The 258802-nt window shown below is 40.3% G+C and overlaps 1 protein-coding gene across 3 annotated transcripts; it reads right to left on the bottom strand.

The window, feature by feature from the left end:
- Nucleotides 1-15508: 15508 nt before the first annotated feature.
- Nucleotides 15509-138774, bottom strand: HDAC9 (histone deacetylase 9). Of its 3 annotated transcripts, XM_063123640.1 has the most exons (13): nt 138586-138774; nt 138203-138265; nt 80862-81103; nt 79368-79515; nt 76522-76648; nt 75157-75278; nt 62903-63034; nt 59032-59144; nt 42922-43044; nt 39780-39990; nt 38878-39095; nt 18739-19005; nt 15509-18629 (listed from the first exon to the last, which is right to left on the bottom strand). In XM_063123640.1, exons 2-13 carry the CDS (start codon nt 138222-138224, stop codon nt 18588-18590), a joined length of 1767 nt encoding a protein of 588 aa, XP_062979710.1. In that variant the 5' UTR covers nt 138225-138265; nt 138586-138774; the 3' UTR covers nt 15509-18587. The 3 variants fall into 3 exon arrangements, with proteins under 3 accessions (XP_062979710.1, XP_062979708.1, XP_062979709.1); XM_063123638.1 differs by having other exon boundaries at nt 15509-19005; XM_063123639.1 differs by having other exon boundaries at nt 15509-19005; nt 76528-76648.
- Nucleotides 138775-258802: the final 120028 nt, after the last annotated feature.

Here is a 258802-nt window from a genome sequence, read left to right as displayed (position 1 = left end):
TTTTGGTTATTATCTGTTTTCTCACTCATGGCAATTTTTCTAGATGGACATGATTGGCTATCTTTTACAGATTCACAAATTTCCTGACTATTGAGTATGTTTTAAGTATGACTGCTTTCTTGATGATGGTGTGGATGTATTTTGGTATGTCGTTTCTGAAGGTTTTCTGTATAGTTTTTTGATGTGATGCCAGTGACTGATGAGACTAATGGAATAATTGTGACCTTTTCCTGTTGCCATAGTTCTTTAATTTTATTATTATTATTATTATTATTATTATTATTATTGATTATGGAACCTAAAGGAACAGAACTCTTTAAATCCAGAAAGGTGACTAGACCTCAGTCTCCTCTTTCTTTCATATCGGGCAATACAAGAGATCGATTTTGCCTAAACATCTCGCCAACGGCCTCAGATACTTTGCGATCATTCAAACTCCGTAGAAGTTGCTAAGATATTTGCCGGTTCTGCAGACATGTTCCAAAGAGCTCAAGAGAATGTCAAGTGAGAGAGAAGGAATACAGACATTATCACTAAAGAGTAGCACTAGCTATAAAGAAAAGTCCAAAAAGGGGAACCCATTAAGTCAATGATTTACTAGGATAAGATGTTAAATGCATAACTTTGTTCTCTTGGGCAAACCGAGAGTCCCAGTCAAAGTTCAAAGATACAGTTCTGGGTCAGAGCAAGCACATCTTTTCTTTCTAAGAATTACAAGCTTTGCAGTTCAAGGTAGTCTCGCAGCTGTATTAAGCTGAATCGCAGCCGTAGCCTGTGATCTTATGAAAACTTTTTTTTCTTTTGCTTTTGCTTCTGTTTATACTTCTGATGCTAAAAATCAAATCCAAACCAGATAGGACACTTGGGAAAATACTGCGTGAATTTCCTCCGCAGTGATTCATGCTGGTCCTCCAAATGGAGGGAAGTCTTGTTGAAAGGACTAAAAAGTAGGCTAACGATCTCGAATGCCAAGCCAGTAGTAAAAGTCCCTTTTTGTTATAAGAGCTCAAGAAACATGTTCCAAAATCACTGTCTCCTCTCTTTTAGGCAGCCTTCCCTCAAAAGAAAAGAACCACCGCTTACGACTCAAGTTGCCATCAATTGGACTCACAGGATCCTTTCTAAAGGTGACAAACCACATAAGTGCTCTTTGAAGAGCCACCTCACACCACCATGGAATCTGGCTTCGCCCACGCCCACTTCTCCACATCCAAGTATTTCATTCTGTCTGCTCACCAAAGCTTGGAGGATTTGGATTTCTCCATTCTCCCAGACAGTTATCATTGGCCAGAGCATCAAAAGCCCTTTCTTGAACGAATTCTAGCCACAGAACAAATACACCACCTATCAAACCAAAGGCGCCCTTCTTTAAATCACTGTGCCATTTGGCAGCCAAAGGCTCTCATACTGTTATGCTTAGTATATAAGCCATCAATCTCTCATCCTGGACACTGCTTGCCACCTCCAGTGCATAAAACCCAAATATTACAACGATTTCAGCAAAGTGGCCGGTCGCTAGAAGAACGTGCTGTAGGTGTAGCTCCTAAGTTCATTTCCTTCCAAACGTCTCGGATTGTATTTCATAAAACCGTCCCACCCGCCATTCCCGTTTCATGACCAGAACTATGGAAACATACTGCTTTGCTTGCAGGAGATGGAGTCCTGCTCCCTGTTAGGCACGCTGAAGTCCCATGGAAATGGGCAGGACAGAAGTACATTAACTAACTGTAGATCAGCCTGCTGGGTAAATCTCGCCCAACTGTGGTTCTAATCCTGCCCTCCTTTGGCACTGGCCCATTTTGCCTTCAGCCCCGCTCACCACTGGAATTTGGCTCCTAAGAGCTTTCCCCAAACTGAATTTGAAAGAGGCTCAACGCCCCTGCTGTAGATGAACCTTGCTTCTCTCACCTCTCCTGTTCTCAACTGTTTTTTGTTTGTTTACTATGTGGATGTGACACCAAAACAGTCTTTTGTGCCTTGTGTGAACAGTCACATCTTATTCCCACAGTCAAGTGCCTTAGGCCAAACCAGAGCCAGCAATGCACGAAGGATTTGTCACTTGCATCTCTTAGGCCGTTTCATCCCAGGATCATTCCTGTGCATGCCAATGACACACAGGGGGTCCCGGGAGCAGGCCGGGATGATCCCTCCATTTTCCTGGGATAATCCTTAGGTGTAGAAAGGGCCTTAGTCACAGTTGCTGCCCGTTAGTTTTTCAAAGGTGCTCAGTGTGCCTGGGATTCATTTTCTCCCCACAAAAGCAATGGAAAATAGGTTAGACTCAAAGCTTCTCTAAAGAAGCAATTTATTGCATGCTCATGATTGACCACTAATGGATGTTTGTGGATACATTACACATTTTCATCAATGTCCAGGATTTCTCCCATGCTATCCTCCTATAATCTTGCTTTAAAAAAGATCGGAGGTAATGTGATATTTAATTTACCATTGGGATGTCGCAGGATCTCCTCAGTGTGTAAAGTTCAACCACTAGATGGCGAAGTCTCATTAAACACAACAGAGACTTTCCGAGAAGGGAAGTTTTCAACTCAAAATCACGTGGTCGTGTGTAAAGGTGTGAGTCATGAAGGTGAAAAGACTGCAGAGGGCGAAAGCCCTGGTAAGGCTGCAGGATTTTTCCTATGTGTAGAGGAGTTCCCTGAGATCATGACTTGCATAAGGCCGCTCAAGGACCTGCCTTCCTTAGGGTGGAACTAGAAATTCTGCTTGACCCAGGCCTGTAGCTACACAATGGCCACCTCATACTGCCTTCTTCCCCTTTGGCCATAAGATGTTGTCATGTCATCACATTATATGATGTAGATATTGGACAGAGGAAGCTGCCTTATACTAGGGCAGACCAGTAGTCCACCTAGACCAATATTTTCTACTCTGACTGGCAGTAGCTCTCCAGGGTCTCAGACCAACATCATTCCAATCACTTGCTACCTGATCCTCTTAATTGGAGATCCGTGATTGAACTGGGGCCTCTGTGTGTTCACATATTCTACTACTGAACTATATTATCTGCCCCACTCCAAAACACTGATTGACATTCACAGGGATGGAGAAACACATGGAAGAAACATGGGTACCAAAACTCTTGGGGAAAGAACTCAACTTTGTGCTGCCATTTTTGGCAGCAATCCAAGGTGAAAAATCATACTGGGTTCCAACCTGACAAAGGATCTGAACGTGGATTTTCATTCCAGCATCCAAACCCAATATTCTGAGCATTACAGTGGCTCCCTAAAAATGCCATACTTGCATCCTCCTAAAAGCAGATATTTTGATTGATCAACATGTATCCCGTGCATGGTTAGCCAGAAAATGGCCATGGCCAGGGCATGCAGGGAGTTGTAGGACTTGTTTCCTGGCTAAACATACATAGGACTGGACCCTAACTAAATATATAACATGCTTTTCCCAACAAACAAAAGCCCAGATATTTTTGCTGAGAAGCCACATCTCTCTCCCCAAGCTCTAACCTTTTCAGAAAACTATACGCTTAGAGTGAGGAGTCTGCAGCCGTCCAGTTGCTGGACTACAACTCCCATAATCTCTGGCCCATGTTGGCTGGGCAGATGTAAATTGGAATCCAACAGGTTCCCCACCTGTGCTCTGACCCCAAAGGAAAGGAGACAAAACCTTCCCACAATTTATCAGTGCATGGCTCATTTTTCCGACAGGGATCCGTTAAGTGCTGCCTTGGCAGCAAGAGCACAAGCAAGTCCCAATCATTGCAATGGGGTCTGCGTAAGAGTTGTTCCTGGAAGTCAGTGGCCAGCAATTTGGTTCTGTTGCCCATGGAATTCAAGATGGCCTTTGGCCTTTCAGTGACAAATGAGTATTCTGCCCAGAAATTTGGTTTGATGAAAAAGCCATTTGCCATTTCCAAAATATTTTGACAGCATTGCCGCTGAACTCTAACAGTGATCTTAGGTGGCACCTAACATAACAGCCGTACCTTCCTGCTTACATTCCACAGGGTTGTGGGGAGGGGGGGGGCGTCTAAAGCTGTTGGATATCCAACTGTCAATTTCACTCTGCCTCGCGCTAGGTTGCCTTTCCAAGGTGAAACGCAGAACCGTGGCCTCCCCCCCACATTTCCCCTGCCATCCCTGAGCTAAATGTGCTTGCATTTTGTACCTATTATACAGACCCACCACACAATGTCTACGCCAGCTGATCCAACGCTTGTCCCCATGAATCCAGTAAACCTTTCTAGAAGCTGCGGTGAGCCACAAAAAAAAAGGCCAGAGATCTGTACCTGCCATAAATTATCTTCAAAGGAAAGTTCAGTCGCAGATCATTTTAAAAATGAACGAACTGCAGGCGAGCATCATGCATCGGTTGTCTGTACTAGCAGCCAAAGAAACGAGAAATGAGTTCTAGAAGCAGCTCATCGCAGAATAACCAGTGTGTGAGGTTTGCAGGGTTCGGCTCTGGTTCAGCACCCTAGAAACCCATGAATCTGCCATAGCGGAACCACAGGATTTATTTATGTATTTGTTGTTACATTAAATGTCCTGCCTTTTCCCCCCTCTTGCAGGGAACCCCAGGTGGCTTACATGGTCCACCTCCTCTCCATTTTACCCTCATATCACATTGCACATGGAATTTATCATGGCCTTTGACCTTTCAGTGACAATTGAGTATTTTGCCAAGACATTCGGTTGGATGAAAAAAGCCATTCCCATTCCCCAAATACTTTGACAGCATTGCCACTAATTCTCAGCCTGTTGGAGCTGGGAGTCAGTATCTGGTCTCCTAAGTCACCCAACGAGCTTCATGGCTGATTGAGGACCAGTCCCCGGTTCTCCTGAGTCCCAGTCCAACACTATACCACATTGGCTCTCTATTGATGGGAAAAGACAAGGCTTCCATCTGCAATGGGTTCCTTCCACACAGGCCTTCTTGCCTGTGCTGTACAATCAGTTGTACCCCCTTTCCCTCTGTCCTTAACTGGGAATCAGTGCTGTGGCAGGGAGGATGGAGCAGGGTGGTGGGGTGAACAACATCTTTGTGAAGTTTCTCGAGACCTACGCAGATATACGTTTTCCATATACTTTTCTCGATGGCTGCCACCATTGGTGGACACCACCAGGTAGGCTTATTCATTTCTAATTGACTTCTTGTATTTCTATACCACCTTTCTGAAGGCAACCAAGGTGGGCTGCGAAAAGGCATGAGGACTTAAAGAAATGGTTTTGGGGGGCATTCTGCCAAGAGACACATTCCCTCAGGGGCCAAGTGGTGAGGGCTGACTGCTGGTGGTGGACAGAGCCAGAGCCCAAAATGGGCAGGATCACCCCTTCTCTCTCTCTCTCTCTCTCTCTCTCTCTCTCTCTCTCTCTCACACACACACACACACACACACTCCTGGTTTCTGAAGGCCCTTAAGCCAGATGCCCGCCCACAATTTCTGAGGGCCCTTGGGCAAAACACCCACAATGGGCCCTTCCCTCAGTGAGTCTGCCTTCTCACCACCATTGTCACCAGCTGCTGTTGCTCCTCACCCTCTCCCTCACCATTGCTACCATGTGCTTGCTTGACAGGCATTGCTCAGCATGGGTACCACTTGCCCAAACATGCTACCTTTGATGCTGGCTCTGGCTCTCTCTTTCTGCCACCCCTTTTTCTCCCTCCCTCTTTCTTCCCACCCAGGGGGCTGCCAGAGGAGGAACAGATTGCCCTTGCATTTGCCCGAGGCCTTTGGAAATTAGGCCAATGGCCACATGAAGCTCTGGGGCCAAAGGTTGTCCACCACTATCTTAAAACAATGTTCACAGAGTTTAAACCAGTGCCCTCAGAAGTTATTCTATGGCCCTTTCTACACCTAAGGATTATTCCAGGAAAATGGAGGGATCGTCCCTGCCTGCTTCTGGGATCCCCTGTGTGTCATTTGCATGCACAGGGATGATCCCAGGACGATCCCTGGAAAAAAACGCAAGTGTAGAAATGGCCTATGTCTTCCACTATTTCTAATAGTCTTTGTTTGGCAGCTACTCCATGACCGAGGAAATGATCCAGGTTGTGAGCTTGCATCACATATACCTGTCCTCCCTCTTCCCACCTACTGATGATCCCGGCTGTGGCTGATAACATCTAAGCCAAGCGATGGGCTCAGTTGGTTCTGCAGCAAGATCAGAGACTTCTGCTGAGTTCACCAAATCAATGCAGGGTATTGGTTTGTTGTTTCTCCACCATTCACATCTAATTGAGCCAATGAGACTAAATGGACCTGTGATCCAAAGAAAGTAAAACACACGTTGAAATCAATGGGAGTTAAACATGTGTTTATTATCCATTGGGTTCGATTCATCCTTAATTATGCTTAGAGTACACCCACTGAAATCAATGGGATTTAAGTTAGGCATGACTACATCTGGGTTCAGCCTATTGATTTTGGCATAAGCCAATTTTGCTTATATGCTTCTAGCTCACACCTTTACTTCTCTGGCACATTCGCACTGAAGTCAACTGCTCAAAAATACCAAAAACATTTGATGAAGTCTTATTGAAAACAATGGGGCTTAGGTTAGCTACCGCTGACTTTCTCTGTTGTTTTCAATGGGACTGAGTCACAAGTAACTTTGACTGGATCTGGGCCAATGAGTTCACTTCAGAATGAAGTATTAATTTTGGAAGTTTTACTCCAGCCTTGCAAATGGGAATCCCCCTGGGATTTGACATGGGATAGATTACTGGAGTAATTGGTTTATAGTGCGTTCCTGTTTCTGCTCAGCTACTTCTTACTGATGGTAGATGTTATTTGCTCACATACATAAACATATAGAGCGCCTTTAATAAATTGGGGCTGAATGCTTTCTATAATTCCCCCCCCTTTTTTTTTTTGGTTTTGGCTCAATTCTCTGTACACAGACGTTTGTTCGCAAACTATGTTTAAATCATTACTGGCCTCACTACTGTATGTATTGAGATAAATGCTGTTTCCCTCTTCTGAGTGGTAGCAGTTATCTGTGGTATTACAAGCTGCCTTGCCAACGGAAGAGAAATCCGTGGTCAATTTGTCTTTCAGGCACTTCAGCAACCAGCTGGGTAAATATTAAGATGGAGATCCCACAGAAAACCAGGCCTTTGTTTACACTGGAGTTTCGTAAGTACAGCCAAGTTCCACCTGGATTTGTAGAGCTGCTCTGCTTATGGGGCCGAAGCACTGCAGTGGAACGTGTGCAGCTTCCTATGGATCTCACCATGGCCCTGGCCCACCATGCATGAGGATCAAGGACCTGAAGACCAGCTTGTAAATGGCTACATGCCTAGTCGCCATTGGTGATACACAGTCCTCTCCAGACAACCAGGTGGAGCTTGATAAAGCAGAGGAGGGTTGGTTCTTCTTCATGTTCATTCTGGCTTCTCATGAGTGGCCCAGATCTGCTCAAGAAGGTCAGGGGACTCTCCAGAGCCGATTTGTGATGGCCAGCAGGAGAGTGCCGGGATGGGGAGAGAAAAAGAAGAAATCCCACCGCGTGAGGAGACATCCCAGCAGAGGCCCTCTGGACTTGCCCCTCCTCTTCACCATTGAAACCTGCTTGCTCACCTGCCTCCCACCCTGGCTCAGACAATGGTGGTGGTGGTGGTGGTAAGGAGGAGCAGTGGATGCCACTGCCCACTTTCCACTGTCAGGCATGCCTGTCAAGCAAGCAAGTGGTAGCAATGATAGTGATAGGAGTTGATGACACTGGCAGGGGAAAGGTAGACATGCTGGGAGAGGGGCCCTTTTTGTGGGGGCTCTTGCCCAAGGTCCCTCAAAAACGGGGAGCCAGGACTTGCATGATGTTGGTTACAGCTGAAAGAAAGGCTCTGTGTGGTTTTTTGCTGCAGAACAATTGCTCACACTCTTCTGCTCATTTAATCAATCAGCCAATCAATCGACTAAAACTCATATGGTAAATTGACTAAGATATCGTTAACTGCGTGACAGCCCTACTGACAAGCAAACATGCCTTTCCCACTTGACCCCCTGAACTCTTATATCATCTTTCCCCAATGTTTTTGATTCCAACTGGGGATGGTGGGAGTTGGAGTCCAACACATCAGGCTGGGGGTAATGGGAGTTGGAGTCCAACACATCTGGACAGTGCCGAGTTGGGGGAGGCTGTCTTACATTGTTGAAATAGGCTCCTTTGTTATCAACCTCGGGTGCATGTCTGCTGTTTTAAAAGCTCAGAAACAGACAGAAGGTAGCCATGCTCCATCAGTGACAAGGGTCGCAAAAGGACCAGAGAAGAGGGAAGCGTAAGAGTTGTATCCTGCCTCACTGCTTTGGAGCTTTTAAGGTTACATCTAGGCATGAGCTCTGCATTGACAGTAACCTGTTTTCAAAGCAGCTGGGAGACTCCTGCACACAAACAGGTACAATGCCCATCTTTCTGGGCGTTATCTCACTGTGTCATTCCATTAGCGCCAATGGCATTGTGCAAGTGGAAACTAGGATCCCAACTACGTGCAAAGAGGAGAATCCAACTCAAGCTACGTTTGCACAAGTGAGGTTCTGCAACCAGTTGTGCATACCCTTGTGCAACCAGTTGTGCAAGCATTACGTGCAACCGCTTGTGCAAACACAAGATTCGGTGGAGCTCTGCTAGCACTATTTGAGTTTGTGGAATGACACCATTGGATACTGCTCTCTGAATTATAAAGTTGCATTTTTTAAAAAAGACTTGGTTTGCACAGTTCTAGGGAAGAGCGATAGCTCTGTGGTAGAGCATATGCTTTCCATGGCAAAGGATCAGATGGGCCTGGGAAAGACCCCTGTCAGAAGCCCTAGAGAGCCACTGGCAGTCAATACTGGAGCAACAGCCCCATTTGGTATAAGGCAGCTTCCTACATTCTTAGATATCGGTCCAAGAGGAAGCAGTTTAAAACATAGTTCTGTGTTACCCATAACCATAACATGTGTCCCACACACACACACCGCATATTGTTTTGCCCATTAAAAAGGAAGGCAAAAACAAAATGTCCTTGCCAGGCCACTGAAAGCTCATTCAAAGCTAAGTTCATCCTAATGAAATAATTATAACACCCCCCTTTTTAAAAAAGTTGTGCCACGTTAGCAGTGAAGGCTAAAATAACCCGTGATTCATGCCTTTAATTTCTGCTAACAACGCTCATTTCGAACCCAAAAAACATTTCATATAGGAAACCTCAAGCTTGTGACAGTACATCTTCCTATCCCTAATGTTTCCCTTTCAGCTCCACGAGGCCAAAATGTCAGCCTTCTTTTTCTTTTTCTTTTTTCTTTGCAAAACAAAAAGGAATCAAAGCCAAATGGTAAAAAATGCAAAGTTTGGTTAAATAAACAGTCGGCATTTCAGCGTTTTTTATCTGCAGCCTGCAGAGCAACTAAACAAAGCCAAGATATTGTCCATCTCTTTGACAGACAAAGAGCCTCACAGGTCCAGAATGACATGCCCGGGGCTGGCACGTGATTGGAGTAATTAAATTAAATAGCAGGAAACATGTTTTCCATATGCCATTCCCTGGCCACACACAAACTGTAACAGTAAATCTTTTATACTTGATTGGTGCTGGGGAAAAAGTATAATCGTTCGAGAAAGGTTAAGATGCTCACAAAAATAAAAGTTAATGTAAGAATAATAAGATTCCTTCTTTAAACTCCCTGCCATTGTGCCCAAATGACAGGCATGGATTTCTTCTTTTTAAGCCTGCAAGGTTAGATTAGCAATAGCGAGTGGTTTGAGAAAGCAGAGGTGCTTATGAAGGCTAGAGCTTCATGTGTTCAGGTATCCTCTCGGCTGAATCAAAGTGCTCCCACTTGCCTGAGGAAAGTTGACATGTCCGGGAGAAATCTTGACTACTTCCTAACTTGCTAGTTCTCTACATGCAGGTGATTTTGATTTTTTTTTTTTTAACCTAAGGGGTCATTGCGATGAGCCAGTTGCCTTGTTAAGCAGTAGAGTCTCAAGAGGGCTGCACCACATGCTTTCTTCTTGATGTCTACATTGGCTCTTCGTCATACAGTACATTTATCAGGACTTTCTGATATTTCCAGGGCAATTACATGCCGGTGGCAGGCTGAAATCATTTGTCACACTGTTGGCTTTCATTGGCAGTGGATGATAAAATCCAGCCCCAAATGTGCACTGCTAAATAACATAGCTGAGCTCCTCAGTACATGAGGATGCCAGATTAGATCACCGGTAAAGTTTTGTGGACCAAGATTACTAACCTATTTGGAAGGAGCATCTCATCAATGATTGTCACTGTGGTAGAGCAGAGCAATGCTTTAAAGAGATGTCTAGTGGCGAGAAAATTTCCTGTATATGAAAAACCTCAACCATCATTTATAAAATGCATTTAACAAAGAGAGAGAGAGAGAGATTTTGGAAAGAAAAGCCTGCTTGGCTCACTAAAACATTTGTTTGCCCAATAACCCCTTGGCAAAGTGCTTACTAAGAACTTTCTCATCCTTTTGTGACAACTTGCACACACGTACACAAACATGCCAGCTATACTTTTGTAAAAACAAAGAGCTACGTGTTCTCATGCCAAAAATACATGAAACCTGTACTGAACACCCTGAAGAGCAGTCATAGCATTCAACCGAAGGACTGAAATCCAGTGATGCAGCCCTGTGTGGTAAGCAGGACTCTCCCGCTGCGAAACTAGAGTAGGAGAAAACCAATTAGACATTGTCTACCCAACAAGTAAGGCCGTACTCAATTTCGTCACTTCAGGTGTACACCAAAAACAACAACAAATAAACATCTCACAAAACCTAATTATAATCTCTAAAAGCCTAGGCAGCTTTATTCATTAGCGGAATGTATTATGCTTGCTGCCACATCTGTGGTTGGTTCTAGTGTGGGCTCTCCCACACTAGAGGCCTTCAAGAGGCAGCTGGACAACCATCTGTCAGGGATGCTTTACAGTGGATTCCTGCATTGAGCAGGGGGTTGGACTTGATGTCCTTTTAGGCCCCTTCCAACTCTACTATCCTATGATTCTACCCTACTGTTGGGAATATATAAAGCTTGCACCCATGCAGTTTGGTTGTACTTGCACGTTTTTATGGACGCAATTGTTTGATAAGAAGGGAGGGATGGCAGTAAAATTACCCACCCACCCCGGCCTCTCCCTGTATTGTTTGGTTTGGCACTATCATGATTGTCTCTTGGGATGGGTGTATGCCATGTATATCTTGGCTGCAAGATTGTGCTGCACCTTTTTTGCTTTTACAATTCTCCTTCCACTTAGGATCTATGAACTGATGCTTCTTCTTCTATGACTAAAAGGGCCCTAACTGGATTGGAGCTATGTGCATTTGCTAGTTACATTGTTGGCATATGCAATTTGATCAGTATTATTGGCATTGGTCTCCCAGGACTGTGTATGGTTCATCCAATGTAGTGATTCACTTTTATTCAATCATCTTGTGAGTTTGATCTATAAATACCATTTCTATAAACACCTAGTATAACCGGCTAGGATATTTATTTATTTTTACAGAAAAATAGAATTAAAACAATCCAGTTAGTCTTCCCACCTAATATATTGTTACTACAAACAGATATACTTCCTGATAGTTTTTAGGTATAAGATCTACCATGAAGGGCCTGAAGATTAAAATGACTGATGAACAGAAGAAGAGTGTGAAAGCTATTCTGAATCTCAGAGCTTCCATATGATTGCCTTCTCAGGCAAATTCAAATCCAAACAATAGAATTATGGGTAAGATCTATTCCATTAAAATCAATGGAGTTTCTACCCCGCCCCCAATGTGTTTGATATCTTTGTTAACATATGGTACTGTAAAAATTAAAAGTACTGCCTTCAACATGCAGGCTGGGATCTGAAGAACTGATATGTAGCCATGATGGAGAAGCACATGCACTCCAGAATTTTCATTTCTTGCTTTCAGTGCAGCAGTTCTCACAGCTGAATGAACAAGCCACACCTTCATTTAAAGACAGGCCTCTCTTCAGCAGTGACAATTGCTGCATAAAAGCAATGTATGATGCTCTAGCTACTCATGTGGTTCTACCCCACCCCATCACTGTAGGCACATCACTGGCCATAGTGTTCAACTCTTTTATCCAAGTGACTGGAACTCTGAAAAGAAACTAAATGAACAAGTCAGGAATATACTGTTCAGCAGAAAGCACTCCAGAGCAATTAGTTTGGGTGACTCAAGGAGCGTCACAGACTTTTATTAGGGAAATAAAAGATTTAATTCATCCTGGACTACTTTAATGCACTGTGTGTGGGGTTGCCCTTAAAGACAGTTCAGAAACTTCAGTTGCTGCAGAATGTGGCTGCCCAAGTGTTGATGGGGGAAAGGCGATTTGTTTATACAATGTCTATGCAGTGCCAGCTGCACTGGTTACTGGTGTGTTTCTGAGCCCAGTTTAAAGTGCTGGTTTTGACTGTTAAAGTCTTAAACCGTTTTGGACCAAATTACTTGGAACAATTGCCTTCATCTACTATATATCAGCCTGTCCACACTTTAAAATTAGCCAGAAAGGCCCTTCGCATTTGCCCGTCTGTGAGAGCAATTGAGTGACCACACTTGAGTGGGCCTTCCCTTCAGTGGTCCTGCATGTCTGGAATAAGTTGTTGTCAGGGGATCGCCATGCTCCATCATTGCAGCCTTTTTAAGAAGGCCCTGAAAGCATATTATTTTACTCTGGCCTCTTGATATGATTGCTGGTTTTGTTACTGCTTTTGTTTGCTTTTATTGCTTTTTTATTGTGTTGTGTTTTTATCATTCTTATATTGTATTAATTTTATGTGGTTTTATTGTTGCAAGCCATCTTGGGTGGACTTCTGCCCTGAAAGGTGACCAGGAAATATTTTAAATAAAATAAACAAAATATATAGGACCTTGGATGCTGTGTTAGTCTTTAAGGTGCCACAAGTCTCATTTTCTTTCTATATTAGGTTGTGGAAGAAACAAGGGTTTATGTTTTAAAGTACCTCAGAATGCCAGTGAAGATAAAACAAGGAAAATGGTACACAATATTATGCCATGAATTTTGAAATCTAAGTTACAGAGGAATCAGTCAACAGACCTTTGACACTTCATTCAATGCAGCTAGGATTTCAGACAATGATGGAAATGAAGATGTTGAGTGAAATTTAGTTACATAGAACTCATTAGAGACTTTGTCATTTAATTCAATGCAACTAGGATTTCAGCCAATGATGGAAATGAAGATGTAAGAACAATTTTGTTGCATTGAAAACTGATACCTTCAATTTAACTTAATGCAACAAACATCTTGGTGGGAATGACTGAAGTTCATGACTGTATTACCAATTAATAACATGCATTTCTCTGGCTATAATGTTGATCAGCGGTGCACAATTTTTGAAGGTCCAAGAATCATGGCAGTAATTATTGTGGCATCTAGAACTTAGGCCAGATCTACACCTTGTGTCAAATCATTACGAATGTGTGTGTGTGTGTGTGCGGGAAATCAGGATATAACACTATAAACACGGTATATGGAATATGGATTGTGCCTCAACAGTTACCAGTGCACTTCAATACCGCTATAAAGCAGTAGTGTAGCTCTAGCCTTAGTTGCCTTCTTGCAAAGATGAGTATCCTCCTTTATAAACAGCTGAAGTCCATAGAATATGGATTGGAAATCCAGATGTAGATCCCAGTCTACCAGTTGTACATGCTTAGCTTATTTTTAAATCTGTCAGTCTTAAAGCCACAACAATGCATTTCCACAATATACAGTCCTGAACAATGTCATGAAACATTCTAGTTGCATGAAACACCTTTTAAGCCCATATGGTTCTAAATGCATCATCTCACTCAGGAGGCATGGGGTGGTTGCCAGAGGCAGTACAACCTCTTCCCTGAAGGCTCCCAGCCTGAAATTTTACATGGGTGTGAAGTGCTCCTTGGTTCCGTCCTAGTCAGTCCACCACCAGGGATTGCGTCCCACTGCACTCATGCAAAGGTATCTGTGAAGGCAGCTCTTTTGTCCACAGGTAATAAAACCCAGCACCTTCAAAGCCAGTCTTGAAATGAAGATTTTACAGTGATTCTGAATGATGCTCAGGTACAGGGCTCTTCAGTGTGTGTATATGCCATTAATTTCTGAACGTAAACTGTAAATACTATTGATCAGCATGTGATCAGGCATAGAAATAAAAGGTAGTATTTTGTGCCTAAACTGTTCATAATGATTGTTTCACTGCAATTTTTTGTTTTGAAATTTGTTTTGGACTAAATGATATATGAAGTATTATCTTTTGGCTTGGTCCCAAAACCTGCTATTTTTGTAAATAAAGCATGTAATGATGGACAGACAGTATCAACAGTTAAACGGCACTTTACAAAACATGACGTAATGCTGGGCCTGGAAATAAATATGCTATGGTGTTGGTGCTAGGGTCTCAGTTTCTAAATGTTAACAAAGATGGAGACAGACAATAGGGGTTCCCCCCCCCCCAGCGTTGAAGGTGGAATGCTAGAGCCACTGTTATCTGTGTTGTGCACGCTCATATCTATACAGAGTTGTTCACAGGGTTTTGTGTTGTTGTTTTGGTAGTGTCTCCTCCAGAACCTCTTTGACCAGAGATGACATTGGGATAAAAGGACTGACTTTGCAGAGCATGGGCAACTATGGTTCTATCACATCACCTTCATCTATATTGTCCTGCCTAAGCTGGTGTTTGAATGCTTTATTTGAAGAAGGACAGCTGTACTGTATATAAGTAAAAAGGACAGTCCCCAATCCAGAGAAACCAAGGCTGCAATTTTATACACACAGTCCTGGGAGTAAGCCCCACTGAACACAGTTGGACTTACAAGCAAACATGTACAGGGTTGTGCTATCAAAGTGTTTTAGTTCTATTGAAATAAATGGGATATGTCAGTCCTATTGATTTCAATCTAATGTAAACATGACCAACTTTCTCTGGATTGTGGCCATTCACTTTTAAAACACAATCTTGACAGGAAAAGCTGCTTATGATTACCTGTGATATTTTAGTGCTGATATTTCTGATTTATAAGTATCCCAGGTCTATATTGCCACCTAAAACTTCTATAATGTTTCATTTGCAAACAAATCACTTCCATTTTTAGAAATAATTTTTAAAAAAAACCTTTGGAGTCAAGTGATCTTTAGCTATCCAAATTCTGGATAACCAGAATTCTGAAAACATGTGTTTATTTGTATTACAGTTTTCAAGATGATGCAATGGTTGATCCACATGTTCAAGACAAATGTGATGAGGAGAAAATGAACATGCACAGGTAATACTTTCAATTTTGTACGATGTGTAATGATTGAAGTGGGATCATGTAACAGACCAAAAACAGACTTTGAGTAATTTAAAATGGGGCAAAAAAACATGATCCTAAAACTGTTGCTTCAACAATAATAAGCAAACATAGTTGCCTATATGAAAGAAAAAGCAGTGACTTAGAATTATCGACTTTGCACAAAGCCAAGTATGTGAAAGGGAATCTTTTGAGAAAAAAAACTTTATTTGAGAAAGGAATATATAGACTTGTATCAGAAGGCAAAATAGGGAACATACAAACAGAATATATTTACAACACAAAACAAGAGATCACCAAAGGTGTAAATTATAATAAATACAGAAGATTTAAAATGTGACAATTAGCAATTAGAAATATGGTTGCTTAAACCCAGTTTCCTTTTTCACTGGTTCCAGGTAACATCTCTCTTAAAAATCTGAGTGGCATGAAAGTCCAGTGGCTATACTGGGGTAACTCTCTTCAACTGCATTATAAAAATATCTTTATAGTTACACATGTTTTTGAAACATTAATGTACAAAAGTTTGCTTGTATTCAGATTCCTGCCCAAATAAAACGAATTTTAAAAAGATGCACTATCCCTTTTTGAGTGTGCTAAAATCAGAATGTAGTGCAGGAGGGGGGGATGACAAGATCTGAACATACTTCCTGGATAGATCTGTTTTATGATTCTAAAGGTAAATTTCTCTACTTTTCTTCAAGAAAGAGTAACCTCTGCAGTGGTATTAAAGCTCTAAAACATCACAGTCAACATTAATGCATCTTCTAATAAAGCTGATGGATATATTTTAAGTGGCCTCTGTTGAAAACAGCATTCTGTTCCTAAACATCAGCATCGGCATGGTTACTTCTATGCCAGCAAAGAAGAAGTACTGCATGTATTTAAGAGTTTGTCTGAATGGTGGCTCTCTGCCCCTGGTTCAGCAAATGAGCATGAAACTGGGACCATGAAAAGTGAGCTCTGCTACTTGGTCTAACATCACAGGAATTGTGGAAAGCCACCTGTGCAGACTATTAAAAACTAGTGGGGAGTGATACCAGCTGAGGGAAAATGCTGAAAAAGTATCCCCAATTCCCCAAATGCAACCTGTCTGGACAGATCAACAGTGTTGCGCTTTACAATATCCTAAATACTTGGACTGCTTCACATATTATGCATGTTCTTACCCTGCACAGGGGGGAAACAACCACCGCCATGTACATCCCATGTGAATAGCCCCATGCCTATCTTTTGTATACATGATGCGTCTATCAGTGCATATACATCAGGAGTGGGGTACTTGTAGTTTTGGACTACAACTTCCATCAGCCCTCACCTATGGTTATACTGATGGGAACTATAAGCTGAAACGTTTGGAAGGTCAGAAGTTGCCCACCCTGCTGTACATGATGGGAAAGTGCAACAAGCTGCAGTTTTTCTCATATGTGTACAGATGGAGCAGATGTATACATCAGGTGTACATGAGTCTTTCTACAGTGAAGGGGCATATGGTCAAGTATGGAGCAAACTTTATTTGCTGGTGCAGCATGTCTGGGGATCAATGATATTTTTAATAGTTTTCAGTGGGAAAGGATAATGTATCTTCAGAACCATCAACATTTTATAAGGGATTCTAGAAAATAAGATAAAAATGTAAACACGACATGCTTATATTAGAACGTTTCCATTTGGCAAGACAGCTCTCTCTTTTGAAAAGGATACTGCACCTTAAAATATCTTAGAAATATAAATATTGTAATAGAAAAAGAAACTGACAAGAATTTCAGGTCAGTTTTGGATTATCCATATTAAAAGGGTCTTAATACAATGACTCTGTAGCTTAACAAAAGTAAACCTCTACAACAAAGTAAACATATCAAAAGGGAATATAAAGGAAATGTTTCACTGGAAAGCTTCCTTAACAATTTCCCTACTTCCTTTGTTATTTTCTCTGACAATAAATCAATTCATAGAGTGCCCTTTAGAAAACAGAGAATAAAATACTATCCCCTGCTTCCCTTTGCCGCCTCTTACATTCCAAGTGCATGAATCACTTGGACTTCCTGTTTCCATAAGGCATTTCCTGTCCACCTTCACACAATTACTTTTCTGCAGGAAAACAGCAGGGCCCTGACACAGCAATGACTTAAATAAACAACAGCTTCTACTGCATACCGAGTTGCTCTGATTTTATAGCATTTGAAAGGAGTATGATCCTTCTGGAGGCACAACTACATACAACTTCATGCATGTCTTAGTAAATGTTTAAATACTACTGAAAACTATTTGCCAACCTGGCCTCCGTTTTTATATATCGTTGGACCAATGAATTTCCCAAGAGAAATCAGGCCTAGGCATTCCCCTGTACTTGGCACACAGAGTAGTTGAGGTGGTCATGTGATCCACATGACTCTGGATCAGCCAAGTATGCCACGGCTACAGTTATTCTAAAATAATCTCAGCGTTTTTGATGGGGGTACTCTGGAATGAATGGTTTGTTGCCTTTTTAACTAGGAGAGGAGCGTACTGGGAAATTTTGGCCCCATGGTAGATGCTAGAAACATTCACAAATATGTCTCCCTGCCACTGTTATTAGCATAAGCGTGTAAACCTGTATACTAGATTATGTGCTTTTGTGTCATTTAGTTTCTATTGAACCAATAAACTGATGAGAAAAGACGAAACTATGTTAATAATTTGCTTCCTTGCCACCACCATCCCAATACAAAAATAGCTCTATCATGCATGTGGCTGGTGTGCAATGTTGCACATGACAAATATCTTCACATGAAATAAATGAAGATAGTGATAAAAGAAGATGGGGCAAAAAATTAAAGAATGCAGAAAGGGGGGAAATCAACATAATTTTTTAAAAGTGCATTCCATGTCTGTCTTAACCTGCCCTCCATCTTGTTTCCTTCAGGTTATATTCTATATACAAAGTTCAGACCACTGATATTTGGGGCAGTACCTGTCTAACAAGGGAGGGGGTGCATCCCCTTCTTTTTAACAGTGTTTAGGACTATAGTATGGTACATTATATACAAATCGATGAAAGCATACATAGAGTGATATCAAAGAAGTTTAGAAATGGAGAGTGAGAGCAGTTCTTAGGTCTGATCAGCAATAGTTGATCTCCACAATAAGTTGATACAACAATGAGTTCCATTTCACTAGAACTAATGTGGCAGAATCCATTAGAGCTAATACAAATTCTATTAAAAACCCAAAGGCTTACGCAGCAGTAAGTGTCCCTTGATTTAACAAGGACGTTTTCACTATGCTTAAGGTGTGAACACATCTGCTGTTGTTAGATTCGCTGAACGCTAAAAAGATGCAATTCAATTGAACTCTGCGGATGGAAAGAAAAAATGTTCATCAAGGATTCAAAATGCTTATTATAATAGTACTCAGATAATCACTTTAATTACAAAGCCTGGAGCTAAATCTTTGCCTATTACCTGTTGCATAAAAGCAGCTTTCTCCCCAGATTCCATTTGCTGAGTTTGAATATCATCATCACTGTCCTGTGGTTCCTCTTTCACCTTCACAGCCCCCAGTGGCTGTCCCAGTCTGTCGTCCAGAGAAATACTACTGCTGTCATCCCTAATGCTGCTACCAACCGAGGGGGCTCTTTCTTCCTGCATAGAATGTTCTCCATGAAGATCTTCTTCAGCTTCTTCCAGGCTTCCAGGTTGCTTTAACTGTTCAATAGATTTAGAAAGCATCTGAAACACAGAAGGGGGATGGGTGGAGGGAGTAGAAATAGAAATAAAAAAAATGAAATATCTACTTGGCACAATTCTTTACAGAGGCCACGAAATGTAGATATTACAGAACTTCCAATACTAGTGGAGTCACGGAGGACTGTATGATTATTACAAAAAAATACTAATGGGAGTTATGCACACATTCAGCAAACTGTGTACATCAGACGTGAGGCTTCAAGATCACATCCTAAAGTTGCCACAATGTACTTGCTGGGTCCTATACATGCACCCCAGTTAGGGAATGACCACCCCTTGGAGACATGACTGATGCTGACATGGGGCACACTTTGGTGCCATGAACTGGCTATGTTTCCAAGCTTTTGTGTCTTACTGATGGAAACCCAGTTCTTGTTTGTTTGCTTAGGTTATTACTGCTCATTCTATACTATTGATGAGTATAATAGGGTTGTGATTTTATGCTGAATTGTTTTATTATTTATGTATTTATTATATTTATTATTATTGTGATCTATTGATATAGAAATATAGGACATGTTAGAAATGCATAAATAAATAAATAAATAAATAAATAAATAAATAAATAAATAGGATGCATACATGTATATCCAATGACACAGTCTTTATGCCTCAAAACTGGACTGTTTATACATTACAACAAAACATGTGAAGGTGAGGTGAGGCTTGGGGTAAGGATCAAGGGGTTGGCATGGGTAAATGATCCTGCTATCTCAGCATGCTTTGAGGGTACAGATTTGCAGAGCGTGCATTTGGGAATAATGTACAAAAGAAAACCAGGCTCATTTTTTAAATATATTTTATTTGTTGCAGCTTCTAATTTCTAAATGTTAATTGCATTTTATATCTGCTAGTTTTATGATAAATTAACAGAAAGTTGCAATGCAATTTTAAAAATTGGACCAAAGGTGCTTGCAAATGACGATCCTTGACTTTGCTCATTTAACATGAAGTCCTGTCCCTATACTGTTGTCCCTCTACTATTATGAGTACATTTTCCTTTTATTTGTAAAGAAATGTAAATAGTCTGTGGACTAATTTTAAATAATCTGTTTTATAAGTCCCCTGAAGGCACACTAGCTGTATATTCTTTTCTTTCTACAGTCAAGTGTGCCACTGTGTGGAATAATGTGAAATTATTAAACAAAGTGTGTGATAACATAATGCAAGAAGCTTATATACAACTACATTTGTAGCCATGGTTAGAGAAAATGATTATTATTTACATGATCCTGTTAACTAATTTAATTTTCTTATTCTATTTGTTTAATTGTGTCTCAATCAGTAACATGCCTGCAATTGTATCCACTGTTCTAAACATGACAGGGACACCCCTATATTTTTCTGTTTACTTCACTCTAGTTTCTACCACAGAAGCAAAGTGGTTCTCACTTTTCCTTATTCTATTGCTCTGTGTTTACCTGAACTTAAAAGATGAATGATGCAAAAGTGAACATCGTGGCTGCCACGACACAGGCTCTGAACAACAGGCCTGGCCGCAGACATTCCCTGCTCAAGCTAAACCCCACCACTTGAGGAGCCTGAGGCGAGGGACAAATACCACCTTTCTCCAAACTATGTGGAGAAAGGGGTTAAATTGGAAGGATTTCAGTAATAAATCAAAGCGCTATGAATTAAATGTGCTGATGGTGATTTATTGTCAGAGTGGGTATTAAATGTATATAACTACAGATGATAAATGCTAAAGAAACACGTGGGATTTTTGTGGTAGTTAAAACAAACTGAATAAAAAATTATTATAAGGTTGACAAACTTTGTTTCAAAATAAAACCTTTCAAAACTGTTTTTAAACCTCTCATCCAATCCTTTCTCTCTTCACATACATGCTTTCCTTTCTCTCACACAATCGCTCTTGAGCTTTCTTTAGTATCAGTATTGTTTAATATACATCAACTGACTATGTGCACACCACACTCAAAAGACACCCCTATACACTGATCCTCAAACTCTCCAGAACAATAGTACTCTACATGCAGAGAGCTAAAGCACTAAAGTCTAAAGACTCAAAAAGTACCTAAAAGCCCCTCTCAATCCCCTCAGTCATTCCCTTATATATCACTCCTCCCCCTCCTAAGGCATTCTAACTCCACCCACTCAGGTCAACATTCTAAGCACCACAGACTTACCAATTCCAGACATACATTAGGGAACTGACTTGTGGAGTGTAACACCACAGTGGCTGTTTGTTGTGTCTGGCTTGGCATACAGTTTCTGAGTAGATGTACATACCGCTGGAAAAATGAAGCATAAAGCACAAAACTGCTGTCTTAAAAAGTTTGATGATAATTTTGTCTAGGACTCAAGATTTTTAAACTTTCTGTGAACAGTGTCATGTCTGGCTAAGAGTATAGACTATCAGCCTCCTTGAGCAACGATTCTTCATAAAACTGTAAAGAGAGAACCCAGGATAGAATCACCCATTCTAGTGGGAGGTAAGTCTTAGATGTTATATACAATGTGTGAAACTTTACCATGACAACAGCCTATTTGAAACAGGAAAGCCACTTCCAGAGTAGCAATCACAATCTATGGAACCAAGGGATTGGAGGTGGGCAGCTGGCATCACCAACAGAACACCACAAGGTCTCCTAAGGACTACTGGGATGTTACTGCCTCTCACATTCTAGCAAAAAGATGTACCTATAATTTATATTACCATATTTCTTCGGTTGTAAGACCCCATCGATTGTAAGATGCACACTAATTTCAGTACCACCAACAGAAAGAAAAACCCCTAAGACACACCCGCGATTCTAAGATGCACCCTGTTTTTAGAGATGTTTATATGGGGGGAAGTGTCTTAGAATTGAAGAAATACAGTAATAAGTGGATGGGGTTGGAGAAAGGTGGGGAAAGCCATCATGGTTTGGAAGGCCATCATGTTTGTACAAGGGCCTAGTTTTGTTATTATATTAAGTGATATAAGAGTATAATAAATAAATACATACATACATACTAATGCAACTCTCAATGAGGCCCTGACCTGTAAGCAGTTCTACTATGCATGTTTCCAGCATAATCAAATGTTTCTAATCAAAACATATGGGAGTCTGCTATTATTAAAATGCTTTTTTTCTCATTCAGATGTTATTATATGGACCTGTTTCTTCTTACCATTGCCCTGGCTTTTCTCTGATAACCAAAATCGGTCATCCATTTGTCATCTCTTGTTGATGCTACAGGAAGTAATCAGCTGCCAGCAACAGAGGGAGGATCTAAAACCAGATTTCCATTTTCCTATTAGATTATTATAGTTTCTAATCATATGATTCTTCTGTTTGTTATACTATTATTATGTTGCCTGGGATCCCCCTTTTGAGGATGAGGCCAGGCTTCCCGAAGGATTACATTTTGATGGCTATGCATTCCCACTACACTCTACCTGGGCTGCCCTGTGTATCTTTACATCAAAACTGTGGGCTCTGATCTTCTTTATTGCTTTATACCAATGCACCATGCCGGGAACAAACTGCCACTGGTTGATCAATTTATCTATAGTAGTATGTAAGATTATCACTTGTGGATTCATGTTGATTACTATGTCCAAACTATTTTTACCCAATACCATTTAGGTTTGGAGTGGAAATTAAAATGAATCTGTACCAGATAAAATTAGATGTGAATGAAAATGGTCTTGGTACACTGAACAAAGTTACTGCACTTATGAAACAACAGCAACAGCAGGAGGTATCAAATGTAATGTTGAAATGTGTTCTGAGTTCTGCAACAAGTTATTTTTTAAGAGTTGGCAATAGAAGCAAATTCATCGACATGTCGCAGGCAAAAATGACAACAGAGTTTATATTCACTCCATGTAGACTTAAGAATTTACGAGTAGAGTGCTGGAACCCATTAAAATCATTTTTGTTTCTTCTCCATGAGAAGATTTTTCACTGAAGTTTTACCAGATTTGTCTGATTATTTTCTCCTAAACCTGGAACAATTGCAGAGCAGACTTCATTGTAACAAATTCCTTATCACAATGACCCTGTTCAGATGACACACTAAGCCACGGCGGTTAAACATTTTGAGCTAAACATTATGGCATAGCTTGTCGTGTGAACCATTCCTAACCATGGTGGCTATATAACCACGGTTTAAACATGCTCACTAACCATTTGAAGCAATATATTAGCCAGGGTAGAAATCAATGGTATGAAGCATTGGTTTACTCTTGTTGGGTTGTGTCCATGAAGTACCAAGGTGGTTAGTTATTTTCCTAGGTACAGATATCACTCAAAATACATTATCTTAATTTGGGAAGGGATTATTGATAGAGATGACCCTTCTGGTACACCTCATGATGAAGCTATTCAATACACAACAAGGGTCTAGACAACCCCCCTCTGTCTATACACACAAAGTTGCTTCCAAACCTGATGAAGATGACCAAATATGCAAAGAAACTATCTACTTATCTTCATAATCGACAAGATATTCTGACATTTCAAACATCTGTTGCTGAGCCACCAGGAATGGCTGTCTGCTGACTGGCTAGCTGAAAAATACAAGCTTAAACATCTGGCTGACAGATAATCATCTACAGCTACATGAGTCACTGACGTTGGGCCATCTGTAAAGCATTCCATGTGCCAGTTGCTCGGCATCAGGTGGGTTACCCTTAAAGAGAATCCAAGAGAGAATGAGATCCAGACTATAGCCCAGCTAGGAAACATATTTATTTCCTCACTGTACTCCTTATGCATGCTTTCAAGTTCAAAGTGGGGATCTCATTCACTTTTGTGATGCATTATAGCACTATACTTGCAGACCTGATAAGGCAGATGTTGCAACCCTCGTGTGACATCTGGGGTACTTCACATAAAGAGTAACACCGATAGCAACTTTAGCATGAAGTTACTAAATGAATTCCAATGCTTTTTGTAAACCTATATAAAAGTAAATGTATTCAGGCAGGTGCATTTATTTGAAAAACAAACAAAAAAACAGACCAGGTTTAACGTTCCCGTTTCACAAATGCAACATGATTTCCCCAAGATCATGTTATTACGCAGCAGTGGTGAAATCCTAATGACAGTCCAGTTAAAGTATCTTAAGCTGAATTTTAAAAACAACATTTGAGCTTAACCAACTGAGTATTTCCTTCCCATGCAGATGCCACAGGATGCTTCCAGCTCCAGATCAGAACTTCAGGGGGAGGAACACATATGGCTGTGGTGGAAAAAATGACTGGAGAGCAATCCTGTTTGTGCGGGTGGGGGAGGAATTAGGGGTGCATTTATTTGTCTCTGAGCAGCTGTAAAGATCTGTGAAACTGGCAGTCTTTGTGGAATTAAAGCAAGCACAAGAGAAAACACTGGAAAGACTTATCTGAATTAGGGCTACCTTTTACCAAAGCGCCAAATGGAGCCACCGGGGTGAAATGGCATGGAGTGGCTTGTGTCTTGGCAAGTAGAAAGTCAAATTCCTATGGAGAAGATAAATTGGGCTTGGAGGAATTGGGGTAGAACAAGACTGTGGTGATGCAGTGGAAGGGTTGGTGACTTGGTAGAGAGCTTTAAAAGAGCAAAAAAGGCTGATTTCTCTGCTTGGTAGAGTAATCTTAATGGTGAAGTAGATAGAAAGATGAATAGAAACTCACAACACCAATGAAGCAGCAACAACTTTTGGTAGCTTTTTACACAATGGCTGCAATATCAAAATAAGCTGGTGGGAGTGGGAGTAGAACAGCCTTGGGCAGATGGTGACCATGTGGTTGGGTGGTTGGGTAGGTGGAGGAGATGCCAGCAGCTCTTCCAACCTGCCACTCTGGCTGTACAACTCCCAAATGGCCATACCCACATTCCAACATGGTCAGCCCTTTCAAAGGGGTGCAGCAGTGCCAAACACGTGTAAGTTGACCATATTGAAAGGAGGACAGGGTTCCTGTATCGAAAAGGGAATTTCAGTAGGTGTCATTTGTATGCATGCAGCACCTGATGAAATTCCTTCTTTATCACAACAGTTAAAGCTACAGGAGCCCTGCCCTCTTTTGTATCTGGCCACTCTAGCTATACAACTGGTAAAGATACAGTAGCTCTGTCCTCCTTTTCATATGGTCACCCTATATACATGTGCTACAGCTACAAAAAGAAAGAACAAGGCAAATGCAACAGCTGTGACTGAAATGGTACCCTTTGAAACTGAGCAACATTTATTATTGGACCAACACTGCTTTATTCTTTGCTGCTTATACCTTTAAGATACACATAGGGGGACATGAAATGTCACATGCAAACTGTACATACGTGGTTAGGGATGTGCCCTTAGAGGGCAATTCTGTACATGTCTACTGATAAGTACGTCTCATTGAATTAAGTGAGATTTACTCCCAGGTAAATGAGTACTGAATCACAGCCTTAGGGAAATTATTTCATGCTCCTCCCACATGTATTTTAAATTATTTGAAGTTCTTCCTTTGTATTTTTTAAAGGTACAAGCAGCAAAATTTCAAGAACATACATGTATGAACTTCATGTATGATATGCAACATGTCTATTTAACACCCTGCTATTGTACATATTGTAAAATCTTGCATGATATAGGCCTTAGATACATGGCCAGAGAAAAGGGGCTTGTCAGCCCTTTCCCCTATGGTTATGTCATGTTCTACTGCGTGTGGAAAAGAAGCAGGATTGATTCGGCCAATGCGTGGGAGGGATTATACTGACTCACACACTCCCCACCTCTGCACATAAGTCCACTACTTGTGTACAACTTGTGTACAACTGAGCGCATGTACGGCCTGTACACATGATTGGGAAGTCTGGTCAGTTTCCCAAAGTGTGGGCAGGTCAAACATGGGTACACTTCCACATGTGAGGGATGTTTGAGGAATCTCTTCAGCCTGTATTTCAAAGCGAATCAAGCTGACCTACACTTCCTGGACTAATGTGGTAATTGGAACACAGTTATCCTCTGGATTTTGCGCTTCTCTAAATGCTGCAATGGACTTCGTATCATGAAAATATATATTTCATGACTAAATACATTCAGCAATGTATAAATATATTTATAAATGAGCGGGAAGAAGTTAAAATATATGTATTTAAATACAAATCTTTACATAGTTGGGTTTTTTTTTAAAAAAAATTGCAAATTAATGTGGAAATGGCACAGAACAGACTTATGAATGAACACATGCTCAACTGACATGTATCAAAACTAAATTGATCTTTCAATCTAGTTCATACTTCACCTTTGTCCTAATACTTGGAGGTCAGGTTCAAGTCCAGTATGGAGGTTTGGTGTAGGGACCAGCTGCCATCTTTTTGTTTCTTCTCCACTCACTGACAACTTTTTTTTTTTAATGAAGTAGGGTTTATTTATTTATTTATTTATTTATTACATTTTTATACCGCCCAATAGCCGAAGCTCTCTGGGCGGTTCACAAAAATTAAAACCACAGTAAAACACCCAACAGTTTAAAACACAATTACGAAATACAGTATAAAAAGCGCAACCAGGATAAAACCACACAGCAAAGTTGATATAGGATTAAAATACAGAGTTAAAACAGTAAAATTTAAATTTAAGTTAAAATTAAGTGTTAAAATACTGAGTGAATAAAAAGGTCTTCAGCTGGCGACGAAAGCAGTACAGTGTAGGCGCCAAGCGGACCTCTCTGGGGAGCTCGTTCCACAACCGGGGTGCCACAGCGGAGAAAGCCCTCCTCCTAATAGCCACCTGCCTCACTTCCTTTGGCAGGGGCTCACGGAGAAGGCCCCCTGTAGATGACCTTAAGGTCCGGGTAGGTACATATGGGAAGAGGCGTTCCTTCAGATAACCTGGCCCCAAACCGTTTAGGGCTTTAAATGTTAATACCAGCACTTTGAATTGGGCCCGGACCTGGACTGGCAGCCAATGAAGTTGTAAAAGGACTGGCTTAATGTGATCTCGCCGGCCAGTCCCTGTTAATAACCTTGCTGCCCTGTTTTGCACCAGTTGAAGTTTCCGGACCGTTTTCAAAGGCAGCCCCACGTATAACGCATTGCAGTAATCCAAACGACAGGTTATCAGAGCATGGATAACTGTAGCTAAGCTATCTCTGTCCAGATAAGGGCGCAGCTGGTATATCAGCCTGAGCTGATAAAAGGTGCTCTTTGCCACTGAGTTCACCTGTGCCTCAAGTGACAGTTCTGGATCGAAGAGCACCCCCAAACTACGGACCCGATCCTTTAGGGGGAGTGCAACCCCGTCCAGGACAGGGCAAACATCACCTCGCCGGACAGAAGAACCACCCGCTAACAGTACCTCCGTCTTGTCTGGATTGAGTTTCAGTTTATTAGCCCTCATCCAATCCATTACCGTGCCCAGGCACTGGTTCAGAACAGCCACTGCCTCACCTGGGTTTGATGAAAAGGAAAGGTAGAGCTGGGTATCATCCGCATATTGATGACACCTCAGTCCACATCTCCGGATAACCTCCCCCAGCGGCTTCATGTATATGTTAAACAGCATAGGGGATAAGATAGAGCCCTGTGGAACCCCATGGCTTAGGTGCCACGGCACAGAGCAATAATCCCCCAGCACCACCTTCTGGAATCGGCCATCCAAGTAGGAGCGGAACCACTGCAACGCAGTACCTCCAACTCCCAGCTCAGACAACCTATCCAGAAGGATACCATGGTCGATGGTATCGAAGGCTGCTGAGAGGTCCAGGAGAACCAACAGGGTCGCACTCCCCCTGTCTCTCTCCTGACAGAGGTCATCCCACAGGGCGACCAAGGCAGTTTCCGTTCCAAAACCAGGCCTAAAGCCCGATTGAAATGGATCTAGATAATCCATTTCATTCAAGAGTGCCTGGAGTTGTCCTGCAACCACCCGCTCAAGCACCTTGCCCAGGAAAGGGATATTAGCCACCGGCCTGTAGTTGTTAACATCTTCCGGGTCCAGATTAGGCTTCTTCAGGAGTGGTCTAATTACCGCCTCTTTTAAAGAGGCCGGCACCACTCCCTCTCTCAAGGAGGCATTTACAACCTCCTGGACCCAGCCGGTGATCCCCTCCTTATTTGATGTAATGAGCCATGAGGGGCAAGGGTCAAGCACACAGGTGGTCGAACGGACTTGGCCAAGCACCTTGTCCACATCCTCGGGCCTCACTAACTGAAACTCATCCAATAAAGCTGAACCGGACGGCGCTCTGAACACCTCTACTAGTGGAGCTGCATTAAGTGTGGTGTCCAATTCATGACGAATCTGAGCGACTTTATCTTCAAAGTGCCGTGCAAATTTGTCACAGCGTGCTACCGAGGGTTCCACCATCTCTTGCCCTGGCCCAGAGTGTAACAGGCCGCGAACCACCCGGAAAAGCTCCACCGGACGACACTGAGAAGACGCAATGCTGGTGGAAAAGAACTGCCTCTTTGCCACCCTCACCGCCACAGAGTAGGCTCGATAGTGAGCTCTAACCCGTGTTCGATCAGACCCAGCACGAGTCTTCCTCCACCTGCGTTCTAGCCGTCTCCCCTCTTGCTTCATCGCCCTCAGCTCAGGTGTATACCAAGGAGCTGACTGGGCTCTGCTCAGAGGGAGAGGACGCTTGGGCGCGATCGTGTCAACCTCCCGAGTCATCTCTGCATTCCACAGAGCGACCTGGGCTTCGACAGGAGCACCGGCCATACCAGCAGGAAAATCCCCCAGAGCCCTCTGGAATCCATCGGAGTCCATTAGCCTCCGGGGGCGGACCATTTTAATAGGCCCCCCACCCTTGCAGAGGGGAAAGGCCGCCGAGAGTCTAAACCTCAGTAGGAAGTGATCTGACCATGACAAGGGGGTAGATGTTAGTTCCCCCACTTCCAGATCACCATCCTCCTGCCCAGTCGAGAAAACCAGATCAAGCGTGTGTCCCTTTGCGTGTGTTGGGCCGATGACATGTTGAGACAGCCCCATGGTTGTCATGGCAGCCATGAAGTCCTGAGCCGCTCCAGAGACAGCAGCCTCGGCATGGAAGTTGAGATCCCCCAGAACCACCATCCTGGGGGTTCTCAACACCAGGTCCGAGACAACCTCCGTCAGCTCAGGCAGGGAGACTGTGGGGCAGCGGGGTGGACAGTACACCAGCAGAATCCCTAATCTGTCTCGAGTACCCAACACACAGTACAGACACTCAAGATCAGCACTCGACTGAACAGGAAGCCTAGAGAGGGAGATTGTATTCCTATAGACCACGGCAACCCCCCCTCCCCGGCCCTCGAGTCTGTGCTGGTGCTGCACCGAGTACCCAGGAGGGCAGAGCTGGGTGAGAGCAACCCCTCCCAGTTCCCCCACCCAGGTCTCAGTGATGCATACCAGGTCAGCCCCCTCATCCACAATCAGATCATGGATGAGAGAGATTTTGTTTTGGACTGACCTGGCATTCAGCAGCAGCACCACCAGACCCGAGAGCAAGCTGATAAGGCCGCCAGGAACCATCTGGTTGGGGGAAGGACTAGAAGAGGGGATAGCTGTAAGGAATCTGTCCCCTCTTGAATGCTGCCTCTTGAATGTTTCAATCATTTACATCAGTATATAATCAGGAGCTGGTGATCATTCCTGATTTAAAGTAAATTACTAGTGCCTCATCTACACCAACCAGGATATTGCACTATGAAAGTGGTACAAAAGCAGTATATGAAAAACAGGAGCCAGGCTACTGCTTTATAGCGGTACTGAAGTGTGCTGACAACTGTTGGGGCCCACTGACATATACCATATCCAGCTTTCATACCACTACATCCTGCTTGGTGTGGCTCCTGCCTTTTATATACAACTTTCATAGTGCAATATCCTGCTTGGTGTAGATGAGGCCTAGGTTGCAGCCTTGTGTAGGTAATGTAAGGCTAATACATAATCTGGATTAATTCAACCAGGATGATCAGGGGTCTGGAAACAAAGCCCTATGAAGAGAGACTGAAAGAACTGGGCATGTTTAGCCTGGAGAAGAGAAGATTGAGGGGAGACATGATAGCACTCTTCAAATACTTAAAAGGTTGTCACACAGAGGAGGGCCAGGATGTCTTCTAGATCATCCCACAGTGCAGGACACGGAATAACGGGCTCAAGTTACAGGAAGTCAGATTCCGGCTGGACATCAGGAAAAATTTCCTCACTGTTAGAGCAGTATGACAATGGAACCAGTTACCTAGGAAGGCTGTGGGCTCTCCCACACTGGTGGCATTCAAGAGGCAGCTGGACAACCATGTGTCAGGGATGCTTTAAGGTGGATTCCTGCATTGAGCAGGGGGTTGGACTCGATGGCCTTTTAGGACCCTTCCAACTCTACTATTCTATGATTCTATGATTCATCATATAATTAAACAGTCTCTAAAAAAATGCCAGACCATTTCCATGAGCTAAAGTCATATTGCTCAGCAGGTAACAAGATGACTGGGCTGAGTAGTACCAGTTTTAACCTAGCCAGCATTACAGAATACTTTGAAGCTCCTCTTAACGTTTGAGAAGAAATATGTTCAAATTAGAACTTGTACTTCTACCAAAAACAACAACAATATAAAACCATGATGTGGCCCTCATAATAATTTTTATTCATAAATATTAAATGAAAACTTGATGTGATAATTCATTCTACATTTCTAGCAAAACAAACAGGGTACGATCTAGCCAAACTTAAGGATTTTAAAATCCCTTTGATTTTAATGGAAGAGATTTAAATGCATGCTTAACTCTACCTTTGAAATTGATACAGCTTTAAAATGCTTAACTTTGGAAGAACTTTACTGGTCAAAATGGGGTGGAAATGGGGTCCTTGGGTATTCTACACAAGCAATCATGATAATTTATTATTTAGGCAAACACCTAAAATATATGAAGCACTGTACAAAAACAAAATGAACAGGTCTCTGCCCACAGTCTTACAATATAGAAAAATAAATACTTTAATAATGACCATGCAACTATGTTTCAACTACTGAGTAGATTAAAAGTGTACAAAAGCAGAATTTGCAAATTATTTAAACTGAGAAAGCTGTTTAGTGAACAGCTTCCAGCAAATGGAACCCTAACCATTTCATTTCTTTTGTTTGCAGGAAATTAAACCGTAAGGAATATGCATAAGCCAAAGTAAACAGTGGCAGCAGCAGAGGAAGCATTTTGAGAAATTAGTCTAACCAAGAAAGGACTTCAAAAGGCAGCGGTACCTGCTTCACTCTACATGAGAATATAGTAAGTAAACAAACTGGCCACAGAACACAAGCCATATATATAAATTATAGATTTTGCTTACAGCAAGTCTTTTCATGTATTTTCCCGAAGTGTAAGCTTTCATGAAATCCATAATTTCCTGAGACCCTTTAAATGAAATCGCCGCAGAGACATGCAAAGAACAAAGCACTCAAGAAAGAACCTCCTAACAGGAGCAGCATAAAGGGCCGCGCAGAGATGAGTTTGGCCTATATGCTGTCTGCAAACTAATCCAAAAAGCATGACATAAATTCCTAAGGGACATAATTCATACTAGTCAGTTTAGCTAAAACCAATATTATGCACAAATCTGTCCACGCATTTAACCACTTGTGGCAGTAAGCAGCTGCTTGTCTATCCAACGAAAACATATTTCCCCCTGTTCAACCTCAATAACGTTCTTTCAAAGAAATTATCTCCATTAACCAAAAATCACTAATGTTTTTCAAGATTAAGCACAGCAAAACAACTGAAGATGAAAATATTCAAGGTTACTCAGTACTGGCCTGGTCCTAAGCACTGGCAATTTAGGATCCTGTAACAACTGCAAGCTGGAGCTAATATTTATTGACAATATTTATTTATTTACAATGATTGCGGCTGTGCTGGGGCTTTCCTCACTACACTGCAAAGGTAGCTCTACATCACAGGGAAAGGGGATTGCATTCAGACGGCATCTGCCTGCCCCCTAGACCAAGTATCACTCCAAGGTCTGTTTGGCCAGCCCTACAGCTCCTGAATGTTTCCACAATCCTGACCCTGAATATAAGTTTCTTGAGGCAATTTGCCTGATGGGGCATGGGAATGTTACTTTAGCTGCTGAAGTATGAACTACTAACTGTGCTGTCATATTTTAAAGAGGATGGGTCTGTGAGTGATTTATGCCCCAATCTGGCTTTATGCTCTGCTTTAGATTGGTGGCAGGTTTCTGCTAGGAGATCTTTGTGCTGAACAGGGGAGAATGTTTGTGCACAGCAGCGGGTAGATTTTTAGATCCGATGGTTACTGATCATTATAGTCTATTTTCAGATTTGCCATTCTTGGAGCTTATTTTTATTTTATTTTCTATACCGCCTAATAGCTGAAGCTCTCTGGGCGGTTTACACGAGACAATAAAATACAGCATAATATTTAGATATCCAAATTTTAAAACAATTTATATATAGTTGCTTCTCAAATCCAGGTATTGTTGGATGTTGCTGATAATTTGGATCCATCTCAATCTGGATTCAGGCATCGTTTTGGGATGGAAAAAGCTTTAGTCACCCTAGTAGATTATTTATGCTGTGGAATGGATGGGGTGGGTGGGTGGCGGAATGAAACTCTGATGGTTCTCCTGGACCTTTCTGTCGCTTTTGATACCACTGACTGTGGCATCCATCTAGATCATTTATCTGGGATGAGCTTAGGGGCATGGTTTTATGGTGTTTCCTGCCCTTCCCGGGCTAACAGAAGAAACCACAATAGCCTGTTTGTTTCACTGGGACTTGCAATGACAATATAGTTTTGGGCCTCAACTTGAAGTACTTTACATCAGTCATGATATATTGTTCTCAAATCATATAGCCTACTTAATTGAAGCCAGTGGATGTTGTGGAATAAGTGGTTTTTAAAAAATAGTAAGACTGCAACTGTGGCGGGAACAGATGCAGTCATGATAGCTTTATTTATTCATGATAAATAAAGCTAGTCATGATAGCTTTATTTATTACCTCCAGTATCAGAGGCTTTATGCCTAATACCAGTTTCTGGGGAGCCCTAGTGGAAGGGTGCTATTGCACTGATGTCCTGTTTGTGGATCTGGTTGACCATAGTGCAAAACGAATGTTGGAATAGATAGGCCTTCTGTCTAATCCAGCAGGACTCTTCTCATGATATCAATGTTCTCAGATGAATGCCGATAACCTGGTATACACGGTGCGACTAGAACTGGCATCTTTTAAGTTATTTGCAGAGATAGTTAACAGGAGTAAAAACAAAGGGGGGGGGAAAGAAGAAGTAAGAGTTCTACTGTAGAGTCAGTCTTTTGATACCTATGACAATTAGTTTAACTGGAGTTGCCAGACATTCTATCCCTTTTATTAGGCGGAATGGAGTTCTAAAAAATGTGATCAAAGGACTCTACAAGGAAACAAGCTGTCATCTGGACAGAAGTATATTAAATCTGGCAACAGCAAAGTATCTTTAAATGGGAAGCCCAGTTCAGGTTTCCACACATTTATTTTTCAAAAGCAAGGGCAAGACTCTCCCCTGACTTCTGGATGAGATGTCAAAATTTGCATTTCAGCTAAAATGTTTTGAGAAGGTCAGTGTAGTGCATCCCATAGGTATAAACGTCAGACTCCAATGAGAAGGTATACTGTTTCCCACATCAAAAACATGGTCTCTGACAAATGACAGAAGAAACCATGGGGGATCTTCGCTTGCTACAAGGAAATAATGCAAACTTCTTAGTCCAGTTGATTGTGTCTTTCTTTTTTATAGTGGAAACAATCCTGAAAATCCTTTACCTTTGGCCTATGTTGGCTTTTGCTAGTTATCACTCCAATCACTGTGTTGGCTTATAGCTGGAATGTATTAACCTTATCAAAGAAAGAATGTGGTTGATTCTTGTAATTTTGGGATGCTGAAAACTCCAGATGTGTTCTTATAGATCTTATAATAGTGGTCTTATAGATCCAAAGGTGATCTGTAACACCCCATGTTTTTCAAAGTCTGTACATAGTTTTACTATTATATTACAGAAGTATAATTTTATATAAGTGTACCATGATTAGCAGGGGTGCAGTCAAAGACTTTCCATTCTTGTTTATGTAGTACCTTGCTTTTCAGAGCTGGCCATGGCAGGTAGTTGTTATTGTTCTCGTTATTATTCACACTTTATAGATGGGGACTGAAGTTCACAAATTTACCAGTGTTGTTGTTGTCAGCAATGAAGTAAATTATGTTGGTGCGACTCTATCCTTCATTTTTAAGTGGTTTCCCTGGCATAGTTAAATTTGATTGAACCACACAGTCACTTAATATATCAATCACTTAATTGATTGAACCACACATGGGAGATGTTCAGACTGGGAGATTTCCCAGTTTTACCATTATCTCCTCTAGGTGCCCACACCTTATGAGACATGGTGGGCAGCAAGAAGAGAGGGCCTTCTTGGCTATGACAGCCCATTTATGAAATTCTCTCCTGGAGATGTTTGCTTGGCACCAATCCTATCTCTTGGGGACCAGGCAAAGATGTTTGTGCTCCCCAGGCATTTGGATGTATTGTTATTTTTAACATATTATAATCTATTATATTTTGTATTAATTTATTTAAAAGGTTTATATACCATCCTTCAGCAATGCTTCCAGGGCAGTATATAAATCTTTTAATAAACAACTAAGAAAATAAACACCTTCTATGCACAGGGAGGAGAACAGGGACAGAAGCACCTAAGGGACAGAAGCATTGTTTGAACAGCCCCATGATTTGATAGCACTCTTTACGGGTCCTAGGAGGAGGGCAACTTAAGGAAGCCAAAAGCTTGCTGAAATGAAGAGGATTACTTCAGGGACTTCCAACAATAAACATTAACGTTTGGGTGCAAGGACTGCATAGCACTAAACTGAGAGAGAGAGGCATGGTTGGGCAAGTCACTGGCAGAGTAATTCAACTTGCATTTATGGGAGGGGGGAATCTACTTACAGAGCATTCACCAAATCCATTGTCCTACCATTCTGCTGCAGCCTGGATTAGAGGACACAGCAGTTTCCCCTTTTCCTTCCCATTGACTGCAATGAGAGAGAATTTAGTACATCAGCCCTGAAGAGTGGTAGTGGTTCCCAGGACGTATCAGGGAAACAAAGAGACTTAGAATTTGTCATTTCTGCCTTTCCTGCAGTTCGACAAGGGACATCCAGTGACGTAAGTGTGTCTCACTGGAGTACTTCCATCTCCACCAGTGGAAAAACACTTAAGCCACTTCCTGAAGCATCTCAGCTGGATTCCGGTTGATGTTAGGATTGCAGCCTAATACACAGAGAGAATGCGTTGAGAGGAGAAATATGAAGGCTTTGGATTGTTCTAAGGAAGTCTACTTTTAAGTCTACTGAATGGGGCATCACAATAGAAATGATTTGTACACTTCAGCATAATTGGCTCCTTAAATTACAATATTGCTTGGTTTGTTTGGTTTTTTTAAATCAATATTCAATACAAGTGAGAAAATTATATCATTTTCAGCCAAAATTAGTTCTTGCCTGAGCATATTTAAGTTCATGCCAAATGTAATGTTGGTATATTGTTAAAAACATGTTTGTTTTTAAAGTAATTACTTAACACTGTTGCAAATTAATTGGGACCCATCTTATTCTTTATTTATATCTCATTTTCCTGTCCAAAACAGGATTCCGAAAGTCTTTCAGATTATCCAACCGTATAACACAGCTTGCCAAATTTGTAACCAACAAGCCTAACGTAGTCCACCGGGTATGTATTGCAGTTCACCTGGGACTGAGAAAAGGCAGCTTCCTTCAAAAACTAGAAGTCTTTCCCAAACAACTACAAAAAAGAACACAAAATGACACAAAAGAAATGCAAGCAGACAATAAAAGATGGGAAAAACATTAAGACCAACAATAAAAATATATTCTTAAATACTTCAAGAAGCAGGGAAATGGCTAGGTGGTTGGACTGTTGGATGACAGTGGAGTTAAAGAAGAGTAAAGAGATTGCACAGAAGCTTAATGAATTCTTTGCAAATGTCTTCACTGTAGAAGATATAGGGCAAATACCCGTGCCTAAACTGGAAGGGAACCTGAGGAACCAAGGCAGCGACAAGAGATGAAGTTGTAGTCCTTATTGACAAACTGAAAACACATAAATGACCAGATCCAGCTGGCATCCATCCAAAAGCTCTTAAAGAATTCAAATGTGAAATTGCTGATCTTGTAACAAAAATATATGTCCCTAAGATTGCCTCTATACTGGAAAACTGGCGAGTGGCCAAGGTAACACCAATTTTTAACAAGGGATCCTGGGGTGGGGATCCAGGAAATTATAGGGTCGTTAGCTTAACAAATGTTCTGGGCAGATTGGTGCAAAGTGTTATTAATCATAAAATTATTCATATAGAAGGTCAGGTCATGCTGAAAGAATCAACATGGCTTTAGCAAAGCAGTTTAGAGTTCTTTGAAAGTGTCAATAAACATGTGGACAGGGGTGATCTGGTAAACACTGTCAAAAGCCTTTTGGAAGTCCAAATAAGCAAGGTCCCTCACCAAAGACTCCTGAGCAAACACAGCAGCCATGCAGGGCTGTATGACTTTGTTTGGGAGTATAAGCAAGAGGGTGCTGTTGCATTCATGTCCTGCTATGGGCTTCCCATGGGCTTCTAATTGGCCACAGTGCAATTAGAATGATGGGCTAGACAGGCCTTTGGTCTGACCCAGCATAGCTCTTCTTATGTTCTTATGGCATAATAAATCTGCCTGCCTGGCACTGAAAAAAAACACACCAGGGGGTGTTTCTAGCACTTGGCAGCCCATAATGCATGGCTGGGAGTCTATACTTGGCTTAGTAGGTCTAATGTAAAACAAACAATTATGTACATGAAAGCCAAAGAAAAAATACAAGATAACATGCTGGCTTATTTCTTTTGAGGAAAAACCTGGAAGGTAGCTAACCACTTTATTCTGGATACCCTTTGTGGGATGGGGAGGGAATCACAGAGATTCTGTCTTTCAATCAGTAATAAAAGTTTGCTTTTGTTCAGACAATTGCAGGAAGGTGAAATATTTTGAAAATTTGGAAACTCCTAGATGTACCTATGCCATCTTGATTAAACATATGGAACACATAGTAAATGAAAAGCCAACTGAAGTCCAAGTTGAGTAATCAAAACACCCAAGTTGAGAGGGGTTAACATGCAAGGATCAGCTCTGAACTTTGAAGTTCTCTAGTCTTCATTTTTCCTAATTAAGATGAGATTTAATAACCAAACCACTGTACAAACTATGTATTTAAACTCAAAGTTGTGTTTCTAATTTGGTTGGGAATTCTTAAGAGATTCCAATGAATCAGCATCCCATGGGGGAAGGGTTTTCTAGTGAGATGGGTTCGCCTATGAACATGCTTTTTGATTTTCATTCTTTCAGGTGATTGCTGGCCACATCTATAGCAATAAAGGGAGGAGGGGAATGCTGATAGTGTGTAGACTCTAAATAGCTTGCTTATGAGAACACTTTGTAGATGTAGAAATCACCAAGTAGTGTATACAATACACAACAGAATAGTCTGTCATTCCACGAGCAGATCATGAAATTACTCAAAACATTATGGTAGTTGATATCATAGACCAATTACACTTTGGCAGTTAAATATTTAGTCTCAGCTTGGCTCTAATGGTTATAGTCAGCTTGTATCTATTTTGCAAAAAGATGGCACCACAGTTACCAAAGTTTAGAATGGAAAATTCACAAGGCAGAAAGGTACAATTCTATGCATGTTTAAACAGAAAAAGTCTAGAAAAAGCCTTGCAGAGATTTCTTCAGTCTAAACATGCAAATATTTGCATCCTGATTTTATATTGTTAGGATAATGGATATTGAAGATTGAAAACTGCTATCTCTCTCCTATTACTGTGTACCTAAATTGTGTGTCAGGCATGATACATAACAAAGAAGTGTCATGCCCAGAGAACCTTTAGGCCACATCTGAACAATGGTAACTTCCTTTAATAAGCTTAGATATGAATTAGCCTTATGCCAATGCATCAAGCTGCTTCCCTCCTTCCTTCTTAGCATCCCAGAATGCAATGTGGAAGTCTCCAATTAACCATAGTTTCATGTTTTGTTTGAACTGGGAAACTATGGTTACCAGTTCTGGAACATAGTTTGAACTTGGTTTAAGGTTCTGGCTTATTCCAAAACTGGTAACCATAATGTTCTTGTATAGATGGGAGACTTTGGCTAAGTTGTGATATCTGCAATAATATGAATGTAGGACAGATATGCAAAAGGATTGTTTAATCTGCTTTTTTATTTAAACTACGATTATTTAAACTGCTAAGAATTAAACTCTGCTCAATCAATTTACACTGAAAGCTTTATATTGACAGACTCAAGAGACTTTTAATTATTTTATTCAGAACAGCAGAACGAAAAGTTCAATTGTAAATTAGTGATCGCTATTTAGAAATGTTTTCATAACTCTAAGAAGTCACAAAAAGCCTAATATTAACAAAGATGGCATTAAATATTATGTATTTATCGTTCATTTATAATAAACTATTGTAAATAACAATAACATTAATAATAATTATTTAATAATAATTAATACTCTATTAGTATAATAGATTATTTATTATATATTATCTTTTTATTTATAATCTATTTATACAACAGAATACTAATTTAAATGGCATAATAATGAAAAATAGTGTATGCTTTGCAGTTTGTTGCAAGATCGCTGTCAAACGTCTCTGGCAACCAATGTGGCAATCTTTCCCTTTCCTTTTTTTTTTAAATGATGTGCTTTTAATATAAGCATACTTCACTCTAAACTGAACTGACATGCTGTTATCTAGGCTTTTCTCTCTCTCTCAAACACATGCAAATTGTACACATCACCATGTCTGTTATGTATTAGGCTTTGAATTACAAACTTACTTTGTTCATGTGGATCTGTTGCTGATACTGTTTCTGCTTCTCTAGAAACTGCTGATGCTGTTGCTGAATCACCAGTTGCGCCAAGGTGCTCTGAGGCAGCGGAGCGGACTGGGTTCGATTCAGCGGTCGATGTCGAGGTAACTTATGTGCAACTCTTAAGCTGGGCGACACTCTTTCTTTCGTGGCCAGTGGTGACTGTGGATGGAGAGGCACTGCACCTGCAAGCCAGTGACATTCCACTCATCAAATAGGAAGACCAATAACATGAAGGGATCTGTTATGTTGTTCCATTTTAAAATAACAAGAACAACAATAATGGAGACACATGGGTATTGCAGGAGAAGACTATGAACTCCACTGTGGGTATGCCTGAGCTGGATACAGAATGCCCTGTCATAGTTAGGTTTATCGTGTTTCAACGCAGGCATAAGAGTAAAAACTGATGAAGTGAAAATCAGAAGTGACAGTCTTGTTTACATACTCCCCTGAATAATATTTTAAATCCTGCAGTATGTGCAAATAAGCGGGCATCCTGTAAATCATTGGGTCTGGAAATAAGAGACCCGAATGGCTCTCAATTGAAAGCAGAGCAACAGTGAGTGTGGTTTGTTTTTGTTTTTCTGAGGGGAGCTGGCAATGACAAAACGGGATGGATCACAGTTTAAGGGCAAAAGTCCCAACTTTGCACGCAGAAAGAACCAGCTTCAGTCCTTGACATCTTCAGCTAAAAGGATCAGGTAGCCAGCACTCTGCCTGAGACCATGAAAAGTTGCTGCCAGTCAAAATAGACAATTCTGGGCTAGATGGATAAGTAGTCCAACCTCATATAAGGCAGCTTCTTGTGCTTGTATGCAATTCAGGCACTGCATGAAGGATAATCCCATTAACATGTTGATAGTTACCTGTAGCCAGGAGTTTTTGCTGCCTCATTTGTTCCTTCAGTAACAAATGCTGGAGGAGAGCCTGATGGCTGCTGTTTGGCTTTCCCTCTAGGACAATAGGCTGAGGGGCTGGAGGTGACGAAATGCTTCCCCTGTACTGTCCAGGCAAGACCACTCCTTGCCTGATTGTCTGGGTCTCACACTTTTGTTTTTCTTTGAATGGTGATGACGCCTATATTAAGAAATGAAGATGACATTGTTGTGGTTTTTTAAAAATCTTTCCCCAAAAGACTGATAAACCTACATTGAATTACTTGGAACTATTTTAGTATTTCCACAACAGAAGTTAAGATTAGAATTGAGTGGAGATCCCAGTCTAGGTATTGAGAGGTTGTATCCAATGTTGTCGTTGTAAGAGCAGAAGGGAGACCTCCTCTCAATCTGCTCTAGAGGGTTGGAGAAAGCTCCACGGCAGATTTGGAGTTGCATAGGGGCTGCAATGGGGTGGAGAGGACAGAGAAGTTGTGAGAAAGGAAATCCTGATGAGTGAGTGGAAGCCCCGTAGTGTGAGTGGACTTCTGGTCATGCAAGGTTGGCTCCAGCAGACTGCTCCAGTGGTGTGCATGTGTGGTGGGATATGATTCAAAGTGGAGATATTACTTAACCTTCCTCACCACCTATCATTTCTCCTTTGTATTCTTCTTCCACAGCTACTTTTCTCCCAGGTGGGAAAACATGTCCGGAAAACATGTCTGGTGAGAAGTAAAAAGGAGAGGTGGGAAGTGGAAGAGCTAAAGTGCACTGGAGGTGGGATTGCTGGCTTGTTGCATTTTGGATGATGTCATTGGGAGTGTAACAAAACCAAAACTATAAAGTGAGCTTGGAAATGATATGACTTATTTTCAAATTGGTGGTGATGGTGGTGGATTAATTTTAGCAAAGTTCATTCTGAATTGAAAGCAGGGGTGGGTGGGTCCGTGACCATCACAATTTGCTACTCTCTGTAGCTGCTCAGAATTTTGGGGAAGTGGAAGGATGGCTATACTGTATTTAATCTTGCTGATGAAGGTTAATACAGATGGCTGCCTCCCCATGCGCCATACATTTCATAATGTAAGCTGCTGCGGGTATTCTGGCCATTTACATACACTTAAAAGTTCAGTTATAAAGGAAAGCAGAGTGACTTCTCACTCTAATGTTTTTCCGGGAAGAAAAGTCTTCTCTAGCATGAACTCCTTCAATGCGTGGAAGGGCCAGTTTTTTTGTAAGTTGAATGAAAATGTTTTATTTATTTATTTATTTATTTATTTATTACATTTCTATACCGCCCAATAGCCGAAGCTCTCTGGGCGGTTCACTACATTATTTTCACTACAATAATAAAATTCTAAAGTAGATAAGCCAAGCTGGAGTGAGAGAGTTGAAATGCAGGTGGGGTAAATCCTTCTTCTCCACATTTCCACCCCCGTATCCCAAGACTTAAAGCAGGGAAAACTCTTTTCCAGCTATTTAAAGCAGACTGTAAATTAGCAATATAGTTTACTGAAACCGTTAAGTGCTGCACTTTTTTAAATTAATTCTTTATTTCATTTTTGTGTCACCCCATAGCTGAAGCTCTCCGGGCAACATACAAAATAAAAAAACCCACAATCAAACCAACAGCATCACTTAAAAAACCAAAACACTAAAAGCAGCGTCAACAGCAACATTTTAAAAGCAGGATAGAAATATCAAGGCAGCATGGAGAAAGGCAATTTTAAATCAGCTTTAGAATATGAGGAGTAAAACAAGTAGCAAACTAAAAATGTAAACTTTTTAAAAGGCCGGAGAGAATAAAACAGACTTTGTCTGGCACTGAAAAGTGAACCAGTGATCTCTTTAGCAAGGGAATTCCACAATTTAGGGGCCATCACTGAGTAGCCACCTACTGAATTTCGTATGTGGGCACTCAGAGCAGGGCCTCAGATGATCATCTCAGGGCACGGGTAGGAACATATCGGAAGAGGCATTCATTCAGCTACACTAGCCCCAAGCCGTGAAGGGCTTTACAGGTTAAAATCAGCACTTTGAATTGAGCTTAAATTGATTAAACTGTTTAAAAGAACTGAGAAGGATATGTTCAGTCACACATATCAAAAGATGTAGTCTAATTGAATACTATTAAATTATTGCCAACCAATGAATTACACTATTATGGAGCAGAGGTTCAAAATATAATGACAGGATTTGTCACTTTAGCTGAAATATAGGCCACAGACATCAGTGAGAAGCGTTTAAAATGAGAAACAAACAAATAACACACACACACGCACACACACAAAATATCTTCAAATAACTTATAGTTATTTATTTCTCGGTTGGACTACTGCAACCTTCTTCTCACTGGCCTTCCTTCTTCTCACATCAGTCCGTTGGTTTCTGTTCACCACTCTGCTGCTAAGATCATCTTCTTGGCTCGCCGCTCTGACCATGTAACTCCACTTCTGAAATCTCTTCATTGGCTTTCAAATCACTTCAGAATCCAATATAAACTTCTCCTGTTGACCTACAAAGCTTTTCACTGTCTAGCTCCTTCCTATCTCTCCTCTCTCATCTCACACTATTGCCCCACTCGTGCTCTTCGCTCCTCTGATGCCATGTTTCTCGCCTGCCCAAGGGTCTCTACTTCCCTTGCTCGGCTTCGTCCATTTTCTTCTGCTGCCCCTTATGCCTGGAACGCTCTTCCAGAACATTTGAGAACTACAAGTTCAACTGCAGCTTTTAAAGCTCAGCTAAAAACTTTTCTTTTTCCTAAAGCTTTTAAAGCTTGATTTTGTTCTGACTTTATAGTGTTAGTTTTACCCTACCCAGTGCCTGTTTACCCTACCCTGTGCCTGTTTGCATTCTCTTCCCCTCCTTATTGTTTTATTATGATTTTATTAGAATGTAAGCCTATGCGGCAGGGTCTTGCTATTTACTGTTTTACTCTGTACAGCACCATGTACATTGATGGTGCTATATAAATAAATAATAATAATAATAGTGCAGAATTTCTTAGTGGAACCACATAGCATCATTTTAACTTTGTCTTGAAGTAATAACTGACAGAGCGTGATGGAATACAAGAGTGGATACATCTTAATAGCCAAATCCAGTGAAGATGCTCTTTAAATTGATCACTTACACTGAGCTGTGGTTGCACTGCTGGAAGTCCCAAAGTGATGTTGGGCAAAGAAGGGGATGTGTAGAGACTCAAAAGGTTCATTGATTCCTCATTGAGGAGAATGTGTTGTTGTGAAACCAAATGCTGTAGAAAATGTAAAAGAAAGAAGATCACATCCTGATTAGCCAAGGTTGTTTCCATGATTGTGCTGTGGAACTAAAAAGGAAATTATTTATCTTTTGCACTGACAACAATTCCATGTATTCCGCTAAAGCTCTAATACTTGGGGTAATGGCTTCATATCTTTTAGGACATTATTTCTCAAATATAGTTCGTCAAACTCAGGGTGTAGGGGAATTTCTGGGGGTTGGATGCTCTCCTTAAGATCTCAAAGCCTTTATTTTGCTTCTCACACTGAAATGCCCTCACTGTTAAGACTTTAAGGTACCATGAGTAGAACAGTATTGTCTCCTTCTGCGTCTCACATCTTCATGCTAGGCTTTATGGAGAGCAGGAAGCTATATTTTGTGTCCCACCAAATAAAATCAAGCACACCAGCTATGTATGGTGGCCCAACAGGCGCTCAACGAAGTTCCTGTTTATTTTCTCTGCCCAGAATTGCAAAAACTCAGGGAAGTTGTCAAGCACTCTGCAGGCAACAATGTAACTATGCTTGTCTTGGTGGGTCACAAATGGTGCAGGCCTGGCGTGACTGGGGTGTGCCAACTATACAGGCAATAGGTCCTATAAGTCTCCTATAATGGTTGTATTATTTCCTTGGCAACATGCCTTGTGAATGTGTTCCCTCAATTTGCAACTCTTCAAAGTTACCACAGGGCTCCACATGAAGTTCTTCATCATACAATAGTGATCACTATCACTAGGTAAATCGATCTCCCATTTCTCGAGTACTCTAATCATGTGAATGCTTTGGATATCTCCAAGGATGCTGAAAATGCATCATTAAAGTTTCATAGTATTTAGCTGTTTATTTGCATCATTTATAAAAAAAATGTGTGTGTGTGTGTGTGTGTGTGTGTGTGTGTGTGTATGTGTGGTGTTAGAGCATCTCTGATCTTGATCTCCGATTTACATCTGTGTAAAGATTGTTGCAGTTTTCAAATATAATGACAGGGTTAGTTTTGTCTTTTTTTTCTCTGACATTTATGTTCTTCAACATGTGGTCTACTACAGTTTCTTAAATTACCTTTCTGTTGTTGTTGTTTAACTCTTGCCTCACTCCCAGACCCTTTACACAATAAGAGCTACAAAAGGTCTTATTAGACTTCGGAACTCTGGCATGATATGGTCCTCAGGGGAACAACATCCTTGAAAAAGAATACCCTGTGTAACAGTATGACACAGTGACTGCTTTCTTCCCAAACAAAAAGCATATGGGACTCCAATAACAGACCACCTCCATGAGGGATCCCTGCACTCAGGCTTTGAGTAAAATAAATATAATAACTTGTCAAGCATGTTGTGGGGAGCTGTAGATTTTCCTCTGGACAAACCTGGGATATCAATTAACGTTGGAAAATACCTTGGGTTAATACAATGCAACCTCAGACTGTCACTAAAGAGTTGGGCAGCACAAAAACACAGGATGTTATTCCAAAACATAACCTTCCCATACAGTTTGTTTGGAGACTAAACTGATCACCGACATAATAACAGAATAGTCTATATATGTCATCCATCCCCCAACTCCAGAATGTAAAAGGGAAACACACAAAAGAAAGACTTAACATTTATGCTACAGGAATAAGTGCACTGCTTCTACATTTTACTAACGCCCAGTTAAACTAAAATTGCCTTGAAAATATCCAACAATGTTAAATACTTTAATCATGCTCTCTTGAAATAATCACAATAACAATAATAAAAAAAGAATCCTACTAGTTAAGGACATTGGGAGGGCAGCGCTACAAGACCATTTATACTAGTTTTAACGTGTTAAGAAAACTTCTGCTTGCTTGCTTAACTATCATTAAATTGTGTCATTTACACAGAGAAACAAGGATGAACTAGAATCTTTAAAAGGGGGTGATGTTTGCTTTAAAAAATAGAATATAGTTCCTATCTCTGACATTGAAAGCATACGAAGACAACTATTTAAGAATGAGCAATTGATTATTAAAGACACTTAAATCAAAGTTTCCAAGCATCCATATATTTTAATTGCACATTCCAGTCATTTACTTGTTAATATTCAATTTAAAATGACATATTTTCCAATGTCTCTGCTGTGAATTTTAATTGTTCCTACCAATAAAGCTTCATAGCATGCCATTCTGAACAATCAGTATAGATTTGTCAATGGTCTGACTCAGTATAAAGTAGCTTTCTCCGTTCCTATATGATCATGATTCCCAACAGAAATTCTCTAGCCAGTTCTGGCAAGGGATTAGTATTAATACTTTGTACGAAGTATTAATACTTTGATGGTCATCCTCCATGTAATGCTCTCCAAATTGCAGCCTATGGTTTGTAAAATAAAACACCAAAAGAAACACTTTTTGCTGTCATACACTTTCTTACTGATTTTTGAGCAGTCACCATGTAAGCAAGGGAACCTGGATGCAATTCATGTGCAACGGTTCACTAATTGTACACTAAAACCTGACGGCATTAGGCTCGTAGAGTTGTATGGGTGGAAGTGCAGCTTACCCCCCACAAGCAAAATCCCACAGATTGACTAAGGTCATCTAGGTGATGGAGAGCCAGAAGCAGAGAGCAGGTAGGTAGTTTTGCATGCCAATGTGTTGTGCAAAAACAGTACCTCCTGATGACTCAAACGAATAAACCAAGCTACTGGGATACACCTTTGATCAGGCATTGAAGGGTTGCACCTGGTGCTTGGCCAGATTGGGGATACTGCTGGTGTACTGCCCACCCTGCTGTCAGCATCCTCCCTGACTGAGCTGGCAGAGGCAGTCTCGAGTGTGGTGTTGGAGGAACCCAGGATGGTGGTTCTGGGCGACTTCAACTTCCATGCTGAGGCCGTCTCTGGACCTCCAGCTTGGGACTTCATGCCCTCCATGACAACCATAGGTCTGTCTCACTTTGTTACTGGCCCAACACATGAAACAGAGCATACCCTTGATCTGGTTTTTGCTCCAAGCTGTAAGATGGGTAGTCTGAAGATTGGGGGGGGGGGAGGGATCCAAGTAACCCTATTGTCATGGTTGGACCATTTCCTGGTGAGATTTAAACTCACAGTGTTACTCCCCTCCTGCAATGGTGGGGGACCCATTCAGATGGTCCTCCCCTGGAGACTGATGGAATCCAATGGAACTCTAAATGCTCTTGGGGATTTTCCAGTGGAGAGAGCTTGTGATCCAGCCAAGGCCCTAGCCTCATTGTGGAACAGTGACATGTGGAGGGCCATCGACTTGATTGCACCTGAGTGCCTTCTCCAGCCCTTTAGAGCCCGCTCTGCTCCTTGGTATACTAGGGAACTGCAGTCAATGAAACAGGCTGGACGTCAGCTAGAGCTCAAATGCACTTTGTTGCTTTTAAAATGTACTTTTAATGTGTTTTATTCTATTTGATTTTGTCCACAGCTCTGAAAGTCTGAATGGGGAGCGGTATATAAATATTGTAAATAAATAAGTAAATAACTCTGCACCTCACATAGGGAAACTGCCTTCTTTGCTCCCAATCTAACATAGTGCAACATCAGGTTTCTTAAAACCACTTATGGCTATTAACTAGATACTCTTATATACTCTGCCTGTAGGCAGAGCCTTGTATTTAAATAATAATAATAATAATAATAATAATAATAATAATAATAATAATAATAATAATTCACACCATTTGTAAACCAATTTTCAAGTATCATGGTTCTCAAAGTGACTCACAATAAACAGAATCAGATTTATCGGTGGACAATCTTGCCTTCATAGTGATGGATCCCATGAATTGCATCCAGGCACTGGACAAGGTATTTCTGAAGATGGTTATCCTGCTGGTCTCAGGGCATTCCTAAGGCAAGAAAGACAAGCGTCTTCCTTACTTAAGCTGTTTTTGGACTACCAGGAGCTGTGGGTGGCATCAGATAAAGCCAGGCTAATGTCCAAGTCTTATGGCTGCTGGCTCCGCTTCTCCTTGCTAGTGGCAGCAGAGGGAGAGATGGAAAGACGTTTATCTACCTCTCCTCAGTCCACCAGGTGTTCTACTGCCACTACTGCTGCTCTGGGAAGACAGTACAGTGCCTTCTTATTTAGGCACTTAATAAACAGTTAATGCTGTCCTTAGATTTAGGAAGTCTGAGTTGATTAACTGTACGAGTTTTAACCAATTAAGAGATTAAATCTGCATATGAATGAACAGATAGTCTTGGGAAAATAGCATTATTCCTTTGTTTTTAGAGGATTCCTATGTTACCATAGGTTCCATCTCAGGGCCAAACTAGACATGGCATTAATTTGCACACACAATTCACGCACACACTTTGTTTGTTGCTATGTAACTAGCAGGGGATGCCTGAGCAGCCTCTGGACTTTGAGAGGGACAGGGAAAGTTTAACGCTTTCTCTCTTCGCCATGGTCCCAACACAAATCACTTCTCCTAAGGTGCTATTTGCATTTCAAGGGACACCTCAATTTGCACTCAAAAGAGAGGTTCCATCCTGGAAGGAGAGATAGAGGAATGTCTCTTTTAAGGATGTCCTCCCCCATCAATATGTAAGGACTTACATTAAAAATAATTAATCATATAAAAAATCTGATGCCTGATTAATCTTTTCAATCAAAATAGTTTAATTAACTAACATTGCAATCCTATGCACATCCACTGTTAAGTACCATGGAGCTTACTGGGACTTAAGTGTGTAAACCCTAAATGTAAGTACCTTGTACTGTTATTTTTACTGTATTTTACTCCATGACCTCCAGATGTTGTTGGACTCTGGCTCCACTCAGCCCCAGCCAGTATGGCCAATGGTCAGAGATGATGAGAGCTGTAGCACAACAACATCTGGAAAACCACAAGTTCGCCACTCCTGATCTATGTGGGAAATAAAAGTTAATTGCTGAATCTTTCACATTTTTAAAAAACAAAACCCAACAGTACTGGGGACTACTACCACACCTCAGAATATGCTTTCTCTAGCAGTCCCTGGAAGCCCATCAGATAGAGGAAACACCATGCTCACGTTAGATAGAGGTAAACCTTCCTGTCCTCTCTTCACCATAGCTAAAAATATGATTGCAAAAAAATATCTGTAAATGTGTCCTCAGAAGACATTAAAAAAAATGGCTTCCTAGCTGTATGGCTTGGATAACAGGACACTCAAGAGCACATTGCTACATCAGTGGTTACAGAAGGATGATTTTAAATGAGACAAAGATGCTTTACAGAAGGAAACTGCTGTAGCAAAGAGTAATCATTTACATTACTGATTTATGTTTTTACTAGCAAAGGATTCTCCTGTCATAACAACCGGCGTTTTCCCCAGCATTACTTGCTGTCATGAAAACCACGGCTGCACACACCTACTCAAATGTGACAGTAGCACTCTGTACAGAATGGTACAACAGCTATTATGAAAGAACAAGAGAGTGAGTCAGGCTGGATTATTAAGGTGGGGAGGAACAATGACATGATTATTATTATTATTATTATTATTTATTTATATAGCACCATCAATGTACATGGTGCTGTACAGAGTAAAACAGTAAATAGCAAGACTCTGCCGCATAGGCTTACAATCTAATAAAATCATAGTAAAACAATAAGGAGGGGAAGAGAATGCCAACAGGTACAGGGAAGGGTAAGCAGGCACAGGGTAGGGAAAAACTAACAGTAGAAAGTAACAGTAGAAGTCTGCACAACATCAAGTTTTAAAAGCTTTAGGAAAAAGAAAAGTTTTTAGTTGAGCTTTAAAAGCTGTGGTTGAACTTGTAGTTCTCAAATGTTCTGGAAGAGCGTTCCAGGCGTAAGGGGCAGCAGACGAAAATGGACGAAGCCGAGCAAGGGAAGTAGAGGCCCTTGGGCAGGCGAGAAACATGGCATCAGAGGAGCGAAGAGCACGAGCGGGGCAATAGTGTGAGATGAGAGAGGAGAGATAGGAAGGAGCTAGACCGTGAAAAGCTTTGAAGGTTAACAGGAGAAGTTTATATTGGATTCTGAAGTGAATTGGAAGCCAATGAAGAGATTTCAGAAGCGGAGTAACATGGTCGGAGCGGCGTGCTAAGAAGATGATCTTTGCGGCAGAGTGGTGAACAGAAACCAACGGGCTGATGTGAGAAGAAGGAAGGCCAGAGAGAAGAAGGTTGCAGTAGTCCAACCGTGAAATAACCAGTGCATGAACAAGCGTCTTGGCAGAAGAGACAGACAAAAATGATCGAATCCTGGCAATATTATACAGGAAAAATCGACAAGATGATGATTTAAAACACACACACTAACTCATTATTAGAAATGTTTGTACCTTTTGTGCCTTGATTTGATAGCTAATGTGAGATCTAGCCACCAGTGTGTACAATTAAGACATTATTTACTGTTTGGTGACTCTTAAGCTATCAAAGAGCGTCTACTCAAATCAAATGTATCATCCTTGGGAAAAATGCTTTAACCTGCAGGACCACAACAGTAACAATCAGATTCTGGAACGTGTGGTCTACTCTCGCTGTCTTGACTTTCTCTCTAGTAACTCTGCTCTGGATCCCTTTCAATCTGGATTCCGTCCTTTGCATTCCACTGAAACAGCCCTTACCAAGATCACCAATGATCTTCTCACTGCCAAGTCTAAGGGCCATTATTCCGTCCTTATTCTCCTTGATCTAACTGCAGCCTTTGACACGGTTGATCACGATCTTCTCTTAGATTCCCTCCATGACCTTGGACTCTGTGGCTCTGTCTATAACTGGTTCGCCTCCTATCTAGAGGGTCGCTCTTTCAGCGTGTCGGCTAACGGCAGCTCGTCCTCCTCCTTTCTCCTTTCAGTAGGGGTTCCGCAAGGCTCGGTGCTTGGCCCGCTGCTGTTTTCTCTATACATGCTGCCCTTGGGTAAACTTATTCAATCTCATGGCCTCCAATATCACCTGTATGCCGATGACACACAACTATACCTCTCATCTCCGGAACTTTCTCCTGATGTCCACGATCGTATCTCAGCATGTCTTTCAGATATCTCAGCCTGGCTGCTTCATCGCCGTTTGAAACTCAATATGGCAAAAACTGAACTGCTTGTTTTTCCTCCTAAAGCTTCTCCTCATCTCTCATTCTCTCTTACTGTCAACGATGTCACGCTTACTCCGGTCAAGGAAACTCGTAGCCTTGGCTTTATATTTGATTCCTCGCTCTCCTTTATTCCTCATATCGAGGCAGTAGCTAAATCTTGTCGTTTCTTCCTGTATAATATTGCCAGGATTCGACCATTTTTGTCTGTCTCTTCTGCCAAGACTCTCGTTCACGCACTGGTTATCTCTCGGTTGGACTACTGCAACCTCCTCCTCTCTGGCCTCCCCTCATCTCACATCAGTCCGCTGGTCTCTGTCCACCACTCTGCTGCTAAGATCATCTTCCTGGCCCGCCGCTCTGACCATGTCACTCCGCTTCTGAAATCTCTTCATTGGCTCCCAATTCATTCCAGAATCCAATATAAACTTCTCCTGTTGACCTTCAAAGCTTTTCACGGTCTAGCTCCTGCCTATCTCTCCTCTCTCATCTCACACTATTGCCCCGCTCGTGCTCTTCGCTCCTCTGATGCCATGCTTCTTGCCTGCCCAAGGGTCTCTACTTCCCTTGCTCGGCTTCGTCCATTTTCCTCTGCTGCCCCTCATGCCTGGAATGCTCTTCCAGAACACCTGAGAACTACCAACTCAATCACAGCTTTTAAAACACAGCTAAAAACTTTTCTTTTCCCTATAGCTTTTAAACTTTGAGTTTGTTCTGACTCTATACTGTTAGCTTCACCCTTCCCGGTGCCTGTTTACACTTCCCTGTGCCTGTTTGCATTCTCCTTCCCTTCTTATTGTTTACTACAACTTTATTAGATTGTAAGCCTATGCGGCAGGGTCTTGCTATTTACTGTGTTATCTGTACAGCACCATGTACATCGATGGTGCTATATAAATAAATAATAATAATAATAATAATAACTACAGGCATAATGACGTTTCTGAGTGGAGTCATAAATGGAAACGAGCAGTTTCAGCTTCTAAGATCCCTGTCAGTGGTTCCAGCATTTTTAGGTCCAGTTTTGAAGTATCTTTTGGGGCACCTTGCAATACTCATGGCACTAAGGATAATAATACCTCTGGCTGGGATTTGCAAGAGAGAAGAGAGCTCAGAGAGCTTCAGCTATTGGGCGATATAAAAATGTAATAAATAAATAAATAAATAAATAAATAAATAAATAAATAAAGAGTAGATATGTATGTAGTGTAGTGGTTGCATGAACAGGCAGCATATGGCTTTCCCCAGGGCAAAATCCCTTGCTTTGAGTACAAATGGATGGATCAGTTGATTTCCGGTCTGTGACAGTTTTGCAGGTGTTCATTCATCAATCCATTCCATCCTATTTCTGCATTAATCTGCAATTTCTTTTTCTTAAAAAATCTGCACAAACATTCATATTTAAATACATAATTTGCATGTATTTTCTCACAAATCATGCATTTCTAAATGTATTTTCTTGCAAAGTATATGCTTCAAAACATTATATATTTAAATAAGCATTTTATACACATTTCCATACATTTTGAGCCAAGAATAGCATTAAAAATGACAAATAACTGTGTTCCATTCTGCACATTAGTCAAGTCAGTTCACTTTGAAATGCAGACCAAACAAAATCCTCAAGTGTCCTTAGCTTTGAGGAGTTTGCCATCTCCTCAAATGTCTCATCAAGAAGGACATTCAGTCACTTATCTAAAGAAATCTTAGCTGATTAATTACATGAGTTTTTGTTGATTAACTGATCCACTGAATTTGTCGCCTTTTCCCCTTATCCCTTCTCAGTCTCAGGATGGATTTCTTTTTTAAAAAATAAATAAATCTTTCATATGAATCATGAAGATGAGACATCTTAGAGTGTCCTGAACATGTTTGCAAGTTTGTTTGTTTTTAATTAAAACATAAAGTGCAGAAACGAATGACCACTGCAGGGAATTCTGCACAACACTCCCCTCCTTTGTACTGGTCTGCCATGAGATTTGCACAATTTTGCCCTCCATTCCACTGCTCTGCCACGTTTTTATATAATTTTTATGACACTACTCACTGCTCTGTAACCTACAGCTGTAAAAGAGAAGGCACTTTGTGGGGTAGATGTGTTTACTTCTGTTTAATGTGAGGCAGACTTTAAAAACAAAAGGGGTTCACTAGCATGAGGAGCACTGAAGCAGAGGACATTGACAAGAGGTGGATACTTTGCTAAATAAGGGACAGGTGATCTTGCAGACTTGCGCAAGACCAGAAGACTCCAAACAAAACAAAACAAAACAAAACAAAACAAAAGCTTGCAAATGTGTTCCAGCATTTGTAAGAGCTCAGAAAATTATTTCCATTTTGCTATCTGATGGCGGAGTTGGGGGGAATTTCGCTCAGGACAGAGATGTGCTTCCCTCCACAAATGTGTGAGTTACAAAGCAATGTACTCTCCAACTTGTTCACACCATTTCCACTTGACTGGAATTCCAGTGAGCTCCTCAATAGCAAAATATTGTTTGAAGACTGAAGCCACATTAGTTAAAATACTAAGAAGTATGCTGCTAATAGGTCTGGACCAGTTTCCAAAGTATATTTATCTCCAATACTTATCTCCAATACATTATTATTATTATTATTATTATTATTATTATTATTATTATTATTTATAATTGCAGAAAGGCACTCAATGAAATGATGGTGATGATGGTTAAATAAATTGAATGCCTTTCTAGCAATTACTCAAGGTGATCTACAGTTTTAAAACAGTCAAACCTTAAAATAGCACTTTAAAACAGTACCATGTAATACAGATCAATGGCGAAGAGAGGACTTTTTTTAAAGATCCCAACAATAACATCATTTTTAAAAGCCTGTTCTCTCTCCACCACGAAATAGATTTTAATAAGCAACCTACAAACTGGACCGTGAGATAACTTGGAGAAGGGTGTTGCTTAATTCTGGCACTATGGAGAAGCTCTATATTTATTCCATTATTTTGCCCCCAAACATGGAACATGTAGCAGAATCTCCCCTGAAGAAGTTAAGGCTCAAGAAGATTAATAAGATAATTAACATACACTGCATACTCTCTTATCTGAATTAATCTTTCTGAGCTGACCACGCTGCTGTATGGATCAGTCTCTGTTTTGAAATTCTACACAGTCTGAACTTCCTGGAACCCTATGCAGAAGATTATGAGTCAAAACCACCACATGTTAGCTATCAATGTAGCCTTTTAGGGAATGGGGGTTGTTCTGGGCCAAAGAGAAGCTACTTATCAGTGTGAAGAGGTCACAAGCCTGCCCCTTGGATCAGAGTTCACACACACAATTAATTCATTATTAGGAAAAGTCACTGTTGGAGACTGAACTGGGCCTTCCAGTCTTCAGAGGTTACTGTCCTGCCAATGACCTGAAGAAATTATCCCATTAGCCCTATATCTGACAAACTACTTTCCCTTATGTTGTTTCTTTCTTTTAATCAGAAGATTATATAGGTTGCAATGTTGCAAATGTCTAACCACATATGATTTCCACAGAAATCAATAGGATTAAAGCAGTGCAACACCACCATAAGCAATAGTAATTGCATGCTATCTTGAAAGCAGGCATTTGTGTACAGGATTAATAAAAGGACAATAATTACCTACATACTCAGCATTATTGCTTAGAAGCATTATGAAATTTTAAAAGATTGCATAGTAATATTATATTAAATCACTATGTGCACATTGATACTTGCAAGAATGTTTTTTTAATGTTAGATATAACATTAGATATAACATGTTAGATATAACATCATAAGAACAGTAGATCTGTCAAAATAATAGCCATAATATACACAATACCTGCCTTTCCTATTGGCAATAAATTAATGTGAAATAGTAGTAGGAACAGAACTAGCAGCAGCAGCAAAAACAAGCAATGGCATCAAGAAAGTATACTCTTAAGTGAAAATGTCAAGATATGCCCCTTATCAATTCTGTGATGATCAGACTATGAGAGCTAGGAATTTGCATTTTCTCATTATGAAATATTTCTCTTTCTAATAATATATTAAGGAGATATAGAGCTCTAAGAACATAAGTAGAGCCATGCTGGATCCGACCAAGGGTTCGCGTAGTCTAGCATTCGGTTCACACAGTGGCCAAGCAGCTGCCCATGGAAAACCCACAAGCAGGACATGAGTGCACAAAAAGTCTTGCCTTCAATACATCCCATCTAGTCGCCAGCACAAGACAATTTGTTGTTAATCAGTTCTGCAGACATTATGACAATCCCCTGAAGAAGGCCTTGGCTCGCCGCTCTGACCATGTTACTCCACTTCTGAAATCTCTTCACTGGCTTCCAATTCACCTCAGAATCCAATATAAACTTCTCCTGTTGACCTACAAAGCTTTTCACAGTCTAGCTCCTTCCTATCTTTCCTCTCTCATCTCACACTATTGCCCCGCTTGTGCTCTTCGCTCCTCTGATGCCATGTTTCTCGCCTGCCCAAGGGTCTCTACTTCCCTTGCTCAGCTTCGTCCATTTTCTTCCGCTGCCCCTTACGCCTGGAATGCTCTTCCAGAACATTTGAGAACTACAAGTTCAATCGCAGCTTTTAAAGCTCAGCTAAAAACTTTTCTTTTTGCTAAAGCTTTTAAAACTTGATTTTGTTCTGACTTTTATACTGTTAGTTTTACTCTACCCTGTGCCTGTTTGGTATATTCTCTTCCCCTTCTTATTGTTTTACTATGATTCTACTAGAATGTAAGCCTATGCGGCAGGGTTTTGCTATTTTATTGTTTTACTCTGTACAGCACCATGTACACTGATGGTGCTAAATAAATAAATAAATAAATATTTTTTTTAAAAAAAAAAGAGGCCAAAACACATCGGGCTTTTATACAATATTTTTTTCTGCAGCATCTTGAGACTTCTCTCCCTTTTTGGATGCTCACCCACCTTGCACCTTCGTCTCTTTCTGAGGACATGAGTGCAACAACATGCTCTCACCCATGTTCCCTAGCAACTGGTGTACATAGGCATACTATCCCTGATGCTCGAGGTAGCATATAGCCATCGAGACTAGTAGCCATTGATAGTCTTCTCCTCCAGGAATTTGTCTAACCCCTTTTTAAAGCCATCCAAATTTGTGGACATTACTATGTCTTGTGGTAGCAAATTCCATAGTTTAGCATGCACTATGTGAAGAACTCTGTCTATGTACTGAAGACGGGGAAGTGCAATCTCCAGCCTTTGGGCTGCATATAGCCCACAGAGGTTTTCCATCCAGCTCACCAGCTTCTACACATGGTCCTGGCCCTTATCCTTATTAAACCAACATCTATTAACTCCCATCCACAGTTGATCAGAGATAACAGATTTTCTAGTCCCTGTTGAAAATCTCTTACCTCCAATCTGTTGATTGGGGGGATTGATATCTCAAAGATGGCCACTAATTTGAATGGCTTTAAGAGAGGATTGGCTACATACCTGGAAGAGAAGGCTATCAATGGCTACTAGTTCTGATAGCTGTATGCTATCTCTAGTAGCAGAGACAGTAAGCCTATGTACACCAGTTGCTGGGGAACATGGGTAATATGGTGCTGTTACACTATGTCCTGCTTGTGGGTTTCTGGACAACAGCTATTTGGCCACTATATGAACAGAATGCTGGACTAGATGGACCCTTAGTCTGATCCAACATGGTTCGTCTTAAGTTCTTAGAGGAAGAGCACATCCTTTGCCTTCAAACAGTTCCAGGTTCAATTCCCAGCATATTCCAGTAGCAGTTGCTGGAACAGACCCTGCTAGTCTGAGCAGTTCTACTGGGCTGGATGGACAAATAACCTAATTTTAGATTAGGCAGCTTCCTATGATTTAAGCATTACTAGGGGTAAAGGGGTTTGGCATAGGTAGTGTTAATTCCTGTTGGTGTTTATACTGAAAAGATTGTTCTGAAAAGATTACGAACATTAAATGCTAACCGTTATAGTGTAACATAATTATTTTGTTTGTCCCTAACTATTCACTGGACATTTTCTCTGCTGACTAAATAAAGAATCCTTACATTATAAGCTCATTCTTCTCAACTTTCATGAAGTGAAAAGAATCACTGTTAATGCTAGTGATTGCACTGAAATTATGAATTATTTGGTTCAGTATATAAATTTGTCTAGCATGTAACAGTCTAACCTATTAAATTGGGATACATTAAACAGGGATTCATTTTTGTTCACAAAGCATGCGAATTCAAAGCCTTGAGGGTGAGTGTGAACATGTGTCTACCAAAATATTTGCAAATTGTCAAAACGTGTGCTCTCATTTGTCTTTCCTAATTTCCAGTTCAATTCACACAAATTTCCTAATTTGTACACATTTTCTCAGTAGACCAAATCAGATCCACTTTATCAAGGGAATTTGCACAAATTTAGAGATTTGCACAAATTTGGGTACATTTGCGCAATTCTCCCATTCGCGCAGAGTGAACTGTAATTTAGAATGAGGCTATGTTCAGAGAATCCTAGCACTTTTGAACATTGCTCATTCTCCCACCCCTACTATTATAGATCCACTGTCATTTCCTCAAGAAGTTCTCTTATGTCTCCAATTATTGACTGAAATTCTGCACATGTTCAGTGAGTGTTCAGCCATCCCGTTCCTCAAAGCCATGCCCTTTGTAAGTGGGTGCACAGAATTTTTCAAATGTTAGTCTCTGGTTCTCAACGAAACTATCATGGAGCGAATGAACTCCCTCAACAACTATGATTGCCCCCCCACCCGGCTCCAGCTTTTAAAAAGGTGTGAAGACACTATTTAAACTTATGTAACTGTTTTAATGTTTTTCTTGGTTGTGTGTTTTTTGGTTTTTTTCTGTTAAGGGTTTAAATTGTTTTACACTGCTTTGATGGCTTTTTAGCTAATAAGGTGGTATATAAATGTCAGTAATAAATCATTGTCTACAGTGATGCTATCTGTACTTTTTAATACTGGCATGTAATTTAAAAATATTGCTTTGCTACATTAATACAATGGCATGTTTGAATTGTGGTACCAAACCAAAGTACAGTTTTCGGAAGGCAATGTAATAATGACCATGCATACTGGACCAACCATCAGCACACCTGTGCCAATATTATGACCTGGGAGGGAGCTCTCAGAAAACAAACAAGCTTTTTCAGTATGCTTGTCAAGAAAGCTCATAAATACCAAACTGATTCTGAACTGAGCCGAAAGGAACCTACCCGTAACCAGTTAATCCTTCTGATAAATTTAAATATTTTCATTCGCTATACTCCATGAAAGCTGTGGAAGTCTTCTTCTCCTTTACCTCAGCTACTGACCCTTCAAGGTCACTTTTATTTTCATCAGTATGTGTTTGAACCCAAAATCTAAGCAGGCTTGTACTGACTTTGATACCATTTTTCTTAGTGTTTGGAGATTCATACTATGTATTAATTTGTAGGCTGCAAGAATATACTTGCTACAAGCAAAATGATACTGTCCTGGTGTAAAGGTATACATCTGAGCAAGCCATGTTAATTACTCCTCTAAGTAATTAACAGAACAAACTTGCCACTACTAGCTGGTAACAATTGTAACTTATTCGGGGGAGGGGGTTCCCTCACAGCTGTGCTATAATAAGATTACATAAGAGTAGTGCATTTATAATTAAAAATAAATCACTTGCTACCATAAACTACCAGAGTAACCAGCCAAATTATTTTGCTGCTTTAAAGTACACACTGCAGGATAACAAACAATACATTTAACCAGACAGGAAATTGCCAGCCTGAACCACAACTCAGTAAAGTCAAAGTACTAAGCTGGCTTAAATCCAGTTTATTTAGACTAAATGGATTGTATGCAGCTCTCGTTATATATCAGCTTTTGTATATTTTGGGGTTACATGCTACATTTCTAGGCTTTCTTTTCTTTTTTTCTGCCTACTAAAAGCTTGCATGCCCCTAAGACATCCATATTAAAGAATTCTTTATTTAGTGTTCTGTTTAATTATGATTCACATTTATATCATTTTTTTTACAGCTAGATATCATAATTTTATCTACTTGAGCATCAGTGGCCTTGTTTAAAATTGACCTACCTGTCATTGTGAAGTATGAAACATCTGCAACCTTAGATTTCAAATTTAATGTTTTGTTCTACACAACAAAATTAGGAAACTGAGAATATGACTTGAATGTAACCATCCAGTTTAACGTAATTATTTCACTTTCAACTCAACTTTCAACTCAACCCACATTTACAATAATATTGCTAATCGACCGCAATAACCCTTTACAGAAGTTAAGTAAGGACCTGGCCAGTCATCTGGCCACTTTGCTCCATCCTGAAGATTTGCTCAGTACTATTAGAAATGACCTTTAGTTCCACATTCACAGATGTATTTTGCCCTAAGTCCATGTTTTTCTATAACTATCAGGGTATGTTTACATATATTATTTTGGGGCTGTATCTGGCTTTCTTTGACCTCGCAGCTACACCTACCAACGAAAGTGTAAAGATGGTGCATGTGGCATAGGTTGACTTGCAGAAATGGACTTGTGATTTCCCCTCTAACATCCCTTGTTCACATGTTCCTCCCACCATCATACTCTTCCCCTGCCTTTAAAAAGGACCATCATTCACAAGGCGTATCTGCAAAGTTCAGATTTGCAGAGGCAAGTAGGTATGGCAAGTATGTCATTAAAAAGCTGGCGTCCCTCCAAGACCTCCTCCAAGGCATTGTGGGAAATTATAACGGCGGTTGCCAGGCATATATTGGAGGACTGCCATAGCCATTCCCCACCGCATCCACTGATAAAGCCACGCATCTTCCTCTACACTTGGTGGAAACATAGGGGATAGAAGCGGATGGGTTGCCCTATGTTGCAATGGAGGGGCATTCTGAGGGCCCTCCGAACTTGGTCCCAACCTTGTTAGTGAAATGATTTCCAGGACAATGAAATGATTCTGCTCTTACCTCAGCTTGGGAATTAGATGGCAACACTGAGGCTTCATTCTCTACATTTCCAGTAGGACCATTACTTGGTGAACTGGGACCAGATCCCGGAGAACTGCTACTGACTGATGATTCTATGGGGGAGGGGAGAATAAAAATAAGCACACACAGTAATTAGGAAATATCCGCTACAATCAACTGCATACGACAAATAACTTGCATGTACAATGTATTCGTTTATACATTTTAAGAGTTAATACCTTTCTCCTCATGATACACACAAAAGGCACATTTTATTACTTGGGCAATATTCCCCCCCCCACCTCAGAAATGACAAGTTTCTCAGTGGCAAGCAAGATATTGAAAGGGAGTTCCTAATGAGTAAAGGAAAAGGAAGTACCTTTGCCTGCATTCTCTGCTGCCTCTGTGAGAGATCAGCATGACAGAGATACTGGACTCTCAAAGGTCAAGATAACATGTCATCAATTCATGAGGCCTGCTGCCATTCCTAGGCTGTTTGGATAAACCCCTGGAGGACTCAGTTGTGAACTGGCCTTTATATGAGTAACCAATAAAAAACAATACCTCATTTGCAGTGAATCTCTGTCAGTGAACTCTGGGGGAAAGCATGAAACTTAGAAATCTTAAACATAGCATTTTAATGGTTATATATTAATGTATTGTGCTGCAGAACATTTGGCATGTTTTGTTAAGGGTAAAGGCTAGCTTTCACTGTAGTTCGCTGAAACACCACACAATTGTTGAAGGATGGATACCAGTGAAAGCTCTTGATGTAGCCAAGGAAGATACAATTGCTAAACTTAGAGTCATGTGGCCATTCAGGATGAAATATCTTACCATGGTTTTGATGCAAATCATATCACTAAAAGCAAGTCAATAGAGAACTTCATTTCCCACATATTCTTTATGCTACTGCCTATTTTCCCACCTCACCCTGCTTTTTTTTTAAAGGTATCCTGCTATATTAGTTGTAGGGATTGCTATCAAGTATTTTTAAAGAACCATTCATACCTTCAATTGCAGTACGCATGTGAATTTTACTTAGTCTATTTGCAAAACAAGCTATATTATAAAGGCATAATTGGTGGAATCTATCACAAGTGCTTCTCTAAAAAAATTCCTTGCTTCCTGAATCAGGCACAAGGTTAATATTGTTAAGATGGTGCCTTTGGTTTCAATATATCACAGGGAGGGACATACAGGAGGAAGAAATTGCCAGGTAATTTTTGAGAAATCTACATTTTAAATGGTTCTTTTATGTTCTTTTAAAGAAAAAAATACTGCCTTCTGTTTTTAAAGTTATTACTTGTGTTGAGCCCTAGGGAATGGGTGGACAGCAACTGAAATAAATAAATACTTTATATAATGCTATGGTTACATATCCCATATACATGGATGTTTATGTATACTAGTTAGCCTAATACACAGGGTGAGGGTATGGTCGCGTTTGGATAACACTTCGGTGGGAAGTCCACCCACGGACTGAGCAGTGTGGACTTGTAGAATGTCGATTTAAAGCATTGTGGTAAAAGCTGTCAGTGTGGTGGAGAAGACTATCACAGTGTAGGATAGTCTTCTCTTCCCCCCACTCTCCACACTCCCCACCGACTGGTGGCGCTGGTTCCTGCTTAGCATATCAGGGCATCACCATTCCATGGGGTGGGGAGGAGTGGAGGAGAGAGCCAAAAGACTGATGCCCCAGTAACAAGTGGCGGCACCACACTTCCCTGGAAAATGGACCCATCCCCCAAAGGAAGAAGGCGATGGCCTCGGCGGATCGATCCATTTTGCAGTGAAGAGCCAACTGCTTGTTGCTAGAATGACAGGCGCGGTGCATCTGTTGCAGACGCAGCCTTTGCGGTAGGGAGAAAGGGGGGTGCCGGGATTGCTCCTTGGAGGAAAAGTGATCCATCCGCCCTTTCCTCCTTTCAGTGTGGCTAAAGCAATCTGCAGCATGACGCACTCAGTAAGGACACCCTGCTGCAGGTTGCTGTAGCTGCGCTAAGAGGATGGCAGGATGTTTCTCCCCCCCCCACCCCCGTGCCATGATCTATTTGGAGATCGGGTCGAAGGGATGGATGCTCTCCTTCCATCCTCTTGACCTGATCACCAAATAATTCGCAGCATGGAGGTGGGGGGAGATATTTCCCACAGCTTGACGTTTATCGTCAAGACAGGAGAAACATCCTGCCTTCCTTTGTGGATCTTGGGATGCGGAAGGAGACGCCCTTCTCCCCCTGTCACATTCAGGGGGAGTACAGCATATTCATCTGCCACACCTCGAGATCCAGAAGTGGAGGAAGGCTATCTCTCGTGGTTTGACAATACATCTTGAGCCGTGGGAGACAGTCTTTGCCCCCCACCCCACCGCCCTGTGATGCATTTGAGATTGGTGCAAGGGGATGGAAGAGGCTTGGGCCCTCTCCTGAGAGCATCAAGTAAGCTCTTTCCATCCCCTTGTGCCGCTCTCCACATGGATTGTGGGGTGGGGGGACAAAGGGACGTGGAGATCCCTGGGAACATATTGGGAGCCCCTGGGAAATATCTCTGCCCCACCAAGGGACAGGATGATCGGCAGCCGCTGAAGCACTTCCCAGGAGGGGATTATTTCCCATGCTGATAGAGGCATGCTGGGCAAGAGTGCCCAGGGTTTCTACCGCTCTTGCCTGGTGACTCTGTAGACATGGGGAAAACTCCACAGAACCTAACACACAACACAACGGTTGTGCAGGAATAATAATGGAGTGTTTTCCACCAAAAACCCCTCCGCCGTTGCATGGAGTTTTCCCGCCAGACAACACATTTCTCAACGGTGATGTAAAAACTCTGCCACGGAATTCTAAAACCACCATTGAGAAACATGCTTTAGGGTGGATTCCTGCATTGAGCAGGGGGTTGGACTCGATGGCCTTGTAGGCTCCTTCCAATTCTGCTATTCTATGATTCTATCATTCTATGTTGTCTGAATTGAGCCTGTGTGTGCGTATGTGCGTATATGTACAGACACACCAATACTAGTCATACTACATCTGGATCCAAATCATGGATAAATATACTTTACTATCAAATATTAACTAGACTAAAGATTTTCATATTGTTCGACTTTTATTTTCTTCAGACTTTTCTTGTGTCTTTCCTTTTCATAAGTTATATATTTTTGCCTCCCTAAAAAAACTTAAAACGCACCAAATTATTAATAGATCCTTCTACTGAGATTGAAAAAAATATGCTTGATAATTAATCGCAAAGTAGTCAATCAATATGTTTTAATACAAAGGATATCAGCAAGAGCATCAAAAACTGATTTGAGAATATTCCAAATTATCTATAGGTTAAATACTTTCATTTAAAATCAGTCTGCTTATCAAAATAAATGTAGCCATATCTTAAAGAATGTAGTGTTAATTTTTCCAGATAGGTAAAGAACAAAGATGACCACTGTTTACTTGGTCCATCTGTCTGAAACTTAACACATTTCAGTTATCACTAGATGATGTTTTCTTTCAAAGAAATCTTTGGAAAAGGACACAGCTTAAAAAATCACACCAAACCAAAACAATTAAGCTGGTGAGAGCTACTGAAAGATCATTGGTAATTCTCCTAATCAAAAAGGTGCTTTGTGTCAATCTCTGAGTGTGCAAATATATGAATTTTCATTAATTTCAGAGGAACCGAGTAAGTAGATGGTTCTACGGCTTTAATTGCATAAATGGCCTTGGCCATGAAAAATGCAATGCAACCTTTGAGTTGGCTTCTCTAACTTATCAATATAATCTGGTTAAATTTCCATAAAATAATGGTGCTCAATAAATGTAATCAGTTATAACATTCATATTTCCACAGATTTGGACAGGGTCCAGTCCTTCATTACCTGTCACCTCAAACAGTCTTTTCTTGAATGAGCAGACGACGGTTCCATCTTTCCTTCTGAGTAAAGGACTGCTTCTTCTTTCTGTTACCTTCTGTTTTAACCTGGAGCGAACTTTCAAGTTGGGCTCTGAGGCTGGGAATGCAGACAACAAAATTTATCAGTACAAAATAGAAAACTGTAGGTAGGTGTATTAATCAATGGGAATAATGGACTATTATCATCCTCCTTAAATCGTAAACAAGTTGGCATGTCAACCACTTAGTAGGATTTCATTTTCAAATACTGCTTCTTTCTGTAGTTTTTTAATTTGCAAAACAAACAAAAACACTCAAAACAAAGTTTGCTGTATTGGTCCATGAAAGAGAGAAAAATCCAAAATCCACAGTTGAGCAATACCTTTGTTAGGACCAATCAAAATTCCAGAAAAGATGGTTTAAGTGTTTGGCTTTCCAGAATTCTTCACCAGGCTTCGTGGTACAAAAAACAGGGGATGAAGGAAGAACAAACAAGTCCAAAACTTAGGCCAGATGTCGCACTCATAAAGTCTGCAGTTTAGTTCTAGTCTCAAAACAGAAAATGCAAATTGCAATGTGGTAGGTGTTGCAGGTATCAGATAACAGCTAGCATTCTGGGACAAAGAAGCAATGGCTGAAAACATAAAGTCTGGCTGTATTTCATATCTATCCCTTGATACTTTAGTTATTTTACTATATTCACCTTCACAACATTCTGTAAGACAGATCAATGTGAAAGATTCCTCCATCCTCAGAGAGCCCACTCATCTTACAAACTGCTGAGTAGATATATAGTATTCTAAAATCCTAGCCAGCAATGTGTTGGTCATGTCTATTTGTCAGGCTCCTGGACAAATAGACATGAGCCCAAGCTGAGGGGAGACTGCTTCAGAGGAGGAGGAGTTTGATACCTCCTCATACCTCTTTCTTACAGAAACTTTGGCAACTTAAGGTACTTCGCCTGAGGTCTCCAAGAACTCCTTCAATCCTATCCTGAACTCAGCTGTGATTCCAGATGTTTCTTCCTCTGCTCATGGCTCAACAGAGTATTGGTGGTGATGGATCAGGTGAGAGACTCAGAGCTGTCACTGGTGTACCTGTGTGGCTGGCAGAAGATCCTTTCATCCAGGGTATACTCATGAAGGGTCTATTTAGGGGCAAGGATCTTCAGGAGGAAGAAGATGCAGCTATATCTGGTAAATCAGAGGACGCCACCACATATGTTCTCCAGACCTTTGTTGGGTAAACAGCTTCCACAGAGCTATTTTGCTCTAGTTATGGACTATTTTGCATGGTGCTCTTTTAGTATGATTCCTGCTTCATGTAAGGGCCAAACTACATGGGACAAAGGAAATCTGGGGTTTTTTTTCTTGACATCTTTTTATTTTGTTAAAGTGGGGATTTGGGGTTTGGATCACGATTGTGATGCTAGCTGCACCATCTCCCTAACAGCAGAGGATAAAAAAGGTAGGCACAATATGCGTACCTTTCTTGCCTCTACTATAACTCATACTAGCTTCGGTGGGGGGATTTCCATTGATGAAATAGCCGGGGCGGGGGGAGGGATACACCAGTGACATGTCCCCTCCCCAAGCCAAACCTCCCACCCACAGGTCTGCTTTTAAATAGAAGAAAATGTAATTGGGAAATCCAATCACAGATCTTACACATCAAGCTGGTCACCTTCCTTCCAAAATGATTTTAGACTTTTTAAACACTCTCCATTTCACTAGTTCATCATATTGCTCTGGTTCATCACAATTCACAATTCTGTTTTAATGTTTTCAAGAAGAATACCTGCTCTGCCCCCTTCCCATAAAGTTTTAAATTGTCCTATCAACATGCAATAAGACTACATTTTCACTGTTTTTGCTTTCAACCCCTAATCCACCTGACAATAATTACAATTGGTAGTGAAGTCATCTCTGACATTTACTCAATTTGCATTTAGGTTATGCTCTATTTATAGATCTCCATGTTCCCCAACTGTAGATTTCCATATCGATGCCTGAATAATGTGAAGTAATCCTCCAGGCCAAAAGAAAAAGCTCTTCAACATTCACTAGGGAGAAGTCCCACTTGCCTCTAAATGTGTTTTCATGCCCAGCTGCTTGATTGCCTTTCTATTTTTAACCACCTACCCATCACACTCTGCATTTCAATCAATTGCATAAACAGAGAAGAGAGCCTTTATGCGGCTGTCTGAATTTATGCTAACAGTGGAAAAGATGAACCCCTTGCATAAAAGACAAAGTGCCATTATTTAAATGAAAACTATTTTACAATAAGGGCAGAAATCAGACCTCTTGCGTATGCTGAAAGAAAGAGAATTAAAACCTTCACTGGATGCATTCCAGAAACAGTTCACCTACAATATCCCCTCGAGAAACAACAAACAAACAAAAACAAAAACCCTAGGAAAACTGGACTGGAATTCAGTACAATCATTTCCCATAAACACTAACACCTTGATATTGTGAGAAGGCCAGCTGCAACGTGGATATCATTCAGAACAAGGCTCCACAAAGATTCCTTTGGCTCACTAGCTCGCCTCTACACATCTTCAGCACTAACTCTGTTCCCTCCTCTAATACTTCTGGTATAGAAGGCTTGGGGTTGAAGCACAGATGCCTCCAATTTGTGCTGGGATATCAAGAAGCCTTTTTAAAGAGCAGGAGATAATCCTGCTGTTTCTAAACTTTTCCAAACAGCAGTGGAAGTGAGATCCCGAGGGAGAGTGTTGCCATCCTCCTTGCCAGAAGGCCAGAGGCACTCAGTCCCTGGGGAGCAAATCTGTGAAAACGTGATTTAGAAATGTAGAAAAGCAAGATTGCAACTGGAATTTTGGCATATACTGTAGCCACTTGAGACATTTTGGAAGAATGTAACACCTGGTTCACATGATTGCAGGATGCTTAATAAGCCATGGTGGCTGGTTAACTGCCCTGAGTTTGCTGGTTGTATGCTGGCTGGAATTTCATAATTATCCGGCTGGCAAAAGTTTGTTGTTGGCTCCAAAGCTGGTAAGGGTGGGTGGTAGGAGTGGTTAACAAACCACGCAGAACCCATAGCCTGTTTTAGGGTTGTTGGGTGGTTTGTTAACCACCCAACCTTGCCGGGTTCAGATGTCACAACAAGCCACACAAGTGAGAGTAATTATGTACATCTGGGCAGCAAGTGGCTGGCCCATGCAGGATAATTAACAAGCCACTGTGGCATATTAACCACCCTGCAACTGTGAAAACCAGGAAAAGTCATGCACAATAGAATGGGGAGAAACCTTGTATTCACGCTCCAGCCATGTATGAGGTTATTTGTGGGGATGCGGTTCAGAACTCAGCCTTCTCCCATACCAACTGTAGCTGTCAACTTCCTCCTACATGGCTGACGCAGACCATTCTTCCTGCTACAAGACAGAAAACTGCTAAACTGAGATCTGCCGTATAGGAATCCAACTACAGCTTAAAGAGGCATGAGTGGTGGCTGCCTTTTCACTGCATCATCATAAAACCTAACTGGTTTGGTCCCCAAATGAAAGCAGTTCTGAGGGAAAGATATAGCGCACCTTTAGTTTAGGAAGGAACTTGGAAAGAGCAGCAACTTTTAAGATCAGTTATTTGTCCCTTAAGTAAATTAAGCACCAGACAGTCCAGGCATAGCAATTGCCACCCCGCCATTGCTTTCAGTGGATGTAGGCATGCCTAACTCTCCAAAAGATCAGTCTGTTAATTGATCAAGGACGCAGCATACTACCTACAGAGAAAGGACAGGGGTCAGAGTTTTGTAGTTTAGGGAAAATATGACGAAGGGGGCATGATAGACTGAGTACAGAGAAATTGTTTTCCTTCTCCAAAAGTATTTGAAATCAGAGTGATCTAAGCAAATTGAGTGCAGTTGGATCATTGGTACAAAGTATTACTGTATTGCTGGTATAACTAGAAAGTAGCATCTTTTAGGTATCAATCACATGGATGATTCCACCCAATGAATGTTGGATGACATCATCATTCTATGTAGTTAGTACAATTTAGCCATCTGATGATGTCAATGAGGACAATTGACTCTGAGGGCAATGCAAGTGTAAGTCAAACATTGAAATTCTGAGCAGTTTCACCTAACGCTTAATATCTACCTTCTAGTATATGAGTCAAAGAAGTGTTGCCTTCAAACAAGTCTTTCTTTCCTTAAAAGTAAATGGTTTTTTTTCAAAAAGTGTCCTGTTTAAACAAATGTTTTATGAAGATGAGTTTTAGACAGATAATAGGATGCTGCTTCCCGAAGATCTCATCAACACAATAGCACTCTGAATCAATATAGCTTCTTCCAATTGCAGATCAGCTCTTTGAGAAGTTGGTCTGGAAGCAGTAGACAGTGTAGTTATCATGAGGAAATTCTTCATCTTAAGGCTATGCATATAAGATGCGTAGCCTCCAAATATAGGAAACCCAAGTTTCAGAAAGCAGCCTTTCGTCATGACTTAAGATGGAAACAAAATGAAAATATTTTGTTACATTTTGTTTCCAAATGCTATAGGCTGCATTTGGAAAAATCGCAAGAATGTAAAGACCCTTGTTAATAAATTTGATCATGGTACCTACTTCTATATGAATTTTGACATGCAGCAGTTTGTTATTGATACTATAATTTTCTGGAATATATTAAGAAAAGTGATCACTTTTCTCCTACTGCAATCTCTACTGCCAAGTACATGTACATAGAACTGATGTAGTGCTGCCTGTTGCTTTTGTTTGTTTATTTGTGACATCCAAGCTTGTTATCAGCACAATGACTTAATGAGACCTAGGTTCAAATCCTCACTCTGCCATGAAAGCCACCTGGTTGACACTGCGTGAATCACAAGATGGGGCAATACAGAAATGTAATAAATAAATGCATATTTTTTCAGCCTAACTTCACAGGATTGGTGTGAGCATAACACAGGGCCTTGCATTCCTTGGAGGAAAGGTGAGATATAAATGAAACAAAGATAATAAATATCAAGTTGCGGTGGGGAGGAAAATGCTTCCTAATTACAGCATTAGAAGATTTGCTCTCACTAAGAAATTTGATTAAAAGAAGCTTACTTTAAGGTAAGTTCTTCTATGTCGGGAGTTATTAAACTAGCACAATCTAATTAACTTCATACACAATGTAACCTTCCATCTGGTAGAGTAATTTAACAGAATTAATTGTATACCACCATAAGTCAATGAGGCACTGAGGAAAACTACTGAAATGCTATTTCCTTTCCTTTGGAAGAGAATTATGTACAATTTCGGCATGATTTGCATTGCTAACAGTGAAATCCAACTGGGAGGAATCACTCTCATTTATATTACTTTCCCATGAGAAAATCAAAAGAGAACTATAAAGCTAGTTCTGTTATTCATAAATAGCTCCAAAATACTTAATTGGCTTTAGCCAAGACATACTACTTGGCAGCAAAACCCTTTAATCACAGTTGTGGGCCTGAGCACATATTCAGTGTAAGTGTGCTTCTTCAAAAGCATTTTGTCAATAACCAACTTATTGTGTTTTAGACATCCTGACATTATGTCCACAGCCAAGAAGCGCAGGGGCTTCTTGCTCTCCTCTAAGAGATGGGAACTGTTGTTGTAGACAATGGGTCATTCCTTACAGTAACAAATTAGACTCACAGGGCTCTATAAACGATTGGGCTGCATGGTTCTCTCCTTATTCACCTATATTTGTTACTGCAGATCCGTCTTACTAGTTCATGAGACCCTCAGACAATACAGCCTCCTGTAAAGGGGGAGGAAGTTGACCATCTCACATTTGATCTAAGAAAGATGTATGATCAGACTTCTTAGCAAGTAGCATCCATACACTTACCTAAGCAACCTCATGGATACCTTAGGGCAGCCTTTCTCAACCTGGGGCGCTCCAGATGTGTTGGACTACAACTCCCAGAATGCCCCAGCCAGCTGGCTGGGGCATTCTGGGAGATGCAGTCCAACACATCTGGAGTGCCCCAGGTTGAGAAAGGCTGCCTTAGGGAAACTGGCCTCACCTTTGGGGAATCACTGCAAGTAATACAGTGAACAAGCTAATGGAGACCCTATGGCATGTGGCATATATTATTCAATTAGAACAAAGACACATTGGAGCAACGCTTCCAACTTAGCTACTGGAGTATAATTTGATTAGAAAGTACAGGAATGAAAAATGGATAGGGTTTTTAAAAATTCGGTTTTCTAAAATTGTTTGCACTTGCTCCATTTTCCAAGAATTATCTTGTACACCGCTCCAAAATTTTTCAATGGGGAGCGGTATATAAATATTCTAAATAAATAAAAAAGAAAGCATATTAATGATTACGTGCTACCTGGGAAGAAAGATTCTAAGGCAAATGTATAAATCAGATTCTCAGCTCTAGATTTCTCCAGCAAGAAATCGAAAAGTTAAGCTCAGCATTTTAAAAATGCCTTCTAATTATGACTTCCACAATTCCAGCCATCTCAAATTGCACTTTGGTTCTATATTATGTGTAGCTCTGTCTTTTTATAAAATGGGATATTGCTTGCCACAAGGAAATTTAACATTTGTTATGTAAATTATGATAAACCAATCTGTGATTTTTTTTAAGAGAGGTGTGTAGAACAGAATCCAAAGCAACATGCTCCATTCATACTGCTGAGTTTGAGGGACAGTTCTGATATAAATTTAAGTAGATTTAATCTTTGAAAGAAGAGTCAACATGAAAAATGTGACCTCATATTTCTTGGGGATTTGGATTCTGGCACTCAGTTTTGCCCATGTGATTCCTTCCCTCCCTTTCGATCTCATGTACTTGCAGCCCCAAAACAGTCTCGCCTCCCTCCCTCGACTCAAAGCTGTATTCAGATGAGCCCGAGTGTCTTCAATCAGCCTCTCTTGTATTCACAGAATCCATCCAGTCCAACCAGAAACAGTTCAACCTGTGCTATGGATGAGTTCTGAAATATTTATTTATTTATTTATATTTCAGCCTAGTCCAGCATATTACTTGCCTCCCTGACCTGGCCCCCACTCTCCTTCTCATTCAGACAGTAAAACGTCTGCTTGCAATTCTATAAAATCTTATTTAGGCTACCCTATACATGGGACTGCTTTTGAAAATGGTCTAGAAACTTCAACTGGTCCAAAATAGAGAAGCAAGATTGTTAATGGGGAGTGGCTAATTGATCATATTACACCAGTGCTTTATGTTCTGCACTGGCCCAATTCAAACTGCTGGTAATAACTTACAAAACCCTAAATGGCTTGGGGCCAGGTTCCTTGAAGGATTGTCTCCTTCCATATACCTGCCTGGTCCCCAAGGTCCCCCCAGCAAATGAGGTTCCCTCGAAACTCTATGGACAAAACAAAAATTAAGTGGCTAATAAGAAAAGGGCCTTTTCAGTAGTGGCACCCCAATTGTGGAATGCTCTCTCCCGAGAGGCTTACTGGGTACCTACATTATTATCTTTGGGGCACCAGGTAAAACCCTTTTTATTGTAGTTTCTTCAGGGTTTCTTTTAAGTGTTAGTATGCTTTTAGTTTCATTCTGTTTTAAACTTATGGCTTTTATATTATGTTTTACTATGTTACTGCATTTTATGCTTTTAAGTTTGTTGTTTTGTGAACTGCCTAGAGAGTTTTGGCTAATGGGTGGTATATAAATAAATATACTGCCCAATCAATGAAAATAACAAATCCCACCCTGCCTCTTTGGTTACAATTTGTGTTATGTATGTATGAATTCAACTGTAGACAGCAACTGGAGGGAACCCTGAACCAGACTTTTCAAATAAGTGACATTTTCAACCCAAATATACTGCTGTGAATTTTTAGCTACGTAATTTTGACAGTTGTTTGTTAATACTGAATAAATCTTAATATACAACTGAGTTTGGGCAATAGGGGTAAAGCAATTCTGTTTCCTCCAAACTCTATGGACAAAACAAAAATGAATGCCTATGAAGCAGCAGCATCAAAATTAAATTAAAATGTCATGTTGCTTGGCTGAAAATTGTAAGAGTTTTTAAAATCACAAAACCTGCTGCGAGTTAGGAACTAGTGACACTGGCCATTCATAGCCCAAGAAAAGGAAGAGGTGGGGGAAAGTCCACTCCTTGTGACAAAGGTCAAACATTTGCCAGCCAAGAACCTGTCCATACATATGAATGTTTCATGGGACAGCTTTGTCTGGAATGGTCTCAAGAGGATGTCATAGGCTCCAGAATGTCCCTTTTGCCTAAGGGATGGCCCAGTGGCCATCCCGATCAGTTTAGGGTCATTTCACTTGTGTCATTCTGGTTCCTGTTGCTTTTTTGTCTAAAACTGTTGAGCAATCATTGAAAGCTTTGTGAGTATGTTGCTGAGGGCTGAAATTAGGCACCCTCCAATTAGGAGCCCAAGGCCTGTTACATAAACAGGATATATGCAATATGTGAACGAATTCTTAGAGCTGTCATCAAAAAGAGGTGCTTTTCCTAACACGTGGCTCTCCGTATTGAGGCTCTGCCCATTCTTTTACTTTGAAAGCTTGTCACATAAACAGAAGAACAGCAGTGACCAAACTGAGATCAGTCCATTATTCATTCATATAATATGTTGTGTTTTTAAAAGCACCTCATAGTTGTGCATTCTCTCCGTAGCTGACATGTGGCGTGCCCAAATATTTGGAATAATGTATAGAAAACATCTGGCTTTAATTATATTGTAGCCCTGTTATACAGACAATGAGAATTGAATTAAGAAATATTTTGAAACCCCCACAGAGATGTAAAAGTATTAACAGCTGCACCAGAACAATACTGTTAAAATGTTTGAAAATGTTTGGCTTTACCAATCAACAATTTTACACCCCATAAATATTGATAATGCTTTTTAAAGACATTAAACAGGAAGAAGAGAACCTAGATTTCTAAATTGTAGTATAATTCAGAAAGCAAAGTATATATCGATTGTTTTAAATTTTAAATGCTTACCATATCGGGGCATGGGAAAATATAATGAAAAATAGTATGCAGGGAGCCCCTGAATATTTAAGGTTAAATCTGAAGTTGCACCAATGGAAGTCTACTGGCATGAAAAGCAGATTTTGAGGACACACAGAGCTTCAGAGGGAGAGGCAATTGCCCCCCTTCCAGAACAACAGTGTTGCATTCAACCCGGACTATCCTTTATTATATTATGCTCACTATACTTAGGTCTAGTATTAAATCACATTCTTGATGTGTCAATTGTGGCTTAGCACAGGTCTGGTTCAGATAAACCAAGCTTTCATGTGTGTCTGCCTGCTTGGGTCTTACACATTCCCAAGTGTCAGAGGAAGGAACCAGGATTTTTCTCAGTTGCAACAAACCTTTCTCTCAGTCAGTTGCTAAAGTATTGTATTGTAAAATGCCTAAAGGAATTTATTTTACGAAATTTAATAAATGCAATAAATAGTTTCAAAGGAATCTTGCAGAGTGGTGGATGGGAAGCAACACGCTCGTTCTGACTGGGGCTACATAATTACGTAATGAAGAAGCTTGTCTCTCCCCCTCCCAACCCCACTCCCCCCAGCACCCCTAACTTGTGTATATGCCTAGTTTCTGCTTCCAGCAATTAAACAGGTTCCAGGCTTGCTATTTGCTACATCACAGGCTTACCAATATACATGTCAGCCTACCTGCACTTTAAGTTCAGAAAGAGTGGCCCTGTGAGAGCAATTAGGCGGGTGTCTACATAGGAGAGGGCCTTCTCTGTAGTGGCCCCCAAACACTGGAACAAACTCCCATCGGAGGTCCCCCATGCACCATCCTTGCAGGCTTTTAAGGCGGCCTTAAAAACATTTTATTTTATTGTGGCCTTCCCATGATGAGTGCCGTTATTGCTGCTGTGGTTGTCCTTGCTGCTTTTATTGTTTTTAATTGCTATTCTATTGCGATTATGTTTTTATTGCTTTTAATATTTTAAATGTTTTTATGTATTTTATTGTTGTAAGCTGCCTTGTGAGAGCTTCTGCCCTAAAATGCAGTCAATAAATGTTTTAAATAAATAAATAATGCATATATACATACATGTTGGAGGAGTCTGAATCAAGATCCTCTCATTCATTTCTCCATTGAGCAAGGGGTCCTGGATTCATTCCCTCAGCTCCCAAGTCAGGTGATTAATGCTGGTAAGTGGTCAATGTGACTACTTGTATAGGCTTGAGTGATGTTGTGAAATTTATTTATTTATTTATTTAAGGCATATTAATATTTGAGAGCAATGTGCAGCATAAATCTGATAAATGCACATACTAAAACCGAGAATGAACCAGAAGACAAAACTTTCGAAAAGATCAAAACTTGTCCAGAGTTAAAATTGGTTAAATTGCTGGGGTAAGTAAAATGTTTTTGTCATGTGCCTATATGCAGAATGAATGAATATGCACATGCAAACCCAAGGGCTAGACCCAGGGCTGTAAATCTCATGTGTTGAGCATTAATGCAAGCTCAGATTTGAAAGAGATACTGGCCGTGATCCAAAGAACATGGCACATGCCACACATACTTCTCAAAGAACCAGTCTCCCATGTCACATAGCAAACTACGTTTGAAACTAAACGATTTTTTTAAAGCCATTTGTGATATAGTACAGGAGGGTTTGCTGTTGAATATTTTTAAACAGAAAAAAAAAGTATATTGGGTATGCCCAAACCCTTGGGCATGCCTAAAGTAGCCTTTTGAGCCTTTTCATATTCAAGAACACAAGTATATGGATGTTACTCATAAAGATGGGCAGACTCATCATAGCTTGAATTGTTCTTGGATTGTCAATTACAAACAATTTTGGAGACTGTCCCCAAAGTTTCTTCTTTTTAAGGAGGAATGGTTCATGGGTTCAAATCCGCTGGGATAATAGCTTATGCATGCATGTTTTCACACTGTCTCCTGTGAACTCCAGAACTGGGTGGAGGAAAGCAAGCATAAACCCCCTGTGTTTGTTTCTACATTTTGTTTGGAGGAGGAAAATTCTGCTACTGAATCACATAGCTAGACCAAAATACTGGATTTGCCCATTGCACAACAGCCATTTTTGCCCCATGGTTGACCAAAACATCTGTCAAACCAAGACATCCTGTTTCACCCTTGCCTCCTTCTCATATTTAAAACACAAGCATCTACTCTGAGAAATGCATACTGTGCATGGACAAGATTGAAGCACACAATAATGTTATTCTTGATTTAAATTATGAGCAGAAGAACACTTCTGGGTCAATGAAGCTTCAGGCGTTACACCTGGGCATTAAAAACAGGGTAAGTTAGTTTCCAAGCTAGTTATATTCAAACTTTGACAGCACCTCTAGTTGTTAATACACAATAGAACCTGAAAGTGACATCAAAGGAATATTATACTCACATTATAGACTGGTTTAAACACACACCAATGTAAGCCTTATGTGTGAATATATCCCAAGTCATACTGAAAATACGTCCATACTGGTTGTGTTTTGACATAATGTTAAACCATGGTTTAGCATTACAAAAATTAGCTCAGCTTCCCTCATGTCCACATGTCTCCCTTCCCCTCTCATCCTCTGGCATGGCTCCAAAGAAGAGATCAGAAGCTTCAATTTCTGTTTTGGATTATCAGCAATTTAACATGTTTTCTGATCCCTAAACTTTTATTAATCTTAACTATGGTTAGCGGTAAAAATCCAGTTTCATAAACTATGGGTTGAAGCTGACTTATTTCCACTTGTTTAAGATTAACTGCAATTTGTCAGTTCAAACAGCACAGCATGTTATGATCATCTAGAATGGAAGTGAATAATGCAAGGAGAGGCAGGGAGCATATGAGCTCAAAGGAAAGCGTAGGTTCATTCTTGTAATTATAACTCAGAAATGGGAACCTTCAGAGAGTCCAGACACCACTTTCCATTTCCCTGACACCCCCCTGGGCCACACTACTCCTGCTGACAAATCACCAAATTTGGCAGAGTGGTAAAAAAAAAAAAAAAGGAAGGTTTGCTAGCAAAATTTGGCAGCAAACCACTATGAAGGCTTAAAAAGGCCAGTCTCAATTCGGAAGCAGGGGTTGCAAAAGAGGGCAGGGGGTACATGTGGCCTGCACGTTGCCCACACTTGTTCTAAACCATGATTTAGCATTACATCTGAAGCACGCCATTATATACTAAAACCAAATTAAGGTCTAAAAATTAAGGTCTAAAAAGGAATTGAGGCAGAATTGAGTTGGAATTTAAAGTAATCTGATCACACTCACCAGTTTTGCGGAGCGGGAAATCATCCTTGGCATCTTGTGCTCCTGGTAACATGTATTTGTAGGAAGGAGACGTCCCACTAAGGGGTGGAGAACTTTGATCCAGTGAGGTATGGTGGGCAGCCCTGAAGAAGATACAGATGGTCATTTCAGTGCCAGGAACTACACACCTGTATTATACATGTTTGGTTATATTTACAGTTTCAACAGAAAACAACAACAAAAAACCCCATTTTTGTGTTATTTTTGTTTCTTGCTTCTTCCTATATTTATGACTTGACTCTTCCAAATATGCAGAAACATATGGGCAATACAGCAAGTATATTTTTACAGTAAGTTATGGAATAGTTCAGGACATCAAGAATGTCTTCTCAGGGTAAGTCATAAACAGAATACAGGATACATTCTATGAAAGTATACAACTTGGGACCAGTATACCTGACAGAGCACCTTCTCCCTTACCAACCTGCCCATCACTGAGGTCATTGGAGGGCATGCTCCTGGTGGTTCCACATGGGCCTATGGACTGTTTGGAACCTACCAGGAGAAGAACCTTTAATGTAGTGGCCTCTTTGGAACTCCCTGCCCCTGAAAGTCAGGCAGGCACCAACACTAGGCTGCTTCCAGCACCTCCTGAAAACAACTCTATTCCAGGAAGCCTTCCTCAATTGACCAGCCACTGTTTTTATTGGTCCCTTGTTTTAAATTGAACAATTTTAATTTGCTGTTGTTAATCTTCTTTCTTTTTTTACTGTTTATACCTATGTGCACCACTCCAGAATCTATTTTAGATATGGAGTGGTATATAAATATTGTAAATAAATAAATAGTACAGACAGAGTTTGCCACTGGGTTAACAATTATTTAACAGTGGAGATTCCCGTGTTCTGATCATAGATTAGAGGTGACAGTGGGGGATGCAGGGAGGTGGGCCACGAACCAGTGCAGTGGCTTCCCCAAGCCTACCCCATGTGGCTGCCTTGTGGATGCTTCACTTGCCCCATGTCCTCTTCTCAATGGGAGATGACATGGGACTGCCGAAGCCAATTCCCAGCAGATGTGCCAGGAGGAACATCCTCCCAACATGGTCATAAGTGACCTGAAGAATCACCTGCCCTGTGTCCCTTCCCCAAGGGGAGAGGGCCCGGGACAGGTGGAACAGCTTTACTGCACACAATTTTACATGGATGGGAGAAGAACCAAATGCAGCAAAGCAAGGAGGGAGCAAACAGCATGCTGGTCATTCACATAATAATTTAAATGACTTGTGAACATGGCCTAAATGTGGGAATTCAGGTTAAACTTGGCCCTGTACATACATGTAATGAAATATGATGAAGTCTTAAGAAAGCAGAAGGCTGAACATACGTGTACCAGAGCTTGGGGTGCCGGCTAACGGAATGCTTCTTCCCATTGGCTGGAGAGTCTTTTGTTGCTGATTTACTTAATAGGAACTCTTGAAGTTTCTGCTTCACCTCTGTACTGGCCACTGCTCCTTAAACAAAAGAGGATTTTTTCATGTTTCTAATCTTACAGAGTACAGTGAATTCAGTTTAAAACCAAACCAAACCAAACCGTACCCAACAGTTTTGCTAGAGAAAATGTGAAAATGAAAGTCACACTCTCCATGAAGTTCCATCTTTTGAGCTTGAACCAAAAGAATCCTCAAATCAATATGAGCTATTGCTATGACTTGAATCCACAGGACCACAAATGGAATGAAGGGGAAAGGAACGTGGTAGATAGGAAATTGTATGAAACATTGTTTTATTTCACTAGAGTCAGTCTTTCTGGTAAATCAAGATAAAGCACGTTAACATGTATTTCTGTAATGCTCTTCACCTTCCTGAGATGTTTGATGACTTACAGCACAATCTTACGCATGTTCACACTGAAGTGAGCTAGTAAGTTGGCAACTGAGTGGGAATTTCCTCCTCGTCCAAAAAGTAGTTTAAGAGGAAGAAATTTACTCAGGACCATAGTGGGAAAGAAAGGGTTACATTTCCCCCCCCCAAGTCTGCTATGATCTCCTGAATGCTCACTCTCCACCAGTGCATGCGGTTTTAAAAAAAATCTGCATGTTTAACGTAAAGAAGCATTTAAAAGGCACATCTAGTTTGACCCTTAAGAGGACTGGCGATGCTGCTGCAGGAAGAGTGCCTCGTACAACTGGACACAAGCCATTTGCTCCAGTCTGGTTTCAATTTGAGGGGCAATGAGAGAGGGCACCTGTTTGGCAGGTCGTATCCAGGTGGTGGAATGTGCTCCTGAGCAAGATTTGCCTGAACCTATTTTCTAGGTCCTAAAAAACCCTATTTTATTCTACCGGGCCTTTTCATCTATACGTAATCCTTGGAATTTTATTTGTGTTGTTGTTGTTATTGTTGTTGTTGTTGTTTATCTGCCGTTCTTTTATCTGCTTTTTAATTTGTTTAAAAAAAATGCTTCTGACGTCTTGAACTATCAAATGTATCATTTATATTCTGTAGCAAAGTGATTAACTACTGTGGTATTTTTTATTATTTTTTTATTTATCATGTTTCTATACTGCAATATCCAAAGCACTCAGGGTGGTTTATAAAATATTAAAACCTTAAAAATACAATAGAAAATGTAATACTGTATACTGTTGTTTTTATATTTTTTGATGGTTTTAAATTTTGTATACTTTTTAATGTCCACAGTTTTTTAACTTTTGTAAACTGCCCAGAGAGCTTCGGCTATGGGGCGGTATATAAATTTAATAAATAAAATAAATAAATAAAATAATATTAAAAAATACCATTTGCATACGAAACACTCAGCAATAAAAATCCCAGGATGGGTTAAAACTTTATATGCTCTGAAATGCCTGGGAGTAGAAGAAAGACGTGACCTGGTGCTGAAAGGGTGGTAATGCTGGTGCCAGGCAGACCTCAGTGGAGAGAGCATTCCCAGAAGGGCCTCTCCTCTGCTTTGAACCTCCCTTGGAGGAGGCACCTGGAGGAGGGCCTCAGATGACAATCATAGTACATGGGTAGAAAACCACAGACAGTACAATTTAGTACATGAGAAAGTTTATTATATAACTTCAGTGTGATGAAAATGGGAGGCATGGCCAATTCCAGTTCCACAAGTTCGTGGTGGACTGTGCAAAGTTAGTATAAGTTATGGCCTCATAGGCACCTTCCAACTCTACTATTCTATGATTCTATGTTTGTGTGTATTTTTTTTAAAGTAATGGCTCTGATTGTGGAACAGAGTATTAGTAAAAACAAAAACTGCCACAGGTATTTTCTCTTTCAACACTAAAAAACATAGTTCTTTATATTAATGAACAACAGGCATGCTTTAAATGTTCCCCTTTCAATTTGGAGAGGAAAAAATAGTTTCAGCCACATGTCAAATACTGAGTCTGAGCAGTAATGTTATATACTTACATAATACGTGTGCATGTGCACACACACCCCCACAGAGGATAGTTTTTGAAAGCACAGTGCAAGCTACAGGGTAATACTCTGAAACACGTGCGTCATTGCGATCAGTGAAGTAGTACAGGTCCCAGAGAACCTTGGTTTGAAACTCAAAACATGGTATTATGCTACCGCTAAATGTGTATCATTTTCCCTTATAAGCTAAAAGCATCTTTAAAAGGATGCCATAAAGTTCTCAGTTTTGCTGAACATTAACACACATTTTATTATCAATGAGAAATTTCAGGGGGATAATTAATGCATTTGATAGTTAAAATTGGTTACCTCCAGTAAATAACATTTTTGAAGCACTAAAACTATTCAGCTTTCACTCACATTCCATTTGTTTGGGGGAATTATATGTATCTGCCTCCCCCTAGTGAGTATCACATTCCAGTAATGTTCTTTTTGAATTTATTTGCCTTAAAGCCACAGTGACTGAGGACAGAGTTAGGTAAAATTAACCCACCAAGCTGCAGAGCTATGACTATGGATAGAGGGGTGTGCGTGTGTGCATTTGCATAGATGTATGTATGCATGTATGTGTACACACAAATACTTGTAATGTAATTAATAGGGAGGACTCTGAATTTTAATGGAATAGTTGCATGTATCTGAATGGAACTTCATTGCCAGGCTATGTTTTTTTATATATATAAAATTAATTATTTGAGAGAGTGTAGGCGGTGGAGGTGGTGGTTGGCAAGTCAACAGCAGTTAGATGGTCTCTTTCAACCTGGACCTTGGCGGAGCAGATCTTACTTTCTCGGCTTCTTTCTTTGCTTCTGACGGGAGGAAGCTGCTCTCTGCGATGCCTCTCCAATTCCTGTTCTTGCCTCTGCTGCTCCAGTTTCTGCTCTTTTTCAAGGAGTTCCTGTTGTTGCTTAATGGCTAAGAGTTCCTGTTGTAACTTGCAAAGAAGACAAAGTCATAAGCAAGAGTAGTTTTTGGCCTTGAAGTGGCCATGACAAGCATCCACTCCATTTGTAGTTAATGACCCTATTCCAAACTCAAGCTAGCCATGAACTAGTCCCATTGAGAGGAACAAAGTTTATGTTAGTATTTATGGCCAGATCGTATCTGTATTTCCTCAGAAGTGTCCAACTGATTTCAATGAGGTTTGTTTTCAATTAAGTGTATATAAAATGGCAACCTTAGTTGTGAGTAAATTTAGCAGAATCAGGGCCCAAAAATAAAAATATTCTTTGCTATCAGATTTCTGTTCTTCCAATCCAGTGTTCTGATCTTTCTTTAAAAATAAAGAATGTTGTTAGGTGTGATGTAGCATAATAAATATGGCTTTTCCTAATGGCTTAGTCTCCAAACAACCATATTTTGTATGAGCAGATTTTTGTGCTGTTTGGCACATTTTGTGATATTTTACTCTTCTCACACAATAGCCAAAGGACAATTTTGACACTCAACTAAGCTACTCCTGTGTAGCACTTTTGAAGGCATAGGCATAAAAGGGGAAAGTCCATTAAGAGGGGAAGTGGGGCAGGTTGGAATCATTAAGTGAAAGTCCATACTAAATTTCCATTTACATTAGGGGAGCTAGCATAAAAGAAAGTCATATTTACTGTTCCCATTTCAATGATATAGACAATCCGGAGGTAACAAGCCTTCATGAAGATACTTGCCACAGCTAATACAGGTAATAATGGAAGACATTTTGGGAGTTCAGCATAGCTGAATCACTTTGCTGACTGGACACCTATGTGAAATAATGGTGCTCAGAACTTCTGAAGATTCCACTTTTATTTCGCGAGCTAAGCCCTTTACATATCTGGCTGAAATTTTGAATACAAATGCAAAATAGAGCCACATGTGTGAAAATTGGTCTTCTGTGCATGTATATCTGATTCAGTTTGTGAGCCCAGGACAGAGTCAAGAAAACAATAACAGTTCTAAAGCATATTGATATTGCTTTAAATGTGTTCTTTAATTGGCTGGGAAGTTTACCAAACATTCTGATTCAAAATATCCTGTTTTACTGCAAAACATTTGCTCTGAGATCAGTTATTTCAGATAAATTAGTCTACTGTGTACGTTTGCAAACATTGGTTATACATGACAACGAAAGCAATATCCATACGCAAACATGACCTTTCAACACATACAGTGCTCATGTACAACAGTAATAACTCAAGCTCCATTACTCAACTGCTGTAAGGTTTCCCAAGAGTCTACCCCGTCCCCCCACTTGGTTAAGCTTATTATTATGTTCTTTTAGGGAGAGAGAAAACGTTTTGCTACCTTTATGTGCTCCTGGATTTGAGCTTGGTGCTGCCGTGTCAAGTTCTCATGCTGTTTCTGAAATTCTGCTATCAGGAGCTGTTTCTGAATTTGCTGCTGCTGCTGAATCAGGAGTAGCTCCTGCTGTAGCTGCTTTTCACGTATCATTGGATCCACCATGGGAACCATCATCCTGAGATCTGTTCGCAAGTCTAATGGTGTGATAGGTTCTAATCCCACAGGAACTTCTGACTTCACATCCACTAGTACACAAGAACAAAAACAGAAAGGGAAATCGATTGTGGATTTTTGTAAAATTAAAAATGGAGTGGGGAAAATGCAGGAGGAAGGTTTTTTCCTTCCTTTTTCCTAAATACAAGGAAAATCCAATATGGCCCTGCTCTCTCACTCATCGATAAGAGATGGCCCTGCTCTCTGGCAGGTATGAGGCCTTTTCAGTGGTGGCCCCACAACTTTGGAACTTCCTTCCTAAGTTGGCTTCCTCTCTTTGCAGGTTTTAAAGAGAAACCCGAGGACTTTTGATTCCAGTTTGCATTTTGAACTAATATGCTGTGCATGGGGAAAAGTTTCGGCTGTATGTGGTTTTGAAGTGAAGGTTTTTGATGTTGTAATTTGTTGCATTTATTGGTTTATTTTTATAATTTTTGTGTGTGTTTTAAACTTTTCTTTGTAAACACCTTGTGAAGGAAATGTAACCCACAACATATACTTATGGAATTTACTGCCACAAAATGTAGTAATGGCCAATGGCAAGGATAGGAGCTTCAGTAGCTAAATAGAATCTTCATGTTTGGTATATTCTGAATGCTAGGTGCTTTGGGAAGGGGCTGTTGCCTCCATGCCCTAGGAGTACTTGCAAATCGACATGCCTTTGTGTGCACTTGCAAAGCTACTTGAAGATTCGCAGACTGTCACAAAGAATGCTTAATAAATCCCCAATGGTTTATATATTAACATAGTTTGCTATATAACAAAGGAAGCTGCTTTACACCAAGTTACATCATTGGTGCATCTAGCTCAGTACTGTCCAACCTGACTATCAATGGCTATCAATGGCTACTAGCCCTGATGGTTGTATGCTATCTCAAGTATTTGAGGCAGTAAGCCTTTGTGCACCAGTTGCTGGGAAACATGGGTGAGAGGGTGCTGTTGCACCATGTCCTGCTCTGTTGGTCCCTGGTTGACAGCTGGTTGGCCACTGTGTGAACAGAGTGCTGGATTACATGGACCCTTGGTCTGATCGAGCATGGGACTTCATATGTTCTTTCTGTTTCTCAGGAGATGGCAGAGATTGAACATAGGATCTTCTGTATGCAAAGATGTGCTCTCCCACTAAGCTACGGGACCTCCCTGTGATGGCTGTTTTAAGGTGAACAAATGAATGTTCTCCCACTCATCGCAGTGACTCATGCATCGATGCAACAGGAAGCCTCCTCTGAGATCATTCTGCTGCATTTCTGGATGTTCTGAAAACATGATTTGCAGAGATATGGCAGAATTACCTGCCCTAGGCAGAGACTGACTGAAAGAAGGTAAGTCCAGAACAGCAAATAATATATAGATAGAGTGGACAGCCTTCTGTGTGGATAAGTCCATTGGGTTCTTGGTTGCCTTTCATTATTTCATACATGTTGGTCAGTGGTAGAATACATGCCTTGTAAACAACAGGTCCCAGGTTCAGTAACTGTCAACTCCAGGCAGGGCTGGGAAAGACACATGGGCCTCATCTACACCAAGCAGGATATTGCACTATGAAAGCAGCATATAAAAGGCAGGAGCTACACTAAGCAGGATATAGTGGTATGAAAGCGGTATATGGTATGTATCAATGGGCCCCAACAGTTGTCAGTGCACTTCAATACGTCAATAAAGCGGTAGTGTGGCTCCTGCCTTTTATATACCACTTCCATACCGCAATATCCTGCTTGGTGTAGATGAGGCCCATGGCTAAGACCCTAGAGAACTGCTACCAGTCAGTGTAGATTCTACCAGGACCAATGGCCTCACTCTATGTGAAGAGCAGCCTTTTAGGACAAATTATTTTTTGGCCTCAGAACTTGGCATGTATGTCCAGTGGCAAAGAAGGGATTTGTTGGGAGAAGAAGAATTTCAAGAGGGCTTCCATTAACAAAAGTGGGAAGAAAAGAAATATCAAATGTAAAATGTCCTCCCTCTGACATTTCTGCCAAACCAAGATGTCCGCCCTCCAGGTCTTTAAATAGGTCAGAGTCTACTGGCAAAACTTGAAAAAAGTGAAGGGTAATAGATCTAAGGCTTTTTCTTGGATTCACCTTCTGTTTTTAGACATGCAAAAATCTGTGCTTATGAAGACAAGATATTTGAGGGGGGGATGTTCCCAGAGGGGTGATTGCCAGCAGGCCCTTCGTGGAATGCCACAGCAGAGTGTGCAACCTTTCTTTTCTATTGAGGGCCGCATTCCTTCACAGGGAATCTGTCTGGGGCTGCATGCTGGCAGGGGGCGGGGCCAAGCCGGTGGCGGGCAGGACCAGAGACAAAAGTGAGTAGGCCACCCCCTCCTTTTCTCTTTCTTTTTTAATGCCACCCCCTTTTCCTCTCCTTCTTCCTTCCTGTCCAATGGGCTGCTAGGGAAGGGGCAGATTGTTCTTGTCAGAAATCTAAACTGATTGCATATAGAGTGCTTTTGAAATTTGGCCCAGGGCCGTAGGCTGCCCACCCTTGTGCTATAGGTTTGGGAGCACCGGCAGGTATTGCGGAACCAACAGGATGGCCACACACCAGTTGCTTCGAAGGAATGCTTCCCTGCTGCCGTTCATAGCAGCTCCACAGAATGACATTTAATTTAACAGCACCAATGTCACAGAAGCTCTCTAATGTCCATTATTTTACAGATTTTAGCTTCAGAATGCCCTGTAATTTCTGAAACCTTGATATGACAAATTTATAAATAGGGGCCGCTGGGAGGTGAACAGCTGGAAAATGTAATGATTCATATGATTGATCTTCCCTTAGAATTAGAGTTCTACACATCATTGGTGCTGGAAAAAAACGGATTAAAAATCAACTTGCATTTCAACCAGTAGAGGGCAGTAGCATACAAGTATACCAGACAGCTGTTTTTAAAAACAAACCTGTAGATTATTTTCCATGTCCAGACACATCCATCAGAGGTAGGAGCATCTGGACATTAGGAGAGCATCCCGGTATTGTTTTTAAGACAACACCCCACTCCCTTTCCAAGTTTTGCTCACTTTCATTCCTCCCTTGGTTCAAAACAAGAAACATGGATCACACAATGTATTTAACCATAATATTAAGTGTTCTGGGAATTCAAACAAAAATTTGCAGTATACATGCAAGGTTCTTTATATATATATATATATATATATATATATATATATATATATATATTTAAGCGTATGATCAAATCTCTTAAGAATAAAAAAAATAGCATAAGAAAAAATATGGGTGGTGGAAGATGCTGTGTCTCTTGCGTTTTTCTGCCAACAATAATTTGTTAATAATTCATATTAATAATTTGCTGTTGAAATTTTTATTAGTACTAACATCGTTATCATCAGTAGTATTATTTGTTTTATGAAACAGCTATTTTGAATCTCAAGGCCCAGTTTGTTTTCCCAGATTTCTACCCTGCCAGAATTATATTGCCCAAAACCTGGCTTTTGTTCCAAGACTAATCACAAAATTGAAGAGGGGGGAAAATTACCCTTAAGTTACAAAAACTACCCTTGATTATAAATAATTGTCCCAGACCAAGAGAAAAGCGGACAGCGAGATCCCAGTCCTTTCATCCAATTTATTCTGCAGCAACCCACATTCCATTTGTCTAGACTAAATATAGCAGCGTTTATACAAGAAATCAATAGTGCTTGGAGGGAGCAGAGCAAAGACATGAATATTTCATCAAACTCGCAGAGAAATGGCAATCAGCAAACTGACAGCTCAGTGGAGGCTGACTCCTCCGGCCCTCCCGATAAGTCTTTGTTATTTGGACGATGGCTCATCCCCTCCGAGTCACAGCCTTATCACAGGCACTGTTCTATTTTTAGCATTAATTGCATTGTAGGTGACAAAGACTTATCATGTTTAAAGTGGAGAGATGGATTTTCTTACATCCGTTGTGCCACATAATAAGCCTTGCCAGGAACAATAAAAAGTTACTAGAGCAGAGCAAAAATACTCCTACCCTAGATTGCCTACAATCTCACAGTTTGAAATGTTCCCAATACTGAAAACAGAAAAAGATATTCAAATACACACACCACCACCACCACCCCCAAAAGAGAACCAACTAGGGATATGTTTGTCTTCTGGAACCATCATTTTGTTTCCAACATCAAAAGTCCTAAACATCCAAACCTCTTGGTGATGAGTCAGTGCCCATATTTTGGGCAGTTAAGCCAGTACAAGATGGGTAAAGAAAACCTCACAAGCCAATCATAAGACAAGATTTTACGTTTAATCATAAACTATGTTTAATCACATCCTTCCCAAAAAGGGAGATATCTGTACATACCCATGCCCTGCCATTGGAATCTGGAGAGGTTCTCTTCCATCAGAGGGCTGAGAACAGGCACCCTGCTTTTACAGCCCTCTCTGGGTACATTATGGTCTGAATATTCATTTAAAAATGTGCGCCTGCACCGAGATGGTAGTGGCATTTTTTTTTAACTTCCAGCTGAAATGCAGGGAGGGAGTGGGGAGTTTGCTGGGTTTTCCTAGGTTCAGTGTCCTGGACTTTGTTTCAGATCCTGCTGCAGTGCCCTACTCAATTTTAGCAAGTTGGGGTAGTTTGTGGAATTTCTGGGAATTTTGTGCATTTTGGGGAAAACGTTTTGTAATTTTCGTAAATTTCTGAGCAATTTGTGAAAACTATGGCTGCACAAATTATGGCAGAATTTACCTGATTTGTGCAAATTTGGCTGTAATTTGCGCAAATTGCTCAGACATTTGCGCAAATTGGAAACCTTTCCTCCAAAAATGCACAAAAATGTTCCTGGAGTTCAGGCAATAGCCCACAGTTTGGCTCACAAATGCAAAGTGAGTCATACATGCCACAGGACTCTGTAGAGCCAAATAAGAACCAGATTTCCTAGTAAGGGACATCCTTAGCAAGAAAGTCTTACACTTCACAAGGTGATTTTCCAGAATGGCCCTGAACCTTGGTGGAGCAGAGGGCTTTTTTGGAGCTGTAAGGAGCTGTTTCCGGGAGGGGAAAGCTTTTTTAAAAAAGCCTCCACACATGCAGCACTTTGGATCCTGGCAACTATTATTATATACGTTCCTTAAAATGTTTGCATCCATGTCGAAAATGAGAAGCAAAATAAATGTTAACAGTGATCAGGGCTTTGATATGCAAAGTTTTTTTTGTCCCAAGAGGCTGAAAAGGAAGCACAGACAACCACATCACCAAGAGGCATTGGAATACCAGCTATTGAGTTAAAGAGTGCAAATGCCTTGAAAATGAATGGCTTTATTATATCTATTCTTCGACTTGCTATCTAGAAATATGCAAGCATAGCCATGCACATCTCCTAATTTCAAACAATCAAGGAGTTCTTTATTGTAATGTTCAACATTCGTTCACTTCATCAGCACTTAGGAAGTGAAGCTTTATTAACCTGCTGTCCTGCATTCAAATTTCAAGTCAGTGGGGGAACCTGAGGGTACGATGAAACAAATAAATTAAGTTATGACAAAACCACAAATATGTCAGTAGCAGAATACCTGAAATATATCTCAGCTTCTCGATTGTTTTCTCTATACTCCAGTAAAGCCTTTAAACCCACTCTCTGAACAACTTCCTGCCAAATAATTGAGCAAACCTCATTTTAAAAATGGTTCTGTTTCCTTACAAAGAATTTGAGCATCTTTCATACAACCAATTTCTGTTGAGGGTAAGATAAAAATAGGCCAGAGATAAATGTAGATTTAACCTTCAAATTTACTCGAGTGCTTTAAAGACTAAATTGCCATCATTGCGCCAGCTAGATGGCATTCAAAAACATGCATGCTAAGATGCCTCCTGGTGATATTCGTTGTTATACAGGCATCATAGAAGCAGCCATGTTGGTGTCATATCCTGAGTTGCTTGGTGATGCCAGTAGAACACCACATGTTATGACAACGTGTTGGCAAAGCAGTCCTTGTTCCCAAACTTACACAATTATTTCCTAGCAAAGCCATTCAGAAGATGCAATACTTAGGTCTCCCTATGGCCTGGTTAACACCCTTCCCAGGTTATCATCCTCCTTGTTGTGTGGTGGAAATGTGGCTGTGTATCCCTCCCCTCCATTATACACATAGGGCCATAGGAAGCTATATTATACTGAGTCAGACCTTTGGTCCATCTAACCCAGTCTTGTCAACAATGTCTGCCAGCAACTCTCCAGGGTTTCAGGTAGGGACCTGGAGATGACTGCGATTGAATCTGGGACCTTCTGCATGCAAAGCATATGCTCTTGTATTGAGCTATGGTCCTCCACCCACACCCCAAAATAAAGAGGCATGTGAGGAGTTAGCCCCATATGGGAGTTGCACATATGCCACGAGTACAACTGTTCTTTCTCCTGAAAGGAGTGTTGATTGTGTTAATTCAGCTTACGTCTATATGGACATTTGAAAGTTCCCCCTTCCACATTCCATTATATGTATCACGGAGAAGATGTGCACACCTCCTCCTCTATCATGCAATGAAATTTATAGTGTAATATGGTTTAATGATCTTGTGAAAGAACTATCGAAATGGTAAGATGATGAGTCACCACAGCCTACACTTAGGATTGTGCGAGTGGAAAGCACATCCACGAATGCATGAGTGAGTTACTGCTTTTCCCTTCTGACTATGTCCCCTCAATTTCTGCTCCAGCACATCCATTCACATGTATGCAATTTTAAGTCAGTGGTCATACCAGGCACATCAAAGAGGCCTAGCTTAAAAGGTTGTCTGGACCTTTGTACAACTCATACACACACAACCACTCACTAACACATTCAAATCCATCTCCAGCCCAAGAGCATTTCAGAAGCCCCCCACCCCATCACAAAATCCTTTTCCATCTCAAAGGTGATATTGTCAGGAAACTGCTTTATATGAAGTCAGAGCATTGGTCCATCTAACTCAATATTGCCTACACCAGGGGTGCACAAGCACATCCCCACCCCAGGCCTTAACTAAGCCCCTTTAATGTGTGACCTGACACCAATGCCACCAAATGTCCTCCCCCAGTGACCCTCATACAAATCATTGGATGAGGGAAAGCTCTACATCGACGGGCAGCAGTTCTCCAGGGTTTTGTACTGGACTTTTCCTGTCCTGCCTAGAGATGCCAAAAATTAAACCCGGGATCTTCAGCATGCAAAACATGTGCTCTACCACTGAGCTACATCTCTTCTTCTAATGCAGTTGTTCTAGCTTAATGTAGTCTGTTATATTTATGGCTATCTCAAGAACCACTGATGATGAAAACTTCCATGATTCAAATCAATCCTAAAGACGTTCAATAAGTGTTGATGCATGAAGCAATGCATATTAACAGTTCAAATAGTTTAAAATAGCTTTCAGGTCATTAAAACATTACAACAATCATCTGTTATAACAATCACTGCCTGCAATCCCCAGACTACTTCCTTTAGAACAGCTCAACTGACATTAATGGAAGATATTTCAGAGCGAAGGGGTTTTGAAGCAGAGCAGAGCCAAAGGTTCCCACCGCATTTTCTCAATCTATTTGCAATTTGCAAAAAACCACAGGCTTTTCTAACTACTGTTGGACAAACTCATCATGAACTGATTTTTTCCCCTTCCTCACTATGATTCCTGGAAGAGTGTCACACATTGCCACATCATTATATCCCTAACACGGCATTTCATTTTGTTTAGAGAAGTCATCACAAATACAGATATGGTGGCAGTGTTCAGACATATCTAACTTGATGCTCCTGATGAAGTGGGCAGTGTCCATGAAAGCAAAGGCCATGATACATTTGTTAGTATTTAAGATGCTACAAAATAAACAAAGTGTCCCACCACCACCACCACCATTCAGTAGCTCCCATCTTCTGCCTGGCAAGATGAGGCTTGATTGCAAAGCTTCAGGGATTCAGTGGCAGGGTAGGGAGGAGGAGGAGCGGAGCAGTTGAAAAAATCATCCCAAATGTGTTCCTCACAGAATCCCTTCCAGATTCTAAAGACTCCTACTTTGTTAATCTTACTTCACAAGGACCAGCTTTTGCAGTCCAAGTCGTTAGGAAATAATGGATTGAGGCTAGGTCAAAGTGAGCAACGTCTTCCTGATCCTCGAGTTTAAGTGGGACATGAGTGTCAATATGTACAATTGCACTACCACATCCAAGGTGCATTCATGTTATTATTTGAAAGGAAGTCCCCCAAATTAGGGCTTGCTCCCAAGTAAGAGTAGGTCACTGAGGTCACGGGAAACATGACTACAGTGACCCATGTGACTCAGTGATTTCATGTGATGGCGATCACGTGAAGCATGCTCACCATGCTTGATGAGATGTCAGTGAGTTTTGTAAAGTGCATCATTATGTGACATTATCATCTCATGATCCCTTGAATATTCTTGTTGCACCAGTACTGAGGGCATCTTGCCACTGGTATGACAAGTGAAGAGAAATGCCATCCATCCATCTATCTATCTATCTATCTATCTATCTATCTATCTATCTATCTGTTTACCTTGACACCACACCACACCTAGAATGTTCCCTTGCATGTACCAGAGATTGAGGTTAAACTTTCAGAACTATATTGCTTCCTGGCCATCATTCATTACTAGGATGTAAAGACAAATATGTGTTCTACTGGATGCAGCATGTAATTCTGCAATACAATCCAGAACACTCATCTAGTTTATAGGATGAGTTCCATTGTTGCATCCTGGGGACATGAACAGAATACTTAGAACTGCCATGCCAATCATGTATTGGTCCATCCAGTAGGAAAAGACTGATTGGCTAGATACAGGGAGCTACAAATGCCTCCTTGGAAGAGAGAGTTGGAACTTTCTTGAAGAAAGCTCCCATGGATTGCAGTAGATATTATCCGATTGCAAATATATCTTTTTTTGGTACTCAAAGTATCTTCGGATTGAAGAAATAAAATTAAACTGTAAGTGAAAGGAAAAACACAACCACACTCAATTTTGTATCAAATTATTTATAGTACTTGGGACTATCAGAGGAAACTGTTGCTGTTTGACAAGGCTAAATTTGAAAGATGTGGCTCTATTTCTCATAAACAGTCAATAAAGAAGTAAACCACATTACCTCTGGTCAACCACATTGCACCAGTCTTGGAACAACTTCACTAGCTTCTAGTTTGTTTCTAGGCACAATTCAAGGTGTTGGTTTTGACGTAAAAAAGCCTAAAATGTTTGCAACCAGATCTGAAGAACTGCCTCCTTCAATATGAACTTGTCCATAATTTACAATAGTTATTGGAGGCCCTGCTATATGTCCCACCACTTGGAGAGGCTAGGTCAGTAGATACCTGAGTCAGGGCCTTTTTGATAGCAGCACCCCAATTGTAGAACTCCTTCCCAAGAGAGGTAAACTTTTTTTTTAATTCTTTTTATTAACTTTTACAACAGTTAACAAAAATAAAGAAACATAATACATAAACATAAAATAGCATTTGTATGATATATACAAACTTAGTCTATTAAACATATTCATGCTGAACATAAAAGTGCACCCCCACCTCGGGATCTCATTCCTGTTTCCAGAAACTCATAGTTTCTTCTGTTGGTGGTTTCCCGCTTCCCTTAGAAAACACAAATACTAAGAACTTTTTCTAAATTCCCTCAAAATCGTTCTTTTTTACTATACCTCTTTTCATTTTAATATTACATGTCAATTTATCATTAATAGCAATATCCCACACTTCTTTATACCATTCTTCAATACAATAATCTCCTTGAGTCTTCCAGTTCCTAGCTACGATTAACCTTGCAGCCGTCAGCAAATTCGTTATCAGTTCCTTAGTTTCTTTAGTACATTTAAAATCTTCTTGCAGTGAGAGTAATGCAATCCTTGGTGTATCCTCTATTTTCATTCCAACAATCTGCTCAATCTCGGTGAACACCATCTTCCACAACTTTTGCACATATTTACAATCCCACCACATATGTAAATATGTTCCTTTTTCACCACAACCCCTCCAACAATCTGCTGAATGCTGATTATTAATCTTGATTAATCTAACCGGAGTTAGATACCACCTCCATAAAATTTTATAATAATTCTCCTTTATTCTTACTGACATATTTCTCAACACTCTCTGTTTCCATAGTCCTTCCCAACTCTGCTGTCCTATCTGTATCTTTAAATCTGTCTCCCAAACCAATTTTCCTACACTATCCGACACTCCTTTCTCAGTTAATATATTATATAATTGACTCATTAACCCTTTTGTCCCTATATTTTGTCCCTTATCGATTTCTTTTTTTTTCAATTAATTGCTCAAACTTCGTCATCTCTCCACACTCTCCATTTTCTCTTACCCAATTTTTAGTCCATTGTTCCAATTGCCCATAGTTTAACCACGTTAATTTTATATCTTTCAAAACCTCCTCCATCTTCTCTCTTGTAATGCAGAGAAGAAATCAAGGATTAATAAAAGTAAATGGTATTTAAGCCAAAGAAAGGGAGGACTGGGACTCCCAAACGTTAATTCTTACTATGTAGCAAATAGATTAAGACATATTGTTGAAGCAATTTTAGGTGTAGGTGATTTAGATTGGATGGAGGAAAAAAGCACAAGTAATATAGAATTAAAGTTGCATAATGTATTGGTCATGATGACCAATGTATTGGTATGATGATTTAGGTAATCAGTTTCTGAAGTTCCATTGGGAACTTTGGAACAAATATAAAAAGGAATTGCTCTCAAGTAGCTCCTTTTTAACACCGGTGATAATGTTAAAGAATTTTCCTGAAGATTTAAAGAATAGATTAAGTAAAGTTTTAATAGAGAAAAATAAAATGAAATTAAGAGAGAGGTAAACTTGCCCCCTTCCTTGTTCAGCTTTGGACAGGGAGCAAAGACTGGCTCCCTCCTTGATGGGCTTTCAGAAGCAGGCCTTTGGAGAATAATCTGGTCCTCCATCTACGTTAATGACTTATAATGTTGTCGTATATTTTAAACGTTTATGGTTTATTTATTTATTTATTTATTTTTGTACTTTTCTTTTCCTAGGTTTTACAATGTATTTTTTAAACTTTGTAAGGCCGCCTTGAGGCCCAGTATTGGGCAAAAGGCAGGCTACAAATAAATAATAATAATAATAATAATAATAATAATAATAATAATAATAAAGACCTTCCTGTTCCATCAGGCTTTTAATATTTCATGTTTTGCCACTGTTTAATTTTAATGCTGCTTACAAATTTTATTTTATGGTTTTGTTCCTAGGGTTTTATGTGAATTTTGAATGTTTTATTATGTATCACCTTGAGAACCTGCTAGGCACAATTTTGTAAATCGAATAAATAAATATGTAAATCTCTTGCTTGACGGTACCACTTCAGACTGCTGAAGTGCTCCTGCATAAAAGTCTTTTATATATTTCAGGAATTTAAACCACACCCTTCAGCAAGTTCCCATGGTGTGATAATATTCCTGCCCACAGGACACTATCATGTCAAGGAGAAGACTAGCCTAGGCCCATGGCTGGCCCAAGACATTTTTGTTGCCTGAGGCAAAGGATAAGATCAATATGTGTCTTACCTCCATTCCGTGTAGAAAAGTCAGTTACTCTGATACCTGAATCTTAGGCCTTAGCTAGACCTACAAGATCCCTCCTCTGTTTACATGTGAGGCACGACGACTTCAGGAAGAGAGGCAGCGCACCCACCATTTTTTTTATTTTTAAAGGAGAAGCAACGCACCAATACTCATGCACTTAAGGTAGATCTTTTTTAAAAAATTAACTTAATTTCCCCGCTCCCCTCACTCTACCTCCGATGAACGCTGCACCCCATGAGTGGCTCCCGGCTCCGCGCAAGTAATCGCGCGGAGCTGGGTCAAACTACAGCAACAAGCCACATGTTCCTCAGTCTCAGGCTCAGCCCGAGACCACGGAAAAAGGGGGCCAAAAGTGGAGGGCTCTTTCCTGGGGCAATGGAGGGATGATCCCTCCTTGATCCCAGGATCCCCTGTGTGTCATGTGGATGCACAGGGACGATCCCGGAGTTCGCCCCGTGATAAAGCCTGGTCTAGCTAAGGCCTTAGTTCAGCACTGGTGATGGGATAGCATCTTCTACCCCAACTGTGGGCAGAAAGCTAGCCATTGGGGACACACAACTGCCCTCCAACATCATCCTGATGCTGCTCCCCACCCACCCTAGCATCTGCTATGTCTGCCTCACTTTACGTAGTTGGGCCAGCGTTGGCTAGAATGCTTCTCAATTATATCTATTTTTCTGTTTGCTGAATTTTGGAGAAGCACTAGATCAGGTGAGTGCATTCTGAAGTGAAATTGTTGAGAACCAGGTTTAACTCCTAATCTTCTGTTTGGGAGAAGCAGTTCACAGAATGATAGAGCCATAAGGTATGCAATGGATATCTCAGTCCAGCCTGAAGATTTAAGTCAATGTTACTTTATACCTAATGTGTACACAAGAGATGGCATCCTTCCCTGCCCCCCACCTGAAAGTCTGTGAAATGAAGCTATATTTAGAGGCCAGGGTCCACAGACCTGCTTCTGTACTCCAATTGTGGTGCATGCCAATCAATGCAAGTTGCTTGAGTAAAAAACAACAACACAACCCTAATACTCTACAGCATGCAAATATGCATGCTATTCAAATATGCATGCTATACACATAATTTAGCTAGCTACACCCTGGCTAACTGTAGAAGCATAGAGTAATGATGGTTGCAATCCAATAATCACTACTGATGTCCAACCTTCACTTGTTTTATGTGATGAAAGAACATAAATCAAATGAAAGCCCTAGTAAATTAAGGCACAGGACAGCAATGGGTGGTAGACTATTTAGTAATCACTAGCATCGTCAACAGAACATTTCCCATAATTTCCTTTGGCTTGGTTTCCAGTTATTATCATTGTACTCAGTCCAACTGTTCTAGACACACATTGGCTTTTTCAGAAACTGTAAACACCAAATGCTGCTTCTTATTTATTTTTGATTAACTAATCTTGCTAACAAGCAAAATTACGATTTTTAGATGCTGATAAAAAGGGTGAAATTTCTCCAGAGTTTAACAAGCATTTATCACTGTACCTTTTAATCAACAAAGAAACTATAGTGATTTCCTACTGGGTGAAGAACTTTTGCATAGACGTAATTCTGAATATGTATCACCCTAACAAACTTCTAAAAGGTCATGTAACTGACTAAACGCATTAGTCACTGCTAATCAGAAACAACTGCTAGCTTATTATGAAGAGCAATTTTTGAACACATGATAAAAACAGAACATATGACAAAGATTAGGAACTGGTTTTAGAGGAACAGAAATTATTTTCCATAAATTGTTTTCTGCTTCACAGCAATGTGGTGTAGTGGCTAGAGTGTTGGACTGGGAGATGAGAGATCTGGGTTCTAGTCCCCACTCAGCCAGGTAAGCTCACTGGGAGACTCTCAGCCTAACCTACCTCACAGGGTTGTTGTTGTGAGGATAAAATGGAGAGGAGGATTATGTATGCTGCCTTGGGATCCGGGGGGGGGGGGGAGAGAAAGAGGATATAAATGTAATAATAAAAATAAATCCAATATTCAATTTATGTGGTTCTTTTTGTGTGTATGCTGGAAATATTTAATGTATATTTAATATTTAATTCTCTAGCTCCAATAGAGAGTTCCCTGGGACTGCAGGCTGTGGCCTTATCCATCAGCCAGAGAACCAAGAGCCACTGAGAGGTTGCACCCCACTGCCTCCAAGAATAAACATCACAGCAAGGGGGAGACCAACATAACCCCATACATCAGCCAGAGAAGGATCAGCTGCAGGGAGCTTGATTTGCCCTTCCCTGCCAGAAAGAACCTCCTTAAGAATTTAAGAATTGGTGCTTGGGTTTTGCTTTTTCCTCTCCTCCCTCCCATCCCTTTTTCTTTTTTGTTATGTCTTTTAGGCTGAAGAGTAGGATAGAATCATAGAATCATAGAATAGCAAAGTTGGAAGGGGCCTACAAGGCCATCGAGTCCAACCCCCTGCTCAATGCAGGAATCCACCTTAAAGCATCCCCAACAGATGCTTGTCCAGCTGCCTCCTGAAGGCCTCTAGTGCGGGAGAGCCCACAACCTCCCTAAGGTAACTGATTCCATTGTCGCACTGCTCTAACAGTCAGGAAGTTTTTCCTGATGTCCAGCTGGAATCTGGCTTCCTTTAACTTGAGCCCGTTATTCCGTGTCCTGCACTCTGGGAGGATCGAGAAGAGATCCTGGCCCTCCTCTGTGTGACAACCTTTTAAGTATTTAAAGAGTGCTCTCATGTCTCCCCTCAATCTTCTCTTCTCCATAGAAATGCTGCAAGTAAGTAAATAAATAAATGAGCTTGGGGATTTGAAGAAATTAACACTTTTCAGGAGCAAGCCAATTGTTTTCCTCTTATCGCTACTATAGTCTCAGCCTGCAACCCTACACTAACCTGAGAGTAAGTCCCATTGAACTCAATGGTCTTACTTCTGACTAGACATAAAGTAGATTACATTGTTAATCCAGTATAATAGTTTAATCTATTACCTTAACACACACACACACACACACACACACACCCCACAAGCTGATATACCCAGCGTTGCTCAGGCCCTCTAAGATATATGTCTGGAAGGAAATCATCTTAAAGTAGAAGGCCCGTGCTAGGCTTGTGAGTTAACTTTTAAATGAATTAAATTTGTTTCTTTTTCCCCTCTCTCTCACCCTCACAACAACCCTGCAAGGTAGGCTGCTGCTAGGCCTGCGAGGTAGCTTTAAAACGAATTCAATTCTTTTCTTTTTTCTCTCCCTCTGATGCAGGCCAGGGCTGTCTTAAAGCTGCAGCTCTCCACGGCCCGCTCAACCGTCTTCTGCTCGGGGCTCTTGGCAGGCGCCGGGGCGGCTCCCAAGGGTGGGCAGCTTGAAGGCCTGCGCCTGCCCAGCCTGTACTTCTCGCCCACCAAGTGCTCCAGCAGGAGGCTGTACTGAAGTGCCGGGGCTGGCAAGTCTGGCCGAGCTGGTCCATGTTGCACAGTGCTCTCAGTCCCTGTAGGTAGGCCATGAGGGAGCCAGCCAACTGACTGAAGGTTAGCTCAGTCATTGCTGTCAGCAACAGGGCCGGAACTGCACCCTCCTGCTCCCGATGGTGCTTAGTGACAGAGGCAGGCATCCCCAGGCACTTTCCCTTCAGGCCCAAGATGGCAAGCCACTTCCAGATGATGGCTACCAAAGCCTGGTGAATCTTCCTCCTGCCCAAGGCATGCTGGGAGTTGTAGGCGCAAGCCTACCTCCCCAAATAACATGTTGCTCTGCACTTCTCACCCACCAAGTGCTCTATCAGGAGCCTGTACTGAATGGGTTTTGCAAAAAATGATTCTGTATGCATGTGTGCATACATAACTCTATATGAGTCTGGGCTACCCCATTCACTTCAGTGTTTGGGAGTACATCATGACCCTGAATGGGCTGAATGAGGAATGCACTGAAGCTAAATCCTAACAAGATGGAGGAACTATAGGTGGTTGCTTCCAGGTCCTGAAAATAGGTAAACAACCAGTTCTGGATGAGGGAGCAGCGTTCCTGAAAGAGCAAGTGTGCAGCTTGAGGGTACTCTGGAAACCAACATAGTCACTAGAAGCCCATGTGGCCATGGTGGCTTGGAGTACCTTTTACCAGGTTCAGCAGGTTCAGCCTGGCTAAGCTTGAGATTGGATTGTTATTAAGCAGGGGTGGGGAACCTCCAGCCCACTGGCCAAAATCCAGCAGAATTTTCCAACCCAACTTGTGATGGCTTATATTGCTGATGTGTAACCTTATCTTTGTACGCTGCTCTGGAATTCACGTTTGTGGGTGAAGATGGATATTAAAATAATATATATATATAAACAAATGTGTAGTGAAACTGTAGATTATCAAGTATTTTGGACATGTATTGAATGCAATAATATTGATTTTTGTTCATCAGTCTTCATCAGTCTACAAAACTCTGGTTGAGGTTTGCCACTGTGGAATTAGGCTTGTTCATTACTTAAATCTGTCTCCCACGTCGGCTTTTACCATTTCTTTCACAATTTTGGTCAAACCATTTTTTTTATCATCATTTCTCTATAATAATGTCAGTTAAGAGCAGTTAATAACAGTAATTCATTCTGGAGAAAATGTCACTATGACCGAAGTACTTTCTTAGAGTTCATGTTGCTCAATAATTTCTTGGAGTCCTCAAAGGTAATATTCTTTATATGAAAAATAAATGATATTTCCTCTTGTTTTGAGGAGCATAACTGAAACGGAGTAGAAAGAAATGTTACCATGAATTCAATTTTTAAAATATTTAATTGTATTTTTATGATAGCTTTAGTTTCCACATAGAAAACTCACTTGCATTTTTAAAAATAGGTCATTTTTCTCCAAGTATGCTAATGGTTATAGAGTCATGTCTGCAGTTTTTATTCCTTTTAGACCAAGGTTTAAAGTCTACCTGAAAGAGCATACTTCTGATAATGAGTCTGAAAAAATTAGAAGGCTGTGTGAAGATGGACACCATAACAATATATTTCAAGGACCAGCCTCATTTTGTGTAGGTTTCTGACATTGGATAATGTTATTTAGGGCTTATCTAGAGTAGGTAGTTACTACTATGTGCATTCAGTTAATTGATGTTCCCTGGGCATACAGTTAATTGATGTTTTCTTCCTGGTTGTATCAAGCTTATTTGGGCAGATCATCCTATCTGCTAAATTTTGCCCTTTCCTGATAAAATTGTATCTTTTTTTCTTCAGAGCAGATTGAAGATCAACACTCTCCAAGCTGATGTGCTCCAAATGTGTTGGACTACAACTCCCATCACACCCAATCAGCACAGCCAATGACCCTAGATAATAGGATGATTTATTTTTGTATGACTGGGGTGGCTGCTAGGTCTATAGAAGTAGTACAACTTCCTTAACATTTCCTATAGCCATCTGTAAGTTCTCATTACTTAAATTGACAGTGCTATCAAAGAAGGCAAAATCTTCTGAATTTCCCAAGGCCCTTTATCCTGATTATAAATACTTTGGATCTAACAATTCACAGTTTGTGACAAAACACCAGGAAATATATATTTTAATGTTTTAAAAAATGTGACCTTAGAGTTTGGTGGTTTGATAAACCAAGGATTTGGGGGAGGATAATCCATGTGTATAATGATAACTTTTGTTTTAGGTTCCAGCTGAAGGGTGACACCTTTCTGCAAAGTGAAGGAAGCACTTGGTGCAAAGTATTATTTCCCTTGGCGGATCAACATAAATACATTAGCTTGACGTTTGAATGTGAATATACCTAATCATGCACTTTTGAAACAATAAGCAAATTGAAACTCAGTTGTCTTTTGAAATTTACACTTTTCCAAATTTTGCTGTGGAGTTCTTCCCCTCCCACCCACCTAAAAAACTATACAAAAATGTTTATATTAGGGGAAAGTGAAAATAATGCTCTGAAATGCACTATATGAGGAAAATTACTGATGTGTGTGAAAGGGAATTTCATTCTGTGGAATAAATCTATGCTCCAGGTAAAAGGTTAAGAACTGCCCCCACAACATTCCTGCATGGCAGATTCTATGTGCATCTTAGACAAAGGAAAAAACTTTCAACCAATCAGCGTCGAATGTAAGCTGTGACATATGAATTCTATTCACCTTACCTTTATTGGTAATGTAACCTAGTTTGATTAACAGAGCATGGGCCAGTAAGGTCCATTAGAGATAAGCAAACTGACCAATAATGTTACTTACAAAGTGATGTAATCACAGTCTATATATTCAAGAGGATCCCTTTGTTTGGGGAACTCTTAATTTGCATTTTGCGCTGGAGTTCCATGTTGCAACATTAATTCACTAATAAATTTAACTTGCATTCTCCAACCTGGTGTGTTCATTGGCAAAGTACACGCCAAAGGAGTGGACCTACTCAGCTCCCCCTCGTTCTGGGAGCTATCATTACTTACAAAAATGTATATGGATCTTCATGCAAACATTTTTTTAAAAAAATCAATGCAACATAACATTGGTAAAATTGTCACAGTTCAGTATGAAACAAACTTGGCACTGGAAAAATGAGAAATGGAGAAAAACTGAACTTGATAAATTTGTTCATTCCTACACACAACTCCCTTTCTTAAATAGCTGATATGTGTGATTGCTTTTAAAGAAGATTCCATGCAACTCTGAATTAGAGAAGTATGCACCCATAAGCATACACAGTTCATCATCTAGTTAAAGATACAAGGACAGTCGAGATAATTAGCATCTTTTAATGTTATTTTGGGTTCAACGTAAACAATATTTAAGTCCCCTGCATTCAATTATTATTAGCTTCAGTTATGCTTATGGTTGAAGAGACAGAAGAGAGTTAAACACATGCTTAGTGAATTTCCTGCTAAAATCAGGAAGACTCCTTATAAAAGTTCTTATAAAAGTTCTCATCTTTGGATTGATGGTGCCTATTGGGTTTTTTAAATATGTGTGTGTGTGTCTGTGTCTGTGCGCTCCTTGAAATGCAGTTATATAGGGAGAAACCATAAATTATGCAACTACATAAATGCGATACTACATCTACAGTATGTAGAGAAGCAAAAGAAACTAATCCTAACCCCTTGCGATTAAAAGCGGTGAACGGGGAAAAGGGATGGAAAGACTGCTGATAGTTCCACTATCAACGGTCATATACAGGTAATTGCTTAAGGTGTCTTTAATATATTATGTACCAAAGCTGTCCAGTATACTTCAAGAACATCTGAACTGTATAGTATTACATAAAACCATCAATTAAAAACAATAAACAATAAAACCAAACCACTTAGTTATGGTCTCTCTGATTTTATAAGTATAGCCATCGTATGAGAGGGGAATAACCATTCTTTCCATCTATGTATCATACATTTATGTCTTCCATACACGCCATGATGGGAAAGTTCTATAAACTTCAGAAATCAGTAAGATATCAGTAATAAAATCCACCCTAATGTTAATGAACTAGACTTGCAATCCATTTGTCCTTTTATGAGTGCAATTTGAAGCAGAAATGCAGGCAATGCATTATTTTATCTTATTGCATAGATTTTTTAAAAAACAATAAATTATTTTACATTTACATTTCTTCTGGACGACTATAGCATCTCTAGATGCCGTAATGATAAAACCAGCACTGACATTTCCCCTTGTGAGTGGCCCTGATAAGCTGGTCTGGGAATGCAGAGTTGCTTTATCCATTCCCGCTGTAGTTTAACATTCTGAATGGGCTAATGAAATATTCCAAAGGTACATTCAGTACTAGCATAAAGTAGTACACAACATAACCATTAGCATCAAAGATTCTCTGCTACAGCTTGAGTCATACAAGTGTTAACACATTACAACACCTTCTGGATAAAATGATTAATGGATCAAAATCCCTGCATTTTCTAGCACAGCATCTTCATAATGATTTTATTGGGCATTTTGGAGACTGCAGTTTCTGTTGCCATAAAAATGTACACATTGAACGTTTATTCTTGAAATATAAAATTACCTTGATTTATATTCCACAGCATCTTTCCATGACATTAAAATGCCATTATTTGTTCTTCAGAGTGACTATAATCTTCTTTTCTCTGGGGGTAGGGTAGGCATCCTAAAAGCAGGATACTTTACTCTTTTATATATTTTACAATAAAACTTGCCACAAGCAAATAAACACAGCTCTGAGTTAAAGTGACAGAAGCATTGAATTTCAGTGCTACCATAAAACAGTCAAGCTTTGGAGTAAGATGCAGAAGATGCAAGGCGGTCAGGTCAGCTAGTTTAACTAAACTTCATTTGCCCCATCCCAGTCCCTTAAACATTCAAGCAGGAATGATGAATCTGTCAATTTTGGTTTCTCTCCTTTTCTCAATTTTTCAATCTTAAATTCACGTGAATGCTCACTCATCACGTGAAAGAAATATGTACTCAATTTTGCCAAATATACACGTCTTTGCAAACATTTTTTCCAATACAATGCATTTTAACTTCGTTTTCACACATACACACACAAACACACATGTGTGTGTGTGTGTACATTTCTCTAATATATACATGTTTGTACGCATTTTTCGATTGGAAAGCTCCATTGCAAAATTCAAATATGCAAATTTTGAAGGCCTGGTGTGCACAGATCACACAGTAAATCAATTTCTGGACTGGCTACTAAAGGAACACTGAATATTTCCCATGATCAGCAATAAATTGCTGTGTGCAGAAAACTACCATGTCACAGGAAAGGTTAGATTAGAACCCTGGACATCTCACTTTCCATAAGCCGGGCATCTTTATATGGGCACATGTTCACAGCACAATCCTACACATGTCTACTCAGAAGTCCCATTCAGTGGTGCTTACGCCCAGGTTAGTGTCTAGGATTGCAGTCTTAATCACACATTTTCAACCTGCAATCTGAAACAGCACAGTCCAGGAACAGTTTAAACCATATGCTAGACATCAATTCAATGCCTCAAGTATTGCTGAAATATCTATATACCTCCCTACCTACTGTATCAGAAATGAATCAGATATTTTATTAGCAATGGCCATCTTACATTTATTTCCAAGAACCTCAATCCACCTTTTGGCACACAAAATCTCTTCTAAAAAAAGTAGTAATTGTGCCAATCAGATGTTCTAAATATATAATGAAGTATAAACACAGACACACAGCACAGCTGGGTGGGAGGAAGTGTGAATGGAAGCAACCACTCTCAAAGAACAGTTTCATTATTGCTGTTATGGTATCTATTTTCCTGTTCTTCCTTTAGAGAACTGAGAGTGATTTACATGAAGCACTCAGTGGTCTCCCATCCAGGTATGGAACAGGGCCAAAGTTCCTTTGCTTCAATCATACTACAGCATCGGGTCCCTGCTATTACACATTCAGTAATGTACACAAAAGAAATGCTGGTAGTGCCCACGGGAGGACACATTATCACAAAGTAGCCGCTGACAGTAACTCAAAGATGTATATTATGAACCAAATCAATCCACTCAGGCAATCACACTCCACGTACATAATTTGCAAAGTTTTTAATGCTTTTAATGCCAAGGACAAACTGAAAACAATGTTTCTGTTTTCCTAATGCAGATTTTTAACATGAAATCCATTCCCCCCCCTGCATTCCCCCCCCAACCCCGCCACACACACCATTCTTCGTTCTCATCAGGTTGGATAATATTTGACGCTACTTAGAAGGAAATACCATCATAGTGGAGAAACTGCTTTGCATACTGAATATATTAGATGTATGTACTCTCTCTTATTTCTTACTGCTTGCTAATCTTAAGTAACATCCATTGCAACCACATAATCTGATACAAAAAGAAAAAGACTTCTTTCCTTTTACTTACTCTTAGTCCTGGAACAGAAAAGGCAGAATGGGGGGGAAACGAACCTTCTCCTTCTCTAGTCTGGGCTCTATTGTCCCTGACACTGGGGCTCCCTTGCAAAACATACTACTTTGATCTTTTCCATTTCTACTGCCATCTGAAGAGGCATAAAAACAAGGAAGAAGCACTGTCAAAAGGCTGTGGTGCACTAGGGATACAGAAGTGAAACTGCATTTGTAGCTTACCTCCAAGAGCTAGGTAGACATGAATATAAGAGGAAGTTAGAATCTAGCTGCAAGTTAACTTCCAGCCCAAAGGAGGAAGTGATAGTTAGAAATCACCTCCCTTTATTACTTTTAAATTTTTCTTGTGATAAGTATATACCAGCATACCCATGCAAAGACATGATGCACACACTCGAACTCTGTGGCTCAAACTACATCATCGCGACCTTTGCTTTAAAATTGTTTTTTCTGACTAAGTGCTATAGAAAATTATACAAATCAAAGAATTGCACACAATTATTAGAGTTCTTCACGTGTGCTTTTGCTTTCCTGAAATATTAACCGACTAGCTAATGGACCTGGCTTTGCATGGGATGGAATTGCCTTTAGGTTGATACAGAAAAGCCTTCAAACAAAACAGCTGTCACAGTTGGACACATTGTGCCCACTCTTTCTGAATGAAGCACAACCCCTGCCATGGTCCACCCCTATAGCGCCCGGAGGAAGGTGTCTGTCTACTCCATCCCCCTTCGCTGGAGCTGCCTCACTGGGCAGGCCTATATCTCAGCCTACTAATCCTCCCTGGCTTCAGACTGGGCTTGTTGTTTTCCCTTTTTGTTTTTCATATTGTTTCATGTTTGTTTCAATATCTGGGGATTCTTTTAATATCTAAAAAACATGAAAAATATGAATGATTGATTTCTTGCTTTTTTGGTTCAAGATGGCAGTTGAATGTCCACAAGGCCTAAAACCATCCCAGATAGAGGTAGCACAAATAAGAAAAGTCTCATAACAATCAGATATATGACTTTCAAGTCCAAACAAACAAAGACTTCCTTTTATTTATATATAAGATAAGAAGGTACAAAGGAGGAGGAGGAGGAGTGTGAGCATGTGAGCTAAAGCTTACAGTATTACAGTACCAGCAAAACCTATTATCATAAATCCAAAAATCAAGAATTTGGCACAAGCCCATTTGACCCCACATTGTGTTTTGTCACATCTATGATGGTCTGCAAATGTAACTAAGGGCACAATCCTATTCCAATGTTGGCTGGGGAATGCTAAGAATTATAGAATTTTTTTCTGTCTAAACATGCATTGAACTAAACCTTAAACTACTCTTGTCATTCATGCCACTGAGTAGCACAACAGGAATTCATCATCACTTTGATGATTTCTATGACGGAAAATGCATGTTTGTGATGTGCATCTACCATCACCCAAGTCCTATGAATTCCTGCATTAGCGAATAAGTGGATAAGATCAGATGGAAGGGCCAGTGCAACATCACAATAGTATTCATGCAGTTGCGCTGGTGTTGCAAGATGACACAGAACAGGGTGCTAGTGTAAAACTGCATTATCAAGAAGCGACATTGCTAGATGTGAGACAATAGTATGAAATCTACAACTTATAAGGAGTTTATGCCTCTGTTGATACCGACTGATTAAAACTGAACAAGTTTTATTCTATCACTAGCACATAGTTCTTAGCCATTTATTTGCTCTTGCTATGGGAATTATTTCTTGGGTCCCTAATTCCCAGAAGACAGCCCCCTTCCTCCATGTCTACAGTATTTCTCAATTGCCTCTCAACCTTCCTCTTTAAATTCAGGTGTCTTATACATCTATATTTAATTCTTACTCTACATAATACACCTTTAACATACGACATAATTTGTGGAACAGATGTGGCATACACACAAACTTCCATTACAAATGGAAAATTACTTAAAACGATACATCTGCAACCTTCAAATTTTCACACAGTAGTGTGCTGCAAGAGGAGCTGATGTGGGCATTGAAATATAAGCCAACAGGTTGGATGCATCTGCCATGCAATGCCTGTCAGAGAAGAAGGCCCCATGCAGAATTGAACCCCATTGGCAATAAGGGCAGTGATATCTTACCAAGTTTTAAACTAAAGACATTCTGAGATTCTCTGATGAAACCCATGCAGCATATAAAGGTATGGAGGAATTCCCTTTATCAAGAAATCACAGATCCATCCTAGGTTATGACTGAGTGAGAAAATGAGAAAAGAGATCACTAGAAAGGTACTTTAATTGAGCCATCCCTCACAAATATAGTTTACGCTTATCTATTTTCAGAGTATAATCCAAACCAGCCTTGTGGCTGGCCTTCAGTATAAAAGACATGAACTTTTTATTGGCTAGACATAATAACTTACGTTGCAATTCCTATTACATTTGAATTAGTCTTCTTGTTTAAACATAGTGCTGAAACCATGGTTTAATTCTGCAGGAATAAGCCAAAGCAAGCCTTGGGCTCATCCACTTCCTCATCCCTTCTGGTGTGGCTGTGAAGAGTAGTTCAGGAACATTTGCTTCCATTTTAGATTAATCATGGTTTGTTCTGATGTTTGAACCCAGAGAAATTGTGGTTAATTTTAACTATGGTTTGTTGAAACTTCAAACCACATTTTATAAATCTGCTTTGTTTCAACAAACCATAGTTAACATTCACCATACTATAGGATTCGGATGGCATGCCAATATGGTTAAGCCAGTCTCCTTGTGGCCATGCTGGAAGAGGAGGGGGGGTAAAGCACATTCGCTGAGGTTGTGGCTAATTCTTGTAATCCAAATGCATCCTGATTCATTAGAGACTCTTATTCATTAGAGTCGCTGACCAACCGCGTTTTTCTCGGGATGATATATACAGCTTGTCTGTCAGCCTCCTTTCTTCTTTGTTCTATAGTTATAAACTTTGAAACCAGAAATAGAAATGAAATGTTTAATTGAAGGCTTCCCTGATGCTTAATTTAGCCAGCTCCTCTGGTAGCTTGAGTCAACAACTTTATAACAACCCAGAAGCAATGGCAACTTAAATTTGCTCCGATTCCATTAAAGGCAACAATTTTTTAGAGCATATTTTGTACAATAAAGCAGTTAAGTAATTGTGCCAATCAAGTTTCTCACAGCATGTGTTATGGCCATACTTTGGGTGTTTGCTGTGAAGAACACTAGTGTAACATTGTTCCCTCAGCATTTGTAACATGCAGCTGTGCACTTAAGGCATGCAGTGGATGCTTTGTGCACTTTTGCACATAATGGCATCAACCTGGATTGCCCCAGTACAGACTGCTAGGGCCCCATTTCATGGCAGAATAAGCAAAATGTGAGCATGCGAATGAATGAATTTCTCAGTTGTAAACACAGACACTTCTCTACCAATATAATCTTATCAGCATTCTGTTTTTTCACATGATGAAATTATCCCCAGGAACTGCTGGACTGGCTAATTTTGTTACACTTTTTTTTAAAAAAACAAAACAAAAAAAACAGAAATTACAATTAGAAAGTTATGATCAATATGATTTTTCAGACATGCAATGAATTCAGTAGTCTTCAGTAGTCACATGCAACTTGGGCCTAATCTACACCTATGTCCCTTTCGCAACAGAGGAGGGATAATTACGAGGTTACCCGCTTCTGCGATTGTCGCTCACAGGGCACACACGAGGTAAGTTTCCCACAAGTAAAGGAGAGCCGTTGCGGGAGGAGGTGAGCCCCATGACAGCGGTTCCGAATCTGTATCGGGAGAAGTGGGTGGGACTGGGCATATGGGTACAGGGCATGGGATTGTCTTTTAATACCTCCTCCAAAAAGCGCACCAGCACAGGCACACAGCAACGCAGGGGGGAATAGGTACTGTGTCAAAGATGCGCTCCTGCTCATCAAAATGTTTGTGTAAAAATAGAAAAAGAAACACTCAGCGATGAAACATGCTGATGCCCATGCACACGTCCCTCACAGAGGATTGGCTGTTTGTTGTGTCAGGAGCTCGCACCGACCAGCAACAGCTTCGCAAGGGAGGGGGGCACACCAGCCACAGACTTCGGGCTTGTAGAGAGAGACAGAGACGGAAAAGCTGCTACAAATCCAGTCAGCGATATACCTGAATAACCTGAGATCACCGTGAGAGTAGGTGAACGTCATGTGGCTCCATATTTATTTTTACAATTATATGCTTCTGCTCATGAAATTCTGCCAAACATTTTTGCTATAGACATTGTTTCAAGCCACTGAACCACAATATGGTGGTACTTTTTGTAACTTACAAGGAGAAAGGGTACATTTAAATTATTTACAGCACAATCCTATTTATTCGGAAGCAAATCCAACTATCTTCAATGAGGCTTACTCCTAAAATATGTACAGCCATAGTCTGCAATCCTATACACATATATCTCAGAATAAAGCATTCCGAGGTAGCTGGATTTACTTCTGAATAAACATGTGTAGGATTGTGCTGTAATGCTGAAATCCTATGAACACATACTTGGGAGTAAGCCCCACTGAATTCAATGGGATTTACTACTGAGTAAACATGCAAGGATTGCACTGTAAGTTCCCTTTAAAATATACATTCAGACATTCATTACTTCCCACAAATTTGCCCAAGGGTTTGTATGCATGCAATATGCAACAAGCAAATTCTGTATAATACTGAGAAGAGAAAAACTTTTTACTAAGAGAAGAACCATGACCTAAAACACTAAAGAAAAACTAAAAAAATATGGAGGTCTTTAATGAAACTGAACCTCTTGATTTCCCCCCCAAAAGAATACGTGAAAAGCCACCTCCTTATTGTAAGGCAAATGGAGAACTGCCAAAACAAGTATTTCTTCTTCATAAATATGAATAGAGAATCACTCTCTGTGAATTTTAAACCTATTCAGTGTACTGGTGCAGCACTTCAAATAATAAATCTCTAATATGACATGTGGCAGTATTAGTTAATGTAGGAAACTCAGGATTTTGGAGAAGGGCGTCAGGATAGAATGGCAAAGAGCTGGTTTAATTAAAGAGGCTGAACCCAAAACATATAATTTGCTTTAATGAGATATATAAGCATAAAATAGGAGCTATGAAAAAAGATCACAGGATTTGTAAATGCTGGAAAATGCTGAAGTATAGAACTATGGTTCTGTTGCCTCCTAATTTGATCACAGATATTATTATTATTACTACTACTATTATTATTATTAAACAAATTTGTAGTGTCCTTTGCATGAGTAAGCTTGATTGCAGATTGAATAACTCTGAGTTTTTTCTCTCTCTGAAATAAATGGTTGCTACAAAAATACTGCAAATAACTAAGACTTGTGTCTTCCTGTGTCTTTATTAGGAAGATGCTCTAAGTCCTTTACTTTCTATGTAATCAGAGCTATAATTTCTCTAGTTTATTTTAGGACCTGGCTATAGCTAAAGCAGGAAACTCCACTTTATTCTGAGCTCCAGATATGTCAATGCAGCAAAGCAGTGATCCAGTTTTATAAGCTATCTTCTTACAGAAAGTATAACACTACTATTAGACTTAGTTCCCTGTAAGATGCCCCACACTAGCTGCTATTTATTCGTAGACCACACTGAGAATCAAATGGATAATTGTTCCTGTATTACTATGAATTAATGTAATAATTATGTCACATTTATTTATGTATGTATTTATTTAAATAAACATTAGCCTATTTTATTTAAATATTTTAATGGGTAACTATAAAATCTGGGAGACCCAGCAAGTGACTCAAAAGTTATCAAATCTTACTATCTCCATGTCCAACATTCCTACCATATAGCAGGAAGATGATTTCATGACTACATGAAAGAGCAACCCTGAAAGGGCTTGATGAGTCAAACCTCTACTTTTTGGGATTAGAGAAATGATTGGGCTACACTGAAAGTAGACTTAGTGAGAACAGCCCTATTTGGGTATTCTCCTCCATGTGAGTAGCATCACGTGGAGTGTGAGAGAGAGGAACCATCCCTTCCTCCCCCACCCTGGGTCACTTCATCCCTGTAAGGCCTACCCCCTACCATCCATTCATTCCAGGAAAGAAGGTCTGAAAAGATAAATCGGCTCTATGTCCATAGGTTCCCCCATGTCCATGAGTTTGAACCCCGCAAGATCAGGATTTTAAATCACCAGGGGAGCGGGGAGTAACCATGTAGAACAAGCTCCCCTCTTCAAAACTTCTCCTGAACGCACAAATGGCAGGGGACAAGGCAGACACCAAAGTAGGGCTAGCATCTCTTTCTGATCCATGGACCAGGCAGGCTGTCTCCAGGCCAGGACATCTAGCCATCTGTCATATAGAAATAGAGATCTTTATACTTAATTTTGGGGTCATACTTAATTTTAAGAACATTCTTCTCTTTTGCCTCATTTCTTTTTTTTTAGTTCTTGATGAACTAAAAACTGATGAAATGTAACATCACATATGCTTAAGTTCGCCAATTTCCTATAAAAAAATATGTTAAGGAGGGCACTACAATCTCTCTCAAGCTAGTTTACTACATGCAAGGAGTGTATGGATTTGTGGGGCTTTTTTGGGGGGGGAACATTCACGAAACTGTAGTCTGAAATGGCACAGTCTAGAATTTTAATACCTCATTTTACATCATGTCTGCATTGGCTCAGATGTTTCTTGCAAGGGTAGCCTACACTGTGTACTTCAAATTAGCTGTTTTGTATTTTCAATGTTGTTCTTCAGCTAACCTATATGTCATAAAACTTGATTGGATTTTTGAGGTGGATTTCTTACCACCAGTTAAGCTTTCACACATTTTTATGCTGTAAATCAGAGATGAGGAACCTCTGTCCCATGGGCCTAATTGGCCCACTGAATCAGGCCACCCTCTGCATGCCCCTCCCCAAGCCCCACCCTTGGCCTGGAGGCAACCAGAGGCATGCTGATGAGGCAGGGAAGGAGTGATAGATTGGAGAAAACAAGTAGTTTCCCTCCATCATGGACCACCATGTCCCAACTAGATCAGCTGCTACCGAGTCCCTTTCCTTTGTGCACCACTTGCACCACAATTGGGAGATGAGTGGCGCACAAAGGAGGCACCCGACTAGACCAACGTTTGCAGGAGCAGACCCTGACTGATGTCATCTAGCCCACCAGCTTGGTCTGAGGGGGCAATAAGCCCCCTGGACCAATATAGGTTATCTGCCCCTGCTGTAAACAGGGCCGGTGCTACCATAGAGGCCACTCAGGCAGCCGCCTAGAGCACCAAGCTAAGAGGGGCGCTGGGTGCCACGCAGCACTCATGCGCATTGTTGGCTGTGAGCTGGCCCAGCCCAAGGATTCAGCTGGGCCTGGGCCGGCAAGATGGCACCCTGTGCCCGCCCAGCCAAAGCGAAGCCAGGGACACTGGGGTGGGGTGGGTGGCTCCACTTTTGGACTTCCGCCCGGAAGCTGCTCTCCCAGAGCCAGGAGGCCGCCGCCAGAAGAAGAAGAAAAAGCACGTGGCAAGCTCGACCCTGGCCCAAGCCAGCCTCTGCCTTACTCCCGAGGAAAGGGCACCGGGTTGTCTTGCCTCTCTCTTCAAACAGGCTGCGATGTCCAGGCAGGCGGGCAAGCGGGACTCCCTCTCCCTTCCCCCAGGAAAGCTAGGGACTTGTGGACTCCTCACAAGGCAAACTCTCCTACTTCCCGATCCTGCGTGCGTGGATCAACGGGACTTGCATCTGAGAAAGCATTGCACCGGGAGGCACCAGTGCAGCCCGATTCGCCTATGCCTCCTTACTCAGAAGCCTTATTCCCCCGAGTAAACATGCGGAGGGGATCGGGACGCTAGGCTGCATAGCGGGTTGCGTTTGCACGGAAGTAAGTCCTGGTGAATTCCAGACAGCTAGGTCCCAAATCGAAGTGAGCCAGTCCCAGCTCTCCACTCGGCGCACACATTTGGACTTCCTTACAATTTGGGGGTGGTGGTGCAAGTAGCTCACCTTGCCTAGGGCGCAAAATAGTCTGGCACCGGCCCTGGCTGTAAATGGTAATATATGTATACCAGAGATCACTTCAGAACAGGTACTATTGTCCTCAAAATATATTAAAATAAAAAAGAAGTTCAATACACTGAACTAAAGAGGGATACTGAGAACTCAAACACCATGAAAGGTAAGTATAAATTAGCCGTGACACTGCAGCTTTCAGGTCTTCTCAGGGCTGTGGAAAAAATACAATGTGGATAGAAGTCCACTACTTTTCAGCAGTTTATAGTAGACTTCGAAGCAAAACTGTCATTTCTGCTTTGTTTTCCTAAATCAATATATAATTTCGTTAACTCTTTCATTTTAGTTCTTTTGGTCCATGGTGGGTCCACTCTGTCCACTCTGACATTGTCTCTATCGGCCATTGGGTTCTAGATGTGCCTCACTGGTATGAGTGTCTCACTAGGATACAGATGGAATTGGCCCTAACTCATAGAACTGGCTGGCCTAACAAGGTTAGTAGACAGTCCCGCTCACTCTTCCACAGACACTGGCCTCAGCCCCCCATGATATCTGAATGGGCTGTTCCGACGGTAATAGAATTACTACTATCACTAATATTGCATTTTTTGGCTTTGGTTTTCGGGAACCACTGAGAGAGGTTTGGCTATTGGGTAGTACAGACATGTAATAAAATAAATAAATAAAAATACTATTACAATGATTCTAGCCACGAGCAATTTTTAAAGTTGATACAAGATCTGCACAGGCAAGAGAACATCTCTACATCTCCTACAAGAAGCCTATGTTTTTGAAAACCTTCAAATATTATAAAGTATTTGAGATGTTTAAAATACTTTAAAAAAAATGGAACAATCATTTTTGAATATTCCTTTCTACACACTGCAATTATATTCAACTTCAGCCCAATGCAGTTTTGGACAGGTGACTTTTTTTTACCACTTCCCTCAGTGGTCAAAGTTTTACACTCATTAGTTTCCCTCTGCATATTTTAATTTAATAATAATAAAAAAGTAAACATGCAGGTAATGGAATCATCCTGTGAGAACCGAATCATTTTGCAAAGTTGCCTGGTAATTCATGAAGGTAGTTCATTAACATTGGGCTTCTCAGCCTTTCTACCCCACAGGGTCATTTGAGAAGGATGAAAAATACTGAGGCCACTGAATCACAAAATAGTGGCACAAAATAGTGGAACAAGTCACCAAATGGCAGTGCAGGGGTGGAGCCAGTTACAAAACTGGGGTGCAGGGATTTATGATATCCAGGGTTTTGTGTATTTTGTAGCGCCTCCTCCCCTCCTTGGCAATAAAAATGCAACAGTAATAGATTAGATAACCAACAAATTGCTATTCTTTTATAAGATATCAGAACTCAAATTTCTTGCAAGTCCTATCAGAAGATTTGAATGAGTAAAATACCAGGGCTGCAAAAAACCACAGCCTACTGGACAGCCTACATGGTTCCTCATCTGAACCAATTCTAAGCATACACACAGGCACCTGCTTTTGGTTCTAAATCTCACATCTGTCTCATGCAATGAAATAAAGAGAAATCTGTATACATGCAAAATGTCTTTCCCAGCCATTGGATGATCAACAGAGCCAGCTTCAATAGATCTGGGATTAGGGAGAAGGTCAGAGGCTAAGACTTGCATGAAATCTGAGCTCTGATACCTATTTTTTTTAAAAAAAGAAATGTTTGTTCACCATTTGGTTTATATACAATAGAAACTATCCAGTAGTAGGTCAAGAAGAGGTTTTGCAAAATCAAGATCCAGCGAAAACACGTGGTTGGATCCAAAATCTGTCTTCTACAAAAGCAACGGACCTTCCTTGAAAAGAAAGGGTTCTGCTTTAAGATCCCTGCACCCAATTTGAGGGGATCCCCCCTCCCCTCACATCCCCCCTCACAACACAGCTCAACCTATTCAGGAAAGTCTCCTGTATTTTCAGGGAGCTGGAGGAGCTGCTGTGGGAAGGAGCGGGGAGGAGGTCCAGTTCACCATTGCAATTGATCCAGTGTAAATCTGGCTCGAAACCATGGTCTGCAAACCAAAGTGGAGAGCCAACAGGGAGAGTGTATTCCAGAAATGAACTGGAACCAATTCCAGAAGCCTTCCATTCACAGTGATTGAAATTGCTAGTGTAAATCTATCTTTTTGTGTGTGTTATTAATACATCGCATGAACCACATTTCCAGATATTTGCAGCAGTTACAAAACATAAATAATAAATACTATTTAATGTTATGAACCAGGTCTCAGAATGCTCCAGTATGGGCAATCCAGAGCAGGGTTCACAGTGTATACATAAAATATGCCACCTGAAAACACGATGATTAGTTTACAAATAGGCATTTTAGGGCTGCTGCATAGCAATGTTAATTTAAATATCTGTTTTACGATGTCCAGTCAAGCATCTCACCATCACCCCGAAAGAGAAAATGCACCACCAAAACTTTAGGGATTGTTACGGTAATTTAAACAGAAATACAATACATCTCATCAAAGAAGGGAAGATGGAAACCAGGGGACCTGTGTGCATGCTGCTCAGTCTGCTCTCCAGATGCTCACTGCTGACAGGCAACCAAACCCATTCTTCCTTCTTATGGTTCTTCATCTTTAAAATGAACTTGGACTGGACAGCCCTTGGAAACAGAGGATGTTTTCAAAAAGAGGGTCGTCCTTCATCAGCCTTTCAAATAGAGGCTTGACCTCTGTGAATATTCAAATCATACTTGGAGTTTAATTCCAATTTGGAGTTAAAACTCTTAAGGCTTTGTGCAGCAAGAGTATAACATGAGAAAGAACTGCTCTTTCTCTTCAGTATTAGGAAATACTCCGCACAAGCAATGCATGATACATTCCTTAACATAGAATGGAAGAGACCACAACTTTATCATGCTTAAAAGGCATCCATGGTACAGAGAATAAATTGAAGCATTTCTCAAATCACTTAGGGGACCACTTAAACATTGATTGGCTATCATGTGATGGTCAGATGCTTTTATGACAGATAATTACCTAAAGAAAATCAATGGATTCTGTTTTATATGCCATATCCACTGACATGAATGCATGGGCATCGAAGAGCAGGATCGCGATCACTTGTCCCAAAGCTGGTCTTGGTGTATTCTGTTGAATGTTTCAATAGAGCCTACATGCATACAAGATGTATATATGTAGAATTTCCCACCCAATCAGATACACTGCAAAAGGCAGAATCTCTGGCCATGTGTACATAGCCTACGAGTGTGCAATCCATACTCACATAGGCTTCCCCACCCCCCAGATATTTAGCAGAATGCACTGAAATAAGCAGTGGGATCAAAATAGATGACCCTACTGACTCTGTCCACATGTTTATAAAAATGTCCAACTTGAGTAAAATGTTTTCCACAAAATAAATACAAGAGAATCCAGACATTCAAAACACCACTATAATTGATTTTGAAGCTACAGAGAATGTCAGGGAGAAACATAAGAATAAGAAAAACAAGGCTACTGTCAATCACAAACATGAAATGAGTAAACAGAATGATAAAGACCCTACTGAAAGAGACAGCTGAATCTCGGTGACAAAACAATATGAAAACATTTCTGGATGGCTCATTTAAAATGTAATAAACATTAAACATTTATATGCACCATAGAATATGTCAGATAACTCGATTTTCCTGCCCAGGCCACCTTCACTCTTGTGAAATCTGTCAAAATGAATGTGTATATTCACTACTCACCCTTTAAACAAAATAGAAATATGGGAGAAAAGAAATCTAAAAATGCTAGAGAAAAATGCATCACTATGGCGTATATAGCTCTCTTTTTAAAACTTTTTTAAAATAAAACAATACCCCATAATACACAATAATATAAAGTAAACAATTTAATAAATATATATTCTAACTTAATTCCATTTAACATAATCATAATTAACAAAAGTGTGCTCCCCCCAACCACGGGATCTTATTCATATTTCCAAAATCTCATTACTTCCTCTGGAGGTGTTTTCCCTCTCCCCTTTAATAGTACAAATTCCAAGAACTGTTTCCATATTCCTTCAAAATCATTCGTTTTTATCATTCCTCTTCTAACTTTCATGTTACATGTTAATTTATCATTAATAGCAATATCCCATATTTCTTTATACCAATCTTCTATATGATAATCCCATTGAACCTTCCAGTTCCTGGATATCATTAGTCTTGCGGCTGTTAACAAGTTCGTTATCAATTCTTTTGTCTCTTGATTACAATTCAATTCTCCATAAACTGATAATAACGCTACAATAGGTGTCTCTTGAATCTCCATTCCTATAATTTCTTTTATCTCTTTAAACACCATTTTCCATATTTTTTGTACAAATTCACATTCCCACCAAATATGTAAATACGATCCTTTCCCTTGACAACCTCTCCAACATATTGCTGAATTCATCTTATTTATTTTATTTAGTTTCACAGGGGTTAGGTACCACTTCCAGACAAGCTTGTAATAATTTTCTTTTATCCTCACAGACATATTTCTCAACACTCGTTGTTTCCATATCCCTTTCCAACTCTGTTGCCCTATTTGTTCCTTCAAATCAGTTTCCCATACCATCTTGCCTACACTTTCCAACTCTCTCTTTTCCACTAATATTCTATATATTTCGCTCGTTAAACCTTTTATTGATTTGTTTTCCCTTTTCTCATTTTCTTTTTTTTAAATCAACTCCTCAAACTTCATAATTCCTCTGCACACTCCATTATCATTTAACCATTTCTTCGTCCATTTCTTCGTCTAATTGAATATAGTTTAACAACAATATATCTCTTTCTTTTAGTCTCTCCTTTATTTCTTCCCTCGTTTTCATCCTTTCTAACCAATCTTTTAACTTCATTACCTTTCCTTCTTTTAAACTTTTTCCCAACTCTTTTTTTAAGTTTTCCAGAAAGTTCCTCATCATTATCACTGGTGATATTGGGGAAATACTCGGAAGTAAGTCTTTTTTATATAATCACCATATTTCCCAGTGATTTTTTAAAAGGGGGTTCTCTATTTCTTCCCCCCATTTCTTTGCATAATCTCTAAAAAATATATTTTCTAATTTCCATTCTATATCCTCTCCCTTTCTATCCTCCAACCAACTTAAATCTCCTATTCCTATCATACTTTCTACTACATGTCTCAACCTATTAGCTACGTGATATAGCTTTAGGTTTGGGAGCCCTAGCCCTCCTTTTTTTCTGCATTACATACTATTTTTTTTTATTAAGTCTCGCCTTTCTATCTCCATTACAAAAGTTATTTACTATACTTTGCCAACTTTTTAATTCTTTTTCTGATATTCTTATTGGCATCATTCTAAATAAAAAAATTACTTTTGGTAAAATCCTCATTTTTATAAGGGCTATTCTTCCAAACCAAGAAAAATTTATCCATTTATATTTTTCTAATTTACTCATAAATATATAGCTTAATCCTTCTGAAAATTCTATAGCAAACCAATTGAGTACGTGTTCTATTGACACTTCATTGTACCAGAATATCTAAAATAAATAATCTTTCTGCTGCTGACTTCCTTATATAAGACAGCAGGAAAAACAACAATAATTGTCATGTAATTTCCATGACATTATTATTATTATTATTTATTTATTTATTTATTTATTTATTTATTTATATAGCACCATCAATGTACATGGTGCTGTACAGAGTAAAACAGTAAATAGCAAGACTCTGCTGCATAGGCTTACAATCTTTCATTCCTGTACATATCAAAACATCTTCCAAATTCTCACAAATAAATAAATGAGCCCCAATGCATGCAAAATCCCATGTGTGCAGTGGAGATTAGGGATGGGCGAGAAATTGATCCAGTTTGCATTTTAATGCAAAATTACTCAATTTGTACTTCCTGAACCTAAACACAATTGGGAATAAAATTAGATGTTGAAATCCATACTTTTTTGTGAAGCAGGTGTAAAAAGAAAAAAGAAAGGAACAGTGAAAGAAAGAAACTTGAAATAGTGCATACAAAAATATGTATATTTGCCAAAATACTTTATTCAATGGACAATTCTGCAAATATGCATTATATCCTGTCTTGTTTGCCTGTTGTGTCTAAATAAGGAAGTCCAGGTTCTGTTGTGTCTGAATGAGACAGTGAGTCGGTGTCTCTTTCTTAAGTGTGTGTGTGTGTGGGGGCTGCATTCAGATAACACGATAGTCAACGGTGGGCTAATAGTCAACCCTACGGCTGATTATTGAGGAGAGGTACTCTCCACATGGCATGATTATAATCAACTGTGGTGTGGATTAAGGCCAGAGTCAAGCTGACTACTAGTCAATGGTGTGTTTGATGGACACAGTCACCGCCCTGTCTCCCCCCTCACTCTCCTTCCGCTGGTATCTCATCAGCCATTGTGAGTTCTGCCAGCTGGACTAGAGTGGCAGCCACTGCTCTGGCTGCTCTTGCCAGGGGCTCTGTAGTTGTTGAAAATAACCAACTGTGTGCAACAAAATAATCATGACACGATAACCAACTACTGTTCAAATAATCAACTCTGCACGGCATTGGTTATAATCAACCGTGGTGTGAAAAAGTCCCAACAGTTGACACAATAACCCACCATTGACTATTTAACCCACTGTTGACTATTTAATTCACCAATGGTTATTGTGTTGTCCAAACCCAGAGAGAGAGAATTTCTATGTGTGTTCATGCTTTCTTTTTGTTTGGACTGAATGCTATAAAAGAGGAAGCTTGTGCTTGAATTTGAGCTCCCTTCCAAGGACATTTGTCATTTGCTTCCAAGAAAATATGGAAGGTAATTTCTACTAAAATATGTAGTAAAAATGTTTTTGCATTATTGTTCTAGGCAAAATAGCTTTCTTTAACTGTGTGCATACAGAAATGTTATGTGTGTGTATAGACGGATAACCCCAGGACGCTTTATAGCCTTGATGCAGCCCTGGGTACATGTAACAATATCTTGATCTTGGAAGATATACATTGTGGCAATAAATAATACAGCAAGAGGTGCTAATGTGACACAGCATAATTGTGTCAACTGGTCAAGACTTTCTGTTATTCTGTTGGCCACATTAATACCGCCATAGCAGCTCCTTTATAAAATACTGTAATGAAGGCGTTCATCAACTATAATTATGGCTCCAGAATTATATGGTGCATAGGCCAGGCTATTGTATTGAGTGCCACTTTGGTAGAAAGGCAGGGTATAAATCAAATAAAAAATAATCTACATAATCATTCTATGCCCACTGCAAACAACAATGGTGTTTTAATGTTGCTGTTTTAATAGTGTATTTAGTGTACTTAATATTTATGGTGAACCACGGAGGGATTTTATTATATTCAGCGGTATACAAATGTCACAAATTAAATTAAATAAATTAAATCAAACAGTGTGCACAATCCATTGAAAGTAACAGAGTTTAACTGTTCGTTATTCTGGGCTTGATTTGGACTATGGCCATTACATATGCGGTCTTCCACGTTTTATTAGCTGGCATACAAAAAAAAAAAAAAAAGGCTTAATAATCAGCTTTTGGCCAACCGTCAACCTCACACCATGAGGTTGACGGTTGGTCAACCTCATGGTGTGATGGTTTAGTCTGCTAGATCAGACTAAATCCATCTAGTCCAGCATTCTGTTCTAACTGTGGCCAACTAGATACCTATGGGAAGCCCACAAGCAGGACATGAAAACAATATCACCCTCCCACTCAGAGGCACACTACCTCTGGTACTAGAGGTAATACATAGCTGTAATGACTAGGACCCATTGATATCTTAACCTCCATGAATTTGTGTAATCCTGTTTTAATGCATCCACGTTGGTGGCCATCACTACATCTTTTGGTAGTAAATTCCATAGTTTAACTATACAGTGTGTGAAGAAAAAAACTTCCTTTTACTTGTCCTGAATCTCCCACCATTCTGCTTCATTGGATGACCCCAGGTTCCGATAATGTGAGAAGGAGAAAAACATCTTCCTATCCATTCTCTCCACACTGTGTATAATTTTATACACATCTATCACATTCCTACTAATTCACCTTTTTTCTAACCTAAAAAGCCCCAATCGTTGTAACCTTTTCTCATAGGAAAGTTGATCCAACTGCTTGATCATTTTGGTTGCCCTTTTCTGCATGTTGTTACCTTGAAGTTATTTATAGCATATGATTATGCTTCTCCCCCAACCACTAGCTTTTTTCATTTATAGACTATAAATAGAGATCCCTTAATCCCTATGCACATGCCTTATCCTCCAGTCTTTCTAACAGATTCTGAACTCTCTCATGTATTTTCAGTTATTTTTCTTTATCCGTATTAAGGTACCTGGACCAGAAATATAATTGTTCAGAAAGTTGTACATATAAATATGTATATTAAGTTCTAAATGAAACTATAGAACAGAACCTCCTGCCCCTATGAGTGGCTTCTATACCAATGAAGCTATTATCATAAATACTTTTTTAAAGATACTTTGTATATGAAATGGCTCGTGTTCCCTTTCAATTTAGAAATTTAAAACTGGTTCTGTAATAAGTTTTCTGGGAAAAGGGGGGTTATTACTATATTTACAGAAGAAGAAGAAGAAGAAGAAGAAGAAGAAGAAGAAGAAGAAGAAGAAGAAGAAGAAGAAGAAGAAGAAGAAGAAGAAGAAGAAGAAGAAGAAGAAGAAGAAGAAGAAGAAGATTCAGGGTGCTTTACAGTGTAAAAATAAGCAAACAAAAAGAGAGAGGTCTCTGCCCGGCGTAGCTTACAACCTAAATTTCATCATCAGAGATAAGACAGGAGGATAAGAAATGATGGATATGTGCAACTATGTTACATTTTACATGCTGGAATGTGGCAATTCTATCCTTAAAACAGTTATGGAAAACAAACCTCTATTGACATGAAAAAGGAACACTTTTCTAGGAAAATCTATGTGACCCTTTTTGCATATGTTATGAATAAAAAGAGACACATCGCCCACACATTCTTCTAGATTCTTCAGCAATAGCTGAAAAAAATCTCATTTACACTTGGTTTATTTTAATCTTATTGACATTTAAGAAATACTGAATTAAAGAATTGGCCCTGTACTTCCAAAGAAACCCATTTCAATTGTTCAATAGCAGCTCTAAAATCTGTAATTTCTCTGAACTTTTTAAAATATCCATTGCACCCCAATAGGAGGAAATTAAGGAAAGAATAGATCTAGATGTCATTTTTATACATCACCCAATGTCATAACCAACTGGAAACTTAAGACAGTTCTTGTCACTGAAAACTATAAATTAGGGCTCAACTATACCAAGCAGGATATTCCACTATGAAAGTGGTATGAAAGTGGTATATAAAAGGCAGGAGCCACACTACTACTTTATTGCAGTAAATATAAATATAAATAATACTGAAGTGCACTGACAACTGTTGGGGCCCATGACACATACCATATATCACTCTCATACCACTTGTGTCCTGCTTAGTATAGATGTGACACGGGCACCAACAGTTGTCAGCGCACTTCAGTACCACTATAAATCAGTAGTGTAGATCTTGCCTTTTATATACCACTTCCATAGTGGAATATCCTGCTTAGTGTATATCAGCTCAAGGTCTTCCTGAAATGATTACTTCAAACCTTTTAAAGATAATCCCTAGTTGCAATGTCCCTGGAGACTCGCACAGCATCCTGGCCCCTAAAGGTCACCAGGCAAGTAGTGTAGGTAGGTGCCTGGTAACACACTTGGTGACAATAGGTGGTACAGACTCACCACATACTTATCCATTCCACCACTTGCTAACTAAATATTGCACTATAACTCTCCTTAACTATGCATGACTGAGAACACAAATGCAAGAACATGGCATGAGTTATAGTACCCTGGAATCTAGCCAGCCCAGAATACATCAGCCAGCTATTGTATTTATTTAAAGAATGTAAGAACTAAGAATGTCATTTTAAAAAACACGTAACAGGAAATCATGTTTCTTCCTATTAAACTGACCCAATATATCTAACTTCCTTTCATGAGCTATTTGACCACCAGCCTTTTCACTCATCCTTTTCCTAATCAACACTCCCAAAAGTATTTCAACTGACATTTCCCACCTGTCACTCCTCACTGTAACTCAGCTCACCATTCCATTTTATTCTCCTCTTCTTCTCCTTCTCTCATTCATTGTTCTGTTACACTTAGGGAGAAAAGTAACAGCACACTCATAGACATTTACTCAGAAGTAATTTTCATTGTGTTCAATGACTCTTTGACTAGAGATGGGGAGGAAATTTATTTGGTTCACATTCACACTTCCCAAACTAATATGTGAACCGGAATGCAATTATCATTCACTTTTCACACTTTTCAGAATTTTGCAGTGCAATTCTTTGATCAAAAAAGGAATAGAAAAATGTGAGTATGAGTGGAAAGTGTGCACAAACCTTCACACAGTAGGAGAAATGTGTGCAAAAATGTCTGGATTTTTATATGCATTTCTCCTATTGTATGCATTTTTGTATGTGTTTCCTCTATTGTATGCGGACAAAAATGCATATGGATTTTCATGTAGATGCTTTTCTTAAAAGAAATGAACTGATGTGGAAATGGGAAGGAACACACTTGTGCTTCAAAAGCATGAAACTGCAGCAGACAGATTTTTACATCCCTACTTCTAGGTAAGCATGCACAGGATTGTAACTTTAGGATGTAACCTCATATACCGAGGTAACACGCAGCCAATACCCTGCATGCAGCCTCCGTGGCCACTTTTTGTGCAACCCACGGTGTTGCCTTGCTGTTGAATTTGCTGCAGCAGCTGATTTAGCAGGGAATTAAGATTAATCATAAGATGAAATAAGAAGCCTGCCAAAACTGCAATTCTTCTTGGAAACAGGTGCACACTGCCTGTGCACCTTGTTTTCCTACTAAATTTGGGGGGGGGTTGCTGCCAATGGGGCAATTTGGCTTAGAGGTAGGGTGTCCCCCCAGTAGATTCTGGGGGGGGGGGATAAGAACTTGGTCTGATCCAGTGCCATGCTGGATCAGACCAAGGGTCCATCTAACCCAGCACTCTGTTCACACAGTGGCCAACCAACCATCGGCCAGGGATGAACAAGCAGGACATGGTGCAACAGCACCCTCCCACCCGTGTTCCCCAGCAACTGGTGCACACAGGCTTATTGCCTTGAATACTGGAGACAGCACACAACCATCAGGGCTAGCAACCATTGATAGCCTATGCTTCCAGGAATTTATCCATCCCCCTTTTAAAGCCATCCAGATTGGTGGCCGTCACTACATCTTGTGGTAGTGAGTTCCATAATTTAACTCTTCACTATGTGAAGAAGTACTTCCTTTTATTTGTCCTGGATCTCCCAGCAATCAGTTTCATGGGATGATCCTGGGTTCTAGTATTTTCGGAGAGAGGGAGAATGGAAGCAGACCCCTGACTCCTACAAGTTGTCCAACCCTGCTATATACACATACTTGGGATTAAGTCCCATTCAGTTCAAAAGGGTTTACTTCTGATTAGAAATGTATGTACTTATACTGTGAACTGTGAAACAAACCGGTTTCAGTTCTCTGCTCTTGTTCCCCAGAAATAAATATATTATATTTATTATTATTGAACACTTTGATTCCTACTATCAGTACATCTCCCCTTTCATCAAAAATATTACTCTCTTTGTGCAATATGTTTTCTTATCACTCTTTGTCTTGATATAGTTGCAGACATCTCAGTGTTTAAAGCCTTATCTGAATAAGGCTTTTCCTGCAACAGTTTCCTTTGTTATTTCTGGAGGCTCTACCTTGTCTGTACTGGTATACAGATGCATCTGCATTCTGTATTGTTGCATCCATCATTGTCTCAAGACTGCCTCTCCTGTAGGCAGCTGTTTCATCAATCTGAACCAAATATGATCTTGAGGTCATATGTTGCTTAGTCACTTCTGCAGGTGTTCAAACAGTTCATTTTGGGTTTCTTGGGGTTATTTTTTATTCCTGAAAGTTTGACATCTGGCACATGACTATATCAAGCCTTAAATTTGACCACACACACCTAACCAATGCACAGATCTCAACCCTATCTTTTCCTTAGTTCAATTTCCAAGTATTTTCATGTATGCTCTTCTGTGTACCTTTCTTTACATTTTGAGGGACTACTTTCAATTTTAAAATAAATCCATTGTGCTCTTAATCCTTTTCCATAGTCTCAACAATCATAGATACCTTTATTAACTTCTTTTCAATTTGGCCATCCCTGCAATATAGTATTTCAGCATTTCAACTCTATCATTTGCAATGGCTGTTTGAAATACCTTCAGTTTTACTTCTGAGAGTGGCAAATAAGACACCATTAGGTGTACAAATTGTTCAGAGTACATTCCTTCTCCTTGTTCCATATATGCCCTGGTTAGCACATCAGCAATTACCTGGTCTATGCTTGTAGAGATATTTCTGTAGAATTAGTTGCCATCTCTGGATTCTTATGAATGTGTTACACAAAGGATTTTGAACATTGCCTCCAATTGTTCATGATCTCTTTCCACAGTCATGTTTATTCTATACATGAATTGGTGGGGTCTTGCACATCCAAATGGTATTGCCAATATTTAATAATTTCCTATTTGAACTTATTTCTGTTGGGTAGTGAGTTTTTATGCATCAGTACAGCACTTTTCCTGTAGAAGAGGCATTTACTGACTGGTCTTTTCATATTATAATGTTTCAACATTGGTGCTTTTTAGAAGGTTTTTTAATTGTGTGGACACTGTTTCAGAGTCAACTACTTATTATTTATTGCATTTCTGTAGCACGCCATAGCTGAGGCTCTCTGGGCAGCTTACGAAGATTAAAAACATTAAAATACAGTATACAAAGTTTAAAAACACACAACAATATACATGAAGACAAAATATATCTAAAAAGTAACTTTGAACAGTCAAACATAACCATAGGACAGATGCAAAACTCATCATAAACTGAGAAAAAGAGCTAGGTCTGAACCTGGCGCCAAAAATATAACAATATTGGCACCAGGTGGGTCTCATTGGATAGATCATTCCATAGATGCTGGTTACCGCTGAGAAGGTCCTTTCTGTCATTGCTGCCTTCCGATCCTCCCTAGGAGTAGGCACCCAGAGGAGAACCTTAGATGCTGAGTGGAAAGTACGAGCAGGTTCATGTTGGGAGAGGTGCTCCATTAGGTATTGTAGCCCCAATCCATGTAGGGTTTACTAGGTTAAAATCAACACCTTGAATCAAGCCCGGAAGCATATAAGCAGCCAGTGCAAGCAGCCCAGGACCAGTCTTAGATGTTTGGACATTCTGGTCCCCATAATTAATCTGGCCACCGCATTTTGGAATTCTAGCTGAGCTGTATTATCTTCAGAAATTCAGATTATGCCTGAAGTCTCCTGAGTATGTTATAATCTGGTATTTTAATGTTGATGTATTACACTTTTCAATGCTTTTAAAAGGAATTTTATTTTATTTTTATTTTAAAAGGAGTTCTATTTTTAAATGTATTAATCATTTATGAGAAGTTAAATCAATTACATCAGTAAGCTCGATCTCAGTTTGTCTGACTTTATGTCACTTTAATAAATGATTCACAGAGCCACCCAAATTCAGAAGTTTATGCTAAAAGCTTTAAATCAGTCGCATATGGGTCTATGCTTTCTCCTTCACTCTGAATTATAATGAGCAATTTGCGTCTCTCTTACGTAACATTTCTTTTGAATGCACAGAATGAATAAATTTTATTAATAAAAACTTGGGGTTTTTCTCTCTCTCTACCTTAAGTTATCATCTAACTAAAAAGTATCTGCCTTCCTTCCTTACCTGCCACAGAAGGAAACACTGCTGCATGCAGGGTCTTCTGCTCAGCTTGTAATGCAGTACAACTCAACTCCTTGTTTCTGCTTGTTTCAATAGTCTGCTACATTTTCTTCAAACACCAATTTTCCTGGAGACATTCCTGGTCTATGTTTCTTACTGCTTAGCTATTTTTCTTTCAGTTTCTTCTTATGAAACCATGTAGAATTTGCTGTTTCTACTTTTGTAAATTAGTGCCACAGGAAACTGGAGTTGGAGCAAACAAACCTCTCCTGTCATCATGCAAGTCTCACTAAAACTGTCTCAAAATGGCCCTAGGTTTCAATAATTTCCTGGTGTTCTCCAGAATTGTTTTCCCCTCATGTAACATTTTGGTTCCTAATCTCATTATACATTGACCCTGTTCAGATGCCATGCTAAGCCACAGTGGTTAAGCATTTTAAGCTAAACAATATGGCTTAATGTGTCATGTGAAGCATGACTTAGTGTGTCGTGTAACCATCCCTAACCATGGTGGCTTCATAAGCATGGTTTAAACACACTAACCAATTGCTGCAAAAGGGTTAGTAGCCTCACCATGGCTTAGCATGTTATCTGAACAGGCCCATTCTATCCATTCAATGTATGTGACATTTGCCCCCAAGGTTTATCTTGGAGATGGAATTCAACAGTTTTACCCTGCTGGAAAAATCAGCAGAAATAGGTTGTGGAGGCATGGGGGCAAGAAATAGGTCTGGAAAGGGAAAGCAAAAGAAATGATCACTTTAGGAGTTTACGGAGCTGGATCCAGGCAGATCCATGAGATAGCTTGTGAAGCTGAGCTCTAATTTGTGTGTCCTGCATAAGCATTTGTATGTCCTGCATAAGCATTTTCCACAGTCATAACATAGAATCTCCTGTATTACTAACAAGATTCACTATTTATTATTATGTATTACCATTCTTTATATCCTCCCTTTCGGGATACAAATCCTTCCATGGCTGCATACAAGTAACATTAACACTCACTAGGATCCTAAACACATTTACTAAAGAATAAGCCCCAATGAACACAGTGGCCCTTTCTACACCTAAGGGTTATCCCAGGAAAATGGAGGAATCGTCCCTGCCTGCTCCCGGGATCCCCTGTGTGGAATTTGGATGTACAGGAATGATCCCAGGATGATCCCAGGATATAGAGCTGGTGTAGACATGCCCAGTGAATAAACATGCATAGGGTTGTGCTGTTACATTTTCTTTTGATATAAAGCTATACAACACAGAATGAGTGGAAGGAGGAGGCATTCAGAAGTAGGATGATGGGATATTTATCATTTGTTTAGTATGATATGGATGGCTTATGAAAGTCTTCAGAGACGTTGGGCTCAATGTGGATGAACACATACCAGATGCAAGAAATCTAAATACAGTTATTAGATGTATTCAGAAATATTTACACACCGTTCGCAATTTTCCCCCTTGTACATTTTTGTTCTATTATCTGCAACTTTGCTGGAATCTCCTCTTATTTTTATGTCTTGTTGCCCAATTTGAGTTAGTTTTTTTTTTTTTAAGTGCAGACACAAAGGTCTGTAAATAACTCTTCTCCTGCTAACTTACTGGTAACTTCTTCTTGTATTTATTTAAATTTATTTATTTAAAATATTTATATCCTGCCCTATATCACTAAGATCTCAAAGTGGCATACAAATAAAAACATACAGTATAAAACAATAAATATACACTTCGGTTGGTGGCCCAGCTACGCCCCTATCTGGACAGGGATAACCTAGCTTCAGTTGTCCATACTCTGGTAACTTCCAAATTAGATTACTGCAATGCCCTCTACATGGGGCTGCCTTTGAAGACGGTCCGGAAGCTGCAGCTTGTGCAAAATGTGGCGGCCAGATTGATAGCTGGAACAGGGAGGTTTGAGCATGTAACACCGATTCTGGCCCGCTTGCATTGGCTGCCTATATGTTTCCGAGCCCAATTCAAGGTGCTGGTCTTAACCTATAAAGCCCTACATGGCTTGGGACCACAATACCTGATGGAACGCCTCTCCCGACATGAACCTACCCGTACACTGCGCTCAACATCTAAGGTCCTCCTCCGAGTGCCTCCTCCGAGGGAAGCTCGGAGGATGGCAACAAGGGAGAGGGCCTTCTCAGTGGTTGCCCCCCGACTGTGGAATGATCTCCCCGATGAGGCTCGCCTGGCGCCAACATTGTTATCTTTTCGGCGCCAGGTCAAGACTTTTCTCTTCTCCCAGGCATTTTTAACAGCATTTTAACAGCATTTAACAACGTTAAGTTTGTTTTTAATGGACCCCACAATTGTTGTTTTTAAATGGATACTGTTGTTTTTATACTGTTTTTTGTGTGTGTGTGTGTGTGTTTTTAAATTGTATACTTTTAATGTTTACTATTTTTAAATGTTGTAAACCGCCCAGAGAGCTTCGGCTGTGGGGCGGTATATAAATGTAATTAAATAAATAAATAAATAAATACACAGTTAAAAACAAATTAAACCATGATCCATGGTAGGCTTTTATCCATAACCCTTGGGCTCAAACACATCCTTAACTTCTTATTTCTCTGGTTGTTTCTAATCTTTCTTTCCATCTCCAAGCCTCATGATACCTATATTTGGGCTGCAATCCTATGCACACTTACCTGGGAGTAAGGTTCATTGAAAACAATGGTACTTACTTTTGAGTAGACATAAGGTTGCACTGTTAATTCATTTCCTTTTATTCTTTATAGTTTTACATTTCTAGTCTACCTGGTTTCTTGAACTTACCCATTACTTCCCTTATTTCTTTCCATCAAGAGCTGCAATTTATATCATATGAGATCATTAAATACAGAAGAAAACTTAAAGATAATCCTGAGAGCAAAACCAACCAATATGCAATTATTTTCAATAGGCTTAAAAAAGAAGCCAACACTACTTCTGTTTATCTAAAAAGGCATCAGTGAGAAAATGTCTTTGAAGAAGTGATGACAGCAAATAATGGAACCATCCCTTAAGTTAAAATATGCATTACACCTGTATCAGTAATACTTCTGTTTATTTTCACGAAGTCTCACTGTGGTAATTTCTCCCCCACCCTCAACCCCATGATACAAATGTTGTCATCACATTTTTCATCTCAGCACAAATTCTAAAGAGCTTTTATTTAGAGGAATTTTGTTTGCTACTCTTGTAATTTAAATACAATTCCATGCATGTTATACAGTTCCAAAGTAATTTCTAAGAGATTCAAACATGGATGTCAAAATAACAACATTCACCACTGTGTTTGTGACTGGATTGTTTCATGGGTTTTGTGGTGGATCACATTACTGTGCATATAATTCAAGATTTCCCCACACTAATTGGCATTTATTTTCTTTTAGTAAATTGGTGTAATATAAACAAGGGGTAGGGCAGTCGCTCACTCCCAACAGCTGAAGTGACCTGCTAAGCATCCTCTGTTGTGAAAGAAACCTATTACTTCCCCATCTCTTTTGCATATAGGTTGACAACCGAGAATCTAGGGGAACAGGCAACATGCCAGTGTGTGTGTGTATGTCTGTGTAATTTAGCTCTGGGATCCCCAAATGATGACTTACTACATAGCAGGTTGTTTAATGGAACTTACTGTCTTGTAAGTCAGAATATAATTACAGCTCTCATTTCCAATCTACACAAACTCCATCATACATGTCAACTTTCAAGAAAGCAGATTCAAATACATTGGGAGAGCATGGCATTGAGAACATTGTACTCATCCATTTCCTTTTCAAAACTCAGGGAAATTCAGTGATTAAAAATCTGCCAGTTTAAAACCAGAGTTAAGGCTGGCTCAAGCTCCAGAATGTCAGGAAAGCAGAAGCTAAAGTCCCATGTCCATTAATAATGTTTTGCAATGTCACAAATTGTCCCTGCATGCACCCACACTTTTCCATAATCTTCCAGGACCAGATCCAGATGAAGAGCTTGGGACTAGCAATGCCCTACATTGTCCTAGTCCTGTACTGCCTTATGAAGCATCTGAGCCTTACTGTATTGCTAGAGGAATCCTTCTGCAAGTTGATCTCATACATATATTGAGAGGATTTGTAAACATTTAAGATTAATCTGGAAATGGATGTAATTATGGGTTAAAACATGTGAAACAGACGAATTCACCTATTCCTTATTAAGCCATCATAGATTGTGGGTAAAGTGAGCAAACATAATAACATGTATTTAGTTTTTGCTGGGGATGAGGATGAAGAGATGAAGCCAAAGGTAAGGAAAAAGAGAATAAGCTAGAGGCACACGGGGGTGGGAAGTCAAGGTTTGGATGTTGGGGTGTGGGTGCATATTTATGTGATCTACATTAAAGAAGGAACGATAATGGAAGGGTGTTTCAAGCATCTGTATATCCAGTTATGTGCATTCTTAATGATACTGTCCCATGTGCTGTGATAAATAATTTTGCTCTATTGGGTGCTACGTTTTCTCTAGAAAGGCCAATGTTGGAGAAGCTGTGCATATGTGATGTGCTTACACGGGATACAGAAGTCGACTGAACTATCCCCTAAAAATAGATTTTGGATGTCCCTAGTCGTCATCAGCCAGGATATTGTGTTCTTTTTAACAGGGTGTTTCAATTTGGCCTTCTTCCTCTGCCTAAATGGGAGGGATCTATACCCTAGGGAATCTCATTTTAGTCCAAAGTGGTGAAGATAAAAGGGTTGTCACATCTGCAACCAACACATTTGAAACAATATCATTGCCCCCTCAACAAGCAGTTATCGTGTTGTTCTGGCAGCAGGAAGGAATTTGTGGTTTTCTTGACTGTTACTCTTCTTTATTTAAACTACTAGAAATAACTCAAAAATGACAGAATGCTCCATCTATAAATAATCATTCCGGTGTAGAGTTATATTAGGAGGTAACTCAGATGGTATGATAACGCCTAACCAACTAATCTTAGACCTGTACTGCCATAAGATATAAATAAACTAGGCTAAGAATAACTGACCCAGAGGAGTCAGCTTGTGCCATAGAAGACTGTGCTTTAGATCAGCATCCAGTATAGAATAATTTATGTCAAGTTCTTTCACCAGAAGTTTTTTTTTCCACTTTAATGAAAATAATGTAAACATGCAAAAACATGAAGAAATCCACATAGCAAAAGTAACCATTGCATATAAACAGCCATGTAAATAAGCTCTCAGGTTACTAGCCAGGAAAAAAAATACTAGCTAGTAAAACATATTTTACTGGCCAACATGTAAATGGATTGGTAGAAAAGGGACAAATTGTTCCATCTTTTCCACAGCCACCATGGATACTTTGTGGGAACTTTTTCCCTTTTCTGCCATCTTTTTTTACTAGTCTGCTTAGAGACTAGTAGCCTTATATGGCCAGTATATAAATGACTGCTACTAGTCTCTTAGCAGACCAGTAAAAAAGATGATTGAAAACGGACACAGTTCCCATTAAGTTTCCATGGTAGTCATTCCCTTCTCTACCAGACCATTCACTTGCCTGTATGTGGCTGCCAAGTGAATTGCTGAATACAAGACTACTATTATAAGGTACCTTCTGCAATGGAGTTGTGCACAACTGACAATACACTAAATACACAACTGACAATACACTAATTTTATATTACTAAAATCAGTGTGTGTACATTTAAATCTATGATATGTGTAGATAATGTACTAATATAATGTTTGACAATAGGTGAGCGATTCTCTCTCATTGCATTATTTATTTATTGCTAATGTTGTACAAAACAGAAGAAAGGGAATGTTAAATGGATTAAAGGATAAGGATTATGCTCAGCTATAATATTTCCTTATCTCATTTGTCCACAAAGCCATCCTGTGAAGTAGTTTACTATTTTACTATTTCTATTTTATTGGCAGCAAAACTACATTCCTATGCTTTGACCCTTTAATCCCATTTACACCAGTAGGCTGAAGGGTGCATATTAGGACACATCATTGCTGCCTAATATGGCTATGAGGTAATAATTTGTTTGGACAGGTTTGCACAATTGAACATCCCACCGTGACTTCAATGCCTGGCTGCAGTTTGTCGTATTGTGCAAACCCAGGGGCTGTGAGTTATGTTAGGGTTAACCAACCCTCACCTAGGCCACACCCCAGGTTGAAACAACACAACCCATGACCAAGTATTGAATATTGCATACATGATAGCCCAACATAGCCTAAATAAGCCAGCCTTTTGTGTTTATGTGCCTGAAGCAGAAGTGGAATTCAGGCTTCACACACACACACACTACTTACTATATCATGTTGTCATCAAGTAAGTTTACCCTAGACTGATATCAGTAAATATTGGGTGGAGGCAGGGTCAACCCAGCTCCTTGACATACAATTCAAAAGATGACACCCAAAACCTAGCTTATTCCTATGCAGCTGCTACATGAAAAAGTAGTTAATTCAATCAACCCTTTGCTTTAACATTCCCACCCTCTCAAAATCTGCTGTGTTATATTGAAAACCATAGACAGTTCAATCTCCCAAATTAGTGGCCTTGAGATATATATCTAGCAAGTTATAGCAGTGAACAGATTGTCATAGCCTCTTATATGAGTTTTCTAGTAGATTTATACCGTGTGTTTGCCTGTTTTGGAATATAAGCAAGTTAGATTTCTTTTTACATCAATAATGATAAAAAATGTAATCTCTATTCAGACAGTGAACAAGCCATTTTTCTCTTATTGTTGTTTTCATATCAGCAATATCATTAAATGCATGCAGATAATCATTTTACAAAATTTTCTATCTATAATATTCTGTGTGCAATTGAAAGAAGAGGTGTAAAATTATGCCCATTCCTAAATATCACATCTTAGTTTAAATGGAGATTTTTCCAATGGTGCATGTATAAAAATATCTATGATGGGATCATGGATGTGTGTGTGGGTGAGTGAGTTGGGTCCAGGATGTGCTTTCCATGAGGACACTACTCATGAAAGGTCCCTAAGCCCAAGTTTTTGGTTCCCACACACCACAAACCATGCAGCAGGGTCTCATGACTCTCTTCTGTAGTATTTTCAGGGGACTGGAGAGGCTGCTGTGGGGAAAAGGGGGCAGGGAAGTCCACTTCCGTCAGTGTAGTTGATCCAGCATAAACCTGGATTCATCCCCTATCTGTACTTGATGAAGTGACTTAATACACAGCAGTGTCATAGCAGTACAAAACAGAGTGCTGCCAATCTCCCAGTGCATTTATGTACAAATAGGGGATTGAAAATGCCCCCTCACTGTAACAGTGCAATCCTTTATGTGTCTACTCAGATGTCCTATGAAGTTCAATGGGGCTTACTCCTAGGAAAGTAGGTATTGGATTTCAGCCTAAGGTATCTCTAAGTGAGGTAAGGTTGAAGTGTTGGCAAGTTCAGGTTAATAGACTAGACTAGGCTGATGCCCATATGTGGCTGGAATTCTACAGATGTGTTTCAGCAAAAGCAGCCCTACTTTCCCTTCCCCCAACTTTACATTTAGAGAGATAAGCATGTGACATCATCACACTATGGGTTTCCTTTTCCCTTCTCCATTCCATTGGCTACTTGTAAGAACAGAGGGAGTCACTTTGGGATGATGTCATGTTACATCTGCATGCCAGTCCAGAGAGACACACTGCATGAATCCTTTGCAAAAACTGCTTCTTCCTCAACTTCTTGTTTAGTGCTAAGTGGATTGAAAGTAGATTAGGATCTTCTGGCATTTCTCTGGATGATCTGCAGTTTATCCACAAAGTTTTCTAGCTCCTAATTGTTTACCAATAGCAACAACAAAAAACACTTTTTATTTAGGCTGCTGCAATGAAAAACAAACAAACTAGGGATGAATTTTTGTGTGAAATGACAGAGAACTCAGTTCTTTTTAGTACAGAAACAAATTCATGGCTGAACATGTGCTCTGAAATGCCCTGTTCTTTAATGTTATGTGTGTGCATGCGCACACACACACTATATTTTGCACAGACACATATATGTTCTACCAAATATTAGGGGTGTGCACGGACCCCCCGCTCCGCCCCGCGGGCCGATCTGAAAATTTCAGATCGGCCCGCTCCGCGCCACTCTGCCCATACTCCGCTCCTCTTCGCCGCGGAGCTCCGGCTCCGAATCGGAGCTCTGCAGTGGAGGGGAGTGGCGCCAGGTAAGGCCGGGAGAGGAGGGCGGGAGGTTTACCGGGCCCTGCCGCCATCGCCGCCTGTGCGGCGATGGCGGCAGAGCCCGGTAAGGGACCAAGGGGGAGGGGGGCCTTACCTGCCTCCGTCCGCGGTCCATCGGCGTCTTCAATTGAGCCCGCAGTTTAACCAGGAAGTCTGGGCCGCAAGCGCAAGCGGCCCAGACTTCCTGGTTGAACCGCGGGCTCAACTGAAGACGCTGACGGACCGCGGACGGAGGCAGGTAAGGGAGATGAGGGCGGGGGGGTTACCGGGCCCTTGCGGCGACAGCGGCGGAGCCCGGTAAGGGACCAAGGGAGAGGGGGGCCTTACCTGCCTCCGTCCGCGGTCGGAGATCGGCCCGCGGGGCGGAGCGGGGGGTCCGTGCACGGACCGCGGACGGAGGCAGGTAAGGGAGAGGAGGGCGGGGGGGTTACCGGGCCCTGCTGCTGTCGCCACATGGGCGACAGCGGCAGGGCCTGGTAAACCCCACTTACCTTTCCGGCAGAGCTCCGGATCGAGGTGAAGGATCCGCCTTCACCTCGATCCTCTTCGCCACGCTCCACCGGCCCCCCAATCTTCTTTGCCTCCGCCTTAAGGGCAGGCGAAGCCCCCCGCTCCGCTTCTAATTCGCCGGTCCGATTAGAAGCGGAGCACATCCCTACCAAATATACACTTTGTGAAAAGCTGCTTTTGGCCAGTTTGCCCAAAATATGTCTATTACATCTAACAATGGCAACACATAAACATATTCACTTGTCAGACTGTATGGGGTAGACATTGTCTATGCGGAATTGATAACAATATTAAAAAATACACAAGTGTTCACACTGACGATGACCAACATATCTGGAAACCTATTTATTGCTCTTGAAAGCAATATTCTATAATAGTACACAGAGGAATCATTACTTAGGAAAAAGTTGATCTAAAATAACGATACAGCAGGTGTTCTCACAAAACTAAATCCTCACATGTTTACTTACAAAGAAAGGAGTGTTCTACTTGGTCAACTAACTGAAGACGTTTGTGGGGACAAGTAGCTTGGCACACCCACTTGAATCACCTTTTGCTATTTGCTTCATGTGAACTTTACTGCCATTCATTAGTGTCACACCATGGTTTGAAATGGATAAGCTTTTCTGGTGCAACAACTACGGATACACTGATCTCGTCCAACTCTTTTATGGCTTGTTGGGATTCGCAGAGCTTCGACCTTGTTCAACAATGCATGCTGACCTCTTCTTCCTAAAGTGTTAATAATAACCACACCCCTCTCTTTGCTAAGTTACACTATTACTTACACATGTAATATATTACCACAAAAATCTTGAACCTACTTCTCTACACTTAGGTCCTATTGATTCATGAGTGAGAGTTAGGGAAGAATTGGGTGAAGTCTTTAGAAAGAAACCTTTTAAAAAGAAAACAAAGTATCTCTTTATAATAGCTATTTGATGTTATTTTAATCATTTATTTTTTACTGGAAAACACTGCATTATATTTTTTTTTTTAAAAAAAAAGATTGTAGTGGCATACATCTTACAGACTTTTTATCAATCAGGAATACTGGTGCCTTTTTTGGTGCCAGTCTAGAATGTCCTATTCATAATCTGACTTTTGATTGGTACCTATCCAGTTGATCCCATTCATAATACGCTCTGCAGACTACGAGGCAGGCAAACAGAGGAAATGGTAATTAAGGGAATTCTAGGAGTGCTGCTTCAAATGACAACAATATTTTATGAATCTCAGAAATTCTTGTGATAGTTGTACTTTGTGAACCTGTATCAAATGCCTGCTAGATCCATTTTATTTTTTAAGTTTGAATGGTTTGAGCTGAGGAATGCTTGCACAATTTATTTAAGGTGTTGTGACTCAAACAGAACCCATTTAGTACTTGCTACATTTGTGTTGATTCCTTTCTCCTACTCCCCATGATTGATGATAGGTGGCTTATATATGCCAGCATGTATTATAATTGTTTATCTAGCACAATCAATATATATTTGCCCAGTACCAAAATGGATCATTGGTTCTTCTTATTGAGTGTCGTCTACAATGACTTGCCGCAGCTTTGCAGGATTTCAAACAGGTCCTACTTGTAGATACAAGGGATTGAATCTGGGACTTCTGCATGCAAATCACTTAACTTTCCCCTGAGCTATGGTCCCTCCCCAAATGACTGTGCACAGCACACTACAAAGTAATGTAAGCAACAAAGATTGTTTAGTGCACCAATGACCTTAGTGCACAGTCAGGACGTTGTTCATGCAAATAAGGAAACAAGCTGATTTCTCTGACCTAATCTACACCAAGCAGGATATCGCACTATGAAAGTGGTATATAAAAGGCAACGAGCCACACCAAGCAGGATATAGCACTATGAAAGCAGTATATGGTATGTGTCAATGGGCCCCAACAGTTGTCAGTGCACTTCAATACCGCTATAAAGTAGTAGTGTGGCTCCTGCCTTTTATATACCGCTTTCATAGTGCAATATCTTGCTTGGTGTAGATTAGGCCTTTGTCTTGCAGTCCTGAACACACTTTTGTGGAAGCAAGGCTCACTGATTCAACAGAATGTATTTTTGAAGGAAGTGTGGTTATGATGATAGATCAAGCAAACATGATAACTAAACCACTGCTATGATTGGATGGTTAATGAGTTCTCCATTACAGCTGCCAACTTTTTACTGTCTTGGTTCATATAGCTTAAGTTTAAAGCAGACTGGCATGCAGAAAATTATAATGTGAACAGAGATAATATGATGGAGAACACTAACATCACCTTAACGGCTGTGGGTCAAGATGCACATGATCAGGGCCTGTAAAAAGTTGTCAATCCTTATTCACTATACTTTCCAGCCCAGGCAACCAGAGTGTACAGAAAGAACATAAGGAATACATAGAACTTTTAAGTTTAAATTACATCTGAGGTCATTAAAAATGCATTAGGTGGCTCACCACTATTTTGAAATAAAATATGAGATCTAATGGCTGGCACCTGTGACCAAAAAGGCACTGGCAATATGCCAGGATCACTGGAAATCCCTTGTGACTAACACATCCCAAGATGGGATGCACGTACCGAATCCATAGACTCCATACCGAGCTGACTGGAGCCTTCAGCCCCTTGTCTGCCTGGGACTATTCCAAGACAGACAGAAAAAGCAGAAAGCATGTGGTTACCGAGAAACAGTAGGCAAGCATTTTGGAAGTTGCCAGGCAACCTCCTCCACATGATTTCTCCTGTTGCGACCTCCCCCAGCTTAAGGCTGAAGGTTCCAGCTCATTTGTGTGAGCAGAAATTATGGCAGTAGCAAAAAAAAAACCACATTCTCAAACACTATCACCTACTCTGAATTCACTCTCTTCTCTTGCCAATGGCCTCATTATTTCTACTCCTCTGTATCCCTAATGCCTACACTCTGCCATGCCTTCCAGCCAACATCTTCTCCATCACCACTTGGCTCCATGGCATCTCCTTCTCTTTCTCCTTCTATTTTGCCCCATAGCCAAAACTCTCTGGGCAGTTTACAAAGATTTCTTGATCCCTCTCACTCTTTTGACGTGTTCCCCCTTTCCTAACTTTCCTTCTCCTTCCTATGATAATGAGCCCTCTTAAAGCATATTATACAAGACTTCACAATGGGACACATTCCTAAAAATTCCTTGCAAAAGGAGCAATGGGCTGGCTATAAAGACCCAGAAATACCAGCCTGAGGCTTTAAATCAATTATCCTGTCAGGCAGTTGTTACATCTGACAATGTACATAGAACAACACTAGCCAGGCTCTCAACATTAGGGTTCATGTATCCTTAACCATTGTACAGAACAAAGAATTTCATAAGATGCCATTTCTCATGTCATGGTGCTAAATGAGTTTGAAAAGCTGCACCTGCCAAAATTCCTTCTTCTACATATCTGTTAAGCACAGGAGCTACAGTGCAAGCCTTTACATTTCCTCTCAGAAGTCCACTCAATATGACTTACTTCCAGGTAAGTCAGCATAGGACTGCAGCCCTAATGCTGAAAGGATGGCAACTTTTGAAAGGAAGGAAGGACAGATATGCATGCAGTGTACCCGCATCCTAATTGTGCATGTGCCTCTTTCATCTATACCACATTAACACACAAGAAGAATTATGGGGCCCATAGAAGCTGCGCAATGCCTTCTCCTCACCTTTCTTATGTCCACTGGTCCTGTGCCTTTAACTGAAGTATTGCAAAATCCAACAGGCGTAACTTTTTCCTAGCATAGAGATGTTATTATGGGAAAAGCTTCAACTACTGGTGTCTAGCAATTATGCATTTGTTGAATGTACAGAACTTTTATTTGTTTAAAATATGTGGGTAGCATAAATCACAGTTTAAGCCTGCATAAAACAAGAAAATAAAACTATGAGTCTTTTAAAGTTCTCAGTAGATCCTGCTTCCTACAATTCTAGTTTAAACTGCCCATTTGGAGATACATTTCTATGCCTACTTTTACCTATAAAGTAGGAAGGGTGAGAGATTATTAAGATTCATACATTTTTCACCCATGCAGAGATCAACAAGTGCTCTGGGAGCATGGATATAATAATTGTCAAACAACCTTTTCTCCCCCGAGAAGATTACAGATTCAACCATGAAGTTTGAATAAGATTATGCAACTCATCAGATATTTCAGATAAGCAAGTTAAGCAATATAAAATAAATGAAAAAGAGAACTAGAACTAAAGTATGAAATAAGTTCATACTTCATTATGACTTCAGAAGCAATACTGTACCCCTACAGAATCACACAGGACCAAACAAGTAATGTGTCTGGTACTAGGAAACACTCATGTGCTTATGAATTTATTAAATGTCTCATCAAAGCACATATACACAGCTGTAATTCTCCTAAGCCTGTATCAGCTTCTGTGATTTTCACAAACCATGCAAACACGTTATCACAGGAGCCAGGAGAGCCTTTAAAACCTGGAGGTAATTTCAACAATTCTGCAACTGCATCTTTAAAACACCTGTTCTTTAGACACTTGCAGTGAGTCATCACATCTAACTTTCACTTTAATATTCCCATTTCTGTTTCAAGTAATGGAAATGGACTACAAATCTGGTGCAAACAGACACAGTTAGAATATTTTTACAAGAAACCAATAGGGAATCAGAAATGCTAGTTTAGTATGTTAGCTAAATCTTTCATTATGTGAGATTTTCAGACATTGCATTACAGAAGATGCAAAATAACTTCTACCTTCTTATTCTACACTGCTGTCTATTGGTAAATTCCATTCCCCCCAAAAAAGAAGGAATCAAAGAGACCTACTATCCACAGGTGTTTTTTACTATAGCCAGGTACCACAACCTTAATCAGTAAGCCTCACTGATCTGGATGGTTCTCTTGGTGTGTTCAGGAGTACAGCCTATGAGATTTAGTTCCAAATAGATAAGCTTCCATGGGTGTATCATGTTTTCATTCTGTAATCATCCCCCAAACTCATCATAAACAAGAAAGGAAAATGCAAAAAGGGAAATTCAAATTACTTTTTTCTGCTCGGAAACCAGCATTCCCAGAAGGGCAAGAAAACACAAACCGCAAAATAGTACCAGAAGGATATATCAGAAGTAATACTGCTGAATAGCTTTTCACTGAACAAGAAGCTGAATGTAAAAAAAGGATGGCAGATACAGATCTCAACAACAAATTCTTAACTGTGTTGCATTTTACATATAGGCTTCATAGACAAATTATCTATCTGGTCCAAAAGCTGAGCCAGTGAAGAGTCTCTTACCTGAGCTGATCATACTGTGCATTCTTTGCTGAGCCAAAAGCTGGTCACGTCCTGAAACTCCATCTGAGGAAAAACACGATTCACTCTCGTAAATTGTCTGCAGCATATTCCAATCAGTCTGCACTTCAGCTACATGAAAGATTCATCACCAACCGTTCAGAGGCGTTGGAAAGACCCCTTCTGGACTGGCTTCCTTCTTCTTAGGAGGAGTTTTTAAAAATACTAATACTAATACTAATGACACTAATTACCAAAATGAATAAATATAAAATACTTATAGAGAGAGAGATTTCTACAGCACAGACTACAATGGCAATTCAGTTCTAATTCCACTCTGGTACAGAAAAATACAACATTACACACACACACACTTTATTATGCACCTCTGGTTGAGTTAGCTGTGTTCTGGAAGCAAAGAGCAGGTGGAGGAGATATATTTCTCTCCCTCAGGTTATTCTTGGGAGTCAAGTGAGAGAAATAAAAACACTTAAAAACAAAAACAAGCAAGCACAGTTTCTAGGGACTTGACTCCCCAGGGGCTTAAGTTTCAATTACTCCCAACCCTGGCAAGTGTTTCTGTCTCTGAGTCCTGTTCTTCCTCCTCCTCCTCCTCCTCTTTCTTTGCCTGCCTCCCTCTCGGCAAAGTTGGCTGAAGCAAGTGAGACCTCATTTGCATACAGATCAACAACATCATGGCCCACAGGCAACAGAAATAGAACAATGGCTGGCCTCAGCCAAAAATAGGTCAAGCATGGCCAGATGATTGGAGCCTGCATGAATGCATTTAAAAATACCTCAGCTAACCCAGCTGGCCAGTCTCTGTCTTTCAAAGCTGCAGGTCTCCAGTGTGATCCCTCAGAAGCGATTACCTTGTTCCAATGCCAAACCTGCATCTTTCTCTCTCCCTCTCTCTCCCCCTTCCCTTTATCTCTCTGTGTGTTTATGTATGTGATAGAGAGAGATTAGCATTTCATTTCTATTTGATGTCTTCTCTCTTTCTCTCTTTTTCGCGGACTGTGGGTTGTTTTTGACAGGAGAGCAAAAGTGAAATAGATCTATGCTGGTTCTAAAATAATACCGTGGAAGCTTCTACTCATAACGTGGCTTCTGCTTCACCCACGCACAGAAAACCTGGACGTTCTATTTTTGTTTCCTGTTTCTCTGGCTACACTGCAGATAGTTGGCTGGAGCTCTACTATCTCTCTGCCGCCGTTCAGATGCAGGATGTACAGGCAATTGGAAGGGGAGGGGGAAATCCAGCTGAAAGCCATCGCACCCCTGGGGAGGGTAAACACATCCAACAAGGAATTGCACTTCGATTTTGAAGTGGATTGTTCCCCTTAATGTCAGTTTTCTATTGCAGCACAGCGTGTTAAACGCTGCAAGCTACAAAGCCCTCCCATCTAAGACAGAAGTACTAAACAATTTATACTGCAGAGGGCTCTAAATATAAAAGGAAGTGTTGACTTAAAATAGCTGCTTCCAGACTAGCATAGCAATGTTTAAAGGTATACGCACTTGCATGCCTTGTCCTGCCAATGTTATTTTTGAGAGCTGTTCATTGTTTATGTTGTACATAAGTACACAAAAACATAGTAGTCCATCCAAGCATAAATGCAACAGTAGGTGCAAAAGGAAAGATTTATTGTCACACATATGATTCAAAGTAAAGGCAGAGAGAAAAACTTGCACAAAGCAAAATGCAGTTCATCTATTCAACGTTGTCAATTGAGCTGCCAATTAAAAGCCAAGATTTTTGCATCTGCTGGTCTTTATAGGCCTTCTACTTCCGACATGTCCACAGACGATATACCAGTTTGCTAGCCAGACTCCCTCAGGCATTTCTCCCAGCACAAGAGTCACTAAGATAAAACTCAATACTTCCTAGAGCCATTCAGCTAAGAAGCCAACCCATGAAACACAAATAAGTTCACCTTCTATGCCTTGGTACTATGACACACTGAGAGATATTGACAAGATAATAAACAGTGGAAGAAATACTGAAATATCGACCTTGAACTTAAATCTAGACACCACACAAAATGTTGCTGTAGGTTCTGTAAGAAAAATGAAATAACTCCCTCAATGGACTACCAAAGCAGTGTTAATGTGCATATGCATCTATCAGGAACAAAGAAGAGAAAGGAATCAGAGGACTGGCTGAATAAGTGAAGTTCCTTTATTTTATGATATTGCCAGTCTGCGAGTCTGATTTCAGTCTTCTTATGCCTATTGTTTTCAATCCATCATACATGCGCCACTCCACACCCAATATTACTCAATAAACATTCACTGAGCAATCAAATGTTCCCATGTCTTGAAGAACTAGGCGTTTGAGAAGAATTCCCCACCCATAAGAGAACGAAACCACGACACTTCAAACTTCCAGATATGACACACACGCTCACATGCATGCTCTCATTCATGACAGTAGTGCAAAGAAGGAAAAAACCCTACATGACATACCAGTATGAAATGACTACTAAACAACAGGCCAAAGAGACAAAACAGGGGAGCTAACAGGGATGTTTGGAGGGCCCTGAGAGAGGGGACCAAGGTATCAGAGCGGTATGACAATGGAACCAATTAACCAGGAAAGTGGTGGGCTCTCCCACACTAGAGGTATTCAAGAGGTAGCTGGACAGCCATTAGTCAGGGATGCTTTAAGGTAGATTCCTGCATTGAGCAGGGGGTTGGACTCGATGGACTTGTGGGCCCCTTCCATCTCCACTATTCTATATTCTATGATCAGAAAGAAGGGAAATAAGTATTAGAGATAATGAAAATAAGAATAAGAGTTACGGCACTAATATGTGCACAGATAGATGGACAAATCCTAGAACAATTTAAAGATTTATTTATTTATTTATTTATTTATTTATTACATTTCTATACCGCCCAATAGCCGAAGCTCTCTGGGCGGTTCATAAAAATTAAAATCATACTAAGACAATCAACAGGTTAAAAGCACAAATACACAATACAATATAAAAAGCACAACCAGAATAAAAAACACACAGCAAAATTGATATAAAATTAAAATACAGAGTTAAAACAGTAAAAATTAAATTTAAGTTAAAATTAAGTGTTAAAATACTGGGAGAATAAAAAGGTCTTCAGCTGGCGACGAAAGGAGCACAGTATAGGCGCCAGGCGGACCTCTCTGGGGAGCTCATTCCACAACCGGGGTGCCACAGCGGAGAAAGCCCCCCTCCTAGTAGCCACCTGCCTCACTTCCTTTGGCAGGGGCTAACGGAGAAGGGCCCCTGAAGATGATCTTAAGGTTCGGGCAGGTACATATGGGAGGAGGCGTTCCTTCAAATAACCTGGCCCCAAACAGTTTAGGGGTTTAAATGTCAATACCAGCACTTTGAATCAGGCCCGGACCTGGACTGGCAGCCAATGAAGTTGTAAAAAGACTGGCGTAATGTGATCTCGCCGGCCAGTCCCTGTTAGTAAACGGGCTGCCCTGTTTTGTACCAGCTGAAGCTTCCGGACCGTTTTCAAAGGCAGCCCCACGTATAACGCATTGCAGTAATCCAAACGAGAGGTTATCAGAGCATGGATAACTGTAGCTAGGCTATCTCTGTCCAGATAAGGGCGCAGTTGGTATATCAACCTAAGCTGATAAAAGGTGCTCTTTGCCACTGAGTTCACCTGTGCCTCAAGTGACAGGTCTGGATCGAAGAGCACCCCAAAACTACAGACCCGATCCTTTAGGGAGACTGCAACCCCGTCCAGGACAGGGCAAACATCACCTCGCTGGACAGATGAACCACCCGCTAACAGTACCTCCGTCTTGTCTGGATTGAGTCTCAGTTTGTTAGCCCTCATCCAGTCCATTACCGTGCCCAGGCACTGGTTCAGAACAGTCACTGCCTCACCTGGATTTGATGAAAAGGAAAGGTAAAGCTGGGTATCATCTGCATATTGATGACACCTCAGTCCACATCTCCGGATAACCTCCCCCAGCGGCTTCATGTATATGTTAAACAGCACAGGGGATAAGATAGAGCCCTGCGGAACCCCATGGCTTAGGCGCCACGGCACTGAGCAATAATCCCTGAGCACCACCTTCTGGAATTGACCATCCAAGTAGGAGCGGAACCACTGCAACACAGTACCTCCAACTCCCAGCTCAGACAACCAATCCAGAAGGATACCATGGTCGATGGTATCGAAGGCCACTGAGAGGTCCAGGAGAACCAACAGGGTCGCACTCCCTCTGTCTCTCTCCCGACAGAGGTCATCCCACAGGGCGACCAAGGCAGTTTCCGTTCCAAAACCAGGCCTGAAACCCGATTGAAATGGATCTAGATAATCCGTTTCATTCAAGAGTGCCTGGAGTTGTCCTGCAACCACCCGCTCAAGCACCTTGCCCAGGAAGGGGATATTAGCCACCGGCCTGTAATTGTTAACATCCTCCGGGTCCAGATTAGGCTTCTTCAGGAGTGGTCTAATTACCGCCTCTTTTAAAGAGGCCGGCACCACTCCCTCTCTCAAGGAGGCATTTACAACCTCCTGGACCCAGCCGGCGATCCCCTCCTTATTTGATGTAATGAGCCATGAGGGTCAAGGGTCAAGCACACAGGTGGTCGACCGGACTTGGCCAAGCACCTTGTCCACATCCTCAGGCCTCAATAACTGAAACTCATCCAATAAAGCTGAACCGGACAGCGCTCTGAACGCCTCTACTAGTGGAGCTGCATTAAGTGTGGTGTCCAATTCATGACAAATCTGAGCAACTTTATCTTCAAAGTGCCTTGCAAACTCGTCACAGCGTGCTACTGAGGGTTCAACTATCTCACACCCTGGCCCAGAGTGTAACAGGCCACGAACCACTTGGAAAAGCTCCGCCAGACGACACTGAGAAGACGCAATGCTGGTGGAAAAGAACTGTCTCTTTGCCACCCTCACCGCCACAGAGTAGGCTCAATAGTGAGCTCTAACCCATGTTCAATCAGACCCAGCATGAGTTTTCCTCCACCTGCGTTCTAGCCGTCTCCCCTCTTGCTTCATCGCCCTCAGCTCAGGTGTATACCAAGGAGCTGGCCGGGCTCTGCTCAGAGGGAGAGGACACTTGGGCACGATCGTATCAACCGCCCGAGTCATCTCTGCATTCCACAGAGCGACCTGGGCTTCAACAGGAGCACCGGCCATATCAGCAGGAAAATCCCCCAGAGCCCTCTGGAATCCATCGGAGTCCATTAGCCTCTGGGGGCGGACCATTTTAATAGGCCCCCCACCCTTGCAGAGGGGAAAGGCCGCCGAGAGTCTAAACCTCAGTAGGAAGTGATCCAACCATGACAAGGGAGTAGATGTTAGTTCCCCCACTTCCAGATCACCATCCTCCTGTCCAGTCGAGAAAACCAGATCAAGCGTGTGTCCTTTTACATGCGTTGGGCCAGTAACATGTTGAGACAGCCCCATGGTTGTCATGGCAGCCATGAAGTCCTGAGCAGCTCCGGATACAGCAGCCTCGGCATGGAAGTTGAGATCCCCCAGAACCACCATCTTGGGGGTCCTCAACACCAGGTCCGAGGCAACCTCCGTCAGCTCAGGCAGGGAGACTGTGGGGCAGCGGGAGGGACGGTACACCAGCAGAATCCCTAATCTGTCTCGAGTACCCAACACACAGTACAAACACTCAAGATTGGGAATAATAAAATAATAATAATAATAATAATAATAATAATAATAATAATAATAATAATAATAATTCTAACCCACCTTTCCATTCTGATCGAGGAGGGGACCAACAGCAAGTATAAAATACATAAAATATTAATCAAACACAGTATACATTGTTAAAACTTCCTAAAAACATACTAAAAACATACTAAAAGCATCCTAAAATTCCACTGGATAGGCCTGCCGGAAGAGATCAGTCTTTATAGCTTTCTTAAATGCTAAAAGACTGTTAAGTTGACGAATCTCCTCCAGCAGGCCATTCGTTAAGTTGACGAATCTCCTCCGAAGCAGCAGAGGAAAAGGTCCTCTGGGTAATACCTGTCAGCCTAGTTTTGGAGATTAGATAGGGCACTCATGCTCCCAATATCATGAACATACAATATGCTCGTGATATTGGGTGCATGAGTGCCCTATCTAATCTCTTAAATGAAAAGTTTTTAGATCTTAGGGTATGGTTTAATGAATAATATGGAAAGGAATAATTGAGGAGAATGCAAGAGCATGAATTCATCTTATACAAGTCTATCTGTACCTGTCTTATACAAGTCTTATACAAATTATCTGTTTTAAACCTCCCAGACAGCTGCAGCTACGGGGCGGTCTAGAGATGATGATGATATCTAAATTTTGTCTAAATAGCTCTATTATTTAACATTAATTAGTGGGGCAGACTCATTTAAAATAAAGCTCTCTTGTTTACTAGTTTTGTCGCCTGCATGGTTACTTACAAATCAATATGAAGCACAGCAAAGTAATCGAACTATATGGATCATTCTTTCTAGTGACGTCAAGACAATGTGAAATGTCACTGTGCCCTCTGACTGGAAGTGAGCAATACATAATTATTGTATTCCTGTGTAGAACAAAGGAAAATTCCAGGGTTCAATCCCCCTATAATGGACAGAACATTCCCCATTGAGAGAAATGTGAACATGGTAGTACTTTTACACTATTCTCACCCATTTAAGTGGGTTGTGCACAGGACTGCACCGTTGAGTCTGTAGGAAATGCAGAAGTATTTAGCATTTATTTAGTCCATTTATATCCTTCCCCCCAAAAACCACTCTACAATGCTAACAACAACATCCACAATAAAAGATAACTAATCGTCAAACAAGTAAGATATGGCACTATAATCCAATAAGAACAAAATGGCAGCCAGTTAAAAACATAATTGAATTTAAAATTATTTTAAATTTATTTTATTTTATTTATTTTAAATTTAAAATAATATAAATTAGGCCAGATGAGCCTGAAAACGGGACACTGGGTTCACAAGACTGCTATATTGGACCTCAACAAAAGACACAATCAGGTAACAATCAGCCCACTTAAACAAAACAGAGATAACATGGGTTGAAAGCATTCCTCCCATTACAACTATCCTATGCTACTCAGCCAGCATTTGGCTGCAAACTACCTTTAGGTGCTGTTGTCCTTTGGTAGGCAGACTTAAATTGTAATCAGGGTAACTATCATTTCTCAAGAGACAGAAAAATAGGAGGGGCTTGGCCAAATGGAGATACAAACTTTCACAAGGTGGTAGATGGTTTAAGCTAGGATGGCCACTTGTGCATTTGCAAAAAAGAATAAAATTCATCACCACTTAAGAGGACAAAAGAGGACACATGTTGTATAAAATTTGCACGTGCTTAATATATATACAGATGCAAATTTAGAAATAATTGGTATAATTTAAATAGAAATACATTTCACCATAGAGCTTTGCATATGAGGCGGTATATAAATGTAATAAATAAATTAATAAATAGTGGGAAAGACTATGATCAGGTGAGCTGTGTGCCTGCTTAGTCCAGGTATTAACTGTTGATGGGTAAGTTCAAGGTCTCTTTATCTGGATTAAACAACCGTTTGTATGCAGGATACCTTCAAATAGAGGACTGTCCCCCAACTGTTCTTTAAAGAGACAACTGTCCTCCATAAAGTGGGAGGCCACCATGACACCAGTCTTTTACCTTTTCTCTGCTCATCCTTTTCAAAGCACAGTAGTTTGCACAGGACCTGATTCAACTGAGGCATACATGCTGGCAGATGCAGGTATTGATGAAGCTCAAATTCCAGAAGATAGAATTTGGCAAATATCCTTTTGGAAAATATCATTTAAGGTAAGGAGTATATTTTTATCATATTTTTTTCAGATGTATAGCATAGGTGGATACACTAGCAATCCATTGATCTAATGTGTTTACAAGTTTTCAGTAACATTTTGTGCATGGTTATCCACAAACCTATTCCATGCAATTCTGATTGCAGCAGGGTTCTTTTTCAAGAGAGGAAGGTTTTGACTTTCAAGTACGATTCAAACCTCTGCTCATCCATGAAGCTTACTGGGTAGCTTTGAGCAATTCATCCTCTTTTAGCTTATCACATGGTCACTGTGTGGGTAAAATAGGATAAGGCTATATTGTACCTGACCAGTAGCCTTAGGATAAGGCAAATAAGAAATATAAGCAACTGAAATTACAAGACATTCAGTGATCTGGGCATCAGAGACTAGTGTAATCAAACCTGAATTAGAGGCCTGGGGGTTGGGGCAGGAGAGAAGGCAATGTTTTAAACAGTTCTGAGACCATTTGTGTCTCCTAAGGATATTTGAGCATGGGAAATTTTCTGCATTGTTTGACCTGCTAGGATAATTACTAACCTGCTCTTATCACCTCCCCCTTTCACACTGAAATAAAAAGGTATTTTTATCTTTGGGAAATTTGTGGCTAGTTTGCATGATTCATTTGCTCTGTGAAGGAAAATAACATGTTGGAAAAATAGCAGAACAGTATAAAGTTGTGAACAAAGCTACCTAGTACTTTTGTAATAGATGAAGCTCAGTAGCAATGGCAGCAAACTTGACAGCAGCTTGGGAGGTGGGTGGATAAGGTCTCAGAGAAGTTGTCCATCTCCCCACCAGAGAAGGCATCCAATTTCTCACCCACTCCCCAGGGGCAGAGTTGAGACTGCTAGACTACCTGTGGCTGGAGGATCTTGCTTTTTCTGGATTTAGTTGAGCTGGTTTTGAGGACGGCAGGACCATTTCCAGTGGTAGCTCCCCTACTGCAGAAGAGGCCCACCTGGTGCCAACATTGTCATCTTTTCAATGCCAGGTCAAGACTTGCCTCTATTCCCAGGCATTTATAGGCATATGATGGGGTTTTTATCAGCTCTTTTTGGTTATGGTCGATATGAGCATATTTTAGTTGTTTATTATGTTTTGGTATTTGTAATGGAAATTGTTTTAGCCATTTTACATTTTGTGTGTTTTAATAATTTTGTTGTAAGTCACTTGGGGATGATGATGATGATGATTACATTCATATCCCACCTTTTTTTCCTTTTACAAGGAACTCAAGATACCTTACATAGTCCCCCTCCTCTCCATTTTATCCTCATAACAATCCTATGATGTAGGTTGTGCTGAGAATCACTGATAGGCCCAAAGTCAAACAATGAGTTTCATACCTGAGTAGGGACTAGAACCTGGATCTGCTAAATATCTGTCCAACACTGTAGTCGCTTCACTATACTGGTGTAGTGGTTAGAAAAGCAACTAATTTATTATTGTTGTTGTTCTCATTGTTAGTATTAATAATAATGATAATATTGAGGGAGGAAACTGGTCCCTCTCTTCAAACTCAGCCCCACAGAACAATCTCCAGATGAAGAAGGAGAACTGGCTTTAGGAAACCGGTTCCATGGATTATCTAACACATTAAGGGGAGAGCAAAAACAGGTTGCTGCATGAGAAGGTATTTTGGCTTCTCCATCTAGGCCACAAGGATGTTTCATTTTTGGCCCAGGGAAAGCTCAGGGGAGACACATTTAACTTCTCTAAATTCTTGAGAGAAATGGATGAGATTTCCATCAGAAGTGTTTTCATCTTGTTTATTTATAATTTTGAGCTGGAACCTTCCTTGATTAAATTAACCTTCTTTATGCACCAATGGAAGTGCTTGTCACTCCCCATACAACGACAGCCATACCACATAGCAACTCTGAGCTGAATCATTTTTGACCAACTGGCAGAAATGTAACGATCTGGACACTATAACTCACCCTGCATTTATAGCAAGCTAAACTATGATAGTATGAAGTCCACAGTACTACCTGGATATGTAATGCAGTGTGCTGTGGCCACGCCAGTTTACTGCTTCTTCTTTTTAATTAAAACCCCCAATAATTGCTAGGTTTTATTAAAAGATGAGCATTGTGGTGTAAGATTATGTGCTTGATGAAGTCACACCTAGAGCATATTACTGCTTTCATTTCTAGCAGCTCCCTTGCTGAGCTCTACAGGCATGCTGCTTAAGGATGCAGAGAGGAACACCAGCTATAATAAGCATTACATCGTATCTCAGGAATCTCTCAGAATGTTTTCCTTTCTATATGTGATAAATATTACTATAATTTCCTCCTCCTCGTCATCTGATTTAAAGAAAATTCCTAAGTTGCAAGGTTATAGGAACCCCGCTGTATACTGAAACCTGATCCCTTCAGTTTCACTACCTGGGAATGGAACTTAGTCAAGGGGTCTTGCCTTTACTGATCTTACAGTACCTATCATGTTAAGAGAGAAAATTGCTTCATCTTTTTAAGCGAATAATAGAGATGATATAAGACTATGCCAGTAAGTTCTAATATTTGTACTTACAGCATTGACCCAAATCTAGATAAGGAGTTTTAACAACTCTGACAATTATCCATTGATATATGTGGTTTCCGTCTGAAACCTGCCAGCTGCATTTTGAATCAAGTTAACCTTCCAGACTGTCTTCAAGGACAGCCCCACAGAGAGCACATTGCAGCAGTCTATTCTTAGTTAAGTTAGATGACTGAGTGAGAATTTTAATCGAGGTCCTCCTACACGATGTTCAACACTCTATCAACTATATCATACCAGACCTCTGTGCTATAACCTCTGCCATTGCTTGATTTAAATGAAAGAATGCTGTTGGACTGAAAAATGAATGTCCTATGTAGCTGCACGTATACAACCCAGCAAGGCTAGATCTGCTGTACCCATGAGTCTTTTTCTTATGCCCAAAGAATCACTTTGTGTTAAACTCAGATCTGCGAATGCTGTCTTTATTTAGCTAGCTTTGCCAGAAAGCTCTCTAATGAGGTTCAGCTGGCAGTTGGGCATGTCTATTCTAGGGCCTGCATACAAGCCAGCAAGGCCAGCCCCAGCCTTCATTGAAAAACAATGTCTTTGTGTGCTTTGGGTATTCGTCCATCTTCTGTGATCCTGAACCTCTGCTTTGGAATTTATTTATTTATTACATTTTTATACCACCCAATAGCCGAAGCTCTCTGGGCGGTTCACAAAAATTAAAACCATAATAAAACAACCAACAGGTTAAAAACACAAATACAAAATACAGTATACATGGGACTTCTGTAAGAATTCGGACTGAACCTGACTGCTTCAACATTGTTGGATACTTTGCCAGCGTGATATCTAGATTGCTTGACAATGGCCTTTTGGACAGCCTGCTGTGAGTAGAAGAGGCCTTGAAGAGGCCATTTTCAGTAATTATGACTTCTGATGGCTCCCAGCCCAATTAAGTGGACTGTACTTGAACGGGAAGGCTGAGACAGGTCATTCTTACTACTTGGCAAAATGAAGAGGAGTTTGGGCTATATTTAGCTTACTCTTAAATCCTTCCATACTGTCATGGTATAAAGTACATGCACTCCCCTGAAACACCTATAGCCCTTAGGATTCTGAACTATGGAGTTGGTTATTATCCCACCTTCTCCAATTATGGAATAATCTATAAAATATACATTATAAGGTGTTTTTATTCCCCTCTAACACTGTTTTCATGCTTGGCTCCATTTAAACACCTATTTTTTACTTCAATTCAATTTTGCTACCCTCCTTCCCCCACTAATGCATGACATACTTACAGATGGTACCTGAACGTGGGAACTTTGAGCCCAGTGAAATGTGGTGGTGTGTCAATACAGGGAATTATTTGGTTTCATTATATAGTTCAATCTCTAGGTAGTACTGGACTTAGTTGCATCTGGGTGGAGTCAGGATTTTGCTGTTGCTGTTCTTGTTTAAGAAAAATAATAACGTTCTTGTCTAACTTTCTGACTGCATCCTTCGATGTGAGTATGGGATTATTAAACCAACACTGCTCCCTTCTCCCCCACAAACATTTTTATTTCTCCATTTTGCATAATTCCTTCTAGCAGGACATTATTATGAAAATGCAGCTTGCTTCTATGTAACTCAGAGGAATATATAGTTTCCAACTATAGACAAGTTCCAAAACTGCAGTAAACTCATTCCACAGGGCAAGTTAGGCTGGGTGAAAATATATTTATATGTGAGAACAGAAATAAATATTAATTCTTTTGTGAAAGGTTATAAATAAATATCCCTGAATAGTAAAGCTACAAGTTCCAAGCATTTTATGGTGCCACCTGGAGACAAGAGCTGACAAAGTAATTGTTAGTTTCCTTCTAAATCTACCACAATAAAGAGGACTATTATGCAGAGCTGGTGCACTGCCTATTGCTGCTTCAAGTGCTAATGAAGCCTCTAAAGGAAAAATTTATTGTAACAGTGTCACGGCAGGAATTCATTGCTCATGGAACTTTTTAGCAAAACCAATGAGTTTGCAATATAAAAAATAACCAATTTTAGAGCAAGAATTGTAGAAGAAAGCATTGGAGTTGAATAGCTTTTTTTATTGTTAGCCACCATCTCTCTCTCTCTCTCTCTCTCTCTCTCTGACTGGGTTCAGACAACACAATAACCAATGATGGGTTAAACAGTCAATGGTGGGTTAAATAGTCAACAGTTGGTTATTGTGTCATCTGTCGGGACTTTTTCACAGCACAGTTGGTTATTCAGCTGAAATAACTTAACGCAAATAACCAATGCTGTGCAGAATTGATTATTTGAAAAACAGTTGGTTATTGTGTCATGTTTTGGGCACTGTTGACTATTTCGTCACACACAGTTGGTTATTTTCACCCTGGCAAGACCAACCAAAGTGGCAGCTGCCGCTCTAGTCCAGCGAAAACTAGCAATGGCTGATGGGATACCAGCAGGAGGACTGGGGGGGAGAGAGGTTGGGGGATGTGTCAATCAAACACACCATTGACTAAAAGACTTGATGCTGGTCTTAATCCATACCATGATTGATTATAATCATGTTGTGTAGGGAGTACTCCCTCGAAGATCAACTGTGGAGTTGACTATTAACCCACCATTGACTATTACATTGTCCGAACACTGCCCACCCCTCTCTCAGTGGAACAGCAAATCTTATTTGTTCACAATATTTCACTGACGTAGATATAGATATTTTGTTATATCTACAATTGTAAACACTGTGATATTAAACACTGTGATATTAAACACACATCAAAACTATCCATCAAAACTGTTCCATTGTTTTCAATCTAATTTAATCATGATTAAGTTTTATTGAATCAGTCCCCTGTCCCAAATATATATAAAACTATCCTTTCAAGGGGTTTGTCACTATGATGTTCAGCAGCAAACTTAAATAACCCATACTGCAACTCTGGAGATAGATTTTTTTCCTTTTTTAATTTTTAATTTTCTATTGTGAATATCAACAAAACAGAACAGAAAATACTTCATGAAAACAGGGTTGGAGGGGAACCGTACATTATCGTCATTTTCCATCATGTGTACCATTCATTAAAAAAGGGTGGGAGGGAGAGAGTTATACAAAGCTTTCAAGGAAAGCAGACCAGATATCCATGTTTTTATCTACTTGTAAGTTGTGTTTATATAACACCCATTCAAAAGTTGATCATGTTATTAGGCCCTCGATCCATTGCATTATGGGAAGTGTGCATTTGTCCTTCCAATATGATAGTATAAGTCTTTTGGCTGTCATAAGGGCTCTGAAGATCCATCTGCACTGACCATGTGTTAACTTTCAAGAAGCCAAGAAGTAATTTAGGAGGACATGCACATTATTCCATATTATAGATTGTTTCAGAACAAAGTTCATCATTATGTTTCAGTACAAAGTTCATCCTTCCGAAAAAGGGAGGAGATATAGCATAAGGAATAATGTCATCATTTACACCAGATGCTGATGACGACGACGATGATTTCTATACCACCCCACAGCCAAAGCTCTCTGGGCTATTTACATAAGATTAAAACACTAAAAAAATACACAACATTTAAAAAATTTAAAAATAGTACAAAATATAATAATATCATAAGTTGAATCCAGTGGTTGTATGAGCAGAAAGAAGCTTCCTTTCTACCTCCCCACTGTAGTCCTTGTGTTTTCCCAAACTCCCTCAAGAAGGTCAGTGTGCTGTCCTTTGGGGGCTGCTGGGCAAGTGAGGAACCTCAAATGAGATACCTCTACCTGATTTTGGACAATTCCCCCTCTCACTGAGCAGCCTAAACTGTTCAGGAACTACGGCCAGCCTCAGTCCTCTGAAGAGGCTTTGAAGGGCACAGGGTGCTATAGGGGAAAAGTCATTTGTGGGACCTTCCTTCTCACACAACCCATCTTTGATTTCCTTCTCATTGTTGGGTCAATGAAAAACTAGCCTTCCAAAGTTACCAGGCCCAAAGGCATGGGCTCACAGTTATACCCCTGCCTACAGTGTTACAGAAAAATTCTGCATCAAAAATAATTTTCAGTCATCAATCAATCTTCAGTTTCTACTCTGGATGTGCATGTTATTGCAGCTATGTGTTTTTCAACATAAGTGGCAATGTATTATTAGCAGCCATCCAATGGCAGGAAAATGTTGGCCATCACATTATCAAATTTATATAATCAAACAAAGGGGAATGATTTTTTAATATATAGGGTTCTAAAGAATTTAAACTGAAAATTGTAATGGAGACCATATGCAACTTACTGGATACAAGTTAACATAATTAGCTTATGGAAACCTCCACGTTTAAAGACAAATTATCTCTGACAACTAAATCCTAAGGTCTCAGAAAACAGTGGATCCTGCCACTAAACATTTCTGGAGGAAACCTGGGAGACATAATTCTGTGATAGATGGACCATTGGTTTGGTAAAAAAAATGGCCATTGGTTTGGTAAAAAATAGCCACTATGTTTGTGTACTGCTCAACTCCACTATTATAACCATTTCAGTTTAAGTGGAATCACTTCCTGCTATCATAATGACTCTACTAACCTAATATTTCAGTTCTACATTTTTTTTCCTGTTTTACTCACAAGATATTAGTTGCAAGCTTTAGAGATTAGTGCCGGGTAGTTGTGACTGAAAGTATCATCCTCTTTTGTGCGACACGTAAAATAACATGCCCCTCATAAAACTGTCCCATTGAAAATATACATATCTGAATTTTGCTCCAGCTTAGCCCTTTGTTGAAGAACACCTTGTAAGGCTCTTCTAAATGACTAAACCTTAAAAGCTCTGAAGTACCATAATTCTCCAAACTGGAAGCATGTGTAGACAGTAATTCCCTGAGAGGAACAGAAATCTAAGAAGCCTGCTGCCAACGACAACAACACGGAATTCTTTGCTTTATTATGCTGTTTAGATGACAAAAGGTAGGCAAAACTGAAGTAATATGAGCTGAGATAGCTTATGAAGATACTAAAATAGGCTATATGAATGTGCATTACATGGGAAGAGGCTCTCTCATTCATAATATCTAATTTTATCCCTAGATGAGAATGCCACCTTTGACAGTGTCTAGACCTGGTAACACACACATTTTTTTTTAAAAAAAAAATCTTTTAAAAACTATCATTTTTGTGCTTAGAAAATTAATATGGCAAAAAAAAAAGTCTCCTTTCTTGGCCAGCGGTATTTCTTGCCTCCTAGTTATAGTGGTATATATTTATGGTCGCAGGAATGAGAAACATTGTTAATTTGGGGTTGATCTGCAGTGTGCCATGCTGCCTACTAATGCTCTGCTCCCTAGGAGACCTCTGCATCCTCTAAATGTGGGGTGAAGAACCAATAATGCTCACTGCTAGGAAAGTCCCTTTAGCATCTGACTTTCACAAGGAGCTAGGGGTGTGTAGTCATTTTCAAAACATTGAAAAATGAAATGAATTGCCTTAATTTGTTTTCCTATAAAACTCTATGTAGAAACAAAAACAAATGGGAAAAATGAGTGTGGATACATTCGTTCTCTAATATATACCATTTTTTATTGATTTTCAAGTAAGGACAAATACAATAAACACAGAGTAAAAGAAAACACTCAACAACAATATGAATGTTCCCACAGCACAACTGTAAAAAAGCATGGGTGTTTATATCTTCAATAAGCACTTAATAAATATCGAAATCTTAACCAAATCTATACTTTCTTATACAGAATAAGATGTAGGTTAAGTTAGAACCTCTGACCAAAAGGATTCCTGAGTCAGTGGAGGTCTAAGTTCACCAGGATTCATATTAATAAATGAGAAAAAGTCCAACCAGTTTTCCAAAAATGTGTCTGATGTTATTTCCCCTCTTGCTAACCTGAATTCGTTCTCATTCTTCACGTTCATTTTTCTCCAAACTGCCTAAGAAAATAGGGCAATGTTTTCAAATTTTATTCCACTAAAGTCACAGGCAACAGAAGACAAGATATCAATGGAGAAACAAAGGTAAAATGGAAAAAAATAAACAAAATTGCTAAAAACTAAAATGAAAACCAAACCAATAAAATTGTCCTCTCCATGAGTCAGTCACATAGTTTGCTGAGGAAAAGGACCAGCCTGCCTCGTCTCCCATAATTACAGCCCATGTAGCTTCAAGTAATTCTGACATTAGGTCGTGAGTCCGCTAGCACTGACACTGAACTTCTAAAGGGGACATTGTTCACAGCATGGCACCCTACCATGACATATGTGGTCATTTGCTATTAATGAGACAAATAATAAGATTTCCATTTAAAGAAAATTCAAAGCTAAATAAACAAGTACTAAAAAATGGAAGCATAACACCATTGAGTAGGAATAAATGTTTATGCAAATTATCTTGATCCCTGAGGAATAATATGTCTCTATTATATCGCAGTGAAAATGAGCTCAGAGGTTAATAGTCCCCATCAGGAATTATGATTCATGTATTCTTAATTCAACCAGGACCTCAGTTGCCTAGTAGCTAAAATGCTCTCACCAAATACAAGCTGGTTTTTAAAAGATCCCTGTTGATAATTTTAGTGAAATCAACCTCCTAGGCTATATTTAAAAAATAGACAAAACGTATGAGGCACGTGGAATTTTAAGTCCAAAATATCAATGAAATGTCTTCTGAATTATTCCTATAAAGAATGCAATCCATGAATGAACCATGAATAACATTTATTGCGTTAGTCAGACCATGGCAGTACAAAAACAATGCAATCTCTTTTATTAGTATTTTTCTATTATTTATGAGTGTTAGCCTTGCTTTTTATTATTTTAGGTTCTTTGACAGTATCATTTCTCCAGCACTTTCTAGTGTATACTTTACAGTCTTCTCTCATGTTTTGCTTTATTGTGTGCATGTTATTCATATAGTATATAATTTTAATACAATCTGGCTTGAGTCTGCAAAATTAATAAAATTTAAGAAAGAAAAATTTATGATTTATCATAGAAGGTAGGATATAAATTTTGATTGATTTTTTTTTTTAAAAAATAGCATACTATATCAGCAAGTGGCCCAAAGAGACTTCTTTCCTAGCTTCCAGAAAACATGCAAAATACCAGCTTCCTTATTTCCCCATGAAGAGATGTGCAAGTTTCAAATGCACACACCTAATGTAAGCCTATGAGGCAGGGTCTTGCTATTTACTGTTTTACTCTGTACAGCACCATGTACACTGATGGTGCTATATAAAATAATAATAATAATAATAATAATAATAATAATAATAATAATAATAATAATAATAATAATAGGGGCAGTGGGGGAAGAAGATATGCAAATCCTACCTTTGGACACTATGGCAGCAGTAAAGAAATCAGATGTTAGGGCTACTCATCAAGTTTCCCCTCTATACCATAACACCCTTCACCTTACACTTAACTTAAGGTACATAAAGCAAAATATTGGGTGCCTAGACAAAAGTTCTGGCAAGATGTTTAGACCTTTATTTTAAAATGTCTTAATGAAAAGGCATCATCATACTGCAACCAGGACATGCTTTGGAGAGCCAAACAATCACGTCGAAGCAGAACTGAAAGTGCTCTTCATGCCATTCCTCCCTCCCTCCCTCCTTTTGTAGACAGGGAAAGACTCGAAGTGGTATTGAACATCCTTTGCATGCACAAGGTTCTAGGTTCTGTTGCTGGCATCAAGGCTGGCAGTCCTTCGAAGCAGGGTGAAGCCCCCATCTCAGGTGATGGAGTGGAAGCAACAGCAAATTGTGTGCTCCCCATCCATTCACCCAGAGCTGGCTCTCCCATGAAGCAGGTTGAAGCTCCCGCCTCAGGATAAGAGCAGGAGGAGCATAGTCTTGCAACCTTGAGATGGCTTGTATCACAGAGACACCCCTTCTCAGAGTGCTAAGTACAGAGGAAGGGACCCTCAGAGCCAGGCATTTGGGCCCGCCCAGCTCTCTGCATAGCCATGACAGCTGATTTTTATGAGAGCAATTGCAGCAGCAATGGGAAGATATGTGGGAGACAGGAGACATGGCAGGGGGTGGGGGAGCCAGTGGGGAGGAGACGTGGCAGAGGCAGATGCTGCAGGGGGTGAGGGGAAGGTGCAGTGTGTGGTGGAGGGTAGGGGGAGATGTGATGAATGGGTGGCAAAGTGCAGCACAGGCAAACATGTGCTTTCCTGCCTCAGGTGGCAGGAAATCTTTCCCATCCCTGTCTGGTATCTCCAGACAGAAAGATCCCTTTCTGGATCCCTGGAGATCTGCTACCAGTCAATGTAGATAATTCTGAGTCAGTCGGACCAATGATCTGGCTTGCTATAAGGCAGCTTCTACTAGTAGTTCCTTGGAAAGAAACAAGACATTCTTAATGTCTACCCCCAAAAATGAAATAAAAAGCTGTAGGGTTTTGAGCTTTACTTAACAATTGCTTAGAAAGCAAACGAACATCTGTGTTTACAGGTCAAAGGATAACCTTTCATGTGTAAATACAATTGTTTACTGTTACTAAATGTAGGGACAGTTCCATTGCGTATGAAAGTATTCAAGAAAATACCCAGGAGATTTGAATGTAAATATTTACGAAGTTCATCACAGAGAAAAACATTGCTGTGTATGCCAAGGTCTGCATTTTCAAAGGATAGATTTTTTAAATATGTAGGGAGGTTTGATAATGACATGCTCAACTGCCTGTGTCAAATTACAGAGTTATTTTAATAGACTTCTTTATATGAAAAACAAATGAAAGATGAGAAGGATGAAAAATTCTTCTCTTATGTGCATTTATATTGCTAGTCAGAAAATATGTGTACTATTCAGTTCACAGTATTGCAAGAGCATCTGTATGGACATCTTTCTCCAGTTTGGTCTTTATATTGAAATGTGTGGGTCCAAATACGAAGAGGTCCTCTCCCTGACTTCCTTTACTGAACACATGGCTAGCTAGGCAGCAGAAAATAGCTGGTCATTACAGATAGCATGATCTATAACCTTATATGTCTAAATTTGCCTCTTACAAATACCTTCAATAACTACTGTTGCTATTTTATTTCTAAGAGAGGTAATGTGAGCAGGCAGGATGCAACAACAACTCAATGGTGAGGTAAAGGCATTGTGCTCATAATCAGAAATAAACTCTTCATAATTATGTCACATATTACCAGACTGACCACTGCCATCACATGCGTGTGTGTGTGTGTGTGTGTGTGTGTGTGTTTTAGTTGGAAAAATATAACAAGGTTCAAGAACCACCTCCTCCCACCTGTACCTACCCATGCACTTCACTCAATAATGGAGGCCTTACTCCATGTCTCACCAGCATTTGAGGTTTACTGGATGGGTCTGTGAGACAGGACTTCCTTGGTCACTGCGTCTCAGTTGTGGAATGTCCTCCCCAGGGAAGCTAGTCCCACACAAACCTTGCTGGTATGCCAGTGCATGATGGACATTTGGCTTTTTAGGAGGTTTGGGGGAGATTTTATGGTCTGATTGTCCAGTCAAAGGCCAGCTGAGGAGCTGTTTGATGCAGTATAACCCCCACTCCGCCAGGAGAGAGGCAACCCCACTGCCGAAATGACACTTCTGCCATGGGAGCTTCCCCCACATACAACTGCTCTGGAAAGCTCCATTGGCATTGTTGTCCTGCCAGCAGTGTTCTGCTGGCACTGGGGGCAAAAGCAGGACATCTTTGGGGTATATTATGGGCAGCTGAGGATTCACACGATCCTATGTTCTCTAGTTACCTAATATACATCCAATGGAAACTTCAACTACACTATCCTTGGACTGATGGAATTAATTGACCATAGTGGGAGGGGGAAAGAAGAATGAGAAAACATTAATAAAAAGCCGCCGCCACTACTTCTAGTGGTAGCACTTAGGAAGTGGCAGCGCCTCTACTATAGATTCTTCCCCACCCCCAATAGGATTGCTCTGTCACTTGATTAACAAAATCTCTCAAAATCTCTAGCTATATACTCACTGTAGTAAATTCCACTGAAATTAGGCTGAGGAGATGGAGAAAATGGAACAGAGAAGATTAGTCACTAGGGGACAAGTTCTCCTTCCCTTCACAGTGCCTCTCCTCCTTCTGACTTAGGGTGGACTAAGGAAGAGTAGGAGTAGAGAACCTGCTACTCCCATGTTCGTCACCTAGTGACTGTTAGAAGAAAACAAACTCCACCATTCTGTTTGTTGGTAGCCAGGACACCACAGGCTATGTTACTGCTATGTTCCTCCAAAAGTAGTTGTTTTTCTGCTGTGAGATATAACGTCTACCACTTGCTAGCACAATGTGCAGATGCTCCATATAGTATCATTGTCATATATATAGTGCAGAACAGCATTTAGTACATCCTGAAGTAATTAAGAGTAACTTGAGAAAGCATGCAACAAGTAAAAATAGGCTCCATAAAACAAAAGTAAACCCAAACTACAATATTATGGTGACATACTGGGCTGGGCCAGTTTGCATGATCACAGTGGTTTAAGCAAGTCATGGTGGCTTGTTTAAGCTCTGGTGCATGCCCATGAATTATTTGAGGGTTGTTTTCCCCTCCCAGAAACCATGCCACCTGGATTCAGATACAACAACAAGGCATGGCAGGGTGGATAATTAGGGAAATGCATCCGGCACATATTGGCATATGCCAGGGATTAAAATAAGCATATTTGTTGGCTTGTTTGTGCAAACTGGCCCATGATCGATATATACTTTACATGTTCCTTGAGCTGCTTGCCATGTTGAAGTGGTGATACAACCATTATACAATGGATCCATATATCCTCTCAATATCTTCACTGTCTTATTCACTGAAGAAATTGAAAGCATTTCCCAAAAATATTGTGTAGTAATGTTACTTTATATTACTAACTATATTATTGTAATAATTACCGTGTGTGTGTGTGTGTGTGTGTGTGTGTGTGTGTGTGTGTGTGAGAGAGAGAGAGAGAGAGAGAGAGAGAGAGAGAGAGAGAGAGAGAGAGAGAGAGAATGAACATGGTTAAGTGGATATATTTTATTTCTATTTGATAATGGATTCTTCATAATGGTATAAAACAGATATGCATATATCAAGTCACTCTTTGAGCATGTGGGGTTGCATATGAGCAGACCTCCTTGTGGAATATTCTAGAGCTTGAAGAGTAAGGTTCTACTGGCAAGGACAGGGAGCATTTGTTGACAAGTATAATATACCACAAAGTAGTATATTACACATGCAGTTTGGAGTGGTACAGTACATTGTACATCTTCAGTATTCTATCACTTCATTCTGCTGCATCTCTAGGCCCAGATGCAATGTTTGAACTTTTTAAAGGTTTCTAGACATGTAAGATCCAGGTAGCTGAACAGGAGACTCCTTGTTGTCCAGACTCCATTTTGATGGGTAAGCTTGGAGCTGTGGCACTCAGGCGGCAATTTGAATGGCATCTCAACAGTGAGGGAATCTCTGTGGCTGTCAATGTCTTCTCCCATAGGGCAAGCTTAACCCTTCACTAACTGACAGTTTGCACTTTTTTAAGGAACTACTGACAGACTACACAAGCTCAAACTCTGTGTTCCTCCACCAGGCACGGAAGTGTTGCCAGTCTGTTGGCTCAAACTTATCCCTGCATTTCTCACACCTTTTGAAAGTCCTTTTTATATCAAGAGACACACCCATCCCTCTTTGAAGGAGTGACAATATCATGAATGCAAAGAAATCCAATTCAAGAATAACATTCATGAGAATAGCATCCATTAATGTACATGAGGCAACAGGTAGCTTAAGAGGCCCAGGACAGGCCATGTGGCATCAAAGGGGAATGGCTGGGGCAGTGGACAGGAGATTGACAGGTGATTGGTGCCAAAAAAGGAAATGGTGGAAGAACGCCTCATGTTCCAAGCTCTGGAAGGTTCTGTGAGCATGTGTGAGTGTATGCAAACCCAAATGTGTGAATATGCAGAGGATACAAAGAAGATTACGTATTTGTGCAAATTTACATACAAACTGATTTTCAAGAGACAATTTGTGCCGCTCCAGAATATGTTCTGAAATATTATTTACCAGGCTACCAGGCTATTCATTTATGCAGAAACACTGACCTTTCTGTTCCTTTCAATGAAGAAACTGCCAACGCAGGAAAAAACCCTCATATCAAGTCATCTATAAATAGTCTCTAGTTCAACAAAGCCTTCTGTGAACAACAATGCAGAATTAAACCAGGTTTAGAGTAACTTACTGTAATTTGATTGGGTGTGCTACTTAAAGAAAGTTGGGTCCTGACACTGATAACTAATTTTACCTTCCGTGATTAGTGAAAGCTGATTACACTTGATTAAGCAGGTAATCTGTTGGCTGAGACATGATTGTTATCTTACGAGAAATTCACTATGGTTTTCGCTACAACTGCAATTTCTCCCTAGTAACTAATACCTTGATCAACCAACCCTGCTACTCAGCTGTCTGCATATCAAAGAAGTTGGCATTATGAAGTACTGTCTCATCAATTAAATCTTTTGTCATAATGAGAATCTATTTGCCAATTTTCAGTCAGTTTTGCTAATGTGTAAACCATTCTCCAATTTTCAAACATCACTGTCATTATTGCTTAAAGAACCTATCCTGCAAAATTACCAAAGAATCATAGAATAGTAGAGTTGGAAGAGCCTATAAGGCCATCGAGTCCAACCTCCTGCTCAATGCAAGAATCCACTACCAAGTGCAGCACATTTCAGCACATATTTCTGCGCTTCTTGGATAGAGCATATAGCCCCTTGGTAGATAGTATTCCAAATTTAAATACGCAGGGAAAGAACATGACTCTAAGCCACAAACCGGGACATTCTAACCTTCTAATTCAATATTTATAGGTTCCAAAGTATACAAAAGAGGGTGTAAAAGCGTGGAAAGAGTAAGAGTACTACATCACTGCATATACCTCTTCTTCAGGAGCTTTCAAGCACTTTCCAAACAAAGTCTCCTATCAAGTAAAGGTCATCAGTACTTTAACAATTTATTTCCCTAAGGGCATACTTGGAGGGAGTGCTTGTTCCAGCCCCATCCAACATAGGCCTATAAATGACTGTGCCACTACCAGGCATAGCTAGAATAGGAGCAAAAGGTTGGAAAGGAAGAGTGACTTATTCAAATGAACATTGTCATCACAGCTCTCCTCAAGGAAGATATATTTCAAATGTACAATTTTTATTCTCTTTGGAACTTCTTCAAATAGCAATACCCAGTTCCAAAGCATTTAAACACAGATATCCAATGTTCTTTTTTTCAAATGTATTTCTTTTAAGCATCTCAACTGGTTATAACCACTGGAGCCCTACAATATGCAGTGTACACACATGAATTCTGTTTATTCTCAATACAGATTAGGCAATTATTGTATATCTTTATTGTCACTCAGTCAAGTGCCCTGATTCAGGGATATGCAAGCATTGTGTTAAAGTTCATCAGAACTTGCCCCATTCGCAACACCAAATGTGAATGGGAGCACATTTTTCGGAGAAAGCTCACACATTGCTGAATTTGTGAACACATTTGGAAAATGTGTATTATTATTATTATTATTATTATTATTATTATTATTATTACACTTTAAAATGCACATTATTCAAATGAACATGCATTTTTATGCTTCAGTCAAGGTGGGGAAAGTTCATAGTTTTGGAAAACAAAACAAAACACAGAAGTGTGTACTTCCCCATGTGAATGAAAAGAAAAAACAGGATGCAAATAAAAACAGGAGTGTGGCAAATGAAGCTTCGAAGTGGAGTTTGGAGAATCTCAGCAAGTTCAAGCACCCCTGGTTCTCCTTTCCCTACCTGTGATACTAAACTTCTCACATAACCAATTAATACGCTTTAAGGCCAAGTTCAGCTATTGATTCTACGACATAGAGAGGAGTCCTTCTCTTACTGGAATTCTGAGGGCTTCTTTATTTCACTACAGTTCTAAACAGGCCATGGGGCAGGAGAAGTTAACTGGCTCACCTTTCTTGCCTAGCACTCCCGCCCCCGATCTCCAAGAAAACCCATTCTTAGTAGTTGGTATATTAAAAAAAAAAAAAAGCTGTAAAAGATCTATTACATCCACAGCTGCCCTGAGATCAGCTTTTGGCAGATGAAACACCAATTGGCTTCTTTACAAAGATCATAGATAGCCATCTTTGTAAAGGATGGATTGAGGAAAGACTGTTCCTTCTTCTTCCCTCAGAGAAACTAAGGGACCAAAACAGGCATTATGTCAAATCCATATCTAGTAGCTACATCTTAACAACAACAACAGCAACAACAACTCTATAGTGGGATCAATCCAGGTTGGGGCCCTAGGATTGAGTATAGGGAGCTTCTAAGATCTGGATTGGGGGCTCTCCACCGACTCTAGAGTAAAATGAAAATAAAAAAAGATGTAGCTCCTAGATTCAGATTTAAACTAATATCTGTTTTGGCCCTGAGGTGAACAATGCTAAAAATTTCTTGCCTTGCCAACTGTTTAGAATGCTGGCAGATAATGGGTGAATAACGTGAGCTTAGAAAAATGTCCTCCACTTTTACTGTCCCACTTGCAGGCATAAAAAGTTGGGGGCATTTCAGTTACATTGTGGGTGGAGTATTTTTAGAGCAGCGGTCGTGAAACACACCAGTGCTCCTCACTCCTGCCAGCCACCATAGTTAATTCCCTTTAATGCACTGAAAAGAAGCTATATCACAACACCATGTCATTTCCAGGGGCCTGCTAGGAAGGAGAGGGGGAAAGGGACAGTCCTGATTAGTTCCCTTGAGAAGCTGAAATGTGTCAGAAATTATTCCATTTATGGCAATCCTGACGGATAAGATGCACAAAATTATTTTTATCAATTTTATAAATGTGTTTCCTGCCCTAAATTTCCCAGTCTTCTGGCATAAATATGACCATTCTGTGCGATCTGCAGAATTCTAGTGAGGTTGAAAGTATGGAGGAAAGTATTGAGAATGAATGTGTGTGTGTTCTTATTTGTATATACTTCAAAAATAATCATTTTCTAGAAGAGATGTGGTACTATGCACTTCTTATCAACTAATTACTGAAGACATTTTTCTGCATGTTTATTTAAAAATAAAATAATAAATAAAATGTAACTATGACAGAAGTGTACAGCCACATGCAAGCAGACACACAAACACACATTCCCCATCAGAGAGGCAATCAGATATATACATCCTCTTTTATAGAACAGCTTACTTACCAAAAGATTATTTTAGCCAGGAATCCAAATGAAATTGGGGCTAACATCAGCTTTAATTAAAATCAGCTCAGTACACTTGATACTGGATTTCCAGAGCTAAATGGGGGTTTACAGGGCTTTAATTAGGATATAAAGTCTCTGTTCCCAGTGGAGCAGATCCTTAGTAAACCCCTCCAGTATTCCATTATCCCCAGCCCAGCTTGCGTCATTTGGTCCTTCTGACTATTTTAGCCTTATTGTGTTTAGGCACATACACTAGCGAATTAGCTCAGTCTGGTGTACAATTTCAGGACTGCAGAGTCAGTCATTCTTGTACAACAAATGTACCTCTCAAACTGACCCCCCCCACTTCCGCCATTTAAATATCAAGGACTGCCCCTTACACTTATCAGATATTGCAGTAAGTTATTCTACTGGCCCAAATGTTTCTACAATTTCCTTTTAAAAAATCATATTCCACGTACCTAAAGTCAAGATGTGCAACTTTCTAATGACCTTGACTCCATAATTTCAGATATATTCAGTGCTGCAGCTCATTATCAGGACAGATGGAATTTCTAAAAGCTCTCTGCTCTGGTATTATTTTCAGTACAACCCAAATAAGCAGGACCTACAAATAGAACAGCAGACTCTAAGGCTGTGTCTGCACTAATTGTGCAGCACAAGCCCCTATTACTGGGGATCTACACAGAACCTGTGGCGCACATAGCCATTGTGCACCTCCAAGGTAATATCCTCCTGCTCACAGGGTAGTTCAAGTGAGTGGCTGATGGGGTGAATTTGGAATTGTGGGCATTCAAAATGTGACACCAGCATTTGAAATCTGCCCAGACATCTTCAAGTTTGAAGTGAGGTTTCCCAGCCCTCCTTTGAGATTTTTCCCAAGCCCCGCTCAAACAAAAAATACAAGCTGAGAAAGGGAATAGAGTAATTACTGGTAGGGGAGAGAGGGCTTGCTAGAGGTAGGAAAGTCATCCCACCGTCAGCTGCACCCAGCATCTTCTCAAAAATTTTTGTTTCTGTTGGGAATGAGATGGGAGGAACTAACAGGAGAGAGGTGCACTTCTCTGGTTACTCAGAGTTTTCAGGGGGGGGGGGCAATGGATTTTTGAACATTCTTCCACAAAGCTGGTGGTGGTGGGGAATGGATTTCAATAAGAGGTGACAGGAGTTTGTCCATCAATAGTTCAAGCTGTTTGATTTGTTCTGCAAAGCACATAGCTGTTCATTTTTGCTTTTAAAGTGAGAGCTGATATGAAGCCTGACTTTTTGCTACCTGAGCGAAACAGGTGAATGAGTTAACTGCATATCATAGAATCATAGAATCATAGAATAGCAGAGTTGGAAGGGGCCTACAAGGCCATCGAGTCCAACCCCCTGCTCAATGCAGGAATCCACCCTAAAGCATCCCTGACAGATGGTTGTCCAGCTGCCTCTTGAATGCCTCTAGTGTGGGAGAGCCCACAACCTCCCTAGGTAACTGATTCCACCGTCGCACTGCTCTAACAGTTAGGAAGTTTTTCCTGATGTCCAGCCGGAGATCATATACTGGAGAGATATAAGACCATATACTGGAGAGAAGTGTGTTTCTCACGAAGAAAATGTGTCTACTCAGAAGTAAGTCCCACTGGGTTCAATGGGACTTACTCCAAGGTAAACTCAATATAGGACTGCAGCATTAAACTGTTTGAAAATCAATCACTAAATGAAATAAGTCAAACAGATACAATAAGACTATGGGATCAGAAATATTTATTCTTGATCAGTATTTTGTCATTACAACAGAATTAAGGTAACGAGATCTCCTCAGCAATATCATCATCTGAACATCAGTTTGAAACAAATCTGTTGATTTTAATAACTCACTCAGCTTTGTCATACTAACGGTAAAGTTTACAGTATTTGCTTTCATAAAAGCCACTTGAATATTGCTTCCGTAAGCTCTGCAACATTACACAATAACATTAAAGTTAATGTCATCCATGGGTTATAGCAATACAAATAAATACACACACACACACACACACACATGTCAATGAATGATATGTGGGTGAACAGCAAGAAAGGACAAATGGCAAATAGGAAGGCACCAATCATAGGAAAAGGAGGGGAGAAAACTTTCAGAAACGTAAGAAAAAAGTATTAAGTCTAGTGTTTTTCAAACCGAGTTCTTCCTCAGGGATATAATACAGCGATACAAAGCGCACGGAGAGACAGAACATATAATAATACGTACAACCAGACACAAACCTGTGGAGAAAATTACTGAGACATGGTTGAATAGGGAACTCAGCAACTGAAAGGGCAAAATAGGGAAAGAAAAAAAAACACAACCCTGAGGCAGGGGAAAGACCTGCTGAATGCAATATGTTTGGGAGAAAATAGCTGCATGATGTCTGACATGTGATTGAAATATTTATTTAGTTATTCCATTTATATACCACCTTTATTCAAGACAGCATACATAGGGGTCCTAGGCAGCCTCCTCAGACGTCACCAGTGTTGCTACATTATGTGCTTAAGACCATATTTTTTTAATTTTAATTAACACTTTAAGAATTGGCAGAGGGGTATAGCATATAACCTGAGATGAGTAGCTTCAATGTCCTACGGATTTGCAATACTACACTCCCACACTGACTCCCTTAAAAAGAGAAATACACAAATACCAAAAACACAAATGCAAAATACTGTGAACAGCCTTAAGATTTACATTTAGCCAGAGACCAGAGTTTACCTGAAGCATTTCACACTCACACACTTAATATTTTATGAATGCATATGAGGAACATTTGAGATGCTACATTTACAGGGAAAATAAGAAAAAAATAATCCTGTGATATAACTACAGGGAGCTTGCTACAGCACATCATATTGTTGCAAAGGTCCATCCTTGTGAACCTTCAGTTGTTACCAAAAATATAGGAAATATGGGGAAGGCTATATGGGGAATGACAATTTCGGTACCTCTCCATTTCTCATTTTTTCAGACGTAAGTTTGTTCTGGCCTACTTCTGCAAGTAATTTCACCTATGTAATGCATTTTGTATGTTATTTTTTTACTAATATACACATTTCCGTGTGCACTATTCCCTAATATACACATTTTGAAAGCATTTTTAAGATCTGCTCAGGAGAAATGAAAATACAAAAGGAGGGCTGCATTTCAGTTTGTGCATTGGTTTGGGAAGTTCAAAACACATAAGTTCGCATTAAAGTGCGAACCAATGAAAAGCCTCTCTCTCCCCCTCCAATCTCATGTTGATTTAAAGTTTTCGACTGGCTCTTGAGCCAACCTCTATTAGTATGGGGCAGTGACTATGGCAGCTGCTTGTTAGCTCTTTGGGATGGCAATAAAGCCTGGGCAACACATATAATTGTATTGCGGATCAAAGAGCTGAGCTCCTACTGAGAAGCAAGTGTATACCCTGCCAATATTTCATCACTCAGAGCCACTTTCCCCTCTTCTACCTAATATGAAAGCCATAAAAACAAAACACAAAAGCTCCCCGAAACTGTTATTGTTAAAGCCAAAAAGTAATTAGTCATTGCTTCCCAAAGTGTTATGTGAAAAGTTGCTAGAAATAATGGGTTGCATTCTCAAATTTTATAGGTTTACTGAGCCTAATGTTCTCTGGTATTTCCTGTTTCCTTTGCAAAGGAAGACCGAGTGAAGTTTACAAGTAACCTTGAATAACACAAAGCCATTTCAATAAAAGGCAATAATTTGTGGATTCATAAAGCATACATGAACAAATGTCATGGCAGTAAATAAAAGCCACAAGAAGGTTTTACACACACACACACACACACACACACACACACACACACACCATTCCACTTCACAAATACTTAAATATTTTTTTCTGCAATACATAAACTACTTATGCCAATAACGTTATCTCAATAACTTTAATAGGAATAACTTGGAAAATAATGTGCATTTAGCACTTTCATTCCAGACTTCTGCAAACCACGTTTACAAATCAACCATACATTTAGTCATGATTCCAAGCCCTCCCATCAATGCAAGACAATAAAGTCGTCGGCTGTGTAATCCATAAAGCTTTATTCGACAAATAAACATCTCTTCACACCTGAAGGGAGTATGAATGCTAGGAGCTATACTCTAAGTTCTATCTAGCTAACAAAGCTAGGCAGGACCATTTCCCGCAGTCCAACAGGCACTTTATCTTAGGGAGGGTCTTTCGGGAGAAGCTTATTACGAGTTGCTACCCTAAGTGACCACTTCCCACCTCCTGTCAACTCCGCCCACTTGACCCTGCAGTGGACTCTGTGATCTGTCAACTCTGATGTTCCCTTCCTTCTGAGTTCACAGGAGTAGACGGAGTGGTAGTGGTCTCTGAGCCGTCTGCATTCTTGCTGATAAGCTCCTGGGAAGATTCATTTCTGACTCCTGAAGAATCTTTGAGAATCTCCTCCCCCACTTCCATGTATTGGCTAGTAAATTTCTGGTCCTGCTTCTTCTGATTTTGAGTCTGACTGACCACCCACCCTGCCCCAGAAACCCCTTCCCACACACTAGGGAGAACAAGCCTAATCTTAATACATTTATATATGAGACATATAATATGAGTTTGATGTGCTTGATGTGATTTTAAACTTTATCAGTATCCTCATAGCAAGAAGAAAATATTTTGGCCTCTCCAAATATTGTTAAGCCATAATAAAACCACATCAGCTGGCAGCATATTGTTCTTGTCCTGAGTATATGGCAAACAGAGAACCTGTGTGAGGTTGGTTTAGGAAACCCCAACAAAAGATTGTCTGAGAAGTGAATCCCCATTAGCACTTACACCTCCAGTCAATCCTAGAGAAATGCTGTGAAGTTTCCAGGCACTTCATTCATGTGATGAAGGAGGCTACTGCCTAGGAAAGTCCATGATACACTCATCGAGTTATGAAAGCTCATCATATACTTTGTGTGAGGGAGAGAGTTGGTCACATGTTTGTGGAACTCGGTATGAGGGGATATTTCAGACCCCATCACTGCATTCCTTTAAACTTCCCCTAAAGTCCAATTTGTTTATTATCACCTTCTCTTAAATAAGGATTTTATCAGACTGCTGAATATATGATTTGGTTTTATCTGTAATTATTTGCTTTTATTGTTTTTACTGAGCTATATGATATCTGTTTTAGTGTTATTGCTGGCTCTTACTAGCTATTAATCTTATTAGTATTTTGTTTTATGGTTTTAGAATTTATTGTTTCTATATTACAAAATTATATATTCAAAGCTGCCTTGGGAGAATTTTACCCGAAATGGTAGCCTACAAATATTTTAATTGATTGAGCTCTATCCTGCTTTTCTATCAGTCCTCATAAAGCAGCTTAACATATGCAAAAGCAAAATACGACAAAAAATCCAAATCATTAAAATTACAATAAAACAGCACAAAACATTAAAAAGAATAGCAATAGATACATATTTGCTTAAACACACAAAATTATTCAAATACTGATCAAAATAAAAATGTCTTTAAGGAGCTCCTAAAATCAGCAACAAAGGGGACATACATATTTTCCAGGGAAGAATATTCATAACAGAAAAAGTTCTGTCCCCAGTACTCAACAATCTGAAAATTCTCATCGATAGAGAGAATTCTCATCGACTAGAGAGTTTCAGGACCTCAGTTGTTGATGTTAAAAGTCCCTTCGGTCTATTTTGAACTCGACTCCACTTTGAATACATAGTCGATTGAGATTCCTGCAATAGCTGTTTATCCTGGTGCTTTAAATTCTGTTCAGTCGGTTCAGCCTGCTCATACTTGGAAGAGTGAAGTCACCTATTGTGTGCTCAACCCTTATGCACAGCGGCTGATTAACACTGCAAGAGACCGTCTGGTACCATCTTGCTCAAAGGCGGCAGTGGCGAGCCCTTTGCTAAAACAGTCCTCTCTAGATGTCTCTATTGCATAACTAATAGCAGTTTCCAGTACTCCATTTTAGGGCAGAGCATTTGTGTGTGTGTTGGTGAAAGAAACTTATTATATAGACGTGTTTTAGTTCCCCCCCCCCCCCAATGTGGTTCGGGGAAAGAAATGGCTTTGGTTGCTCTTGTGGAAAATCTACTCCAGTAGCTACACATGGAGACTGTATCTATGTTTGTATTGCTGAGCTTCTCAGTAGCTTTCAGTATCATTGACCATGATATATCTATTTAGGATGGGGATTAGAGGCACTGTTTTATATGGCTTTGGTCCCTCCTGGAAATCAGATTGTTTTACTGTGCACTACTGGGTTCCATCTTGTTCCCCATGTTGTTTAATATCTACATGAAACTCCAAAAATTGTCCGGAGATCTGTAATTTGCTGTCATCAGTATGCTGACATCAGTTTATTGTCTCTTTTCTATCTTAAGCCGAGGAGGAAGCTGTGGAAATCCTTAAACAATGAGATAGGTGGTAACTCAATGAACATTTATTCTAGAGGAGCTGCTTGATTGGGGGGTGGGGAAAACATATCTAAAAGATCATTCTCTCTGCCACATCCCCATGGAACTTCTTAGCCATCTAGGAAGGCACCTTCAGAGATAAAATTGATGGTGATGTGTGAAAAGAAAGCCTTTTCTGTTATAGTGCCCAAATTGTGGAACTCCTTGCTCTAGGAGGTTCTTTTGGCTCTCCTCTCTTCACCAGTAGTTAAAAATATGTTTGTTTAATCAAGTAAAACAAAAGCTAAATCTAATCTAATTACGGTTTAATTTTTATTGTGTGTGTTTTTATTTTCCTGTCACTTGGTTGATTAATTTTGTCTGCATGTGGTTTCATGCTGGGTGGTTTGTGAGTGAAAATACAGACTACAAATCCTCTAATAAATAAATAGGGAATACCCTGAACATTTCCCAGTTTTCAGTGTTATGCACAACATGGTACAACCAACAATTAATACCATTGCTTACTATGTATAGCCCCTGTTTATGATACAGTGAACCATCAACACCAAAGGATTTCAGTTTGTTTGACTGCTGTGGCTCTGCTGATACACAACGAAGAAACGCATATTCTGTTGCAACAACTACCCTGTACAATCTTCAGTTCTATTGAATATGAATTAAAGCTTGTGGCAGATTAGATCTGCTTCCAGCATATTTTCTGGAAAGTTGAATGCAATTCACCTCATATATTTTTGTGGATGACTGCCATAACTGAATGGCACAGCTCTATTTATTAAACCTAATCTGTTTATTCATCCAGTGTTTTTCACTAAACTGAGATTCATGGATCTCAGGTTACATATTATTTAGCAAAAGCTCTTGTTCTGTGTCTATTGGATGCCATAACATCTCTTTAATAAGGATTTGTCTAGGTCAGTTAATTGCTGGAGGTATAATACAGCTAATACTTCGCCTAACCATACGTTTTGGCAATGCCCAACAGAAGCCTCCTCTTGGTAGGAGGTTATTTTACGGATATACTTTCTTTAGAACACTCTTTAATATTTACTGATGTACATGTCCTCTTAAATTATTTATCGTCTTCCTGGACATCTCTCTAAGTCTGAAACTAGTGAGAAAACCAGGCTTGTTGTTATTATCATTTCCAAATCTTCCCACTGGATTACTATTGCTGCAGAATTTGGAAGTGTAAATTGGTGCATTTAAGCCACTCTAATGAACTGGAACTGTTTCTTAAATAATGACACCAGTTTAGGTCCACTCAACCACAATATTTACATTATCTTGAAGCCTATGCAGATGAGCTCCACCAATGCAATCTGTTTTCAGCTCGTAGTGTTAGACCTATACATAGATGGGTTACTAATTGTTGATGGACTTACTATGACTTTGTAATATCACCTGCATTCTCTGACAACCTTTAAAATAAAAGGTTTGATTGATTTTTCTCACAAATTAAAAAATAGAAAGAAATGGAATAAAAATGCAAAATATTCCGTTCTTTCTTTCATATTTTAAAGTGCAATCCCAACACATACATTCCCCAATATTGCTCATTTTTGGACAGTTTGGATCTGGAGGAGGTTCCACTCTGCTTGTTTCCACCTACAAAGAGGAGTTTCATTGGTGGAAGGCAAGTGAAAAGCCACAAAATGGGGCATTCAGTGGGCATGAAAGGATGTCATGGACCCAAACCTCAATACTCATCCTCAGAGGATCCTGAGTTAACTGCTCAGGGAGCGGACTCAGTTAGAGAAAGATGTAATGAGGCTTCCACCTCCTCAGGACCCAGTTCTCAAAGAAGACCCTAGGGACCTTCCCACCTGCATCCAGAGGTGGTCACATTATCAATCTCAGCTTCTGAAGTGTCCAGCCATGAAGACACTAGCATGTCACACCCATCCCCACAGTGTTGCAGCTTGAGGCTTCTAAACAGACCAGACCCAATTATGAGAAAAGGCCTTAGACAGGGCTAACCAGTGTAAAGGAAACCAAGGCCCTACATAAAGCTTAGTCACAATCTGCTGCTTATTGGAACAACATACAAAACAAGCTTGTCTGGCTTACAATGCCAGCACAATTTGGAGCTCTCCATAATGACATTCTCTTCCTGTTGCTGCCTTCCTGGGAAATCTGACTTACCTCAAACCATGTAAAGATCTGACCCATAGTGAAGACCTGTAATCTAGCCCCCACAAATGCCAAACAATGCTCAAACCTTCCCACAACAGAGGCAAAATGGAACACAGGGATGGGTCAAAGCCATTTCCCTGAGATGGGGGCCCTCATCAGCCTGGACCTGGGAAATTCCATAAAAAGTCTTACTGACCAGATCTCATAGAACTGAGTAGACCTGTCCATACAACACCATGAGTCACCAGGGCAGACCAAAATCTGTCACCTTCATGATCAATAAAGTTAATGAATGGTGACCATGTACATTCAAATGCATTGATATCTGATTGGTCTCTTAAATGCCTAACTTGCTGAGTCAGTTCCTCCAATACTGCCAAGTTCCACACTCTCCCATGCCAATCACTCAAATCAAGGAGATGTCACACTTCCAGTTTTTGGCAAAAACTAATCTAGAAGCCAGCAGAAAGAATTCTATACTGTTGTAACCAATGGGAGGGGGGAAATTAAAGGACACTGGTTTGGTGTAAAAGGAGGGGGGAACACTGTGCACCTACTTTTCAACCTGGGCAGAGCACACCAGCAGGACAGTGGATGAAATGGTGAGTCAGAATTATTACTCTCCCCAACACCACTTAGGTTTCCTCTGCCATCTTTTCCTCTGTCATCTTTTCTTCAGTGGAAGACATATTCTTACCTGTCACAGTAAAAGCAGGGTACTAACAGACATGTTTTCCATATATGCAAGTTTGAGAAGCTATACCTGGTGGGCCGAGTGTATTCTCTACCAATATGGATAGACATTTAATTCTTATGATCCTTACCAGAGTCACTTTCATTTTTGTGTCTGGCACAGCAACTTCACTCTTAATGTAGAACAAAAAGTCAGAAGGTAATAAAAATTTCTAAGTTCTGTTTTTAACACACACAGCTTTGGAGGTTTAAAAGTCCATAAAATGTATTGAAATATTTTTAGAAATGAAATTCAAGATACCTGTTTTGAATAAACTGCTGTGTTGGGAGGTAATTAGATTGTAAAAACAAATATGAGTATTAATAAAAATGTTCCACAATGTTAAACGTGCTGTAATTTAGAAACATACAATTCCCACCAACTGGTCATGTTCTGTTGTAAACTTACATTTGACATAAAAATAATGAATTTGGGGCTTCTAACTGTACCGTACATCATTTATTTAGTCTGTTCTATAATATGAGGTGCACTGTACACACTAAACAAAATAAAGTTATAAAGTATTAGAAATTAAGGACAAGTAAATTAAATTAAATACATCATCTCAAATAGATGTCAACCCCATTCTCTCAGAATTCATAGAATCATAGAATCATAGAATAGCAGAGTTGGAAGGGGCCTACAAGGCCATCGAGTCCAACCCCCTGCTCAATTATATTAGTACACACATTTTTGGTGTACATTATTGCTGTTATCCAGAAAATGGTAGTTTTATTTTAATAGAAATGAAACATAATTGAGTTAATTTTCCTGAACAGAGCCCTATGACAGTCACCATGTCAGAGGATGTTAACATGGGTATGGTCCTCTCCTATCTGAAGCTTCTGCTGAGTACAGGCCTTTGCAGTTACAATAGTTTGCCTACTGGAAGCTGACTTGATCTGGTACCCCAGCTACTGAGACTAGCCCTCTCAAGGTTCTCTTGCTCCAGCCTTGCTCTGTCTGTATGTGGATGTACATTTCTGGCACACTGAAACCTCTCTGCAACCTCAATTAACCCTCTGCGATGTTCCTGAACTCTCTCTTTGGCTTGTAACTGACTCCTGCCACCTGCTGCCCTGTAGCTTCACATACTTGGCTTCCAGGACAGAATGCAATCTGTATTTACTAATAATAGGGTTATAAAGTTCTGAGGGATAGAGGATGATTCTACCCTTTAGCACAGGGCTCTCCAACTTTTCTGGAACCTTGAGCACATTTTGGAATTTGAGATACTGTTGTGGGCACCACCACAAAATGCCTAATTAGTGGATCTCCACTTTGGCATCTACCGTTTGTGTATATGGATCTTAGGCTGCATCTTACTCAGCAAAACCTTCCATTTTGTGTTTATTGGATAATACAACATCTCTTTAATACATGATTGTCTAATTCAACTAATTTATGGCAGTGCAATACAACTAATACCTCTTTTAAACATATGTTTTGGCAATGTCCAGTAGTTGCTCTTTTTCTGGGAAGGTTATTACACAGGAAAAAATTGCATTGGAACAGCCTTTAAAATTCACTGATGTACAAACTTTTAAAAAATTATTTACCTGCTTCATGGAAATTAATAAATGGTCAGAATAAATGGATTCTCTGTACCTTTTTGATGGCTAAAAGACGGATACTGGAAGGATAAACAGTCACCTCCTATAGTGCAATGGATTGAGGACATTACACTTTCAATATTTGAAAAGTTGGCACATAGACATCACCTTCAAATGGATACTTGTTTGGATATTTGGTCTACTTTTCTTGAAGCCCATGTATAATTGCTAGGTTGTACTCATTTCATACAAATCCATGTAAATACAGATATACAGTGCCCACAGCCACCCATTTGCAGGTGTCCCCATTTGCAGGTGTCACTGGAGGTGCCCGTGGGCACCATGGCAATTCTTAGGTGCTGCAACAGGGACCCCTGCTTTAGCAATTTACTTTCACTTCTGAACATGGAACTCTCCCCAAAGGACTCGTGATCATACTTCTTTGTCTGTATTATACCAATCATACCCTGATGATCACCAAACAGATGAACAAAAATGTGGCACCAGTAAGATTAGGTTGCTTTCATCTTGCTTATTTTTATCACTTTAAATGTGAACGGAATATGAATTAAGAGAGAAACAGTCTGACTAATTGCTTTAAAAACACTTAAGCACAACTAAATCAACGTTTGGGATTTATTTGAGGGGATACTTTTAATTTAACCTTTGAATTAAATGTGAATTAAAAGAGTCTTGTTTCTGATGGAACTGAATCTGGCAGATGGTCCTAGTGCCAGGCATTGCCATTGTCAGACTTCTGCCAAGGTCCATGTCCCAGTAGAGGGCCCCCTAGCAAACTGTGGACCAAGTTGGCCCTGCTCCTCTTCCTCGCTGCTGCTGCCGCCTAGGTACCTGCCCTCTCTGAGTGAGAGAGCAAGGAGAGGAGCAAGGAGAAGGTGAAGTAACCTCCACACACTTTGTTGCCTCTTTCTGGGAGTTGGTATGTAATGAGGCCCAGAAAGAGAGATAAGTGAATGGGCACTGGCAACAGTAGTGGTGGTGGGGGAGCACACAGAGATCTGGGCCTACTGAGCATTCTCACCCATGCCTCTGCCGTACCCAAAACCTGGAACCGGCATTGCCAGTGGGAGTAAGGAACGATATTGACAAAAGCCATTTCTCTGGCCTGGTAGCCACAGATCAGGTTTCAAGAATTCTGTGATGGCACAAATAGAGCACGTCTGTGGCTATAAGAAAGAGAAATCTATTTCTCAGCTCCCAACCATATATTCTGCTTGGCACTTTAAAAGCCTGGAGGGTGCAGAGGATTATGCAACACATTTCATTCGGCTACTCCTAAACTGAATACCGCCACCAGACAGGGCAGGGGGCAGCTGTCCTATTTCACAGTCCTCTATTTGTAGAACTGTCCACTCCAAATCCAGCTTCAAGATAAAGAACTGCAAGAATGAAGAGCAAGGGGCAACAGTGAACACCTAGACAACAGATTGATTGAGGATGCACAGAGGTCCCAATGTCACAGTTTTCACCACTATAGCAAAATGTATTGCATTGCTATTTAAATTATAGCAATTATTTCAAAATGTGTGTCTATGCACATAAATTAGCATGTGCACACTTTATGTAAAATCTATGCCCTTCTTTGTTATCTTTTTTTGGGGTGATGCATTTACTGATTTTTGGTACTGCTTACGTGGCCACCCAACCACCTGGATATGGTTGAGGGATGGGCAGTTGGCACTTTATTATTGCGTCAGTTGCACAGGTTGCCACTCTGTTTCCATGGGCTCATCTACACCAAGCAAGATATTCCACTATGAAAGCGGTATGAAAGCGGCATGCAGGAGAAGTGTGCTACTTCTTTATAGTGGTATTAAAGTGCACTGACAACTGTTGGGGCCCATTATACATACCACATACTGTTTTCATACCACTTTCATAGTGTTATATCCTGCTTGGTGTAGATGTGTCATGGGCCCCAACAGTTGTCAGTGCACTTCAGTACCGCTATAAAGCAGAAGCGTGGCTCCTGCCTTTTATAAAGCGCTTTCATAGTGGAATATTCTGTTTGGTGTAGATGAGCCCCATGTCTAATTTAAAGTTCACAATCCTATGCGTCTTTAGACAGAAAAAGTCCTACAACTCCAAGCATTCCACAGCCAGCCAGGCACATTTAATTGCATATTTAAAGCCTTAAATCCTTTGGGACCAAGTTATTTGAACGACTGCCTTCAACTGTACCAGCTTGCACAGTTCTCACTTGTCCGCCACCAAGGGCAGTTAAGTTGATGAGTACAAGGGCTTTTTTAGTAATGGCCCCACACTTCTGAAACACACTTCCATCAGGGGGTTGCCCCTTTCTTTACAGGCCTCCAGGAAAGCGCTGAAGATCTACTTGTTTTTACTGACTTTTCTTGCTTTCCCCCGATTGTATTTTTAGGCTGATAGCTTTAGTTGTAATTTTTTTATTTTTGTCTGAATGTTGGTTATTTTATTTCAAGCATTTATTGTTGTTGTTTATTGCTGTGTTGTTTCTTTTATTGTGAGTGCCACTATGAGTAGGTCTCAACTTTAAAGGCAGCCTAAAATTAATTTTAAATTCAAACTATAAGCATGACTCTAGTTGAGCTCTGCAGAACGCAGGAGGCAGTGGTGTGTACATTATCACCACCACCAAGCTTTTAATGTGACAGAAAGGCTCTCCTGACTTGGGGTTGGAAACACTGAATGCAAACAAAAACCTCAGCAAAGACATAAGGCCCAGGTCAGGGATGATGCTAAGTCCAAATCCAAATCCCATGAATAATATCCACACTTTTAACATACAACAATACATTTTTGTTTGTTTTTAAAAAGCCAAAAGAAAAACTTAAATATTTAGATAAGGTTCACATTTCTTGTAGGATTTGAATTTAAATGGCATAGCAGTTGTGTGACTCCTTCTCCTAAGGGAAAAGTAGAAACTCTAATTTTTCAAAGATATATATACATATATATATGCTGCAGAATTTGCAATACGATCCCACAAGTCTACAAAAGGAAACCTAATAGAGTATCTTAGGCTGCACACCCATAAATTCAGAACCGGCCCGCTCACAGAACACAGCTTCCCACAACTTGTAAATCCTGAAGCACGGGAAGTACTTATAGAGAGGCTTCCTTGTGTGAGAGGGCAGATGCAGCAGCCTGGCTTGATCTGCTAGAAGAAAAATCAAAAGGGATCTTTCAAACCACAGGGAGAATTTTTTGCATAACAAACATTTGTGCTCACGATTGAATGGTGCATTTAAACGTCCTGCTGTGTTTCTTAATTCAAAGGAAAGACAACTGTGGCTAATTATTTTTTTCCTTGTTTTTGTCCATAAGTAAGGCACTTCCAGAATTTCCAGAGGCAGAAAATACTCTAATGAGATCAATAAAGATTCCTTAATTGACTTACATTGTATGAGAGTATTAACGTTTCCACTTTCACAACAGGCACATGAAATATACAGTTTTATGATATATTACTAGCACAGGAACTTGCTTCTCCTCCCCCATGAACCACCTGCAATTTTTAATAGTCATGTATCACCAGGGTACCAGAAACCCATAAAAGTTTAACCTGCCAATTAACAAGTAGGTAAAGTTCCAGAGCGTACAATATTTAGATGGCTCGCAAGAATTATCCACAAACTGTAGGAAATATTTCATTCAAGCTATCCACCATAGTTGTGACCTGGAAAGGCAAGGAGGGAGGGGAAGAGAGAATATGAAAACAAAAGAACACTCTCAATGTAATAATGGAAAAGTATGACAAAAATTAATGTCTATTAGAATTATTTTTGGTTGCAGCTAACAGCAGCATTTTAGACCCATCTTTCTAAGCAACTTATCCCAAAGATTCTACACACACACACACACACCCCAAAATGGATAAAGTTCTATGATCTCTGTATTCTCTATAAAGGGACAAACACTTGTGGGATTTAAAAAAATAAATTTGAAGACAGAAGGCTCAAGTTAGCTAGCATTTAAGTCATTAAAAGCACTTATATTCTTCTATTGATTACATGATTTCATGTGATCTGATTGGCTCTCAGCCTTGTCTTCTGACAGGCTTGGCCCCCAATATAAACTTTTCCATGTCTATCCTGGCCATTCTGTCAAAACTGAGAAACAAAAAGCTGTACCAAGGAAAGCTTCCATTCAACATATCAATAAAATTTGACAAACTCTAGAAAAAGAGACTTAGGCCCTTTCTACTCCTAAGGATTATCCCAGGAGAATGGAGGGATCATCCCTGTCTGCTCCCGGGATCCCCTGTGTGTCATTGCATGCACAGAGATGATCCTGGCATGATCCCTTAAAAAAAGGCAGGTGTAGAAACGGCCCTCATACAAACAGGGAATATTCCTCCCAGTTAAAAGCCCAAGATCTGCCAGGGAGAAAATGTTGCTGGTCAGTTTCTAATTAACATCAAAGAAAGGCACAGCAGCAGCAGCAGTAGCACACTGAGCAACATACATTGGTGTGAACACAGCTGGCCAGGCCAATGGGCCATGATCCACCCCTGACAAAATGCTGTGTGTTAGTAATCATTTTATTCTTAACAGTTTATTATGGTTGTGTAAGTTTGTAACCGTGTAAATAACCCATGGAGCTAGAATGTCTTTAGCATGGGAATGAATTCTTCCCATATGTCATGCCTGCATATTCCACCCTCTCTCTTTTCTGTGCCAGGTAAACAGGTTTGCAAACAGTGTAATAATATAGGGTGACCATAGGAAAAGGAGGACAGGGCTCCTGTATCTTTAACAGTTGTAGAGAAAAAGGAATTTCAGCAGGTATCATTTATATGCATACAGCATCTGGTGAAATTCCCTCTTCATCGCAATAGTTAAAGCTGCAGGAGCCCTCCTCTCTTTTGTATCTGGTCAAGAGGGCAGGACTCCTGCAGCTTTAACTGTTATGATGAAGGCAAAATTTCTCCAGGTGCTACAAGCATTCAAATGACACTTGCAGAAATTCCCTTTTCTATACAACTTTAAAGATACAGGAGCCCTGTCCTCCTTTTCATATGGTCACCCTAAATAAGACATCTACCAATGTGCTGGTTTCAGCCTAGCTAGTGGCACCAAGTGTATATTACAAGGCAATATCAGTGAGGGGAACTGCAAGTGTGTTGTTGTTGTTGTTGTATTTAATATATTCCCTAGCCACCTTTTGAGAGTACAGTCTTCTCAAGACACATAATTCATCATCCAGATGTGAAAAAGCCATTCTCACATGTGTAATGCCTCAAGCCAAATCAGGGTGAAGACCTTTTGAATTCCTTCATTGATTTGAGGTGTTCTTCTGTTAGGTCTGGACAAAGTTCTGGAGTCATCATTCAGTACTTCTACCTAATTGAATTGCATTGTTTATCTTAAAATTTCACCTTGTTATTTATATTACAGGTTGATTTACTGTTGTACTTTTCAGAAACCAGAACCTAATATATCTGTTCTATTCCATCTTGTCTAGGCTAGTAAACATTGAAACCAGCAGCATGACAGCCATAACAGCAATCAATCAAGCCTACCAGATTTGTCTGAGAAATAATAGAGAATCTGGAATTTGTTTTAGAAAGACATGAACACTTTATGTTACATTTCTTGGGAAGGGGCAGACATTTTACCATATATTTTTACTCAATGCCACCTAGCGAATTTGCCACACAATAAGGAGCTTCATGAGCAAGTCCAAAGGAGAGGAAATACATGTTTTATTAACCAGCATCGTTACACTAAGACCACTGGCAGGAGGGGGTGGGGGGGAGAGCCAAGTGCAATAGGTTTACTAGTAGGCTGCTTTATTAAAAGCTGTATGGTGAATTTTTCAGCATGCTCAAATCATTATGAAATATATTATGTATTTACTGTAAATTAAACTATATTATACAACTTTCTCACTATGACAGCACTCTTGAGACCAAGGAATTGTGTGGTGTGGTGTTTTTTAAGTGTTATTGTAAGGTGCTGCTCCGGTTAAGCTTAAGTTGCAGTTTCCCTCATAAAGCCCCATTTCCAGAGGTTCATTATTCAGCCATAAAAACTAGGCCAGTCTCAAATGTTGGATGTGAATCCCAGCTCAGCAGTGCTCTGGGTATGCCGAATTAAAATAAAAAGTACAAAGGATTCCATTAAAAACATCACTGGAGTGGAATCACACAGCTATAAGGATCTCTGCAAGTAACCTCAGTGTTACAATTTCCAGTTTAAAATTATTATTATTATTATTATTATTATTATTATTATTATTATTATTATCGATACAATATCAACAGAATTGTTCTAAGAACAGTATTCTGCTAGTTAGAGTAAGGTTCATTGGGCTTCAAGTTCACCTCTATATTTCCACCAACCTATTTTTATTTCTGACCCTGAATGACTAGTTTTTGTGTATAACCCTGTGTGATGTTGCTCTCTGTGGCATGCCTGGGGTGCAGTCCTCTTTGGCTCTTAGGAACCACTGTAGGGGCCTGAGGAGGCTGGGAGAGAGATGGAGGAGACTAGAGCGAGTCAGGGGAGAATACAGAGAAGGAGGGCATGAGAAGGAACCATCCAGAGAAGACCGTGGAGGGGAGAATACGCCTCTCACAGCAGCACTTATTGAACCGCAGCTCCAGTGCTGTGGTGTGTGACAGAATCGAAGGCAGCCGACATCTGCATCCAGACTTTGAACACCCACCTATGTCTAACTCAGTTATCAGACTCCATCCCCCTCCTCTTGTGTCACTTAGAGACTGACTTTAAAATTGTATACCTACTGGAGTTGTTTCTTTACAACCTCCCCTCTTTCCCCCTCAATGTTAAATGAATCCTGGTACGTGTTTGTTGGTTCGTCTGTTTGCTTTTTCTATTCTATGAAGTTGCCATCTGTTTCCCTACCTCTTTTCAGGAAATATTGGGGCAGGAGGCTGTCCTCCATTAACCCATCCATCTACACTATTTGAAACATGTCTCATAGTTCCCTTCACAAGTGTGTGGGGTGGGTGGGTGGTACATGTGTATAGTATTAGTCATTATATTCTGTTTTAACCTTCAGTTTTATCTTTGGTCTGATTCAAATAAATTTTATTAATAGAATATCAGTCTTGCTCCTGATTTCAGCCAGACTAAACATGTGTCACCTGACCCTAGGCTCAAGTCCATTATGTACATAATTAGAAAATATCTGAAGTCAACCAGGATGTATTACAGGGGTAGGCAAGCTGGTGCCTTCCAGATGTTTTGGACTACAAGCCTCATGAGTCTCAGCCAGCATGGCCAGAGGTCAAGAATTATGGGAGTTGTAGTTCAAAACATATAGAAGGCACCAGGATTTCTATCGCTGCTGAACTGGGAGGGAGAAATTCCAGTTCATGAGGGGATATAACCTGCAACTTTGGGGCCATGCAAACCATTCTAACCCCTTACCCCATGGTACTCACAAAGCACATAATCAGCTCCCCATTTGCTAAGCCATGCACACAGGCTTATCTTTGCTTTCTACTTGCATGGTAGGTACCACCCTATGAATCAGTCATTGGAGAATCAGGACCATTCAGTATTAATTTACAACTGCAAAACAGAAGTACATTTGCTTTAACCAGATGCTTCCCGGTCCCTCATGACAAGAAGACTCAGGCAGATCCTTCATTTGTAGGCAAAATGTGTGTTTCAGGGTTCTTTCTAATATTTCAAGGCCCCTTGTGAAAAGCTAAATGGGGATTTACTCAAGGACTTAAATACACAGAAACCTGACACACTCATTTTTTAATAGGCAGGCAGACTGCTGTTTATTTAGTTTTTGAGAACTAGTCTAAATTAGGACTTCAGAAAGGGAGGAAAGAAGTCTAGGTTTCAATTAACAGATTGTCTCCCACTGTCTATGGGGTAATTTGGGTTTGAGTGAAACATGCTATAAGAAGTAAAAATTATTGGCACTACTTTAACATGCACACTGCTTTAAATCAGTTATCTGAGCTTTTATTTTCTGAAAAAGGACAGACATTCCTATTGCTTTTTTAAAAAAAATGTGAATAAAATTAATTAATTAATTAATCTAAACTCACATTTAAAAGAGTCACCATGTCATTCTAGTTTACTAACATTCCACTAAAGAAATTAGAGCTATAGGATGAGACTGATACAAAGTGGAAGAATTTCCATAAGGAACTTGTCCGTGGAAAGTGGCAAACGGAAATATTATTTTAAGTGAAAGTGATATTACTCTATAATGTTAGTGCCAGATTTGTATAAGCTCACATTTCCTTTCTACAAATTACTGGCCTTGGTCTGCCTAACTAAAACTGAAAAAATATTCTAAAAACAGGCATACGTAATCCCAAGTGCTTAATTGTCACATTGCAGATATATATTTTCAACACATTTTGTTTGTTTTGCTATACATTAGTATTGATAATTCCTTAGATCAAATTTTACTTCCCTCATTCATGTTTATTGTACCTTGCACTCTGAGTGCAATCTGCCAAGAACTCTTTGGTGCAAGCCACATGGGCATTGATAAAATTATGCAGCACCAAGCTTCTGTGAATCTCTACAAGCAGCTCTATTACATAAGAATGTGAACAGTGTGGATAATATGGGCAAACGTACAGAATTTTATTTCTCTGAACCTTTGGAACAGGAAAGGTATAACATCAACATGAAAAGTGGCCAGATCCAGTAAAGGTTTCTACACATAGATTGTTGCTGGATAGGATTCCCCACGTGGTTCCCCTAACAGTTGGTCAATGTAGTCAAATAGCATAGCGCCAATCATCTGTGGGGAAATCTGAATTCATATCCTACCCCCATCTCCTCTCTCAAACAGATGATCATAACTGTCAAAACAGACTACATCAGGAGCCTTCCTATATCGTCCCACTAGTTAAGTGAAGAAAACAAATTATATTAATTCGTCACAAGTATATGACATCTATTCAAGTTCCCCAGTGTCCCCTGGAGGACTCTACTGCCGCTGCCTTTGAGGCTACTTACTTCACACTTCCAACATCAACCACAGCTATTTGTTATGGTTAATAGAGGAAACATGTAAGTCTGAACTGAAAACTAAGCACATCTTTTAAGAATATCTTAAATATCAGTGTCCAATTCCTGAACAAATAAAATGAATTGTCATATTCTCATATTAGAGAGTTGGGAAACACATAATATATTATGGGAAGCAAAGATAATAAGAGATATAGCACATCTAAACCACTTTGTTGGAAAGATTCCTGCCCAAAATTTATTTTGAGATTCTTTTTTTTAAAAGGTAACTTTATATGTTCCCACAATTTAACACTGAGAAATGCTTAACATTAGTCCTTGTGTAGTATGATGCCTATAACATCCAAAACAGAGGGCTCCAGGATGTCTGCCATAAGAAAATATAGCCATTTCCTTTATTTTTAAACGCAAATGCAATTGGCAACTATAAGGACATGGCTGACATGATTTACAAGTTTGTAGGCCAGTCAAAGAAAGATCAAAAGACTATCTGCAAGAAACAGTAACAGAAAAGGCTTTAGATGTACTCAGACCTTTTCACCAGTTGAAGGAACTAAAATAGTATTTTACCATAGCTCCCTCTATGGGAACGAGAGTGGAAGTACCAAAAGGAAAATCACCAGTTTACAAACTTGTACATTTTATTTATTTGTTCTGATGATTTATTTGTTTATTAATTGATACTATTTTGACAATATTTTTAGGCCTGCATTGTATTCAGGGCTCTATCTTGACCACATGGTAGGTCTACACCTGTCTATTCTACCAACAAAGGTGGGAACAGTGTACTGTACTGTCCTATTAATCCCATACCTGAAATTTGTCAAGGTATACCAAGTATATTCTGAATAGACTATCAAATTTCTCACAGCTGGGAGAAAATGATTTCCTGTCATGACAGAAGTTGTTCTGAGCTGTGAGGAACTTCAAATCCAGGAAAGAAGCATTCCCAAATAACCACACTAAAGTGTCTCGCTATTTACTAGACTCTTATTTTCTGCCTATTTAGAACCATTTCTCTTGATATACATTTCCTCCATGATAGCAGAGTGAACATGATTGTCTTCTGGCAAAAAGAGACATGTTCCTCCCACCACTTTCTGGCAACAATCTACAACGGTTTTTCAAATTGAATTGAAAAATGAATTTGTCAACTGCACACATACATACACACACACACACACACACACACACACACACACACACAGGGTGAGCAAACTGGGGATGATACTGAGTCCATTTGTGAATACAGACTGTAAGATGCCAAAAGACATAGGCCTCAGCTAGACCTATGGGTCTAGCGTGACGGAGGGGTGAGGATCTCTCAATATTGTTATCGCGATATCTCCCCCCGTTTACACATGGCATGCAATGACCTCGGAGAAACAGGACTTCCCGCCCACCATTTTGTTTTTTGTTTTCTTATAGAAGAAGAGCGCACGAGTGCTCGTGCGTAAAATGTTGGGGTTTTTTTATTTAAAACAATTTTTCCCACTACCCCACCACACCCCCGTGCACAGTTCCCGGTTCCTCGCGAGTAACCGCGAGGAGCCAGGAAAAACTGTGACGCCTGCCCACACGTTCCGTGGTCTCGGGATCAGCCCGAAACCATGGAAAAAGCAGGCTAAAACTGTAGGGCCGTATCCCGGGGAAAGTGAGGGATCATCCCTCCCTGCTCCCAGGATCCCCTGTGCATCATGCGTATGGACAGAGACGATCCTGGGGCGATCCCCGGGAAATCACCCCATTTAGCTATGGCCATAGAGGCAGACAAACAAGGCAGGCACACCAGCAATCCACTATATGGCCTAATCTACACCAAGCAGGATATTACATTATGAAAGCAGTATATAAAAGGCAGGAGCCACACTATTGATTTATAGCATTATGGAAGTGCACTGTTGGGGCCCATTGACACATAACATATACTGCTTTCATACCGCTATATCCTGCTTGGTGTGTCTCCTGTCTTTTGTATACTGCTTTCGTACCACTTTCATAATGAAATATTCTGCTTGATGTACATTTGGCCTATATTGGGACTGGTAGTCTAGCAGCTAAGCCTCTACCTGACTGACAAATGGGCAAACTAAGGAGTCAGAGCAATCAACAGCTTTATAGCATCAAGTAGAGCCCTGTTGTTCCATTGGGCCACTTGATCCTTGCTGAATGGTAACCCTTGGGCTATCTGCTGCTGCAGAACAGCAGAGAGCATCCCAGCAGCTTCTTCGTTTTACATGCTTCTATGGTAGCAAAGAGACTAAGGAAACTGGACCCTGCTGCTAACATCCACAGTTCCAAGACTTTTGGCACTTTATGCTGTAAAAGCCACATTTAAAAGGTGTGCGAGAACCTGCAAATGAATTGTAGATATGATAACATAGCTTAGTGTTCTTCTTATTTAATTTTTCCATATCCTGTACCCAAGTGTCTATTTTTCGAAAGACCAATTAGGTAAAGCTGGTCTTCTTCATTGGGATCCACAACCATTTATACAGTCAACCTCATCCAACTATATAGTGAAAGGTTTGTATAAATTGTTTCTCCAGATGGACACAATTCCAGTCTAAACCTGCCCTAGTCAATTCAGAAGAAGGTCAGAAGGCAGGCACAGATGTTTTTTTCTACAGTAAAATAACTTAGAATAAGAATGTGTGTGTTTTTCTTCCAGCAATGGCAATGTCTCTAAAAACATGCATAACTCTATACTTTGAAACCTTAAAAGTGATAAAATGTAGTAACAGAGCCCTTTGCAATATATTGTTTCAGTAGGAAATAAAGAGCTGTTACCAAGCCAACAATAAAAAAGAAGTACCATTTAAAAACCCACTTCCCAAGTTGATTATCCAATATTATATGAAAATGAAGGACAAAACCTGCCCTTGCTTTAGTATGTAAGGTTGACATTAACTTCAGTAGGATTTAAGTGCACAGAACTGAGAATAGAATTTGGCCTAAAGGTTTGTTGCTGCGCTATTATTAGGATTGTAAAGAGCTATCAAAATGCCAAACTTCAAGGCCAAAGTGTGTGTGTGTAAAATTTGCACGTGTGTGTAAAATTTGTGTATGAACTGAATACATGTGTTTTGATCTGAGGCTAGGAATTAAAGGTTGTACAACTAGGCATAGGTTTGATTAATATTCATTAGTTAGTAAATTGAAGCTGCAATCTTATACCCAACCCAAGAGTAAGTCCCATTGAACTCTATAGGGCTTACTTCTGAATAGACATGTACAAGATGACGTTGTTAGCTGTGAAATTGCTTTTTACATGGAACTGTCATAATCTCTAAAATAGTGGCCATACCGGTCACAAAACACTCATTTCCCAGAAAGCAAACCAGTGAGACTAAAAGAAAAGTAACTTGCTGAAGAACTTAAGTACGAGACAGAGGTGGGCCCACTCTTTTGAACCCAAATAAATTGGCACTGGGAGACAACTTTTTGCAATGCAGGACACCAGCCTCCTGGTTAAAATGCTAATATAGTAGTAGTAGTAGTAGTAGTAATGTTAGTATTAGTATGATGATAAACTTAAGAAAGGAAATAAAAATAAGGAGAGGCAAGGCGCTCGGTGGTTGCCAAGAGAAGTGTCTACAAGCCCAGCTGCCCATGGGCACCATGTAGGAGACCCCAGCTGCAGAACAATTTTTAAAGCCATCTCCAAGAGACACTGTAGCAGTAAGTGAAGTTTTCAGTGTGGAGGTATCTGTAGGTTTAGGGTTGTTTATTTGGCGGCTCGTTCTTACATGTAGTTGCAGGAAGTAGGGGAATTTATAAATGAAACTGTATATTCAGAGACAGTTTATTTTTGATATGGCTAATATATTAAAGTATCTAGCAGGTGACTTGGAAGATGGAATGTCCCTGAAGCTGATTGATGTATTATTATGAAAGCAAACATTACTTCCTCCTTACTAGTAGACTGCTGCTCCAAGGATAGTATACGGCATTCCTCAGATGATTAAATAAGTATGTAGCCTCACTTGTCTGTTAACATGGGGTAAAATCCATCAAGCACTGCTGTTGTACAGCTTCCATTCCTTTCAATGGGGCTTGCCCATACTTAGTGAATTGTGTACTCATATGGCTGGTTTTAAAAATTCATATCCTGGAAGCCATTTCAATTCCAATATTAAAAAACAGGAGAGAATTGAAATCTCCAAAGCGTTAAATTTCATAGAGGCCAATGAAAGTAGCAATGAAAGCAGAAAACAACAGGTCTGCTCAGAGAGCAAGAGGGAGTAAATCTGTTGGCAATCCTTTAAGCTCCTTAGAAGAACTGTCATGATCCTAAAAGCAGAAAACACATATATATCATCATAACTTTATCCGTAGAAAACTGGAATTTCAAGGAACAGCTGAGGAATGTTAATGATCAGTAAAGCGAGTTTGCCTCTTGGGTTCAAAGCAAAAGAGCATCTCTTTTGCAGAGCAGATTTTGTTTCACTTACTTACATTTCGATCCCAGTAAGTTCGATATGGTGAAAATGGTCTTGCTACAGCGGGACAAGGAAATTATTTGCTACACAGTGTCAAAAGCTGCCCCCAGAGGAAGAGAAGGAAGACCTGAATTTCCAGCAAGATGGCCAAGCTGTGGTATCTGGCTGACAGGCAATGCAGAATCACAATTCGGAGAGATGATGGCTTTAGTTCCAGGTAGGTAAGGCAGGCATGGAGAGAAGGATCAGGTAGCAGGAACAAGAAAGTGCTTGCAATAAAGCAAGATACAGGCAAATACAAAAAAGGGACTGGAGACTGTGGGTAGTATACAATGTTTGTCCTACATAGAGTAGTTCCAGTAAAATTAATGAGACTTAAGTTAGTTGTGACTAATGTAAGTCTTATTCATTTCAATGGATCTACCCTAACTAGGAATAAGAACATAAGAACATAAGAAGAGCCCTGCTGGATCAGACCAAGGGTCCATCTGGTCCAGCACTCTGTTCACACAGTGGCCAACCAGCCATCGGCCAGGGATGAACAAGGAGGACATGGTGCAACAGCACCCTCCCACCCATGTTCCCCAGCAACTGGTGCACATAGTCTTACTGCCTCAAATACTGGAGATAACACACAACCATCAGGGCTAGTAGCCGTTGAAAGCCTTTGCCTCCAGGAATTTATCCAACCCCCTTTTGAAGCCATCCAGATTGGTGGCCATCAATACATCTTGTGGTAGTGAGTTCCATAGATATTACCCTGTGAGTTCTCTGTCAAGTACAAAGTCTGCTGATGTAAACCCCACTTCAAAATGTCGAGTCTTTAAGAGTATTAGCTTTCTCCATTATGCATCTGGGTAGTTCATATACATGATCTGTTGCCATATAAGAAAAAAAAGTATACAGCTCTGTGAAGCAAACTTCCCCCTCTTTACAAGGGCTGGAGACTCCAACCAGATTACGACATAAGGCCTTTGGAGACTAGCAAAAGCAACCAGACTCGAGGCGTATAAGAATGGTGGATTGTTACAATGCATCCTAGAAGGACTGGGACCTAAGCTTAGTGGTAAAGTACATGCTTTATATGCAAACAGTCCCAGGTTCAACCCCTCACAAGTAGCAGGTGATGGTGAAGACTTCTGCCTGGGGAGCTGCTGCCAGTCAGAGCAGACAATACTGAGCTAGATAGGCAAATAGTTTGATCTGGGATAAGACTTCCCTAATGATTGGGGATTTGAGCATGAGTGAGGGAGAAGGCTTTCCTTCAGAAAAAATAGCAGAAGCAAATAGGCTTATTTTCAGGAGAAAATAAGGTGATAGACAGTATGCACAACAATTTAAAGACATCTCAGATTGGAGGAAGAAACAACACCCACAAACAAACATCTCAGGGACAACACCATCCTAGTTAAAACTAAACTGATAAGAAAGTATAAAGTATAAATGTGCTGAAATACGTGCATTGGAAAATTGCTTTACTTTGGGTGATGATTCTAAATAGATTCTTTCACTAATTACTGGTTGTTTATATCCTAAGAAGAATTACATCTAATATCTGCCAAGCTATTATTAGTATTATTTATTTATTTATATAGCACCATCTATGTACGTGGTGCTGTACAGAGTAAAACAGTAAATAGCAAGACCCTGCCGCATAGGCTTACATTCTATTAAAATCATAGTAAAGCGATAAGGAGAGGAAGAGAATGCAAACAGGCACTGGGTAGGGTAAACAGGCACAGGGTAGGGTAAAACTAACAGTATAAAGTTCAAACAGCATCAAGTTTTAAAAGCTTTAGGAAAAAGAAAAGTTTTTAGCTGAGCTTTAAAAGCTGCGATTGAACTTGTGGATCTCAGATGTTCTGGAAGAGCGTTCCAGGCGTAAGGGGAAGCAGAAGAGAATGGACGAAGCCGAGCAAGGGAAGTAGAGACCCTTGGGCAGGCGAGAAACATGGCGTCAGAGGAGCGAAGAGCACGAGTGGGGCAATAGTGTGAGATGAGAGAGGAGAGATAGGAAGGAGCTAGACCGTGAAAAGCTTTGAAGGTCAACAGGAGAAGTTTATATTGGATTCTTAAGTGAATTGGAAGCCAGTGAAGAGATTTCAGAAGTGGAGTAACATGGTCAGAGCGGCGAGCCAAGAAGATGATCTTAGCGGCAGAGTGGTGGACAGAAACCAACGGACTGATGTGAGAAGAAGGAAGGCCAGAGAGAAGAAGGTTGCAGTAGTCCAACCGAGAAATAACCAGTGCATGAACCAGTGCAATAAACCAGTGCATGAACCAATGCAAGCTATGCCAGCTAATAAACAGAAACCAGGGATTCCAGTGAGGGACATCAACGGGTAGGTTGCTGCAGCACCTACTACACCGAATCCCTTTGGACTGATGGGTGTCAGTTCTTGTGCAACACCATTTTAAGTAGAGAGTTGAACTTACAGGAAAGGTAAGGGAAGTGACAAATCACAGGTTGAAGAGATGGAGAAGGCAAAGCAACAGGTATCATGGAAGCTTTTGGCTTTTCACAGAAATAGTATACACCCATGAACCTGGAAGATTCAAATCTACCCACAGTTGATTACCTTGATACTTACAACTGCCAAGGCAGGAAGTTCTCAGGGAAAACCGTTTGTCTATAGCTATAATAAAATCATGGCAAATTAAATGAAACAATGAATGGCAAAAATCAAAGAGTTAATTTGCCAAAATTAACCTTGCTTGCAAAATTATTCATAATACTGATATTTGAACACAACATGAAATCATTGTTTTTATCTTCCTTTATCTCCTTAACAAATGAGCAGCATCAATAAATATATGAGGCTGCACATCTTAAGCACAGTAAACTGTACTGATAAATGAGCATATTCCTAAGGACCTAATCTTCACTGGGAAGGTTTCTTGCACAAACCTATTGTAATGCTCAATAAATCAGCTTAAACTATTCATTAAAATAATCAGTTTCAATTATTTTCAATTACTTTTCTATTTTACTTCAGAAAATACAAAAATGGAATATGTGCATAATATTCTCCTGATGTTTTCTATTCTCTGTCTACACTGATAAATATGTATGTTCTGCATTACTAAAACATTTCCTTCTTTATTTATATTCAGTTTCATCTCTACTAAGTACAGTACAGGAGAGCCATGCTTAATCCAAGGCCCTGGAAAATTAATGGGCTGGTTGACCTTAATTCCCATTGAAATAAATAGGACTTACAGTCATGACTAACCTGTGCTACTAATTTCAATAGGGCATAAGATCAACAAGCAGTGCATTTTTAAATGGGATTGGAGAAGAGTGAAGAGGTGAATTTACTACTTCATCCCAAGCCCTTCTAGTTTGTACTGGTCAAAGCAGAAGGTGTGGTGTGGGGGACAGTTTTGGCAGGGTTTGCAGACCAGAGATATTTTTATTCTAAATCTTACCACCACCACCCAGAAAGAACGGGAGAGACTGAGGTACACCAGCTCCAGGCTAGTGTAGCTGAGAGGCCCAATATGGCTGGGCTCATCTTGTAGGAATGGAGCAGCTTTGAATCCAGTAGATCCAATACTGGCTCCAGCCAGCCCTCGCTTCACTCCCGGAACACCCTATTTTGGGCCCTCACAGCTGGTGACAACACCGTCAGCAGACACTTATTGCCTGTACAGCTTTCCATGGGTGGGAATGGGCAGAAGGAACACCATCCTTACAGCAGACCTTCTCTCTGTAGGCAGTACCTCTCTGTAGGGTACCTCTACCCCAGCCTAATCATCTGTCAAATGGTGGAATTAAGGGTAAACCAAATCAAACTTGATGTATTTTATTAACTTAGTTGTTTTCAGCAATTCATCTATTTGATTTGGGTTGTTTTTTCCTCACTTACAATTTTACCCACCAGTATTACCTAATCTTTTTTACCCATCAGGATTATGGTTATTCATGACTGTGGAGTTTCATTGAAAAGATGGGTATATTTCACAAACAATATCACTTGGCCATGATGCGTAGCAGACATTGGGCAATATTTTTAGGGAAATTACTATGGAGACACCAGTGTAAACTACGTCTAGGCTTTGAAGCTCTGACTAGCTCAGGGTTTGGAGTCTTCCTGCTCACCTGCTTCTTGCATGCTTGCCTCTCAAGGATCCTTTATCCTTAACGTGCTGTTCTCATCTTCCTTACGCATCTATTTTTATACATGTTTATATAGCAACTTGATACCAGCATTAGTCCAATGCAAAAACACACATACAAAAGGGGAACTGTTTGTTTCAGTCTTGATTGGCATTCAGCTAAGCAAATAGCTTAGTCAGGACAAAACTGGAAAAGGAACATAGTTCTAATCTTTAGTTATTTTTCATTTTGTTGTCATACTATTATTTGTAATGGGTTCTCTCATATAATAATAATAATAATAATAATAATAATAATAATAATAATAATAATAGTGGTGTTGCGTGTTCTTCAGTAGGAGTCTTTTGCTTTGCATCCATTTTCCTGCTTATTTTAAAGCACTTCCAAAAATATTAATGCCAGGTATTAAACTGAAATGCATACCTCAGTTATTTTTATGAAGCAACTGCCAAGGTTTATTTAGGAATTTCATGCCAAGTTTCAGAAGTGTGCACCCTAACCTTCCTAACTACATAATTCAAGATAAACACTTTCTTTGTGACAGACATCTCAAGAGATCAAAGAGAGGTACAAAGACTAAGGGGTGACATAAAGCGTGAGCTCTGGACCATTAAGATGAATGGACAGATTAACTGGAAAATTCATGATGACATGTTGGGATGGCTGAAGTGGATCTGTTTATGTAATTATAGCTTGGGTTCTTAAGCAAGAAGAAACTCTAAACAATGATTTTGCAGCCATGCCTCCATAGGAGAACTTCTTCAGTATTTCAACAAGCCCATTCATCAGTGCCAATCAGTGCAATTCACCTGACATCTCATTACAACCTTAAAACAGTTAAATGTAATCTAGCCCATACAAAGAGCTCATTAGACAGTTATGATTCAAACACAAGGTTTAGGCAGAGCTTCCCAATTAATATTTGAGGATATTGCCAATGGGGCTGAGATGAAAGCCAAACAAGATAAAGTAAATGCAGTAGACAATTATTGCTATATACAAATTCGATTCTTCTCCCTGCCAGCAAGTGATTTATGTCAGTGTAAGATTTTTTAATTTATTTTTAACAGCACAATTATTCTGGTTCAACTAGCCTGTCTACTGACTGGCCTCAATTCTACAAATACTTACATTGTTCCAGGAAAGTGTTCAAAAAAGCTTTTATGGAGCAGATTCTAAGGGCTTGTTCAGATGTTAACTCTTTCATAAGTGTGAGTTGTTTACCACTTAATGAAGCAGCCTAAATTCAGAACTAGGGATTTCCCTTTAGGAATGTCCCTAGTTTATGACTTCCAGGTTGATTACCTGCAGCCCCCAAACCTTTCTGAAACTTGGGCTCAGCTAAAAATTAGCTCAGGCCTGGTCCCAGAAACAGCTCTCCTACTTCTATCACTCTTTCCTGCTGAAAATTACCTAGTTGTAGCAAAAATCAAAGGACTTCATTAAAAAGTAGGTGAACTTTGGTGTAAAAAATCCTAGGATGTCATTTCCCGGGGCTTCTTAGTAAGAACTCCAGAACCTGGTGAAGCTACAATTCCCAGGAATCCTGGCAGCCACAATGCTATAAGCATCCTAAATGCCAGGATTCAGCCACCATAACTTTCAGTGGAAGGTGAAAGTGAGAGGCTCACAAGGGGGGGTTGGGGAGGGGAGACCTCATTTTATTCCCAGCAACATAATCAGAAAAGTGATGAAACGTGGGGCTCAAAATGCTCCCAAACTTAAAATGAGCTGATTTGGGTTCAGCTTAGTACAAACCCAAATTAATTTGTGTTAGGCAATCCAATTACAAACAGAGCCTAGGAAAGTTCACCTATCACAATCACTAGTATGCACTCATAATGGACTGCTGTAAAATGTGAGCCAGAAGGCTACATAACATGCCTGTAAGATCTAGCCTCATATCATCTGCAATAGTCCAGGCTGCCTTTCTGAGGAAAAAAAAGAATGCCAGAATGAGCATTCAATAAAAGACAGGAGAATAAACAATCACTTTCAAAGCTTCTTTCCATTGTCCTATAGATTGAGTGATAGCTCACATAAACATAGCATGTCAGAAAACTGATTATTGCTTTCCAGCTTCTCCTTATGGTGATAGCGAAGTAATATCTTGATACTGGCACATCAGAGATCTGTCTTTGTTGTGAATCACTTCAGCCCAACCTTGATGTTACCATAATCATGTAGTTAGTAAACTTGTCTGAGCTTTTTTAAAAAAATAATATTAGGCATAGAATTTTTAAAAGTTTGTTCCTAAGGCTATGAAGGGGTGGGGGGGGGTTTGGATCGTGGCTGGGGAGGGAAGGGTTAGGGTTGGCATTAGTGATCCCAATGAAAATTAGGCCCCACATCTATTTTGTTTTTAATGGCATTATTGCTAACTACACAATTAAAGTAACATCTCTTTTAACCCTCAGGCAACTAATTTACCAAGAGCACAACAGTCCATTTTTAAATGCATTCAATTTGTCTTGTGGATCCCTTACCAAAGTAAGGAACTTCGTGGTGTGCTTACGCACGCGTGTGTATTATGAATATCTTGGCAATTTGCATTAGCCCTTAAGGCTTATTGTCACACAGAACGCCTTTTATTTTTAACTGTAATGATAGAACATGCATGTGTGGTGAACTAGTCACCACACACAATTCGTCGGGTATAGACCGGTAGCATGTGAGAGCACGGGCTGATCCGTAGAACCATTCTGCTACCCATATATTCCATCCACACAACTTATGATTCTGATCATTTGTGCTCATGAAGCCCACTTCACAGGGCAGTCTCATTACACAGACTTTCTACTAGTACACAAAATGGTTTGCAAATGTGTTGACAAACATCACTGCCATGTACCCAGAATTCATATGTTCTCCACATTATAAATCTACTGCACTAGTGCAGATTTTAGAACATGACATGACCTCAAAATCCTGGCTGAAGCTTTTTCCTCCAATACTCACCTGAAATAACATAATTAACAACAGTGATTTATAAAATATTAAGTAGTTGACAGCATTTTTAAAAACCTCCTTCATCCTCACTGCAATAATAGACAGATAGAACTCGCATAGTCACTATGATAACATCTCAACACCACAGATTTGACTATGTGACACCTGGAAGCCAGTTCAGAATGATGGTAGTGAGTGTTACCCTCATTTGGAATAGCCAAACACTTTCCCTGTCCACGCCTACCACTGAAAGAAATGTCAAAAGGGGGACACTTTTTGCAGCTTGGGAAAGTTTTTCTGAAAACAACTTTCTTTCCCCTATTTCAGCTCAGCTCTAACTTTAACTAGATCTACTCTCATAGACTTGCTGGTATTTATAGGACGGAAAACGCTCTGCATGGGTCTGGCAAGTCCTACAGAGCTGGGATACAAGGATTGCAGGAACAGGAGGAGGAAGCTATGATTTCATTAACTTGTCTGCAGGTGCTTTGCCTTGACTTGCCCTCTAGGAAATAGCTACATATTTCAAGCGTAGAATCTCCACTAAAGAATGCCTTCATTACCAAGTTCTGTAATTTTAGAGCATTATGGTAAAATTTTGAAACTAGTAATGAGAAGCATAAATGTCAGCGCTGCCCCCCAGAAAAGGAGGCTAATCTAATGTTTGTGATAAAATACTTCAAAAGCTGACCTGAATGAACTTGTAAAGGCTCTAATTAAAGAAACCTCTTAAACCCTTAAAAAAAACCTTGTTAAAGTAATATCATGTCTTTGAGACATAATTTTGTAACTTCGTAATTAGAAATCCTAGAAAATATAATTGAAACAAAATGGTTGTTATACAGGCACACTTGCACACTCCTACACGCACACACCACCTCCTCATAGGGAATGGCACAGGAACATCTATAAGAACCTTAGCTCAGAAAGCAGAATAAACACCATTTTATTACAGGTAGATTCTCCATGGACTGAAATGTATTTAACATACTTCCAGTTCAGGAAAACATAATTACCTACTGCTTCTTTCAGAGGGCATCTGCATAGAAATGTCAACAGCAGCTTTATTTGAAAAGGCATTAAAGTCAGCAAGCAGGTTTACAGGAAGGCTACTTTGAGGAGATGGGCCATGGATAACTGTGGGCTAGGCTCAGCTGATCCATTCTGCCATAACCACCACTTCCAGTACACAACTTATTTTCCTCTGCATTGGCAACCAGAATGTCAACTGTAGAGACATGTCAATGCATGTCTCTACAGTAAAAAAACCAATACCTTTCATCTGTTGTCCCACATAATCAGGCTTCCAGGAGGGCAGACTGATGACATTTCAGTTACCAGGTTATCCACATACTGCATCATTAATTAAACTTTCCAACACAAAAGGATAAGTGTTTTTGCTATAAAAACATTTGCCTTTTTGACAAAGATTAGCACAGGATATGACATATCTATTTAACTATGCCCAGACAGTCACCATCTTCTAAGAAACAGGGTGTTAAGTCTCCCTGCATTCACAGAGAAAGTTGAAAAGGGTCTGCCTCTAGGGGCCTTGCTAGACCCAGCCGGATAAGCCGGCAGGGAGGCGGCGCGACGGCACGCTAACTTTAGCACGTGCCGCCCTGCCTCCTAGACGCACGATGCACAGGGAGCCCTGCAGAGTCGGCCATTTTTGTTGTTGTTGTTAAAGGGGCCACGTGCACCCCGAAGACTCCGGAGAAGGTAGGTGGTTTTTTTTTAATTAAGCCCCCCACCCTTTTTTAATTAAGCCCCCTGCCCCCTCTTTCCCCGCCCTCCCTCTCCGTCCCGTGTCGCCCTCCGCCATCCCTCCCCGTCTCCCATGTCGCCCTCCGCCATCCCTCCCCGTCTCCCGTGTCGCCCTCCGCCATCCCTCCCCGTCTCGTGTCGCCCTCCGCCATCCCTCCCCGTCTTCCGTGTCACCCTCCGCCATCCCTCCCCATCCTGTGTCGCCCTCCGCCATCCCTCCCTGTCTCCCGTGTCGCCCTCCGCCATCCCTCCCCATCCTGTGTCGCCCTCCGCCATCCCCCTCCTGCCGGTTCGGCCTTCCCCCCCATCTCCCCCCCCGGGATCCCCCCGGCCCGATGGGCACAGCGCTCGTATAGTCCAGTAACTATACTGGACTATAACTACGAGTTATAGTAACTACGAGTAAGTGAGTAGCCACAAAAAGCCACGGACCTTGCTAGACGTTCCGCAGCCCCGGCCTCAGGCCGGGGCTGCGGAAAAGGCGCGCCATAAGCGACTTCGCTTATGGCGCGTTAGGGGAGGCTTCAGCGCGGCCTGAGCCTGGATTCCCCTGTGCATCATCTGGATGCACAGCAGGGAAACTGGGCCTCACAGCGCGCTAAGGCCTCGTCTAGCAAGGCCCTAGGACAGCTTCTCTGGTGAATTCCACATGTACCTTAGTCTGAGAAACAGAGTTGAAAATGGATGAACACCAAGGAAAACATGCCCAATAAGCTGTCAGATCAAGAACTCCAAAAGTGAGATAACTCTTTCTTGTTCTTTACTGAAGACAACAGAATGTATTTCCCTAGGAGGAAATAGATTCAATAGGGCTAAACTAGAGGTAACATTGTGTGATTTTGCATTTAACATGCACACTTTAAAAAATGGAAATAGCTACCCAAAGGCAGGGGGAGCAAGCAGGGTCAGGATCATAACATGTGTGTGTGTGGGGGGGGGGGGTATTTAATGTTTTCCTCTAGTGCTGTGATCCTGACAGCCCACCTTCAAACATTGCTATTTGCATTGGGGGCGGGGGGAAGCTACCATATATGTTAAGGGTCAGGGAGGAGGTATGATCTGAGTAGAGGTGTGCTGTTTGTTATGGAACTATCCTGAAAGATCAAGAATGCAGCTTGGTGGTGCTCCTGGATACAATGTTGATCCTGAATGCACAGATAACACTGGTAGCTAAGAGCAAAAGAAACCCTGACCAATAGTATATCCATATTGTCTGGATTAACTTTTTATGCATTGCTGCTCGGTTTTAATCTGGTTGTGCTTTTATATAGTATTTTTATATTGTGTTTTTTAAACTGTTTTTTGTTTTATACTTTGATTCATGTATGATGGTTTTAGCTTTTGTGAACTGCCCAGAGAACTTTGGCTAACAACAACAAAATATAATGCATAAAATTAGTTAAAAGAGCATACAAAACCAATACAATATTAAAATAAGAATCACAGCATCTTAAAATTCCTAGGTTTAAAATTGGGCCATATAGAAATTTATATTAAAAAAAAAATGTAGCTATTAAAGAGAATGGGAGAAAATCCAAAATTCAGGGTTGAACAGCAGTCTCTCAGCACTACATTTTGGAAATGGTACTCCAGTAAAGGCCAGAAGAAGAAATATCTCCCGGCCTCATCCTGGAAAAATGATTCAGAAGGATTCCATAGCCAATGGGATTAAATGCCTCTCAGAGGTCTAGAAGAATCAATTGGTCTACATTCCCTGTATGCATTCCCCAGCACTGGTCATCCACCAAGGCAGCCAAGGTTCCAACACCATGCTGAAAAATAGGTTGGGATGGGTTTAAATAACTGGATTGATTTAGAATGCCTTGAATTGAAATGTCACTACATGCTTTAGCAACTTCCTCAAGAATGGTAAGTTTGATACAGGGTGATAGTTTAAATCTCCAGGGTCAAGAATGTGTTTCTTCTAGAGAGGTCTCATTACAGCTTTCTTTATGGCAGTGGGGATGATTCGTTCTCGCAAGGAGGCACTGGCCACTTCCAGTATCCATATGGACAGATTAGATCTGGCAACTTTAATTGGCCAAGAGGGAGAAGGTTCAAGAGGTGAAATGATAGATCTCAGTCATCTGGGCAATTTGTCCACATCTAAAACTGAAAAGCATCCATAACAGTCTGACCAGATGGAGCTATAGCTACATCCATTTCTGACTCTGCTGTAACAGTGATTTCCAACTCAGAACAGATGCATGTGATTTTATCTGCAAATCATTTTTCAAATTGGTCTCAGCTGATCACTGAGTGTTCTATCAATTCCCTTTCCACTCCATGTTGTTGTAAGTGATCCCTCACCTGAAACTGGAAGAAATAAGCAAAACTAGACAGACTTGCTTTCTGATCTCAGGACAGCGTCAGATTGCAATAATTTAACCACAGGTTGGGCAGCTGAAAAAGTCGGAACACCTGTTATTTTACACAGAGGGTGCAAGTTGTGTTTGCATTTTCTGTTAAACCAACTTGCAGCCTCTGTATAAAATAACAGGTGTTAAACCCATCAATGGAAGAATTCTAAACCCATTTCCAAAAGATTCCAGGTATCTCAGGCTATCTCCAGAGACTCTAAAGATACGTTCAAAGGCTGTGATCTGCCTAACTGCGACTGGGTATTGAAGCCTGGAGGCTCCATGGAGGTATGATTATGTAAGCTTTCTGATAACTACTTGATAATGCTTAGGGCTGTAGTTATTTTTGCTGAGAACATCACTTTTTTCACACCAGCTTATAACCTGATTTTATGTATGGGGATAAAACAAAAGTACCTGTGCAACTGGACAACCTATCCCTTTCAGTCAGTGTAAAGACCCACCCTGTCCTCCATAGTACTGATGCTGCCATGATCATTCTAATAGCCCTAATTCTGCAGAATGGATGCAACATTATGCCCAGGTTCCAGTATTGTATAGGGTATTTTATTTTGTCAGCAGGAGGAAGCTGGTTGCTTGACTGGTTAGCAAGTCTATATCTATATGTGTATACACACACACACACTCCTTGACAAAGCATCTTTGTGGGGTTGCATGAGTAGTTTCAGTTTTACATAACAAGAGAAAGAACAAAATAAAATTTTCCTAAATCCCCACACCACTCACAAATAACAAGTGACTAAAAGTGCACAAGACAACTAATTCTAAAGGGGCAGCTTTGTTAGTCTGCAACAGCAAAATTAGTAGCAACAACTTCAACACCTAAACCAGTGTGTGGCATCTTAAAGATTAACTGATTTATTATGTCCTAAGCTTTTATGGGCCGGAGTCCACATTATAAGATTAAAGCATGTGCCACAATAGCTTGGTTAGGGTTTAAAGTGTCACAAGCTTATTCTTCTGGTGGAGATGACAGTTCTGATAGAGTTCTCCCTCAGATGGAGGGAGAGCAAACTGAAACATTGCTTTTCTGGCAGGACTAGCCTGTTCTTCACTTATGTAACTATAGTCAGATTTTGGATTTCTGAAATTCCTTTGATTTTCTGGATCTAACACTCAATCAAAATCGTTAGCATTTTGAGGGCTTTATGATCTTGCAGTGTTTTCACAAAAAGCTTAAACAATATGCCCAAACCTTCTAAGGTCACTACAATCTAGCATTTCAGTTTCATTTGCTGCCATGTGATTCACAAGGCTGCTCATTCATTTATGCCTCTGAACTGTTTGAATAAGGTTCGAACACCTTTTGCTACCAAGTGAACACCAATGGTGGTCAAGTTTAAAAGATTAGATCATTGAAACAGCTTTTAACAGCTCAGGCAGGATCTACACTACTGCTTATAACGGTTTATAATGGTTTTGACAACTGTTCAAGCCCAGGACACATTATATATACAGTTTTCAACACGTTTTTAAAGTGTTGTATCCTGCTTAGTGTAGATCGGGCCTCTGTCAGCTCTCTATAACCATAAGAACTAGCAATCCCCTGGGAACTTTACTTCAGCTCTAAAGGCTCTCCCGTAAAGGACGGATATATTCTAGCTAACAACAGGGTTAGGTGGTTCTGAGCTAGCATTTGCACTCCTATTAAGAAGCAGCAGAAAAACCAACAGAGGGAAAGAAAAATGTAGGAAAAGAGAAAAAGAAGGAAAAACGTCCTTCTGCAGCCAGAAAGTTCCCGTTTTCAATACAAAAGGATTTAACTATATAAACACAGTAGAGCAATTCCCAGAGTTGGCATATTTCAGCCTCATTGTCAAGGCTAGTAGTTGGATGGCAGGCAGGGTAGTCTAGCTGACACCCATGAGGCAGCTGGGACAGCTGTTCAACAGCTGTCCAGGCAAGGCTTCAGACATGGCTCAAAAGCTTCTTACCAGATGAGGCTTAAAGTGAGGCAGATCTCATTCTTAGAGGACTATGACCAACAATTGTGGCTGACAGATTGATCTGACTAGTGAACCAAATCAGAGGCAGTGTTATATAATACCAGCAGGGTTCCTATTGGACCCCCAGATCAACCAATACTGCTGGGCAGACAAGCAGCACTGCATCTTCACACCATTAGTACAGTACCACTGTGGAGCAGCAAAAATGCAGCCAAGTTTCCTCTGCCTGCAAGCTGCCCCACTGGCACAGCAAATGAAGTGCCGGACTACTGCCATCTAATTCTGTCACCTGAACCCACTGACACTTTATGGTCATTCCCAAGCAAACTTAAATTAATGAGACTTGACATAATTTTGAAGTTGATAGAAGACCTCAGCCCATGAAGTCCACATGATAATATCTACATGTCCAGGAGTTTTTCAAAGATATCTCTTCATCCTATGTTTAGCAGCCTATAATAGAACCTGATACGCTAATCCTTAAATTGGTGGGAGTGGGAGTCCACAGCAACAATCTGTGATACAGTACGAGACCCGGCAGCCAAAAATGAGGAGGGGGAATTAGAAAAACAATTGTGGCTTCTATCTTTAAAGCTGTTGCAGATGATGGTATTCTTGATACAGTTCAACCAGTTTTCACCATTGACTCCAAAGCATTATGCAAAATCTTTGCTTGATACTTCCCTCTGACTCACTATTTCAATGGAGCTAGGAAAAAATCAATTTCAATGAACTTGCTCAATTATGTTTAGTTACTTTATATTTTGTACGTTTTCATAACTTTGTTGTAAGTCACCATGGGTCTTCTTAAAGAGAAAGACAACTAGGAAATTCAATTGATGATGATGATGTATCTAGCTACCAAATCTACTTGCCTGCATTACATTAGTGATTCTAAGAGAGTGATTAGTGATTCTCTTTACCTACTAATGCCTTTCTTCTAGAGCTAATACAGGTAAAGGAGACAAGCATTTGGCATTCATATGAAAAAGATTAGATATAGAATTATTATTATTATTATTATTATTATTATTATTATTATTATTATTATTTATTACTTTTATATACGGCCCCACAGCTGAAGCTCTCTGGGCAATTTACAAAGATTAAAACACTGAACATTAAAAACCTATATACAATATTTAAAACCATAAAAAGCATAAAAACAGATTAGATACAATATCCATTTAAAACAACTATTCTGGGTCAGTTAAAAACTCATCATATGCTGTTAAATGCCTGGGAGTGGAACCAAAAAGATTACAATGTTGGCGCCTGGCGAGCCTCATCGGGGACATCATTCCATAATGGGGGGGGGCACCACTGAAAAGGCCCTCTCCCTTGTTGCCATCCTCTGAGCTTCCCTCAGAGTAGGCACCTGGAGGAGGAACTTAGATGTTGACTGTAGTGTACGGGTAGATATATAACATTTAGTCCTTGAAAGGGATTATTACATAGCACAAATCACTGATGCTACAGAATTTGACATCCGTCCAAACCAGAAGTACAGACAAATTTTGGATTTAAACAGCTGACACACACATCCTAAGGAAACTATTCTATAGTATTTATTTTTAAACATAATTTTTACAATGTGGCAAGGAATTTCACCACATAACGTGCTGTGGAGTTTAACAGAGAACCTGTGACAGTTCCAGCAAAGCAGATGGAAATGACATCTGGCGCCCTGATGTTCTAATGTCTGTGCTTTTAGGCTCCATCAGGCCTTTCTCCCACTTTGTAAGGCTGTGAAGTGAAGCTTCATAAACATTGAAGTGTGTTAATTCAGACTGCATAAGACAGCAATTCTTTCCTAGATAGTAAAGTCCAGTCTACATAGTTCAGCTGTTGCATAATTGTATTACCTTTAGCCCATAAACATCAAGGTCAATATGAGGTGGCCAGAACTTGCAAAGGGAACCAAAGATATTAAAGATTACCTTTCAACCAGTAGTTTGATTGCAATAATTGAAATCATATCACTTTTACTCACAGAGCAAAAAGGCAGTAGTACTAAAATTTGCATCTGCATCTGTAGTAGTTAGCGTTAGCCTAGAACTGGGGAGATTCTGGTTCAAAATCCCACCAAACCATGACAATCGCTGGGGTAGTCAACATCGCCCAGCCCAACCTACCCCACAGATAAAATTTAGGGAGTGTGTGTGTGTATGTATGTATTTTAGTAATTATTATTTTATCCTTCAATTAAAAAAAACCCAGTGTAATTTACATACAAAGCCAGAAACAAGTGAAATAGAGATAACAGTCATGGAACAGAAAAACTAAAAGGCAACAAGACTCAAAAGGCAGTCAGATTTTTTTTAAGAAAATAATAAAATATAAATAAAATTTAGGTTTTTTAAAAATAATTTTTAAAAAAGGTAGGATAAAATTGAGTCTAAAAGGCCTGGAGAAAATGTGCCCCTCTGGAGAGAGCATTCCATAATTCTTTTAATCCATAAAAACAGGATTTTAAAATAATTGTTGTTGTTATCATCCTCGTCTGTATTATTTTTAGCACAAAATTTATTACCAATATATCTAAGTTTAGAATTCTGAGTTCTGCCAGAATTTAAATGGACCTGAATATGTTGGTCACAATAACTTAGGGAACCCGTTCATGACTATTCTCCACCTCAGCACAGTCCTGAATTCTTTGCCTCTCAGTTCTAAAGATAGCTTGTTCTCCGAATTCTATTCACTTTATACAGATACAGGTTTAATTTCATCTCTTTTCTCCTAAAGTGCTCTCCCTGCTGAACCCGCAGGCTGCTGGGAGAGTTTGAAAAAAAATATTTGGCAGTTTCTTGAGAGTCCGTAGCTTCTCAACTGGAAACCATGGGGTGAGGAGAAACAATTTTCATTTAAAATAACAAGAACTAAAAGCAAAATGGCCAGGGCAATCTTATGGTCCTACTAAGGTGGCAACTGCAATACTGAAGTGTATACTATGTTTCCACCCAACCATTTTAAAAGCAGAACATTAAGGAGAGCCAATATGGCAACAATGGCCACTCCTACATAGGCTCAGGGATCATCACAGCCAACCAGCAATCAAAATGTTGCTTCTAACAATGCCCACAATAGCAATTGATGGGAGGCACTAATCAACACGCAGCAATAGCATCATGACAACATGATTTAATCCTTCCACACCCTCTGCCACGCTCAAGGTACAAGCATTCTGCCAAAAGGAGTCAACTGTAGTGGAGGAGGCATCACTCAGTGGTTAGAAGAGCAGCCAGCAACACTTTCACTTACAAGCATGAAGGCTTATCCAGACAAGTGTTTTATTCCTCTAGCAGCACAAGTGCAGGGAGCTTTTAATCACCTTTTTCATAGAATCATAGAACCCTAGAATAGTAGAGGGCAAGCCCCTGCTCAGTACAGGAATCTACCTTAATGCATCCCTGACAGATGGCTATCCAGCTGAATGCCTCAAGTGGGAGAGCCCATGACCTCCCTAAGTAATTGGTTTCATTGTCATACTGCTCTAACAGTCAAGACGTTTTTCCTGATGTCCGGCTAGAATCTGGCTTCCTGTAACTTGAGCCCATTAGTCCATGTCCTGCACTCTGGGATGATCAAAAAGGGACCCTGGCCCTCTTCTGTGTGACAACCTTTCAAGTATTTGAAGAGTGCTATCATGGCCATTTCTACACCAGCCCAAAAATCCAGGCTGGTCACGGCTGAGTCCCTGTGCGTCCAAATGACCCACAGGGACTCCCGGTAGGATGTAGGGACGAGAAAGGGTTTTCCCAGGGATAAATAATCCATGGGAAAACCTGATTCTTCCTGCAGTCTTGGGATCGTCCAGAGACCGTGGGATGTGTGGCCGCCTGTTCCGGCTTCTTCCCTCCTCCCCACAAGTAGTGGGGATCAGTAAAGGGAAGGAACCGGGGACGGGGGCCAGGCCTTTAAAAAAAAAAACTTATGGTTTAGTTGGAGTGCACATATGCTCATCTCCTTTATATATAAAAAAATGGTGGGTGCAACAATCTCCTTCCTCCCGGGATGTCATGTCCACATGTGGACTAAGCAGAGGATCTCCGATCAGAATGTCGCAAGATCCTCCCCCCTCCCTCCTTCTATGGTATGGTATAGAAAGGGCCCATGCTTCCCCTCAGTTTTCTCTTCTCAAGGCTAAACATGCCCAGTTCTTTCAATCTCTCCTCATAGGGCTTTCTCCAAAGTTGAATTTAGCCCTCAGGCTGAAAGAGATTCCACACCCCCAATGTAAATAATCACCCACAGGGGAAAAGAGGCCACAACAGTCAGCCAGTTCCATAGCTGGGGACATGCTTGGAGAACCTTAGACTCTCCAGAAATGGGTTCAAATTTAAATGGGTAAGAGGCATGTAATGCCCACTGCACAGCATGACTAGCAATCTGTATTAAGGCTCCTTGTGGGTTCTAGACTGGAAAGTTTAAAGCCCATCTGAGGCATTTCATGAGTGTTTATTGAAACCTCCTGTTTCTCCCAAAAAGTTTCAATAAAACTCTAGTGAAATGCCTCTGTTATTTCTCCCTGACAAAGTCTTCAGAATTTGCTTCAAAAATTCACATCATGGGCAATTTGGTGGCAACACTACTTGTAACCTAAAGGGTAGCATTCACAAGAAATGCTTCCTGTGCAAGAAAAGATCTCAGCAAACAGTGTCCTTGATCAAACACAGCCACTGTGTTTTCTTAACAGCGGTATCTGGCACTTGAAGATATTCATGTTTAAATGTTTGTTTGTTTGTTTTAAACCATTCCTGGGATGGTTGTTCAAAGCTATCTGATTTTTTATGTTTTCCAAGGGTGAAATGGCACTTCAACTCTGTCTTTCATACTTTGTAACTGTTAAAAAGCATCGCTTGTTGCTAAGCTCAACAGGTCTTAGCGATGGGAATTAATGTTTTATCCACACCGCGCTGGCCAGGAATTATAAACCATACAACAGTCTGAAGAACATTGCTTTACACACAATGAGCTGCTTGAAGAACAATTGTAACAGAAACATGCAAGTAAAAATAGTTTTGGTTGTCCGTTGCACGCTCTTGATACCCAAGATATACCCAATTATGTCATCAATTTCCTTCAATTACTTCACAAAGCGTTCATGGGCACCCAGGGAATAAAAGGTTGCAACAGTAGCTTTTGTATCACTCAGCAACAGAATCCTGCATTTATAACAAGGCTCAAATGCACATGGTGGGAGGGGAAGTCATTTTCTTAACATTCTTTAGCTCTGTGAGGTATAACAAGAGCCTGTCATGATTCATCACTGAATAGCACATTTATTTTGCTCACGAGAGAAACCTTTCATAGCCTACTTATTTCTGAGGCACTTCTGGAGTTATGAGATCTGAGGAGAGCCCTTGTAAATATGCTGTCATGCTGAAAAACTCCCAGATAGCCATCTTACTTCAGAAAGTTTCTATATGTATCAAGGTTTTACAGACTATGGATTAAAACTACCAATTACTGGCAACTGAAACATTTGACCTGGCACATGTCTGTAATAACACCAAAAATATCAAGTCTTGTGACATTGCTCTGGCTCATTGCCATCCTAAGGCCCTGGGTTCTAAAGGAGGAAAACTTAGATCTCATTTCAAAAGAGAAATTAAGGGTGTGATCCTATGCATGTTCAGACAGAAAAATATCCTACAACTCCCAGAACTCTCCAGCCAGCCATGTTGGCTGAGAAATGCTAGAAGTTGTAGGACTTTTTATATCCAAACACACAGGATTGCACCCTAAAATGTATTTGGGGGCCCTTAGGAAACCAGCAGTGGTAACCATCTTGTGGAATTCCCTACTGAAGTTAGAACTGTATGTTTAGATACTTATTGGATTTCTATTTCTCCCAATAGCCAAAGCTCTTTCTTTTTGGCATTTGTTTAAAAAATGGGAGCTGTTTAAGAAAGCTTTTTGCTTCTCAGAGCAGTCCCTCTGTAACTGCTGTTTTATGAATGTTTGTTTTGCTATTTGTTGATGTATATGTTTTAAAATACTGTATGCTTCATTTATTTTAAGTTGCCTGAAATGTGTGTGTGTGTGTGTGTGTGTGTGTGTGTATACCATATTTCTTCGATTGTAAGACGCCATCGATTCTAAGGCGCACACTAATTTCAGTACCACCAACAGAAAAAAAAGCTTTGATTCTAAGAAAAAATTAATTTCTCACAATATCTTTTATGAGTAGAATTTCTTATAAATTTCTTAGAAATATCTTAGAAAGAGCTGGGTTTTGGCGCCACTGGGCTGGGAGGGGCTTAGGGGTAAGCAAAAAACCAGGCGCTTACCCTCCCAGCTCCTCGTTGCTCGCATGGCTCGCGGCTGCTGCAGGAACTTCCTCTTTTGGAGGCCTGCCTGCACGAGGAGGAGAGAGACGATTGGAGCTGGAGCTGCCGCGTGAGAGCAGCTTCGGTGGAGCAGCACTTCTTTAGCCTCTGGGCACAGGTTTTTCCGCAGGCATGCGGAGTTCCAGGCGGGACGCGCGCTTCCCAGAGCGGCGGCTGGGGGGGGACCCGGTGCTTGGGGGCGGTGAGCCTCCTGACTCTTGGAGCCGCGTGTCTTCCCGGCGCGGCTGACGAGGGCCGGAGCTGCACGGGGCGCGCTGTAGGCCCCAATCAGCCTGCAAAGCAAATAGCCCTGCTTGCTCAGCTTTCTAAAAGCAATAAAGCTAGAGAGAATGGATGTTTCAGACTAGGGTGACCAACTGTCAGGATTTCCCCGGATTTGTCCTGGTTTTTGTTCTTTCCATGGTGTCAGGGGGGATTTTCTATAATTTTCAATAATGTCCTGGAATGATACACCTTCCTCTTTAAGGCTGCCATTAGCATGGCAGGAGGGAATGACATGCTTTCTTGAGGCACATCATTCCCCCACCCCAAGCTCCAATTGAGGTCTTAAAGGGGAAAGTGGGTCATTCGTGGACATTATAGAAAAGGCCCCAATTCGAGTGGATGGTGGTGGTGCAGAATGAAATCCTTTCCCCTCCTCCACTCCAATCGGGTTCTTTAAGGTGGCGGGGGAATAACGTACTTTCTGCAGGACTCAGAAAGCTGCTTCCCCACACACACACACTAGGTGTCCTCTTTTTTGGTTTCCCAAATATGGTCACCCTATTTCAGACCCTTTTTTAATAGGATAGAGTCTTTTTGCATCTACCATATTGCTTCGATTCTAAGACGCCATCGATTCTAAGACGCACTCCATTTTTAGAGCTGTTTATTTAGGGAAAAAAGTGTGTCTTAGAATCGAAGAAAGAGGAAGCTGCAATGGAAGGTGGAATTTAAACATTAGCCCCTAGAGATGTGAGTACTGAGCTTGAAAGAATGGGGTGAGAATCATTATGCTGTATTATAATGGTGCAGATTCCTATGATAGGCAGATGTATTTCAGCTTTGCATTAGCTAGAGCTGCTATTTTGACATAATATTGGCAAACTATATTTAAAATTATGAGAAGGGAGCCACCAGAGCTGAAGAAAACAGTAGTTTCCAAAACTCTCCATAAGCCCAGCAGTCCTGAGAACAGACTCCATGGCTGCCAATCAACTTTTTCATCAACCTGGTGTCTTCTCCTAGAACAGCCTTCCCCAATCTGGAGCCTTCTAGTTGTTTTAGACTACAACTCCCAGCATTCCTTAATATTGGCCAGGCTAGCTGGGACTGACGAGTGTTGAAGTCCAACATATCTGAAGGGCACCTTGTTGGGCAAGTTTTGTCCTAGACTGTAGGACCCAGAACTATGGCCACTCCTGCAATAGAAAGCAATAGGTATGGTATTCCAAAGAACATGACAGAATTAATATCTGAACTAGTGGAGACCTGAGCCAAACCCTTCCTGTATTATTGTCCCAGCTGAGGAGGGTGTGATCAGCCTGCCTCTTCTGCAGTCATGTGGAGATTGGTATGGTACCATACAGATGAAGAAAACAAATGTAAGGGTGGTTATTGTTGTATAGTTTGCTTTTTTATGAAAATAATGTATTTGTTTAACTGAATGATGCCTGAGATCCTAAACAACTGAAAAAACCTTGTTTGAAATCATGGTTGTTTTTAATACATTTATATATCTTATTAAGAGTTTTGCACAGTGATAATACTCAAAGGTCTTTTACAGAATAAAGTGTATATAGGATAACAAATACAACAGCACATTGAGTTTGTCAAAGTAAACCATTTCTAATATTTTGCCAATTCATTTTGAAATGATTTTGCTGACTACAGCCGTAACTAGATATACAGATAGTATATAATGCTCTTCTTGACAAATTTGCTTTTTCATTACTGTTATTTGAAGAACTTTTTATTTATTTATCAAAACAATCATAACACTTGTTGGTAAACAAAAATAAATTACTAATCTGTCTTTAAAAACATTAGTTAGAGCTTTACGGAAACACCACCCTAAAAGATTTTATTCATACATCAGCCAGAAAAAAAGGTGTAAAAACAAGATCACAAAAACAGCAATGCTTTAGCTCCCTCTAGAGGTATCTGGCATGCACATCAAATAATGTTTAAAACTGCCATACTTAAGTATTGTTCATTATTTTAAGACTGAACTTTCAACATTTCTACCTTGCTATTTCAATACCAATATTTAAGAAATATAATTTCTGGCTGAAATGAATGCAGTTGCCAGGGAATGCTGGGAGTTGTGGGATGTGTGTGTATGTGTGTGTGTATGTGTAAAAATTCATAGGATTGCATCCCTAATGTATTCAACTATGTATTCATTTATTTATTTATTATATTTATATACCGCTCCACAGCCGAAGCTCTCTGGGTGGTTTACAACAAATGTATAAGTTTATAAGCAAGCACCAGGCAAAAATCCCAGGGGGAAAAATGGTCATGGTGAGTTTCTTATAAAATTTGTTTAAGGGCACCATCCTATGTATGTCATGCTGGGGAATGCTGGGAGTTGTGGGACATTTTCTGTCTAAAAATGCATACGATTGTGCTGTAAATAATTTATAGTCTAGAGAATACTGAAACATCTATATGTTTTTGTTTTTAAATTCTTTCTACCCTGTCCTTTGACCATGGTCCTCAAGAAGGTTTGGAATACTTATTTAAAATAATATTATAAAATAAAACTTCACTATTAGAATCTAAGAGAACAAAACCCACATAAAGGCCAATAACAACCAAATAGCAATAGCTGCAGCAGCAAAATTAAATTAACTAAATACCTAAATTAAACTAATATAAGGACACTAAATAAATTATTCTTTTATGCATTGCCTAAAATAGGGTGACCATATGGAAAGGAGGACAGGACTCCTGTACCTTTAACACTTGTATAGAAAAGGGAATTTCAGCACGTGTCATTTGTATGCATGCAGCACCCAGTGAAATTCCCTTTTCATCACAACAGTTAAAGCTGCAGGAGCTATACTAGAGTGACTAAATACAAAAGAGGGCAGGGATCTTGCAGCTTTAACTGTTGTGATGAAGAGGGAATTTTACCAGGTGCTGCATGCCTACAGATGACACCTGCTGAAATTCCCTGTTCTATACAACCATTAAAGATACAGAATCCCTGTTCTCTTTCCATATGGTCATCCTTGCTAAAAGAATAGCTTTTAGCTGATGCATAAAATCCACCAGGTGGGGCACTGCACAAATAGCTACAAGGAGCTACAAGGAGTAAGGTCCACTAGTGAAGTGCCAACAAAGGGCACGTCCTTTTCCCCAGTAGCCACCAGCTCCACTTAGAATGTGAGAGTACCCAGAGGAGGGTCAACAATCAGGTAGGTTTGTATGGGAGCAGGTCCTTCAGATATATAGGTCCCTAGCCGTTGAGGACTTTATAGGAGATACACACACACACGTTGACCAAAATCACAACAAAATGTAATGATTCTATTCTTAAATAACTAACCCAATAAAAATAACAAATAAATGATGAACTCTACTGCTGGTTTCTACAAAGATACAATAAGCATGGTATGTTCATTCTTAAGGAAGATAACATTAAATATCATAAAGAAATCAGATGTTTCTCTTCCTTGAAGTGTTTCAAGTAAGGTCTATGGTTGTCAGGAGTGCTCCAGGTCCTAATTTCTTTGTTTAGCATATTATTTATTCATAGCCTGCCTTTCCATCTTTGATTCTCAAAGTGGTTTACAATATCATTTAAACAATGTATCATGACACAGCCTTAAATATTAATGAAGCAAATCACAGCCGGTAGCAGATTAAAAGCAACAGTAAAATCAAAGTCACACAGGGACCATTAAAAGCCCATTAAAAAAAAAACAGTTATATCCTGGTGCTTTAAACACATTGGTACCAGCTGAATGGATATGGGGAAAGAGCTCAACAGATGAAGCATTTGTTGCTAAAAAGGCTTTTTATGACAGCTAAAAGAGGGAGCAGCTAGAGCCGGGTCTCCATGAAGACCTTAACAAGTGGGCAAGTTTATATGGTTGTTCAGGTACCTCAATCCCAGACTGTTTGGAAATGAAATGATACATCTCTCTGTACCATCTAACTTTTATAATTGAGGATGGGGTGGGGGGAGTATCGGAGCACACTCACTGGCCCTACCCCCAACATATCCCCACTGCCTTTCATGGGTCTCTTTTTAAAAACACTAAATAGCCAATGTATGTGTGTGCATGTTGTCAGGACTGGGCACATGGGGTGTGTGTGTGTGTTAAATCTCTCTCCTCCATGCCTGCAGTCCTGATTAAACCCTTTCCTTCCATGCCAAAGCAGCTATTTGGCTCTAGAGGTAAGCCAATGGAAACATCTCTCCCTAACCATACAGCAGACATTGGGATCATGGCTGTTGTGTCTGAATGCACAGCGAGTCAGTCAATGGCCCTGTTCAGAAGACACCTTAAACTATGGTGGTTTAACAAAAAAAAGCCTTAACCACTGTAATTTAAAGTGTCTTCTGAACAGGGCCATTATCTTTTTCGTGTGTGTGTGTGAGAGAGAGAGCGCCGAGATTTTTAATGTTACCTTGTCTGTGTGCTCTATGCTGTAAAAGTGGAAGGTTGTGTTTGTATCGGAATTCTCTAACATTGGAAGAGAATTCATTTTTTTTGCTTCCAGAGAAACACAGAAGATGATTTATACTAAAATACATAGTGAAAAACGTTTTTGCATTGTTTTTGTATATTGTTGATTGTGTGTGTGTGTGTGTGCGCACGCACACACACACACACACAAATGTTGTATGTGAGTTCAGTATTGGGGGCAAAGTAGGGGCCTCACTATAGATGGCTAGCCCCAGGGGTCATCATGGACTTGATCCCGGCCTGAGATTGCCTGTGAGTTAGGAAGCTGGCTCACTATGAGTTAGACCACAGGTCCATCTACTTCGGTATTGTCGATACTGAGTGGCAGCAGCTCTGCAGTTTTTCAGACTGGATGTTTTGCAACTCTGCCTAGAGATGCAAAGCATGCGTTCTAGCACTGAGCAACAAAAGCGCAACTAAAATGATTAAGGGGCTGGAGCATCTCCCCTATGAGGGGAGGTTACAAAAGCTGGGATTGTTTAGCTTGGAAAAAGGAGACTGAGAAACATGATAGAGGTACGCAAAATTATGCATGGTGTGGAGAATGTGGATAGGGAGACGTTCTTCTCACTCTCTCAAAATACTAGAACCCAAGAAGCCGATTGGTGGGATATTCAGGACAGATAAAAGGAAGTACTTCACACAGTACATAGTTAAATTATAGAATTTACTACCACAGGATATATGATGGCCACAAATTTGGATGGCTTTAAAATTGATCAGTGCTTTCTTAGGCTTGTGACACATCTACGCCAAGCAGGGTATTACACTATGAAAGTAGTAAATATAAGGCAGGAGCCACACCAAACAGGATACAGCACTATGAAAGCAGTATATATGTTTGTGTCAATGGGCCCCAACAGTTGTCAGTGCACTTCAATACCGCTATAAAGCAGTAGCGTGGCTCCTGCCTTTTATATACCACTTTCATAGTGCAATATCTTGCTTGGTGTAGATGAGCCCTTGGTCTACAGTGCATGCGCCCACCCACAAACCCCCCACTACCACCTCTTACCTTGCTGCTGGTGCCATGAAGCTGTGCTTCGAGAAGCTTCCCAAAAGCACAATTCTGCTTGTAAATGAGGTGCATGCACACACACACACACACACACACACACAATCCCGTGCCTTGTTTCAATGAAAAATTGTTGCATAAATGAAGGAGCAGGTGATCAAGGTGAACTTTGATCTTATAATATCTTTGGCCTGGTCTGCAGATTATCTTTAGTATCATGTGGTGCCCACATGGAAGAGGCTCCCAAAGGAGCCTTACCCAACTCCAGCCACTACACATATGGGTTCAACAGCAGAAACAGTGATTTGTGCCATTGCACCAACATTAGGCATCTTACATTCCAATGCACGTGTGCTCAGAAGTAATTCACTCTGTGTTTTATGGGGCTTATTTCTAGGTAAGTGTACAGAGGAGGATCCTATACACACTTACCTGAGAGAAGGTCCCAATCTCAATGAGATTTACAACTGTTACTGCCAAATAGATTGGATTAGCTTGCACTTGCTCAGTATCACATAGAATTATGGTATGGATTACAGAAGTAACAAATAATGGATTTCAACTTTATTTTACTTGGAAACATCAAACTAAACTGGATAGAACATTACAACACAGAATAAAGAAATGCGTTTGGATTGTTTGTTAACATTATCCTGTGAGTGTTTTGGTTTGGTTTTTTTAAACTACTATGCAGTACAATACTGCAGAGCTTTTAGGAGAGAGAAATCTTCTCTTAGGACCTTGCACACAAAGTATTTAAATTAAGGTTTTAAAGCTTTTCTAATGCAAACTATTACCGCTAGGTCCCAGCACTTCAGAACAATCATTTGCTGTTTCTTTTTAAATCAACAAAGAGTTCCCAGAGCAAGAGCAACTTCTGAAATCATTTGAATGTATAACCACACTGTAAAGTGCAATTAAATTTTTGAATTTACTCTTATTACATCTGTAATGCAAATAATTCGTCTCAGAGGGCTGCATGGGAATTCTAACATTGGTTCTAACATTCCGTGGGCCAGCAGGGGGGGATATAATACAAAAAGGAAAGTAATGGCAAAGGAAGCCTTTGAAGAACACATACAGAGAGGCCATCTAGATTTTTACAGACATACCCAGTTAATCATTGTGTTAAATTTTCTAAAATAGAGGGTGGTTGTTCTAGAAATAAACCTTAAATGGAGACATTATGAACTAAGGACATGCCTTATGTTCTACACAGGGCTTGCCCTGACATCATCATCATAATAAAAAAATTATTTGTTACTCGCCTCTCCCTCTGGATCGAGGCGGGGTACAACACAAATGCAAACATCACATAACTAATTAAACATTTAAAACTAATACATTATTAAAAGCAGCACATTATTAAAAGTCAAATTTAAAATGCAACTGGGTAGGCCTGCCGGAAGAGATCAGTCTTTATGGCAGCACAATGAAGTGACCTGTGGGGTGGTGAGATAAACGAAGGCAGGAATTGGTGTATGAATGTTGCTTCAAGGTTTTTAAGAGTAGTCCCTAGAAACAGGCTGAGGCGTACCATTTCAGCTCTACTTGAGGCAGCAAAATGCTTTGGGTCGGCGCAGGTTCTGCAAGAAGTTATCTACCAAGTAAGCAATATTGCCTTAAAATAAAGTACATATGATAAATATAATGATGCCATTCATTTCTAAATGACCCTGGCATTTAATTTAATCAAATGATCCCCACATATACTGTGTGGCCATTCTGTCCTCTGGATGTTATATGCATTGGCAAACAACAATATTAATGAGATTGCCCTTGTAACTTGAGATTGTAAATTTATAAAAGGGTTATAATATGCTTTATCTCTCTTTCAACATCTTTTCTATATTACTGTGATTCATTTTCTGTTCACCAATTTACCTATGTTTGTTTATTTATGTATTTATTTATTGCATTTGTATACTGCCCAATAGCTGAAGCTCCCTGGGCGGTTCATACCTTTTGTGATTTTTTATTTATTTATTTATTTATTTAGAATATTTATATACCGCTCCCCATTGAAAAATTTCGGAGTGGTGTACAAGGTAAAATGAAAATAAAAACAGTTAAAACAAAATTTAAAAGAAGCAATAACAGAAATCCAAGGCTGCATGTTAAAGAAAGGCTTCTTGGAATAAAGATGTTTTAAGGAGGCGCCGAAAGGAGTACAAGGTTGGAGCCTGTCTGACCTCCAGAGGCAGGGAATTCCGCAGGAGGGGTGCCACCACGCTGAAGGCTCTTCCCCTGGTGGATTCCAATCGGAGGATGGATCTAGGTGGAACCACCAGGAGCAGGCCCTCGGATGACCTCAGTGACCGGGCAGGTTGGTAAGGGAGAAGGCGCTCTCTCAGGTATCCTGGTCCCAAGTTGTTTAGGGCTTTGTACACAAGTACAAGAACCTTAAACCTGGCCCGGTAGCGAATAGGCAGCCAGTGCAGTTCCCTCAGCAGAGGAGTTACATGCTGGAAAGGGGCAGCTCCAGACAACAGCCGAGCTGCAGCATTCTGCACTAGCTCCAGCTTCCGGAACAGCTTCAAGGGCAGCCCCACATAGAGCGCGTTGCAGTAATCCAATCTTGAGGTTACCAATGCCTGTACCACCGTGGTCAAGGTATCCCTGTCCAGGAGAGCCTGTAGTTGGCGAACCAACCGAAGATGGTAAAAGGCACTCCGAGCTGTGGCGGCTACATGAGCCTCCAACGACAGAAATGGGTCTAAGAGTACCCCCAAACTACGAACCTGTTCTTTCAGAGGCAGAGCAACCCCATCCAGAACAGGCAATGAGCCTGTCTCCCGGACTCGGGAACCACTCACACACAGGGCTTCTGTCTTGCTAGGATTCAGTCTCAGTTTATGGGCCCTCATCCAGCCCATTTTTTAACTATGCTTTGTAAATTACTGTAATGGTATAGTACTAATCCCACCCCCAATTTCTTATTTTTCTTTGGTTTAATTTGGTCAGGAAATTATCTTTTCTGTATGACCTTGAGCTGCCAAATCTCTCTACCTCCTCTCTTCTGTTTACCTGGCTGCTGTCGCTGCGTGCTGTTGCACCGTGTCCTTCTTGTGGCTCCCTGTTTGGCCACTGTGTGAACAGAGTGCAGGACTAGAAGGACCCTCGCTCTGATCCAGCAGGGCTCTTGTCATCTCTTATGTTCTGATGCTGCTGCTCCCCTAGAAGCGAGAGGGCTGTGTCTACAGCGCACCAGACACAGATAGCACTGGAAAAGGTTATCTTCACAGGGCTATTGTGCACATTGTGGACATTGGTACCCATAGGAAAACAACACTTCCCAGTGCTATTTGTGCCTGGTGTGAGACAAAGACAAACTCCCTCCCTTTTCTTGTCATTAGAAGGGCAGCAGTCAGGGAAATGAGGGGTGGGGGAGGAGGTGGGGTGCTCACAAGGGATCAGACCCTGTTGGGCCTCCAATCTAATTTGACTCTAGTTGTCTTAGAACAGAGTTGGGCAACTTTAGGGGCTACAGGGGCCAATTTCAACTTCCTGCAACTCCTCAAGGGCTATACCGCTGCTACACACCACCGAATTGTGGTGCTGACAGTGGCGCACACCTTGTATTAAGCTTGGCTTTTCAGGCTACTGTCATGGTTTGCCAAACCACTCATTGTTTTGCTGTGGCAGCGGCATGTTGCACACACACCCACCCGCTGGCTTAGAATAAGCTGAGTTACTTCTCAATTTGTTTGGAAAACAGCTCCACTTATTCAGAGCCAATTCAAAGTCTAACCTGTGAAAGAAGGGCATGGCTAGACGGGGCGATATCCTGGGGATCGCACAAGGGATCCCGGGAGCAGGGAGGGATGTTCCCTGCATTTCCCCGGGATATGGCCCGACACGTTTTCCGCTGTTTTTCCTGTGGTCCTGGGATGATCCCGAGACTGCGGGATGTGTGGGCAGCCATCCCGGTATACTCCCAGCTCCTCACGAGTAAATGCGAGGAGCTGGGAACGGGGCACAAGGCACGGAGCTCTGCCCATCGGAGGTGGGGGGAGTGGGGTCGGGGCTTTTTTTTTACAAAAAAATACCCACTAACCTTTGTGCTGGTGCGCCACGTGTGGACTGAGGGGGACAATCTCGCGATCATAAAATCACAAGATCATCCCCCTCCACCCCCCTCGTCTAACCATGCCCAAGGTCTCCCATTACTGGTATGTAGTACTTAACCTAAGCAAAGAATAAAGGGTCCCTGTCTAGAGGACAATTTAGTCTTAATTTCAATGGCAGAGGTAGCACCATAGGAAAGAAAGGTAAGTGAGTGGCAAATGTAGCAAGGGATGAATGGGAGCAATTGCAGCTGCACGTACTTACACTTAACTTCAGCTAGAGATGGAGACACATTGAAAGAAAGACAATAGCCAAAAATAGTATCTACATTCTCATCTTTTTTCACTAACTTCCCAATTTTGGCCTTACTGCGTGTGATATTTGTTTTTTACTGATAAATTAGGAAAAAAGTATAAAAGAGAATGAGCCTCTTTGTTCCCCTTTCATAATTAGCTCAAGAGGTGCTCAGTTATTTGCTACTGGCTATATAACATCATGAAATCCATGTGAAATGAGGGTTGCAAACTTGGCATAGTTCCCAAGCGATGGTCAATTAGTTGCACAAATTCCCCTCTTCACCTTCCACATCAATCCTTGACCACATGGCTGGCAGCTGGCATCATGCCTGCATCAAGAGATAGTTAGAAACCACCACTGAGTCTGCTCATGCATATCAAACTTCAGTCTCTGCCTGCTAACCTGTATCATTCGTTTCTGGAAAGGGTGGCGAGGAGGCAGGTAGACTGGCAAACCAGACATAATGTCTGAGACCCTGGCAATTCTGCTGAGAGCAGCTGTTGTTGGCTTTTGCCATTCTAAGTTCCTGCCTCTTTGAGTAAGCCTCTTCCTCGTTGGTTGCGGTATTTGACCTGGTGCAAGGTATGAATCTGTGCATAGTGCAAGGGAATAAGGAACAGCAAAAACAAACAAATAAATAAAACTAGCTATGGTGCCCTGAGGGATAGAGGAACTGGCTTAATTGGGGACTTTCTCCTTCAGCTATACAGAGTGGAAGGAAATAACAAGCTTCTCTTTGAAGTTGTTGTGAGTCTTTTTGAAGAACACTATAAGAATGGAGAATAGACGGAGGGTTTAAGCACTAGTTATTTATCTATGTTATAGAACAGTTTATGGAGGTTTTGCTTGCAGTTCCTGGATAATCAAACTCAAATTTCCTTAGGCATTCTGTGGGGATAGATGGATGGACAAACTTATGTGCTAACCCTTCACAAAACTATAAGGCGCTTATTTGTATTTTCCAGGTTGACCGCTAATATTTTGATATTTTAATATTTTGACCGCTTGATACTAAAATGATGGCATAGAACTAGGTGTTACAACACAATTAGTAACATGCAGCTCACATAAGAACCATGCAGTTCCCCCATATATTGGATGGAGACGTAAGTTTATAATGATATGTGGTAATGCAGATCTAGAAATTAGAATTAAGTCAGTTATTTATTTTCTTTATTAAAATTAGTTTAGGTCACATATAAGGGTAGTTTTCAGCCGTTAATCATGGGATTCCATACAATATTCTCAATATAGTATCTGAAAAAAGTGGTTTATACAGGGGCTGACTCCTGAGCAATCAAATCAGGATGCAGTTTTTTTTTCACCAAGACTGTTCATCCTGAACAGGGTTTGTTGCCTTTGTTACCCTGAATTTGTCTGTCAAGACATTGGCTGTGTCTTGACAGACAAATTCAGACACCTTAAACCATGGCACCTTAAGATACCTTAAACCATGGCTTTAACCATGGTGGTTAAACCAGAAAGCCAGGCCGTGTTCAGGAGACACCTTAAACCATGGTGAATAAGGCTTTTTGAATTATTCACCATGGTTAAAGCCATGGTTTAAGGTGTCTTCTGAATGGGGCAATTGTAGTTTGAATGAGACCAGGACAACTCTGTCATACTTGAGTCAAGAGTTTTCCAGAATTCTTGGGACCTATGAAGGCTAAGCTACTTATTGTGCTAACTTTAAAAAAAAAAAAAGCTGTAGAGTATAGCATTTCAGGATTTGGTGATCTTTGTGGATTTGTTTTTGTGCTACAAATTTCTTAAAGTCTAAAATCATAACCTTTGAAGTTGGTAAGCTAGTTCTTAATCATTTGCTTAATGTAATGACTTTTAGGAATGAATGGATTTGGAACTACAAATCTGCTAGAAAAACAAAGAGCTTCAGGGCTTGTTCCCAGGAAAGCAACGTACCAGCTACAGGTTTTATTGTCTTTCATTGGTGTTACGTGCAATTTTGCCTGTGCATTGTAGCATATAGCCCACAACATGATAATTGGCTTTATGAGCTCCAAGCCTGCATTTCTGATATACTAAGCCATGGCTCTGAGTACCTCAGCATATCTGGAAGACAGCCTATGTATGGTATTACATGACACTAAAAGAAGAGGGTACTATGGGGAAATTACCTTATACCAGCTCATCTTATCTTATATTTCTATTGCAATTAAGGACACCTTAAATTTTAAATGTATTTCACATTATGAAACAGCACTACCATTCCAGAATTAATCAGTGTTTCCAGACAGATGTGTCTTCAAAATACCTTTAATCATACTTAGAATAGATTCATTTATATAAATGGGGCTTTCTAGTCATGTCTACTTTAGGTCCTATTGGTTTCAATGGGTTTAGTCTAAGTATAAATCTGGACCCAGACTCTTACTTGTAAAGCCCTTAAACAGAGCCAAGACTCCCAGCCACTTCTTGTGACTCTTCCAATATTGGTGATTTCTGTTCCAGCTCTTTGTATATTTATTTGCTTATTTTGAAATGTATATACCAGTTTTCAATCAAACAATGCCCCCAAATAATTTACTACAACATTTAAAAATCTATAACTTTAAAATTAATAAGCTATTTAACATAGCATTCTTTAAAAAGAAAGTGCTTGAAGTTAAAAAAAAATCAATGGCACATGGATTATTTCAATTAGCTCGAAGTTTGGCAAAAAAAAAAGTCAGTTTGCACAATTTGCCTGAAGATTTCAGTAGAGTGAGCCATCTTGGGAGGAAGCTCTATAATATTATTCTTAGTTGACAACAACATCACCATCCACAGTGGTGACATCTGAACCAGTGGCTCCCTAATTTATTTTAGTCAAGAGGAAGTGGTACAAATGAGAGAAGGTACTCCCTAATATATCCTGGATCCAGAAGGCATTTATTGTTTTATGGTTCAAAACTGACACCTTCAACTTGCCTTTGAAACTAGCAGATAACCTGTGCAAATCGAAGAGAATATTATATGCACTTTCTATTTAGCTAAAGGGTTTGAGCTTCTCTACATGAAAAATGTATTGCGTGCTTCCCAGAAGCTTGCAGATGCTTTACATGATGTCATCAACCTCCAGGACATCTCCCACTCTTTCTCCCGGCAATCTTGCTTTTTAAAAAAACAACGGAGATAATGGAGTATTTAAAATAATTTCAGGATGAATTTTGCTATTAGATTGTGCTCTTTCATTGAATTTTATGGAACACTGCCCAGAGGGGAAGTTTTCAATTACAAATCATGTGGTCACTATTGGTTGCCGTCTAAAGAGGCCTGTAGTGAACGTGGAAAGACATACACCCCCTTCCAAAAAAAGCCTGGTAAAGGTTTGGGTTTTTTCCTTACTGTAGAGATGCATTTTGTGGACTAGCTGAAGTTTCCAAATGGTTTTCAAGGGCAAGTCAAGATATTACAGAGCATGTACGTCAGTGGGCAGTATACCTAGATGTTCTATTCATGAAATGGTTGGAGTGCATCCATCTACAGCAGGGGTGGACAACCTATTTAGCCCCAAGGGCCACATCGGGTGTGTTCTGGGGTGCAGGGTGCATGGACACACATGCAGACATACATGCATGGACACACACTCAGACATGCACATACATAGGCCTCAGCTAGACCTACGGGTCTAGCGCGATGGAGGGGTGAAGATCTCGCAATGTTATGATTGCGAGTTCGGCTCCCTCTGTTTACATGGCCATTAACTATTATGTCTAACTTGTTGTCTATGGCAAGAGCTGGACTAGGTCTAACTAATCAGGGCTCACTCCAGGTTTAAGAGTAATCTTTTGCAAAGTGCTCTGGGAGGCAGGGCATCCTACATCACCTACGTGAATGAGCTCTGGTGTTGGAAGTTACCACGTACAGCAGGAAAGACACCATTTAGATTCTCCACAATTCCCCAGAGCAAAACTACATCAGGGCATTGGGAGAAATGTTAATAGCTTGTCTCAGACCTAGTTGCCCAATGCTGATCAGAACACTGAGAAACAAATTAAAAGGACCACATGGCAGGTGCCAGATTACTGAGTGCCGATGCCAGCCCTGGATCTAATGCCTTGTTGTTGTTGTTGTCGTCATCATCATCATCATCATGATCATCTTAAGGCACTCAAACAGGATTTTGCCCATACATGATTTCCACAATGACATCAGCCTCCATTACTCATGTGCAAAGGTTAATGTTTTGGCATCCTTAAAAAAATTAGTCCTACAGTTATCTAAGGTAGGAGTTGATGCTAGGATCCCAGGAGGAGAGCCTAGATGCTGTGTTTCACTATGCAAAAATGGCACATTGTTAAAGCCATATATGCTCATACAAACAGGGAGATCTGACATCCAATCCATTAAGTGAAGTACAGGGCTACCTTTTGTTAAGGGACTATTGCCCCTCATTTGAAATAAATAGCCATATTTTTAGGGACTAAAATTCAATTTTTAAAAAACGGTTTCCCACATTACACACCGCATTGGTCACAGGCACAGGTTGCATGTGTGTGTGCTTTTCAACGTTAGAGACAAAAAGGCGTCTCTTGACGAAACATCCAGAGTGAAATTTGGGGGGCAGCCCGCAGAACATGATTACCTTGGCAATAACCTGGGAATGTACTGCTTTGAGGGAACATATTGTTCTCCAAGCCAAAAAGAGATGAATCTGTGTGTGTGTGGTGTGTGTTTTTGTGTGTTTTTTAAAGGAGAGCGAGGAAAGCTGCTATAAGCAGCTGTAGGTTTCAGTGAGCTGATTAGACTGAGGCTTGTGCGTTAATTTTACTTTCAACACCACATTAATGCAGCAAGCAGTTTCAAATGTAAATATGCTTGAACAGATTCAGTACCACAAAGGATAGGCATTTCCTCTCTCTCTCTCTCTCTCTCTCTCTCTCTCTCTCTCTCTCTCTCTCTCTCTCTCTCTTTATTACTACCACATTATGATTTTATTTTGCAAAGAGATTTAAAAGTGTTAAAAAGGTCTTCCAGAAAAGCTGGGTTTTGAAGTTCTTTTTTTGTTAACCCCCACCCCCACCTCTTTTAAACAAAGCAATGTGGGATGTAGAAAGTGCTTATCTCCACAGTAGCTGTATTGGATAGAATCAGAATTTAAATGAGGTGCAAAAAGCTACTTTATGAGGGAGAAATTAATGTGAAATTTCTCAAGAGGAAAAAGAAGAAAAGACAGCTGTTTGCTTTACCATATCAAAAAAAGAAAGGAAATACTTGATTGCACTGCACCCGTGGTTTAAAGTTAAGCTAAGGCACCACACGTCTGGTTAGTAAACACCATCTACTTCATTCTTAAGAGGCTTAGAAAACACTAGTGTTAAAATGTTTTGCAATAACCAATAGAATGGATGCAAATTAAGTGCATAAGAAAGAAATCCGGGGGGGGGGGGGGAATTGAGCCTGCTGCCTGCATCACTTAAAAAAATAATAAAAAAAACACCCTTCTCAAAGGATTTGCCATTTCAATCCTCCAAGATGTATACTTGAACTGCATCAAGATAAGTACTGTCATGAAACAGGGAGAGACTTTCCTTGTTATGACTTTATTATATCCAAAGCATATTTTACGAGGGCATTAGAATTACCAGAAGCTTGTTCAGCACCAGAGGTCCTCAGAATAAACCCAGCCACTCTGTTTAAATATGATAGCAGTATCTTCCTTGGTGCCATTATTAAATATTGCAAACATGAATATTCCTCATCATACATTACAACATATATTAAATTCTGAAAAGTATACTTTGGGCCCAAACTTCACATTAAGGGAAGACATGTGGGAACTGCTGATCCACATCTCTCAGGTCATGTCAGTATTTCCCTGACTTCTGGAAAGAGTAGCCAATGGGAGGAGGGATGCTAATGTGAAGGTGTCACATTATTGATTTATTTTAATCTAAACGTTACTGAGAAGACGAGGGTCAATGGCATCCATGCATCTCCCTGTAACATGTAATTTTGCCCTTACATATTAAAAACCACTCACTTATCAAACAGAAAACAACAGAAATCACCTAAAGGACAATTTGACATCATTTAAGGCACTTCCAGACATCACCAACCCACGTTTTGCAGGATAGTTGTGTAAACATTAGCCATGGTTAGCCTCAACTTCTTTGGCACATGTCCACTGCATATTTGAAGACACGACCTAAGTAAAAATACCGTATTTTCCGGCGTATAAGACGACTGGGCGTATAAGACGACCCCCAACTTTTGAGAAGATCTTCCTGGGTTAAAAAGTTATCTTATACTGGGCGTATAAGACGACCCCCAACTTTTGAGAAGATTTTCCTGGGTTAAAAAGTAGTCTTATACGCCAGAAAATACAGTATATTCTTTTCAGAGCCAATTTACATGGGAAGCCCAAATATTTTCATCAGCATCTATTCCTGAAAATCCATTTTAACATCCCTGGAGGTTAAACATCATTTTGAATCCACTTAATGCTTGATATTCACCCCACGCCAAAATGTGTTTCAGATGGTTTTAGGGGAAAGGGAGAGTTAAGTAGTAGTGGGTTAGAAGTTAAGCATTTAACCCACCACTAAGCATCTAACATAATCGTTTTGTTTTTTGTTATTATACTGTTGTTTTATTTCTTTTTAGTGGTTTGGATCCAGACTAGGTGTGCTTCCAGACAAAACTTTTATTGTGCATTTTATTATTACACTTTTCACTGGAATTACTAGGAACCCTCCATCTGGAAACATCCTAAGTTAGTTGAACTTAGGTCTTATTGAAAGCAAAGAGACAAGCTAGCCACTATTTAAGTCCTATTAATTTCAATGAGAACTAAGTACAACCAACTTAGTGTCAATGCATTTCAAAATATATTTTGTCCACATGCCATGGGGATACAGTTCAATAAATAACGTTTCTTCAGACACTGCACTAATCAATGTCATGACACCACCTTCAGCACTTATTTGCTCATGAGGTAAGTCTTAGGTTGGAAGTTTGGTTCCATTTATTTTGCCAGAATTAAACTGGTCTGAATCCAACTTTGTCTCATAAAATGGGTTGTGGGTCATCCACAGCCAAGATCTGAAATTTCCACCAGAATAATAGAATCAGATAATATATCAAGTAAGTAAAAAAGAGGGATGAATAAATACAACCAATTAAACATGTAGAATATTAGAATCATAGAACTGGAAGGGGCCTCTAAGGCCATCGATTCCAACCCCCTGCTCAATGCAGGAATCCACCTTAAAGCATTCCTAACCAATGGCTGTCAGCTGCATCTTGAAGGCCTCTAGTGTGTGAGAGCCCATGACGTCCCTAGGTAATTGTTTCTATTGTCGTACTGCTCTAACAGTCAGGAAGTTTTTCCTGATATCCAGCCAGAATCTGGCTTCCTGTAACTTAGTCTGCGTCCTCCACTCTGGGATGATTGAGAAGAGATCCTGGCCCTCCTCTGTGTGACAATCTTTCAAGTATTTGAAGAGTACTATTGTGTCCTCTCAGTCTTCTCTTCTCCAGGCTAAACATGTCCAGTTCTTTCAGTCTCTCCTTATAGGGCTTTGTTTCCAGATCCCTGGTCGTCCTCACTGCCCTCCTCTGAACCCCCTCCAGCTTGTCAGCATCCTCCAGAACTGGACTAACCAGTGCTGAATAGAAGGAATTATTTCATGCAATTTGGAAGCTATACTTTATATTTGCTTTATTTGCAGCCACATCACACTGTTGGCTCATATTCAGCTTGTGATCTACAACAATTCCAAGATCCTTCTCTAGTATTGCTGAGCCAAGTGTCCCCCATTTTGTAACTGTGCATTTGGTTTCTTTTTCCTAGATGTAGAATTTGGCATTTATCCCGATTAAATTTCATTCAGTTGTTTTCTGACCAGTGCTCCAGCCTATCAAGATCACTTTGAAGTTTGCTTCTGTCTTCCAGCTATCCCACCCAATTTTGTGTCATCTGCAAATTTGATAAGCATTCCCTGCACTTCCTCATCCAAGTCATTAATAAAAATGTTGAAGAGCAGTGGGCCCAGGACTGAACCCTTCAGTACCCCGCTTGTTACCTCCCCCCAATTTGAGAAGGTACCATTGATCTTTGAGTCTGATTCTGTAGCTAACTGTGGATCCACCTAATAGTTGTTCCATTTAGCCCACTTTTAACTAGTTTGCTGATCAGAATGTATCTCTGCTACAATTTTCCAATCAAAATTAGAAATGAGAATTAGGGGGGGAAATATGTGTTTCCATTTAGGATTATATAGCCTTGTGACATATGGCAGCACTAAATCAGTTTAAACAAGATGGCATGTTTTTTTACTGGAAGCAAAATTTTTATACTAGTTCCTAAATGTTTTTTCTTGTTTCCAAAAACAACCATTCTCTGTGGCCACAGCTGAAATAAAGATGATTGCATTTTGCTATTAATAAAAATACAGAAGTATAGAAAAGGGATGTCTAAAACCTGACTGATTTCACTATACTTTTCCCCTTCCAAAGGAACTGTATCACAAATGAAAGACATTCATGGCTTACTCATGCGACGGAGGTGGTGGTGGTACAATTCCATTATTTATTTATTTAAAACATTTATATCCCACCCTATATCATTATGATCTCAGAGCGGCGTACAGATAAAAATATACAGTATAAAACAATAAATATGCACAGTTAAAAACAAACCATGATCCAAGTTTAAACAATATATAATTTAAAAGCAGTAAAAGCAGTTAAAACAAGGTGCCAGTGAGTTTAACCATCAAAGGCTTTGTTAAAAAGCCATGTTTTTACTTGGCGTTGAAATGCAATCAATGTTGACGCCGATCAGGCCTCCAAGGGGAGGGCATTCCACAGTCGGGGTGCCACAACAGAGAAAGCCCTCTCCCTTGTCCCAACATAGTGTATATGTTCCACTGATTCCCCCCTTTCTTGTAGTATATATTCCACACCATTCCTAAGGTTACCCTGACCTTCAAAGGTCACTTTTTGGTAAGCACAATGGCCTACAGTGGAGACAAGTGGGTGGAAAATCCTGGTTCCACAAATATACCTCTATTCATGGTTGATAGGATTCAACTTTAGGAGCCTTCAACTAGAGACTGTTTGGATTCAATTCATAGTTCACAATCTATGAGAAGAGGGGGTATTAGTATTGCTAAGGAGAGGAAGCATAACTCAGTGATATAAGCACATGCTTTTCATGCAGAAAATGCCAAATTCAATTCCTTGGAAGGATAAACACACACCTCCTATAATGTAATGGATTGAGGACTTACAACATTTGCAGTGTTTGCGCGGATGGCATATAGACGCCACCTTCAGATGATACTTATTTGGATAGTTGGTCCAAAGCCTATGTATAATTGCTAGGAAGTTGTATGCTTTTAATAGAAATCCATGTGTGTATATTTCAAACAAATGGAAAAATAACTAAAAAAATTTTTAAAAATGGGGGTGATAATGGGCACCATGTTAGTGACCACTTTCTGGGTGTCATGGTCCCTATGAGCACCACACTGGGAACCCCTGTTCTAGATAGCTTTAGGCAAGTCATAATCTCTCAGCCCCAGTCCTCAAATCTGCAATTTGGGCATAATAATACTGACCAACAGTACAGGGGTGTGGTCATGATAACGTAGATTATGTATCTGAAGTACTTAGAACTGTATTATTTTTTATTTCATGAACTTTGGCAGTTCTGAATATAAACCGGTATATCTTTCTAAGTATTACTGTGTATGGAGCCTCTGGCTCAAATTTCAATCACACTTGGGACTATTTTTACATCTGAACCTTTCCAGAGGAATATGAGCCAATGGAAAGCATAGAGCTGATGCCAAAGCCTGCTAACATTATTCTGAGTTCTGATACTATCTACGCGGGAAGGATCAAGTCAATTACTTGTCTGAAAACAAGAGGGGAATTATGTCCAACTGGCAGTCCATGCAGCTCAGTGATATCACAACCAACGCCCAAATTAAGTATACTTGGGCAAAGTTTCCTCTTTCAACTATGGCATCACCACAGTAGTACAAACCTGGAAAAACTGGACTCCATGAAGATCTGAGCTTTTTGTGTGTAACAATATATCTGTTCCCTATGAATCTGTCATGAACATGCCAAGTTGTACATTGCACTTTGAGCCATATGGGGTGAGGTAGGGAGAGTCAGAGGTAGTAGTGCATGTGCTTTCCATGTAAATGGTCTCAGCTTCAATGCCTGGAATCTCCAGTTAAAGGATGTGTAATCTGCCCAAGACCCTGGAAAGATATGACCAATGTAGTCAAATGTAGAACCAATAGCCTGAGTCAGCATAGGACATCTTCATATGTTCACTAAGTGACAGCCACAGAGGAAGAAGAGCATTAACTGAGAAACAACATTGATTGCTGACTAAGATAGGGATAAATGGGCTGGTCTAACATTCATGCAGTTCAGGAAATAAAGCTCTCAGTCGAAGCAAAGACACGTACACATCCAGCTGCCTGTCCAAGTGCAACTTGATGATGGCATCAGTGTATATATAAACATCAGTCTGTGTGGAACAACACTATGCCTGCCTCCTTAGTTACCACTCAGTGTGGCTGATTATACAACAGGTTTTCTCTCCTACCACCACCACTTTCTCAACTGCTACTCAGCAGTGGTAGTGGTGTGAACACCCCAGTATAGCTTGAAGTGCTGTGTACACTCTAGTATGGAATGCAACTTCCCTCATGGTTACAAAGGAAGACATAGCACAAGCTTCATGCGCTTGTGCCTTCTTCATTTACCACCTTAAATGTGAAAGGCCTGTCTGAATAGAAATGTCTTTGCCTACTGATGGAAGAACAAAAAGAGAGGTAACCTACCATCCCATGAGAGGAAGTTCCAGAGCCCAAGAGCAGCCTCTGAGAAGGCTCTCATACACATCCTCACCATTAGACCAGTAGCCAGTGAAACTGTTATAACTCATTTCAAAGGTATTCCCATGTAGAGCATGTCCAAGTGGGATGTAATAAAGGCATACCCATGTCTGACATCTCCAGGTATGGACACAATTGGTGCACCAGCCACAGCTGTACAAATGATCTCCTGACCAGCACCAAAACCTGGGCCTAAGGGCTGAATCCTGGAGTGCACCCACACTTTGAACCTGAGTCTATGAGGGAATCCAGGACAGGTTGAATCCTTATAAAATATATAAACTGGATACGCTACTAATAGTCATTTGTTTTGGAGTGCTGTCGCAAAACATCCATATGTTTTGATTGAATACAATAGTAGAATACCGGTATGATTTATATGTCATTGTGTTTTTATTTGTGGGGCTTACTATGAGGAGGCCCCCATTTTGTGTATATTTCCTTTGGTCCTGGAAGTCTACCATATTTAGAACCAGTAGCTCCTATACGGCATTGAAACAATGATGATGTATTAAAGCTCTTCACCATTTCACTAGCTCCTTAATTCCACTCCTTCCTTAATTGCTGAGAGAGAGAAAAATTGTCATCATACTTCTAACATCCAAGATTAATAACAAATGCAAAGGATAATTAAATGGGGAGATTTAAACTGAACTGAATTCATGCATTTATTACACACTTGGTTGCCTGACTAAAATTAGGTAACTAATCGGAATATGACTGATGAGAAATAATAGTAATGAAGGAACAATAATAAAAAAGTGCAAGTGCTTGACTTGTTTCTATTTAGCCCTATGTGCCATTTTTGCTCTTGTTTACAAAAGCATCCTCATCTGACTTCCTATTGAAGCATGTGATTGCAGGGCAAAAATGGAATACACTGTTAATTAGTCAACACAAGTGCGATCATTTGTTTTTGTTTATGTTGAAGCTCTGATTTTAATTTCTCTTGCGGTTCCTGTCAAGATTGTTTGTCACACTTTCCCACACAATACATGAGCCATGGCAGAGATGTTGAGTCCATATCCAGCCCCTTCCACTTGACTAGTCTTCCTGTTGCCCTGTCCAATGCTCTCTTGTAGGACTGAACAGCTGCCAATGAAACTACTGCAACAGTGGCGGCAGCATCTTACAGAGTCTTCTAAAAGAAAAGTAATCTAGGCTACATTTTGGTAACAGAAATGCATCACACTCAGCGAAAATTTGTTTCAGAAAATGTTAGGGAGGAAGATGTCTTTGCTCAAGTAATGCAGAATGAGTTAATGGTTTCTGGAACATTTTCTATACTATAAGTGTCTGAGGGTTTTGTTTTTCAGGTTGCAATCTCCATACAAGCTAGGAAGACACGTGGTTTTTGGTACCCTGGGGAGAGTACAAAAGGAAATTGAGTTCCTGGGGTTAAAGAAAGACAGACAAACAACCCACAAGGTAGTCTACAAATTGGCAAGTCCTTAGCCTTGGCAGGAAATATGGTCCATTCCTCCACATGAATCAGCAGGTTAAAGCAGCACCTCAGTACTTCTCATAGTATGCATTATTCAGAAAATCTCTACCTGTTTGTTCCATGGACATCTAGAGTTTGTCATGCTGAATCAGCCAACTTAATCAAAAAGTCAGGAACCTAAGGGTGGCTTTTATTCATTCCCAAAACCAAACAACTGAAACCTTTGTTGATCCCCATGCTGAGTAGGCCCAAAGTCGTTGAATTCTTTGTACGCTTCACCTTGTGCATTGAATTCTATAACTGTCCTTAAGCCCAAACTCCTTTGAGGAAATCAAGTAGACCTCCTATGGAACCAATGCTGCATGGTTCTGTGATCCTCCTAAGGTTTATGTGCCAAGCTGCCTGTTTCCTGTGATCATCATCATCATCATCATCATCATCATCATCATAATAATAAAAATTATTTCTTACCCGCCTCTCCATTCTGATCGAGGCGGGGAACAACAATAAATGATAAAATACATAAAACTTAATTAAAACATAATATACATTGTTAAAAACATCCTTAAAAACATCCTAAAAGTATCCTAAAATTCCACTGGATAGGCCTGCCGGAAGAGATCAGTCTTGATAGCTTTCTTGAATGCTAAAAGACTGTCAAGCTGATGAGGAGATGGCAGGCCATTCCACAGTCTGGGAGCAGCAGAAGAGAAGGTCCTCTGGGTAATACCCGTCAGCCTAGTCTTTGCTGACTGAAGTATATTCTTCCCAGAGGACCTGAGTGTGCGGGGTGGATTGTACGGGAGAAGGCGATCCCGCAGGTAGCCTGGACCCAAACCATGTAAGAAATCCCGTTCTTGTGCTGCTTCAGATGATGCTGAACGTCCCTCTCAATTTATAATATTCATAATAATGTTCCCCAGAACTATCTCCCTCTCTTTTCCTCTGTGACCATTGTTGCATTTAGGCTACAGATATATCAGTGGTGCTGCCCACCCCCCTCTGAAACAGCAGCCAACGTCCTTGGGTCCCCAAAATACTTTTGCACTGCATAGTTGTCTGCAAGGTTGGAGCCACTGATATTCCATGTGTGGATGGAAGGAGCCTGTGCCTTGCAGTGGAAAGTATAGCTGTTAAGGTATTGTCTTTAAGCTCAGTGATTTACCCTCCTAGTGGCCACACAAAGACCGAAGGGCATTCTGCTAAGGTTTTGTGGGTTCTTGAGCCAAGCATATCCAACACTTAACTAGCTTGCCACCCTTCCTTTACCTCTATGGGCCCATTAAGAAGACACCTTAAACCATGTTTTTAAGCCAGATAGCCAGGACATGTTCAGAAGACACCTTAAACCATGGCTTTAAGCACGGTGAATAAGGCTTTTTGCTTTATTCACCATACTTAAAGCCATGGTTTAAGGTGTCTTCTGAACACAGCCCGGCTTTCTGGCTTAACCACCATGGTTTAAGGTGTCTTCTGAACAGGGCCACTCTGTGTTTATTTTCTTCAGGCTACTCAGGGCCTAAGGAGAGGCACTGCTTCACTGCCCTGCTTCCAAATTCTATTTTTGAACTGCGTTCCACATCATGTAGGATCCAGTGAACCTAATAATGGCTCAGCCTGCCATTATCACCTATATTCCCTAGATCTGCATCAGAACAAAGGACATTGTACACATAGTTGTTTTCTAGCTCATGTAGATTGTCCCATTGTGCATGGCGAAATGGTATCCAGAAGGCCTGAGAAGCCAGGGCTGCCACTCCTCACTGTGGGTTTCTAGGTGACTGTGACCAACCTGGAAATGAAGCCCTTTATGTTCTCCCTTTCTCTGAAATAAGTAAATATACCCACTCTAATCTTTTGTTTCTTCTGTTATCATTCTAAATCTGTCTGTTCTACTCCTTCGTTAATGAACTATAGCTCTGCCTTCTCTTCCTCTATTACTATCATTAGGAGGAGTCTGCCATCCAGTGTCAGTGGCTTCCCTAAAAGGGACCTAAACTGAAGAGCCTTGAATAATAGATATGCAAGTGACAATGTAATGATGTACTTTAAAATCTGCACCATGAATTCAATGTAACAAGCAAGGTAGCCCTATAATAGCGACACTCGTAAATGTAATGGTAAAAATAGTTCTATGTGTTTATACAATTCTGTAAACAAACAGAATTGTCATTTTATTAGAACTGGGAAGCACAAATGAGAATAATAGGAAATTAATGCAATTTATTAGGCAAAAATAGATTCACTAAAGACTAAAACGCAAACAGAGTAAAAATCATTCCATTGTAAAAAAAAAAATCTTGCACACACATAATATATATGGCTATAATCCATCCAAAATGTTGTCTCAGCACTCACAGCTCTACACCAGAATGTTTTCATTGCATTGTTTCAACTCATTTCACACACAAAACGGGATAAAGTTACCATTAAAATAGGTTAAAATAACCCCAAAGTTTTGGCTTACACAAACATAAGCCAGGAAGTTAAGTTAAAACTAACTCTTTCAACAACCCACCCTATCGGGGCCACTTAATAAAGAGGGTGTGCTTTATATACATTGGCAGCCTTAGATATTAAGAAAATGAGTCTCAATATGAAATGAATTTCCTGCCTTCTTTCAGTTTGAGCAGGATTATTACAATTTTTTTGGGGGGGGGGATAAAATTGCCAAGGTAAAATACTTCTTTTGAATTTCCACATTATAGAGATAACATAGACACCATGGAAATACACAGCTGGAGGCTGTTTCATCAGTATACAGTTGAAGAGGGTGGGGGATGCTGTGTGTAGACAGCTCACATATTCCAGGATTGAAGAAGGTGAATCTAAAGCTTTATTGTGTTGCCTGCTGCTACTGTAAGTTGCATGATGAGTGACTCTCAAGCACTTAACATCCTGAACCTCAGCTCAGGAAGCATGCCGAAAATCTATGGAAGTAGCAAATCTAATGTCCAGCTTGCCATGAGAAATAAAACACAACCTCTAGTGAAAATTGCACACACACCAGGCCTGGTTTTCAGCCTAAAGTTCTACAGGGCAGAAATTTAGAACCAAGTAAGGTCAAAATATTTCACAACTGCCTACCAGTCCCATATTTTTGATAGAAGTCGTATGCATATGAGAAGTTTGCAAAGCTCCTAGGAGACACATTCTCACAGCTCCAGATAAGATTGGGAAGTCCCACTGAGGTCAATGGGACTACTCATGAGGAAACTGGATCTCTCATCCTTTGGTCAACCCATTGTTACATATCAGGCAGATCTTTTCACTGATAGCAGTATTTTCACAGGCGTCATCTATGATGTTGAGGATACCCCTACCAAATATAGCACAACCTTTTGGTGAATTTTATTCTGATGAGGTCCTGTAATGAATATGATATCTCCATATTTTGTGAGGATCTGCATAGCCTGAAACGCAAAGATTTTTTGAAGGTTCGGTTTGAAAAATATCCCAAGTATGAGGGGTTGGGGTTACAATAGAGAGGCAATTCTGCATATTTATTCATACATAGTCCCATTAATCTCAGAGGGATTCATATTGTCAAGCAGCCCAGAAGGCATATGTATCTCCTGGGAGATTTTCAAACTTCCATATGCATATCGTTGCCACCTGCAATATGCAGCTGCTAGTCAAAAGTGAAATAGTTTTGCCCTAAACCCTGCTCTACTACCCAGTTATTTGATCGCACTGCAATTCCTATGCTGCAAACTGCTAGCTATTTAAGAGCTGGGCAATTTGCACAGCTGCTATAAACCAATTAGAGAGCGCTTATACGTACTCCTTATGCTCAAGAAATGAAAGTAAAAGATAACAGAATGGTAAAGGACTGAAGTTTGAGTCATGCTCCACTCTCTGAGCTTTTCTTATTATAACTAGCAATTTGGTCCTAAACACTTTTACTTGAAATAAGTGCCACTTCACATTACTCTACTCTTTGATATGTAACAAATACAGCTTTTATTAAAACTGGCCAAGCAATGAAGTCATATGTATGGTCCATCAGTTGTCCAGCTCACAGTTCATTCACTTTCCATTCAGTTCACAGTTCATTCACTTTCCATGCAACGTGGTGAGAGTTTTCTATTCATGCAGCCTAAAGCAAAGCATATGTAACAGGGTCCAGTTGCTGGTACTTGCTACTACTACTTTTGATCTCATAAAGGTCTTCACAATTTGCCTACAGAAGGTCCATGGTTCAATCCCTGGCATTTCAAGTAGCAGGAAGGCCTCTATTTGAGACCCTGGAGAGCACCTGCTAGTCAGAATAGACAGGAATAGCTAGATGGACAAATAGCCTAACCTTGTGATAAGACAGCTTCCTATGAAACATTGCTTTCTATCTGGACACAGAGCCAATGTACCTCCAAAGCAAAATGAAGCAGGGCCCCAATGCCACCAACCCCCCCCCCCAAAAAAAAATCTTCTGCACCTTTAAACAGCTGCTCCATGAGGAAAAAGAAGAAACTGGCTGGAAGGCCGTGTGGCTAGAACACCATTCGAACGATACTCACCATCTTCCTGCCAGTCTCCATTCTGATGGTCTCTTTTTTTCTCCTCACAGCAGCAGTGTCTTGAACAAAGCACAGAACATGTGTGGGGAGGGGGGGCATGGGGGCCACATGAAAAGCTCTTACAAAGGAGTTGAGCACTCGCATAGAGAGAAGAATACGTTGGGTGTATGTGTGTCAGAGAGACAGAGAAAGAGAATGAATGGATCACAGATGAATGAAAGGTAGAGAGGGAGGGTGTTTGTGTGGATAGATGTTCATGTGTATGAGCATGTGAGAAAAACAGAATGAATGGAAGAGAAAATGAATGGATGACAGATGAATGAATGGGAGAAAGAGGGAAGGAAGAGGAAAGGGGTGACGACATTCACTATTGACTTCGCCCACCCTACATTGACTTTCGCCTCATCCACTGGTGCCAGGGTACAGCCCCCTACCCCCACTTTCTCATGATGAAATGGGGTCCTCAACTCTGAAAAAGTTGTCCATCCCAGTCTAGGGAAACAAGCCAACTTCAAACTGGTTTACAATCCTGTATTGTTTCCCAAATCATAATTAAGATTCGCTGCAGTTTTGGTTTCGGGCAAAACAATAAATCACAGTTAAATGAAAACAGATGCAAAAGCTTCCAATCATGCTCTCAAGACCATTCTTGGGAGAAGGAAGTGCACAAGATGAAGGGTTGTGCTCATAACACTACATGCATCTGATGGAGTGGACTGTAGTTCATAAAAGGAATTAAAACTAATAAACGTGTTAGCCTTAAGAGCCACAAGAGTCTTTGTTGTGTTTGTTTTGAATGGCAGTGGCTCTCCCAAACTGAGGCAGAAGTATTTCCCACCATTGGCTACTTGATCCTTTTTTAACCTGGAGATGCTAGGGATTGAACCTGAGACCTCCTCCATGCAAAGCATGTACTCTACCACTGAATGACAGTCCCTCCAAATACATAATAGATCAAGACATGTGATAAATTATGCACTGTTTTACTAGGAGAAGCACTAAGTCAGCTTGGCAGTTATTCACTTATCCACTCACTCAGATACATGTGCCAGATCCAACATTCAACAATAAAACACATAAAAATATGTGCAGTCGGGTGAGTTAACAGGAGTGATACATTTTTCATGCTCAACTACACAACTATGATCTATAAAAGAAAATTGTATGTAAATGATAAACAGCATGCAAATATACTGCACATATTAGCTCAATGCTTTCTTCTGTTTGAGGTATACAGAAACTACTGTACTGAACTGGCCCCTCAACAGAGCAAGCCAATCTTGCATGGGTATTAAATGTGTTACCTTGAAGACATCGAACTTCCACTATGCATTTTCTAGCACAATCAACCCAATTTAAGCACTGAAAAATATTTCTGCTATTCTCAGCAACTCAGGCTTAATGTAGATGAACAAAACCCAGCTGTGTTTATTCTGCTTCATACAGCAGCATCACAAGTCAGAGATAATGACAAAAATAATCTAATTTTGACTTCTTGGTGTTTATTTTCATTTACAAATGGCATTAACTTAGAACTGAGGGACCCACAGGCACAGGAATAATCAAGCTGAAGCTGAAACTAAACTTCTTATGATCGTTAAAGCAAAGATTGCAACCTGAAATAACACATTCATGAGTACACACACACACTGAAGTTAGGCACTGTGTGGGACATTTAGAACAGATTTTAGTAGTGCTCCAAGGCTTTTTACCCAGATGGTTTGTTACCACAGGGAATTCTTATGATCCCAAATATTGTTACGAGAAGCACCTTTTGACTGCCAAGCACCTTTATCCAACCATAGTCATCTGCAGTAGGAGCATATTTCTGCAGGACAAATTCTTAGCTGGCTTAGCTTCTGTGTATGTACATAGGTACGGCACACCCAGATCGGGTTGAGTATGCACAATGCAGCCTGACAGATCGTTAGCATGGTCAGCTTTGTAAGTACCAACCAACGGTTTTGCCAGAACTGAATCCAGTTTGGTCCCTGTCAGAGCTGACCAAGCCATCAATCTATGCGCAGCAAAATCTTGTGTCACTGTCATGCTGTTTCTAATAGCTGATTGATCTAATAGCAGGTAGCCGTCTGCCAGCAAAACAGAAACCACTGATGGAACAGATTTCCCCTCTCCCCTACAGCCCACCTGCCTGCACCCCAATTTGCTCCAGGGGGTTGAGGGACCCTCTGGAAAAGATTTACAGAGCGCACAGAAGGTTGCAAAGGGAAGGAGAGCAAGAGAATGCCCCATTGTGCAACTGGGGGTCTGTTAGATGATGATGATGATGATGATGATGATGATGATGATGATGATAATAATAATAATAATAATAATAATAATAGAATTTATATGCTGCCCTTCAACATAAAGATATCTAGCTCAGATTATCCCTCTACACATCCCAACTTTGTTCTAACATGAAAAAGCTCTTTGCATGGCACAACTTGCATTGCAAGAAGAGAAAAATGTACCCGTATAATAGTAGTATGTTCCTCCGTAGCACTTGGGCAGTATTTGTTTTCTTCATCAGTTTGAGGGAATGGCTTGCTTTAATCATGATCTTTAGGTCCAGTCTAATGAACTACTGCCTCAGAATGGTTAAAATTCTTACCTTTATTGTAGACGATACTGTTAGTGTGTATTTTCTGTTTGAATTCTAAATGTTTTGTTTCAATCCAAAGTAAAGCATTTTTAGATTCCACTGAGTTCAATGGAAGGTATTTATTTACTTATTTATTTATTAAATTTATATATCACCCCATAGCCAAAGCTCTCTTATATTAACTCTGTCAAGTTCAAATAAATGGGATTAACTTTGACTGTTTGTGATGTCTATGATTAGGTTTTTACCTGAAAAGCAAATGTGCTTTAATCACTAGCAACAAATATTACTATATTTATACCAGAAATTCATATATGTTTCTATTTCATCTGAAGGGGAGTTCTTTACAATGAGGCAAACTGTTTCCTCTAACAGCAGACGGTGATATTACAAACTTCCAATCTCTGATATCAATGTTTGTACTAGAAAAAAATTGGAGATTTTTAGCCATCATGCTCAAAAATGTGTTTGGATAAATGGAGCATTTCTTTTTTCTAATATTCAATGAACTGCTCACCTGTTGGTGCATCAGTTCTAAAGAACTAAAAAACGGCCTGATACAAAATATAATGAATCAAAGCAAGACATCCCACTTTTACTTTAATGAGCTTTGCTTTGAAGCTTAGGGGTCATATGAAATTACGTTGGATGAATTTGTACGAAGAATCTTGGTAAAATAAGCTGATAAAATGTCATAACTTAACAGAAAGCCTGGATTAGTGGACAAAGAAACCAACAGTGAATAGTAATATTTCTAGAACTGTAGCCACCTCCATGAGTTCCTTAACTGATGGATTTTTTTTTTAAATACATCTAGCAAAATCTACTGACTGAGAAAAGCAGAAGCAATATCTGGCCAATGTAGGTCTTAGATAAATAATGGTCTGTGACACACTGCAGGGTTTAAAACCATCCGCCTTCTGCAAGGCAGGAAGTTCACTCTCTCTTTAACAGCAGTTCCCCAAATAGACACAGGCTTCTTCTCAGCAGCATTTTTAGTGTCTGCTTTGTCACCGCTCTATCTGAGAAAACAGATCCAATGCTTATAGCAGCTAGCAAGACACTACAATTATAATGCTCATTTACAGTTATGGCAAAAGTGAGAGCTTTGAGAGCAGCGACTTGAAAGAAAAGAACGGTGTCTAAGCTTTCCAGCAAGAGAAACTTTTTCAACAGTGCTGAAAAATGTTAAGTGCTCTTCATTTGTCTCTTTCCACTTTCCCATTTTATCACAATGCTCCAAAATACTCATTTTCAAAAAGGCTTCTATGGCGCCATGAAATAGCCGTGTTTTCTGAAGGACCACCTACGCCTGCATGAGTCTGTGCAAGCGTCAGAGGCCCCACTCTCTGGCTCACGAGTAAGAGCAAGTATGTTGGTTGGTAATAAAACTTTCTCTGTGGTGTCCCTTACCTTTGGAGCATGGCCTTATCACTGCTGACTTTAAAAACAACAACCCTGAAGACACTTTTTATTCAGTCTGCATTTGGGGCTTAAGAAATAATTTGCTGCTGCTGCTGCTGCATGTGTTGCACATGTGCTTCATCGTAAGTTCATGTTTTATACTATTGCAACCCAACTTCTGAGGGCAATGAACCCTGAAAGGCAGATTAAAAACTTTAAAAATAAATAAATAGATGTAATGTATTTTATCAAATTGGAGCACCATTACATTCAGGCTTGGAAGCAAGGCCAAGAGCCATTTGTAGTGTAAGACAAATGTAAGACATTTCCAACTGATCCTTGGAAGTGTCTTACAGGCCAATCTTATTAGGGCTGTGCTCCGCTTCTCTTCGGTTCTTAGAAGCAATAGCGGAGTGGCCTGATTTGCCTCCGCTACACGTGGAGGAGAAGCGGATCAGGTGGCTAGCAAAGCATGGCAAAGAGAAGCGACCGAAAGCAAATAATTTGCTTTTACGCAGAGCGTTCCATCCGCCATTTGGGATATTTTCCACATAGGATTGCATTGTGGAAAAGATTAGCATATAACTTTTTTGTTTTTCAAGCTACATCCTTGAAATTGAATGTGCTTAGAGAGTCGAGGGTGGAGGTCATTTGTGCCTATTTTCAGCAGTTTTCATGCTGCAGTTTGCTTGCTATAATTTTTTTAAAAATAGGGTAAAAAAAGCGGGAGGGGGTAACTTTTTTTGAAGCGCTGAGAGGCAGATTCAACTCCCAATCGTGATCACCTGATGAAACATCCTCCAATCCCAAAGTTGGAGGGGGTGATAAGCAAAACGGGATACTTATTAACTTGGAATACTGGGAAACTTTTCTTTCTTAGCCTGAACAGACTTTTCCCAGTGTTTTTTTGAAACAGTAGCCCCACCAAACACACAAACACAGCCTTAAATCATATACTAAGCAAATAAATAACAGATAGGAAACACAGCACTGCTACCCACCCTAACCTTGGTGAACAACTGAATAGATGTGGTGCAAGGGGATGATGTCCATAGGGCATGTGGACATGCCCAGTGCACACTCTTGCTCTTGGAGGGTCATCAGAACCCTCCAAAGGTTAGCCAGCGAAGCTACTATGCCTCTCATGAGTTGAAGTGTGCGGTAGCTTCTGAAAGACTGGTACCTAGATAGGACCAGTGAAATTGGCACAATTTTCCCTCCCCCTGGGCATGTCCACTTTCGTCTTACTGGTAAAAGACAGACATAGCCTTTTAAAAAAAAATACGTTGTTGTGATTCAGCAACACTGCAGCTTTTAATTCCACCCCTCCTGTGTTTATTTATTTGTACACCCCATAGCCCAAGCTCTCCTGGCTTTCCCTCTTCAGTGAAGTCAGGCAGGCTTTCATTGTGGTTCAACTCCTTATTGTTGTTGTTGTTGTTATTATTATTATTAATAATAATAGTACTGTGATCACAGTGCAGTCAATCAACTCTGAAGCAAGGATCACAAAGCTTTAGTCTTATCCTCCTAGTCCCCTAGTTATGGGATGCAAAAGAAAAGGCATCTCTCTATGCTGTTCCCACCTCACAAGGACGGTTTGCATTACTGGCTTTGAAACAATCCTTGGCTCACCTCATTGTGCCCCCAGAAATGTCTGCTGCATGCCTGCCTTCCCGCCTCCACTTGGGTGCTGTTGTTGTGGGGTATCTGCTGGGACTTACTTCCCCATAGATCTATGGCATAGTCGTACATCTCTGTCAGCCTCTCTGCCCTCCTGGTGCCTGGGAGATGTACTAGATGATGGGCTTTGTGGTTCAACCCCACAAGCCTCTGGCATGCTTGCTCCCAGTGCTAAAGGAGGAGGGCCTTCTCTGCTGTGGCACCCTGGCTGTGGAATGAGCTCCCTAAGGAGGTTCGCTTGGCACCTACATTATATGCTTTTAGACGCCAGGTGAAGACCTTTTTATTCTCCCAACATTTTAACAATCTATAAATACATTTTAACATGGTGTTTTAAATTTGTGATTTTGCATTGCTGCTGTTTTTATCTGGTTGAGCTTTTATATTGTATTTTATATTATGGTTTTATACTGTTGTTTTATACTTTGAATGGTTTTCATTTTTTTTAACCGCCCAGAGAGCTACGGCTATTGGGCGGTATAGAAATGTAATAAATAAATAAATAAATAAATGCTGCCTGTCCTCCTCTGTGCTCGCCTCGCAGGGATGGTTTGTGTGTGTCTTGCTTTGACTCAGGGTATCCTTCCATGTGATAAAAAGCAGCTGCATTGCACGCTCACCCTATTTAAGATTTCTTGGGGGGGGGTGCATTTTTGGAAGTGTTTCACCTGAGATGAAGATACTTATTTAGAAAAAATCTTTAGTACAAATCATCTGTACTATTGATTGCTATGGGCAAGAACTTTGCAATGGATCCTTATGGGCAGGTATGGTTTCCTTATGGGCATACTATCCTTTGTGGGGGATTTTTCATATATTCTCCCAAAATCACTGGAGGTTCAGATTTCCTTCCAACTGGGAGTGAATGTGGATACAGGTATAAACTCTCATGGTGCCAATTTTGAGGTTTCTAATGTGACAGAGTTCTAGAAAGGGGTGATAATGGGTGTTAGAGGGTGATGCTTAAAATGGAAAAAAAATTGCCAAAAAAATTGCCAAAAATCAGGGCATGCTCGGATTTGCTTGAAACTTGACATGAATGTGGATCTAGGTGGCATCTGTGAGGGTGCCCACTTCTAAGTTTGTATCTGTACAGATGTCAGAGTAAATCCCATTTCTGAAAATGGGGTGTAGGATTTTCAAAATTTCCCCCAAAATCAGGGGATACTTGGATTTGCTTCGGACTGGGCAAGAATATGTATACATGGATAAGCTCTCATGGTGCCTATTTTTAGGTTTCTAACGTGAAAACTGACAGAGTTCTAGCATGGGACTTGAATTGGGGTGAGTTAAAGGGGGGGGGGAATCGCCAAAAATCAGGAGATGCTCGGATTTGCTTCCAACTGGGCAGGAATGTGGATACATGGATAAGCTCTCATGGTGCCGATTTTGAGATTTCTAACGTTAACAGAAAAAAAGTTATAGGCATGTGAATTTCAATGCAAGTCCATGGGGGGAAAACACGGAGCTCCGATTCAGATTCAGAGCTCCGCAGCGGAGCGGAGCGGACCATAGGCAGATGACTGCGGAGAAGAGCGGACCCAATCCGGAAGTTGCAGATCTGAATGAGAGACGGATTGGGGGGGCCCATGCACAGCCCTAAATCTTATGCATGTTCTGTTAGAAATATGTCCACTGAGGCTTATTCCCAAGTTAAGTCTGGAAAGGATTGTAGCTTCCTGTTAGAAAGAGCAATGTATAAAATAGCCCCTACATCAACCTGCTACCCTTTTCTCCCCATAATCATTAGTCACATGAAACATAATCAAGGAAGTTTAGTTTTAAGCTGTTAAGAACCCCACCTGCCTTCTCCTCTCACCTAGGACCTGCAGATGATTCTGTAAAAATATGAAATAAATTTTACCAGATGTTCTGACTGGGTGAAACTGGGCATGGTGTTCCAAAATTCAGTATTCTAGCATGTCTTGGTCCCTAGCATGAAGAAAATGTTCCACTGTGTTTTGGTCCAGAATACAAAAGAGGCGTCCTTACACATCTAAGACACTGACAATGAGGGAGACCTTCTCCCAAGACTTCAGGAAACAGCCACTGAAATAACTCCTTTTCGCAGACAAAAAGAGGAAGAACCCTACTGGGCTACCCCATCTCCTCCCAATAGCCTCATATACTGACCGCTCCCCAGAAATTCCCTTAGTTCCGAGGACCCTATCTTTACCACCACTTCCACCATCATGCCAGTCTCAGGAAAAGCAAAACAAAACAGATGCAACTCACCAGGGTTCACACGTCAGAAACAGAGTATGGCCTCTTTAACTGAAAGCTAATCGCCAGGGATGTGGCCCCAAAATGTACATGCACACACACATACACACATTCCTGGAGGGGTATTTAAGCCCTCAATGGACTTTAGACCAGTGCTGGAGCAACAGTCCAGTTTCCTTTTTCTATTGCTAGGTCTTGATTATTATTTTTACTCTTGCCTCTGGCACCCAAAGTGCACTATTATCCCGGGTTCTGATGTTGGAATTGCACATGAACGCCTCTACTGCCTCTCTGCTAAACTCTACAATTCATCTATTGCTCGAACTGCAGGTTTTCCACACCTTCCCTCCTCCTCCTCTTTGACCGCCACCACCACTGCTGGGTAGTTGCTCCTTTGGGAATTTTCAGTCACAAGACATATGCAATCTTTTCTGCAACATATCCTCATATCTGTATCACTTTAGTTTGCATAGTCTTCAAACAACAGAAACTAGTTCAATAAAGGATATATCATTTTGCGTACTTTCTGTTTATAATGTTAAGTGTGCCATTCCATTATAAATTTTACACATAATTTTTAAAAACAAAACAGATTAATTTTCTAGGGTGGAAGTCTATCATCTGAAATAATTACATGTCTAAGTTCAGCTCTCTTTATCCAATCAAGGCAGCAAGGCTTTCAAGCAAATTGGCAGTTCTTCTCATAGTTATAAAACTGCAGTTCCAAAGCCCTCATTAGAAGGCTAGGGAATTTCACTGAACATTGGTTATGAAACAGTACTTCCCTTCTCTAAAAAGAAATAAGTATTTTATCTTTAAAATAGAGGAGTAGTCAAAGCCAAACCAGGCAGGGAGAGAGAAAGAGGTTATGTACAACCATCGTTCCTCTTATTTAAAGATAGGTGTGTCATACACACAACTAAATACTACTACTGGAAGTATGAACTATCATTAGTGACATGCTTCTTTCACTGGTCAGAGACGGCAGTGAAGAAGAAGCTTTACCTTACACACAGTAGTAACATTATTCCCAATAACATACCAGTAATGGTAATTCAGTACCAGAACTTTGAATTACCATTACTGGTATGTTATTGGGAATAATGTTACTACTGTGTGTAAGGTAAAGCTTCTTCTTCACTGCCGTCTCTGACCAGTGAAAGAAGCATGTCACTAATGATAGTTCATACTTCCAGTAGTAGTATTTAGTTGTGTGTATGACACACCTATCTTTAAATAAGAGGAACGATGGTTGTACATAACCAATATTGCATGTTCTACAGCAATTTTCATCAACAATAATACATCTGTATTACTATGTAACAATTCACCATCCAAAAATAATTGCATTTATGAGACCAGAATCATACCAATGGGTTAAATCTAATGTCAAGCTAGGCAAATCACATCAGGAGTCATCAAATCTAATGACAAATAAAAAAATAAGTTGCAACAAAACAGCATGGAGCGTTTTCTCTTCACTTTTCACAAGAGAACATGAACACACACACCCCATTGATATGTTCTCGCCTCTCCTCCCACGTCTTCCTGAATTTTTGTGCTCTTCCAGAGTTGGGAAGGTGCTGCTTACAAGCAATGCAAGAAAGGGAAGGATGCACTCCCGATATCTTTCCAGCAGAGGTAAGCCCTGGAGAGGCAGAGCCGCACCCATCTTCCACACACACACACACACACACACACTCAGCAACCATTCCCTGCCCACCCGGCTCCCTCTTATGTCTTCCCAGCAGAGCAGGTTCCAGGAAAGGTAGAGAGAGCAACTCTTGCTCCTTCCACACTTTCTCCTCACACAACAACTGGGGGGGGGGGTTTACTATGAAAAGCTTAGCGTGCCTCTCTCTCTTTCTCTCTCTCTCTCTCTCTCATACACACACACACACAGAGAGAGAGAGACTGGCTTCGGACAACACAATAACCAATGGTGGGTTAAATAGTCAACGGTCGGTTATTGTATCATCTGTCACGACTTTTTCACACCACGGTTGGTTATTCAGCTGAAATAACCAACGCTATGCAGAGTTGATTATTTGAACAATGGTTGGTTATTGTGTCATGTGTTGGGTGCGGTTGACTAATTTGGCGCACACAATTTGTTATTTTGGGCAACTACGGAGTCCACTGGCAAGTGCGACCAAAGCAGCGGCTGCCACTCTAGTCCAGCCAGAGAACTTGCAATAGCTGATGGGATACCAGTGGGAGGACTGACGGGGTGGAGAGAGGGCAGGGGATGTGTCAAACAATCACACAATTGACTAATAGTCAACTTGATGCTGGCCTAAATTCATACCACAGCTGATTATAATCGTGTTGTGTAGGAGGTACCCCCTCAATAATCAACCATGAAGTTGACTATAAACCCACCATTAACTGTTGTGTTGTCCAAACGCAGTCACTTACTTCCTCTTTCTCTCAGTCTCCATCATCTCCCATTTGTTAATTTTATTTATTTATTTGGGGGAAAGCTCTTTGTTGAGAGAGACAGACCAAGCTGCTTTCTCTCCAAACAGCTGCTATCTATTGTTCTGCTTTACCACTCTGCGCCACACGAGGCTCTATCTATTGTTCTCTCCTTTCCTGCCTCCCTGCACTGTGCAGGCTCTGATGATGAGTTGAAATGGCATGTATCCTTGGAGACTGATGATTGGCTGACGAAGGCAGAGCCAAGTACAACCCTCCCGATCACCTGGGACAGGCCCTGCAAGCTACAAGTTGCTCAACATTCTGCCTTCCCTCGCACTAGGACGTATTGATTAAAACTGCACGGAAGGAATCTTTATATGATCACATCAAGTTCCCTTCTTCATTGTGGTTTAATCAATGCACATCTTCCCTTTTGCCTTCCCTCAGTACCGAACACAGCCCACCCACACACACTGATAAGTCACGAATGCATGAAAAATACTCAGAACTTCTAATAATTGTGGTCTGGGATCAAAAAACATTACTATTTTATTAGCAAGTTTAAACATTTTAAAAGTCAAATTGTCAATTTAATTCACAAACATCTCAAAATATGATTGATATATTACTATAATTGCTACACATTTATGTATGTGTATTCCAAAAATGGCTACCTTATCCTAATTCATATTCATGCTAGGGCTCTGCTTTCCTTAAAGAGGAAGTTTAGACTGAATTGTGGCATGCCTATGAAGAACTGGAGAAAGGTTATACAAGGGCAACGAACTGTTTACATATCTTCCAAGTTCTTCTTCAACAAATCAGTGATGATGGAGTAGATTAATTCCATCTATAAATAAATGTTGATTTGAGACCAAAATATCCTCACTGGTAATCTTTCTTTAAGCAATACATTCGCTCTTTTTTATGCTCTTTAGCAATTTCACCATTTTTAAAATTACAACTTTAATTATCAATGAGACTTTGAAGTGCTTAAATTTGTTTGGCTCCAATCCCATTCTTCTTGGTGAAGAACTTGGAGATTTTTGTGCATTCCTTTAAATTTGTCCTTGAATCTCTCCTGGTAAATCCAACGAGAGGATTCCTGCCCCCACCCCCAATATCTAGGTTAAAACGGGACAGAATGAAACAAGATGCATTATAAGCAAATACTGCATTTTCATTTTATAGAGCTAGGATGGACCCATCCTATCAGAATCTTCATCCCCAAAGAAAAGGAATTGTTTACACTTAAATAAGGTGATTCACTTTAAAAACTGTTAATTTAAGACACAAGGATAACTCTGATGTGTAGCTTTCAAATTAAAATACAAAGCACATGTACCAAAGGGTTCATACAAGGGTGCATACAAGGGTGTAGATAACTAAGCCATCTTCATTCCAAATCATTCCAAGATGTAGCAATGGGGACAGAAGATCATTTTGAAAACAGCATTTAATATAACACTGCCCTATTTTTCTGCTTCTGAATTCTGGTGGTGCAATCCTATTCATATCTACTCAGAAGTAGGGATGGATGAATCTGTCAATAGCAGTTTCTCCCATTTTTCAATTTTCCAATCTTAAATTTAGTTTTTGTTTTAAAGCCTATGAAAACACATAGACATTTTTGTGCACATCTCTTCTAAAACATGCACTTTGGTATACAATTTTGCCTATTATTTTGCAAGCAATTTTCCTAATATAATGCATTTTAAACATTTTTGTGTGTGCACTTTCCCCTATAATCTACATTTTCTAATGCTCTTTTTTATTGGGGAACTCAATTGCAAAATTCAGAAAAGTGTGAATTTTTAAGTATAACTGAGTTTCGGTTTGCATATTGTTTTGAAAATGCAAAATTAAGCAAGTTCGCATTAAAATGCAAGCCAAATTAATTTCTCATTGTGAAATAAGTCACACTGAAACGAATAGGATTTACTCCTGGGTAAATGTGTAGAGGATTGAAGCTTGAACCTAGTTATATGCTAACCTGAAACATTTTGTCATCTATTAAAAAATTTCAAGTTGCATAAAGCCTGTCAAAATATTTAACTGCAGAGAGTATATAACACTAAGCAAGCACTTCCATCAAACTGTTTAAAATGAATACACCACCAAAGAAGAAATCTGCAGATATTCATAATATCTATAATTAAGATATTAAAAAATGACTGAAAGGATGATGAGAGAAGTAATGGAGTAGAATTAAATAGATCGGGGTCCCCAACAATTTTGGACCCATGGGGCAATTTCAGAATTTGGGCAATTGCTTTGGACTCCACCACAAAATGACTCCCATCGAGGATGTGGTTAGCCCTGGGGGCCTGGCTACTCAAAGGAGTTGGGGGGAAAGGAACGAGACTAGAAGCTGGAAGGGAGAAGAAGTAGCAAGACAAAGGCATAGAGAAGAGAGAAAGAATGAGGCTAGAGGTCAGGAGTGAGGAGAAACAGTGAGGTAAGGAGGTGGGGGAAGAAATAGTGAGGCTACAGGTTCAGAATAGAGAAAAACAAGATAAGGGGTATGTGGGAGAGAAAGACCAAGGCTAGGGAGGGAGGGAAAGAAGAATGCCAGGGATGGAGAAGGAAGAGAAATAGCAAGGCTAGATACTGGAGTCAATGTCTACACCAAGCAGGACATTGCACTATGAAAGTGGTATATAAAAGGCAGGAGCCACACTACTGCTTTATAGCCGTATTGAAGTGCACTGACAACTGTTGGGGCCCATTGACACATACCATATGCCACTTTCATAGTGCTATATCCTGCTTGGTGTGGCTCCTGACTTTTATATACCACTTTCGTACTGCTTTTATAGTGAAATAGCCTGCTTGGAAAGAGCAAAGGGGAAAGGTCTGTGTGGGCAACTGAAGATTGGGTGGGCCAGGAAGCAACTCTTTCCTTTTCTTCCTTACTGTTGAACAGCTGATCAGTGGCAGGTTCAGGAACAAGAAGGAGAACCCAGTGCCCTTATGTTTTTCAAGGTGTTTTTTTTATTTATTTATTAAAATTGACATTTTGAAGGGGGCAAGGTGCCATTTGAGGTGCCCTGGGCACTATGATGCCCGTGGGCACCCTGTTGAGAACCCTTGAATAGATGGTTATTCTGCTCCATGTGGCTTCAAAGTAGTCTGATACTTAAGAAAAACCTTTATTAATAAGAGAGATGTTCCTGAACATAAGGACAATGTGACTATGCAGAGGTGAACAATTCTCATTTGTTCACCAGTTTGTCATATGAGTGGAATTAGTATAACCCTTAACTGTTCCAGCGCAATTTCAGTCATTCATATACAGTATGCCTTAAAGTCCTGGCACATTCAGAAGCATTTCCACTTCTCCTCTTGTGGAAGTCATTTGTTGTTTGGGGTCAAGGTAGATGGCTCAGTTTTCAATAAAGTAACCATTTGGGGGGGGGGCAAGAAATAGTACATGGAACAAATGAAAAAAAAAACTAGATGCATCCTTGGGCTTAAAACACAGTTTTATAAGAAACTGCAATGATTTGACACTTCAGAACTGAGGAGATGGATCATAAAGTGGAACCCTCTGCCCCCGGAGGTCAGGCAGGCACTAACACTAGGCTGCTTCCGGTACTTCCTGAAAACATCTCTGTTTAGAGAAGCCTTCCCCAACTGACTAGCCACTGTTTTTTTTTTCTGGCTCCTTTGTTTTTTTAAATTGAATAATTTTAATTTTCTTTTTTAATCTTCTCTATTTTATTGTTAATATTTCTGGAATCTGTGTTAGATAATTGAGCGGTATATAAATGTTGTAAATAAATAATATAATAGTAAAGTGCGGGACAGCCCATCTTGTTCACAATAGAAGCTTATATGAGGAACCTTGTACTTCAATACTGTAATTAACAAGAGGAATGGTGTTCATGACAGGAATGAAGTGGCTAGGCCAGAAAACTTTGGATGTTAATGTTCTATGGGCTGAGGATCCAATAGGATGTGAAAGAAGTGAATGGCGGGAAGAAACTGAAATCCACCTTCTTGATGTTGATCTATTGAGCATACTGATTACATAGGAACATAGGGAACTGCCTTATAATGGCCTGGTTCAGACAACACTCTGGGCTTTGTGGTTAGCTTAACCATGTTCAGCTGTGGTTAACGCTAACCACATGCGAAATGCTTGGAGACAACACTTTTAGCCCTTTTGTGGTTAAGTTTTCCATAGTAAGCAGATGGTTAGGAGCAGATGGATAGGGAAAATGTGTGTCAGACAACACCGTAAACCATGGTTAAGCATTCTGTTAACCATTTTGTGGTTAAGCAGCATGGTTAAGCATGTTGTCTGAATGGGGCTCTGAGTGGCAGTGGCTTTCCAAGGTTTCAGACAGGAGTTTTTCCAACCCAGCCTAGAGGTGCTGGGGATCAAACCAGAGACCTTCTGCATGCAAAGCAGATGCTCTACCACTGCGTTACAACCAGTTCCAGCTAAACACACCTAAACTAAACCTATCATTTCCAGTGCAAGATATGAAAAGCTACAATGCAAAAATAGAAAACCTACTTTCATATATAGTTGAATTTCTCCACCTAAATTGTCAGATGACATTAAACTTTCCTTCAAAACATGTTATGTTTGTTTGTTAAATAACCTAGCGGCCTCCCCTAAGCCCGTGATAAGAATTCTCATGTAACTATTTATAAAAATAGATTAGACCAGCAGGAGCATAATTATTTTGGCTATATACAACAACAACAAAATAGTATTCCGAAGCGCTATTATACTTTCTATTTTGAAATTCTACAAATCTGAAATGATTTATTTGTCATGACATTTACTGTCATATTTTTCAGGGAGATAGCACTTTAAGGAAATGGGAATGATTATAACACTTATGAAAGTACACTTGTCTTTAAGTTGATGTAAACAAATTAAAATACATATTATATTTTTGAAAAGGCAACTATTTTGTTGTTGTTTTGTATCATTTTGAAAACTTAACTCTGCTTCACAGATTGTGTGGAACAAAGACCTCCAAATACAGCAGGGGGATGACGGTGGCCAATCCTGGCTGCCTCACACATTTTAAAAGATACATGTATGTCCTGATCCTCATATACATTTCACACTTCAAGTTATAATTTCAAAAGCCCACTGGTGGTGTTTCTTGGCCTGCTTTGCCTGGTGTAATCAGAATTAACTTTTCACAGCCTCTATTAGATTTACAGGCTTTGCCATGTTGCTCTCAGCTAGCTTAGGGATGGTAACAGCCACTGCTTTGACCCACAATACGAGCAAAACATCACTTAGGATGAAGTACACAGACCAGTACACAAATGCTGTTATTCTAAGCTTGCATAGGACATCACAGAGGACCCAGCTATAACCTAAGGTATGTTACTACCATCAGATGCAGCAGAGTGGATCCCCACAAACCTTCTACGTTTTTAAGCAATTGTTACTGAAATGATGGGTGAAGGTAGCTGAACAATTTACTATTACATCTTCCTCTGAGATGCACATCTAATAGAATCCTTTGCAATGGGCTTTCAGCTTGTGGGCAGCATTGCTGGAGAAGCATGTCTTATACAAATTGCTGCTTAAGGTACTTTAAGGCAAGCCACCCAATCACAGTTATGAAAATCAATAGGATTGGGAAAGCCCCAAAATAAAGGAATTTCCCACAAGGTAAAGGAAGTAAAAAAATTAATTACCCACATGTTTAGTTTTTAATCGGTTTTTAATGCTTTATGTGTGTATGTTTTGTGTTTTAGAGTTTTAAATTTTGTATACTTGTTTTTACCTCAATTTTAGAATTTCTGTAAACCGCCCAGAGAGCCCTGGCTATGGGAGCAGTATATAAGTGTAATAAATAAATAAGATGTATTCATTTCCACTGGGGAATAAAACTATTCTGAATTATCAATATAAAACTAACTTATATGTGAAAAATAAGTATCCCAGTTGATAAAGTATATTAATTGAACACAGAGCTGTATTTGGGATTGAACAGTGTATCCCTATTCATTTCTAATCAAAAGAGAGACCTATTGAGAAAAAAGGCGGGATATAAAAGTAATAATAAATAAATACATTGAGGTCAATTGGACATACTCTTGGGTAAGTGCATATAGGATTGAAACCTAAATTCAGTATTAGAAGTAGAAAAAAAACCTTCACCCTTATATTTCTGGATCAGGCTACTTTCCTCTCCAATATACTTTGCTGAGGCATTTTAAAAACAGAAGGACAATATTATATTGGTTTAATCAACTTTATTTCCTAAGTAGGTCAGATTTTGAAACAAAATCTTGAAATCTATTCAGTGTTACAGGAGGAAAAAATCCTGGGAGATGTACAGCCAAGGTGTTAATCACTTTTAAATACAAAAAAAGGGTTGGGGAGAAGTTTGCATAAATGTTAAATGTAGCGCTTTAAAATGCACAGTCACACACCTGAGGCTGTTCTTTCACTGTCATTTTAATTCAGTTTTTAATAACCAACTGAATGTTAATTAACTGGAGATCTTTATTCATTTACAGTTTCTATTTACCAAAGAGTTGGGGCCCTAACTCATTATACCAAACTAATCTATTGTGTTTTAACCCTCCTTCATTCAAGTGGATCGAGAATGACCTGAACTTCTAAGGCTGATCGTAACAACGAGCAGTATATGTGCTTGATCCCTATCAAGTACTGTTGACAATGGCACAGGGTGGTCAGGCTCAAGCAACATTTTTGGAGGGTTCCAGGCCAAACACATTCCATACATACAATTTCATGAGTCATAAATTAAAACTTTCCATTTGATTTCTGAAATGTTAATTTCTACATTTGTAAAAGCACACCATGGCCCACACTGGGGCTTTTCTACTATGCCCCAAAACGCTCTCCTGCCCCATCCAGACTAAAGAAGAGTCCTGAAAAGCTTGCTGGCTATTTTTAAACTTTTACATTGGTCCTAGTAAAAAGTATTATCCTGTCAATGTTCTGATTTTTTAAAAAAAATTCTTGCAGAACAAATGCTTGCTAACGTTTTATAAACAGGGCCATTCACTACAAAGTTTTCTTTTTTTGCTTTTTGTCCCTTTCCACCAGGTGTCCTTCCCTCCTCTCAATGCACAAAGTTTTTGAGAGAGCATGTTGCATAGGGAAGCACAAATCTTTGTCAATCAAACTACAATATCTAGTTTAACTACCCAAGCACATTCTCTGTGTTGTGCAGAAGGGGTCTGGGGGGGCCTGACTCACTGTTCAGAATGTTCTTTGTTCTGTTCTAACACTGCTTTTAATCAACTCCAGCAAATCTCACAAAATCTGGACAATAGATACAGGGAAATAAGTTTGGATAAATACGTTCAAGCATGATCTACAAATAGCCTCAATATTTTCCTATCATAATGAGGTTGCTTCCTAGGCAAACCTCCATGCTCCCCTGCCCCTGGCATTGCTATCCACAAAGGCCACCAAAATAGCTCATAATGAAATAAAAATATATACATCAAATGATATATAGATGGTATATGTATCCCTGAAGGTCCTAAAAACTAATGTATAACTGAAACGGAATACTTCCTGTTGGGTCTGAAGGATGATCAGATGAAAAGAAATATGGGACACTATTTTTATATATAATAAAGGCAGCAACATTATTATATGTATGGAAAGGATTAATAGTACCCACAATGGAGGACTGGCTATTGAAGATGGTGGAGCTGGCACAGATGGCAAAACTTACATGAATAATTAGAGAAAAGTCAACATCTATGTTTTTAAAGGAATGGAAACTGTTTATAGACTTTTTGCAAGAACAAGGGGAAAATAAATTTTTCATCTGTGGATTCAACGATTGAGAAGAAAAAATTAAGATAAAAGATAGAAAGAAGGGATTTGGGATTTCTGTAATGGTAGATTAAGAAAAAATAGGGTTATACATTTGAGCGGTGGAGAAAATCAGAAGTCAATTTTATGTTTTATGTGTTTTTAACTTTGTATATATATTTTTATTTTTCTTGTATTGTGTTTGTTCAAGTTGATTTTGTTTTGAAAAATAAAAAACTTTAAATCAAAAAATGAAATAAAAATATATAATAGAATCAAAATAATAAATACAAATAATAAAGAAGAGCTAAAAACTGGTGTGACATTAATTTAATACCATCTGTAGTAGTAAGGACAGAGGAATTAAAATCATCTATAGACCTGGCTAAACAAAAGTTCTTCATCATTTGCACATAGGCTGAAAGGAAAGAAGCCAGTCAGACCTCCCAAAAGAGTGCTGCTACTAAAAAGGCCCTGTTCCATATCCTAGATGGCTGAACCTCTGAGGACAACAGCACACAGAGCAAGGTCTCAGGTGACTAATGTAAAGGACGGCTCATGTGGAAAAGGGCTTTTGTATATCTTGGCAGTAGATGCTTTAGAGGTAATGACAAGCCCTTTTTGAATTGTGCCTCAAAACAAACTGGAAGCCAGAGGAACTGAAATAACACCATATGTTTGTACTCTCTTCCCAGCACCCTGCCTGCTAAATTTATAAATAACTAGTATTATACTTGTAAAACACATCTCTGTTCCTTCAACACCATATAGAATGGTTACAATCCTAAACATCCATAAATTGGAGTGAGGCAAGTGGAGCAGGATTACAGGTTTTTAAGATATGTCAGTGATTTGGAAGATCAAGATTTAAGATCAAGAAATGCAACATATATAGTTTAGGCTCATGATTTACACTGCATAGGGTGACCATGTGAAAAGGAGGACAGGTCTCCTGTATATTTAACAGTTGCATAGAAAAGGGAATTCCAGCAGGTGTCATTTGTATATCCGGAGAACCTGGTGAAATTCCCTCTTCATCACAAAAGTTAAAGTGCAGGAGCTAGTGCAGGAGTGACCAGATTTAAAAGAGGGCAGGGAACCTGCAGCTTTAACTGGTGTGATGAAGAGGGAATTTCACCAGGGCAGGATCTACACTACTGCTTTAAAGTGCTTTATAACAGTTTTGACAACTGTTGGGGCCCAGGACACACTCCATATACAGTTGTCAAAACTGTTATAAAGCGCTTTAAAGCAGTAGTGTAGATCCAGCTCAGGTTCTCCATATATACAAAAGTCACCTGCTGAAATTCCCTTTTCTATGCAACTGTTAAAGCTACAGGAGCCCTGTCCTCCTTTTCATATGTTCTCCCTAACACTGCAGGTACCAAATTATCAAAATGTGGTTATAAGAGCCCCAAGACAAAATCCCTGTGAGGTCGTAAGTCATTATCTCTCCAAAATGAAAATGTGAATAGCAACTTCATGTGCTGCTGTAGCAAGTCTTAAAGTAGAACTGCTAAGTCATTATTATTTTTTGAGATAGTGTGACATTAAAGGAGGACATAAGGGGCGATGCTGTGGAAGACCGGCACTCTTAATTTCTCACTCATGCAAGGAAGAAAAGAACATAAAAGCAGAACTATCCTATGGAGAGGGCATGTGAGGGAGGCTGAAGTGAAAGCTTTATAGCAGGGGTGGGGAACCTGTAGGCCTCCAAACTGACTTGGGCTACAACCCCCATCAGTCCCAGCCAGCAAAGCCAAAGAGGTTAGGGAGTTGTGATCCAACAACATCTGGAAGGCCACAAAAGTCTAGCAGCCAGTTTCCTTGAAACACAATGTTTTGGGGATAAAACTCGAGCGGAGAATGGAAGATTTCCTATCCCTGACAATGTCCAAGCTGTAGCTGTGGGAGACGTCTACAGAGTGTGCAGTTTCACTAAGTCCTGAACCAGATCCGTGCACTTCAAGAACAAGTCCTAATATATCCACACACATCATCTAAACGTTTCTAGTATAGATTAATGCCACTCATAGTTTACTATCTTTTCACACCTTTTCTGTAGATGTAAGCTAGCAAGAAAGGTGTGCCACATTTCCAACTCATCATCTATCTACAATATAAATATTCTTATTAGCTGAGCACTTGTTATTCTACAGGGAAACAACATGACACAATAGATAATTAGTTTAATTTATTTTTAACAAAAATCTGAATAGAGAATTGTTATTATACGACCATTTGTTTTAGGCAAATAACTGCATCCTGTGCCCAAATAACTAAAACCAGATTACAGTTAGTCATATTTTCACTTCAAGCCAAACATTTAGAACTTTTCAATATCTCTCTTGAGAAATTGCCTCCCTAAAATTAAGACATTAAAAATAAAGACAATAAAAATACCACAACTGTTCCAATACCCTTTTTAGTCTGATTTGTCGTCACACATTACTGTAATTCCTTGAGGAAGTGTAACTTTTAGAAGCTTTGGACATGCTGTTTCGTTTCCCCTAGCAATTTCTTTTGAAAATGTGTGCCCACAGATATATATTTTTTCCTCATTAAAAACAACAGCCATGGTGACAGGATATAAATTGACATTTTAAAATGACCTTTAAGCCAATGAGGTTTTAAACTTGGCCCCTTTTCTAAATTTACTCTACCCTGCCCCAACCACAAAACAATGACAGTCACATCTTCAGCAGGCAGGCCAACATAAACCTCACACACAGCTGCATATATACAGCCCTCTGCTGTGTGTACAAGGTTCGGTGGATTACAGCACTAATCTCACACTGTCATTATAAGGGTCTCTGGACTTCTGGCTCTGTCTGCTGTAGGATCTCTCCCTCTCTTAGAATTTAGTGCTAGCCTTTTCAGGTCTTTTGTGCCCATCCTCCTATATTGACCTTAAACAAACATAAACAGCTATGTGATGGCTATTCAAAATCCTACTGTTGCAGTACTCCAAGGGGAAACCTGTCCTTTTAAGGCCAAGACCCATACACAGGGATGCATCTTCCTTCTCACTACTCAAACAGTCCCTTAGCCAACCAAGGATACGGGAGCATCTTAACAGCATGGAATTGCAGATTACCATTGGTCACTGTATGATAAGAGTCTCTGTAAGGTAGGTTTTTAAAGAGATCACTACACAGCGGGTGTTGCTTTAAATCTGGAAACATTTAGGTGGGAAAAAGATAAATAATTATGTGGTTCTGTTCACGCTAGTAATCATGGTAATACAAGTCGGTTAACAGAGCAATCCCATGGAGTTAAAAAAAGGTAGTAATCCTTTTTTGAACACCATGGGACTTAGGTAAGTGTACATAGTAGAATCTTGAAACTTTTAGCCTTAATCCAGGCTCTCTCAGGCCACTCTTCCTCTACTCAGGCCGTGCTTCCTTACTGGTCCTGCTCTCGGTTCTTGTTGTGACTTATTCCTTCCTGCTTTGTCTCCCAACTACAAAGCTGATTGTACAAGCTGGAAAAGGATGACGCCTGGATGCAAATGTTTTCCCCCATCCCATTGTGTACTGAACACAAGACATGGTCACATGTCTAATTATGCCCACTTTTGGCTCTGGCCATGCCAGAGGTTTTGACCATGGTAATACAGGTTTTGACCATGGTAATACAAATCTCAACAGGAAAAGGGTCGCCCAAGCCCTGTTGCATAGGATTTCAACCTAAGAGAATCTACAAGGATTTATTTCCTTCTCTTTTGACTTGGTGAGTTGTTCTAGAGTAATATGGGGTTCATGACTTGATATTTATAACTACAACTTCAGGATCCCATGAGTTTTTTGAAATGCAATACAAGGAAAAGGAAGTGCTAACAACAATCTATTTTCCTTCCATTACCAGTAAGCAACTAATAAGCAAAGAATCATTATACATATTCTTTTTTTCAGTCATTATTCCTTTATCGTATTCAGCACTATTCATGTCATGGGATCTTATAGAATTGCACAGACAAAATAGACAGGTCCGTGTCCAAGGAAGGGGACAATCTGAAACAGACATAGAGACTGAAAAAAGTGGGTTACAGTTAACTTTGAAAACAAGATTTAAAGGGCTGAAAGCACAATCCTAAGCATGTTTACTCAGATGTGAAGTCCCACAATGCTCAATGAAGCTTACTCCCGGGTATGTGTTCATAGAACAGCAGCCTATGCCATGTATCTAAATGCTAACTAGCACTTACTGTGGAATCCAACAGAGATTTATCTCTGTTTTACTTACAAAACAATTACAAGTACTTCACCCGTATGGTTGCAGGAAAAAAGTTTAAAAGATGCTAATATTGTCTGTTGCGATATTAGTATCCAAAGGGAATATATATTTGTGCAAAATGTAAATACTGAACTCTGAGTAACTGCGCTAATCAAGGAATTTTATACTACTACTACAACAATAACAACCCATAGTACAATCTGCAAAGCTCTTTCTGAGCCCAAGACCTGGGATATCCTTGACACAGGATAAGAATTCTTGTGACACAGAGTAACCCCACCTTTTATAAATTTATCTTCACACAAGAGAGTTTTCTCTTCCTATGAGTTTGGCCTCATTTAGAAATAATAGAAAATACTATTTTGCTTACTGCTGTCAGTATTTGGTGACAAAAAAGAAGCGCCAAGAAAAAAATCTCATCCATATGTTCGCATACACTTTGGAGACTGATTCTCACGAAACATATGCTACAGGGGTGTGGGGGGGGGGGTTGTGGGTTTTTTTTTAAGGAAACTGATTTTTTTCTGAATGCATGAAGCTCCTACTCCACCACCACATGCTACAGGCTCAGGGCAAGTAACATATTTTACATATTCCTTATTTCCTCCACCAGTGGTAAGTTCCAGGTGTGGTGCGACCAGCTTTACAGTGTCATCATATGCATACTTACTCAGAAATACATTATCATTTTGTTCAGAGGGGCTTACTCCTAGGTAAGAGTGCATATGATTGCAGCCTTGCTTTCTGTTAGATGAGAAAACATGGCAAACGTGTGATATCTTTGCAATCTTTGCTTGACTTAAAAATATACAATTAAGAGCATGAGTGAAGGAAAGGAAGCAAGAGAGCTGTGATTTGCAGCCGGCCTTTTGTTTTCAGAAATGGAAATCAGCCATTGCTTCACTGTCCCAGAATGCATTGCTAGGCATAATCTGATACCTGCTATACCTACTAGGGATTCATTCAGTCTATAAATCTCCTTTTTAAAACTATTTCAAAACTGCAGTCCTTAGGACTTTTCTGTTTCTTTCCCTCATCCCCTGTTTTTTTGTACTATCTAGCCTGATGAAGAATTCTGGAAACCTTAAAAACTTGCACACTTCTATAGCATTTTGGTTGGTCCTTATTAAGGTATTGAGCCTCGTGTGGTGCAGAGTGGTAAGCGGCAGTGACTGCAGCCGAAACTCTCCCCACGGCCTGAGTTCGATCCCAGCGGAAGCTGGTTCTCAGGCAGCCGGCTCAGGTCAACTCAGCCTTCCATCCTTCCGAGGTCGGTAAAATGAGTACCCAGCTAGCTGGGGGAAAGGTAACTGCGACTGGGGAAGGCAATGGCAAACCACCCTGCTACAAAGTCTGCCAAGAAAATGTCAGCGAAAGCAGGCATCCCTAAAGGAGTCAGCAATGACTCGAGTGCTTGCACGAGAGGTTCCTTTCCTTTCCTATTAAGGTATTGCCCACCATGGACTTCAACTTTTTAAGTGTGTTTCATCTTTTCTCAAGTTAGCAAGCCAACTTTACTTTTCTTAAAAAATCATCACAAAATTATGTAGAATGGCTGTTCTAGGGCTGTGTGCAGTTTTAACATTATATTGGGTTGGATCCAGATTGACATGCTTCGAGGAAACCCATTTAAATGAATGGGACAAGTTAAGTCATGATTAACATAAATCCCATTGATTTCAATAAATCTACTGTAAGTACAATTTACAATTAAATCTGTTGATGCCTTACTGCAAAAACAAATATGCATGTGGGGCTAGGGGGAAGAGAGGTTGTTCTCTTTAGATTCCCCAGAGGCCTCAGACTTGGAGGGAAACAGGTTATTTGGAATCCTTCTCCTTCATCTCTGACAACAGCTTGAAGGAACACCAGGTAAGCTTCCTCATCACCTGTTTCTTTTCTTTCTTTAAAGAGAGTGCAGCAAGCCACACAGGTACATTCAGGCCCCTCAACCTCTTGTGGGATATTCCAAAGTGTTCAGAGCTACAGACTGAAGACTCAGGCCTAATCTACGCTAAGCAGGATATTGCACTATGAAAGTGGTATGAAAGTGGTATATTGTATGTGTC

The sequence above is a fragment of the Elgaria multicarinata genome, chromosome 1, assembly GCF_023053635.1.
Source record: "Elgaria multicarinata webbii isolate HBS135686 ecotype San Diego chromosome 1, rElgMul1.1.pri, whole genome shotgun sequence".
Lineage (NCBI taxonomy): Eukaryota > Metazoa > Chordata > Lepidosauria > Squamata > Anguidae > Elgaria > Elgaria multicarinata.
This window is presented reverse-complemented; position numbering and strand designations above follow the sequence as displayed.

Excerpts from the sequence above, each read along its gene's own strand:
- HDAC9 (XM_063123638.1), bottom strand. The coding sequence starts at position 138,224 with ATGCACAGTATGATCAGCTCAG. Across the intron at positions 59,145-62,902 it reads AAGACTGTTTGAGGTGACAG|AATCATCAGTCAGTAGCAGT; the intron begins GTAATGAAGGAC and ends CCTCCCCCATAG. Across the intron at positions 39,096-39,779 it reads GCAAAAACTCCTGGCTACAG|GTGCAGTGCCTCTCCATCCA; the intron begins GTAACTATCAAC and ends ACTGGCTTGCAG.